The sequence below is a fragment of the Drosophila ficusphila genome, unplaced genomic scaffold (genome assembly GCF_018152265.1).
Source record: "Drosophila ficusphila isolate 14025-0441.05 unplaced genomic scaffold, ASM1815226v1 contig_414, whole genome shotgun sequence".
NCBI classification, from domain to species: Eukaryota; Metazoa; Arthropoda; class Insecta; order Diptera; family Drosophilidae; genus Drosophila; species Drosophila ficusphila.
The window spans coordinates 11,326,700-11,606,818 of NW_025064328.1; the positions used below are offsets into that span (position 1 = coordinate 11,326,700).

The following is a 280,119-nucleotide window of genomic DNA, read 5'->3' on the forward strand; positions in this document are numbered from 1 at the left end:
CTATTAATTTTCCATATTTTCGACTATTGTTCATATGGCAGCTATATGATATAGTCGATTTGATGAAATTTTTTTCTCGGTTCAAGGTTAGTTCATCAAGTCGATGTTGTAAAAATCATGCTCGTGGAATAAAAAACAACAACGTTATGATTATTTTGCCATTATTTCTATATATATTTTTTGATCTTTCCTATGGCAGCTATATGATAGGGTTATTCGATTTTGATAAAATTTAATCCGAAATTTAATAACTGTTAGAAAACGCCATCTTGAAGAATTCAAGTCGATCTGATCAAAAACAACGGCGTAATAATTTTTTATCCTTTATTTTTTTGACCTCTTGTATGGGAGCTATCCGATATAGTCGGCCGATCCGGCTCGTTCCGACTTATATACTGCGTGCAATAACTACACGTCTTTTGGGAAAGTTTCAGCAAGATAGCTTTAAAACTGAGAGACTAGTTTAGGCAGAAACGGACAGGAGGACAGACGGACAGACAGACAGACGGACAGACGGACAGACGGACAGACGGACAGACGTACAGACGTATTTCGACTCAGATCGTGATGCTGATCAAGAATATATATACTTTATGGGGTCTGAGGTGTCTCCTTCACTGCGTTGCAAACTTCTGGCCAAAATTATAATACCCTTTGCTCTGCAAGGGTATAAAAATCTACCTAAATGAATCATTTCTTTTTAATGTTCCCTTAAGATATTTGCCATCACGTTTGTCACGTTAATACGTTATTATGATTCCTTAAGAGGTTTAATTTCATAGTAACTAGAAATCATGGGGCAAAAAATACTACGATGATTACCAAAATATGATTAACTTAATTATACAAATAATAAATTAAAATGGCTTAAAGCAAGGTTTTATATGGTTGGATATTGTACCTACTGAAATAATTTATCTACTAAGATTTAATTTGATTTAAATGGTTATTTTCCTGTAATTTCTTTTATATATAATTTACCGTTGGTTAGAGTAAGTTCATAGGGCTTTCGAAACTTTTTGAATTTTCCCCTTGAGTAAATAAGTTAACAAGTGAGTTTCTCCGGCAATCAAAATAGTTCTGGTGATATTACGCGGCCGACATCAGCCTTGTCTGTCCGAAGCCCAAAAGCCACTAATGGAATCATTAAACTGGCTAAAAAAAACACCTAATTGATTATAAAAGGCAACGGCTTTCAATAGCCGCAAATAAATGGATGGGATATGCAGTCAAGCTGCAAGACATGCAATGCAGTGCCGCTTCGACTTCGACGTCGTCTTGCCGCTGGATTTCCGATTCTAGCCAAAAGATTTTACCACATCTTCAAGGCAACAGCAACAGCAACAGTGCTGGTAGAACAACAGTAATGGCCAACTGTTGCCTCATCGACAGTGGGGCTGCAATAAACCAGTTGGAAGTCGCAGCTAATCTTGCAACACAGTTGCGCAACAAAGAATCCGAGGCAACGGTACTAACGTGTTTGCTGTTCGCTGCTGCTATTCTGGCCATATACAATTCTCAGTTCTTTCCACCGCTCTGTTCTGTTCTTTTCAGTTCTTTTCTTTTCTGGTCTTTATACATATACTTTTCTTGGCAATCAGCTCTCTGAGCCAGTTGCGTGTAACAGGTTTTTCCTCTTGAATAACTGGGACTTTCTTACGGGACTTTTTCGGAGAGTTTGTGCAAAAGGAAAACAGGTTAGAATCGGCACAAACTTGCAATAGATATATAGATGAGGCAACACAGAACAACACACAAAACACCGCCGCAAGAAGTTTACAACGGTGAGGCACACATTTTCGCGTTCACGTTAGAACCAACGGTGTTTTAGCCAAGTTTAGCTGCAAGTCGTCGGTTGCTGGCAGAACCAGTTAGCTGTTAGCTGTTAGCTGTTGATTGTTGTTGCGCAAGCGGCAGCTGAAAGCGGCGCAAAATAAATCTAACATGATTTAAGCAACGGAAAAACATGAAATATTAATGCCGATTCTTGATGCTTGATGCTTGATTGTTGATGGTTGATGGTTGATGGTTGACTCTTGGCTCTTAGCTCTTGGCTCTTGGCTCCAAATCCATCTTAACGGTGGTCTTTTGGTTCGCCCTCATCGGCCCTCAGTTGCTATATAGTTGGGCTCTAGGTTCCCTCCCCCTGATCCTCATTAATGACGGTTACGATCCGATCCGAACCGAACCGATACGATCTGTTAGTTTGAGGCCCAGTTAGGCGATTAGTCCAAATTTTCTTTGGCGGTTGGCCAATGCCCGAGTTGTTCTCCCTTTTTTTAAACCGTCATTTGAGGGTCATTGTGGCCATAGCTGTTCTTCGATTTGTTTTTACTCAGTTTGTCTTTTTTTGGCTTTGAAGAACCTTAGTTGCCTAATAAAGAAAATGAGTAATCTTTATCGTAAGATTCTAGTCGATACCATTTGGTATCTAATTTATGAAGTATTTTAAACAATCTGTGAATGTGTGAAAATCGGTTTTCTACATTATGTATTATATATAAGATTAAGAACTTTTTTCGTAATATGTATTAAAAAACTTAAGGGATGTAAGACCATTTTCGAACGCTTGAATTATTTAAACCATATACAACCATAAACCATATAAACAAAATCAATTTTTTTTCAACAGAAACTACAAATTTAAAACTAAACAAGGATTTAGCCTAACCCTTCGGTTATGTGTTGTAATAACGCGATAATATTATTTTAAACAGTTTTTTATTCATTAAAATCCCAAGTAATGGAATAATTAATGTTGCGCATTTAATATTGATTGGTAAAAAAAATGTTTTCATTAAACTAGGTATAAACATATGTAATTTAAGTTTATGATTTGCAAGCAGATGTTATTATTAAAGAGCTTTAAAAATCTGTTCAAAATTGTAGATTCATTCAAATAATCCCGCCCTTTGAAATTTCCACCTCGAGCGTGCAGAAATTTCCCGTGACGCTTTTCCACCACGGTGGGAATTTCCCTGTGGTTCACTCCCACCCTCCCACTTCGACGGAATGGCTAAGGGTGGAAAAGCTGCGCAACAACGTTCGTTCGCCTGTGCTCGTTTTCCCTCGTGCTGTGGCTTCCAGTTTTTCCTGGCTATGCACTTGGCATTATGCCTACTAACCCTATTTTCGCAGCAGTTCGCAGCGAGTCCCATTTTTCAACTTGCATGTGCGGATATACACACACGCACACTCAGACTGCCGCACACACACACACTGGCACACACACATTTGGGATTTTCCCAGAAAACTGAGGCGCAACCCCCACGAAACGGAAAGTTTGTGCAGCGGCAGAACGAACTGTGTTTGTGGCACTCGAATTTGGGACACATTCCTGTAAAGGACGCAGCTCCGGTCAGCTGCTGTTCCAAGTTTAAAAAAAGGAGCCCCACAAAAATCAACAAAAAAAAAAAAAAAACGCGCGCGGTGCATTTAGACCTCAAACTCTTGAAAGTGAAAATCCACCACAAAAACAGTGAAGCATACAGTGAACCCTTATTAATAAATTAAATATAAAAGTGTTTTTAAAATCTAAGCCAACCAAGTGCTATTGAATTTCCTGTGGAAAAGTGGAAAAGGGAAAGCTGCTGCAGCATTGCTCCTGTGTGCCAAATATTGATTGGCAAGTGTGCCGCTGAAAAATCGATTATTAAAGCCACTTTCCACAAACACACAGCTGGTGGTTGTGGTTGTTGTTGTTGTTGTTTCGCCAGGATGGACGGGGCCTTCGGGGTGGTGGTTGCATAGGGTTGCGTGCCGCAATGTGGGAAATCAACAGCAGTAGAAGTAGCAGCAGCAGCAGCAGCCGAAGCAGCAGCAGCAGCAACATTGCCACATCCAGAGGCACACTTCCAACTGTTTTGACGTGGTCGAGTTCCAATGGCGCTGCCACAACCGAATGCTGTAGCGCAGCCTTGCAGCCATCCAGCGGCGACGCGTTGCATGTGCAGCAGCACCAGCAGCAACAACAGAAACAACAACAAGGGCAGCAGCAACATAAGGAGCAACAAGAGCAACAAAAACAGCAGCAGCAGGATAAGAAAACGAGGATGACAACGACCACAGGCAACAGCGAAGCACACAGATACAGAAGCATTCACATTTCACCGAAACACAGCAACAATTGCTGCACAATAACCCAGCAAACTGCAGCATATTGTGGCTATTAAGCAAATAAAAAGGAACAAACCAAAGACTAACCAAAAATGCAGTTCAAAACCAGCAAATTATAACCCAAACTCAATCGCACAAAGTTACGTTAAGTATACGACGCGTATTTCCAGCTGCAAAACGAACCAAAAGAAAAAAGAAGAAACGAACCGAACGAAACGCACAGGTGCATCTGCAAAAGCCCCTCCCCCCACCACCCCCCAAATAAAAAACAAAACCCCCCAGCAAAAAGCTTGGGGGTATCTACACCAATTGACAAGCAATCGAGGCGCAATGTTAAATGAATGAACTTGTTTAGTGGACAATTTTTAAGTGCACTTTCGTAAGGCTGATTTTTCAATTTATTTCGATGTTGTGCTTCTACACCCAAAATAAAATAAAGCAAAAATAAAATAGAAAATAAAACCGAAATAACAGCAAGCAATGAACCAAGTGAAAGTGTGAGTGTGGTTAAGTGATTTACGGGGAAGGGAAAAGCAAGGAAAGTCCTTTGAGAAAAGTAGTGAAGAAACGGCCGCCACAACGGAGCGGCCCAGAGATCTCCTGCTGATCCAGCAGGCAAAGTCCGCCGGCGGCACAAAATCCTCGGGAGGCGGCGGCGGCGGACCAACATTCATTGGCACTGATGCGGCAACAGCGGCAGCGGTTGCCAATCTGCGCAGCAAGGTGCCCTCCATTTCGATAATACCGCTGCCCGTTTCCACCACAATTGTGGCAAGAAGTGGAGGAGGAAGTGGAGGTTCCACTAGTGGTTCCTCTAGTGGTTCCAACCCAACATCTTTACCCCAACTAATCCACTCAGCGAGGAGTGTTTCCACCAAGTCCACAGGGACTTCGCCACCTTTGACCTTCATCTCGGAGGGTTCGGGGACATCGGGTGCTCCCGCCTTGGCTCTATTGCCACGCCCCCAACAGCAGCACCAATACCAGCAAACCGACAAATGCACAGTGCTCAAGTTGGATGTGTTGAAGTCGCAATCGGGAGGAGCTGGCAATTCCAGCAGCAGTAGCACCTACCTGCAGATCGAACAGCAGCTCAGCGAACTGGAGGCCGCCGAGGAGGAGGAGGAGAACATGGCCAGTTTGCTGGGCAGTGCTCCACCCGCCCAGATCCTGGCCAACCAACCCATCATAGTGAAGATCGAGCCAACGCAATCGTTTCACATCGTGGAAGAGGGCGACACGCGGGTGCTGAGTTTGCCACTCAGCGATGCGGATAAGCTGGGCGCCAGTTGGATCGATCTGAAGGATATAGCCGGGTTGCAAGCTGGCGGAGGAACCACTCTCCTGGATGTCTGCTTTGAGCAGACCAACGAGGAGGGAACGATTATAGCCACTGTGCAGCCGGAGTTGGATAACGATTTGGATGGGGATTTGGAGACGGAGGCGGAGAACGAGGATGAGACTGAACCAGAACCGCCGGCAGCCAAGCGATTGGCCACCAACAGGGTGCCACAATTGCGGTCACAACAACAACAACAGCAGCAGCAGCAGCAGCAACAGCAGCAACAACAACAGCAACAAAGTCAGGTTAAATTCCTGTCGGATCCTCCTGCTTTGGCGCGTTCCAGCAGCTTCAGCAGTTTGAGCAGCTTCAGCAGCATCAGCAACATAAGTTCTCTGGGCAAAAGTATGTCAGCCAATCAGGAGAGCAGCCTCAAACGATCCAAGGAGCGAACGCCACCGCCAATGCCACCGTTGACCGCCCAGAAACCCGCTGCAACATCAACAGCAACCTCTGCAACACCAGCAACATCGGCAACATCAGCCAGTGCAACTGCAACATCGGCCAGCACTTCGAACTCCTCGAACAGGGACAACAGTGGTGGTCATCACAGTAGCAGCGGCAGCAATGGAGCCATGACAGGTACTTGCAATTAAAACATTTACATTACCTACATACAAGGTTTAAGTACGCCTTAAATCATTTTAAGTACCACTTAAAAGTAAATTTCAATAAAGTTACAATGCGCATTTAAACAAATTCATTTACGAGACTTTATTTTAAGAACTCTTTGTCAAACTCTAAAAGAGGTTTCCCTAAGTCGTAAAAACGTCAACTACAAATAAGTTATTTTCTGAAATTATATGGAGATGGCATAGAAATCTTTGGGAGAACTTTTTCAGAAATATTTTTGAATAAGTTTCAAGCTAGATTTTTTATGTATTTGAGGTATGAGGAAAAGTTTAAATTCAATTCAATTCAATTCAATTTTCATGATATTTTTTATAGTAATCATGTTTCCATTGCAAATAAAAATGATTATGGTTATTAATTAAACATGATTATTTAACACAATTATATAGAATCCATAAAACAATCTTAGCTACCAAAAAAAATGTTTTGTTCGGCAGTTTTACAATTTTATTTATGCCAAAACAAACATTTGCTAACTTGACAGATAGTTGTAAATATTTGAAAGATCTTAAGTCAAGGATTGCGCAGATGATGAGTTCACACCCCAAAAAACTTGGTAAGCAAGAGAATTCCACTTGTTGCGAATGCAAGAGAAGAACAGCAGGCTAACCACAGTGAGCACTCACCCAGAGCGACCACCGACGATCAGCGATGGTTCAGATAATCGCACATATATCCCCCAAAGCCAAAAGTAGCCCCTTTTTCCACTACTTCCCCCTTTCAGAATTGTAGCTATGCAAATGAACACTCGCTCATTGCGCAAGCATCCCAGGCAGCGGCAATTAACAGGCTGACACATCAGCAACACATCAGCGACAGCAGCAACAACAAGACAACAACAACACCAAGACAGTGGCAACACCAAGACAGTGGCAACTGCAACAACAGGTGTACTGTGTGTGTGTGTGTGTGTACACACCCCATGCTAAAAAGAATTTCAATTTACAAGCCTCGATTTATTGGCTATTCACCTTTGTGTGGCTGCAGCAGCAACAACAACATCTGCACCAAGTGTGTCCCACTTTCCATAGTCAACAAACAGCAGCAACACCAACATCACAAGCAACAACAAGAACAACAAAAACATGTTTTGACATACTAAATAAGCCGCTGCTAGGCTGACTAGCTTTTGGCCAAGTCTAGATGGTGTTCTTTATCATTAGGTTCTGTTAGCTGTTTCTTTTTTTTGCGATTCCCGCTGCCTCGGCATATTCGCTTTACTGCTGTTGCGGCACAGCAGCAACACAACCACAACAACAACAGCAACAACAATACGGCAACACCAAGAACACGGCGGCAACACCAACGCCGTTCTTCTATCTTCTATCTCTGTCTTCTGTCTTCTGCCTGGCTCCTCATATTTTTACCGTAGCACGAACCTTAGCGGTAAAAACGTCAACTACAAACTATACAGTTAGCTGAATGAAGTCTCGAGCGGAGCGAGCGGGACGGACTGAGGGCGAAGCTCAAGCCTAAGCGTAACTGGCTAGAACAGAATTAACGTTTATACACTCAGAAAAGATTTAACAGAAGGGATAGTGTTTGAATAAAATGTTACAATTGAGTTTAAAAACGGAATTTAGTTTGTATAATTTATATTTATAATAAGTTTAAATGAGATAATAGTGATAGTGTTTGAAAAAAATGTTACAATTGAGTTTGAAGATCGAATTTAGTTTGTATAATTATAATTTTAATAACTTTAAATGAGATAATAGTATGTAGCTAACGTCAGGTAAAATTATTTAGAAACTAATTTCAAATTGACTAGATATAATAATTAAAATCATGTTTTAACTATTATTTATTGGCTTGAGTATTCAGCTGGTTCTTAAATTTTTTCCGTAAAATATTTACACATAAAAAGTTTTTAAGTTTTGCTAATCCTTCAGAATTAGAAGTCAAAAATTAAAAAATTTAAGATAATTGCCTTTGTATATATTCAGTATACATTTAAAAAAAACACAATTCCAGCCTTTGGCATTTTCTTAGAGATCTTTACTTTGAAAGAATAGTTTGAATAGTTTCAAAAGACTTTACATAAATCTAGCACTATGGATAAATGAAAACCAACTGCAGTCAAAATGTAAAGTTTGATTTGAAATAAAGGATTATGTTTTCAGTGCAGTCAGTCGAGCAGTAAGAACGGGATAATGACGAGGAGGGGGCGGCTAAGCTGAAAAATTGATTTGGCACCGCCGCGGGCCAGCGACTTGATTCTGCTCCCTCCGCTCGACTTGGCTCGGCTTGAATCGGTTTGGCTTGGCTCAGTTCACTTGATGACTACAAATGAGTGTCAGGCACTGACACGACTTCTCATGCAGAAGCCCTACAGTTTCGGCCAAGATTGATCTATATTTTATAGTTTCTGTTGATATCTTTGCGCTGGGGGGCCGTCGGCCGACGTATCCACATGCAATGGCTCATTAGCAGGCTGGGGAGTTGGCCAAAACGTCGGATTTTCTGGGCTTGTGATTGATGATCGAGGCGATGAATCGTTACCTAATTGCTGTACCCACTAGAACAAAACATGCCTTTTTTTTCAAAACTAATCGTTCGATTTGTATTGAGATTATATGCTCTCTCCCAATTCCAGAAGCTGAATTTAAGAAATTCCTTTACCATTACAAAATGAGCCTTAGGCACTTTCTTTATGGACTCAGCTTATACATATGAAAGAAATAAAAAAAAACAATATAACAATTTATCACATTTTTCTTACTATGCTTTTTAATAAATTTCGAAAGCTTTGATAGGTTGATATAAATTAGATGTAAATGTATTAATAAATATACAATTCAGGAAATAAAATTTAATTAAAACTGAGCAACTTTCCCTATAATTACAATTTTTAAAGTTTTTTTTTTAACACTGATTAGTAATTAAAGTTTAAGAAAAGACTTTAACAGACTTTAAACCCGTTTAGGGCCCTCTAACCAGCAAATGTGTTCGCAAGCGGATTTGACAATGATTAGCCCACATAATGGTAGTTGGCAAAAAAAATGTAAAACCGAAAACATAAAGGTTTACTTCATCCGAACCTTTCTGCAGATGATTCGACCCTGAACGTGGTCGATGGACTTTGCCAGTCAGTCAGCCAGTCAGTCAGTCAGTCCATCGTTGTCGCCGTCGTCGTCGAAGAAGATGTCGCAATCGGGGGATTACGAGATATATATTTCTGCCATTGGGACTCACACTATCTCTTTTGCGATGGGCCATACTGTCGGGGTTTATTGTTGTAATTTCCCATATGAATCGGAGCCAGGTTCATTATAATTTGGTTGGACAACGCTTTGCATTTCATGCATGAATCTTCTGCTTATTGGCCGTTCGTCTGGACCTGGATCCGTGGCTATTAGCCAGGTCAGCGCCGCATGAGATTTCGTCTCCAATCGAGCGTGGCGAAGTTTCATTATCATATTTTCGATTTTGCCAAACTTCATCGATATTGCCAGGCGATTTCGTAACCATCTCAACTCTTTCCCGTCTATGCAAAATCCGATTTATGCTGCGCACATTTTGTATCTTCGGCTTTGCGAGATGCAAAAGTTAATGGTTTTAGTATTTGACGACGACGAAAATACATAAATTAACTTAAGCGAAATATTAATTTATAACCCGAGCGATGTTTGTTTTTTTTTTTTCGTTTTCAACATTTACATGGAATTTTACTTTTTTATTTTCGATTTTTCGGTTTGCTTTTCATTTTGGCAAACTTCGAAAGCAAATTGCCAAACGATTTAAACTAATTTTAACATTTTTAATTGGCCAGCAAACTCCGTGTGCAGTTCACCTTGACTGTTCGGTGATTTTTTTCTGTTTTTTGCATTTTTGCAGACATAATGGTTTGAATATTTATAAAACTAATAAAAATATATGCTTAAAATTTCATCTCTTTGGGATTTAACCTAGTTTTAAATATCCGAATTATTTAAGCGAAATTATTTCAATGCCTTAACTTTCTTAAAGTAATGAAACTAAAAATTCTCATTTTATTTGCCCAGCTTTATATTACTTTATATACATTGATAAATATTAATGTTAAAAAATAAAATGAAGTACTATAAATTACTAAAGTGTATATTGAACAAATAATAATGAATAAATAAAGGTTTAAATTAATCAAAAAAGGTTGCATACCTTATGACATACCGTACTTTAAAACACTCTATACATTTAACCAAACTTATTTGAAGGACTTGGAAAACTCAATTTTCCATAAACAAATAACTCAACTTAAACTTAATAACTTGTTTCATAACATAATCTTGCACCAAATTAGTCATGAAACTCAAGCTTAAATCACTCGTATCAGTACCATGAAAGGACCCACATTTCCTATTCAATCATTAAGGCTTGTTGATAGGACTTGAGCGGTGTAATTTAGGGACAATTTCCTCTTCCGCCCGAAAAAAGCGTTTGAAACAATTGCCCAAGTCGGCCGTTCAAAAGTAAGAAGTGCAATTAAACTGCTGGCAACTGCAGTGCACACATTTTGGCCTAAAAAGCAATTGACCTGCTAATTGAAGGAAGCGCCAAAAGCTCCCGAACTCTCTCTTAGCCAAAGAGAAGCCCAAATGGCACAGAAAGAGAGAGCCCCAGTGATAACAGCTGATTATGCCAAGAGCGGTTGCCATAGCGAACGAACGGCCCAAAGCGGACGAGGCAAAAGTGGAATGGGTGGGTTGAGAGAGGGGGGCGGAGGGGGTTTGGGGCAGCGAACTGAAGAAGTCATCGGCACAGAGACACATATACCCACTGCCAACACCGCCGTCGCCGCTCTCTCTCTCTCTATCTCCCACTCACTCCCTGGCTCTCTCTTGGGCTCTCTCTTTGGGGAGCTCAGCTGCCGCATTGGAGGGGCTGCGGCTGCGCTGCCGGCGTCGCTGCCGCCGCACGACGACAACGAACACTCGATAACATTTTGCGGCACTCTTCAGCTACACCTCGTATTGAGCGTTTCGCGGCGGCGGGTTACGATGCGTGGCGCGTTGTATCTTTATTATTAATTATTTGTTGTTGTTGTTTATACTCTGTACCGTTTTATTTCCCATCGCTCTGTCCGTGTGTCGCGTGCGTGCGTGTGTGTGTGTGTGCGTGTGCCTATGCGTTTTGACCCCCGCAGCCCCCCCTCAAAACGCCTCACCACCCCCCACTCTGCCGAGGAGAAACCCCCCGAAAAGTATATAAAAAATTACTCAAAAAGGCAAAACTTCGAAACGCGAGTGTGTGCCACCCAAAAGTGTGTTGAAACCAAAATACAAATAAAGAAAATAAATATATAAATTTAAGCCTTGCAACATGCGGCGGCAGATGAAGTTTGTTCGGTTTCAGATCAAAACAAAATCATAGGATACGCCTACATATATCGCTATATATATACAGTACCAGTCAATCAATCAATATCGTGTGCATTCAAATTCCACATCGTGCCTAAAACTGCAACTGCAATTGCGCGCCCCTCTCTTAAAAAGCGGAAACGGAAGTGCCAGTGACGTAATACTCCTAAAAACAACCCAGGAGAATCCCTCCCACAACCTCACCCTCGATATTGTGCAACAAAAACAAAGCCAATCTCCGTGTATGTGTATTTTCAATGTGCCAAAGTGTGTGTGTGCGCCAAAAGGATATCAAAATATTATCAACCAAAAAATTAAAATCAAAACCCATCAAGAAAATCCTTCATCGCAACTTGGTGAAAGCAGCCTTCGTCGCCAGCAAATTGGATAATTTATTGGAATAATCTATTTGCCTCTAATTGGATAGCTAACCAACAGTTTTCGGATATATCTCACGATCGGGGATTTAATGATTGGGAAACAGAAATTTATGACATCGTTTAGGATTGTTTGTTTTTACATTTGTTCTGGCACTTTGGTGTTTATTAGGTACACGTGTCTAATACCGAAATAACTATATACGTTGCAATGAAATTTAATTGAATAGTTGGATATTTTATAGGCATTTATTTGAGTCGGACAAATGCAAGCTAAATGCAGTTTAATTTTGGAAAGAAATTTAACGATGCTTAACGAGCTTGGTTTAATACCAAACTTTAATTTTTAAAGAGTAATTCTAACTTAGTAACTAAAGCCACTTTTTAAACTTCAACTAAAAATATTTGTATCACTTAAAATCTGCCTATCTTTCAATAGGATTTTGTGCATTTTTATATGAACTATAAAAAAGTTTGATTTGGTAATGTTGCACTTGCTGAAGATAAATGTATTTAACAACAACATTTGATAAGCTCAAAAAATTACTTAAAAGTGTTGCACAAAAAAAAAAGGAATAAGTGAAACAATTATCTTTTTTAAGGCGGCTCAGTGAATTGAATTTGGGAGTTCGATATTATTTGTCCTTTCCAAAAAAAGCAGTTATGACCTGATCTATGGAATTTTCCAACGGCTACTCCCTTCGGCCAGTTTTTTTCTTACCATATGGGAAATAGTTCCCCCAATTAACCACCCCATTTTGGAGCAACCATGGCCAACTGTCAGCAGAAAGCTTTTCGCAATTTTTCATAGGTTTCGCAGTATCTGTTACCCGGTGCCGCTGGGTCCATTGTCTTTCTTGCCGTTCTTCGCCATCCATCCTCCGTGTGGAGATCTTAGGAGCCCGAATCTCGGGACACAAAGCACGAGATGCTATGCCCTTTTCTTGTCCACAGCTTGTGGCCCCTTTGTTGGCGCTGCAGTTTTGTGTCTGTGTCCATTGTGGCAACTTATGATTATCAACAATTGTTATTGTTGTCGTTAGAAGCAGTTTAGAGGCGGCAGTACGAGTACTTGCACCGACTTTTCAGTTCAGGCGAGTTCAGAGCAGAGCAAAGTCGGTCGTCGCCAGCGCCACCCACTCTGCGCCTCCTTTTCCGCCCGGTTCTACTGATTCTACCGATTCCACCGACTCTGCCGACTCTACCTACTGCCTCTCCTGCCTTTTTAGTCGACTGTTTGCATTACCGTTAGTGGAACAACATTGCTAAGCACACACATAGTCGCACTCTCCATGTGTCGCCCCATAAGTGTGCCACCCCAGCAACAACAACAACTTGGGATACACGAAGAGAAATGTGCCGATGGCTTTGTTCTTAAAGATACATGAAACAGATTTGAAATGAAATAAATAGGTGTAATACATAGTTTTTCTCATATTTCAATTAACTTTTTTTAAGCTTAAATCAGAAGGAGGACTTCACATCTTCTGAACGGTAGTAATTCTTTTAGTTTTTCAACACTTTTTATGTACTTTAAATAGGGGAAAACATAAAAGATTAGTTATCATTAATAGATTTTTATACGAATGTTATAGAAAGACGATTTATACACAAAGTGCTTTGTAAATTCCTACTTTTAATTATTAATATTCTATGTCGGATTGTTACTTTCTGTATATTTATATTATTAAAATCAAAGATAATACAGTTTTTGATCATAAAGAAAGGACTTTGACGTGGAAATAGGATTATCGTTTTTCTGGTCGTGTAGAAGCGGAAAACAGCCTAAGCAGAAGTCCCAGAAGGCGGAAAAGTGGGGGCAGCGGCAGAGCCCACCCATAGGTCATTGGTCTTTTTCGTCGGCGTCAACGTACTGCGACGGCAACAGCAGCGGCAGCAGCAACAACAACAGCAGCAACAGCAACAGCCAGAGCAGTGCTGCTACTGCGACGCCGGCAGCGCTGCCTTGTAAACTTTGTCGTCTGCTTTGCTGTCGCTCTGTTGCTGTTGTAACTGTAACCGCCTTCGGCTTCGGCCGCCACCCCCTCTCACCGACCCACTCTCTCTTTGAGCTCTCTCTCTCTTTCTCTTTCGCCCTGCTTCATCATCGGCTTGACCGGCTCGTTAGCTTTAGTACCGTTAGTAAGTTCGTTGTCGCTGCGAGAGAATTTTTCATTTCCACTGTGCAGCTATTCATTTTCATTTTCTTTTCAGCGTTTTCTTTGCGCTTTGTCTATATGTAAATTTCTCGCTAGCCCTCTCCCTCTCCCTGTCCGCCGTCGTTCCCCGTCTCTTTCTGTTTCTGAGCTGGCACAATTTCAGTGTTGTTGCTGTCGCTTTGGTGACGTATTTTATATGTCTGCCAGAGGCTTCCGCATGGCCACCCAAAAGCCACCCCCAAACCACCAACAAAGTGATTACAAGCAGGCCCCCACCCCCTTCCCCAAAAATAAGAGAGAGAGTAAAGTAAAAATGTTTTTATATTCATTGGGTTTGCCGGCTCGTTTGTCGCTCGTTTCTTTACGTTTGTGTGTGTGTTTGAGCTTTGGGTCATAGAACTTTTTTCTATGTTTACCCACACACACACACATGAACACACCCACTATGCTTGGCGACGAGATTTATGCGCTGCATTTCAGAGTTTTTCCCCATTAGCCCCGCCGACCCCTCCCTCCCCGAAAACCCCAACGTCTGTCTGGGCACCCTTAAATCCCATTTCTCTATCGATTTTCCATGTTCATGTCCATATAGTCATCAGCAGCCGAAGGGAGTTGCCAACCGAAAAAGGGAGAGCTAGGGGTTATATATTGTGGTTTGGGGTTCGGCACAGTTCCTGAATTTCGATAGCTGTAAAGGGAAAATATGGGGATAAGGCTTATGCCGCATAAAAATATAAGTTGAAAGGAGTAAAGTAAATTTTGTTATGATGTGGAGGAGTCTTATTTAATATCATTATTCATCATTATACCATTAATCATTTTGATTAATTTCTGGTAACAGGAAAGGTTATTAATGGAAAGTTTTATATAAATATAAACAAAATAACGTATCATACTTTTCACATATATTGAATTATGTGAAAAGTATGATACGTTATTTTGTTTCACAGGAACTGGTTTTAATGTTAAATCAATAGATAGATTTGATGTTTTAATGCGAGGATCAATGCTCCTTCCTGTATTTCGATTATGATGTTGGAATTAAATATTATTTGATTATCATTTAGGTAAAAATGAATACATTTTCTGAAATCAAACTTATTAGTGATCATTTTTAAGAAGGGTTGATGGGTTTATGCTTTAATGTTCGGATATAACTTTGAATGGGACAAATCTAATCTAAATAAATGTTAGTTTCCTCTAAACTTTTTAATAAAAAATAAGTGAAAATAAAATAGAGCCACACACACACTTAGGCACTTATCGAACGATCTTTGGTTATCGAACTAAATGAGATCGTGCGATTTGATGTTTGAATTTCCCCCGTTTGCAGACATCATTCCCGTGCAATATGCTGAATGCCATGATTTGGCCATGGCTGACAGTGCGTAGCAAAAGTATTTACATAACTGGCCAAACCATTTTGTACATCAAAGTGTTCAAGCTGAGGGCCTGAATAAAACATATTGAAAAACAGATGAATGTGTTTCCAAGGCAGCGACAGTTCGTATCGATGAGAAACAGATTGCGCCTAAATGTCTTCCGGAATAAATTGTCGTGAAATTTTCGTATTTTTGGAAATTTTGATTTGGAATCAAGCAAAACAGAGAAATCGACAAAACAATGAGCATAGCAACAACAACAGCAGCAGCAGCAACAACAGCAGTAACAACAAAGAAACCAACAGCAGCAGCAGCAGCAACAACAGCAGCAACAACAGCAGCAGCAACAACAACAACAGCAACAAGCAACACAATAAAAATCACAGTAACCGAAGAAGCAGCAACAACAACGCAGTGAAAGTGATAAAACATCAGCAGCGGCAGCAGCAGCAGCAGCAGCAACAACAACAACAACTGCCCAAAGCAACCAAAAACAAAAACTACAATAGCAATAACAATAGCAGCAGCAACAGCAACAATCTGCACATTCTGCAAAAGGGTTAAAGTTGGACGTTCGATTTAATTAAGATATTATCAAATCATAGAAAATTGCTTTAAATAAACGATAACGATAGATAACTAAACACGTTTAATACATACGCGAACAAGTGTCTTATTAACAAATAGTTTAATAAAGAAAAAATAAAAAAAACAAGAAGTAAAACCAATAATTAAGCGGCAGCAACAACATATAACATCAGATCCAAAACAACATCAACAATTTAGTACCTACAGGCCTGACAACGTTAGATCATTATATATACATACATATAGATATATAGCAATATACAACAAACAAACAAATATATATATCGATTGGCAAGCCCCCCCTCACACCAGCCCCCCGGCCCCCCCGTCTCACAAACAAAAAAAAAACACCCACACACACTGTGATAGTTCTTGATTCACATTGAATGCGAAAAGCGCTGAAAATTCATTCATAAAAAGCATCTACGGACAAGCTAAGCACACAAGCCACAAAAACCTAAGTAAAGACCAAGTGCAATAGGACGATTGGCTAATACAATTGGAACCGAAGGGCAGCTATTAAAAGTATATAAATATATATCTATATATTAAATACCGTATACAACGTTTTACATATTTACAAATCCCCCAATACAAAAAAAAAACAAACCGAAACAAAACAAAACTAACTTAAAACTAAGCGAAATTCGAATTCATTCAACTGCTAAGAGCAGCCATATTGCGCATACGCCGCGTATGGCCGTCTGTGTGTGTGCCCGTGTTCATCAGCAGCGGTTGCAACAACTGATACCAAGTGTACATAACTATAGCTTCAACTATTTCACCAATCAACTGCAGCGGCAACAACAACAGCAACAGCAAACGTTACAAACGTCACCAAAGCTTCGCATTTCCCATTAATAATTATGTATACGCAACGTATGTTTGACATGTGGAGCAGCGTCACTTCGAAACTAGAAGCACACGCAAACAACCTCGGTCAAAGCAACGTCCAATCGCCAGCGGGACAAAACAACTCCAGCGGTTCCATCAAAGGTAAACGAATACAATTTTTAACTCAAAGGCAGTCCTTAAAAAGTTTAAACTCGGGAAAATAATATTAAGCGGTTACCAGAATTAAGTTAGCAAGAAATAAAATAAAGAAAATAACAAACACATTTGCGATAACAGGTTTAAATCACAATCCTTAAACAAAGTTTGAATTTTACTCTAAGCTTAATAGTGTTAAAAATAAACAAAAATATTTTAACAAAGAAAACAACTTTAACAAAAAATGGAAGAAGAGGAAATTATAAGTATGATACAAATTTTACATTTTATGGGGGCTTATAAAATTACGTATATTTTATATATTTGTGATTTAATCCCCAATATTTGTAATTTGGCAATACAAACTATTCAGTCTTATAATCACATTATACTTGTAATAAACTGGCTGGGCTTTAATAAAGGCAAAAAAATTACATGTCTTATGCAAGAGTTATATTATGTATAACTTGGAGTCCTTTAGGATGTTTTAAGCTGTTTTGGCCATTTCTCAGTTGCTTAAAAAGACAGCAGGTGAAGTAAGCGACAAGTGTGAACTTTCATCCCGCAAAAAGTAACAAGAGAATTGCACAAAACAGCAAAGGCAAAATAAAGTATAAACTTAATGAAATCCAGTTAAGTTGCTGTTTTATGTGGCAAAGTGGAGTCACTCAGTCAGTCAGTCAGTTGGTCCCGAAATGAGTTGCTGCTCTTTTTTATTTTTTTTTTTTTATTTTTTTGTTGTTTTTGTATTTTCGTTGGTTTGGCAGTGAAAGTCACTTGGGTTTCTCAACGGACAGCAACACAAAAATTATTTAAGGGAAATCCATGAAATTCGTAAATGAAGAAAGACAGCCAAATGAATATTACGAAACCCACTTGCGTGTGTTTGCATTTGTGTGTGCGAGTGGTTTGTTGCCTTTTTGCATTGACAATTCAACTAATTCGAAAAGGCAATCAGAGAACAGGAAAGAGACGAGAGGCTACGACTCTTTCTTTGCCACTGCAAAAGATACAAAGATACAAATTGTATATGTAACAGAGCAGTCGTAAAAAGCGTACAGCAGGAGATCATAATAAAATAAAATGAAAAAGAAACTTGCGAATTAAAAATCGCGCGCCAGTCATAAAAACATACATATAGGCGATATTGTAATGCCAACAAAGTTTCTACAAGCCATATAAATACATTACTATGTATGAATCGCACGTTTGCCAGTGTGAGTTGGCTCGTAGGTATAGGTTAATTAGCCTTTTTCACTGTATTTTACAGTTATTGGGCAGATTTGTATTTTTTGCTCTTCACAATCGAATTGGTTATATTTTTGGCACTTTGTTGGGCAGAAAAAAATTTGGCAGCTTAAGTCGTAAAACAACTTTAATGTGATGAAATACCGATCAAAATACTTTTAATCTAATCAGACACATTTATAAATTAATATATGCTGAATGGGATTAAAATGTTTTTGAGATATTTTCAATATTTCTTAAGTTAATGGTATATTTGTGAAAGCAATTAATAAATTTAAAAAAGACATTTTATTGTTATCTAAGAAACTGCCTTTAGTTTTTCTATTAAAATCGATCATGAAACTAATAATATAGTTTTTAATGGAAAAAGAGAATTTATTTCTTCAAAGGAACCAAGACATTTGTAATTCCCTTTTCCGTAGGACTTGAAGCTTAGAAGGCGTAACTAAATTAATACGTATTTAATTGCGGGCCTTTGACCCCTTAGCGGGTCAGCTGCGATTGCAATTAAGGTTTTAGCCGGGAACATGGAGGATATTATTTCCAACATAAATCTTAATCGCGGGCAGCAATCTATCCCCTTGCTTTCTAAGTTGCGTGTAAGTAATTAAGGCAACTGCATGGGGGTGAGAGGGGGGTTGGTTTTATTTTTCTGAAGCTGGTCACTGTTACTTTTGGCTTGCAATTTGCCTTTATGACTTCCGCAAAATCAACTTTTATTTTATTTTTGAGATTTTCACTTTTCGCTACTGCCACTGCGTTTCGCCGTTGTTTTTTCGCCTTTCCTTTTGTGAAACAGATAGAAACGTAGGCAAAGTGAAAGAAAGAAATTTTTGCGGCGTAAACAGAAAGCGGCCAAAAACGAAATTTTAAAAAGCGAAAGAGTTGACAACATTGGCCCTTGGCAGGAGGAAAAGAGAGGGAAGAGAGAGAAGTGGCAACAATAAAAAAAATATTCAGAAAAGACAGAAGGAAAAAAATTTTGTTAAAGTGAAATGCTGCTGTTGCTTTGGCTGATTGTGTAGTCCGCTCACAAACACATGCGTACGAAATGAAACAAAAAGAAATGTATGGAAAAAAGCGACCCATGCAGGCCCAAGCCCAAACCGGCCCCGCCCCCTTTCCCCCCAAACGCCCCTGCGAGATAGTGCGAACGCCCGTTTAACACTCGAAACAAACGAAAAACCAAAAACTATGAAGCTACAAAATTTCTGACTGCCTGAGAAAGTGTGAGTGTAGTCAGAGGCGTAGAAGGGGGATTGCGCTTTGTTCTATAATAAGATTAATATGAATTGTAACTTTCTTAGAGCGGATTTTATAGCCGTCTCTTATTTTTATATGGGAATTTGAAATCGAAATTTTTTTTATTTCCAAAAAGGGTTATAAATAAAAAAAAAATCATTTTAAGAATAATCTGCAAGTTGATTAAACCAATAACAAATATTTTTTGATATAAGCAAACTTTCAGTTCTAAACTAAAATAGTCCATTAAGATGGCTAAGGGCATTCCCCAGAACCCCACTACTTACGCCCCTGGGTATGACTAGTTTTTTTTCTTTGTGTCTGTGTAAGAAGCGCCAAAGCACACATTCACACAGCCACAATCATCGCCAGCGTCAACATAGTAAAAGTCTAAAATCGAGGAAAAAATTATTTTCGGCGGTCATTCAACTCGCACGCACGCACACTTACGCACTATCTGATAGGGCAAATGGGGGAGAGCGAGCGAGCGTGTGGAGAGTGGGAGAGCGGGAGAGAGTGCGTGAGAGCAACGCGTTCGATGACTGTTATGCGGGAGCGTGCGTCAGCGTCGACTGAGACGCGGGCAGCGCTGCCCACGCCACGCACATTACAACATCCAAAAAAAAAAAAAAAACACAACAATGGGCAATACTTTCTATGGCTTTTTTCACTTCTCCCCCATTTCTATTTCTCTTTTCAAACAAACTAAAATTATTATTTATGCAGCCAAAGTTTTGGAGTCATAAAAACGAGCGAAAGAAAGAGAGAGCGAGATGAAAATTCTTTGTTTGACAATTATTGCGTGAATTTCCACGATTACGACTTCTATCGCTCATGTAAATGCCGTATTAATTGCCTGTCGTAGAAAAGTCGCCGAACTTTTGACTTCCTTTCTGGCCGGCCGTTAACTTCTTCGATTAAGCACAGACGATAAAGGCTTATAAATAGGATTTCACTAGCTTTATGATCATGTCACGTTAAGTACAGGAAAAATCATAAAACAACTTCTAGAAGTTAGAAGAAAGCAAGAAAAAATTTAATTTTATATGTAAGATAAGAAATATCTTAATCAATGTGCTAAAAATAGATATATAAATAAAAATCACTTGATAAGGGTTTAAAAACCTTTACTTATTTAAAACTCCAAACAGATAAAAGCCGAATGAAGGGTTTTTAAATTTAAAAGCCTTACTTTAATTTGATTTTCCTTGTTTATTATTTTATTATTTATTAAAAAAACGTACTTTTACCTTTCAACTGATGTTAAAGAAATTGCACCAAAATTTAAAATAATTTAATAAACTTTCATAAATTGCTAGGTGCTTAAATAGTATTATTTTTAAATCTTGTTGCTAAGAACATCTTATAAAATTCTTTTTGTAGCTCTGAAAGCCAAAGGAACTTTGTGGAACTTAAATTCCTGCAAAATTCCCATTATTAGACAGATGTTTGTAATGAATATGGCCGCACTAAAGCACACAAAATTTGGCGAGCATGCTCAGGCATTTCTCCAATTTGGAAAAAAAACCTAAATTTGGCATGGAATTTCCCATCAATTCCCACCCCCATATATCCATATAGATTCCGTATGTGGAGCATGCAAATATTTTCAAATATTCTGGTCTGTCTGCTGGAAGCAAATAGAGTAATGTGTTCTTTTTCCCCGGTGTTGTTATTGTTCCCGAAAAGTTCATTCGCATGTGTCCTAGAAAAACTATGAAATGCAGAAACCACATATTTATTTACTCTGATAATTTATGGAAACTTACAAGAGTGTGGCAAAAAAAAAAAAATAAAGCCAAAAAGGCAAATAGATGAGTAAACAGGCGTTAGGTTCAACGACCTCTGGGGGAACATAATCGGGAAGATAGTGACAAGGAACATTTACAGATATTTGACAGACTAATAGCCCAACCCCTCGAAATGTCTGGGAAATATCAATTGATTTAGTAGAAGATATGGTATATTGACTCAGCGGCGTGCTTTAACTTCGACTCCGATCAGTTTTATCTGAAACGATTGATTGTTAAATGGTTATTTTCGGACTATGATCAACGACAGAGATGGAAGAATCGCTATCTCTTTGTCTTTCTCCACAAACTATTGTAGTTCTCGCCTTTGCGTATAAGTAAGGCAAAAATAAACTTTTTACATATACACGAGATAAGCTTAACCACAGAATGTGTGTCATAAGGCCACCGCAACTTCAAAGCTATATACCAAAGCTATAGACAAGACATCAAAATAGAATACTAGACTTGAGTCGCAAATGCCAACTAGAAAGTTCTATAGTTGGAGGAAATATAATTCTCTTGGTGATAATAATATAACAAGGTTTTACAAGACTATATATAGAGAAGAATGTGTAAAATGGCCTAAAGCCAGATGCAACCACTGATTTAGGCCTTTAGTAACTGCAGAATTATTATTTGCAGTTATTAATAACAAAATAAAGAGTTCCAAAATATTAAAATTCAAGTCGGAAGTAAAAATAAAATATTATGGCAATAATTGTTCTTTCGTCTTTAAATTTATTGCAAATATATAAACATTTTAGTTTTGTTCAATTTAATTTTTAATTTTAAAAGCACCAGAAATTTTTTTACGTCGAAAAAATAATTTTTTTTATTCATCTTAATTTTTGCGAAAAATCTTGAGTTACATATATTTAAATATTTTTTCACGGCCACCTATAAACTTATTGACTTAATTGTGTTTAATTATAAATGTCGCAATCAGACTTATCAACAATTTTAAAGATGTTTTTAGATTTCCATAATTTAACAGCCTGTTATTTAACTTTCAGTATTATTGGGTTAATTGCAGTTTCTCGAATGTGAAAACGAGCAGCATACACGACGGGAACACATAATGACATCCGTTCAATAAAGTATGGTTTCGTTAAAAAATGTAATAACCGAAATGACAAACGTTTCCATTATGTTAGGCAGCGGCGAAAAAATAAATTAAATGATATTATTCTAGTAATTATAAAGCAGACATCAAATGCGATGCATGAGTGGCCCCCTGCCCCTCCCCCCTCTCTCCCACCTCCATCCTATCCACCGAATGCAACAGCCCCCAGAAAACAACCCCCTTTCCCCCTCCCAACGACCATTAGACCCCAGCTGCGTATCTTATCTATGCAACTCTTCGCATAGTTTAACGTTTTGTGCGTGAGTTTGTCACAGAATATATATACACACGACGAGGTATATATCTAGGGGTATACTATATATATATTCGTGATTACTGGTGAGTGCATATATATATATATGTATATATAAATGTATACGTATAGGCAGCAAATAAAAGATTGCATGTGCCCCACAATGCAGACACAAACAGATTCACAGACATTGCATTTGAGTCGCGTCGCCAAATGAATAGACAAATATATACACACGAAACGCACACACTGCCAAAGCAGCTCCAAGCACACACACAAACAAACACACACGTACGTATGTACGTACACACACACATGGAGCTAAGCACACACACTTAGACAGAATGCAACGCCAACGTTTGTGGAGGCAAAGCGCGCCAACAAAATGCGAAAAACTGGGACAAAGTTGAACAGACGAGCCAAGGACGGATATTAGTGCGACGCGGCGCGAACAGTTGCATGATGAAGCAACGGGCGGCGAGGGGGGGATGGGGTTTTCGAGGGGGGTGGGAGGTTGCTTTTGGGGGGCCAGAGAGGCGCAAGGGGGGCGACGGTGAAGTTGGCAGCGAAAAGTGGAAAAACAAAATGAATGTTTTCTGATGTTGTTGTTGTTGCTGGTCCAACAACTGTGTACAGTGGACGTACTTTGGGCCACCAAAAGCGTTAACTTCATTTCGACGGAGCTACCCTCATATACGTAATTAAAAACGTATCCACTTCTTGGGTTGATGTATTATTTACACGAATAATTTACACTTTGAGCATTTTTTGCATAGAAAGAAAACTGGTATTTTTAAGAACTGGTTCCATTATATCATTGATTTCACTGATTGCTTATGTTTTGTTTATTTATCAGCATATTCTTACATTAAACGTTTGATGAGATTAGATATAAGATTATGTACCAAGTACCTTCCATGACAAATCTAACTAATCTAAAAAGATTTATAGAAAACTTTGCAATTGAAGGAATGATATTAATAAGAACACAAAAACAATGGTTAACTATGTAACCATTAAGCTGAAGTTAAAATAGTTAAAATGTTATTTTACAAGTATAAGTATTTTTATTATAAATTTATGACATTTTGTTTATTTTTTTTAGGGTAAAGAATCTAATCCTTATAATGGGTTCCTTTGAATTTTTTTAATTATCCGTTTTTTACGCTCAAGGCGAGTGCTCACTGTGCCTGCAGTATAGTTTTCAACTCTACAGAAAATTTTGTTGTTTGTTGATTACAATTTGCATGACGCCAGCGGCAGTACAGCCAACAGGGCGGATAGAGCACTTTATCTCCCTCGCTCGCCCACCGCCCCCGCTCTCCCCCTCTCGCTTGCTCTTTCGGGTTTTTCTTCTGCTTTTTTCAGTAGCAAACTGCAGTCGCTGTTGGTTTTATTATTGTTGTTGTTGTTGTTAATTTTGCAGACATTTCAACCGAAATAAAAAACAAAAAACACAGAAAAAATAAAAAACAATTTTAATTAATGGTGGAAAAACGAGTTTGCCTGGTTTCCATCAACCCAACGACCACTATGAATGGATTTTCTTCAAGAACTCTTTTTTCCCCCACACAGATTGCATTTTTCATATGCATTTGTGTGCGATTTTTTTTGAGTCTGTCTTGGTCTGGCTCAACTTGAAAATTCTTGTTTTGGCCAAATTGCAAGCTGCAAACGGCAAACGGCAAACGGCAAACGGCAAAAGTTGATGTCGAGTTCTTTTCGGTTGATGCTTTAGTCAAAACACTTAAATACCATAAATAATTGGCTACTTAAGTGCATTTGTTGCGCAAACCCAAAGGAAAAACAATCAGAAACCAAAAGAAGTCAGTTTACGAGCTTTGGCTGTGCGGCTTTTGAGGTTTTCAAGGTATTTTCCATGTGTTTTTCCATTTTATTGTCGAGTTTCATTTATGCTGCAGCATTGCTGGTGCATTTGAAGCGTGCATAAATAATGCCGTAGGCCTACTTTTTATGCTGCCACGCGGTTCGGCATTTTTCCTCGGGTTGGGGGCACATCGATGTCAAACACATAAATATGCATTTACTCATGGCAAACTCCTGGTTGAGAATATTGTTTTGAGAATATTCCAAATGATTCTAACGTTACTTGTTGTTTTCCTTAGTAATCAAATTAATTGTAAGCATGTTTACATATTAAAAACCATATAAGTAAAATCTAAAGGAATTTATAGAGCTTTCAGTAAATTGCTTTTGAAATTTAAATCATGATTTATAATTCCCATTCAATCGAATTTATAATTACTGTAAATATTTGTAAATAAGCAATATTTAATCTGTTTAACCTGTTCCACAGTGCAAACTTATATCAGAATTAATATAGAAGTGCCAATAACTTTGCTCTGTCGAACTCAACTAATAATTGGCTGTAAATCTAAATCTACGCGTTACAAGGAAATTTCCACAAAAACATGAATCATTTCGAAGAAAACCAGTATATTAAGCCGCTCTCCCCTGATATATTTCCCAATTGTTCTCGGCTGCCATCATCACGTGAAGTGGCGTATACGTGATGTTTGGGAAACAATATAATAAATTGCGCATACGTCATGTGTACGCCGACCTGACTAATTGAGGTGTACGTATACATTTTCGGGCATTCTCATCAATACTTTGTATGAATCGCGTATAGAAAGCGATCGGATTACGAGGAGAAATTACATCATTTGGTGAAAATGCTTAGCATTTCATTAAATCGACTGAAAATGGCAAATTCTTGCGCTGCCTCCTCGGTTTTTTTTTTCTTTACTTGCCATCCCGTGGGTCAATAAACTTGTGGGCCCAGTCAAAAATTTGTATATGAGAAATTCTTTTGTTGGCAACAAAAGAACGAGCGCGTCACGTACGCCGGCAGTGCGACAGAGAGGGCAATAGGAAGAAAGGGAAGGAGCGAGCGAGTGCGAAATGTAAACATTACAAAAATGCCAAGCCAACGTCTTCATCATGTGGCCAAAAAAAGAACCGAATCGTAGCGAACCGTTAGCCAAAAAAAGTTCATAGCCGTAGACCAAATTATGTATATTTCGAGATGAATGAATTCTCAACCTTACGAAATTCTAACGGCTTTGCAAAATATGCAAAAGGGGGAAAATAACAACAATGAGCTGGCCGAAAAGAAAGCGAGAAATTACGTAGCCAGCATGCTAATGCTAATGCTCTTTCTTTATAACGGCGTTTCGCACAGCCGGCTAAAAGACCCCTCCCCCCTTGGCCCCACCGCCCCTCCACACTTTTTTGTATATTTTTTTTTTTTTTGTGAAAGCTGGAAACCAGTTTTCTATTAGCATTTGCTTGGCGGCAAAAGAATGAAACACGACAGTCGCAGAGAAGAGAGCGCCGCACTGCTCTCTTCGCTCTCTTTGGGGCTCTCTTTTGGCCACAAGGCAGTCGGCTGGTGCATTGACCCCACAGCTTGCTGACCCACTTACGAAGCTGCTTTTTGCCGCTGCGAATGCGAGTTGCGAATTGCGAATTGCCGACGCTGCGCGCTCGTGCCTCAGTCGACGTCGCCGCCGGCGTCGCTGCTTTGGCGAACGAGCAACTTGTGCAATAGTCGCAGCGGCAGCAACAACAACAACAGCTGCAACAGCTACACCAACAGCAATCGCAGTTGCAGCGGCGTCGCCTTCGCTGCCACATGGGCAACACAAAAATGACTTTACTCTTTGCCTCAGAACAGTGGTCTCAAAATAACAAAAAATACAGTACAATAAAAAAAATCACTCTAAAACTTCTCAAAAAAAAATGTTAAGTAAGCACATTTCCTTAATTATGAACTATAAAATTTAAAATAGTATTAAAAAACCTCTCAGAAATATTTAACAAATGTAGCAACTATACGCCGTTTTTGTCTACACTGAACTCTCTTTCAAAATGTATCAAGTCTGTTATACATTAAACAGAATATATTGCCTACCTATTGGCGCAGGTCCATTAGGCTTAAAATAAAACTGAATTAAATTGCAAACTATTATTTTTTTAGGCCATGGTAAAAGAGACAAGATTAATTTCATCGTCATGCCACATTTTTGTTACATTTTATATTGTAGAGATTTTTAAAATATATTATAGCACTTTTTTAATAAGTTTTCACCGTACTTAGTCAGACTGTTTGCGAGGTATCATGAATGTATTTTTTTATATCATTGCTATAGTTTGGCGCTGTGTTATTGTTTTTTTTTATTTTTATTTGACTTTGCCGTTCGCCGCAGTGCCAAAAACTGCAATTCATATGCAGCAGCCCCGCCCCTGCGGCGGGCGCCCCCCGTCTGCCGCCCATGGATGCCCTACCGGCGGGTTTTCATGTTTCTCTTTTTTTCGTTAGCACATGTCGTTGCATATTAATTTTCGTATGCAAGTGTGCACACATTCATGTGCGAGTTGCTTTTTACACTTTTTACATTTTTTACTCGCTTTCGGCTGCTTCTTGGTGAACTGCATTTTTTTGCGGGCATGCATTCGCAATAAAGAAGAACATATTAATTCTGACTTCTGGTTATTGCTGCACCCAGCAAAAGCAGGGCAAAAAAGAAAGCCGTGGGCCAGTGCAAATAAATTGCATATGCAAAATATTTGGGCGGGTTTCCGCATCGCTCTGTTTTTCACGTCTGTTGGCGTTGGCCATTCAGAATATATTTTATTAAGCCGCTTTTGGACAGCAATTAATTTTCTTATAGGCCGAATAGAGGCGTGGAAAACTTGTTGTTCGATCAACCACAAAATGCAGTCGTTTTTTTTTAGTTGATTGAGTGTAACTTGTTTTTAACCGACAACGGTGCGTGTACGTGATGATGTGGAATTACCTAATAATTGAATGGATGCGTTTTCATTGAGCAAAGGCGTTCGTGCCACTCGAAAACATTTAATAAATAGCGATCGAAGTTAATTAAAAATTTATCGAATATCTTTTGCATTTATTATTTATGTTTGCGTACACTAAATTCAGCTTTTTATTCCTGCCTTTTACCTCTGATAAGCAAACAATTTCACCAAATATTTGCCTTCGTTTCGAGAAAAGTATGTCATAAATTTTGTTTTCACGCTGTCAAAGTACACAGCGCCAAAAATGCCAAAAAAGACAATAAAATGTATTTCATGACACACTTTTCCGCACCGGGTATTAAGTAAATATTTGCGCCTGCTATTTGTTAACCCAAAATGGGGGCGAAAATGTGCGTTGGTTAAAAGTTAATTACCCTACGAAAACTTGTTACCATGTAAGTTTTTTGCCAGACGTTTTGGGTTCTAATAATACTTATATGTATTTTTAACGGGCATCAACAAGAGATCTTAACACAATTCAGTACAATAAAAATTATTTATAGCCCATTCCGGTTTTTCTAGTTATTTACGGTTAAATTGTAAAACTGCAAAATACTATTACAGGAACATTTTGGTAAATAATTTGTATGATCATAAACGTCTTTGTAAACTTTTTTCTTAAGTTCGTATTTTAAATTATATATAAAGGTACTATTCCAAACCGAAAACTTAAAAATACTTTTAGGGAAAAAAAGCCTAATTTCTCCTTTAAAAGTACATGTGTAAGTGCTATCGCTTGACTTATCGATTTCCTGAACTGCATACAAATGAGTGGGAATGGCCTGTAAAGTTTGAAGCTTTTACTTGTCATAACGGTAAATGAGCCCCTCTCTCTTTTCGCTTCTCTCTTTAGTGCAGTTACCCCCGAGTTATCTGTCTGAAGACCCATAAACACGCACATTCCGGTACTTCAGATAAAGATTTATATGTTTTCGGGCGAAAGGCATTACAAATACTGCATTTTCCGTGCAAGTATTTCGAGTATTTCGTAATGCCCAAGAACGATAAAAAGTTTAAGGCGGCTTAAGTAAGCCCAAGAACCCCTTAAAACCCCCCTTCAAAATCCCCCTTTTCCACTGATGACGACACACATTCTAGCATAATTGAATATCTGTCTGCCCGCTGACTTGCAATAAAAGAGAGCCGCTCTCTTCGGTCTTAAGAGAAGCCCCCCAAAAAGAGCGAGGGAGCAGAGAACTTTCTTTTCGATTTTGTTTTTGTTTTCTTTTTCTTCGCTCGCCGAGAATGCTGGTGGCATCAGTGTGTGTGTGTGAGATATTGCCGTGTGGGAAAAGTTCATTGACACTTGAAAAAACATTCAGTCACTCACTCACACAAAGCAAGTCGGGTTACTCACTCACTCACTCATCATCTGTCACACATTTCTCCGATCCGAAAAAAGCGGCAGCGCTTGGCACATTTTTCAAGCTGCGCTTGTGTTGGTGTTGCTTTCTGTTGTGTTTTGATTGTGCTCCCGCTCGCTGCCGCCGTCGCACTATGGGGCATTTGCCCACATTTGGTGGCCGAAACCCATTTTTTAAAAGTCGTTAAAAAATTTTTTTTTTAATCGCAATGAGTTAAGATAACATTGAGGTAAAATGTTACGTACTTAAAATTTTAACAGACCGCACCACTGTTAAGATATCAGCTGTCAAAGTCAGCTGTTTTTTAACAGAAGCACATGCTGTAAAATCGTTTGTATTTGTTCAAACTTTAAAATGTTTAAAAAGCGCATTTAAAACCAATTTTTGTAAAATGTGTGAATGGAAGTCGATTCAGAATGGTTTGGATTATGTGTTTGTGAGCTTAAATTATAAAAATTGATTGTGGCGTCCCTATAATCTTGTGTAAGTTCTAACCTCAAAAAATTGAAACGTAGTCTTACATTTTTGTTTTTAAATGGAGCAACAAAGTGAGTCCAGCGGAGTCCAGCTCTAAAACTTGTTTTATTTTGTAGAGTGATCAATTCTCCTTATACTCAGTTAATATAAAAGTGCACTTTTGCGCACTTTCTTCAAAATTTAACTTTTAAGGTGCTAACCTAGCAATAGAAGTTTAACACAGTTTGAGAGAAGACATGGCACTTGGCTAAGCTCGCAAACATTTGTTACTATAAAAAACGCTAAGAACCAAGTGGACCATAAAAAATAAGTCAGAAAAACATAAACATATTAACTAAAAGTAAAGTTTTATACTTTTTTGTTACAGGGTCTTAAAAAGTGTTCCTTAAAATACAAAAAAAGTCGATATAATTATTTAAAAAAAGTTAGGACAACGAATTTTTTTTTTAGTTGTTTTGTTTAATAATTCTAGTTAGAAAATAAAAAAAAAATTTTTTTTTAATATTATTCATTAAAAAAAAATTTTTTTAACTAAAAAATGGGCGGAGCCACGCCTATTTTTCTTAAAATACATGCCTTATTTTATTATTAACTCGAATCAAAAAACAGATCCCAAAAATGTTGATTAGTTTTCAAGTTATTAATTAATGTCACAAAAACTGGTCATTTGCCCCATAGTGCGTCGGTGTCGCTGCCAGCAGCGCTGCCACTGCGGATTCTGCTGCTGCTGCGTCTGTGTTTGTGTGCGTTCGGTTCAGCGCGCATCTTTCATCCTCGTGGGTAAATACAAATACAAATACGGCAGGCAAAGCGCCTAGATTACACAATACCGCCGCCAGACGAGACCAATCTGCCCGCTCGTCCTCTCTCCCTCGCTCCTTCTGGCTCACTCGCTCTTTCGCACTGGCTTTTAAGTCCAACACTGGGCTGCAAAAGTTTTGGGGACTTCACCCCAGACTTCTGGGATAAGTGCAGTAGTTTCTGCTCTGGTTACCTTAATTTTGTGGCGTTTTTTTTCTGTTTAAAATAAAGAAAAACAATACTATGTTATTGTGAAGTAGATTAATATACATATGTCATGCAATGGAGTTTATATATTTTATTATTGCATCCATGAATATTAAACTAAAGTCTTGATCAACAGTGTACAAAAATATTTTCTGAGAAAATAATTAATATGGACATATGTACATATGTAAAAGAAATGAAATAAATAACAATGATCATTTTCTTTCATTTATTTGCTTTATCAAAGAACTGTTCAGAAATTCGTAAAAAAAACGGCAAAAAGATACAGGCAGTTAAAAAAAATACAGTTTTGCTCACCAGTGTAAATTGGGGCAAATTTTAATTCTCTCAGTGAACCAGTTCTCAGCGATGCGATGCGATGCACTGCTGTTGATCAGGAAATTGCATCACCGCTGAAAGGATTGCGGATTGCAAGGGAAACCCGAACAGCTGTCGCACTATCTCCTCTCTTCCTCTTTCTCCCCTCTGCAAATCCCCCCTCCCTTTTGCACAGCCTATATATTCTTTATTGTCTGGGCAGACAAGTGGCTTAAGGTACCGCCTGCATTGTGCCGCATGGATAATGCATTACAATATTGCGCAATAGTTCTCTGGGGTCGAAGTGGCTTTGTCTGAACTCCGACAATGGATAGGCTGGCATCGGAAAATCCCTCGATTGTAATTGCGGGGCGTTTTCGATCTGAAATTACTTGGGGCTCTTAACTTTAAGATGCAAGTTGTATTTTAGTTCTGTTTACACATATCTGCAAAATACTATGAGAAATAATAAGAGCATAGAAAATAATAAAAAGATACTTTATAAATCCAGTTTTCATACAGAACACATAAACATAAACGCTTAAAAATATAAAATATATTCTTTGATTCTTAGCTTTTGAATAAATATTATGTTTTACCAATCTATGCTAATAATGGTTTTTATATTCACATATTTAATTGATGCTGACTCACTGCTATAACCCATTGTTTCCCCTCTTTTTTGCAGCTCAAATTGAGATAATTCCATGCAAAGTCTGCGGCGACAAGTCATCCGGCGTGCACTACGGCGTGATCACCTGCGAGGGCTGCAAGGGCTTCTTCCGGAGGTCGCAGAGCTCCGTGGTGAACTACCAGTGTCCGCGCAACAAGCAATGTGTGGTGGACCGCGTTAATCGCAACCGCTGTCAATACTGTAGACTGCAAAAGTGCCTAAAACTGGGAATGAGTCGTGATGGTCTGTAGCAAGTGTTAGCCGAAGCATCCTGGGAACTTTTTTCAGGAAACTAAACTGAATTAATGAAATAATACTTAATTTTTAAATTGGTTATTTAATTTGGTTGATAATAAGCGGTCTGTAGTAAATATAGTTCGTGTCACATTTTAAATTTTTAATTTTAGTAAGCTTAAATTTGGGCTTCAAAAATATTTAAAGTTTCTTAATGAATTGATTTTTAATTTTAAAACATATTAAAGAAACTGAAAATTTAATTTATTTCGTTGTTTTTTTTTATTTTTTTTTTTATTTTTGGTTTAACACTTATAAATATTAATCTTAGTTTCATTGGTAGCATATATCAAGATATTTTTATATTTGTGAGTCTTAAATCGATATTTCTTATTATATGATCCTTAAGACATAGGTTTAACTTATTAAGTTATATTTTGGGAAAACTAATATTATAATCACCATATTGGCTTTAAGTTTTCAAATTTATTTTATTAGCCCAATTTATTTTCCTGACTTATCTCCGGATGCCAATGATAATAACCGCACTGCATTAATGTATTAATCCCGCCCCCTCTTCGCCACACCCCCTTTGCAGCTGTAAAGTTCGGCAGGATGTCCAAGAAGCAGCGCGAGAAGGTCGAGGACGAGGTGCGCTTCCACCGGGCCCAAATGAGGGCCCAAAGCGATGCGGCACCGGACAGTTCCGTTTACGATACACAGACGCCCTCTAGCAGCGATCAGCTGCATCACAACAACTACAATAGGTGCAGTATAACGGATATAATCGATATGTTGATTACCCCCTTGATGATCCGAAAGGAATCAATCTATTTTCCCCCATTTGACTTTGATCTTCATTTTCCCCAATTTCCTTTGCTCTTCTCTCCCTTAATTGCCATCGATGATACCGACCCGTAATGCCCTTCTTGTCACTCAGCTACAGCGGCGGCTATTCGAACAACGAGGTGGGCTACGGCAGTCCCTACGGCTACTCGGCCTCCGTGACGCCACAGCAGACCATGCAGTACGACATCTCGGCGGACTACGTGGACAGCACCACCTACGAGCCGCGCAGTACAATAATCGATCCCGAATTTATTAGTCACGGTGAGTTTTCGAGGATTACCCCAAAAAATTTCACTTAATTACCCGATTAGGGAATTTGGACATTAATTACTATTAGTCAAAAAGCTTCAGATTAGACTTTCCACCAAATCAATACGGGATTTATTAGGCAAGGACATTGACATTATGAACTAACACCTCGACCATATTGATATACCTGTATTTTACTAAACCAAAAACACTGATCCGCCTAGAAGTTCTTAAAAAGGGACTAATATCTGATTTGTTTTTAATACGTTTATCTGTGTATAGTAATTTAGAAAAATTACTCCTTTAGTAAAAATGGGCTTAAAGATATTTGGACTTAGAGTATATTATAAAAAACTCTGTCAAAGAATTTCTAATAATAAATTATTACTAATATAAATGAATACATATTTGGATTGTTCAATGTCATATTGTTTTTAAAAATGATTTTTTAAGGATGTACACAAATGTGGCATAAGAACCTTTAAAATATTAATATATGTATTTAAATTCATATTCAGTATTCATTTAAAAATAATTTGTTTATTTTTATTAAAATCTTATTCATAAATGTATGTATAATCTATAATATATTCCTATATCCCTTTAGCGGATGGCGATATCAACGATGTGCTGATCAAGACGCTGGCGGAGGCGCATGCAAACACAAATACCAAACTGGAAGCTGTGCACGACATGTTCCGAAAGCAGCCGGTGAGTAATTATCGAATTACCCCAAAAGTATGCCAGAAATAATAAAGACTTTCATTTAATTTCTCGCTGTGTAGGATGTGTCGCGCATTCTCTACTACAAGAATCTGGGCCAAGAGGAACTTTGGCTGGACTGCGCCGAGAAGCTTACACAAATGATACAGAACATAATCGAATTTGCAAAGCTAATACCGGGATTCATGCGCCTCAGTCAGGACGATCAGGTGAGTAACTACTATATAATAATAATTATATAATTTATATAACTAAATACATTGTTAATAAATACCTTTATTTTATTTTAGATATTATTGCTGAAGACGGGCTCCTTTGAGCTGGCGATTGTTCGCATGTCCAGACTGCTAGATCTCTCACAGAACGCGGTTCTCTACGGCGATGTGATGCTGCCCCAGGAGGCATTCTACACATCCGACTCGGAGGAGATGCGTCTCGTGTCGCGCATCTTCCAAACGGCCAAGTCGATAGCCGAACTCAAACTGACTGAAACCGAACTGGCGCTGTATCAGAGCTTAGTGCTGCTCTGGCCAGGTAAGATATACTTTTATTATATTTACCCAACCTTTTAATCAACTTATTTCCTTATTAGAACGCAATGGAGTGCGTGGAAATACGGAAATACAGAGGCTTTTCAATCTGAGCATGAATGCGATCCGGCAGGAGCTGGAAACGAATCATGCGCCGCTCAAGGGCGATGTCACCGTGCTGGACACACTGCTGAACAACATACCCAATTTCCGGTAGGTCAATCAGGGATAAAAAAAAGGGCTAATCTATTGATTATTGACTTAGCCCTACTTAACAAAAAAATAGTGAATTACTTGGTTTTCAGAATATTTATAAAATTAATTCAATTGTTAACATGTACACAGACTTCTTCAAAATCTTAAAAACTAGAAATGAAAATAAAATAATTTCAGCATTTTTTAAAAACTCACTAGATAACTAATAAGCAGCTCAATTTATTTAAAAAACTCGAAACGATATTTCGATTTGGATCAATAAATAAAAAAAAAAAATACTTTACCTTATAATCCTTTATTAAAAATAAACATCTCTGTTAGATTTCATAAGAAAAGAAAGCATTTATCCAAAAGATAGCATATAAAGGTTTATAAGAAGAACTAGTATTCCTTATGTATGTATTAAAGTTCTTCCTTCTTCAAGTCAATTTGAACACCTACCATATAAGAATAAGAATATCTCTAAATATCCGAAATACTATTTGTGTTAATAATAACCAACTTCCAATTTAATTTTTCAGCGACATTTCCATCTTGCACATGGAATCGCTGAGCAAGTTCAAGCTGCAGCACCCGAACGTCGTTTTCCCGGCGCTGTACAAGGAGCTGTTCTCGATAGATTCGCAGCAGGACCTGACATAACAAGAGCAGGCGACTCCGTTCCTGGAGACGAGCGCGGACGAGGTTGCCGAGGAAGCGGCTGCCGCCGGGTGTGTCCTGCCGCCGGTGGCGCCACCTGCCGGCCAGCAGCCAACGCTGCTCGAGGACTGAGGATGCGGCAGGAAGCGGCAACAATAATAATTATTTGAGTAAACACACACTGCACACGGGCTGCAGGAATACAAGAACTTTATCATGATTTAAGCTAGCATACAACCAAGGATGTGATCCTCGCCAAGGACTCACTTAAAAAACAAAAAAGAACTCTATCTATATACATATATATATTATATATGACAGAGCGGATGACGCAAAAAGGGAAGGGAAAATATTTCAAAAATATTGTTAACTCAGTTAAGACTTTTGCTTCGTAGAGAACCGAAAACGAAACCGAAACCGATAACGATTGCATTTCGAGCAAGGGGCATCAAACTCTGATTTTCGAGGTTATACTATATGTGTATGTAACTACCCAACTTTTCATATCCGAAAAACCCGAGCAGATCAGATCGACTAAGTACTTAAAAACCGCGCGAAATTCTCTACACTGCATAACTAAATTTTAGAACTTATGATCCCCCAAGAAAAACAAAAAACTTCAGTTCAGTTAACCCCCGTTAATCCCGATTTCGATTCCGATCCCGCCTAGGTTGTCTTTGCCTTACGTTGTAACTAAAGTATGTGTATTATATATACAGCTACAGGATGTATGTATAACTATATCTTATCGGTTATATAAACCCCCAACAACAATATTTCTTTGTAAACAACTAAATCGAATATCTCGGAAAATGTGTTCTTATAATTATATTGATTAATGCAATTACAATATATTTACAATTTACCGTTACGTTTTTACATTTTACATAAGACGATGAGGAGGAAACAGATGATTAAGGATTAGAAAGCGAAAAACATAAGGAAAAGTTATAGGAGAGTTTAGCAGTTAAAAAGTGAGCGAGAAATCGAAAGAAAACCAGAAAATTTCAAGCAAGCACATAAAAGTATGCAATATTTTGTTTAAAAACAACTTTTTATTAGTTTCTTAAATATAACATAATTACGTACATACACACACATTTATATATATATAGGGCTATATATATCTATATATATACATGATAGACAAATCCCAATCCGGTTCCAAGGTTTAGTAAAAATAAAGAGAAATAAAACGAAAAACAAAAAACTTTTGATATGAAATCCTACGCATAATTACAAACTTTTATTGTTTCTAAGACTTAAAGTTAAATAATATGAAAATGAAAACCAAAACAGACTGACGGACCGACCCCGACAGCATGCCACGCCCCCCTCACCCCGCCCCCGCCTCCTTCCTCCGCAAATCCTGGCAGAAAATTAAACAAGGAGCTCGCCACATAAGTCGAGTAATAAATCTTCAAAAAATAAATAAAGACAAGCAAACGGCAACTTTTTTGGTTGATACATTTAAATATATACAATTATATAACTGACTGACTATACAAAGACGTTACACAACACACACACGCATACACACACATACACGCATATACACACATGCTTACATTACATAAATTAGTTAAAACTTAGAGTAAACGAAACAACAACAAACAGATTGGATAGTAGGTGATAATTGGTGTGTCTTAAAAAAAACCTTAACCCCTTCCCGCCCCGCCCATTTGCTTATTACCCCATTTGGCCCCCGAAAGCCCCACATTTTTACTAAATTTAAAGCTTAATCAAAATAATTTTTTGGTAATTAATCAAGAGGAAATTTCAGCAGGCAGGCATAATTATTAATTAACATTAATTATAGCAAGGAAAATTATAAATAAAATGTATAAAACAAAACTAAAAAATCAAATAAATTACATTTTGCGAATTCCACACTGAAAGAAATTCATTATTTCGCAAGTTCTCTCGATAATTCTTTACCTGAATCCGTGCGAGAAATATTTACACTAGCTAACTTAAAAACTGGGACGAGGACATCAATATTTAAATTTAGAAAAACAAAAACAAAACATCTATGTTAATGTAATCGATCGATTTGGACATATTTAAGTTCGACATTTTTGGCCTTACAAGAAAAACAAAAACAAAAAGAAAAAGAAACCTAAAGTACTTTATATATATACAAACCATATATACAATATAGAGAATACAAAACTAGTTTTAATTTATACAAAGCAAGGGAGCAGCTTTCAAACTCAAAACAAGAATATCCCCAAAAAAAACAAAAAACTTTGTTAAAAACTACCCATAATAAAGAAAATTAATTAAACAAACCGACGACACAAAGTTAATCTATAATATTAATTGAAGTTAAGTTGGTTTGAGTGGACGATGGCAAGAACATAAATGTATCTACAAATGATATATGTATTGTTAAATTTGTATGCTAAGTTTTTAGTGAGAAGAACGGTTAAATTTTTAAATAATAACAGGCGATCGCGACTCGACAAGGTGTAAAATGAGTAAATTTAAATTTAAATTTAGCATATATACGGCATAAATATTATGTTACGATATTTACATTTATATAAAACAGTAAAACAAAAACAAGAGAAACCAACAAAAAATCAGAAATCCCACATAAATGAAATAAAACGAACAAAATATATAAACTGACAAATGGGAATTCTGAATCTGAAAAAAAACAGCAAACCGAAAAAGGTAAAAAATTAATTATACAAAAACAAAAAACTTATAAAGAAAAGAAGGCAAATTATATATTATATATATGATTAAGTAGCTTTAGGCCGACTGTTGCACATATACACACACATTTCACTTCAGACACACTCACTCACACACACACACTTGCTAAAAGGAAAAGCTGCCGATGACAACTACAAATGATCTATTGCAAAAATAGCAGCGTTCATACACATATTTACATAAAAACATTATTTTTTACGGTGCACAAAAAGCAATACTAAGAAGGGTAATTAAAAAGAATGAGTACAGTGGGTATTCGGTAGTTTGAATATGTTTTACTAATTTAAAATAAAAAGTTAACCAATTTTAAATGAAGGTAATTTCTCTTGGTATTAAAAGTTTTCCTTTTAAATTAGTAAATGCATTTTATGATTATAAATTGTTAATCAAATGAATTTTAATATATATATATTTATTTTATCTACTTTTTTTATTAAATTGCCTACCTAATAACCACTGTACTGTCTAAGTGTTTCGAAATCGTTTCATCAGCCTTAAGACTTTCCCCAACCGTACAACGTGGCGTATGAGTAACATCGATTGGTCCGCAGATTTTTGTTATTTAGATTTCAGCGAGCTAGACTCGGAGCATGTTTAATTTCAAACAATACTATTCAGTTTTTTAATGTCCGGGCACGAAGATAAATAAATCTGAAATCAACAGATAAACCAATATATTATTTGTGTATGTAGATCGCTTGTAAACAAATACAAAATGCGGAGGCACACGAATGTTGCATAAACGGAAAAACAAGAAACAGAGGAAACATCAGCTTTCAAACAGGAATAAAGAAAAGGTGTTACCACGTGCATAAAAACGGGAGGAAATCATTTTTTATAAACTAACACAACTCACACTCACAAACATACACACACACATACAAATGTAGCTTTAGTTTACTAGGTGAATTCGTTTTTATATATTTGTAAATTGTTTTTAGGTAAATCGAATTATATATACACACATATATATATGAATCTCGATACATATACACGCATATATATGGAACAGATTATATATATATATTATGTCATACTGCATTATGATTATTACGATTATTATGATTCAACACAGAAACCAGAAAACTGGCAAGCATCAAATGGTGAAACCTAAAAATTTTCCGAATATCCAAGAAAAATGAGCTGGAAAAGTCGTTCAAGTCGCAGTTGAGGATGCAGAGATCGGAAAAGTGCAGAAGTAATTCAATTCATTCTTAACAATAAAATGTAATCTGAATTATACAAAAACGAAACAAAAAAAGAAAAACAACAGCAAACCAAAAGAGAAAAAACAAAAGAAAATCATAAAGAAAACATTTTGAAAAGCGTTTACTTACTTGGGAAAATCCATGGATAGCGGGTCATGGGCGAAGTCGTCATTCAATGCTCTTTATTATGCGATTTTCCAATTAATAATTGCATTAATTGGCCAACGGCATTGTTCGATGCTTCATTTTGCATTATTAATCCACATTAATAAAACGTCAATCAATTCGGATGGGAAGTGCAGGCTTCGGCCACCAAAGACAGGAAATGCGCTGAGAAATTCGCACGGAAGTGGACAGACAGCTCTATTATTTAGTAGGTATTTATCAACAATCTTCAATCCAAGGAAAACAAAAGCTGAGTCATTGAAGGCATTCCTGTCAAAACCAAAACGAAATGGCTTTATTTTGAGTTAAAGTTTTTTATTATAACTTTAAGCATCATTCGTTATTGCTCTGAAAAAAACTGCATGGGTTGCTATGGTGAGTTCCCAAGAGCTGGTGTTATTAAAATAATGTTAAATAAATTATTCAACAAATTATTAACAAGAACCAAAGCCAAATATACGACTTTCTTTTGCATAAAAACAATGTTAAAAGTAAATTAAAATTCGTGCCAAATAGAAAACAACTCTTGTAAAAAGTGCTGTTCCAAATATTCTATTAAAATATATATTTTTTTTTAGTCTTTTCTACTTCATTTTCTAACCATTTTTTAACCAACTTAATTTAATACCTTAACTATTTTCGGACTCCCTATCCATAATTTTCATACCCATACTATACTTTAACTTTAATAACTCATTGTTCTATAACTCCTAGTTAAACAATCTTAAAGCAACTGCCCTGGAATGGTAACACACATTTCCATGTTATTTGGGTCAATTGCGATCATGAGTCACTTGAGTCGCATCCCGCTGAGCAAACCAAAATGTCTCCAAATGGCCAAAACAGTGCGGTACATGGATTTGTGCTAAGTTCAGCAAACTTCTAGTGGCAATCCGAAATGCTCAATCGTCTAACTCGCTTTTGATGGTCATAAATTAATGCACCCCCTTTTCCCTCTCCTTCCAGACAACTAAAATCGCCAAGTCTCGGAGGCCATAAAAACGTGCTGCATACAAAAGTCGAGAATCTTGTAGTATAGTGTGTTTTGCTTTTCAATACGCAATAACAGTGGCAACAACCACAACGACACCTGCGTGCCCCGTTAAAGGCAAATCCATGTTTTAGCCAAAGTGAAACTTTTGCCCCCAACTAACCCCACTCAAAAGCACACACACACACACACACTTACACTTGTGGTCAGAACTCGATTTATGGCCACTTGCATATACATATACACATATATAGTACATACATTTAAGCCAACTTGCCGATTCCGATTGCGATTCCGATTCCTGTGGCAAGGTCACTTTTGATGATGTCAGCAAGGCAAATAGTTTTCCTCGCAAGAAACACTCCAAGTTTATCCTTAAATCTTCGCAATTGATTCATCGGCAGCTGGGAAGCCGACTTCCAAGGACATTGAGGAAGTGCTGATGTTGCTGCGACAAGAGGTCAATTTACTCACATCATGGAAATCAGATATAAACTGAATTCCCTAAAGTCAAACTGAGTCAATCGAAGGTTAGATTAAAGCTGAAATTTTTAAAACTACAGAAAGTAAACATATTTAATAATTTAAACTAAAAAGGCAAACTTGTTTACACGAAAATGTAATTCCCAGTTAAAATTAGTTTATTTTTCAGGAAAAAGGTTTACAAGATTGAATACATTCATTTTCTCATTTTCATTTTATTATTAACTAATTTCAGAGAGACAAGACATATACATTTTTATTTAGAGCTTTGAGTTAAGGCAAAGTAAGTAAATTTTATTACATAAATGCTATTATTACGACGGGATTTTATATTCTTAATTGCTTAGATTTATTTATAGATGCCATAACAATTATTTAACAATCTGTTGAGTACTAACTTTAACAATTTTTAGTAAAAGGAAGTTCAATTTGGTAATATTGGTAATCCAGATTGCTTTGATTTTTTACAATATATAACAAACGGAGAATTAATGTTACGTAGACCAACAATTTTACCCAATTGCGTGCTTTAAAATTCCAGAGACAACGTTAATTAGCGATTAACGCAATTTATTGCTAAAGCAACATAATACAAAACTGGTATTTGTTTGATTTAGGAAAAGCGTGTGAAAAGCGTTACATGAGCAGGCTTTTCTTCCTTTCTTTCGAAAACCCGATTCGATTCGTTTGGTCTGGTCAAAACCGAAGCTTAATCCCAATCGAACTCTTTAATATGGTCATCAATTACATATGGGTAAATGAAGCGGGAAACTCTGGCGTATGCAGATGCATAATGCATACACAAATTTTCACTTTGTTTTCATTTTGATTTTTCGCAACCATGTTTTTCTCCCAGCTCAACTTTTTGGTTTGGCTCTGCAATTTTAACGCGCTTCCGTCAATTAAACTTACGAGGCGTAACTGGCAAACTGGAAAATTGTGTCACACTCACACACACAGGACCCACCCACCGGAATGGGGTGGAAAAACAAGGGGGTGGTGGTGGGCTATATGTTGCACATGAATGTTGCATGTCGCACATATGCACATATAGTACGCATATGCGGCGATGATCGACATAGTTAAGTGAAAATTTATTGCTAAAGGAAATGGTTGGCCGACGAGGGAGACAACCGCCTGATGTATCGGTTTCCGGGGCTTTGGCTTTGAGTTTCGGTTGGATAATCCTTGGCAGGCCATTCCGGCCGAAGTGAAAGGCCGTTAGCACAGCGGCACAACCAACAGGTTAAGCAAATTTGGCTTCGCCGCTTTCGTTTGCATTGCCGCCATCGCCGTTGGCCATCTCCAATATTATTCGCGGTGCGAAGTGCTCAACATTTTCACCTGGCCTTGCGCTACATTACTTTACTGTGTGAAAAGATAAAAATACATTTTGAAATGGGTTAACTTTTAGGGAGTTAATGGAAAAGTTGCTATTTTGTAACTAAAATATATCAATTTGGAAAAGATGTAAAGTGTCGCTCCCATAGCTGAAATTTGTTGAAACCCAAAAATGAGTTTGGAAATAATATTGTAAATAAATCAACTAATTATCAAATAATTTTAGTTCAAAGTCTAATGCCACTAGTGTTCGGTAAACTATTAATTAGGTATAAATAATTTTTTAAAGTTCTAAAAACTTTTTTGTAAATAACAACCCTCTATTTCATTTTATAATATGTTGTTGTTTTGCATGTTGTTAAACTATAAATATTTGTTGTAACTATAAATATCTTGAAAAAGTATTGTAGACAAACAAATTATTTTTATAAAGGCAAATTAAGTTTTTAGTAGGTTAAAGGCTGTGAAATATAAATGTTTCCGAAATAGTTTAATTTGCTAAATAATAATAAGCAAAATATGTTATTAAAAAAATGAGCATTTTTAACAAAGTCGCATATATAAATTTCTCTAAAGAAAATTCAGATAATGCCATGGATACAAACTGGCAATGTAAACTCTTAATTACCATTTCGCAACTTGTTACATTTCCTTTTTTTATTAATAGCCACTTTTTCGGTTGCCACCAAAGCGGCGAATGTGGTGCTAATGACCCGATGCCAGCCAACCAACCACCGCATCGAATCGAGCCACTTTGTAGGCAATTAATTTTGACACTTTTTCGCAATTGCGCGATCATGCTGGAAAAGTCGACCGAACCGGTCAAATGGCTCGATCAAATGTCTCGCTCTTATGATTATATCATATCGAAATGTTTCTATTAATTGCCCAACTTCTGGCGGTGGAACCCCAAGAGGAGAAAACTTTCCACCTCCTTCTCGGCGAAAACAAAACAATTGCCGGCCAATAATAAGTGGAAGTATGGAATAATGGAGGTAGTATCCGAGTTATATCATGTCAGGCGGAACAGTGCGCAAAAAACAAAAAAAGCGGGCTGAAAAGCCAAACTAGTTGGATGAGCTCGTCGTCGTCGCCGTCGAAGCAAAGACAATGACCAAGTGTCGTGCCGGTCTGGATTTGTTGGATTTGTCATTGTTATGCAATCGCCGCGGCGTGCCAACGAAACCAGTTGATTAGCTCGCCGAAATGAAGCGCTTCCTGCATTACATTCATGGCTATGGCTAATGCTATGACTACGGTTTTAGTACCTCCGATTTGGGCCCAGCGGCCAGAATGGCCAATCAAACTGATTGCCATCGCATTGCACATTTAAATTGCAATTGAATTCAGGTCGGTGCGGGTGTACTTGCACTGCAAAAAATCGGATCCTATTGAAGCACAAAAAGAAATAATGTTAACATAAAAAGTACTTTTAATCGTAAAATTTTATTTACAATCGAATTGGAAAAATTAAATTAAAGTAGACGTTATATTCTGAAAACAAACAGATCTCTTTATAAGTTATAACATCAATATCAAAATAGCAAAATATCAAAAAAATGTTATTCGCATATATAGTATTATTTAATAGGTGCAATTTTCTTGTCGATTTACCATTTCAATTTTAATTGACTTTTAATTTTGCAACACCCAAAAACTATTAGAAGAGTTGTATTATATTTTCTTTTTTAATTCTGTAGGTGCTAAAACTGCTGATAAAGACTCAATCTGGTGAATGTGTTAAAGGGTTTTTAAAGTTATAAAGTATAAAATTTATATGCACATTTAATACATAAAAATTTGCTTTGCTTGTATGCTTTCAAGAACAGGTGTTATAATCTTGAATTAAAATAAAATTTCATCAATTATTTTGCTAATTGTGTTATTATCTACATCATTTTGACATTTTTACAGAAATAAGTGGATTTTTTCTTTAAGTGGGAGTGCAGTTGACACGACGACATATTTCAGCGCACAACTCAATTTGCGGCAAACGAATGCGACGGCGAGTCCAAATGCCTAACCAGGAAGCTGGCCGAATCCTTGCCACTGCCACTGCCACTGGAAACTGAAACTGCAACTGCAACTGCAATGGCAATTGCAACCCGCTGCCGGCGCCAACAGCCCCTCCCCCGTTCCCACCCCCTGATTTCCACCCTCCAGTTTTCCTACCCCACCCACCGCTTTTCCGACCGCTGGAGGCGGGCAGACCGACATAATCGCTGCGTTTAACTCTCGGGCACAGGCTTCAATTACACGTAGCCCCCTCTCGCTCGCACTTGAGCAGCCTGGCTCTCGGAAAAGTATCTTCATGTTAGGCGGCTTTTCCGAGTGAGAGGGGAACATACGGTTCGGTAGCTTGTGGCTTTGAGCCCGAGTTTCTGGATGGCTGTCAGCGTCTCACTTTCTGGCTGCTTTGGGTTTTGTTTTGGCTTTGGATCGGTTTGTTTGCGCCGCGTGTTTTCACTATCATGTCAGGGTGCAAGGCACTCTACCTTATGCAGATTTTTAATCTGTTAAATATGTTTACAAGGTAAATTAAATTAAGATATTTAAACTTATTTTTAGTTAAGTTCAAGTGGCTTAGCAGACAAGGCTAAATTTAGAGAAATGACTACTTAATCATTAAATGTGCAAGCTCTAAAATCCATCATATCATATAATATAAACAAATAAGCACAATTTTAAAACTCCACGTGAGGAAATAAAATTTAAACACCACAACACATTTCCATATTATAATGTTTCACTGAAAATATTTAAAAAAGCTTTCAACACATTGTTATAATTTCTTAAGCCATTTAAAAATGTTTATAATTTCCTAAAAATAATTTTGCACCTCCAGACATTCATACTAAATTTGTTTTAAATTAAATTTAATTTTAATTAGAGTTTCTAGACATTCTTTTACATCGTAGGGATTCTTTTCAAAGATGCCAGAAATTTAAAAAATTTACTTAGCTTCACTGAATTTCTGGACATTTATTTCCACGAAACTCCTGATTATGTGGCTATATAGTAAATACACAACTGACCGAAGCGCTCTTGGCAAGTCGACCAGATGGTAGTAAAAGGCCAACCGGCTGTTAACATGGCCGCTAGTTTGAGCCCGAACCCAAAGACGAGTTGTAGTCGGAGAGTCTTGGCTGACAAAACTAGCCACTTCCGCTGCCCCTTCGCCGAGTTGATTATGTTTTTGTTTTTGCATTTGTTAGTGTTTTTGTTTTACTTCGTTTCCAACTCAGCAACTTCGTGTCACCGCATTGTTGCTGCAAGTGGCGCTGCCTGACGCTGCCTGACGCTGCCCGTCTGTCTGTGGCACGTTTCACTGTAGCTCATAACTTTTTTCTTCGCTTTTTGCCTCATATTTAAGCGGATGCAGGCGGCGGGTCCCAGAGCAATTCCATTTCTACGCCCGTCGACGATGGTTTACCGAAATCCGCACTTTTAATCCAATTTAACAACATCGAACCAATAGCAAAAAAATAACGCAAATAACAATGCATTTGCCCCAAGGAGTAAGTGTTAATTACATTTTTTCGTGGCGAGCAAATAATGAAGAGCAGCCCAAAAAAATTAACGTAAACATTGGAACAAAAAATGTACCATATCTGTGTTGGCCAAGGAGAAAATACGAGAAAAATCAAATATTTAAAATAAAATCCGGCTTAGAAAGTCCCAAAATAATCCGCGTTAAGTGCACGCAAAATATGCAAAAAAAAATCTTACATTTCGCAACGATTTTATTGACTCCAATCGCGCGGGAAATGAATAAAACAAAGCGAACAAAAAAAAATAAAATGCGAATGCGAACCACAAAAACTTAATTTGTTTTTTACGACCAACAAATGTCGAAACATGAAAAGAACTCTCAAGTTGACCATAAACGGTTAATTGAACAAAAATGTGCAATAAAGGGAAAGTCACATTTGGACAATACTATAATAAGCGGAGCGGCAAAGTGAAAGGGAGTTGTTTTGTGATTGTGAAAATGTCGGAAACAGCATAAATATTTTTCCCAATAAAGTGATAAGCTTAGGGAAATGGTTTTAATGAACTGTTTAATGTTGCAGTTAACAGAAAAACGAAAATGATTTTTTCAAACGGAATTTACAACTCACATTTTAAGCAAATTGTTTGTATTTATTCAAAAAATGCTGGTTGCATTTTTAAAAAGCCTTTGCATTTTAATGTTAAATGATTCATACAAAAATAAGTGTATTTTAAATTCACATACTAATGATTACTATTTTTTTCCTTTTTCAATTCACATCTTCAATTAAGTGTTTTTAATTTGCTATAAAAGAGTCTTTTTTCCCAGACTTTCATTCGAGTTTTCCCAATTTGAGCAATCAGCATGAATTAAATGCCATTTTATTTATACCATCGAGTTTCTCTAGACGCATTGTCTCAGTTTGGGCCAATCTACCGCCAAGTGAGCGAGACGCTTAATGATTTTCTATTTCCGTTTCGACCAAATTGAAGTTGACCGGTCCCAAATTATCCATCCAGTGCGTCTGACAGCTTCTGTCACGCCCACATCAGAAACAATCTTGAGATGAAGGCGGCGGTCCCATCATCGTTAGATGGTCCTGCCAATAATATTATAATAGAGGAGCAGGGAGACGAGGTCCTTGGATGCGTATTATTATGCTAATTGTATTGTTCGGATGTTTATGTTTATGAGCTGTTTTGCGAAAAGGCCAGAAAGCAAAAAGTGGCAGGAGGGCGATAACCTCTTTACGCTTGCCAACGAATCGTAATCTTTATACTTGTTTTCCCGTTGCAGGCATTAAGCTTTCTGTTCGTCACATGCATGATGTTCGCACTGGCAGGCGGCCATCCATCAAGCGACAAGCTGAAGTAAGTTAACGCCCCGCCCCCGCCCCTCTTCCGCCTCCCACAGCCACGCCCCCTTAACGACTACACAGCGAAATACTATCATTACCCAAGGCTAACTTATGTTTGTACGGTTATTATAGCTCAACATGTTTTTAACATCATTTGATATCTTTACTATTTAAATTCCCAATTAAATCCCCAACTAAAATAATAAACATGGGTAAAAATAAAAAAAAAAAAGTATACTTTTCAATATTATTTGAGACCTTTCTCGTATATTTTAATTAAAACAATACACGCACGTAAAGAACGTTCCTTTTAAAATTCATGGAAAAATATTTTATTAGTGTTCTTTCATATCATACAACATTTTAAAAAAATTGTTTCATTTTGTTATAAAAAGATACAATAAAAAAATGTTAATTGAATAATATTCTATCTGAACAAAAATGTAATATTTCCTTTTTAGTGCAAATTTTAAAAAAAGGTTTAAAGGAAAATAGTTTTTAACATACATATGTTACTAAATTTTCTTTTATTAAATAAAATAAAAAGTACGTTATTAAGCATATTTTCTTGATATATATTATATCAACCAATACTATATTATCTTGACATCATCCTAAGGAACTTATTTTCTATCTGTACAGTTAATAGAGTCCTTTAGATGTTCTTTGTTTTTTGCTGTGTGGAACAATGTTCACGAGCCATTTGACCATTTGCAGGATCCGAATACACGTGCCGGTGAAGCACCACACACATGTGCACACGAAGACGGTCATTAAGAAGGTACCGCTGCCCATTCCGGTGCCGGTGAAGGAGCACCACCACGAGCCGAAGAAGCACCACAGTAGCCGCAGTCACCACCACCACCACCATCACGAGGACGACCAGGACGACGACTTCGAGGGATACGAGTATCCCATCAAGGCCAAGCGGCGCACGCGGCATCCCTTTGTCTGAAAGCCCAAACGAAAACCCACTCAACCACCCATCCAAGCCCACTCAACTCTCCACCCACTCGGCGGGGGAAATAAAATCAAATGAAATACAATTTACGCAGATTAAGACGAAAATAAACCAAAATACGAGGCAGCTTGAGTAAGAAGAAAGAAAAAAGCGGCAGAAACAGAAGAAAACACACAATCCTGGGTCTGATTTGTCACTGTTTTTTAGTATGTAAGGGAAATACGTAAAAATAAAACAAGAGCCCTTAGCAAGTAAGCAGCAGTAAGAAGTAAGGGGAACATTCCAGTGCAATAAAATAAACAAATATTACACTTAAGCACAATTTAAAGCCGGCGTCTAAAAGTTGTTTCCCTTCGCTTTTTGGGTTTCGTTTTTATTGGTATTTCAGTCACGGCAAACTTTCAGCAGATAAACATGCGTTTGGGGGCTTGTATTGGAATCGGAATCTGAGCTTGTAGTGCCACATAAACATATGTTGTTAGCTGCAACATTAATGTCACAGAACTTTTGTTTTTACTTTTGTTACCTCACTTTATAGTACACCTACCTAAACAAGAACATTCACCAGCTTCTCAGACAACCAGACATAATGAACCAGGTAGCCAAAAGAAATAACTCCCAGGAGGAGCTAATATATATTCCGAGTATCTTCCCCACCTTTCCGTGTGCGCACATATATTATAGTGCTGAGCTGAGTTTTTTTCTTGAAAGAAAAATCTGTGAAATTCGCTTTTCCGGGTACTCGGCAGTGAGATTTAAACTGATTGAATTGAACATTTCCAGCTGTTGCTGCTGCTGTTGGCGATGTTGCTGCCGTTGATGTTGCTGCTGCTGATGACGATGCTGCTGCTGTTGCTGTTGTTGTTGCTGTTGCTGCTGTTGTTGTTTCTTTTGTTGCTGTTGCTGTTGCTGTTGCTTCTGCCGTTGATGTTGCCGCTGTCGTTGCGGCTCTGTGGCCTCACCACCTGCACCTTCTGTGGGATATTTGTGCATAAATAAATGAAGCGAACGACATGCGAAACAGCAAAGTAAACCCAGAACCCGGCTGTTTGTAATGATGTTGTGGCTCCCGTTGAATTTTCCACCTTCCGGGGGGATTTTGGGCTGCAGGGGGCGGTGGGTGGAGCGGGGGGCGGGAGGCGGTTTCAGGGATTGGGTTTGCCCCATAAAATATGCATGCTCAGCTGCGGCCCGCTCGCGTTTCGCCGTCTCGCTCTAACCAACAGGGCGTCGGAGCGGAACGACAGCACGTGCTGGGGCGTCTAGTCAACAGCCAGGCTAAAAAGAATGTCAACAACTGTTCGCCTGTTGCCTGCTGGCCCACAAAATTCACTAAAAAGAAATTTATAGGAATATGTAATAAATACTTATTTGGATTAAATCTTATATAATTACATCTATCTCATAAATCTACCAATAAAACGATAGTCTGACTCCGACCAAAAATTACCATAATAAAATACACAGAAGAAAGGAATGTTTTTACTTTAAAAAGTATGAGTAAGTTGTAGTTTAACTAGCAACCAATTCTTAAATATAGATTTTCATCTCTAAAAACTTGGCAATAAAAGAGTATTTTAACTTTTTGTTATTAAAATATTTTTTTAAAAAGTTTAGATAAATTCTTATTTTTGAATTTTTTTATTTGAATTAATTTTTAGGTTCCGTTCTAAAGTAACTAAGTTCCCAGGTCGACAAAAAAAATAAACAAAATTTCTGAAAGGATTTCAAAATCGAAAATATGTCAATATAGTTCAATTATTTGTTTATTTATTGTTGAAGTTCAGAAAAATAAAAATTGAAAATTCTATATTAATTAAATTTAATTTATTAATAAAGTCTATTAATGGTGTATGCATTTTTTTTCTCACTGTTCTGCTTGGTTTTTCTCTCGCTGGAGCAAACAGGCCCGAGGCGGCAGCTGTTGATGGCTCATTTTCCACGACTTTAGCGCCACTCAAGTGGCAGCCACTCAAAGCCGAGGCGAAAGCATAAGCAGCAACAAAGCCGGCAACACGGCAACATGGCAACAAAGGCGGCCAACGCAAATGCCACTCATCATGTAGAGCCACTCAATTTACGCAGCACTCGGTGGCTCTGTTCGAGATCAGCGGGGAAATCGGACTGGTGGGTGGTCTAATTAATACGACCACCCACCTTCGGCCACCCAAAACCACCCAGAAACCACCTGCTGGCCAAGAACACTTAAGAGTAGGTGGTGGTTGATGGTGGGTGAACGGAAAAGAAACAGAAACTCAATCATCAGCAAGACAAGAAAGCGGGTCGATAAAGCAGTGGATGTTAATGGATCAACAGTCGAAGCCTCTGTTAAGTGAACAGCCACTGTTAAGTGATCATGTAAATCAATCATTTATAACGTTCATAAGAATCTTCTTTAAATCAATGATCCATCAAATATCCATATTGCAAAACAAAGTTTTTACTAAATTTAAATAATAATTTTAAGTGTTTTAATAAATGAGGATATGTGTTGTCTAAATTTGCTTAAGTACTTGCCAGAGTCTTAAAAAGTAAATATTTGGAGAACCTGCTGGTAGTTATTTCTATTTATTGGCCAAAAGGTCTTTATCTTTTTGTACAAATATTATGTGTGTGTTAAACCAGTGGCGGATCCAGAGACGATTCTTGGGGGGGGAAATTGAACTTATTCTTCGATTTGGGGTTCAAACTTATTATTGCGAGAGAAATACAGTACAAATTATAAAACAAAAATTATCCATCCCAATTTTTTGGTAAACAAAGTGGTTATATTTGAAAAGTCAACCATAGCAAACAAGTAAAATTTTCAGGTTCTCTGGTTCCAAGGGGGGGGGAAATTTCCCTAATTTCCCCCCCCCGTGGATCCGCCACTGGTTAAACTATGATATTTAAGAAGTGATATCTTGAGTATAAACGATAGAAAATTATATTTCATAACTCGAACCCTTTCAAGTCTTCAAACCTTTTTTACAAATGGTGGTTAAGGCTATGAAATAATTACCTATTTATTTTCCTCCCAAAAAATAAGACAACATTGTCAAAACTTGTAAAAAATAATGGTAGGTTTGAGAGGTTTTGAGTGACAAGGGAATGAATCTGAGCATAGGAATGTCAATGGAATTTGGCGGGTTCAAGCCGCACTCTTAACTTCTCCAGGCGGTGAGAGTCGCACTCCTGCCAGTTTGTGGGTGTCAAACTCATATATTTACTTAGCTCTTCGCGTGGCTGCTGCCTTGCGCCAATTGTTGTTGTTCTTATTGTTGTTCATGTTGTTCTTGTTGTTGTGTTCATGTTGTTCTTGTTGTTATTCTTGATGTTGTTGTTGTTTGATTTGGGCGCTTCTATTTGATTAGGCCGCCTAAGCGAGCTACGTGCTTGGGTTAATTTGTGGCCCCAAGTGTTGGCCCAGGGTGCGAAAGTCATTGTTGTTGAATGTGTGTGTATGTGTGTGTGCATGTTCATACATATTTGTGTGTGCCTATCTGCGCTGATGTTTGTGTTTGTGGTGACAGCAAATAAATCGCACGCATGTGCTCGACTCCCAGCCATCCACTCAAAAAAACGTTACACTTTAAAAAAAGAAATGTTCATGATTAATTTCGAAAAATAATTTCAGATACCAATACATTTTTCTTTAGGTTAATTCACTTTGTTTCTTAAAAAATTACTAAATTACAACATTAATTAACAAACTACAAAATTCCTGAAAAAAATTAAATGAATGGTTCAAAAACGTATTGATTTTGCTAATTAAATTCTTTTCATAAACAAATTTCCTAAAATGAATTATTCCTCAAAAACTAATGGTAACAATTTATAGGTTATTCATTATGTGGTTATTATAAATTGAATGAATTCATTCTTGAAGAAAACATGATTATGATTAGAGGAATATATAAAACATATTTTAAATTATTGGCACAACAATTTTAGAAAATGTGTGGTTCCAAAAATGATTACATACATTGTAATACAATTTTTTTTAAATGAAGGAACAAGTTTTTTTTTGAGTGTGGTGCGTCACACAAACAATAAGACAAACACAAAAATTGTGCATAGCACGCATAACAATGAGAGAACATTTGGAGTGTTTGCGGGGAGGTGAATGGAAATGGGCCTAGACAAACTACTTTTCGGCTACTTAGTGATAAATATGCTGGCTAATCAAATGGGAACTAGATTTGCGGATTAGTCCAAACACGAAGTTCGTTGGCCAAGTTACAAATCCCCTAACTAATTTCCATTCATCGCCATCGACACGAAAATGGGGGATTTATATTAAGTCTTTGAGTGAAGAGCAAAGCTCAAAGAAGTGCGCTTAAATTTACTAAATGGTTTACTAAGTCTTTATATTACTAATTAATACTAATACGGGTTCCAAATGTATATCCAAAATAAGCTTTGGTTCAAGTTAAAGGTTAAACGATTTGAACACAATATCAACTTACATTCCTTTATAATTATTATTCATTATTCAAACAACAAACAACCCTAAATCAAAAACAAATAAAGAAACCATTAAAACTAGAAAGTATTCCCAAAGATATTAATGAGATAAAAAAACATTGAACTGCCGATTTACAGATCAAATAAAAACAGATACCCAAATCTTGTTTGCTCTCGATAAAATTGAAGGCCACCAATTTAAGGGTCGTTCAACGCTACCCTTTGACTTGGCCAAATCGGGCAGTGAAAAAAATCAATTTTGTTATGCCTGGATTAGGCTAACACACCCCAGGGTATACATCAATCCACCTCGCCCAACAACCATAATTTTCTAGTTGGTCGAAAAGAAAAAACACAGCAGCTGCTCGGACCAAAAGGACATTTGTCTCGAGTGGAACCCTTGTGCCTCCCGAACCCCAGAAACCATCCTCATATTTGAAATACAAACATAAAAGTACAGATTTGCTGACTTCGGAGCATTAACCGAGGCAAACATAGTCCACATAAACAGATTGTTAAATATAGTTTATGCCGCAGGCTCTCAAAAAGGAAATGGGCCTCCCTGGCTTTTCATATTTTTCTTTTACGATTTTGGAAAAGGATGCTGAAAGGAGAGCTGAATGAGCAGAAGCTTTTCGTCCTGGGAAACGGGATGCGATTTTATTGCTCCACGAGCGAAATGGAATGGCAAAGGAATCAATGTCGGGGGATTGGGTTTTATTATTTGCATACTGGTTTTATGGCCCCTCATTTAGCGATGAGAACTTTCCCGCCCAGCGTTTAATTCCCAATTAATTTGGGATTTGGCCAGTGCGCTCCACCGACCAGTTCAGTTAATTAGTTGGCCATAAAAACCGGCCGCTAAATGCCGTCGGGAAGGACGGCCAGCATCTGCCGCAATTTCGGCAATAAATGCGTTCGTCACATGCACAAATTAATTACAACCATAGTTGTTTTTAGCCACCCTCTACCAGCTGGTCAAAACCCGAAATTTAGTTGCATATTTTACGGACTGAAAATGAAAGTTTCAAGCGCAGAGGAAAAACAAAATGCACCATTACAAAAGCCAACAAATTGGCGACTCATTAAAAACCAAATGGTATTTTTCAGTTTTCGGCAATGCGAAATATCAGTGGGGTTCTACCACCTGCAGGTGGAAATGGAAGGGAACTTTATGCCCCCGTAAATAAACTGAAATATTACCCATTTTCCGCAGGGAATTGGTGAATTTCTGCTTAAAAATTCATTTTAAACATACCTTTGTGCTACTTATGTGGAGTGCATAAAGTTTCTTTTGTGAATAAAATTTACTTTTTTGTGCTGTTAAAAGTTTTTACAACATTTATGCAATTAGAGTTTACCAAGTAAACTAAATATTGCATTTGATGTATAAGTTAAAGTATCTTATTATTTTATAACAAAGTAAAAGAATAAAGAAGGCATAACTTAAATGTATTTATAACTTTCAACTGGTCAATGTTTATCCTGATTGATGTTTAATTATTTTTTCAACTCAAATTCATTACAAGAATGATTTATTTTTTCTTAACAATTAAAAGAAATATATTGAAACCTTGAACAGATTTTAAGCTTACATTGTTTAATATACATTCTCTACCAAATTAATTTATTTGCACAAGGCTTTATTTTCCTTCACAATCAATAGGAAGCAAATAGTTGTTTCCTAGGCTTACTGACAAATCTCTACTTAATTATAAGAGGATAAGACTTCGCAACAAAGCAAGTTCCTAGACTGTCCAAATACCATTCTTATTTCAGAAAAAGAAATCAGTTTTCTTAGGCTTAAGTATACGGTCTAATTGAATTGATCAACTCGAAACCAAGTAACCCTTTCAATCAGAACTTATTTGTGTTCCCTGATGAATTGGGGCTGCGAACCCTTTCGAAAACTAACTAAACCTTAGTTCCGCGAACGCCATTATTCCGAGTACAGTAAATAAATACGAGTGAACCCTTTCGAGGATAACAAACCGCACAAAAGCAACGAGAATGTGGCGTCACGTGCAAATCGAGAGGAGGATTCATTAATACGCATTTGCTGTTCTGGCCTCAAGCAATTACCCCGAAATTTTCGGTTCGGGGGGAAGAGGGGAAAGGGGGTGGTTAACTTGGTCGGTTGATGGTGGCTTGTAACGGTAACGGATACAAGCGAACGAAACTGTTGCGTTAATGAACTTATGAGTGGGTACGGCTACAGATACAGATACATTTACGTTCGCTACAAATACAGATACGTTCACTACAAATACGGATACGTTCTCTACCCATACAGATGCGTTCGCTACAGATACAGATACACATATTGTGACCTACCAACCTACAAATCTACGGCAAAGGCAACAGTTTCGAACCTCGACATCGAGCATACGACACGTTGGCCGCAACGATGACGTAGGCATATCGGGCCAACAGGGCGGCTGGTTGATATTGTTTGTCGGCCGCACTGGCGGCATCTTCAACAAAACAACAACAACAGCAGCACAGCTTGTATATTTTTTCTGTTTTTTTTTTTTTTTTGCAAAAGTAACGAGCAGTGACGATGATGTTCGCCGTCGTTCGACGTCGCAACTTTTGGCTTTCGAGCGGATTCCGCTCACTCGCTCGGCAACGCTGCTGCTGGCTGCTCGGTGACCGCTCCGCTCCGCTCAGTTCTGTTCTATAGAACACACAAGTATTTCCCTCGGCCTTTTCGCGATCTCATCTAGTGGATAATAAGCCGGCGGACGGCGATAATAGCCTCCGTTCGAAATCGTGCAAATTATCAAGTTTGCAAAAAACCAATGCGGCGCGGCGAGGGATAGAAAAATAAATAAAAAATAAAAATAAATAAAACAAATAGCAAAGATCATAGAAGGAAAATTATTAAGTGTATTTTTGTGTGGCAGTGTTTTCTGTGACCCTAAACAGCAGTGTAACCAAATAGAAAATCCGCGAGTAGTAATACTCGACAAACAAAAATCGGGTAAACAAAAACAAGTTAAGCGGCCAACGAAAACAGCGAAAATCCAGTCGGAAAGGTGCGTGCAAGACTTATTTAAACAAATAGAATTGAGAAAGCCAAGTTCAGCTAAGTAAATTGCAAATAATGCAATACCAAAATATTTCTATCGGTCGAAAGGCAGAAAAAAGAATTTATTTACGAGAAGGAGCGTTTATTTTTGTTTTTGGAGAAACGTTTTTCGGCCTTTTTGGCGGCGGAAACAACGTCCGATTCCATTCGATATACAGCTCTATATGTCTGCCCCTGCATTGGATCTATATAAAATAAATATATGCGTATGGGGCACGGGTGTTTTGTATACACCACAAAACAAATTCGAATTCGTATTTATAAGATTTTATTTAAATATTCAAATATTCAGTTGTTAACGGCTCGTTAAAGCAAATTGTGCAGCATTCTTTCAACAGCAGAACATAGCGAATTATCGTTATTGAACCATCACTTGTTCCTATGCTCGATTTTGATTTGTAAGTACAGAAAAAAAAAATAGGAGGAAAAATAGATCAAAAATCCGCAACGTGCGATTTTTTATATCAGAAAACTCAAGCGCGAATATTCATTAAAAATTCCTAAGAATGCGCCAAGTAAGCGCCAACGACAACACAAATGTGCTCATAAAATACAAATATATAAAGTGATCAAAATTAACCAAAATTTGGCAAACGAAACAATTAATACCCTTTATAAAAGTGATGTCATTTGGGCAAATTATAATAACTTTGTAGCACCTTGAGTTAGAAATGGCATTTATCTCAGTTTGTCTGCACAACTTTATGGACACTTCTTATCGCAGTCATAAATTCATAAATGGCCTTTCGTATGTGAAGAATATGAGTATAAGTCTCTCAACCTCGAAGTGACACTTTAAGATAAAGTTCCCGCTCTGTTTTCTGATTTTTCTTGCTAAAGCTAGAAGCGCAATTTTCTGTAGATAATATTTGTCAGTACAATAAAATTGTCATGTTGACATTATTCGCAGAATAACTGCGATGTTTGGTTTAATTTTTGCTGACAATTGTTGTGCTAAAAAAAAGAATGGAAATCGTGGTTTCTATGTTTGGTTTTAGAAACAAAAATGTTTGTTTTCTGTGTTATTATATGCTCAATAACTTTTTACGTTTCAACACTATTGTTTTTGTTTTAACGGATGATTAAAAAATGAATTTGTACAAACATGAGTTTCATGGCATTAAACTAAAAATCAATTAACTAAATACTAAACGACAAATACAAGCTGCAAAAATCCATTAGCAGGCTATTTGCATATATTTATGCAAAAATATGACATTAGAACCACTTTTAAATGAGGTTAAGCCAGTTATCAAAAGATGTGCTAATTTCTATACAAAATTTTAAATTTTACAATTTATTTATGTTAAAACGTATTTCTTTCAGTAACTTACCTTAATTTGAGATATAGCTAACAAAACTGAGGCGAAACTATAATAGACCGTCCGCAGGGTATTCAAACGTGTTGGATTCTTGGCCAGAAAAAGTATTTTCATGGGCAGAACGTGCTGGGGATTGTCACCCGAGGAAAAGTGAACGGGAAAGCCGGCCTATGGGGGGGCCATATCGCCCTTTGCGGTTGTCAAACCAATTTACTTAGCCCCCCTTCAAACTACGGGATGCGATATGGCAATTACAACCGAAACGGAAACACGGATACTAACTGAAAACTCAAACTCAAACTGAAACTGAAACTGAAACGGAGACAGAAATTTAAGGCAATGAAATTTTTGGGGGAGGCGAGGGGAAAGGGTTATTGTGTACGTGCCTGAAATTATATCGCCTGTCTGACAACCGAATTGGGGACACAACTTCGAATCTTAGGCGAATCGAAGGGTTAGGGCCAGAAATTTGCATTTTGGTAAATCAATTACCCACCATCCAAGGTCGATTTCTGGCGGATTGCACTTCGCACGTTTGCACCCGTCAATCAGACATCCGTTCATCTATATATCGTACACTATATATGGTATATACTCGTGATATCTGGGTAACAATTACACCCCGAGCTGTTCAATCTGTTCGATTGGTTCGTGTGTGGCGGCTAATCCCCAGGAAAATTCCATCTGTTGGCCTGGTTAGCCATGTTAGCCGGGCTAAGCTCCTTTGGCCATTTCACAGTTGACAAATGTCATGGATGTCGCCAACGAATGTCCCCGAACTACCAATCTTCCACCGACTATTTTTTGTGCTGTAAAAAAACGCCAAGCTTTTCTAAGGGAAATCCCTCGGAACGAAGGTCAAATGTGGGAGTAATCAAGCCATAAATGAAACATAAAGAAATATTCGGTCGGGGGTTAGTAAGTGCATTCATTGATTTAGCCACCGAGTGAATAGATAAAGTAATCCCCAGTAATGCAGACCTTGATAAAGCTAAATGAACAAAAAAAAACCAAAGCTTCTATGTTGCTGTTTTCCATTTTTGGTGGCTACTGAAATAGCAGTGAATATTAACGATCCGCCAAAACCCCCTTTTGGCCATTTCGAGAACGAGTTCTTGCTCCGCGCAAAACGAAATCGAACTTGTCAAACTGCATTTGCTTGATAAATGCGAATGACTTCAAACGGCATCAATGTGTCGTTAACCAGAAATCGAATTCAATTGGATTTTCAGCGTAGTTACAAAGTATTTCGAATCCATTAAATTTTGCAGCGCCAGCAAAAACTTATTGGGGTTAATCAAAACCCCATCGAAATAAAGCCCTTAAGCAGTTTTTAATTGACGGAAGGGGAGTAAATGTAAAGAACTTTTGCATAATCGCATAAATCCGAAATCGATGATTAAACAAGCGAGGGTCGTTTGATGAGTAGGCCAACATAATGGTATTTTAATAAAGGCTTAGTTTAAAAATCAATGTTATGAAGCAGATATTAGGAACTTCCATGTGTCATTGGAAAAATGTCAAAATAAATGTTTTGTTATTGTAAAGCTGATACACATACCAAAAAAAAACAATAGTTGCTTTGCATAATTACCTAAATAATAAGATATTCTCTTCATCAAAGTCAAATTATATTCACAAGATTTTCCTTTAATCAAATTTCTTGCCAAAGTTTCTTGAATTTTGATGAAATTGCAATACCAAATTGTTATTAAATTACCTTTATTACTGACCATATTTACAACGCTTTTGATCCAAAAATATTTCAAAGCCAATTTCTAATAGCAAATGTCCAGACTTTACTTTAATCAAATTTGTTGGCAAGGTTTCTTGAATTTTCGATTAAATTGCGAAGTAAAATTTTTAATCATATTATTCGCATTTCTGTCTATATTTACAATGCTCTTGATCTAAAAATATTTTTGTGGCGTGTATGCAAAAATATTTTTAGGCATTTTATACTTCGTTGACTTGGTGTAACGAGCTTCTGCCAGAATCGCATAAATCAAAAATCAATAAATATAAAAGCAGCTACGTTGAGCAGCTTCAATAATGACATTTTAATCAAAATTTATTTGAACCAAAAATGTCTAGAGTCTAGACCTTATTTATGATATTTAGAAAATCCCTTTAATGTTGGTTTTCTGCGAAATGGTAATGGTAATAATGGTAACATATTTATCCTAATTAATCATGTTTAAAAGCTATTAAGAAAACAGGCAGCTTGGCCAGATTGAAAGTGCATAATAATGGAAAACGAATGGATGACTTATTACCTGAAAAAAGTGGAAAGGATTCCAGGACTCCGATGACTGGGCAACAATTTATCATCTAGTTACCTTCGTCTAGAATTAATTCACTTTTGTGCATTTCTCGCTGCATTCTTCTCAAAATTCCCAAGAAAGAAAAACGAATAGGAAAAAGGCGAAAACTTATGTCGAAGAAAGAAAGAAAAAACTTTTGTTCCGGCACGAGTTCACGAAAGTCGGACAACAAAAAAGTTGGAAAAGGAACTTACCGATTTCCCCTACTTTTTGCGTTGACCACAAGGATTGCCAGCGAGTCCTTTTCAGTGATGCCCAATGGGGCATTAATTAATTTGATAGTCCTCGACTGTCAATTTTTGAAGTATTTACATAAATTTGACATTAATAAACCACGGTCATAATGCCCGGAAGGATCACAAATTGAGTGTGAAATTTTACGCACCATTTAGCAAATCGAGGATGGAGTAGATCGATTATTTTAAGGTGAAATACGGAGAGGAATTACAGCATTCAAGCCACTCGGCTACGCATAAAGCATTTAGCCTGGCTGTCAATTACCCAGAAATAAATTATAAACACGCCCACACATCTGAGGAAAAAATGGGGGAAAGGGGAGAAAGTGGGGAAAGTGGAGGGGGTAAATGAAACCAGGGCATAAGTGAGGCCAAATAGACATGTTCCTTCGTCGTCCTGCGTGTTTGTGAATATATATATGTGTGTGTGTGTGTGCAGACATTCTGGAATTATGTTGATATGTTCTCGCACATGTATACATAATTTGCGCTAGGAGAAAACGCTTAAGCCAGCCGCTTTTCCCGATTCCTTTTCTTCGCCTTTTTTCCCTTTTTCCGGGCCAAAAGAGTTTCGTTCTCACTTAATTGTTGTTTCACATTCTTCCTTACGTACAGATATATATACACATACATATATATATGAATGTGTCTCACAAAAGATGGCAGCAGAATTCATCTTGAGATGTAGCAACTTGAAATTATTTCAGCGGGGGCATCGCAAAAATTAAAATCATTCGCAGGCATTCAAATTCAAGTTCAACATCTCACATTACCCATCCATGGATTATGGGTTTTCCCCATGGGAAATATTCCCAGGAGTGTCGCCATTTTGGCCAGACAAAAAGCCGGAATATGTTAAGCAAATCAAATTGATTGCGGTTCACAAAAATGCCTCTTTTAAGGGTAGAAAATATAAAAGAATTTAAAAAATTTACATATCACATATATAATATGTGTTTCTTATAAATCAATTTGAATTAATTTGTTTAAATTGTTTTAGGTAGCTGAAATATCATCTTGTTATATTAATTGCATCTTGTCTATTCAAAATTAATGACAAATATTTAATCTAGCAGAGTCATAAAATATGAATACATAATTATATCACAATCATTGGGTAGTTAATTATTCATTAATGGAAATAATAGAATAATTTTAGAGCAATCAAATCTGTTCATTATTCAATATTATTTATTCACTTTATACATTTTAAATACATAATTATACCAAAACCATTTATTTTGATAATCACAAATAATTTAAATGGCAACAGATATAAATTAATTATAGGTTAGTAAATTTATTTTATATATTTGGTTTAGTAAAGGAGTTATAGCTTGCAGATATTTATTTAATTTTATTCAACATTTCAACAAATCAGTTCGATTGAAACAATTTGAATTTTTCTTTCCACATATTTGGTATAGTAAATAACAAAGAAAACCTGAGAAAATGTATTATGTTTGCCATAATCAAGATTGTGTTTCTGTTTGCTTTAAAATATGTCATATTTGCATAGGATCCATATGCCTGTACATCTATATGGCCTTTATAAACAAGAAACAAATGTAGGCAAGCCCTTTGAAAAAGTGCAAAAGTTCCATTTCAATATTGATATCGAATGGCATAAATACATTTCGCCTTTCGCCAGCCGAGTCCAATAATATAAAATATTCGCTTTGGCATATGGTTGGGTTTATTCCCTTTTTCAACCTGATGCTTTCACAGGAGTAACCCATACACATGTAAATGGCAAACACACACACACACTGACACAGCTGCACCTGAATGTGTAAATAAGAGCGTTAGACTTGAAAATCGGTGGCAAGGATCGGAATGGGCGTTCCTGCCTCGATTTCCTTCACCTTTTTTTACGCCGCAACCGTCATCTTGGTCTTATTGCCAGCATTTTGTAAATGAATAGAAGACCCCACATACACACACACATACACATACACACATTTACACGAGCCCAACACTTTATGTTTGTTTACAATTTTGTTTCTCTCTTTTTCGCCCCTTCTTTGCACATTTGCATGTGTGTTTATACGGACTAAAACATACACACACACACACACACATATGTAGAAACTTGTGTTTATTTGTTATTGTTAACCTTACCTCAAACACATTTTTATGACATTCAATGGCAGCAGCAGAAGCAGCGGGCAACGCGGCGTATGCGTAATTATTTCGATGACGTCACAAGTCGCTAGATGAGCAGACCATCAAAAAAAAAGTTCCAATTTCCAAGTTAATTTCCATCTTAGTTTTCCGCCCGCCAGAAGTTCTTCTTCGCGTTAACTTCAAAGCTATTTTCCTTGATGAATGAAAAGTTTTTACGTTGTCGGCTTTTGCGGCCAGGAAAACCCTTCACAAACAGTTCAGTTGAGGGTAGTTCAGTGGGTGGTGGTGTTTTGTGGGTGTAATGGGTGGTGGGGGTGTAGTTGCTTTAGTGGAGGGGGTAGTTGGGTTCCCCTTCTCGGAGGAGGCGCTGAATATTCAATATAATTTTCCCATCATTTTGCACGAAATTGAAAATTTACGCCCAACTTTATTTTCGCTTTTAATTTGTGTGCCGCTATCCCCCTTTTTACAGCCCCGTCAGCTGAGACACACCCTGTCATAAGCAGGGTGGCCCCTACACTGAGAAAAAATTAGAACTGATTAGCTAAAAATATGTTAATTAATAAATTATAAATAATGTTACAATCAAGTTTTTTATTGGGTGAAAATTCATTAGAATTTTTTGTACTTCTTATATATATTTTGCTTTGATCTTTTTGAATATCTTTTAAAAATAAGAGTTATAGTCAATTTTAGTATCAAATTTTTTAGAAATTATTCTGCTGAGGATATCAACTTTATAATAATGTTAAATAAATAAGTAAATGTAATAACATAAAATATATAAAAATCTACATAATCTACATAAAAATCTACATAATAATTCTGTATTAAAGGATTTCCATTAAAATACCTTAAAGTAAACTGTTTTACTGCACACTTCTTACGTATCTTTAAAATTAGTTTCTGTTCTGATTTCAATCTCACACAATATATATTTACACAACTTTAGTTTACTAAATGGACCTTATCTTTTTCTTCGCGTGCTTAAGGGGGGAAATACAATTAGAAATTTTTTTTTTTCGAAAAAATTTTTTTTGGCTCAATGTACTCTAAATATGTCTGGGAATAAGCCTTTAAAAGCATAAAGCCGTCCGGTACTTATTTTCAAAGTTATAAGCAATTTAGTGAGGGTGTGTCATATGGCGGACATGCACAAAAGTAAACTTTAAACGCTTCTCCTGAAAAGTCGTGTTTTCAAAGTCGCCGTGCAATGTACAGGTCAGAGATTTTATTTTAATCGAATGCGGTTTTTTGCATTATGTTTGAAATTAAATTCTCCACACCATGAATATAGCGGTTTTTCATATTTGTTTGTTATAACATGTTTTTTTTACAATCAAAGTCAAAAAAAAATCGTTAGTTGTGAAATTTTTTTTTAACCTAAAATTTTTTAATGGAAAAATAATTTTTTTTAAATATGGTTTAATTCATGGTGTGCGCTGTACCTTTAAGTTTAAAGCCCAGTTGCTTTTTTTTGTTTAAGTCGTGATCCTGGACCTGGAGACTGCACGGCGCAAAGTCCTTCCCTAAAAACACGACTCCACATTATTGATCATAAATGGGCTTAATTACAATATTTTTCAAAAAACTTGACTGATTTTTATTGCTCAATAATTACCCAATAACATGCAAAAAGAATCACTAAGATTCATTTAATACTCTACTTGCAATCCACTCCCAAAGATAGCCCTCATTTCAGGCCTTCTAATTGTATTTCCCCCCTTAAGCATGTGTGTATGCCTGCTTATTAAAATTTGCATATAATACTAAGGAGGGGAAAGACGAGGAAAGGGGCCTAAATTTATGTTCAATTGTAATCAGATTGATTCTCTTTTGGGGCGAGAAGAGTGAGGTGTGCAATTTGTATAATTGATTTAGCGTTGCGTGTGCCCAAGAGTCGCGGATATAGCTCTTAATTGGAGAAAACTCCGGGGTTTTCCCCGGCACACATTTGCGGCCTAAGAAAATAGCTAAGCGAAAGTCATTGGAATTTCACCTCAGCGAAAATCTACATAATAATTTGTAAATGTTGACGTCTCGTCGTCGTCGTCGTAGTTCTCAGTCTTGATTCGTGACACATTTTTGTTTTTCGTTTTTCCGTATTATTACTATACTGCCGACGGGTTTTTGGGTGGTCTTTTGTTAGGGAAGTCCCGATAAGGCACGTCTGGAATTGGGTCGTGTTTCGCTCGAAAATGTTCATGGCAAAACTTTCCTTTTTCCCCGGCCAGGTTCGCACTTTTATTAGCCCGTGGCATGGAATTCGTCTGACTTTGGCCGAAGTTACTGCTCCACATTTCCACTTTTCCCTTCGCTTTCGCCGAATATGATGGAGCAAACAATAAAATGTGACATTTTCCTGCCGAAATTATTTGCTTTTTCGCTCTAGGTCGCGGACAATTGTTTGTTGGCCGAGAAAGAGGGGCAAAATGGGACAGGAAATTCGGTGGAGGACAAACCCTTTTGGGTCGGGAAACAAAACAAAAAAAAACGTGTAGCATACTTTTTGGCGCTAAGCTGGACAACAGTAGCGAAGGTCAAAAGGCTGAAATAAAGCTTAGCTTTTTGGGGATTCGGATTGATGTTCGTTTGAGAGCCCATTGATGAACCCTTTTGAAATGGGAGTGTTACATTTTCAAGTTGTTCTATATAAATGATTGCGATTTGAGTGATTTGCCCTTATTAAAAGTATTGTTTGAAAAGGATTTTAAATACAATAAAAAATGGTGAATATTCAACCAACTGGTTGAAAATAAACAATGTTGTTTAGTATTTCTAACAACATTTTTATATTTTATAAATGCTTAAACCTAAGATAAAATGTTTCTTGCTTTCGCTACAAGTTCTCAATCTATATTCATTTAATAACAAAAGCAATTAGTTCTACTTACAAAAACAGTTTAAGGTAAATTTTCGTCTTAACTCAAACCCCAAATCAAATTACAATACCCTCATTTTGCGTAGTATTTTTTCTGGACTAGAAACAAGACGGGACTGTAATTAAATTGCCAAAAAAAGAAACGAACTTGAAATAGTAACCCAAAGAGCTACAGCCCTTGACACGAAAGCAATTTTAGAGCCACCACCAACCGTAAAATATGAAACATGTAAACTAAACAGGAAAACCACTCCAATGGGCGGTGGGCTGATATAAAATAACTTTCGCAACATTGCGGCCGTAATAAATGCAGCATTGAAAAGTGCATTTGCACTGCTCCCCACATCGATATATCTAAAAAAAAAGGGCCAACAGTTGAGTGGAGTAAACTGGACTTTACCAAGCACTTTCCCTGACCTGGCACACACACACTCACATACATACGAGTATAATTTCCACCATGCAACTTTTCCTGGCTTCCGTGAGATTCGGATCACGGATGCCACGTGAAAAAAAAGTTCGGAATTGGGGTCCAAAACCTCAGCTTAAATAACTTTAATAATAACATATGGGAGGTTGTTTCATGGACAGCATTTTTGTGAAAGCATGCAAAAGCGTGCCTTTTCGTAAGCTGATTTCATAAATTCTTAAACGAATTTTTCTTGCTAAAAGTAATTTTTGCAAAAATGCCACTTTATTATTCAGGCAGTCATTTTCACACGTCACTTTTTTGCCCTGTTAGATGGTTGATAAAAAATAAAATAGATTGCAATCCAGTGATGTGTGTATGGTACACTTTCAATACAAATTGTTGATATACCTGGTTGGATTTTCGATAAAATAACAAAGAGCTGGATGCTCCAATTACCACGCTTCTGTCCCTGTTGATATTGATTAGGCCTGCGAGCCTGATAAATTCATGAGTCTTCTAAATTAGAGAGTTCTCTTCTCCTCTATTGATGTACTTTTCCTCCGACAAACAATGGGCTCAGCAGAAAGAACCTGCAGCATGGAACGTGCCACGACTTCACTAGGTTCCCTTGAGAGCCACCGCACTCCACACTTTGCCACCCCGAGAATCCAACAAACCTCCTGGCTTAAGGACTTTTTCCCACTCACCTCGGATCCTTCCCGCATACCCTTTCCCTTTCTCAAAACAAAAAGAAAGTATCATTAATTCGGAAGGCATGTCAATTTGGAGAGGTGAGAGTCTGGATATGCGAGTAACTCAATTAGAGAATGCAATTAAGGAGAACACATTTGATTTATTTGATTCACTTTAATACGTTTCAATTTGCCTACTTAGAATTAGCTCTACAATAGGCCAATAAAATAATGTAATTGCTGCACTTGCTATTCAATAATTCGAAATGATGCTTTCATTTATACACACCATTTATTTTCACAACGCGATGGGCATATTTTTGGTTCACCACGAAATGCTCATAAATTGGGAATGTGTTTTCATATTAGAATCAAATTAAAGTAATGGTTGTAAGAAGTTAATAATGATTATTTTAATTAAATTAATATTGAAAGCTTAGATTACTTTCGGATGAATAATAAATTTTTTTACTAAATAATGTAGATGTGTTAAATTTGTTTAAAAAGTATATAAAGTATTGAAAACTTATTATAATTAATTAAAATAATTTCAAGGCATATTCAATATTTTCCATTTATCATATCTCAGCAAAGTTTGTATAATATTATTTATACCATATATATACAAGATGTAAAAAGTATTTAATATCTCTACCTAGATGAATTAGTTAGAGTTTAATTAATAAAGTTTCCTTTAGTCCACTTAAACGGGGAAATATACATTGTGTCCAGTGGTAAAAACTAAAAGCTAAATGTAGTTTCCAACTTTTATTGAATTTCGCGTAAAATATGCATAGAAACTGCCGTGCTCTAAATTCTCGCTGAATAATTTACCTACCCATTTTGCACCCAGCAGACTGCCCAAAAAAAATATGAAAAAAAAAAAAAATGAAAACAGGAATTGAAAAATCGCGAGAGTGGCCAATTGCATATTGAAAGGGCATTTCCGCTTCGTTGGCTGTCCGCTGATCAAAATGGCATTCTTGTACTTGATGTTTTTTTACGCTTTCTTGCCAAAGTTCTACTACCCTCTAACCCCCTTTAAACCCCCTGAAACCTCCTGAAACCCCCTTTACCCCCTCTTTCCCTTCACCTATAGACGTTCTTGTTGGTCGGCAGAAAACAGGAATAGAGCGTTTCGTTAGCTTCAAACCAGCATTTCGGGCCCGCCAGCAAAAAGCTGTTCATAAATTGCATGTTGGCTTTTGTGTTGGCATGTCGCTTCCTGGCCCAAAACCACCCACTCCCCTTTCCCCCCTTTCACCCCCTTTCTCCTCCATTTTCCACTTTCCCTTTACCTTCACCTGTATGCCGTTGTGTACTCCATTTGGTTTTTTAATAGACCCTGCTCGCATTTAAACTGTTATGCTTGGCCTGGTCGGAAAGTCTGCTGCTGCTTTTGCTGCTTTTGGTCTGGACACAAAAGGACCCTGTGCTCCTGGCCTTATCGTTTAAGCCAAATCAGTGTCGGACTTTGGCACATATTCCCGCCGTAGGTGTCTCTGCCATATACTCGTGTGTATTTTTGTGTTCGTGTGGGAATCGATGGAGGTTCCTAGGTAGCTGAAGCGCAGCTAACTTTCGTATAAATTTACAATTTCATTGCCTGCCCACGGGATCTTAACTCCATCAATTTGAGGGTAAATTCCCTTGTGGAAAGTGGGCGTTTCACCCGGCAGCAATTAGCACCGCCTTGCGGACACATATTAATCGCTTCGTGGCAGGAAACGTAATTAAAAACCAGTTAATTGGCAAAGTTTAAGTCAAGGTAAATATTAAACTACATTTTACGTTGATTAAATACCATAGAATATTAAAATCCCATTCGGTGCGGTTAATTAGCGTATGTAAATAGCACTGTGTATATAAAGTTCGTACCATTCGATTTTCAATTCCCGATTGCTAAGTGGCGTGGGCCGAATTTTCGATAGCTGGCAATGTGCTAAGTGATTTATGCTGACGATTAGAATCGAGCACGGAATAAAAACAAACATATCAAGCTTTTCCCAGACGGACTGCTCGATAACGTCTATATCGCCTCCATTACGGAATGACAAATGGTGTGAAGATATCAACCGGAGGTGAGGGAACAATCCAAAATAATTTATAACCATTGTAAGATATCTATTCCACCAACTACTGCCTATAAAACGTTAGTTCAATAGTTCTTTCTGCTGAGATAAGGTAGCTTTTATTGAAGGGAATACCAAGGAAGGCATTGAAGGCTGGAAGTGGCAAAGAAATTGATATTTATATCACTCTGAATAATAACTAAGTTATTGTGATGCTAAGAAATTAAATAGTTGGCTGTTTATATTACTTTCTTATATGCAATATATCATATGCTAACATTAAATATTATGATAGTGATTATGATGATATGATGATTATGATGATATTTTGTTGCTTAAATATATCACAACTTTTTAATTGTTTATTCTATATTTATTCAATTATTTCAAAAAATGTATATAGTATTTAAATAAATTACCAATAATTATTTCAAAAGTGTATTTGAAATTAGTCACTTTGAATGTTGGTTTATAATATATCAATATAATTTGATATTGATTTCCCCATTCACACAAATAAGCTCGTTCAATTGATTTCCAGGAATCTCTGGAGATTCGACCTCATTTTTCCCCAAGGGACTCTTTAAGTTTATATATAAGTTAAGTGTAGGTCCAAAAGTGTTTACTCAAACACAATAAACTATTATTGGTCATAATAACTTGTAATTTCATATTTACAATGACAAAAAAAATGGTACCGCAAATATAAATTAATAATTAGCAAAACAAATAGTGCTGAAAAAAAGTGCAATTCAATCATAATGAAATGAAATGCCAGGCAAACAAATTGCACAATTAGCAACTGGGAAATTTTACACAACTTTGGCCAGCATAAAGCGTTAATGAGAGCCAGCATTTGGCACTGCTGGCATTAACTATTCATTAATTAAAAAGCCACAGCTCGTTGTCTGTGTTAGTTGTTGCAATTAAAATGAATTTATACCGGAAATGGGAAAGTTCACAACAAAAATGGGGGGTACTTTTGTTCCCGCTGTTGCTGTTGCTGTTGCTGCTTTTCAAATCAAATGGTTTTCTGCTGACTGCAACACATGACGTATACGCAATGCGGTCACAGTTATTATTGGGTTGGCCAAAACACGTGTCTCTCTTTGTTCCTCTGTGTGTGTGTGTGGGTGTGTGTTAGTGTGTGTGAATGGGCCAAGTAGAAGAGGAACAACAAACACGTTTTCAAGTGTTTATTAGAACTATTTTCCTGTGGTTTCTGTTTGTATTGTTATGGCCAAGTGTTAGTTATTAGTGCAGTTCGCTGTTCGTCCTTTTTGGCTTCTGGTTTTTCGGTTTCTGGTATGAGTTTTGCAGTTAGTCGTTATTGCGGCTTGTTGTTTCGAGGGTCTAGTGACAAATTCTACAACATTTTCCCCCTCCGGGTTTCTTCCTTTTCAGCCACTATGACATTGTTAGCCGCAGTTGTTCAAGCCGCGTTTCGCTGCACAACATTTGTTGGCGCCGAAAATAGTTCAAAGGGAAAAACTCACCTGCAGGCAACATTTCGGCTTGGTTTCATTAATTTGCATATTTAGCAAGTCACTCAGGAGAAGGAGAGAGAGAGCTTCAAGCCGGCGCACTTTCAATTTCCACGCTTTTCCGCACTTTTCCGCACTTTATTTTTAGTCAGGCTGCTAACTGCACTTGGCTTCCCTGACTTGCTGGCCTCATCAAAATTCACCTGCGGAAGTGGTGGCTGCCAAAGGAAATCTGCACTTGACTCCGTTCGTTTGGCCATTAGAAATCTGCATAAATACTATATGCTATAGACAAACAGATAAACATATATAAGCAGCTCGACGAGCATTCTACATATATGTGCAGGATGGTCGGAAGCAGATTGTTTCTGCACTGCGGCATCAGCTTATGCAAATGACCCCCAGTGAGCTATCTATCATAGGTCAGCAGATTATGCTAATACTCGATATTCCCCCTCTCTTCCCTCTCTCCATATCTACCTCTCTCACTCTTCCTTCTTTTCTAGATTCAGAATAGCAAACGTATCTATTTCAGTTTTCAGTGAACCTTCATCGGCTCAGGAATATCTATATTTGAATGAGTTCTGGCTTTTCGATAAGCTCAAGCCAAAGTCGTTTCTGTGGCTTTCAGAAGTCAATTAGTGAATGCCAGAATAAACAAATCTTTGTTGATGGAAAGGAGATAAGTCTATTTAAGGGTCAACTAATTTACATAGACTAATCTTATTTTAGAAGATTAAGCAATATGTAGGTACTTAAAGTTATTCTGCCATGGTGGATACAATAACTAATATATGTTTCTCTAATTTTACTATAATAGGGTTTAATTATTTTTCTATTATTTGTGAAGCCATCAATTCTTACCAATTAGCAATCAACTGGTTAACTAATTTAAGTCGAATGTTACCTGTAGTAAAAGCTTAGCAACTGTTTAAAATATTAAAACAAAACGTCGAACATTTGGAAACCGCCTTCAAAGTTTTTCAAGAGGAACTTTCGAACTTTTGTTTGCCAAGTTAAAGGGCTTAAACAAAAGATTCGATATACCCCTTCTCCACTTATTAATGCACAGTGAAAACAATTACTATCATTGAGTTTCCTGCTTCTTCCTCTTCATTTCCCCTTTTCGATGTTTCCGCTTTTCTTCTTATTCTTAACCTCGAAATCAATTATTCCCAGTTCGTTTAAATCATATTAATTATAAATTGAGTATAACGAAGCGAGTCAAAGCCGCTTAAAGAAAAAAGGGGAACCGAAATGCAAATTTACTCAGACGCTGGCTGAATTCCCGATTACTTGACTTGCATTTCAAATTTCCTCGGACCAAGATTACGGCCAAAAAACCAAAAAAGTTCTTAGGCCAAAAACTTCGAACATGGAAATGCAATTCCCCTCTGTTAAATCTGCTTAAACCGATTTTCCGTCCAGATCCTAAGAATGTGCAAGCGTAAGGAAACCCTAATCGGATTAGAGTTTCCCAAACTTAAGGTAAACCAAATGATTACCTACAACTAGCCAAAAAAAAAACAGTTGGGTCCACACCACATGTGAAACTTTTGTCAAATGCGAAAATCAAGGCACTCAAAGAAAGAGTTGAGTTTCATGTAAGATTATTATTTTGTTTTAAATTGGGAAGTTGTAATAACTAGTGAATTTAAAAAAAAGATTTAACATAGTGTACTGGAATAAATTATATATTTACACAATTCGAAATTTACAATTTCAAAGTATTAAAACGAAATAAAATTTGCGAATGATTCTATAGCTGTATAGATGATATTCCCGTCGAAGAATATGGCTTTCTTGAAAATTTTAAATAAATAAATATAAAATCTTTAAGAATAAACATTTTCCTAAAAAGGTGTATATATTTTGAATTTTTATAACTTTTTATAATAATATATTTTTAAAAAATTCGCACATTGCAATTGCTGGTAATTTCGCTTAAATAATAACAATAACCTTTTAAGGTTTTATTTAATAATAAATAATAAATATTCTTTTTATAAACTTTGAATTATATCGAACACAAATATTTATAATACATTTTATAATTCCAAAAATAAAATATCTTCGAGTGAATTTCAATCAGCTATCCATCTCATTTTTTTTTGTGCATCGGTGAATCTGATTTTGTGAAATATTGGCCATCGAGTTGCAAACATTCAGCTGGCTTTGTCGGCTCACTCGAGTGTGGTATCAGTTAATTTTGGGATCTGTCAAAAGGCATTCAACGAATTAAGCCCAATTGGCACAGTTACCAAAACGAGAAGGAGTTTCCACAGGAAGAGCAGAAATAGCAGCAGCCAGCCAGCCAGCCAGCAGGCAAATAAACATGGCATATGACACTGGATTACATTTCATTTCACATTTCCACTCACAGCCCACCAAAAAATGAGGAAAAAGGAGGCGGCAGACAGTGGCCACGTGGAAAAGCCAAACTGGCAAAATGGCAAAACGACAAACTGGCAGCAGCAGTCAGGTGGCGCAGAGACTGCTAAATTTTCAAGTGCAGCCAGTCGAGTCTTTTAGGCGCGGCTCGTGGAAATTGGACATGAAAATGAAAGGCACACAGGGGTGGGAATTGTTGAGGGGAATTTGCTCCCTTGAAAGGAGGAAAAACTCGGCGGGAAAAGCGGAAGAAAAGCGCAGTGAACGTGGCAGTAATGCAGCAGCAAGTGGCACAAGTAGCAGCTGCCACAATTTGATTCAAAACGAAACAAGTCCAGAGACTCACCAACCAACTCAACGTACTCGCAATGCCCTCAAGGAAATTGGAAAACCAAATTAAGTGACCGCAACTGGGAAAGTTCATGGGGTCTCAGCAAGGAGTTCTATCAGCCCGAATGCAATTTACTTTTAAATTATTAGCAGACCTCAAAATGTGGTCAAGTCTTGAGAAGTTTAGTTTCAAAAGTTTCATTAAAATGTTAGTAAACAATAAATAAATAACAAAAAAAAGGAAGTAGGTTAAGTAGTAGTTTAAAATTATTACTAAATTAACACATTAAAGTTCAAAAATGTTTATATATTTGATTGAGTTTCTCTAATAATACTTCAGATTAACAAAAATACAAAAAAAGTCGTTTGAAGTTTGATCTTAATTTTAACAGATAGTTATTTATATTAAATTTAAGGTATCAAGCTTATTTAGTTATTAAATTTAAAACCATCTCTTTTAACCTTTCTTAAGTTCTTATTTATTCTTTTTTCTGTTTCATGAACTCAAAGAAAACATTTAAAGAAATTTATCAGTCACTTTCCGCCCAATAAAGTAAGTTCCACTTAATGGAAGTTTATTTGGGAAGAGAAAACTTTTCAATGATTTGAAAAAAAAAAGTCAATGAAATGATTGTCAACTCAAAAAGCACTTTTCCCAATCACTGATGGGTTTTGCTATTTTTGCCGACTCATCAAGCAAATTATCCGGTACATTTGAAGTCCAAGCGAATGGATGAGGATTTAAAAAAAGGAAACAAAGAATATTTATGGGCTGAGTTTTCCTTTCGATGGCGAACCCCCAATGAAAACCAGCGGGTTCTTAAGTCGCTCGGCTTTTCCGAGCTACCCCGCCGGACTTTAGAGTGCACGTGAAATGCGGAAAATGGACCGTGGCCCACTCAGAGTAGTTCATTTTATTCTGGCCGAGTGTCAAAGCGTGGCATGCCGCAAGTGTAGCATACTTTTCGAGCGGTCAGTCTGTGTGGCACTCTCTTCTACTCTGTATGCATAATGCATAATACATATATATGTATGTATGAGTGTGTGTGTTTGGGTATTTATGTGTATGTGTGTGGCCTAGTCCGAGTGGGGAATTGTTTCGCTTTCGTTTCGAAATGAAAGAAAATGCTGTTTAATGTGCTTTTTATTATTTACATCCGCGGCCCGAGGAGCAAGGAAAAACAGCCCCTAACAAGCTGAAATCCCCCACTTTCCCCCCCGCTTTTCTCCACTCACCGCAAACTCATCAACGTTTCTTTATTTTCTCTGCAGTTTTCCCCTCGTATTTTCCTCCTTTTCCTTTTTTTTTTTTGTGTGGCACAGTTCCGGCTTGGAGGCTTTCATTTCTATGCAAATTTCTTATGCCGCAGGCGTTAAATGTTTTTATTGTATTTAGTGGAATTATTTACGCCAAACTAACTTTTGTCAGGCAAAAAAAATAAAAAAAATGGGAATGCGGTTCATATGTCTTGCGTTTGTTTTGATTTTCTGAGTACGCAATTGCCTTTGATGCCGCCACATTTTTTTAATGGCTCAAATTGGCCTTTGTGGAAATACCCATCGCATATCTTGGTTTAATTTCCATCCGAAGGTGTTCCGGAAAAAATGACATGTGCTTTGAGCTTTTTTGATTGCCGGCAATCAATTCTAATGACAAACAGTGCAAATATTTTCTCAATTCACTCAACCCCCTCTTCTGCAGCCATAATGCACCAAGAAAAGGAAAATAGCAATAAGTCGCGCAAAAATCAAATCAATATTATCGATCCCTGCACTCAAGAACCGCACACAATATATAATATATATAGCCATAAATTATTCCCCTCGTGTTACAATTGTATAATTATTGCAAAGCAGAGAGGCGTCAATTAGTTGTCAATAGAAAGGACGATTCATTTGAGTTGGAGTTTAGTTGTTAGAGACTTTTAGTTTTTTTTATAATATACAAGTCACAAAATTCTACAGTTAATTCTATATTTATGAACCTATACTACTATACGTATTATTTATTTACAGTTTATTGTTACTGTTTACTTCATTTTCCCATACAAATAATCAAAAGTCAAAAATATAGTTTGTATATTTAGATAATATACAGAACACCATAAGTCGATTCCCTGATTCATTTTTGATCTAAACAATAACAACATTTTTTGTTTTTTTAGTTATTTTCTTATGAAAGTTATTATAATTTCAATTTGTATATATAGATAATGTACAGTAATGATTGGTTTTATCGTTAATATACTTATGGTTTTATTGACTCTTCTTTTGATCGGATTTGAGCTTCTTGAATTCCCCAAATAAATTGATAAATTGATAAGGGGTATTTCCTTAGATACATTTTTCCGCATGTCATATCACTTTTAATACAGTCGAATCCCGATAATTCGTAAAAAATTCTGTTCCCTTGAAAAAAAAAAATCCCTTGAAAAAAATCTCGATAAATCGAATTCCCGTCTAATTCGTAAAAAAAGTGAACCCCTTGCCATTTCGAATTATCGGGACTCGACTGTAGTTCCTATATCAAACCAAGACTTAACTGTTTATTACCTGTAATCCCTTTCAATCAATCTTTTCCCTTTAATATTTCTTTATCTTTTACCCCCCAACATTTATAATTTTCCCAATAACCGAAATCTTTTTAGAACATCACAAATGAATGGAACACAACTAATCCCCATAACCCCATGTTTAACCCGGTGAATCGAACTTTGTTAATTAATTGAACGTTGCTATCTAAACGAACTAATTGAAGGTCGGCGAATGCAACCTGTTGTCCCGCCAGCCACCCACTTTCCACCCTCTCTTGCCACCTCATTGCACAACGAGATATCCCCATTCAAACGACGGCGAAATCTTAATTGTCAATCAATTTTCAACTTATTTAACATTCATGATCCGCGTATCAAGCAGAATGTTTTTTTTAGTTGGGGAAAAAAAAGGGAAGGGAATGGGAATTTGAACTCAAGAGATGCCGCCAATTCTTGGCAAGCGAACTCTTACATAACCCGAATCGGTTACTCAATATATAGTTACTATATAGTATAGGGTTGGGTGCATGCATATCGGGGTATATGGTGCATGGCTGGCAGCGACAACGTTGCGTATGAGCAACTTTGAATAATTAACTCACTTCAATGGCTGCCAAGCGTGCTGCGGTGGTTTCCCCCAACCATATTCTCCAATCTCCACTCTCCATTCTCGATTCTGGTCTATATACCCTCACCCTCGATATATATATATCTTTGCTCCTGTCACTTGATGTGGAACGTAATAAAGTCTGAGGGGGAAAGTGCGCGGGAGTGTTGGAATATTTTGCTGACAATATAAATTGCATTTTGGCCATTGTCACTTGGCCCTATAACTTGGCAGCGAGAAAAGGTTACACCAACAAAACACCGAAAACCATAAAATAGTTGAAATATTTTTTTTTAATCAATTTGGCAGCGGTTGACCTTTAAAAAGTTTCCATTCAAGGAAAATGTATAAACGATTTGCAGTTTACACAAATCATCCAGTCGAAGAAGTTTTCCGATTGAGTGGAGCAGAGGGAAAAATTTAATTATTAAATTCATCCAAAGCAATATTTGCTATTTGATTGCAATTGTGGGATTGTGTGTTTATACAATGAGTCTTGGGTTGCAAATAAATAATAAACAAAGATAAGGGAAATCTCAAGACATTTTTGGGGAAAGTGAGTCGCGATTCCAATTAAACGATAGGTTTCTTTTATTTAAATGGTTTGTAAAATTATCTTTATTATGTTAATAAGCATTTATAATAAAAAACCAAAATTAAGTACTCAGTACCTAGATCAACTTAAAGATAATTTTTTGTTGAAATAGATACAATTGCTTAGTAATTTTTATATCCTACATAAAGTTTGATTGGTTAGCCAAAAAACCTAATGCAAAGTGAGGCTTTCTTAATTGTTTCCCCACCACGTTGGTAAACTATTGTCACGGGAAACACTGTATGTTAAGCTAATAAAATATGTGAAAGTAAAATAATTGCGCGCTGAAGCCTGCTGAGAATGTAACGCAATTTGACGATAATTAAAATTATGCCTGCTGTTGGCCATCCAAAATAGAGGGCGGGCAAAGGGGGTAGGGGTTGTGCGAGGATGTGTCACGAATAACGCTTTAAGCGGCTTATAGGCCTTAACCCCCCACCCATCTTCCTCAATTTTCCGGGGAAAAGCGCCTCCCTCGAAAGGCGCAAGGCCACGTCGAATGTAATTATCATTAGTAGAGACATTGCTGAACAATTTTTGCGTGTTCGCACGTACACGGCGCTTAGGACTCGCGACTCCGGACTTGGGACTCCGGACTTTGGACCCGTAGTCCTTTGGACAACCCGTAGTCCTTGTGGAAAACACGGAAAAGAGCCCCCAAGTCTAATCTCTGGCCAAACAAAAGCCGCCATTGCCTCCCATTTTCCTGATGTTTGCCTTTGGCAGCTGTTCAAACAAATTACAATAAATTCGCAATTGTTCTTCGAGAGAGAGCGGCGGCGGACATTTGATTGATGAAAAGGCATCAACAAGTACAGCGGCAACAACGGCATTAAGATCTTAACAATTTAAATCAACAAAAACACCGAGAATAATTCCATTCGCGAAAGGGGAAAGAGAAAATGCAAATAGCGAAGGGGAAATTAGCGCACTTAAAGTGATTCATTGATAACTTTTTGGCACGCCATCAGAACCAGCTCGGTATGGAATATAATCCCCAATCCCATCACCATCATCATAATCATAATCATCATCATCGCCGTCAGTGGAGCGGGTCTAATCAGTGTCACACGCCATCGAAGTGGGCCAAAAGCCGCCAAAATAAAGGCCAAAATGGGGCGGGAAAAGGGGGGGTGGGGATGTCAAAGGTGCATAGATAATGGGTTAATGGCATTAGGTGCAGGGTAATCAGGGCCCGTGCTATGGGAAAATACATCCGACATGGTTAAACCGCATTTCCCACTTTTGGCAGATGCAGCCGCTGTCTAGTCAATCTGATTGACTGGCTCTCAATCAAGCTGAACCGCAACATGATTGATGGTGGCATCAATTTGTCAATTATGACTTGCTTTGATTAATTAGGGCTTTTCTTTGTTATAAACTAGTTTCATTTTGATCTGAAAGGGTTAGAAAACCATTTTAAATTATAAATAAAATCATAAACCTGAAAATATTAAAGCTTTTAAAGTATATTTATATTAAATCAGTTAATTATACTTTTAAATATATTATTCATAGAAAATTTTTTACTGATGATAAGCATGTTGTTGTTTTGCTTTAATGATTATAATAATTTATGGGCATTAATCATAAAAACTTTGTTTATCTAAAGATATATGCATACTTTTAAAAATGTTGTAGATCTAGGCATTAAACAAGTATCATTATAAATACCAATTTGGACTAAATCTGTATTTAATGAGTGATTTCCAGAATAGCTTATAACCTACACTAAATGCAACTTAAATCTAGAATCTCAATCATTACAATTTTATTCTTTTTAGAACAAAGTAAACAAAAACCAAATCAAGTAAAAAGTTGTAGGAACTCAAATCAACTCTCGATCCATCGTATGGATTTCATCTTGTTTTTCTTCCAATTTAAATATATAATTTTGAGTGAACAAATTAAGGGCAGGAAGACTTTGCATTGAGTGCTGGGTAAACAAGTCCTGGCAGGAATCGCTCATCCCTAAGCAAATCAAAAACCCAAGACCGGGGACTCCCCTTTGAAATGTTCTCCCCTCCACTCCCTTTCCCTTGCTTTTCCTTGTTTTTTTTTTTTTTTTTTTTTGGATGAGTGGGAGTTGAGTGGGAGAATTCACTCGATGTTGCCAGGCATTTTAGTTTGATTAAAAACAAGGCCCAGGAGGAGAAAGTGGTGCCTGCGGGGGGGAGGGGGATGTAATCTATAATGCTTACTAGCATCAGATAATGGGGACATGGGTGGGCGGAGTTGGTATTACCGCCAAACACCTTGGCAACTCTGCATCTGCCAGAGTTGCTATGCTATGCGATGTAGGCCATGGCAATGTCTTCGCAAAACACACACATGCCTACAATCGCACACCTGGCGAATGAAATTATTCCATTGAATGCCAAGGAAAATATACACAACATCGAGTAAACTTTTTCCATATGCACAAGAAAAATGCAAAAAAACTAAAAGGGAAAGGAAAACCAGGGGGGAAAACTGAGTGCCGCATGCAGTCAACTGTCAACGATTTTCCTTTTGCCAGCATTTTGTCCTAGATTTCATTATTGCCAGCAAATTAATTGCACACCGAGCCCTACACAACCTGCTTGATATTCATGCACTAAAAAGAAAATTATTTTATTAAATGGGTTAAGATTCTGCATATGTGACTTTTCAAATCTCTCTGATAAATCACTTAGAATATTAATCATTTACTTTTCAAAATAGCTTTACAAATAATTTTATGTATTCTATGTCTTATAAATTTTTGTTATATTTGTAAAAGAAAAATCGAGATATAATAACCTACGTACTTTTTTTAAATCCATGGATATTCAAATAAATTGAATAAAAAATATAGTTTGAATTTGAAACATTTGATTTTTTCATCTATGAAAAACAAATGATTATATTTCTATAAAAACCTTATTTATACAGAACTTTAATCAGAACTATAATTTGGTATTGTGTTAAGCAAAAAAGTTGATTTCCATTCCTTTCGGCTTTAATTATGATTTATTTAAATAAAAAACGGTAATTACGTGTTTATTCATTTTTCCCATTTAATGCTTTAATATATAATTTTTTTTCTCTGAGTGCACCCATACCTCGCTGGGTTATGAATAATTCCTTTTGCTGTTGACTTGACCACCAGACACACCCATGGCTGCCAAAGGACGACTACTAATTGCCCGTAATGAGCCACTATTGCGGGCCAAGAAAGAAAGGGTTTCACTGGCAGCTGTGCAAAGTGACCTTCTGGGCGACCACTTTCTCCCACTTCTTCCGCTGCCGTTGATTATTATTCCACCCGTTCAACAAATGATTCAGTTAAGCTATTTTCAGCCTAATCAAGTTGACTTTTATAAGAGACATTCCCCGGCATTATCTGCAAACTTTCCGAAAGAACCCAAGCGAAACCGGCCAACCAGCAAGAGTAAGCCTTATCAAGGCTAAGAAAGTGCGACTGGCTCTCAGTGACTAAGCCGAATATTATGGCCATAAAAATGTTACTTTAAGCTGATAACAGGGCCAAGAAGAGAGTGGCAAACGGAAGGAAAGCAGCCAAGCATGCGAAATCCTTCTGCGACTCAAAAGTAGCATCCCAATAAGCAAAAGATGGAATTATTGTAAGCAGAATTATTCAAGAATAACTCGGAGACAACGTCGACATGGAAATTTATTTCCGTGCACCTAAACAACAGACTTTGTTAAAGCTTAAAATGCTTTTAGCTGGTTTAAGAAAGGGTTACTACATCGATGAAATAGGCAAACATTTTACATAAATAAAAATGTAATCCATGTAAAACTTTAATCGGATTATTCAAATACAGAGATTTAAAGGGAAAGCTCTTTTAATATATAGTTTTTTTGTGTGATTTTTGTTTACATAATATTAAAAATTTAACAAGCTGCATTTTTACACTGAAATCATTTGATTAAACAAAAAAATATGTTTGAAAAGAGATTAAGAGTTTAATTAGTTGGCCAACAAATTTACTTTTCTATAAGTATGAAGTTTACTTTTATAACAAACTGGACAACAAATACGCAATACACGTAGTAACCCCCCTCTTCACTTAATTCACATTTGCATAATAAATTCATTAACTTTGTCCCTGACTGTCACAAAATTCATATTTCATGAAAGTGGGCATTTTTCATTATCCCGCACTCCTTAAAAGGAAATCTCTCGAAGTGCTTGAATTTTATAAAAATGCGTGATGCTCAGCTATGGCAACCACCATCGTCATCATCATGATGATGATGACAAACGATGAGCAATATGCGAGACTCGCATTTTCCCCGCTTTTCCCCCGAAGCAACCGACAATTTCCCCGCTTGGTAGACCAACGAAAGTGCATAAAGTGCATTGCTTAAAATGAACTTTTGCGCTGCCAACACAATCTGTGAATCTGACGCCGTAGCTGGAGGGTCAGACCGCAGCGACACCTCCGCTGGAAAACCCTCCCCAGGAAAACCTCCGCTGGAAAAGCCCCGTTGCCCCAGAGTTTTCCCAGAAATTGACACCCCGAAGCGAAAACGTAACCGATGAACCCAAAGTCAAGTGAAAAGCGATGGTGTCTGACCAAAAAGTGCAAATGTCGCATATTAAATTAACGCTGCTAGTTGACAGGTACCTCCCACCTCCCCCTTCCCCTTCCCGTTTTCCCCTCCCCTTTTCCCCCCACAAGCCACTTGGGCTCCAAGCCCAATTAGTCGAAGCGTTAAAAGCAAAAACATAACAGCCACAACGTTAAAATGGAATTAAAAATTGCTTATCGAAAGTATCGTTGCGAATATTGACTTGTCAACGCTGGCGATATTAATTATGCAATTCACTAGACTCCATCGATAAAACAATTTGTTTGCTTTTATCAGAGAGTTTTTTGTACCATCTGATTCGGTTTCCTCTGCCAGAATTTACGAGCCAAGTCTTGCCCTCTGAAAAATATATATCAACTAGTGGTAGACAATCTACCACAAAAACAGCAGAGGATATCATAATATTGCTACAGATATTTAAATAGAATAAATACAGCCAAAATTCCTTTTTATAATTTCTGAAATCTAAAAGAAGAAAAAATACATTTTTAAGCTTTATTTTTCGTTAACTGAAATTATTTTCGATACAAAAGTCAGTTGTTACTTTAGTAAATTTAAATTCAAACATTTTATGAAGTCCTTATATCTACAACAAATATCCATTACAAATATTTGCATTTTTTATTATTTATTGGTACTTATAATTATGAGATATTTTAAAGACCCAAAATGATAAACAACTTTTCGTGTTTGCCACAAACTGTTCATATATCAAAGCCGTTCAATGGACCCGCAGAGCTCGTTTGAAATGCAGCACAAGGCGGCTAATCATAATGAAATTACTCATACGCAAGGTTTGCCGCAAGACCAGACACATTTACTCCGACCCAGAGCGAGAGTGGATGTGGATGCTGTTGACACTGGGTATCGTGCAATAATTCAAAATACCGTCTAGACTCTAAATGAGACAAAGAAGATGAAAAATAAAGATGCTGCCAAGGGAAATTGTGCCATTTCATATTATGTTTACGCTACCATTTTCCCGACGTTGTGTGTGCCATTCGCTTTAAATTCAACGTTAAACGTCGCAGGCAGCAGTACAATTTTTAGAAACTTTACGACCGACCAACAACAACCAAGCCAACCAACTCGTCTAGTTTCTGCATTAATTGACGCAATCGATTTGAAAATTCAATGGGCTGGATTATACCAGGCCTTTGTTATACCGATCCCATGTGTAAACAAAAGCCAGCGTTTTTGTGGCCATAAAAGCAATATTTATATCGGTGCAAAGCAACAGCCAAAATTCCTAATTACCACCAAACGCATCCATCTTCATGAAAAAGGCCCCAATAAAGGCAAATCAATGCGCATATAGATCAGCAAATAATAAATTTTGCTGATATACAACATGATGCATAATATGTGATATATGATATACGATGTTGATGGCCAAAAGTGACCTGTGGCCCAAAGGACCGCACAGAATTCTTGTCGCTGGGGGAAAAGTCAAGTGAAATGAAAATTCTATTGACAAATGACTTATTCGCCACTCTTCTTTTCCCAACGAACCATAACAAAGAAGTGGATATTTTTGAACTATTATCGCACATAGCGAAAATGCCAACAAGTCTAAGCGCAAAAGTCTCAACGATTTTGGTTAAATATAGACGCAAATGGCGAGGGAAGAGGTAGCTCCTTGGCTAAAATATACAAAAAACGCATATAGCATATAGCTAATGAGCGATGTGGGTCGTCGACATAATTGATGACTTCAATAGATGCAAACACCCACGAGTCCGCATCTTGGCCATATAGAACAGGTTCAGGCCTACTTAAGTGATTGACTTCTGGGGTTAAGAGCCCCATAAAGTGAATAGTATAGGAATGGTCAGCGAGTGTCCACTTCCCATCACAGCTTTTAATGGTTTTTGCTGGCAAATAAGTATTTTTGGGGCCTTTATCCTCTTGGAAAATCAACAAAAGCCGTGTTTTAATTTAACCTCTTATTTGGGAATATATTTAAAGAGAAGTTCTAAGTATTTCTAACATTTAAAAGTTTTATCAAACGCATCTTATTTTTAACAAGCATAATTGGAATAAAAACTCAATAAAACATTTAAATTCATTTTGCAAACCGTTCTTTTGACCTAAAAACATTTGCAGTCTAAGATAAGCAAAGGTAGTTTAAAATGCAAGAATGATACAGGTATTTTTTCAGACTGTCAACACTTTTGACTTCTCCATTTCTCATGTTCTCGAAACTTGTTCCGTACAATGGAATTTGGCAAAGAATGGGTCGCAAAATGAACCCTCCTCAGACATTGACCAATTTGCAACTGGCTGTCAATCCGGAATATTAGCTTGCATGTGTGTACAAGCAATTTTATCTATCAACCATATTTATGGCAGGCTGAGCAGTGAAATATTTGCAAATTGACTTCAGCCATGCGGAACGTTGGCGTGCCAAAAAAAACACAAGAACAGTTGCACTCCAAGTTCTGTAACGCGAAATTGCCTAAATTTAATTTAAATACGATATCGAGTTCGTATAACGAGTTGGAAAATAAATATTGCTTCCACTTCAGTTAACTCAAGTTTCTATCTCAAACGATATTGTAGGAATTTTCTATGCAGCTTACGCATTCTAACTAAATTTTTAAGTTGAAAGATTTAGGCAATATCTGTTTGAATTTGCTGTAAATTGCTTTAAATGCAATGATTTCTATAAAGGAGATTAAGCCAAATTGTTTGTTCATAAAAAAATTCATAAAAAGTCACGTAAAATGGTAAAATGGGCTAAAAATTTCTCATAATATTTATATTTTGAAAGCAAAAAATAATTTCAAAGATTGGCAATATGGTAACAACGTGATACAGGCAATTTAATTATACAAATAGCATTTTTTTTGAAAACATATTTTTTGTTTTAAAAATTTGAATAAAAAGTATAATTAAGAATTTAAAAATTTGTATTTCCATTAACCATAATTATGCTTCGTTTTTTCATTCATCGAGGTTGTACTGTAAAGCAAAACCTTCGATATGGTAACGGGTTACAACAACTCTCGCCATAACGCCCCCCAATGACAAAGCAAAAGCACAAAAGAGCGGACACAGTGCTGCCATCTGTTTGCTCTTTGTTTGTTGATTGCTGTTGCACATGGTGCAAAAGCTTTTAGGGGCCTAAATTCGTGGGGGTGATGGGGATAGGGGCAGCTTTCCTGCCCAAACACAATCAGCTGGTGGCTGTTCAAAGCTCCAGCACAAATGCTGCGTAATTTTTTGTTGTCCGCCAAAGCACCGTAATGCAAACAAACATGTGAGTGATGTTTTCCTCTCTCTCCCCACTGTTTGTTTTTGCTTTGTTTTCGTGGGGACAACAAAGCCCAGCTGAGTGAGAGCTTTATGTGCAGTAAATTGGAGCTCTCCCGCTTATTACTCTCCTGAGCTCCCTCTCAGCTTGCCCTCCACACTCTTTGCTCCACTTCTCTCCTTTTCCTCTCTCGGGAATCTATTGCGCACCTTTCAAGCTGTAAAGTGGAACCCCTTTGACATGCAACCGCCACCCCCAAATGTAACGGCATTTTATGAGCTCCAAGGTCGCTCTAAATTAAAATCAATTTATTTATTTATTTGCATTACCCCATGCAATTTGCAAGTGTTCCTTTCACTCGCCATCTCAATTGGCCACCTGTCACTCGTAATGAGTACACACTGTGCCATGACCATTGACTTTATAACTGGTTTTCCTCACGGTTCGCCAGAGGCGCACTCACTTTTTACGGGGCCCCTGCGCCCAATTTAACACTAGCCAAAAATTCTATATCCATTTTCTAGGGCCCCTGTCAAGTGCACATGACAAGGTCATTGTAAATGTATTTTATTTATTTTTGATACTTTTCCACCTCCCCCTGCTCAACGTTCTATTTGTTCTATTCTCGCCTGCGCCACAAACCCCAAAAAAAAGCGAGAGCTAGCCAAACAAATAATTTGTTCTGCCGTCTTAGTTAAAACAAAATTTCGTAATTGAAACAGCGTATTTATTTTTGTCGGCAAGGTCGCTGTCAAATCGTTTACATGAGGGGCGGCAATGCGCAATACCCGAAATTGGGCCCACAGATACTTAAACTTAGTATCAAATATAGTTTGTGATTGATCTAAAGATATTAAAGATTATTTGTGTAACTGAACATAATAAAAGATTATTAAATATCGGGATACATCTTATACTCAGTGACTTCATTTGCGAAACAACACAATAGGGGGCCGTGAGATATACGCCCAAGGGTGTTTTCGTTAGTACTATTTCCTAGGCATTGTCAAAATTAACCGATAAGTTCTTGTCTGATAGGATATCGAGCGTATGTCAGACGAGAACTTATCGCATCAGAGTTTTTAAGAAGTACTACCCCGGACTCAAATTGGCTGGGGCCGCCACTTTTTCAGGCCCGAAACGCTCCTGTGCGCATGTCGAGCGACCTACACACAAAAAGCACTAAACAGGCCAGAATCCGAATCCGAACACGAGCACACGACTCACCCATACACACGTAGCCAAACACACACAGTACATATAGCCACTGCACCACCGACCGTCGAGGAGTTGGCGCGGTTCTCGGTGGTTAGTTGAGCGTTTGGTGGCATTGCGAGTGGACGGAGAGCGTTGCGGAAAAGCAGAAAAGCAAAAAAGCGGAAAAGCTGGCCATTGCCACAAAGGTTAAGCAGCAGCAACAAACACAAAACGACAACAAAGGGAAAACGCATCTAAGCTGGCGGAGACATTCGAAACAAAAAATCAAAAAAATAACCCCAGCCAAGACCAACGCACTTTTGGTTTCTTTGTTACGATCTTTTTTTAACATCGAAGCACGTCGAAACACAAAAAAAAAAGACTTGAATTAGTGCGCAATAATTAACAGAAACTGAAACAAAAAACAACGAACGCGAAACGTGCGCAATAATTTGTTTAAAATCAATGAAGACTGCAACTGCGCAAAACTGAAAAATTGCATCATAGCCATTCTGGCCAAGAGAAAAACAACGTCTATGAGCGAGGAAAAGTGGAAAATCAATAGGGGGCAAAAAATAACTAGACCCCAATAGAATATACAGGGGGATCGAAGAAAAACTAGCCTGTTCACATATATTCCTCAGAATGCCATCCCTATTGGAGGCGCTGGAGCGCAAGTATTTCGCTGAATGCGAATTTGAGAATGCCCACCAACCGGAACTGCACAAGCGGAGCGATCTGCCCAATGACTTTACGGTCACCAAGTGCGGCGGACGCATGGAGTTCTCCATCTTCATACCCCGTCTGTCGCCGCTGACCAGTGTTCCCGCATTGCTGGTCCTCAATGACTGCGACATTGACTCCGCTGGTGACTTCGAGAGCATCCGGGAGAAGTGCCAGCGGGTCAGGGAACTGGACTTGGCCCAGAACAAGTTGAGCGACTGGTCGGAGGTCTTCAGCATACTGGAGCACATGCCGCGCATCGAGTTCCTCAACCTGAGCAAGAATCAGCTGGCCAGTCCGATTGGATCGCTGCCCACGGCTCCCACGATCAACTTGAAGAGTCTGGTGCTGAATGGCACCTACCTGGATTGGGCCTGCGTGGATGCCCTGCTGCGTAATCTTCCCGTGCTCCAGGAACTGCATCTTAGCCTCAATAACTACCGACAGGTGCTGATCGATGCCGAGGAAGCGGTGCAGCGGCTGCAGGAAACGGAAACGCCGGAGGAAACGGAGCGGCGGATTACCAAAGCGCATCCCGCTCTCAAGACCCTCCACTTCACCGGCAATCCCGTCGAGCATTGGCAGGAAATCTGTCGGCTGGGCCGGCTCTTCCCCAATCTGGAGGCCCTCGTTCTGGCCGACTGTCCCATCAGGTCGCTGCAGGCAGAGGAGACCAGCGATACCCATAGGTACTTCCCCAGCTTGAAGCTACTGAACCTCAGTTCGGCGCAACTGGACAGCTGGTCAGCCATCGATCAGCTGGCCAAATTCGGGCAACTTCGCAATTTGAGGGTGAAGCACTGGCCGCTGTGGGAAAGTCTGGAGTGCACGGAGCACGAGAGAAGGCAGCTCCTGATAGCCCGACTGCCCAATGTGGAGATGCTGAACGGAGGTGGGAAGATCAGCAACGATGAGCGAGTGGATTCCGAGCGGGCCTTTGTGAGATACTACATGGATAAACCGGAGGAGGAGAGACCGGCGAGATATGAGGAGCTACTTCGAGTCCACGGAAAACTGGATCCTTTGGTGAATGTGAGCCTGAAACCGGATAAAAGGGTCAAGGTTCTGTTTACCTACAACGATGTGAGCGAGAGTCGATTCGTGGACATCTACCTGACCGTCAACGATCTGAAGGTGAAGCTGGAGAAACTAGTGGGTCTGGCGCCCAACAAGATGCGCCTGTACTATCTGGATCAGGACTACAAGGAGTTCGGACCCGAGGAGATGCGGTTCCCGAACAAACAGCTTTACAGCTATAACATCCAGTCGGGTGACGAGATCATCATCGATGCCAAGAAGTGAGATTGTGGCGGGGATTCTGTGGATTCTGGAGAGGATTAACATTACCCCGAAACGCGCTTCGTCCTCCCCCGCCTGGTGCTACAACTTGTGATCTTGTACGCGAATCATTTAAATTTAACGTACTATACTTCTACTGTTAATGCTGTTTCAGTTCTCCCCTCCCCCGGCGATCCACTGTGTAAATACGTTCTGAAAAAAAAAAAAAACAGAAAAAAAACAAAACGGCCAAGCGAGCATTATTGCGCACCACATCGTATATTTTAATTACTGCCTAACCTAAGCCACACATACAAAACTACAAATACACAAAACAGATACAAAAAACAAGCAAGAATGCATTAAACAATTTTAAAAATTTAACGACTATCTCATGGTTTTATGTTGATGGGCAGCACTTTTCGTTTTGGGGATTCGCTGGAAGATAAGATATACATAGATGACTCATCGCGTGGAATCAAAACAAAAAAAGACCCAACACAGGCACATTTCCACGGATCGTGGATAGTGAAGAACGAGGAGCTTTCGCGATCGCGATGTCGATAACTGACTTCAGCACTGCAATTATCTCGCTCGTGGGGAGCTTTGAAAAGTTGCCAGGAAAAGAGACCTGAGAACTGGCTCTCCCGCTTCCCACATACAATTAGCGGAGCACTAACTATTTACGATGGTTATCTGACCAGTTAGCGTGGATATGTCTACTGCCTCAAAATAAATCTAATGGAGGATAAAGAAATCATTCATTGGGAAAATACTTTTTTATATTCTTGAAAAATACAAAAAACTAATGAATACCAATAAGCAAAAATCTAAATTATAATAATAATAAATTAAATCTTAACTCAAAAATTTATTTTTTAAAATATAAATATATTTTGGTTGCATAGTTGCAATAAAAATCGTGTATTCGGAAAACTAGCTTTCTCAGCGATTAGTTGTTTTTACAAATATAAATCTATTATATATTTGCATTAATTAATTTTTTTATAATTAATAAATCATATAGTTGTGATTATAGCTGTATATATTATGTGTACTTGATTTGACGGGGAAACTACCTGTTCTGGACAGAGAAAGCAATCCAATAGAAGCATCTATTATCCATAATTGATTTTAAAGCTTATTCATATATTTTCCAGTCCAAATAAAAAATTTAATCATTCTGAGTTATAAAAAAACTAGTAAAAAAAAAATTGGGAAAACTTTGAACAATTTTTCTAAGCCATATATATTTTTTTATTTAATTCTTTAGAGTATTTTTTGTACAAGAAATGGTTCTGATTAAAGCATGTATCTTATTTTGTTTTCACCTTTTTGATTCAAGACTTTTATTTGCTTCAGAGACTGTGTGTTTCCACTTTTCCAAAACTTTTGGCATATGAAGCCTCCAGGAAGTTTATATAAACATAATAGATGGGAGACATCAGTGTCTGGTAATTTTCCAGCACTCCCCAATCGAATTGCCAAAACTCACCCATATTTAGGTTGTTTGTGGGGTATGGCAAGTGCCCGATGTTAATGACGTACGATCGCTTGGCAGCACGTCGGGCAAAGACAAAGTCGAGAGATCGTGACTAAAGCGAACCTGACCCGCCCACAACGGCGAAGGAGAACCAAAACGAAAACGTCGCTAAAATACGCCAAATTTTATGGCACTTTGCTGATGACGAGGTGCAATATACTTGGGTTATATAGGGTATATATATTAAAACAAAATCAAATAGAGGTCTACGCAGACTTGGGCCGTCGTAAAAATGCAAGGTGTGTGAAACGAAAGAAAAAAAAACTGTTTATGTAGATAATTAATAAAATTTACACATGGGGTTTTGAAAGTCTAGTTGTTAAGGAAGGTTTTTTAACCGGCCAACGATCAGCCGACGATCGAGTTGCGGTTCAATCGCCGTCGGAGCCAGACGTGTCCAAAGTGTCAAGAGATATTAGCCGAGATTTTCCGAGAACTCGTTGGGTTGGAATGAGATCAGAATGGATCCCGATAACGATATTTATGCCTTCTACGACATAAAAGGCTACAAGGGGTACACCTTAAAATAGTTATTATGAGCCTAAGTGATTCTATGAAATGCCAAAAAATGTGATTACTAAGTGGAATGTTGTGAATTACAGGAAATGTAGACCGGGAGGGCCGATCTCGGAAAGAATCCTGCAACCGCGAATGTCACTCCTAGGGAAGCCGCTGAACTACAATCGCGGCACCCGCCGCGATGTTCGCTACCGGCGCCTCCAGAGTCGCCTCTACAACTTCCTGGAGCGGCCGCGCGGCCTGCACGCCATCTTCTACCATGTGATGGTGTAAGTACATATTTAAAATTTAAATAATATATTTATGACATTCGGACACACTTATGACACACTAAAAAACAATTAGTCATTCTGAAATAATTGAATAAACTTTTAAAATATATACATACCTACTTCTCGTTTCTAATGTGTGGCTTAGCCATTAAAAGTATTACACATTGTTTTAACTAAACTGAATATTTGTAAAATAAAAAAAAATTTGATCCGTCTCATGTTTAAAAGTTTTATTATGAACCATTTTCCAACTTAAAAGAATGCAAAGGGTTTTTTAAAAAGGGTATAGTAGACAAAACATTTTGGTTTCATAATAAATAGTTTGGAATTTTAACTATTGTGACACTATTATAAAAACGGTTTTTTAATAGAATTTAAAATCAATAAATGTTTTGTAAATAATATATTAAAGTAGGTACCTATAATAAAATAAAATACTTTTTAAAAATGTTTAATTTTATTTCAGTTCAATTAATTCTGTTGTTTTTGTTAGAGGATACTTGGATAACAATTTTTAACTTTATTTGTATACTTTTTTATCTTAACTCCTTTATCCCTTAAGATTCCTGATGGTGTTCACCTGTTTGGCGCTCAGTGTGTTTTCCACCATCAAGGAGTACGAGGACGACGCCGTCTACATCCTGTTCCGCATGGAGATCCTGGTGGTCATCTGGTTCACGATGGAGTTCGGAGCCCGATTATGGTCCTCGGGCTGCCGATCGCGATACCAGGGCTGCCTGGGTCGACTGAAGTTCGTGAAGAGACCATTCTGTATTATAGGTGAATTAACTATACAAACTATGAAGGAATAGTAGCTAAGTGCTTTTCCTGTGTTCCAGATATTGTCACCATTTTAGCCTCAATTGTAGTATTAGGAATGGGCACTTCGGGCCAGGTGTTCGCCACGAGTGCCCTGCGTGGCCTCCGCTTCTTTCAGATTCTTCGGATGGTGCGAATGGATCGAAGGGGCGGCACCTGGAAGTTGCTTGGCTCTGTTGTTTACGCACATAGACAGGTGAGTTAACAATCAATTGTTCGAGTGCGACTTAATCCTTACCAGTTTTTGAAAAAACTTGTTCTCAAAAAATGAAGCGCAATTTTTTTTCTCATTTGTTTATCAAGTTGCGTTTATGCACATTTATAAAACATTATTAATTTGTATGGGTCTAATGAGTTTTAATTGCAGTTGAGAAACAACTCATTTAGTACACTCAAAAAAATTTATAATAATTTTTATATTTTTGTACACTCAAAAACAAAAACTATAATAAAGTCAAATACATTTCGAATCCAAAAAAATGAATTATGTATAATTGTATCCAAAGCATATAACTAAATTTTTATATGAAAATTTTAAAAATATAAATATAAAACAGAATTTTTAGATATTCAAGCATTTTGCAAAAATCTACATTTATAAATACCAACTGCTAATCAGACTTTTAATTTTTTGATGTATATTTAAACGAAATGACAAATGCGCTCTTATTTTGAAACAAAGGATTGTGTAATCGCACATAAACAAATTGTGTATCATGTGTAATACAGATCTGTATTATAAAGTTCCATTATTACATTTCCTTTGTATTACTTCACACAGGAGCTGATCACAACCATGTACATAGGGTTCTTAGGTCTAATCTTTGCATCATTCCTGGTCTACATGTGGGAGAAGGACGTCAACGATAAGTTCAGCAACTTCGCCCAGGCACTTTGGTGGGGTGTGGTAAGTGGCAAGGTGTCTAGTAAATTTCCCATGGTATTAGCCTTGTATTTCCGATATTAGATAACGCTCTGTACGGTGGGCTACGGAGATATGGTGCCGATCACTTGGCAGGGCAAGTTAATTGCCTCTTGCTGTGCTCTTCTGGGAATCTCCTTCTTCGCACTGCCTGCGGTAAGTCATTAATATTAGGGGAAATAAAAAATTATTTCATTTTTAAAGATAACATTTTTAAATCATAATTATCTTTAAAAAACTGCATACCAAATCAAGTAATTTCATTCGTTTTTTTTATTAAAATTCATTAATAATGACTAATCAAGAAGTATTTTTTTCATAGTATTGAGCTTAAGATAATAAAATTAAATATTAAAGAAACTAGATTTTTAAATGATAATCAAACTATTTCCACAATCATTACATGCTCAATTATAGTGAGCCCATAGAATTTTTAATTACACTGAAGTGTTATTAAGTGTCATCCATGACTTCAATTTGTTATCATTTATTGATAATAGAGAATAAATTCTAAGAGGCGCAGTTATAGTTGATAAGCCAAGAAAATTAATTATTTTTGATAGGTCAATTACAAGAGTAATTACTAAACCACTCCATGCAACATACCCTCTAATATTTTAGGGTATCCTGGGCAGTGGCTTCGCGCTGAAGGTGCAACAGCAGCAGCGGCAGAAGCACATGATCCGTCGTCGCCAACCGGCGGCCACTCTCATCCAGGCTGTGTGGCGATGCTATGCGGCCGACGAGCATTCCGTGTCGGTGGCCACGTGGAACATCCACAGGGTTGCATTGCCCAGTCCTCCGGCTTCGTAAGTATTACCTCCTCTTTTACCAAATCCACTTTTGGGCGGGTCATCTGTATGAAACTGAACTCTTTTTTTGGGGTTTAACTTTACAGAGGAGAAGATCAACGACTTTTGTACAGAAATGAAAAAAAGAATACTCACACTCAGTCACAAACACTCGCACACACACAAAAAACACTATTTGCATTGGTGTAATAACCAAAAAAAAAACTTGAGAGTGTGTTATGAGCTGGCCAGCTAGAAATTTTGAGAAGCGCATAGAAAGGCGCTGAATTTGGTAAACTACGTTCAGCTCAAGACAATCAATTGGAAATTTTTAAACATTTTTTTAACATGTACAGAACAAGAACACTGATCAAAACCAAAACACTCAGCATAGGTAGAACTAGAGAAAATATAGAGCATATGTCTAGAGTGTAGCCCGATCAACTACTATATACCCACCCGACTGTCTTTCTATCCGTCTTTCTTCTCTCCACCCGATTAACCACTTATGTTCTATATAATTTTTCTTAATCCCATAGATAATATAATTTTTGTAAACATTTTCAGTTCTGAAAACTGGGAGCGATTATTAAAAAACATAACTGAATATAGGTAAAACTTGATAACCATAAAAAAAGCAAAGCAAATCAATCAAAAATCAAGCCAAGCAAGACTCAAAGCAATCTGCTAAATCATTCTGTACGGGCGGTGTTCTTTAGCCCCCGAAAAGCACCCACATTCGTAGACATGGCTCCCACATCTAAAATCAAAAATTGAATCAAGTTAATTCGCAGCTTTTTACCATCAGCACCAGTCTCTATACCTCTCTCTCTCTCTCTTTATCTGTCGCTCTCGCTCTGTCGCCTCGTCTTTTCATCTCTGTCTTCCGCTGCATTCGAAAGAATTCTTTGCTAAATTTTTTAATCTTTCCCCAATGACCGAAGTACGATTAATCAATATGATACGAATTGATTCTCATTTTGTGTGTTCTGCTGCCCCGCGCCCAAACAAACAAATAAAACAAACTCCATAAAAATGCATATAAATGTGTGTATAATCTATAATTAACACGTGAGTTCAATGAAGCCAAATGAGTGAAAAGCTTTTTATTCGATTCTATCTCTCTCTCTCTTTCGCTCCTTTTATCCCCTTAAGTCCATGCCAAATGAAAACACAACCCACTCACTCCTTTAATGAACTCCTACGATTTTTGACCCCAGCACCTCGACGCCTGGTTTTCCAAGGTCCCGCATTTCAAAGATCAAAGCATCGTCCTAAAAAAATATTGGTATAAGGTCACAGGCCAATACCGTTTCTTAAAAAAAAATTAAATAAAAATATAGAAAATGATGAAAGTTTGAAAGAAGATTATTTAGAAATGCCAGAAAAATTGTAACGATTTCAAACCTCTACTTTTAAGATGCCCTTTAATATATTATTTAAATACTTTAAATAAAAACTTAAATATGGTTCACTGTTCGGAATCTAATTAAGATAATTTAAATTGTAAATCACTTCTGAGGCGAGGAAAATTTTTTTCTACGCTTCAGCTTCAAAACTTACAAAGATAAGAACAATAGACAAGGCTGTTTAAAGGTGAGTCATAGCACTCAGAACCATTTAGTAGATAAAAACAATGTATCTCTGAGATACTCAGTATCACCTAGAGAACTATAATAAGCGATGCTTTCATTTTGAGATTCGGTCGAGAAGTCGGAAAACCATCGACTGTGCAGCACTTCATTTATTACTCGTAAATGTTGGAATTAATCCTAAATGTTGTTGCCTCAGCACCAAAATGCCAATTATAATTGTTGCTATCCTCACCCCTCTATGTATATAGATGCAATTACACAAACACACACACACAGCTACACACCAACACCCTAACTATGAACCACAGTCGTATTCTGTTAACTACTTGCCAGATAACCTATCTCTTCAATATCAATATATTAAATATAAATACAACTATTTGATAAGTGCTAATATTTGAGTGTCGACTGAGATATTTCCTTTTTCCCCAAACCCTCGATGCAGACGGGCGTCCTCCAGCTTTAAGCACAACACGTCCTTCGTGGCCCGGCTGCCCACCATCCGGCGGCACAAGAGCCAGACGATTCAGACTCCGGGCGGAGGCGATGGCGGCGGTGTGGCCAAGCCGCCGGGTTCGTCGAGGGCCTCCACGCGGTACACCCGCACCATCCGGGACATCAATGCGTCCGTGGAGAACCTGGGTAAGTTGGTGGGCCATCGGGCAGCTCTGTTTCCGATTTCCGTTTATGTTTCCCATTTCCATTCCATTGCGAATTTCTGTTTGCACACAGCCCACATGCACCAACACACACACACACCAAGCTTGTCAGGATTTCAAAGTGCGTTTCGTGTTTGTAAGGCGGGTTCCAAAATTAACCTTTCAAATTTAATCTACATTTAAAAATATTCTACTCAAAAGTTTTTCCCAGGTTAATTTGTTTTCTGCATAAGCAGTCTCTATTTTTTTTTTAATAGTTTGATTACAATAAAATCAGAATTAATGTTGTAACAAACTTAATAACTATTAAGTATTAATCAATCTTAATATTGGGTTCTGCTTCTATTTTTAATTCAAACTTTTTTCAATTGCACATTATGCAAAATTTCAAGCAAAATATTTAACTGAGCCCTATAATAGCGAAACGCACTGTTAGACCCAGGAATGTTGTTCTTTCGACTTTATTGTTGAACAAATAAAAAAACAAATTCTTTTGCTATTTACACAGCTCATAAAATATTCCTAACAAGACAAAACTACACTTCTAAAACATAAAACTATATAAATATATAAAACAAAAACAATTGAAAACATTCAAAAAAAAAAAGCTTTTTTCCGCTTTTATTTTGTTATGCATGCAACGTTCTGCAATAAATTTCACTTAAACTAATTGTCAATAAAATAGTCGTTAATCAGACAATAAACCATTCTAGTCAGCGTTGATGTAATATTAATTGAAATATGACAGTCTTATGACTTGACGTCTAAACTATTACTAAAGTTTTAAAAATGGTTTTATTATTCCATTAAATCTATTTTTGGCATCAAATAATTGGTAATCGCACAAACTTAAATCTTTTTAAGAACTTGTACTTAAAAAGTATTTAATTCTCCCTACACAAACAAATTTCAAAAAGAAACTAAATTTAAAAGCCTTTAAAAAAATTGAAAACTTACAATAAAATAATTATCAAAAATATCTTTGACAACCAAATCATAACCCCATAACAAATGTTCATTGAATCCGAAAAACTCTAAAATTTACCAACAAACAAACGCTTTGACCTAAAAATTTTTACAAAAATATTTAACTAGTGAAAAATTATATTTTTTATATTTATTGTTCATAGAAGTTGGATGTTTTGATTTCTCACTTGTGGCGCATTTCTTTTTTGATTTGTTCTCGCAACCGTGTTGAATGTTCCAATATTGTACGACCCATATATAGAGTGTACCGTACCGTGTCTCTCGAATCGCAGATATATATATATATTGGCAACCATCCGATTCCAGTTACAGTTACCTAAACGCTGCTCCGATTCGCAATGAGTGAAGTTTTGATTGTCGAGTTTAACGTTTGATTTGAAATTTTGCAGAGGTAGTACAAAACGGCAAATCCATGAATCCAAGTTTCAGCGAAGATTCAGTTGCTGAAACCACTTGCTTAAAAAATATTAAAAATTCAGACGGTAAGTCTACAAGGTCCTCTCCCCCAGGTCCTACAATACGAATATTAAAAAAAAAAAAAACCACCAAAAAAAAAAAAAGATTATTATATCACATTATATTGTATTTGAGTGTTGTGGTTGTGTCAATGTTGTGAATCCAATGCATCCCAGAGATAAGATTGATTGAACTTTGAATTGATGTTGTTTGTTGGTTGGTTGGTTGCCTAACACGACTACTCCCCTCTCCTCCCAATGGGTCCTATAATCCAGCTGTCTTAACCTAACTTAGCCAGCCAGCCCGCGGAGCTGGCCAACTGCAAGCTCAGCTCGAGTGCCGGTTCGTTGGCCCAGTTTCCTGATAGGGATCAGGATACAGTTCAGAATCGGTATCCGGATGGAGATCAGGCTGAGGAGCAGGCCAAGATGGGTGGTTCCAGGAGAAACCTAACCATTCCGGTGGTGCTCTACGGTTTTCTGCACGGCAACTTCTTGGGCTCGACACTTTCGCTGCGAAGTTCACGGGTGGCTGCCTCTAACGATCGGGATTTGGAAGCTGGCCGGGATGAGGATGAGATCCACAAGGATGCTTGCCAAAGGAGTAACACCTTGCCGCTGCCTGTGAAGCCCGGTAGTCCCAGTTCCACTCCGAATCCCAGTCCGGGAAGTGGACGCACGGGTCGCTTTTTTGCGGCTGCCACGCATTTTCTGGAAACCGGATTCAGCACCACAAATCCCGGCGGCGATGTGGCAAGTGCGTGCTAACCAGACGAGACGTATCTCCAAATAAAAAGTATCTCCTCCGCCTGCGCTAGGGTTGCATGCTGTCCACCTCCGAATAGAGTATCCCCCTTTGGCCCCATTCTTCTTTTAGTTGTAGTTGTCGTAGGTATTGGGTACTTACCACCTGAATTGACCCACCTGAAATCCACAAAATCCACACCCCTCCATCACACAGCGACACCACCTCACACCACAACGCTTGCTTCAGTATCTCTGGGCTCTGGAGGAGCCTTTGGCCCGCATTTACTTACTTACTTACTACCTAACTAACTAACTAACTAACTAAGCTCTCTATCTCTATATATTGTATTGATGATAATCCATATGTATTTACTAATTGTTCCATATGTGTGTGTAACGGTATTTTTGTATGTGTTGTTGTATATTTGCGTTGACGTTGACTTGATTAACCATATCCAAAAAAAATCAAAAAAAAAAACAAACCAATAACCAACAAGCGAAGCTAGCAACCAAAACCTAACGCACAAGTCAATCTCTCTGATTCACAAATTGCCCGCAGATGAGGAGGACGAGCCGCGCTGCACGCAGCTAACCAACCGGCACAAGACCGCCATCAGGTTTATACGCAAGGTAATAATCCGACTTTAACAGATATAGATTAAATCTGAAAGAAAAACTTTTATTTCTCGAACAGCTCAAGTACTTTGTGGCGCGACGGAAGTTCAAGGAGGCTTTGAAACCCTACGACGTCAAGGATGTCATGGAGCAATATGCCGCCGGTGAGTAAAAGTTAAAAGCTACACCCAAAAATAAAAAAAAAAAAGATTTGATGATTTATTACAAAGATATAAATATGGAAAAATAGTCAGGAATTTTTAAAAACTTCATCTACACAAGGAGTTTTACTTATGAACTCCATGAAACGCAACTTGACATATTTTTAAACATTTAAAAACAATTTACCTCAAAGAAGGCTTTAATTTACTAAAAGGTTTTTAATTTTTTTGAAATTATTACCCTTTTCTTATTTAAAATATACAATTTTTATCTCTTGTTTAGTAAGCAATATCTATTTAAACATTTCTGTATTTCAGGGCACGTGGACTTGCTGGGTCGCGTTAAAATGCTACATTTGCGGTAAGAATAATAATAACAACCTAAGTAATTTAAATTTAATACTCTCATAACCACAGCTTGGATCAAATCCTGGGCAAACAAGGCTCCAAGGCAAAGGATGTGTATGCATCCAAAATAAGCTTAGCCTCCCGTGTGGTTAAAGTTGAGCGGCAGGTAAGGCTTAGTTCTAAAATACCTATCTTATATATAACAAGAAAGGAAGCTAGCTTCGGCAAGCCGAAGCTTATATACCCTTGCAGTCATCAAATATGTCGAACAAACTGCATAAAGGTTAAACAACATCGAAGCTAAGACGATTTTTCTATTCATTTTCCATATTTTCGACTATAGATCATATATATATAGTTGTCCGATTTTGATCAAATTTAATTCGTAATTCAAGAGTCGTAAGAAAACTCTATACTCCAAAAATCATACTTGTCTGATGAAAAACAACGATGTTATCATTTTATTTATAAACAAATCTATATAGTTTTTTCGATCTTTCCTATGGCAGCTATAAGATATAGTCGTCCGATTTTTATGAAACTTTTTTCTCAATATAAGGGTTGTTAAAAAACTTGATGTTCAAAAAATCAAGCTCGTGGGATAGAAAACAACGATGCTATCAATTTATTTCCATTAATTCTATATATATTTTTCGATCTCTCCTATGGCAGCTATATGATAGAGTTATCCGATTTTGTTCAAATTTAATCCGAAATTCAATAACAGTTAGAAAACGCCATCTTGAAGAATTCAAGTCGATCTGATCAAAAACAACAAAGTGAGAATTTTTTATTTCATTCTCTTGTATTGGAGCTATCCGATATAGTCGGCCGATCCGGCCCGTTCCGACTTATATACTGCGTGCAAACACTACACAACTTTTGGGAAAGTTTCAGCACGATAGCTTTAAAACTGAGAGACTAGTTTGCGCGGAAACGGACAGACGGACAGACGGACAGACGGACAGACGGACAGACGGACAGACGGACAGACGGACAGACGGACAGACGTACAGACGGATTTCGATTCTGCTCGTGATGCTGATCAAGAATATATATACTTTATGGGGTCTGAGGTGTCTCCTTCACTGCGTTGCAAACTTCTGACTGAAATTATAATACCCTTTTGCTCTGCAAGGGTATAAAAATGAATCGCAAAATGTGTTGGTAAGCGCATCACATGAAAACGGCTTGACCGATTTGGCTGAAAATTGGTAGGGAGATAGCTTAGAACAAGAAGAAGGTTGTAGCATAAGAAAATTATGGGAAAACCTTCTGGAAAAGTCGCTAGCGGCTTAACAGATGTACACAATGTTGTATGTAATTACGCAATCGTTCTTATGGGGTAGGCAGTAGGCATTTGGTTTTAAGTAAAAAGGTTTGCTTTATCAAAGTTTTTATAAAAAAAAAGTGTTTTGTTTGTGAGTAGTGAAAAAATAATGCCTGCTATAAGACGAAGCAATTTAGGTAGAAGAACCAGAAATGCTACAAACCAGTCTAATTACCGATCTAATCGTACTGCACAAGAACGTGAATACGTAAATGAACGTGAAAGAATTCGGATATCACAAACGCGTGAAGCGCGAGCGCGACATTCAACTAATAATCGCGCAAGTTTGAATCGAGCTGCTTTCAGTTACGATGTGTCAATTGACTACAGTAACTACCAATGTGTTGTTATTGGTTCTATGAACTACGTTTGCTCAAACTGTAAGGCATTAAAATACAAAAACGAAGCCAAAGGATTGTGTTGCGCAAATGGTAAAGTGAAATTGATACCATTGGATCCACCACCAGAACCATTGTACTCATTGGTTTCAGGAATAGGAACAGAATCTATACACTTTTTGACACATATCCAACAATATAACAATTGTTTTCAAATGTCTTCATTTGGGGCAACAAATGTAGTTCGGGAAAATTTTATGCCAACTTTCAACATTCATCAGGTTGAATCAAACCAAACTTCGATCTGAAGAGTATATTCACCTTCGAGATGCGATTAATACTGATGGAAATGCACAGAATGTCGGTCGGATGACTATTCTTCCATCAACATACATCGGAAGCCCACGGCATATGCACGAATATGCTCAAGATGCCATGTCGTATGTTCGTCATTATGGTACAGCAGATTTGTTCATCACATTTACATGCAATCCGCAATGGATAGAAATCAAGCAGGAGTTATTCTCTGGGCAATCACCCATTGATCGTCATGATATTACAGCCAGAGTCTTTGGACAAAAGTTAAAATCTTTAATGGATTTCATCGTAAAACATAATGTGTTTGGTGAGACACGCTGCTGGATGTATTCTGTGGAGTGGCAGAAACGAGGATTGCCACATGCACACATTTTGATTTGGTTGGTTGAAAAGATAAGGCCAAATGAAGTTGATGCAGTGATATCAGCTGAAATCCCTAATGTACAAGTAGATCCTGGATTGCATGAGGTAGTTATCAAAAACATGATACATCTAGAGAACCCATGTTTCTCACATGGTCAATTGTATGTTGCCTGTTCCCGTGTTGGAAAACCATCAGATTTGTTTATCTATGCGCCAGGTAATCAAACAAAAAACATCGTATACCACAAAGCACTACAATGATAATAATAAAAATTATGATTCACATGATTAACAATAAAGCGATTACATACTTTTAAATCCTTATATATGTTTTATTAAATTATTTTTTATTCACAACGCCCTATTACAGGGTGACGGTTCTGTTTAGGAGATTTTTTTTAAATACGTAGGCACAAAAACTGCCACATTACAAATCTTTTTGACAGGACGAAGTCTGTCGGGTCAACTAGTATGTATATAAAACCCTTGATATCATTTATTTTCTACCAACTTGAATAGGTCGCTGATATCGAAGAGAAGCTGGACGTGCTGATCAAGGCGTACATGGAGGATCGTGATAGATTCCTGGCTCTTCCGCTGCCAGCCAAGCCCAAAATACATTCCATTAGTCCTAGCCACAAGCCCCTGCACCACGCCCACAATCTGGCGATGATCGATGTGTGGAAACGGACGGCGGCACTCAGTGTCCATCCGGAGCAGGTGACCACCACACCGCTGGTGAATCCCTCGGTGACCGATGGCTCCGAGCTGCGATCCCTGACGGCCACGCAAACGGCCACCACAACAACCGATGCGATCGCCACACAAACCCCAATGCCGCCGCACATGCAGCATACAGCGACCAATACAAAGGTATTTAATACATAAAAATTAATTAATTACAAACTAAAATCTATATTTTTAAATTAACTACAGTCTTCCGTGCTTAACTCATATCAGCTGGGGTCTGAGAAGCAGCAGCACAATGATGTTTTTATGACTGAATTAGAGAATAGAACCAAAAAACGTGTTACGTTAAGGTGAGTGCTCCTCTTTAACATTTATATCAATTATATATTTAACGAGGTTTTATGCCTTATATTCTGCAGCCTACATAGGTCCACATCGGAACCGTATAGCAAGCAGGAGCAGCGGATCAATATACCCGATGAGGGAGCTGAATCCCTGGACAGCAGTGCAAAGCCAACGCCGCCAGATAGTTCAAGTAATTAAAATCAAATTTACTCTTGATTTTTACTGCATCCCTACCACCACAAATCTAAATTATTTTGGGTTCACTGGATCATTATTATTATTTAATTTAGATTACTAGAACCATTGCTTGCCGAACAAAAGAAAACATGAATAAAAACTTAAAATGCTATAATTTGCCGACTTTTATGAATTGGTTTTATTTAACAACTAATTTGGCTATCCGTAAACAGAAAAAATTGGCATGCTTTTGATTTAAATTATAAGATTAATCTTAAATGGAATATATATATTAAAACCTCTAAATATCTAATTTGTTTATATATGTAGTTTTAAACTTTATCTGCGTTACGAAAACTTATAATTTAACTAGATCATAATTAAACATACAAAATCTCCCGTTTAGTTATACTAATCGATGAGTACGAGGACTTCGAGGAGGAGGATCTGAACTGCGAGGGCGAAATGGACCATTTCCCCTCCTGGGAGATCGACAGTGATATTGGGGTGGAAGTGGATGTGGACGCGGATGCCGATGGCGACTGTGATGAGTCCACTGAGGACACGGCCCTTCTGCAGTGCGCAACGCGCACCGCAATTGTTATAACACCAATTAGCCCAGTAAGTCAATAGATTTCTATTTAATTCCCTCGGGAATGCTTTAATTAAAACTTAAAATCAATTTCAGGTAAGCTCCGCACACAATCTTCAGCAATTAAATGACCAAACTACAACGCTTAATAAATCAAATTTGCTTCCGCCAGACTCTGGCTAGTTAATTGCTATTGAAGTTAGCCTAAATGTAGCTATTACATTATCATTAGAATAATATATTATGTACTATGGAATACATATTAATGTCATTTTCGGACATCATTTGTGTTCAAATAATTGGTAGCAAAAACAAATAAAAAACAAATTAAATAAATCTGCTTTAGCAACAAATCTTACATTATGGAAAAGTGTCTGCCTCAATTATTAATCTCTTCATCTTGTGTTTCCGCAAGAAATTCATCCTTAACCTCGTCTCCTTCTTCCATCTCAATAACATCAGGATCATCTTCGTCGCCTTCCACAAACTCAATATTGTCATTGTTGATTCGAATGCATCGCTTTTTGGATGTGGATGGGCCATCGCTGTTATATTCTTCCTCTTCGACTACATCCTCTTGAAGGAAAATAACGCCATTGTGCACTTTCCGCACATGTACGTTCAACTGGGAACTATTTACAAATACGCGTCCACAGCCGCCTTCGCAGTAATCCCGGCACTTATAACTAGATCCGTGGGCTCGTTGCATGTGAGTATTTAGGCCCTGACGTCGACCAAACCTCTTCTTACAAGTTTTGCACTCAAAGGCAAAACGCTTATAATGCTGACCGAGAATGTGAACTGAAAGGGACTTTTTGTTTTTGGTGACGAAGCTACACTGGTCGCAATTGTAAGACTGGCCATGAAGCTGCAGGAAGGATTGGATAATTTAAAAACCAACTATAGATTTGATGTAATAATCACCTTTTGATGCGCCTCCATTTCACTTCTGTGATAGAAACCCTTCTGGCAAACGCTACACGAATATCGCTTCTTGTTTGAATGCACCACATTTACATGAGTATCATAATTCCTTCGATTTTTTACAATCTTGAAACACTGAGGGCACTCGATGGGTTCGTGCCAATAAGCATGATGCTGGGCCAGAGCTTCCTTTCCTTTGTACGAGGCATTGCACAAAGGACAAACCACGTTATCTTGAAGTGAAACGATTAAGTCAAGTTATTCATTTATAAAACATAACACCAACCGTTATTGTGGCTCCTTGCCACATGAACAGACAAGGACATTTTGGAGCGGCACTCCTTTGAACAAAACTGGCAAATCCATTCTTGAGGGGCCTTTGAGGGTTTATCGGCCTGCTTGTTTGCTGATTCGTGGGTGCGCCTTTTGTGCGTGTACAATGAGTTCCAGTTTATATAAGCTTCAGAACAGTTCTGCAGTCAAAGATTATTGAATTTTAAATATTTTAAGAACAAACGGTAAGCGTCTTACCTCCTGATCGCACATGTAAAAGACACAAATCTCTAGCTTCCGATGCGTTGAGTCCGTTCGCAGCTGCTGATAGTTTCGCAGATGATGACGGTACAGCTTCATGTGGGGGAAATCTTTGCCACACGGCTGACACCAGTACAATCCATCCTTATGTACTCCCGAGTCTCGATGTGCTTGAAGATTTGCCTTTTCCTTAAAGTAAGAGGAGCAGTACTCGCAAACGTATGCATCGCGTAGCAGTTCCATGTAAATTTTAGTGCCAAAACAGGGAGACTTCACTAAATCCGCATGGGCAAGCAAGACTTCCCGGCTGTCACTCAACAAGCCACACTGGCTGCATACGTGAACATCTCTCTCTATGATCAAATGCTTCTTCATATGAATGTTGTAGGAGGCTTCAGTGGCAAATTCACGTGAACATAGCTCGCAACTTATAACAGTGCCATGCATGGCTCTCTGAAATTGAGAAAACCAGTAGTTGATACATGAAATTGAAATATGATTAATAAGATGTTAAGACTAAACTTTACCATATGCCCATTCAATCGTCCTCGCGACTCAAAGTTTGCCATACATTCGCCGCAAGAGTAGGTTGTACTACTAACATTGGCATGCGACTTGTTGTGTTCCATAAAAACTGCCTGATCCCGAAAAGTTCGGTCGCAACTGGAAGGAATAAAATTCTTTAATGGAAGACCTATATAAAATGCAAACAAGGCCTGCTTACAGATCGCAAAATAAAGTGCCCACAGGTTCATGGGCGTAATTTAAATGCTGGAAAAGCTCATCGATATTGGTGTTGGCATAATCACAGACGAAACATGCACGAGGTCTGTGCCTTTCCAAATGAAATTGGTTGTGAAAATTAAATCTATAGGGATAAACAATTAGTATTAAATATTTTTACTTAAAAGAGATTAATAAGTCGGCATACCTCTTCCATGATGGAAACTCAATGGAGCACATTTCGCAAAACGAGCGAATGCCTCTTTTCTTTTTAATGACATGGGCACACGAGTGTTTGTTGTACTGCAAAATGTTGGAGAATGTCATTTTACACTCTGGACAGCTGCCGTAAATCGGAATTCTACAAAAAGCAAACCATTATTAGATTGTAAACAGATGGTTTGAGCTAAACTTATTTACTCTGCCACAGGTGCATGTAATAGAACCAAGTGCATGGCCAGAAATTGGGGTCCCTTTAACTCCTTACTGCAGCCTTCAATTGGACACTGGTAGACAGCTCTTCGGCTTTTGTGTCTCTTTAGAATGTGATTGAAGAGGATCTCAAAAGTGGGACACTTCAGAGAGCAATGTTTGCACACCGTGCACCACTCAAATGTAAGCTTCTCAAAGCTGGTCTTTACCACAGTGGACAGGTACTCCGAAAGGTCACCAATGTCATCCTCTGTTAAAGAAAGATAATAAGGTATTAGGGGTACTTTTTATTCAGACGATTTATACGCACTTTCTTTGATATCAACAAAGTTGAAAAGAATTATGTTGCTTTCTCCCTCGTCAATTTCCCCTTCGCTTTGGCTTTCCTCCTTTTCCACCTTTCTTGATGAACGAACCAGTGGCTTGACCTTTACCTCCTCTGAATTCGGATCCAAGATATCTGAAATGGAGATTTTTGGTTATATCTTATGGTTAAATAATGGTTATAAACAATGATAAACCAACCCTCATGCTCGTATATATAGACATGCTCATCTAGAAGGGGTTCCGACGCGGATTCATTGTTTAGGATAACCATTTCCCCAGAAGTTTCCGTTTCTTCGGAGGTCTGAATTACTTCCGCAGCCACCTCTTCGGCAATAGCGTCATCTTCGGTAATAACCTCATCGGCAGAAAGGATATTTTGTATAAGAACATTGATCTGCTCCTGATCTACGTCCTTGGGAGCTGGCTTGTCTTCCTTTTTAATGGAATTCGCATTGTGGACCGTACTGTTTTTTCGGCTTATAGGTGTAGATAGACCAGGTGCTGTCTGGGATTCTATAACTGCCACTTTCCTGAGACGGGCACTTGGTTCCCGGGTGGGTGCCAGGGGCACAGGACGCAGGATCTTGGTCAGCGGCTTTGGATGCGAAGACTTCTTGGTAGGCTTTGCAACTGGAGCTGGTGCCGCAACCTCTGTAATGATAACAGGTTCCTTCTGCTCGGGCTCGTCATTCTGAACCACATCGTTTGGCGCGTCCCTTTTTCGGTCCCTTTCCCTTTCCAATTCATCGATGTCGAAGAGGCGGATGAGATTATTGACGCACACCTCGCAGAGGAGCTGTTGTTTTTGCGGATCGGGGGACACATCGATGTTGAAGTGCTTGGCCAGCAGGGACTGTAGTCCCAGTTCAATCCCAAACTCATCGAATATCTCCTGGTACTGGTATTTCGTATTAAATACGGAACAATGCAGGCAGCTATTGTTTTGAGCGTTTTCCGACATCTTAATCTTTGTCCGTCAGCGAATTTTGAGGCGTTATGGCATTTTAGGCACCTTTTTGGGGTATACCGTTTTGCTTCCACCGCAAGTCTAGTATTTTTTAGCAAGTCTAGTATTTTTTGCGAACCTCAAAAACATTTTAAACTTAACCGTTACCCGCTATTCAAATTTGGATAAAATACGATTTCGGTGCAAAAGTGCTTTAAATATTTATTTGCTATGAACATTGTTTATGATTATTAACATATATTAGAGAAAAGCACATGTGTATCTACACACTTTTTCAAAATGGCATGTTTTTATTTAATTTGGTAATTAAGCACATTGAACAAATAGCTGTAAAATTTAGAAAGACATATTTAGTTCAATAAAAAAAACTTAAAAAAAAAGTACTTACCTAAATATTTTTGTTCTGTTTTGTAAGCCGATCAATTTTATGCTGTTGTGTAATATAAAGTTGATATCCTTTTTTGTGTTTTTGAACTTCTAAATTTTTTGAAATCTAACTGTTGACTCGTTTTAGCAAAGCGAAGTAGCTGTAGGAGCAGTTCACAATCTGAAAAAAAGAATCTTAATTAGATGTACTCATATCAACCCAATTTTTGGTGACCTACGGAACCGAAGGCCTCCAAGCTGAAAATAAAGGTGGGGTTCAAAGTGTGAATGCGCATTGGTAAATTAAATCGCTGCATCATGAGGAGGACGATCCGTCGGTTCGGCCTGTTCCATCCTGTCCACTGGGAACTGTAGATGCTGTGACAGAGCTTGGAACTCTGAACAGTCACCTCATTGGAGGCATAGCAAACGATGAAGATCTGCCAGAGCATCACCAACTGGTAGATGCAGGTCTTGGCCATAAAAATGGCATCCCCATTCGAAATCGACATGGTGGACATATCATATAAATTGGAGACCAGCACGAGAATGGAGCACATAAGCTGCACGGATCCTGGCACTTTGATGAATAGCTCCACTAGATTCTTGAACTTCACAATGTTATTGAAGTAGCCAGCACATTCACGTATTTCGCAAGCTATTCTCTCATTATCCTTTGGCTCAATCACAGGACCCAGTTTCTCCAATCTGAGCACCAAAATCTGCAGTTGCACTTTCAAAAAGCAGAGCAAGGAAAATGCCACCGAATCGTAGGTTATATTCAGGACACAAGTGGGCAGCAGGGAAATGCAGTGGAAAAGGTACTGCAACCAATAACACATCATTCCCTCGATGTTGCAAACATCAAACATGGCCAATGGGAGCTCCTCAAAGTTTGTGAAAAATGGAACCAAAAGGATCAATGAAGCAGTTCCAATTGACATAATGCCATAAAAGTTTCTCATGTGCACAACCGCCACTCTAGCCGACTCCAAAATTTCCCTTTCCTGTTCAGTTTTAATGGCGAACTTTGAGGATAACATCATATCTACCAAATCACCGAGTTTCTGGCTTTCCAACTTCATGTGCAATAACTTTGTCATGCAGGAAATTTCGGTGGCAAACATAAAAAACACTTTCAAGATCTCTCGCACTTGGGAAATATTATTCAGGAGTTCCATGGCGAAAAGCAGCAGCATGATGAACAGGACAACCAGGATGAAACCAAATCGAATGGACTGAAGGCGGCGATCCTGATCTGATGCACTCGCAGGAAGTCTCCAAACTCCCAGGACATGAAAGTACAAAAACTGGTACTTGTAGAAGTCCTCCGTTACCATCTGATGCTGATTCATGCTGGCGATTTTCACTTTTACAACAAAACCCCCTTGACAAAAGCCTTTTATAGGCCACTTACATCAATGAGGCTCATTATGGAAATTGGCTACAGTGGAAAAAAGGATTAGGACTAGGAAAATTACTCACCGAACTGAAGAGCATTAAATCAAAACCAAGGCTGGGATTTAGAGTCCTGATTCTGAGGGGAAAGTGGAGGCGTTGCATGAAAAGAAGAACAATCCTCCGGTTGGAACGATTCCAGTTCACCCAGGTCGTTCCGTAAAGCTCATGGGAAAGGTTCAAACTGCGATGGGTCACCTCACTATTGAGAAAACGTGATTACTAATCTGCAGTGGATTTACAATATATATCCTAATTACCCGGCATAGTAGCACAGTATGAAGATCTGGCTCAGCATGCACGCCTGATAGGTAACAAACCTTTTCGTCGGATAACTAAATTAACATTGTAAAAAATTAATTAAAATAATTTACTAACTTAACATATCACCTGATCTATTTTGTAATTTTAACATAGAAGAAGAAAATGTACATTAAATATGATTTCGGAAACATAAAAAAGCAACGAATTCCACCATTTTAATTTTGATTTAGGACAATTAATTTCTAGTTTTCAAGTTTCGAAATTGTTGTTGCTTAGTAATAGATTCGAAAATATATTTACCCCAACGTTGAATTTATTTGTATAGCAAAGTCTAAGGATATCATATTATATTTTTTGAAAATCGTTCAATTAAAAAGTAACCTTATCTGATTCTGAACAAAAAGACTTATAGCTTTAGACACTCACCAAAGCTATAGCATAAAAATTGGAGGTGAGAACCAACACCGAACAAAAGATCTGCACCGAAATGGGCTTGCAAAGCAGGCGTTCCACGTCCCTTGTCAAATCCACGATGGTCATGTGGAATCGGATATTTTGCTTTAGTTCCTGCTCCACAGAGCCATCGGAACTGTTCCACCGACCCATCTTCTCGAATCGAACCACCAGGATATCCAGCTGGCACTTGATGAAGATGAACAGCGAGGAGCTCAAGGAATCGAAGCTAATATTGGTGAAACAGGACACACCCAGCGCGGCGCACTGATAGATGTACAAAAGCCAGTACCCAGGTGAACTGGGATCCTCGCCGAAGGGATTGTAGGTGCCCAGTGGCAGATGGGATCGATCCAGGACGAATTGCGGAATAAGGATCATGCACAAGGCGGCCAACGAGAGGAATCCATAGCCATTTCGAACTTTGCGACTGCTTTCACAGGCTTCTGCAAAGATCAACTCCTCTTCGGATCCTCTTGGTCGGAGATCCTCATTGTCCAGACGTTTGAAGAGCTTCTCCAGCTCCACATTGTTGGCCTTGAGGCACAGCAGCTTTGTGGTATGTGCTGCAGTGGTGGACAGCACAAAGATGGCCCTCACAACCTCGGCCATCTTATCCAAGTTGGCCAAAACGTGCATCAGCAGAATAATGTTGAAGAACAGCACCCAAAATCCCATGAGTTGAATGTAGTTCAACTGGTGGATCTTTCTCCAAAAGCGATCCTTTTGGGGCCACAGAGAAAAGACGTTTAATAAGGTTTTTTGGCCTTCGTAAAAGATTGCCGCTCCTTGGCTCATTTTACTTGGTTTTTCTTAAAACTTGTAGATGCTTTTGCTGTGTCGAGTGCTTTTATTGCTCTTTTCAAAACGTTTAAAATGTCGTTAGAGGTTCCTTATGGTTGGCTAATCGATCTGGTGTGGTTTTCATTGAGGTAATTAATAACTTCAAAAGTGGACGTTAAAAATTGAATATCTTGTATCCAAAGCGATAGCAATCATAATACAACAAAGTTATTTTAAAAATCAATTACAATTGTTTAGAATTTAATAACTCAATAATTAAAAAGAATTTTATTATATTAATTAAAACTTTAAACAGAATATTAAAACCGAACTTCTTGCATTTTAAATCAACAAAATGTCCTACAAAATGTGTTGTTATTTCTTATTAATTCTTTATTTTCAAAGTACCTTTTCGCAGTGTATATCCTTAGGCAAATTTAATGTGCGTCTGTTAAATAAAAATACTAAATTATTCAGCCGACGATTATTACGCAAGTCGATTTGGCCTAGTCCTTTGGTAAAATATGCCATGAACATCCCCTCTTTCAGAGTGGGAAACTTCTTGGATCGCAACAGAAGGTGAATCCATCAACAGGGTTATTTGGAAGACCAATGGGGCAGTTAACTGGATGGCAAATATTCAAGCAAGGTGGCCTCTCCCGCTGAAAGGAATTATTGTAGGTGAGGAAGACGAAAAGTCCATTGCCACTGGCATCTCGAACTATTTTGTAGGTCCACTCGGGAACTGGGATCTTGGATCCAGCGAGAAATGCCGGTTGAAAGACGCCTTTTGAATCCGGTAAGGTCAAAGTTCCAATTCCGCCGGACTTAACTCGGAAATAACTCGACTGGGGAATCTGACTGCGCACCCACCTCTCTATTTTCTCCCAGTTTCCATCGTTGATCGATTTGATTTGCGGCACCACATTCAGGTAGCGAAAGGTACTGCCCATTTGGTCCACAAAAAGGAAGTCCGCCGAAGCCACCAGATGACCTCGATTAATCACCAAGGAATGGGCACTTGGCAAGTAGGACTGGTCGTTGCCATAAATGCATTGGAAGGCAAAGTATATGTTGGACTTCATATAGGCAGCGGCCTCCATGGGACTGAACATCTCATCGGCCACGAAATCAACAAAGGGTCTTCTGGGAACTGTTTGAAACAAAGCAAGGATTAATATGAATAGTTTAAAGGTTATATAATATATTTGGAAGAAACCGATAATAGTATAATCGTATAATTTTTTTTGTTTGTTGTTCGAATTTTGGTTTGGATCAGAAAACTTCAGCGCAAAAGTTTTTGGAAACAAGAGAAGCAATAGTGTATTATAATTTATCGTAGCGAATTGAATTATAAGTTCGAAAATAAATAATTTTGCATATTCTTTATATTAGAGTAGTTATCCTATTGTGATTATAAAAGAAAATAACCAAAATCAAATTAAAATTGTGGTATACTCTATATAATACTGAGTTGTATAAATTCTTGTTTGCTGCTCATTTGTGAGTCTGTAAGTCTACTATTAATAATGATCATCTATTTAAATATAATATACACCTTTACTTTACTTCAGTAAAGAGTGTAAAAATAATCAGAGATTCACTTACAAAATGTCTTAAAGTAGACATCGCTCTCTGAGTATAAAACCCTTCCTTGTCCGGCATCAAAGCAGGTGCGATATAGTTCCAGATTTTTCCCATCTATCGTATAACCCACCGAATAAAGCATTCCCGAACAACCGTTATCCCGGATCCGTGTGGTCTTCGGTTGCAATGGGTTTCCGCATCTCATTGGTAACGGAACCGAGAACTGTCCATTTTCTTGGCATTGAGTTTCCACCATATCCGATGGATTGCAGTACATGAACAGAGTGACTCCAGTTGGAACAATTTCCGTTCGCTGAAGCTGTAGAGATCCACTGGCATCGCGATAGGTGAAAATGCGATTCGAATTCTCCACCATATGCTGGGATATTCGGCAATTGCCCTGCACTCCAAAGACTGTCAAATAGGTCGAAATTCGAAAGGGATTAACTTGCTCTTAAATTGGATTAACTCGAAATCGAGAAGTCGAAATTCGAAAGGGATTAACTTGCTCTTAAATTGGATTAACTTACCCAGCAAACAGACCAATAACATATTGTTAAGTAACAGGAAAAGGAATTTATCCATTGAAACTAATTAAATTTTGAATTTTGAAATTATTTACCTAATCAAGACACAAACTGAATGAGAGTTAAAAACACACTACATTTTTTGGGGATTCCCCCAAGTAAATAAAATTTATATCGATAATCGATTTACTTGGGTATTCCGTTAAAAAATATTGACGGTTGTTTTTAAAAACTATAAATATCAATACAATATAATATTAGTTATTCTACATCCAATACATACCGCAATATCTTTTTCAGTAAATATGTGAATTACAAATATGTTAGTAATCAAAAACCATCCAATGAATACACAAGAGGGGTTTTTTTTTTGACAGTCCACTTGTGGATAACACTTTATTGCTTCTATCACATACAAAAGTTGTTGTTTGGTTGCTAGTTGAACTCTGCTTCGAAACAATTGCTCAATTCTTGTATTCGTGGTACTGTACTTGAAAATAATAATCATTGTTGTAAAATTATGTTGCTTTTTTTTTGGGTTTTTTCTTTCTACTTCAAATAATTGATATTGGTTGGGTTCTACAAACAAATATATAATCGTTATATAAGTGATTAGCATACGCCATAGAAATAAAAGAAATTAAAAGTAGAGAAAAGAAACGAATCGAAATGCAATCGCATCGGAGAATTAAATGTGCATATGTTATGTTGTCGTATATCGTAGGTGGTATAAAATACATATAAAATAAACAAAACTTAAAGTGAGGACCGAAAACGAAAACTTAAATATTTTGCACTAGTTCTTTAACAAAGATATGGGGTTTAGATAATTTTTTTGAAGGTTAAAGGGAAAAAGGGTTTCGGGTTGCTTGCTTATTACTTGTTCAAAATTGCTGCGCGAAATCTCATACAAATTGATGCTTATATAGAAAACGAACAGTGTGTTTAAATGCTATAAACTATACTTGGTTGCTCGGGTGGTGTGTGTCTACTACAGTGGTACTACGTAGTTGTACAATTGGCTAATCGGCTAATTGTTGTCCTGCTTGTTGATCAGCTTAAGGATAACCTTGCCGGCCTGAACCTCCAAAGCATAGAGGCTGCCATCCTTGATCTCGTTGTTGAGCACCTCGTCGGTGACGGTGACCAGAATGCCCGAGGGACCCGATATGTACACGCAGCTCTTGTTGGCATCGTTGAAAATATTGGAGCCACTGCCCGAATACTTCGAGTGCATTCCCCAGTTGTTGAACAAAGCGGCAGCCGCAGCGGCGGCAGCTCCACCGGCTCCATTCTCCTGGGCGGCGGACTTGGCCATGAACTCGTAGAAGCCCGGCATCTTGAACAGTTTCTGCTGCAGCTCCTTGGCCGTGTTCGACAGCAAGTAGATGGCATTGTAGCTGCAGCCATCCAAACTGGCGTACAACGTCAGACGCGGAGCAATGGTCCTGTAACAAAGATTTCATTTAAGTTTAAATATATAAATATATTTTAATAAATTAAAACACTTACTTGGCGCGCAAAATGTTAAACATGCGAATGCCATCGGCCAGGCCGCAAATTTGAATCAGATCCTCCTTGGACATGCTATAAATAAATCAAATATTATAAATAAATCAGAAGCTGAAAAATATGAAATAAATGCGTTGCGGAACCAATTAATAATAGCATTTTATATATTGTTAAGACTTTAAGGGGTTTTATAGCCCACACAGTAATAACCAGAAACCATTCTGTTTTTCTAATGCGGTAGGCCACTTATCTAATCAAGCCATTTGATTATTAATAAGTTTATGGTTAAGTTAAATGGTCGCTATCAACTGATTGTGGAATCAAGTTATCCTTTAAGGTTTGCTGTCTTTCAGATGTCAGTCAACAAGATTACACAAATAGTAATTTAACTGATTGAAACATTGTTTTAGATTGATAACGAATTGAAAGGGTAATCAAAAACAAAATTGAAGTACTCTTAGTTTGCCAGACAAAGGGTTTTTATTGACAAATTGTCTGGGAATTGGATCAACAATTCAGTTATAATAAATGTCTCTTTCGCGCTGTAACTTGTTTGATAAGGCAATTTATAAGGGAATGGTTGGTTATCTCTTAACTTGTTTGGTAATACAATAGCTTCGTTGGTACTTGAAATTGAAAAATAGGGTCAGTTGAAAGCAGATTGGAAAACCAGTTGAATTACTTAATCTGATAACCAAAAAATATCTTTGAGAACCGACAAAAAATAAAAACTGAAGAAATTTGTAGTTATTGTGTCTGTAGTTATATAAGTAGAGTACTAGGCTTTTCTGCTAGTTATATTTAATCTTTAAATGCCAAATGTGTCTGTAGATTTATAATATACATTTTTGGGTACTTGAACTCCGAAAAAATTTGTCGCTAAGGAAAAGAAACATTCTGTGGCTGATTGGTAAGATAGTTTTTAGGTATAGTTTAGATAAAGATGTTTATATGCCTGAAAATACAGTTTTTATCTATATTTAGAAGAAGATGGAAGCTAGTCACTATCTTAATGATACAAAATCTTGTAAGATAGACAAAACTAAAATATCTTGAAATATTTTTTGACAGATGAAAATGTACATATAGTATGTACATGCAGTACAAATGTTTGTGTACTATCTTTTTATTTATGCTGGCAAATGATAAAGGGATCCCTGTGGTTCCGAAAGGCTTTATTGTTCTAGTAGATCACATACCGCATAATATCCGCTCCGGAGAAGTGTGCGAACGTCGAGAGATACGATGTGAGGCGATGATTGGTCAGCCACTGTGTCACTTGCGAGGGCGTCGACTCCGGCATAATGTTCTGGTTCTAAAACAGAGAATTGAAGGGTTGATAATTCAATTGAAACTATAATGCTGCTGGGTGATAGAGGGTACACCTACATAATCATCCATATCGGCAGGCACATGCTGCGGTGAGACCATGTTGGTGGTGTCCATCAGCTTGAGGGTTGGCGAATTAGTGGACGTCACCGAGTTGATGGCAATGGGACTGCTGCTGGTTGCCGGCGATGCTGCACTTGCCGCAAACGGAAGCATCCCATCGTACTTGGGTATATGCACAGGCGAATTTGGCCAAAGTTTCATACTGCAAGATAAGATAAAAAGGAAGAAAGGATTACTATCAATTCATTCTTTAAAAGAAGGCTTTCTTTCAAGTTCCTACAAATCCAATAGAGCTCGTTCTGTATCTGACGTTGGCAGGAGCGACGATCCTTCGGATGCAAGAGCATGTTCACGAATGCGAGGCGATGGGACTCGATGGCGGTACTCGCACTTCGAATTTCCCATGCCTGGAGAATCTGGTTTTGGTTTGGCGAGCCACTCGCCTTGTTTACACACAAGTTAACCCGATACGCCCTGTTGCGGCTGATTGGCTATTGCAAACCCGTTTGGAATCTATTTTATATGGCTGCCTCTTTTCTATCGGCGAAATTTTCCAGACTTTCGTCTTCCGCCCGTTGTCGCCTCCTCCCCCGTAATCATTTCCGGTTTTCTGAATGGATTATAATGCCGTAGGATGGTTGGCTTTGCTGCCACTAATCGATCGATATAATCGATCCGTACAAAACAAGACCTTATACAATGAACCCCCATATCATTTGCCATTATTATCTATAGTGCTCGGCCTGCAAACAAATAAAATCATTGAGCAGAAACGAAAACCGAAAACCGGTTAAAAGCAACTTTAAACTAAAAATAACTTGGAGCAGACGCAAAAACAAAAAGCCCCACGGCGTAAAATGCTCTTAGTGGATCTCTTAGCTTATAGAGATCCTTCAATGGTTCTCCACCGATCTCTCTACCGATCTCTCGATATCTCTTCCCTCTCCATATGTCTCTTTCTCCCGATCCAAGGGGTTCTCTCTGCATATATCTACACGCTCGCAATTCGATTGATCTTTATGATTTGGTGATCATGCAAATGACAAACTAAATGATTTCCTCTGGCATTCGTTATGGGAAAATTCCACTGGATAGTGCGTTTCGGAATTGTAGGTCAATGGCTTGTTCTATATGCAATTCTTATTTAAAAAAATTATCTGTTTTTGGTACATTTTTGGCTCTCTCTCCATAAATTCTTCTAGGTTCTAAGCAAGAAACAATTTTAATTATACCACAAAATAGAAAACGTTTTGAATTGTTTGTTTATGTTTAAAAACCAGAAGTAAACAGTATGCTTTTAATTTTTACCCAAAGAATTTCAATTTAAACCAATTTAAATTAAGACTCTTATAATTATAAAACCTTCTCATGTATCGGTCTTATTTACATTATTCAAAGTTCATTTTTTTAAAACCTCCTTCATTCTAAATGATTCCATAAATAAATCAACAAATAAGTACTTGAAAACAAAAATCTATAAATGTATATAATTGGCATTGATGAGCATTAAGAACTAATTGCATGCCATCTTCTACTTTCCCTAGTGAAATATGTGATCACATAAATTTTACTTAACCATTGGAATGCCAAGATTGAATGGAATGTGAAACTTTATTGGCATGTTTTAAATTAAACAACCTCATAACTATTTTTTACTAGGTCAAAACAAGTCCCTATATTAGGGCTCTGAACCGCACTGTATGAGTAGATAAGAAACAAGTATCTACGAGATACGTAATATGCACTTGATCTTAACTGGATGTTATGTAAATTGTTGAGAACTGCAGTCACTGGGTTCGTAAATCAAAAGGCTCGGGCTGTAGCTGTCACATAAATATGACTTGTGGAAAATATTTGTGCGGACTCAATTGAAAGATTGCGGGACTGCGCAGCGAAATAAATTTTTTGCTTAATTCCAGAGCAGAAGTTATGCCAGTTGGAGAAATTCTCTCTCCCCCACTATGTTATATACATATGTATATATGTATCTGGAGAATGGAATCTATGTTTGTACTCACTATTCGGGACTGTAGCAGCCAGTTGTGGTGGCAGGCATCACCAGATCCAGGGAAATATCGTTCATGATGGTGCACTCGTAGCTCGGCTGGAACTTGTCCTGTTCCGATTGCGGACGCTTCTGGATCTTCTCTCGATCCTGCTTATGCTTGCGATCAGCTCCCTTTAGCTTGAATACCTGTAAGAAATTTCGATTTACAATAGGTGCTTTGAGATTCAGGGAAACAATTACAAATTCTAGAAGTAATTTGTTGTATTGCTTGTAAACACGTTTTAACAGCCCCACCTACTAATTTTTTCCAAGTCACCCAGGAGATTATAGAACTCAAAAAACAACAAAAATCACAAACCTCTAAGAATAAAAATGATTCACCTACATTTTCACTGTTCATAATAACCACAGATATGAATAGACCTCTCGGATACTTTTATTGACGCAAATTAACTTTATAATACTATATTTCTTAGGAAGGTAAAAAAACCTACTGCGGCTAAGTAATATTCCATTCGCTTTATTTAAGTTCAAGTTGAAGTATGTCATAACAAAACTAGGCCAGAATATGGTAAACGGACAACTTATTCAACTTAAGTACTCTTTTAAGCGGACACATATCACTGTTACAAGACAAATTAAATAACATTGCAAATCAATTTTCTTGTGAGGTATACAATATGTTGTTTTAAAAAATGTAGGCAAGGCTTTATCGTTTTAAACGGACAAACTGTCCGGCCAAGGGAGCACTCGCTTCTATCCGTCACCAAACTCACCTTGATCTGGCAGGCAGCTGCGTGGACCGCCTGTTTGTTGTTGGAGCCGCCATTGGGAGTCCGTTCTGGAGATCCCGGGGCAGTGGAGCCACCGTTTCCGCTGCCGTTGCTGTTGCCGCTGGTGCTACCGCTGCCGCTGGCGTTGCCACTGTTGTTGCCACCGCTCGAGCCGCTCGAGTTGGCACTGTTCGTGTTTTCTATATAGGTTTCAATCTGTAGTCGGAAGGGCACACCCTTCTCGCCGCCGTGCTTCTTTGGAGTAAATTCGGTGGAAATGCAGTTGACCTTGATGTAGACGCCGACCTCCTTCAGCGGATCCCAGAGGATCTCGACGGTGTTGAGGGAACCGGAGCTCAGTGGCTGCGACACGTGGCACAGGCCGTACGAGAGCGGTACGTCCACCTCAATGATGCGTTCGCCTGGGCGGGATTGCTGCCATTGTTGCATCTGCTCGCGCTCCATAAACTGCAGGCGGCGCTCGTGGAAACAGATCTTGATCACGCTCTGCAAGAGAAGTGGAAGAGGAGGGGGGAGGTGGTTATGGTAAATATTGCCAAGAAGTGAAGTCACTCGGAAAGTTCTGTTCTATTCTTTTTTCGCACACGCAGATAACGCATGCTCGCCTTCTCCAGTTTGTCATCCAGCATCTCTCAAGTCGACCGGCTTAATTGGGGCTTATTAAAATCAATTGAGCCCCCCAACATATACAGACACATTCGGTCAAACAGACTCGGTGACCAAGTCGCTCACTGGCCAATCGAATAATTCACCAGCATCACATGACCGTCCGCCTCAATTGGAGACCGCGGACAGGGACTTTGGACTCACCTTCAATATCTTATCCCTGTAGAGGGACAGGTCGCCGATCTTCTTCAGCTTGATCTCGTAGCTCTGGCCCTGGTTGAGGTACGTCAGCGTCTCCTCGTTGTTCTTCGTGGCAATCGAAGTGGCCGCTGCCAAAATGTACTGAAATCTGAAAAATGCGAGGGGAGGTTTACAACGTTTGAAACGAAAATCATAAAACATATACATAAATCATAGCAGAAATCTGTATCCAATACTTTCATAATCCATTGTTTTCATGGATTTTTGTATTACTAATTAAATGTAAAATGTGTTGGCACTAAACTAATTAACAAGTATACATTTCTAAAATAAGAAGACTAAGAAGACTCCATCTTAGGGTTAATTTAAAAACAGTAATACAAAATATATAAATCAAGGTCAAAGTATTCTATATTATAGAGTATATTATATTAGAAATAGGTTTTTGAAACCAAAAGATTCTTATTGAATTTTAAATTATTGGATTATTAAGAATGTCACTAAATTGTAAGGCTCTTAGCTAGTTAGAAAGGAACTTTCTTTAATTTTTTAATATTCATAAATGATCTACTTTATATTTATCTGAAGCATGCTAAAGAGCTACTTAAAAACACATTATACTCACTTGTGATCCTCGGCATGGGTGGCTCCATTGGCCGAAACGATCTCGATCTTGGCCGGATCCAAAACGCTTAGCTGCTGGGGCTTTCCCTTCTCGTTCAACTCGTACTCATTGCTGGCTAATGGTGAACCCTGCGGGGAGCCACATCCGCAGAAGGGTCCGGAGTTCACATCATGCTTGCCATTTCCAGCTGATCCCGATCCGTTAGCCGAATCCTTTCCTAGTTTGGCCTGCGCCGGTGAGTTCTGGGACTCATCCAACTTGGCAATGGCCACTGCTGGCGATCCTGCGGCATTCTCAAGGGAAATCTTGGGACTCGGCTTGATCTGCTCAGTTTGAGGTTCCTGTTTCAAGGTGGTCAACGTGGGCGAAAACGACAGGAAGTTCTCACTGTTTGCAATGGGAAAAGGTTAATTAGCAAAGATTTAATTTAATACAAATAAGGGGGCTTATCTTACTTGTTCAAGTACGAGTTACTGTTGAACTCGGCGTTCAGATCGAAGCCAATATCATCGCTCCAGCTGCTGCGACCTGTGAATTTAAAGAATGGTAACAACTGTAGTTCAACTCATTTCTGGCACGTCTGCGATTTCTTTTAGATTACAACTTATTTCTTATCATATAGTGACGCTCTCAAAAAGCCATCGACGACCTCAAACCGTTGACGTCAAACTTGTGTCTTAGCCAAAATAAATTCTGTGAAGAATTTATAGCATGCGACAATGTAAGGCCACTTTATAATTAATTGATAAACACGTAACTATAATTTGGTAAGGCTTTAGCTAATTATATTAAATATGGGCTTCTATTATAATAGTAAATATGTGTAAATATGGAATTCAAATTTTTATTTTACTGTGTCATTCTTAAATCGAAATTTGTTTTCAGGTATTGCTTTGAATTCTGTTTAAACATTTCAAGTAAGCAGTTTAAAAATATTCTTTGATTGATCTGCACATTGAATCTGAAAACCAACAAATTCTAATTCTTTAAAGGATTTTAATTTCTTTACAACTATTACATTCTTTATAGTAAACTATTTATTAAGGAGTCGCCATTACCTTGCTGAACTTAAGCACACAAATTCCCTGATCTTATATTATGAGGTCAATAAATGTATTGAGAATGTAATGAACCTCCAAAAAATAAATTTTGGCACACCATTACATTCAATTGTTTTTACAGAATTTCTCAAAAAAAAGAATGTGTTGTTTAATGAACGAACGTTTGTGATGGCTCGTTAATTGATTTAATCTGTCTACGGATAGAAATTTTACTTGTGTGGGTTCCACCGGACAATATGTATCTCGATCGCAATTGATTCCGAGTTATCCAAGAGCGAATGACGCACATCGAATTGCCGCGGTTCACTCATTTCACATTCGCGATAGTGTCACAGGCAATTGTTTGATCAAAACTATCTGTAAATGTGGACATACAGGCGCACCGAATATAATGGATGCTACCCAGTTAGTTCCCTTGACAAATGGCACGGGGAAATGGCTTCAATATCATCTTATAGCCTTCGCTTATATAAAGACCGAATGTGGGAAAAGGCCGGGACAAAGGCAAAGGCCATTAGGCTATTAGGCGGCATTTAAATGCTCTACTCGTAAAATCGTGGAGTTCTGAAAAGGTTTGCCTAATAGCGGATTGTTGTACGTACGGCAAAATGCTATAGCGTTTTTGGTCTTATCTCCGCCTGCCGCGTTGATAAGCCATCAGCAAGAGGGCCGAGCTCTAGATTGGTGTCCAAATTATATGGTTGGGTTGCCCCCCTTCATTCGACTAAATCTGTTTGTTCCGCAGTGGGTCGGTATCAGTGTTTCAGCCAGTCACTCGTTTCGTGGTAATTAGTCCAGGGACCTAGCGTGATTTTTGGAGCAATCTCGGGGGCATATCTACTACTGAAAGTCTAAAGGGTTTCTCGGCCAGGGGCTTGTTCGATGCCCATTGGAAAAGTACCGAGAGAAGATTTATTTCTTTAAAGGCGTTCTAGTATTAAAGCTCCATCGATTAACACAAGCGAAGGTGTTAACTAAATTAATTAGTTTTATGGCGAGGTTTAACCGTCGCAGGCTGTTAATTTCATTACGAATACCAAACGTGGATATTAAAAGCCATCGCATGTTAATGAATTTATGAAACTATTTAAAGACTTCGTCATTTCGGAGTGCAGCCTTAGTTGCACCAAACCCCCATCTTCAAACACGTTGAGTGTAACCCCAAGACGAACCCAAACCCTTAATTGTCATCTCACGCACATGTCGTATAACTTCCATGTCTGATAGATACAGATACAGACTAATTAGCGATCATATTCCTCTGTTTATACGCCACTTAGCACCCAACAGCAGAAAGACTCACGTTTGTCTTACCAACCAGCGATCGAATTAGTCGTTAGATCGGGTACATCTGTCTGGGCATAAAAATATATACTCATATTCGTATTCGTATTCGTATTCGTATTCGTATGTTCTTAGAGGCGCAACTGGAAAACGGGTTTCTCAATTACAGCCGCTTTTAATTTGCCAACAAGTTTCTGACTCGCTCCCAGATTCCAGTTGCAATCCCAGGAAGAAACATCAAGTTGGACCGAGGTTTCTTTCATTCTTGCTTTCATTGATTGTAGGTCACATTTTATGCAAAGCAGCAAAGCTAATTCAATGAAAAGCTACAACGGGGCGTTTATCATAATGACTGTGTTTTGATTAATTTTAACTTTTAAATTTGAAATTGTTTTTCTGACACACTTCTTATTTTGATTTTTATTTGAGGATTAGTCATTAAAACAATTGTTTAGGGGAATTCCTAGTCTTCCTAATGTATTATCTGCATGGAAATATTTTGTTAAGTTTGTGTACTAATTTTAAGTACAAAGTTTGCGATAACTCATGACACATATAATATATGTAAAAATTGCTTAATTCTGATTTTGAAAAGCGAATACCAAACTGATAAGGCCTGTCTTAAAGATTTTGCTGCCTGTTAAAGTCTACAATTTAACTTGGTTAGACTGAGTAAGTTTGTGTTTTACACAAATACATTGACATTTAAATAAATTCAAATAAATCAATTCCGATTTAACAAAAACCAGTGTAGAGAACTGATAAGCATTGTACTTGAGACCCCTTCACAGCTTTTGAGGCGTTTAAAGTTTGTTGGTTTGTTGGTGATTGATAGACAAATTGACTTCTTACCCGAGTGCTTCTCGCGCTTGTGCTTATCCTTCTCCTGGTGGGCCACTTTGGTGGGCAGATCGCCACTCTGCGATCCTGTGGGTGAGTTCTCACTTTGGCCAATGTCCAAAGAGTCCCAATCCATTCGTCTTTTGCGTGAGCCGCCGTTCAGGTAAATCGTTTGCACGTCGATGATCTGCGGTCCCGGCGAGTCCTTCGATTGGCCGTCTACGACAATCGTAATTTGTTCGATTAGCGAGCTGGTCTCTACGGGAGCAATGGATGTCCAAGGTGATGATTGATGATCGTGATAGAGATGAGATGTGCTGGTGAACCGATTGCAGCTTCTGCCTTACCTGTCCACGATTCCTCAGAGTTTGGCGGCGAGTCAACAAAGTTGATCACTTGCTCATAATCCGAACCAATATGCTGATGATGGTAGCCGCTGATGAAGTGGCGGTTTTGGATCTGAAATACCGAAAAATGGACGCGGGTTTTAGTTCGAGAACTGAATTTCGAAGCAACGTAATCAAATATAGAGCCCGAATCAAAACTCGGAGAACCAGCAACAACGCGTGTCTAGCCGCCAACGAGGCTATGCCCTCTCAGTATTATCTCTGGATTCCAGCTGGAATATTATATACTCATGTAGGTCCGAACCTTGCTGATAAGGTCGCTAACAATCTCGCCATTGCTCTCCTAATCCCTCTTTTTCCCTCAAACGAGAGAGAGTGGGTGAAAACAAAAAAAAAAAAACACCCTTCGATTCATGTTTATTCGACGATGAGGAGGACTTGGACTTCCCACTAAATAATGCTTTCGAAAGATAATTGTGAACACGCTCGATGTGTGTAAACAAACGGAAAAGAGCTCAGCTTGAAGAGCTGGGCAAAGAAGACCCAGAATATGCGGCTATATTTAAACGAACGTCCAAAAATAAGGAGAAAAAAAAACAAATATCGACTGGGCCAGTGAGTCGGACTGTTGACGTAACATTTGCAACTATGTATTTTTAAGCGTTATTCTATTGCTTTTCCCCTAGCTGCCCACCACAACTTTGTTATACGATACACCCCTTCTATATAGTATAATTAGCAATTGAACTATATATTTGCAATTGTCTCAAGGCAAACAGATTTAGCTGGTGCATCTTGAAATGTTTTCTTCAAAAATATAAACCACTGTGCAACATAATGCAAAAAAAGTATAATTTAAAATTAATATTCTACTGCATTCCATGTAACTACATTACGTTTAAAATCTTCTATTCAAAAAGTATACTATATAGTATATATAGATGTTTGCATTGTAACAACTATGGGGTTTTTCCTATTCCCTAAGGTTGTATTTGGATTCGGAATACCTATCGTTGGGGACCTTTAAACTTACCTGATTTAGGTTTTCGCTTACACTGTTATTAGTGTTGGTGTTGTTGTTGATGTTCTGATTATTGGCGCCGTTATTAATATTATTATTATTCTGATATTGATTGCGATTTAAATTGTTGTTGAATTCCATTTGATCGAGTTCGTTGAACAAGTTCAAATCGAACTTTGTTGAAAGGGTGCGTTGTTGATTGTGTTGTTGAATCTGCTCCACTTGTTGTTGTTGTTGTTGATGGTGTGGTTGAATGTGATGTTGAGGGTGGTGGCTCAAATGTTGTTGTTGTTGTTGTTGTTGAAGATGAGTGTATTGTGGATCAAATATGCTTTGTAAATCCAACAGTCCGGAGTTTTGCGATAGAAAAGAAAGCGCCATTCGGTACGTGAATTAACGGCGTTGAAATCGCGTTCTGTTTTTCTCTGTGTAGTCCTTTTCTTTGTTTAAATACCCGCCTGATTTGTTTTTTATTGAATTGATATCCTCCGAAATATGAAATACCGCTTCCGACCGGAGTCCTTTCGCCAGCAATTTTGCTCAAGTTTTTTGGTGCAACGCGAAATGCAACAAAAGTAATTGATTGATGGTAATAGTAATATTCGAAGTAGAAACTGTTTATTGATCGACCGTAACACTTACTGCTTACTTGCTTAGGTTAACATTTTGGCGTTTTCAAAATGCTCATATGACACACTTACTAAATCGTTCGTCGCACAGCACTTGGATATACGAGGGTTAACAATATGCACTTGACGTGAGTTCTACTAACAACCAAATAATATCTCTAGTTTATTCATAAACTTTATAATATAGGTAAAACATGTATAACTTGCTTTTCTCTCTTTTTGTAACTTTTCTTTCTAACTTGGCTCACAATTGAGTGGAATTGGAATTGTTGCGTTGTGCGTAATTGTGTTCTTCTTAAGGGGCCTTTTTGAAGGGTTTAAGGGGGCGTGGCCGGGCGGGGCAAATTAAAACAATACGAAAAACGAATTGTATAGTTTCTTGATACCGGTGGTCTCGCGCTGACGATGGCTTCGAAGTAGGGTGTTTTCAATTTTTAACAGCATCTTGGTCCGGAGATACATATAGCTCGATTGCGACTGATATTCATTTGACATGCGGTGCAGTCGTATTTCAGATTTCTCCATTTATCGCTGAAACGGTTAACCCGGTTGTAAGTTCAAAGGATTTTTGTTGGCTCTTTATGCGGTATACAGGTTTCACTGACAATTGTGAAACTTGTATGTTTACGACGCTGGTTGTTTTTGACCACTGTCAGATGGCGACGGACATTATATAGCAGTTGTTTACGCTGGAATCGAATGTATATATGTATTTAAATATGTCACTGATAACAGGCTTTGTAGACGCTGTTTTCTGGGCGATTTCCTCACGACGCTTTTGAAGTTCTCTTTTTGAGTTCAGCTTGGACTTATTTTTGGGGGGGTTGATTTTTCGGTGTCTGTTTAGTCACTGTCAGATATGCGACATTCCAATTAGCAGTTAAAGCTGTGGGCACTTGTGGTGTTTCGCTTCCGAAAATGGTATTATGTAACCTTGGGGTTTCCTTTCCTTTATTTTAGACACTGTCAGAAGGCTGGCATTATTCCGCATTTACTGTTTCTGGATACTGATCACTGATAGCGATTTTGTTGTTGTTTTGGGTTTTTGCGATTTAACGATTGGGGGACCAACGGTTTTAGACACAACTACTCGGTTTGCTCGACGTTTTAGCTCTGGCTAGCACTGACTTTGCGACGATACTGTGAAGTTGATTCGCTGGATTTTCGCTCTTTTTTTTGTTGTTTAGTATGGGTGTTATCGCGATTTACGTTTGTGTTGGGGTGTTATATATCAAGCGGGCGAGATGCCTGTTTCTTGGATCGTCACTTTTTTTTTATTGGGGGCCTAATTTTTGCGGCGGCGAACAGGTTTTTTTTGACAGCTAATTATTCACAAAAATGCTCTCGTCTTTCATTAGGTGAATTAGGGAGTTTTTAGCAATTTATATGGTTGTTGTTTGTTTCACACGATTTAGCACTGTATTTACGACGAAACAAAACGGTACGTTTTTTATCTGTGGATTCTGTTTTGCGATAACGATAACGTTGGTTGTTGGTTGGTTGGTTTGGTGATAACTTTTTGGCTGCCAATTCAAATGGTTTTTGATAGTTTTGGGTTGCTTTTTTCTTTAGATGGCCGGACTTGTGATACCGTGCTAGAGGAGCACTTTTAGTCCGACGAAGCCAGGCTTCGAAAAGCCCAAAGAGACGAGCATTTTGTGCGGCAGAACCTTGGTCGAGCAGCAGCCAACGCGGACACGAGGTTAAAATATCAATGAGTTGTGTGAATTTTCGCCGTTAGCGGGAAACTACAGATACACTCGGGTTTCGGAATAAAAAGAAAAAAAACACGAAAAAAACCGAAATACAAGAAGATTCGTTCCAATCAAGACGACCAATACAAGTAAAGATTGCGGATCGCGGACGAGCGCGACAATAACAACAAGTGTAGTTGTTGCGATTACGAAGGCGGAACGGGAGCAACCACGCTCACAGTCACACTTTTCGGAATTAAGCCGAAGATGCTGAGATGCTAGCAAATTGATGCGGATGCTGCTGCTGCGCTGCTTTTTCCTCTGCCGCTGCTATCACTCTAATTGATTGTAACAACAACAGTATGATGGTCTTTGCATTTGTGTTTATTGGAGTACCCCCATACACATGCACTTTCCAGCTCTCTCTTTCCCTCTCTTTCAATTGGAAGGGCTTTGTGTTGTTATTGCTGCTGCTGCACTTGTTGCTTTTGACGTTCCGTTACTCTCTCAGCTGTTTTGCACGTTCTATTGTGTGGCTGCGTTTCGTAGCGAATGGCAAAAAAGGCTAAGAAGAATGCTACACAATAACAAATTAATTAATTCAAGTTGTCGTCTTGTTGTTGTTGCTGTTCGCTGTGTGTCGAACTTTTTCACAATTTGTTTAGCTTTTGTTGCTCCTGCAATTGAATTTAATCTTTCGCTGGTATCTGTGTGTGTGACTGTGTATGGTATGGTTTTTTCTGTAACTTTTAAGGCTGCGCGCGTCGATGACGTATTTAAATTTTGGCACGCACACTCAAAGACGCAAAGACCAAAGAAGAAAAAATGCGATTTCGTGGTCTCGCTAGTACGCGCTAATTAAGCTTTTCCGCTCGCGATAAACACTTTGAAAACCGTCAACGTGTTAAAATTTTCTGCTGATGATGCTGATGTTGTTGTTGCTGGTGCTGTATATGTTGTGGTCGTTGTAGTTGCTCTTTCAGATTAGTTTACACTCCCGCATAAAGTCGCTGAACATGTGTTTTAACGCGCCGATGGTACAAAAAATACTGATTTGGTGAGAGCACGTCACAACGCTAATATTAAAACACACTAGCAGTTATATCTCTCTAGCTCTTTCTCCGCTCCCGCTCACTCGCTTTCGCTCGCACGGCTCCAAAAGAGCAACGGCCCATGGCGCTCTTACACACACATACCAATGCATACTGGCCCCCATTCGTGTGTGTGCCTAGTGGAATGCAATAAAAACAAAGGCAAGGCTAATTTGCCACGGCACGCACTTTCCAATAGACCTCAAAATATATCCCTTCCTTCTTCTCGCTGCCAAGCGATTGGCTTCCAATATCCGATCTTCTAACTCTCCAATTTTTGTTTTATGCTGACTTGCAATTGTTGTTTTCCGAACAGGCAACAAAGAATCTACATAAATCCAAATTATCAACAAGAACAGCTGTTGCCTTTAGTCGCTGCCCCAAAGAGCAGCTACTAAAGAGAGTAGCTGCAGAGCGCACCTGCTTAATTTTTGTGTGTGGGCGCTAAATACTCTTTAGAATCTTGCTGACGATCAAAGCTGGCAATATGCCCACCATGGCCAACAAAGATGCGTGCCCGGCTTTTGGCCCTTTCTTTTGCAGCGGTCTTTCGAATTCGCTGTCCTGGGAAAACCAAATTATTTAATTTTCGATCGATTTGTAAAAACAAGTATGAAAAAAAAACGAAAAAAACCGGAACAAGCTGATTGTTCCGCTTCGTTAAATTAAATCTTTTAATTTTTAATACACTCATATAGAAATCTCTGTTTTAATTTGGAATGACATTAAGTTTTAATAATTTTAATACCAACTTGGATTGTCTAATTTTTAAAAAAATCTTTAGGACTAGTAACGGTTCTCTAATGCCAACTAATTGTTGTCTACCGTTTTCATTCATCTCAATCCCCTAACATCGTGCTAATTAAGATCTTAATTGACCAAAGCCATGTGCCAAATTGCCGAATTTTTTTGGGAATTGACTAAAGACGGCATTAAAATTATTCCCTGTTGTAGTGCTTCCTTTTACAGTTCTTCAATTGAAGGCAGTATTAAATATTTCTCAATTGTTTTTAAATTGCCATCAATAACGGGGTCCCAAGTGAAATTAATTTATTTTGCACAATGAAAGTCAAAGACGCAATTTGCTGCAATGAAATGGCGCGCATGGAAACGCTTTTTCAAAATTGGTTGCACGTTTTTTCGGAACCACAACTAAAGCAGCATCTGCCGCTTACAATTTTGGTTACCTTAATTAGCGCTGTTAATTTGCACAAATTAGCAGGATTTGTCTTAAAAATACTCTTTATGGTCATTGATTAAAACCGTCGGCGGCCATAAAGAAAAAGTTGATATAAAATTATACAGCGTAATAAGAAGTGAATGAAGCTACAGGTCTGAAAATTAGCACAAAAATTAAAATAATTAACAACTAGCTAGTTCGGGGTTAACATTTTAAATCAGCCGCTCAAAACAGAGAGTTCGCATTTTATACCAATTTCTGATCAACTCAGGTCTTTTGGAAAAACAAAAACAAAACTAACTTAGGCTTAAGTTAAGCATGACTTTATCATCCAATAACATCTTTATCTCTTATAATCCTTTTGTTTTGTACATATTTTTCAATATATCTGAAAAATCACTTGGCACACCGTTTTTTAAAAACTCTAAAGGTTTTTTAATATTGTAAACTATAACCATTTTTTAAAAACTCTAAAGGGCTTTTTAATATTGTAAACTATAACTACATATTTATTAATATTAAATCGTGTAGCGGGAGTTCCCCTACTATTTTTGCATTGTTATTTTGGTTTAATTTAACTTGCGTCGTCCGGCCACACTAAAAAGCCCGAAAGGGCCAAAGTTTGTTTATCATTGTTATTCGGCACTCTGATTTGACCGAAAATGAGCTCCATCAAGGTAAGTACCTATCGAATAGATCAGAACACATGCTTCCATGTCAAAGTTCAGATTGAATTCGCAGTTCAAATGCGCAAGGGCGACGAGTCCTACGCCGGAGTTCTCCGTTCCGCGCTGGATGGCGTTGGCCAGGTGGAAATCGACACACAAGAAGGCCGTGTGATCGTCCAGACGCAACGACCTTGGTCGGAGATACACGATAAGATAGAAGCCACCGGTCGGAAGGCGGTGCTTTCCGGATTCGGCGGCCAGTCTGCGGTGGCACTCATCAACACGACGGGCAGTGTGGTGGATCGAACGCCCATCCAAGGAGTCGTCCGATTTACCACCATAACGCCGAAGGAGCCCGGCGTGGTAGTGGATGGTGTGGTGGACGGATTGACGCCGGGTCTACACGGATTTCACATCCACGAGAGTGGAGACACCTCCTCCGGTTGCTCTTCGGTTGGAGACCACTACAATCCTCGCCAGTCGCCCCACGGAAGCCCTGCAGCTGCGGCAGCGGAACGACATGCCGGGGATTTGGGCAACATAAGAGCTGATGAGAGTGGCAGGGCCACCTTCAGGTTTGTGGATCCAGTGCTGGAGGTTTGGGACATCATCGGTAGAGCTGTCGTCCTAACCGCCAATCCCGATGACCTTGGACGCGGTGGCAACGAACAAAGTCTGGTCGATGGAAACTCCGGAGAAAGGTAAGTTATTGACTATCTATTTCTTCATTCATATTTATAATAACTTGTTTCCCCGCAGAATTGCATGCGGAATTATTGCACGTTCGGCGGGAATCTTGGAGAACTTCAAGAGGATCTGCGCCTGCGATGGTGTCACCCTTTGGGATGAGCGCAATAAGCCATTGGCTGGCAAGGACCGCTCACAAAAGCTTTAACATTCTTTAATTGTTGACCTTGTAAATAAAATTTGTGTCTTTAATCGTTAAGCAAATGCATTTTCTTCTGATTCCCAAGATTTTCAATATGTATCTTCAATACATAAAATAAAATTGAAAGATTTCTATTTTAAATCGTAAGCCTAAATACAAAAATATTTGGCCTTATATCCACATCTGCCCAAACCAGCGATAGTTGAATGTTTTTAAAGTTTTATTTAAAATATTTCTTTGCTTTTTTTGTTTGTTTTTTTCCTTATTTAAAATTAATTTGCTTTAAATTATTATTATCTGTTTTGCTCTGCCAATAACTACGGGATTCGTGAGTGTGTTCGTGTTGTGTGGTGGTTAACTTGAATTGTTTTTGCGGGGCGTTAAAACCGAAGAACATACGGACACGTTTGTTGTACTCGATAATAATAATAATAATAATGATTAATATTCGAAATGCCTAATGCATTTGACATTAATAGATATATGTGTATATATTTAATTTGATTCCTCCGTTAACTCTACGGCGCATGCCCCGATCCCTGGCCCACATCCTGGTGGTTAGGAGAGCAGGGGCATGCACACTTTTATATGTAAATAAGTGGTAAAAAATATGTAAAGTGTATATGCGTATGTCCTAATGCTTATTTACTGCGTTTGCCGGGCGTATTTACATATCTGTTGGCCTTTTGTACTCTACGTGCTTTCTTCGCCTCCTCGGGCTCCTCGAGAGCCTCCGATCCGGACGCCACATTGTTCGCCGGCTGGGCTGCCGCCAGACTCTTGGACACTGGACTGACAATCACGCCGCTCCGCTGATGATTGCCATAGAAGAGCTTTGGGGAGTAGCCGCCCGCCGGCTTGGCAGCTCCTCCTGCCTCCTGCTGGACAACTTCTGCCGCCTTGGACGTGGACGCTATGGCACTCGACTGGCTCTCCGACGGCTGCTTGCGCTTCAGATTCTTTGTTGCCGAGCTCACGGCCAGCAGCTTGGCCGTGGTAGACTCGTCCGGCGAGGCGAATTCCTTCAGCTCGCCTACGCTCACATCACTCTCGGCATCCGCGTCATCGTTGATAATGATAAAGTGCTCGGGATCCACGCCCTGGTTGACCAGCACTTGAAAATCCTCGGGCGGCACGACGGGTGCCACCTTCTGATTGCATGAACTGCAAACAGCAGGAATGGCCGGACTCTTAGACCGCCAGAACTGAAGTTCCGTCTTGCACTTGTTGAGCTCCTAGCAAAGAAAAACCAAAACAATAAGGCACTTGTGCTTAATTGGTATAACATCGACTAACCTGCAACAGGGTGGAGAACTTGCGAGACATCTCCTCGTTCTTTTTGTCGTTCTCGTCCAGCCGGTTGGCATACTCCAGCGTCTGCTTCTGCTGCTCCGCCAGGAGATTCTGCTGCTCGGCCAGCTGCTTGCTCTGCTCGGCGGCCTTGCGCTTGCAGGTGCGAAGCTCGGTGCGCAGCACCGTAAGCTGGTTGTTGTACATCTTCATGCCCTGCTTGATCTTGCGGATGCCCTTGCGGAGCACCATGTGGTTCTGCGGCGGCGAGTTGCTGGCACTGTCCTCGAGATCTGAACTGATGGCAAGAGCGGCTGGAAAGGGGGATTATGGATTAGTAAAATTAGTTCCATGTTAGAAGAAATTTCAGCCTTACGACGTTTTGTGGTGGTGGGCAGCGTATAGAAGTCCTTGTTAAAGTATGCGAGTCCCGGTAGCGTGGGCTCGATCCGGTCCTTGAAGTACTCCATGGCCATTGTGGAGAGATCGAAGAGCTCGTCGGTCACCCGATAAGGTCGCTGCAGCCTGGGCGTAATACTGATATAGTTGAGAATCGCCTGCACCTCGTCCAGTATCTAGAAATATGATCCATATGGGTTACTCCTTGTTCAGAACTCAATCGACTGGACTTACGGCGCCCGGAAAGAAACAGCAGTGTCCACGCTCGATGTGCTTGCCCATGGACATCTGGAGAAGGGAGAGACGCATGTAGCACGTCTCGATGATGTCGCACTCGCAGGCCAGCGCATGATTTCGGCGGGCGGACTCCCGTCGCGGCATGCTGGCCTTGATCGCCTGGAAGCGGCTGTGCGTGGTCTTGATCTGTTTGGTGAAGGCTGAGTTCAGCATGGCCATACAGATGTCGTTCATACGGTGCGACACCTGCCAATATTCAGGAACTTAAATTAGCATGGTGTATTGGAATGAACATTTTTCGGGGCTTCTGACTAAGCTAAGATTTCGATGCCGTTTTTGGCTGCTGCGCCCGCATCCATCCACCAACCAGTGGTTCTGCCTGTTATTAAATTATATCAGATTACATTTGTCGCTACCTACGACAAATAACCATGCATACATACACACCGAATTGCAGGAGGGAGACAAGCGGGCGCAGGCAAAAATGCCAACGAGACAGAAACACCGAAGTGTAGTTACCCTCAAAAAATGGAAATGAAAAAGGTCATTCAAAAGTATGCATATAACCTATATTTATAACTATAGTTTAATATGAAATATTTCGTTTTAAAGTAATCACTTTAAAACCAAAATAAAGAACATTTCGATATGAACCTGCTTAAGAGTTCCTTTTTTTTTTTGCTTACATTCCCGCCAACAAAAGTCAAGATGCCGAGTGCGGTGCTAAATATAAACAATTGCAAGTGCATGTGCCCTCGTGACAAAGTTTTAATTGCCCTCCTGCCAAGGGAAATCCGAAATCCGTCGAGTGAAGCACCACGCATGGCGAAAACATATATAATACACATAACAGCAGAATATCAGAACAGGCATACAAGTGCAGGTACTTTGTTGGGTTGGTTCGTTTGATAATAACCCAACCCGTACCACGCTTGCACTTGGGAAATTGCTTTTTATTGATTTAATAGCCGACGATTTCTTGTTTTTGTTTGGCGCTACTAAATTAGAGGAGGCGGTCAGGGCAGTGCACTTACCAATCTGAGATTTGAAATTTTCTTAAAGTCCAAGTAGCTGAGGATCTTCTCAATCAGTTCGTTGGGCAGATCGAAAAGTGAGTTGCTCGGTGGCCGTTGCCGTTGCGTTTGGATGGTGTACGAATGGTGGCGGGTCACCACGCTGGCGGAGAAGGCCAGGCTGGCCGGTGAGGTCACCTGACCAGGTCCATTAACCTGCCCCTGGTTACCTTGATAGCTGTTGGTTCGCCGCAGGACGGAGGTTCGAGCCGCTGTGGACTCGGGCGGCTCCTGGACTCCAGGTCCAGATCCTGATCCCGAACCCGAACCTGATCCTCCAAAAGGGGAAACCCCATCCGAAGCGCTCGTACCGCCACCACTGCACATTTGGCGGGTGGACACCATTTTTTCCCAATGGCCCTTTGGTTCTTAATGGACAGAATTCGTTTGCAGCAGCGCCTTTGAGTTGCTGCAAAAATCATACACACAAAAACACCAAACAGATCATTAATATATCACATACACATATATGTACATATATGTATATAGCGTCGCTTTGCTGGTTTTATTTCCCCCTTCCGTGAAATTACTTCGAAAATTTGTGCTACGCACTTTAAAACTCCAGTTTTGAGCTCAATTCGTACCCGTTTTGATAAATGAAACTATTGCATTGGCATCGTTTTAAGAAGCGCTTCACCGTTGACCAAAAAGTTTAGCAGTTTTGAAAGCAATTGCTACGCTGGCACACGCGAAAAACCGTTTAGGAGCAGATGAATTTTACGAGCAAAAATTACCACCAATTTTTTTTTTCTCGACTGGCACTTGTGGGCGGCAGTGTTACCAGATGCTCTACAAAGTTTGTTGTATTCACTAAATATTCCAGATATTTCTGAGATGACGATAATCGCTTTATATCGATTCAAGCAACTGACAACCATTGTTTTTAAATGAAAGGAACGTCGACCAACACTTTGCCTTACAATTTGATTCCAATTTTTCGTTAATTTGCTGACCACTTTTACTTATCAACTTTTTAATTTGAAATTTAACTGCAGTACTCTAAAGGTATCTAATCAATTAATCATTTTTGATTTGTTTACATTTTAATATTCAATAACTAACAGTTTCATGCGATATGAAGATCAGTTAGTATTTATTAATATACTTAGTTAAGAGCAAATAAAGATCTGTAAGAAAAATTTTAATTAAAAAGAAAAGGTATTTAGACCTACAGAGAAATAATTATAACCGGCGTTTTTGTGGAATACGTAGGACTTGCGTTTACTACGTAACTGAGATTTTTTGTTACGTTACGGAAAGGCTTTGCGTTAGTTTGGCAACTCTGACCCTCCACACACACTAGCCACCCGAAATGTATCGGAAACATGCAGCGTTAAAATAGTGAAAAACAAATTAGCAAAACAACTGATCAGTGCGGATAATAAGAAAATAGCAATTCAAAATTAAATGGTAAACAAAACATCATTTAGCACGGCCAATTAGACGGAGAGATTTGCCAGTGAAAGCTAGAACACTCTCTCGAATGACAGTGTGTGTGTGTGTCTGCGTTTGTGTGCGTGTCTGTGTTGACAAAATACAACAAATCGCAGCAAAAAACAGGAAGTGTGTGAACGATAAAACATAAAGATTGCACATTCCGCATCGAAATAGGCGACTAAAAGTCAGGGGCCGGGAACGAACCTCTATATCTGTAGCCCCCCTCACACTAACCGCAGATCTGTGGGCGTTTCACTAAAAAGGTGTCATATTTATTGGCTTTATGTTTTGATGCTGCGCTCACAAATGAACTGAATATTTATTTAAACATCACGTCATTTGTGCTACGCTCCTTCAAAAACAGAAACCAATTTCAATCTTCTGCAGTTATTGTGATTTTGTTAGTGTGCGTCATCCTCTCATTAGTTATATAGTATATATAGTATGTTGTTGTGAATCGCTTTCGTATGTAAATGCTTTTGTTTTCTTTTTATCAAAGTTTCGCACTATCGCCCAGCCAGCTCAGAAGCAGCCGCTCCCCAATTGAGAGCACGGAGAGTCCACCACCGGCCACTTGCTCATCCGGATTCGCTCCTGATCCGGATTCCTTCTCCTGCCCCGCGCCAAATTCGGCCTCCATATGACGGACGGCGAGCAGCAGGAGGCGTTGGTCAAACGGGCCGAGGACGAACGCGAGGACATCTTCCGGCGTTACGACCTGGGCCTGGACCCCAGCAATGTGGTGGACTCCTGGGAGAATCCCACCTTCGAAATCTACCACAGAACCGACAAGTGAGTTAGCGAAAGCCCTCGATTGCAACACAAACTAAGTTACATTCTATCCGTAGATATGGCTTCATGCACGATTCCCGCCTGCCGACGACGCGGGATGCCCAGGAGGTGCATCGCACCAAGATCGAACTGGAGCGAGACAAGAAGTGGATGAAGATGCTTAACCAGTGGCCACCACCTCAGGATAAACTGCATAAGCGCGTCTACAAGGGCATACCGGATCGTGTGCGCATGTTGGCCTGGAACAAGCTGCTCAATGTCCAACATTCGATCGATACCAATGCCGGTGTCTATCCACGAATGCTGCAGCTTGCCAGGAAGTACTCCACAGAAACGCGTCAGATCGATGCGGATGTGAATCGCCAGTTTCGCGACAATCTTGCCTTTCGCGAGCGCTACAGCGTCAAGCAGTGTTCGCTTTTCAACGTGCTCAACGCCTACAGCATCTACAACTCAGAGCTGGGCTACTGTCAGGGCATGGCCTGTGTGGCCGGCGTGCTCCTGCTCTATTTGAACGAGGAAGAGGCCTTCTGGGCACTAAATAGCCTTATCACCGACCAAAAATACGGCATGCACGGTCTGTTTATTGAGGGCTTCCCCAAGCTGACGCGATTCATAGACCATCATGACCGCATCATGTCGAAGATAATGCGCAAGCTACACAAACACTTTACCAAACACAACGTTGACGCCCTGCTGTACGCAATTAAGTGGTTCTTTGTCGTCTTTGTGGAGCGAGTGAGTGAATTCACGATGTATTTGTAAAACAAATGTTAGAACATTTGTCTGTTTTTCAGGTTCCCTTCAGTTTGAGTTTACGCGTGTGGGACATTTTTATGTTGGACGGAGATCGCGTTATTCTGTCCATGGCCATCACCATTTTGTACCTTCACAAGGACGAGTTGCTGCGCCTGAAGGACATGGACGCCATCATTGAGTATTTGCAAGTGAAGCTGCACAAGAACTTTGGCTACAACGACGATGACGCCATTCAGGCCCTGGAACGTGTAATGAAGAAGCTCAAGGACCTCAAGCTGGACGTGCCGCCGCCAGCAAAGTCGAATGAGTTCCCCACCCGCAAACTGGGCGAGTTCGTGGAGGCGGACATGGAGAAGAAGATCGGGCGCAGACGCAACGATTACACAGACGCCGAGAAGCAAGTCATAACAGATGTGATATCAAGGTATGATATCGACAATTTGATCAGCAATTCTCAAAGATATTATTAATTTGGCTTGCAGACAAGAACAAAACGCGATTGAAGTTCAATCCACAGTGTCCTACGAGACTTCAGAGTGCGCCACAGGTGAGTCATGAGCTACACACAAGTCCTAACACTGTATATCTACTAATACTAACGCTTGCTTTAAACAACCCACTTACCCCCGACTGTAACTATAATCTGCAATATTTATTGAATATTTCCTTTTTATTTTGTATTGTGTGGTGCAAGTTTATCACAAATTGCGTGTATATATTGTGTAAATGTAAACAGAAACACGAACAGTTCCCCAAAACGAACTTAAGTTGGTGTTGCCTTATATGTAACCCTATGTACAAAGTCCTGTTTAGATATAGAAAACGATATGGCATATGTATTCTGTTAATTGAGTAGCACTGTATAGTCTTCCGTTTGAGTTAACGTTAAGATCGTAGCCACTTTCAGCGGGTCATCGCCGGTCGTTAACAATCCAGCCTAAGTGCGTCATCATCTTGCCGGCCGAAGCAATAAACTAATTGATTAATATGCTAATATTGACCTTATGCACGTTGAAAGAGGCGAGAGAGAAAAGAACTCTTATCGGCGTAATGTCATTGTTGGAACAAATGAGTTGATTGTTAGTGGTTCTGGATGGAAACCCAGTTTTAGAGGTACCCCTTAGCTGTAACGGATCCAATGGGCACTAATTCTAACTGTATATGTAAAATAATAGCTTTTAAAGGCCCATAACCAAGGCAACCACAAAACCAGTTCATGCTTATTAAATACGCCCCTCGACGTTCATGTAATCGGATGATCCATTTTGTAACCATTGTCTAACATTGTCCGCTGCGTGTACATATATATCCGTTTCGATCACAAGCCACCGCTTCAGCGTCTTCCCTGGCAATCGGATCTGCAAAAAAATAAACCGAAATCAGACATGACCTAATACGCAATCGCTTCTGTAATTCTGTTCCTAGGTGACGGATACTCAATGAAAACCTTTGAGAGTATCACTAGCTTAGCCACCTCGCCGGCGAACAGTAGCTACTCGCTGTACAGCAACGGATTCGTGGTAACCACGCTCGACACTGCGCAAGATCCCGCCCGCAGCCAGAGCATCCATAATCTCAGCCACCTGCAGACGTATCCGGCTCTGCCCAACGGGCTGCAGCACATGCGGCACAGCTTTAGCAGCGATAGCCACGATCTGGATCAGGCACTGGAGGTGCTCCACCGACAGCAACTGCCACTGCACCCGAAGACTCCCAGCAGCCAGGGGGTGTATATCGTGCAAAACGGAGGCGGCAGCAGGCACATGATGGACATCCCGGTGGTAGCGGATGACGATGACGATGATGCGCTGAGCGTGGAGAACACGCGCCTCTAATTTTAGTTGATTCGTAACTTTTCGTTTTTGTAGTTGAATGTTTTCCTCCTTGGTTTGTAAAACGCATATGCCAATAACGATTCCCCCAAACCGAAAAAAAGAAACATTGAATATGCGCTAGTAATATCCACACGTACTTAGCTTTAATTTATGTATTGTCGAGCCGACAGGAAACTTGAACTGTTATTCCTTTGCTAGCATTCATCAATGTCTGTATTTAGTGTTTTCTCCACATTCTTTCTTATCCTCTCCGATATTACCCAACCGAGAGTCTCAACTTAATATTCCAAAAATTAATAATTCCTAAGACTCCAACGATTCCGTTTAAACTACGTACAACGATTAATATTTATTGTTATCCACCTATCTACTTTTCCGCACCTACTTAATACGTACTGTAAGCTTTGCTCTTGCATTTACTATATTTTTGCGTTACAAAGAAACTCAACTTTAGTTTATGTTAAAGCCAAATTGAAATGGTAGTTGTAATCTGATTAGCCAATAATATATGATTATATACATATAGCGAAACGTACCACACAAATAAATATGATTTTGTACTGAAAGTATCACTTTTGCCAGCATGATTAATTTCAAAGTCTGCAAATTACATCTTATTGTCCTGCAAGAACTGTTTCAGGTTCAAAAACCAGTATTATTCCGAAGTATTTAATTCGATTTGCACCTCACAAACAACAACCACAACAACACTAATACCGCTAACCAAAATTTTACATTGCCACAATCACAACAACAACAACCACAACCGAAAACTAAATGCAATTTTCCAAAAACCAAACTTTTTTCCAAACGCATTGGCAACACGACGAACTGGGATTGGTCAAAATCAACTTGCTAAAATACGAAAAACTTGCAAACGTAAACCCATAAACGCAATTTATTAGTTACGCTTACTGTTCCCGAGGACTCGCACTCAATACGAAGTTCGCTTGCAGGTACTTCAGTTGCCTCGCATGGCTCGTCGGAAACAATGTCGCTGGAGGACAATAAGTAAGTAGATATGCCGAGTATGTTATAAATAATTAATGGTTTTATTGGTTGTAAAAATCTGTAAAGCTGGTCTTATCCAATAACCCCCCAAAAACTTGATCTTCTTGCAGTATTCACCTGAGAACCGCCAACATGCTGCAGAACACTCCGCAGCGGGAGATGCTTCTGGGCACCTGACGTCAGCTGCCGCCTGCGTCCTCCTCCGCGCAGGCAGCTGCAGAACACCGCCACACGTTAACCACAGCCAACTCAACGGGATTAGCCGTGGCAGGAGGAGCATCGGGGGTTAGCCCCACCACTTCGCCAAGAGCCACGCCAACACCGCCGCCCGTGCCGCCGAGATCTCCGCTATCGCTGGGATGACTAGCAAGGCAAAAGGAGGCGGCCAACCAGAGCGGGATCACCTAGTTCCTGGTCCTAGCCGTCGCCTGCCATTGCTTAGCCTTAAGTCTTCTAGCCCTGCCACCGCTGAAACCACTAGAACTAGGACTACCTTAGGAAGTCGGATCATTGGTCGACTTCCAGGAGTCTACACTCATTGTACATATGCCGCGGGAAAACGAACTATGCTTGCAGAGAAGCTTGGGACACGACCTGGTAGTAGAACCCGCTTGTGGGGTAGATGCGCCAAACTAAATTTACAACAGTTACGAGTTAAACAATTGATAAAAAAGCAATCGAGAATTATATACGCAAAATGCTAATGGAACAATATTTAAGCAAGAGCAAATCGTATCTAATACAACTACAAAGCGGTTAGAAATCTATTTAATTGCATATTGAATTCAACTTAAGCATATATTATAGAAATTGTTGTAAATTGTACTTGTATATACGTACCGAAGAAAATACAAAGCAACGTTAAAAAGTTACGTCCATGAAATGCAAACGAATGTAAAGGCGAAATGCAACCAAAAATTAATTGAAAGCTATAGATAACAGAATCGAATGATTACGCTAGAATATATGTATAGTTATACCAGCATAGCAGTACACGACCAGAACAAACTGACAAATGAAATGAGTATTTATATAATTAGTTTCATGATAAAACTTTACACGAACATGAATCACTAGTTTAAGTTTCTCAGCAAACGGAATTATGTTTATTTAAGTTTAAATTATGTTCAAGAGCGTTTCAAAATAAAACTGTCAACTGAAGCTAAGCTAATCCCCCGCCTTGGTGTCCAATTTGCCGCCCTTCTCGATTATGGATCCCAGATCCTTGAGGGACACCTCGCCCGTTCCCCGTTCTAGGGGTTGTGGTTGATTGGGACCAGGCTTCCAACCCACAAAGTAAATGATTTGAAAGGTTGCCGGTATGCCCTTCTCGTTGGGTTTGGCATACAGCTCCTGGTATATGGCACTGGCCGCCAACATCGTCTCCCGACTAAGATGTGCTGGCCGATTGAAGGCCGCATTGTTCTCGGCCATTCCCTTGAGATCCCACATTAGCTCGAACATGCTGGGATAACCTATGACCAGTTCGTCCGTATCTATGGTTAGCATGGTGAAGCCGGCGCGATTCAGCAGGGATCCAATATCCCGGATTTGGGTAAACGGTGAGATGTGCGGAGATATTCCACCCTTGCGCTCCAGCTCCGCCAATTGCAGAGATGAACGCAGCTCGTACAAGGTGTCTCCTCCAAACATGGATGCTATGAACACCCCATCAGGTTTAAGACTTCGCTTGATTTTGGCAAAGCAGCCGGGCAGGTCGTTCACCCAGTGCAGACTCAGGCTGGAGATGACAAGATCCAGTGAGTTTTCCTCAAACTAAAGTGGAAATCGTTCTGGTTTATAATTGTGAGTCGGGGTAGGTTCGCTTATTTACCCACATCCAGTTCCTCCTCATCCTTGACTAGCTTCGACATTTTGAGCCCTGGAGTGCCCTGCGCCTGCTCCAGCATGGCGGCACTGGTGTCCGTCAGCGTCAGATGCTCGACGCTTTCCGCGAGAATGTGCTTAGACAGGTAGCCACGACTGCATCCTATGTCCGCCGCCGCCTTGAATTCCCGCTTGATGTCAAACACGCGGTCCGCCAGCCGGAAACCAACCTCCTCCTTGAGATAATCGTACAGGCCTACATTTTCGCTATTGGATTTAGTAAATTGTTAGACACTTTTTATATAAAGGTATATTTGCAGATATTCTTACCTGAGGGCAGCTCTTTCCTTTTGCAATCTTTTGGCATTGCGATCAAATATATTTTGTGGGGATTGGGCGAGCGAGGAGAGAGGACGCAACTCACATCTCACCTTTAAAGTTGATAGTTTAGTTAATTTTCTTAACATTATGCAGCTTAGGATTTTAGCAATGCTGTAATAAGCACCCGGCTGAGGGAAAAATGACAATATTAAATAATTTTCTTGGCAATCCGATCACGGGATACCCTATAATTTATTTTTTTATTATTTATTTTTATTATTTTACTTAAAATAATCCAAATACGTTAAGAATATCTTTCAACATTTTAAAAGGTCATAAACATTTAAATGACAAGATGTTTATTTGCCGCATAGGCTTAAACTAAGCTTAAATGAAAACTGAAAGTACTTTATTAAAGGGTACAAATAATAACAATTCCCGGGCAGCTGTTCCAACAGTGTTGTATGCGACCGAAATCACTTGCACAGCTTCGTTGCCCTACACTACTTGGACATAGCATATTTTGGCGCCAAAAATTAGCGGAGATCAAGCAAAAAAGAAATTGTGTGTAAAACATAATCCAAAGTTGATCGACAAACATGAGTTTCTCGCGCAGTGCTCTGCGGTATGCGCACACCAATGGATACACGGGCCTGCTCTACACTCCGCGCGGCGAGTTCATCATCACGTGCGGAACAGACGGAGACATCCGCCACTGGACTTGCATCAGTGATGACGATCCTCGATCCAGTTGCCTGGGCGAATTCGTCATGTGCATCGCCCACACGGGCTCCCGTCTTCTGGCCTCCACGGATCGCAACACAGTCCACGCGTACACCTTTCCGGAGATGGACAGCGACGGCATCCTCATGCGATTTACGGCTCCGGCAACGTGCCTCAAAGTTTCCGGTGGATACACGGCTGCTGGCAGCGAGGATACCACCATAAAGGTGTTAAAAGGAGATACAGCTGGGAACGATACTGTTCTGGAGGGTCATACGGGTCCAGTTTTGGGCCTCGACATGTTTGCGGAGCGAAAACTCTTGGTCTCCGTGGCCGGAGATGGACAGCTAAAGGTCTGGAACTTCGAGGATGGCAAAGAGCTGAAAACCATCGGTGGTCTGCCCAAAGTAAACAGTTTTGAAAACGCCACACTCTATGGCACCCCCAATTTTGAACCAAAGAGCGGTGAACTCCTCGCATACGCAGTGGACAACGAGATTGTGGTCCTCAACACGGCCAACTGGGAGGTGGCCTTTAAGCTGCGCGACGACTCGGTATCCAGCAACTACAGTTGCTGCCAATTCTCGCCCAATGGTGAACGACTGGCAGCCGGAACAACGAAGGGCGAGATAAGCATCTTTGATGTGAAGAAACGCAAGGCGATCGCAGTGGAGACGCCGCCTAACGACTGTAATTCGATTACCTGCCTGGCCTGGAATCTTTCGGGGGAGGAAGAGGTGGCCTTCTGCGACGCCACTGGCCAGCTGGGAACTGTGTTTCTCAGTGATGCAACCGAAGCAGGCGGTGGCGAGGGATTGGTGGATGACCAGGCTGAGCTTATGGATGATGACTATGAATTCGCGGCTGGCGACGACTTGGAGGCCGCAGCTGATGATGGCGATGGTGTGAGCCTGGAGCAACTCAAACGCAAGGTGATGAACTTCGCCAATCCCGTGGACAACGATGATGCCTCAAACCAATCGTTGGCCAGTAGCAGCAGGACTGCTCCGGTTGAAGTTGCTCCGCAAATCAAGCTTTTTAAGCAGCAGGCGGCCTTTCAGCCGAGTGCCACGCCCAGCGATCTGGAGCACCGATATATGGCCTGGAACGATGTGGGCATTGTGACCGCCCATGTGGAGCCCTCGGGCGATGGCGCCATTGACGTGGAGTTTCACGATGCCAGCATCCACCATGCCCTCCACATCAGTAACTATAATCAACACAATTTGGCCAGCTTGAGCAGTGGAGCCCTGGCCCTGGCCTCCAACGAGTCCAGCAAGCTGGTGGTGATTGCTCTGGCCGCTGCCGGCAACAAGGAGTGGTCGCTTAGTCTGCCGGACTGCGAGAGTGTGGATGCCCTTGTTGCAACCAGTCATCTAGTGGCCGTGGCCACCAGTTCGAGTTTCCTGCGCATTTTCACCGTGATGGGCACACAGCGCGAGGTGCTTACCATTCCGGGACCCGTGGTGGCTCTGGCCGGACACGAGCACAGCCTGTTGGTGGTTTACCATAGCTCTGCACCCAGCCAGACGCAGCAGCACCTCTCCGCCATGCTGGTCAACATAAATGGTCTGAGCCTGCGGCAGGAACACTTTCCCGTGCCGCTGACTCCTGGTAGACAGCTTGCCTGGTTGGGATACAGTGACACCGGATCGCCGAGCATCGCCGACAACATGGGTCTGCTGCAGTTGTACCGAAGGAGCAGCAACGCTTGGTTCCCCATCTGCGACACCATGAAGCAGAGCACCAGCGTATCGCACAACTATTTTGTGGTTGCGGTTTCCGAGCGACGTCAGATAGTCCAGGCGGTATTGTGCCGTGGAACCTCCTACCCCATGACCAATCCGCGACCAATGCTTCAAGAGCTACGTATCCAGTTCCCCCTGTGCGACATAGAAGTGGAAAAGTCCGAGCTAGAGGATGCCCTGCTGCGATCGAGCCTCTTGCAAATGGAGGGTGCGGAGAAGGTGCAGAAGGAAACGGCCATTAAGTTGTTTGCCCTGGCCTGCAGCAGTGAGTGTGAGACGCGGGCTAGGGAGCTGATAGAGTCGATCGCATGCACGGATCTGCTCCAACTGGCGGTGAAGTATGCCACCAAGCGCGGGCGCATTCACCTCTCCGATCGTTTGTGTGAATTGCTGCCGCAATTGGAGGCTGTCCAGGAGGCCCGCAAGCAGCAGACTTTGTTGGGAGCCAGTGGAATTTCTGCCACCATTGTCCTGCCCATGACACCAACATCTGCCTCGCAGAGCGGTCCCAAGCCCAAGACTATTGAACTGAGCTCGGCCAAGCGGGGTACCTCGAAGAGATTAGCCAACTCCCCCAATATGTTTAAATCGGCGTCGGCATCAAGTCGCCCTTCGACTCCGGATATTACACCCTCTCCGTTGGATACCCAAGAAAACATATTTGGCGAATCCGAATCCGAGGTTCCTATGGGAAAATCCCCGGATCTGAGGACTCCCCTCAATTCGGTCAACCCCTTTGCTATGAAGCGCAAACTAGGCGACACTGGTGTCATCTTTGGGTCCGAGAAGCTGAAGCTGGCCAAAAAGTAGGGGTTTGTTTACATTGTTAAGTAGCTCTAAGCCTTAATTCTAAATAAAAAAATATTCAATAAATTCAAAACATTTTTTTTTATTTGTTTTTTAGTCAAATATAAAGGGTACAAGATTCTGTTAAGCTTATAAATAATAATATAAAATTATGAAATGCTTTAAATTTGTTGGTACCCTTGTTAAGCTTTTTAGAAAAGCTTAAGAAATGGGGAAGTCAATTCAAGTGTTATACTTATAAACAATTTTCTTACAAACTTTTTGATAATTAATTTGGAAACAAAAAAAAAATGGATTATATATTTGTTAAATATTGAAGACCTGTTTTTTAATAAAATTGTTTGCTTAAAAATCAACTGTTTTTTATTTATTTTTAGCTTAAGCCACCATAAAATAAAATACTGAGATCATTTAGACCAACTGTCGTAACGTTTATATATAAAACATTTTCTTATCTAAAGTTATTCTCAGGGAAATTTATTTTAAAAAAATCGCTATTTCTCTAAGATTGTTAAGAGAATAATTTGACTGACTTTTCGTTTAATAGTGGGACCACGTTTTTTTAAAATCGAACTTGCGCTTTCCCACGATAGGTTCGATAACGACGATCAGACAAGAAACCTGAATTCGAACTCGGGACTTTCCACGAATTTCTCGTCAAAGTATTTTCGTCATGAATTCATTTTAGTTAGATTTGTGTTACCCGCTAAAATTCCAATACATAAATACACACGCTCACACTTGAGGAAGAGAAAACATTTCAAAGGTCAGACCTAATTAAAAGGAATCATATTAACAAAAAATCAAATAAACAAAATTTGCAGTTATATGTAAGTATAGCGGCAGAGAATGTTCTTTTCCGTTTATTAAGTCACATCTCTAAAAAAAAAAAGAATTTTATTCCATTTCTAATGAACTGATCCCCGTTATTGCGAAAAGCTTTTCTGCCGTACACAAACACAAGCAAACACACACAGTGTCGCAGGCATAGGGTTAAAATTGCTTTTTGGTTACTTTTATTTTCGCTTTTAAATAATTTAAAACGGCAATTTGATTAATTATCGCACAGATTGCTTTTTTATAGTTTATTTAATAATTTTTTTTTAAATTTTGAAATACTTTTTTGTTCCTCCCCCGACGCGCGCCCTTGCACGTATATAAAAAGACGCCGCTGCATCGTTCGCCTTATTCATTTACTAAACGTAGCGCGGTGCACTTCGATCAGCTGCGCGACTATTCTATATAGTATATGTATACGTCTGTGTGCTTCTCTGGTTAAGCTTTGTGTTTGCGTTGAATAACTAACTTTTTATTGCGATCGTACTTCAGAAAACCAAAAACGTTTAACCATACAAATATCGATCTTTCCCTTGTGTGAGTGAGTGTATTGAAAAAAAGACAACAAAAAAAAAAAATATTTAGAAAACGAACATTTAGACAAAATGACTAAAACTAAAAGTCAGAAAAAGAAGGCAGCCGCCGCAAAAAACAACAATAACAATAAAACCGATGGTAGCTGCACTCCGCCAAATATGTTGACCCCAACGGGAACGCCTCCTTTAAAAAACGGAATCAAGGCTCCTGGCACATACGCCAATGGAATGCTTGGGAAGCCGCCGGTGCCGTGGGGTGAGCTTTAAACCTTGAGATTTAAACCCTTTTTTTAAATGACCAATTCCCTCCTTTCACATCGACCGACTAATCCGGCAACAGAGCGCGAGTTCATCGGATCATTTCTGTTGGACTTGGCCGAACGCCAGGTGATCAGTGCCCAAACGGAGTGGTACGTGGAGAAGTCCAAGATGCGGCAGCTGTTCGACGCCCATTTGGGGGCCCAGCCCAACTGCACTGAGCTCCGCCTGAAGCTATCCATTAACGGAGCCTGGAATGTGAGTACCGAATATGATAGTGAGCTATCACTTTTTTATTTCTTTTGTCCCGAGAATCGCGGCATGTTGAATTTTTCTACGAATTTTTTATGAAATGTTGATTTAATAACAAAATAGCTTGTTAAAAAATATCACTTTTAAAAAAGTTATGTCGTATAGTAAATTATAAATACAGTTCCGTTTTGATAATATACACTTCTGAAAGAGTATTGCTAAATTTAATTGAATAATAATAAATTAGTCAGAACTTTAAAGATATTTAAGCAAAATATATGAAAATAAAAAACTCTTAATAATGAACTTTTTGTAAAAAAAAAAAAAGAAAATATTCGGCGTACATAATTTATTGTATGTTATTTACATTACAATTTTATCTTAACAGTATAAAAAAGTTCCCTTACAATATTTCTTAAAGAAAATGCAAGCTTTCCAATATTATTCAGAGGGAGGTAAAGATCTAGAATATTTACAACCAAAACGATTTTCTACGCTTCCCGAGATAAGAGTTTTTTTTTTTGCAATATTTTCCTTTGTTCCGCGACAGCGTCAAACATTCGCTTCGTATTATCAACAATTCTCACAAACACAGACACATCCGATCGCCGGTGTGTCCAAATGATTTGCTGGCTAGACGTTTTTGAATTCTTTCAAGCACATGAGTCATCCAGATGTGGGTTTACCCCAGCGGGTTTATCTTTCAGATGGCCAAATCCGGGGATAATTCCCTTCTAATAACAATCTTCTAATAACCGTAAAGATGTCGCTATTATTATTACCCGGTATTAACGTGAAAGTTTACCGATAAATAAATATTGCGATTAGACTTTATTTCATCATTTTACTTTTAATTGCATGCCAGTTCAATGGGGGATTAACACAAGTTTCGGGGACTCACAGGTGGGAGCTAAAACTTATTGTATATCAGGTTTATTTGGAGCCCTTTATACTAGTAATTATCTACCGGTTTTCCGGTTCGCTATATAACTGTTTTAGTTTACGTGGAAAAATAGTTTAAACATGTTATAGATAATGCGAATCAAGGCAATGTAATTGAATTACAACAGCTCAAATGTAATTGTAACAAACAAATCCTACAAACATCTATTTTAATCATAAGTGGTTATTGTTCTGAAACCCAACCCCTAATGTGAAGATCGACTAAGTTGAAAAATAAACCTGATTTTATTACTTGAAACTAGAGCAGGGGGACAACCGAAAACTCGTTAAGAAATGTAATATGTTATAGCACGCATCTGTACTTAAGTGGATGTTTGCGTTCACTCAACTCACAGGCTTCAAATACAAACAAACAACACTTTCAAAAACCCTTAAAATTTGATACAAATTTGTCATTAATATAGTTTTTCAAATTAAAAAAACTCATGTTTATGCCTTTATAACTTATGTTCTATAAACGCTACAATGTACACATTTTGAATTAAAAAAATGGTTTCAAGGTTTTTATACATGATTTCCATTTATTCAACATATGTATGTCGGATTAGAAAAATATGTGTTTTTTATTATGCTAACCGGATAACATAATAGAAAAACACTAAAGCTAAATTCTGAAAACTGAATCATGTGATTCCCCCGTCTTTTTTTTTCTTTAACAAAAACAATGGCTATAATCTATTCTTGAGTTACGCCATTGCAGATTGCGGATTGACCGATCAGATAACACAAAAGTCGGACTGCAATGGGAATTATAAATAAGTCAGCTGGGCTTTCATGTAAACAATAAATATTGATATTGAATGCAACGTTTCGTTTTTGTCTTCAAACGCAATAGATTGGATCTCTGCTGCATAGGACCAACTTTTTGGTCAACACGCCGCGGGGAAACAATAATTACCGCATTAGGAGCTTCTCCTTGATGGACTTTCGGAAGGAGAAGTTTAATTTGTTCGACGAACAGCTTCGCCTTGTGCAATCCGCGGTCAAGACCATTGTTATTGAAGCTCCTGTGGAAGGCAATAAACCCATAACCGAAGGTAGTCCATCCAAGAATTTAGCAATTTTCGCAACTTCCTTCCTTCAACTTTTGTTTGCAGAATATAAACTCGATATGAAGGCAACGGCTACGCTTCTGAAATACCAAAAAACCCAGGCGCAGGAACCGGGAAAGGACTTTGAGCTTAATTCCTTGGGCTGCTATATCTGCCAGGTGAACTTTGACACGATTGAGAAGTACGAGGACCATGTGGAGTTCCATGGAGATGAGTCCGACTTTATGTCGCTTACAAAGATGCTCAAGTTGTAAGTTTCTATAGTTAATAAGATATCATCTAATTAAGTAGAATTTTATAGGTGTAAAGAGCTTAAGAGGGGAAAAGTTCCCCAATTTTGGTTTGCAGAAAATCTCTAGATACATTTTACATATACATTTGTAGGATAAAAATGTATTTTTTTAAATTGAATATTTAATTTTATTTATTTTTTATTGCCTTCTCAACAGTGTCTCGCCGATGCTGACCCTCTCTTATCAGACCTGCTTGGAAAGCCACTACTTTGGATTCACCCTGAAGACCAATTGCAAGGATATGGTGGTGGACAAGTTCATCATAGTGCAGTCGCGGCAGTTTTACTACGTGAACAATGCCCGTATGCCGTTGAAGGTGCCGGAGAGCGGGGAACTGGTATTCTTTGTGGACTCGCACGTCTTCATGATTCTCCGGGAGCAGCCCATCGTGATCGGGTTCACCAGCCAGGGCCAAAGATACGTGGAGCAACACCATTTTATGCGTACGGAGGCGCTACCCAAGGCCAGCTTTAACATCAATCCATATCGTCTGTCCAACAAGGAGACCTTCAAGAGCCAGGGACTTCCACCGGCCAATCCACCCACCCAGGTGGTTACAGCCCTGAAGCACGAGGATGCCCAGGTGCGGCTGGCGGACTTTGACAAGCACTATCGCAACTACTGCGAATTGGGCAAGGAGATCACCCAGGAGAACATCGGGGGCACTCTGCGCACTCTGCTCCAGGTGGAGGACATCGAAAGGCTGCAGCATTATTTGGGCCTAAAGCAGTCCAAAGTGGAGCTGCATCAGTTTGGCCGGGAGCTCTCGGTGAAGCTTTCCTTGGGCGCAAACAAAATGAGTGGGGAGGATGTCCTGTCGCCAGGCGATGACGTCTTGATCATCAACGAAAAAGGCAACCCAGAATCGGGTGTACGTCAGCAATTGGAGAACAACCACCGAGTGCTGGAATTGGCTCTCAAGGATTTCGATTCGATTGTGCAGTGGGCTCGCGGTATAGACGAGCAATTTGGATCGCTGGACAAGCAACCGCGTGTCTACTTTGCTCGGGTTCTCGGTGTTTCCACGCAGCGAGTGAACATCACTTGCGAACGCCAGTTGCCGGACAACACGACCTTCACATTAATATTTCGTCCCGTGCGAGCAGTCATGCGCTATCAATACCGCGCACTTCAGCAGCTCTCCCTCACAAGAGCCAGCGATGTGCAGAGGATCCTCTTCCCAGGCGAAGTTCCTCCCCAGTCGATTGCCTATAGCAGCTTACAGTTGAACAACCGGCGTATAGCGAGCAATCCGGAGCAGTTGCAGGCGGTGCAGCAGATAGCACTTAGCAAGACTTTACCTGCTCCGTATATCGTGTTCGGACCACCGGGAACGGGCAAAACTTCCACCATTTGCGAGGCCATCTATCAGTTATACGTACGTCGACCGGAAACCCATATCCTCGTGCTGGCTGGCTCGAATACAGCCTGCGACGAGGTGGCTCTCCGGCTGCTCCGGGCAATCGCCAAAGCTCCGGACAGTCAGCCACGGCCACTTACCCGCATCTTTGCCGCCAGCTGCGATCGGCGTATCGACAATATCGATGATCTGCTCTTGGAGTACAGCAATATGTACGCTCTGCACTTTTATCCGGCCGTTCAGGCGGTGCATGAATACCGCATTGTAATCTGCACCCTCAGCTTGGCCGGAAAATTGTCGACTGGTGGGTTCGCCAAGGGGAATATCTTCTCGCATGTTTTTGTGGACGAAGCGGCTGCCTCCACCGAAGCGGAAGCCTTGATGGGCATCACCTGCACCATTTCGCCCACGACGAATCTGATCCTTTCCGGGGATCACAAGCAACTGGGACCGGTGCTGCAGTCTCAAAGGGCCAACGAATGGGGTCTGGGTTTGTCGCTTTTCGAACGACTTCTTACGAGGAAGTGCTACAAGGTGGAAGTGGATGGAAGCTACAATAAGTCTGTGCAGACGCGCCTCCTCCGTAACTATCGCTCCCATCCGGAGATCGTTTCCTTGTATAGTGATCTGTACTATAGCGGGAAACTTTTGGCTCAGGCGCCCAGGGGTGAGTGTTGCCTTACGTATCCCTAGAATCATCATCATATGCGTTTTCCATTTCAGAAAGTGTTAGTCGCTTTAGAGACTGGTTTCACATGCCCAATGCTGATTTTCCCATTATGTTCCACTCGGTATTCGGCTCTGTAATGAACTCCAAAGGCTCTGTTAGGTGAGTGCTTAGCCAAAAGGATAGCCAAGTAGGTATTAGAAGTAAAACGAAGAGGCGAACAATGTATACAAATTGGCATTGCAATAGTTTCTAAATGTTTGTTCAATTGCTTTAACGATAGCTATATATATTTTGCCGTATTATGTATATTATTTATAATTCCCAACCGGTTCTAGAACCTGGTAAAAGCTTTTTCTATTCAAATATTTTGTTTTAAATTAAATACAGATCGTAAATACATTTTGTTGTATTTTGCAGTCTGTGCAACAATAAGGAGATTGACGCGGTTATGGACTACGTCAAGGACCTTATGTACTTCGGGCTCAATGGTGATCCGGTGCTGCAGACGGACATTGGCATCATATCGCCGTATAAGAACCAGTACCAACGCATCCAAGAACAGCTGAACATGCGCAACTGGTCGCAGATCGATTGCGGATCCGTTGAGACTTTTCAGGGAAAGGAGAAGCAGGTGATCATCGTGTCCTTTGTTCGATCCTTTACTCCAAAGCTGGGCTTCTTGAACAACGAACGCGTAAGTGTGCTGAGAATATAACTCGAGTTATGAGGAGGAAAAGTGTGGGAAATATTGAGCTAACATTGTTTCTTCCCTTAGCGATTGAACGTTCTGCTTTCGCGTCCGATGTCACTGCTTATTCTCATTGGAAATCCGAAAACGCTGAGCCAGAACAACGACTTCCGCCGGATAATAGATATGTGTCGGGACCGTAAGACGTTGGTCGGATCTCCGTACTATTGCGACGATGTCAATCCGAATAAGCAAAACGGACAGAGCAATGCCCGAGGAAAAGCTGCTGTGGAGCAGCCTGCACCCGGCTTGGGTCATCCCCTAAAGCGAAGTATATACTTATATGAATTAGTATGTTGCCAGAGAAACATGTGGTGTTCAAAAAATTATCTATCGATGACTGCTCTTAACACATAATAAATTGGCACCACTTCTCCATAAATTTTAAAATTTCCCGGTTACTTGTTTCTCCGGCCATAAACGCCTAAAGTAATTTCTAATTTCTAACCGAATTTCTTTTCGCCACCTAGCTCCCAATGCTAAAAACCCAGCTCAGGCAGTTAAAATGTGCTACAGCAAGGATGAGCTGCTCAAGGTGGGCATTGAGATTAAGGCCCACAAATCGGAGGTGGAGCAGTTATTCGACGATTTGCCCAAGGTGCCACGCTATGTGGACCACGATTCGGATGCTGTTCGTTTGGTAACGTCCCAGCTAAATGATTTGAAACTGAAGGGCAAGGAAAATGCTGGTGGATCAGCGACCCCAGTTCTTAGGACACAGCCGACTCCAAAATCATCATTGGGAGCAGTTCAAGCGTCAGCTTCACGATCTCCAGAAGCCCAGATGGCTCCGTCTTACAGACCTCCAATACCCAAGGCCTCGGAACCTCAGCCCATTCCATCGTATCGTCGCGAGCAACGCTTCACCAACGGCGTACCGTGGGGCATTGAGTTGCCCGAGCCCAGCGCTCCACCGCTGTCACCACCGAAATCCACCACCACCAGGTCTTCGGCCTATCAACACATTCCCAGTGGACACCTAAGGTTCGAGAATATGCGTCCCCCTGTGCAGCCGGAGTATCAGCGCCAGCCGCCCTTCAACGAGCAGCGACGTGCGCCACCATTTCACGAGCCCCACGGGAGCTGGAACAACTTCGGGTGGTCGCCACCGCCATCTCCTCCAACGCCTCCGCCGAGGCAGAAGAAGTCCACATGCATCATTTCATAATTGTAGCCTCTTCGGAGACTACCAAAAATATATGGGAATTGAGCGGTTGCTTGGATTAACATGCAATTGTGCGGTTCCCTTTTTGACTTTGCTATTGGCATTTGTGCGATCTGCGATCATCCATGTGCCAAGTAGCAAAAACAACTACCAAATAGATTCGCACCTGATTTGCGACCAATAGAAGATCAGGCCAAAGAGAATGGTGGCCCCAAACTTTTTTCCTGCTTTTCCACTGGTTCGCATATAGTTTGCGAATATAGTTGATATTTGCAAAAGACATGGAGCTCTCAAAGTGAACACTTTTCGGTTGAAATTGCCCCAGATTTTCGATTTATGCCAAGGAAGGCAAATTCCGTAGCACAAATCGAAAATATTGGCCGCGATTCAGTCTTTAGGTTTGACTTTGGGTGTTTTAATCCGTATTTTAATTTACAGAGTGCGAGAATCGGTATTTAACTTTATACTTGACCGACAGATATTAACATCCCGCACAATATAGTTCTGTAATTTTTCCATAGATATGTAAGACTATAATGACTTAATAATAAAAGCGTTTTGTATAAACTGCTTTTCGATCTGATTCAGTGCTCAAATGTCCATGTAAAGAGATCAGATAAATGCAGAAAAAATGACTATGTATTCCCCGGTTTATCAGACAAATAAATAAATAAAGATAAAATGACTATATATTTCCCGGTTAATTAAACTTGTAAACATTTGATATAAATAAATATTCAAACATATGTGTTGTTGATTTGTTTTTATATACTTGTTGAGATTACCGTTGTCGAAGATAAAAAGAGATTTGTAGTTCCTGGTAACTTGTTTTAAAGTATTTATTAATATTGGTAACGCCCCTAATTTTATTTTTGGTTTTAAAGATAACTGTCTTTATTAACTAAGTATACAATAATACCGTTAAATTCTTCTGTAGACCCGTTGTAATCCAAAAAGTGATGTTTTTTGTGATCCTCACAGTACTTTCAATGGATTGTCGTATAATTTGATAAATTTTATGTATAATTTGATCAATTTAATGCTGATAACTAATGACTAACCAATAAGTAATACTTTAAGAACTGTTCTTTCGTAATCTTTTATTTAATAATGCAATATAGTATGTCTTTAAGCAATCAGTTTCGACTTTATTAAGATCCCAGTAAGCCAATGATACATTATTATTGTGTCACGGGTTAGACAACAATTATTTTCCACACACATTTTTCGTTATCGCTTTGAACCAGTTCAAATAGCAAATTAAAACTGCTCAAGCTTAGTAAAATTTAAATTTAAGATTCTGACTCGTGAAGTACCAATATCTCTTTGAGATAATGAACTCATCTGGCAGGACCGGTGGAGGAGGAGGAGGAGGAGGTAACCGAACCTCCGGGATCACGGTGCGTTCCAAGTTAGCGGCGCCTCTATCGACGCAAACGGCGGGAACACGCAAGACTGTTCACGGCGGAGCGGGCGATGGAGGAACCGATGCGGCTTGGAAGCAGCCAGGTCGTCGCCTGGCCAAGTACAATCCTCCAGCTCGCCTGGTGCAACCCACCATAGCCTCGTCCTTGAGGGCCAGCACCAATAAGCAGACGGCCAAACAGCAGTTCCAACTGGCGAATCTGGAGAAGGTCAAGCCGCAAGTTCCTGCACCGAAGAACCGCGAACCGGAGGTCAAGAGGCCAGCGAAGCAGCGGGTGATGAGCCAAGAGGCCAAGCAGGCGGCACGAGCACGACTTTGGCCAAGTCGTCCGGCTGGCGGAGGCTTCAGCTCGAATCTCCGCAAAGGCAAGCTTCCAGTGGTCGAAGAAGTCGCTCCCTTGGAGGATCTTAGTGTCCCGGTGGAGGAGGCGGAGTCCAAGCCCCATGAGCTGCTGGAGGCGGGCATCCAGACCAACGAGTCGGAGATCCGTGACCACACCCTTATCCTCGGCGATACCAAGACTATGCGTCCCTCGTCTCACCTGGTGGAGCAAATCGATCGGGAGCGACGTGAGCTCAGGGCAAAGGTGGAGCGGCAGTCGACACGCCGATTTGCTGCCTACGAGCAACAGGAGGAGCTGCACCTGGACGAGCTGAAGGAGTTCTCCTTCCGGAATGCCGTGACCAAGCGGATCCCCAAGAAGCCGCCATCGATCCAGTATGCCGTCTACGACAACCAGTATCAGAACGTCTTCAAGTCCATGGACGACTTCTTCAGCCGCGTGCAATCCTCGGTTCCCAAGGCCGAGTCTGTGACCACCATTCAGGATCGCATCAAGCGGAAGGAGCAGGAGCTGATGAGTCTCTTTGACAACGTTGACCTGAACGATTAAATAAGAAACTGACCAAATCGCGTAGGAATTAACATATGTCTCAAATTATCAGTGTCGTTTTGTACTAGTAAAGGCGTTTTAAAATTATTTACATTTTTTTGGGAATTAGCTAATATAACTAAATTAACTTTTGTCCACATTCGTAGTGCATTTATTAGAAACAGAAGTAAAGTACAGCTTTAAGTTTTTCATATTTATAATTTGGCATTACTATACTTGTATTTATCGAAATTAAAAATAAAATAAAACATTGTATTTTTTCCAAACTTCAATATGTATTAATATTCTCAATTATTATATATTTTTTTAAAATTTAAAGTAATATTTTATCCAATTTTCATTTCATTACTGAAAGTTTAAGAATAACGTTTTTATATTGTACAAAAAAGAAATGGATATTTATACAAATAATATTCTTGTAAACGATCATTCATTAAAATTTTTCTGTGTGGTTAAACCATACTGAGAGGTCTGAGATATTTATTCTTCTTATGACATCGCCAAAACACTTGTCAAGTTATAAACGCATCGTAAGTAGATGATAAGAGATACCAAAATCTTAACAGTTTGCAAAATAAATGCTTATGAATGTTAATTACTCTTAGATAATATTCACACAGCATAGCTTCTCCCGCTAAAGAATTCACTAGTATCTTATTTTAAAGACGCGTCCATTAACCTTTTGGCCACGATGATAATAAACAAACCTTTGATGCCCCAATAAAATCTGTCTTGGCTAATTAAGCCACATGGGACACACCTTTTCGAAAAACTCAGAGTCAGCGTGATTCTCCAGCAAGTACATAAAACTGAAGCAACAAGTGTATTTAAATTGCGCTTAGCCAAGCAGCAGCGCAGCGTAGTGCTTTAACTATCCAGGCCAGCAGCTGGCACTTTCTCTAAAGGCCCGAAAGTGAGGTCAAGACGCTTTCTCAACGCTCTGTTCCTCAGTCAGTGCTGACAACTGGTCGCGCGAGCAATGGAAAATACGCCCATCAAGTTTCCCCACGAAATTCGCGATGTGGAGGAGTCCACCAGTGCGGAGCTATTGGACTATTTCCATGGTATATCTAATGAGTAAAGTATCCAATTTCCGGATGATATTTCATTCCGTTTCCGTTCAGGTGAGCGGACTGGCTTCGTTCAAGTCGGACCGGAGGGATACTTCTTTCCGCACAAGTACAAGGAGGAGGCCGAGAAGTATTACAATTTCGAGGCTCGATCGGATGACATTTGGATAGTCACGGTGCCCAGATCGGGGACCACTTGGACGCAGGAGCTCATTTGGCTAGTGGCCAACGGGCTGGATTTCCAGCAGGCGCAGCGACGACCGCTCACCGAGCGTTTTCCATTCTTGGAGTAAGTCTATGTCCTGTGATTCAATCTTATGTACTAAGATCTCTTGTATTTCCTTCAGATTCCCTCTTTTTGTGCATCCCAAGGTGAAGGAGGAGTTGCAGGAGGAGAACAAAGATTCGGCTGAAGCCCTGGAGTTTATTGAGCAGATTTCCCGACCGGGCTACGAGACTTTGAGTGAACTTCCGCGCTCGGAGCGGCGATTTATTAAAACCCATTTTCCTTTTTCTCTGCTGCCGCCAAGTGTTATGGAAAACAAATGCAAAGTGCGTTGTTTTATCTTAACTATACAACTTATTTTTAAAACAACATCGTTATTAGAAATCCTAATATATAGTAAGGAAATCGTCTTTTTAGGTGATCTATGTGGTTCGTGATCCCAAGGATGTGGCTGTTTCCTACTACCATTTGAACAGACTCTTTAGAACCCAGGGTTATGTGGGAGATTTCGAGCGTTATTGGCGCTATTTCCAGCAAGGATTAAGTAAATAAGCATTTCTTTAGTGATTAGTATCCTTATCAATCCCTTCTTGCAGATCCCTGGTTGCCGTATTATAGTCATGTGAAGGAGGCTCGCGAGCATGCCCATCTACCCAATGTGCTCTTCCTGCGCTACGAGGACATGCTGGTTGATCTTCCCGGCACCATTCACAGCATAGCTGGCTTCCTGGAGAGCCCCGTAAAGCAGGAGGATCTCGGTAAGCTACTCGATCACCTGAGCATCAAAAGCTTTCGCGAAAACAAGTCTGTAAACATGCACCAAATGGCCGCCGTGGGAGTCCTTAACAAAGGAGAGGCGGGCTTCGTGCGCAGCGGGGCCAAGACAGCAAGTCAGCCACAGAAGGAGTTCATTGACAATCCCAAACTTTTGAACAGCGCCAACGAGTGGGTGGAACAAAATGTCAAGTGCTTTAAAACCATATAAAATACCTGGCTTTCTTGGCTAACTTTACTGGTGTTTTTCTTTTTTTTTTTTGGTTTAAATTGAAACAGAACTAGACTATGACTAACGTATTTGCACATTGAAACTATCGACACTGGCACTGGCGATCTGCTTGTGCACCTCGTTGACCTCCGCCTGGGTGAGGGTGCGCTCCATGTGGCGGTAGACGATGCGGAAGCAGACACTCGACTTTCCCGTCTTCGGGTGCTTGAACTTGTCCACCAAGCTGATCTGTAATTGGAACAAGAATAAGTGGACAACTTAGATAAGATCAAGTAATCGGATGTCCAACCTGCTCAACCATATCCCCGGCCACAGAGCGGACCAGATCGTAGAAGTCGTTCGGCGAAAAGCCAGCATCCACCTCCACATCCTCAGGCAGCCAGAAGGACAGGTCGTTCGTGCACTGCGGATAGTGGGAGATGGCTTTGTACTTGGGCAGACTGTACAGGTCCTTTTCGCTGAACTGCGATAGGAAGCCACTGTCATTCGACCAGAAGAGCCGAATGTCGGGTATGTCGAACAGCACCATCGCCAGACGCTCCAGACCGACTCCGAAGGCATAGCCAATTGACTGATGGACGCCGGATCTTTGGAGAATCTCATGGCGCATGATGCCGCACCCCAGCACCTCCAGCCAGTTGTCTTTGAAGTAGATCTCCAGCTCCCACGAGGGCTGGGTGAAGGGGAAATAGGTGTCCACCCATCGGTACTTGATGCGCGGACCGAACAGATCCTTCGTCAGACCCACCAGCACGTGCTTCATCTCGTGCTCCATTAACTTGACGGCCTCCAGGGTGTGGCAGGGCTGTTTGGTCTGGTCCATGAACTTGGAGGAGGGCAGAATAAGCTTCGGATCGGCCACCGAACCGGACCACGTCTCCTCGAACAGTTCCAGTCCGGGATTGCGCTCGAATAGCTTGTCCTTGGTGACTAACCGCACGGCGTCTGCCTGATGGAACACCGGGTAGTGGGTGCTGTCGATCTCGTCCCGCCGATACACCTCGCCCACCACCAGAAAGTTGTCCAGTCCGCCCGAGATCAGTTCCACCTGATGGGCGGTGGTGTGGGCGCGCAACAGATGCTGCTGATTGATGTAGTAGCAGTCCGATTTCTGGCGACTCACATGGTCAGCGGGTATCAGTAGATTGTCAAAATTCTGCTGCACAGTGACCACTGGATTAAGTTTGTCGTAGACGGAGAACAGGGGATTTCCCCGCTGGTTACGATACGCTCCGTAGAAATAGTTAACGATGCGCTGGCGGATGATGGACAGCGGGTGATCCTTCTGCAGGTGCTTGTTGGCCCCCAGATAGGAGAGCATCTTGGGCGTTACATTCGTCCATCCGTCGGTGGCGTACGTGCTCCCATTGACCTCCAGCTGCGAATGGGCGGATGGCGACTTCTCCGGGGCAGCGCTGCTGGCCAGGAATCGGGTTGACTTTACCCATTGCCGAGGTCCCTGCACTCGAAGTGTCAACAGCATTTCGGAGGGACTTTTATTGATTTGCTTCAATAAACTATTGCATATTTTGTTCTGTTCGCAAAGTTATTGCTTAATTTCACAAGTGTGACCAGACCTGCGCCTAAATTGATAAGCTGGTGGAAAACTTTGGTTCTGTTTGTACTTTAATAACTGGAAGCATAGGGGTATTCTGAAGTTATCGATAACAATATTTGAACTTTTTATAACGTTTCTCTTATCATTTTAATTTAAAAAAAAAAAATCATTTAATACAGTTTAAAACTAAATTAATGTTTTTAACCCATATAAAATATAATTATACGAAATACATGTACAAATTTAAAGAAGAAAGTTATTAAATCAAAAATTACTTAATCAGCACCAATTTTTAGCATTCCTAAAAGATTATCATTTTTGTTTTAAGCTCTAAATATTTTTCGCTCAAACGTGTTTGTTTTAATTGTTTTCAAATAATACATAAAAAATTCAGCATTTTTAAAAATAAAAATCAAAGATATTGTAAAATTATATATTTTTTATTTAATTTTCTACAAACATCAACGGTTTAATTGTTCACCTATATCGTATGTGATGGCAGAGATACATGAATACAATGGACCCAATACGAAGATAAATCATTAAAGTAAGAGGTTGGGCTAAGTTATTAAAGTTCGTTCTTGAGATGCTTGCGTTGGTATGTGTTTGTTTGTTTGTTGTTTGTATATCATTATCATATGCAGGCTGTGGCCAAAATACATCACTTCTGGATTAAACCAATGGATAGCTGGAAGCGCTGGCAATGCCGCACTGGTTATCCTTGTTGCGCAGCATCTTGATGAAGCCCTTGTCACCCCAGGTGGTTCCCCACGAGTTCTTTACCAGCCAGTAATCCTCTCCCGACTCATCAGTGCCGAAACCAACGACCAGGACACCGTGATCCAAGTTCTGGGCATCGCATTGGGGCTCGTTGTAGACGCCCTCCGAGTAGAACTGGAAGGACTCGTGCGAGGCATCGATGGCAACGGAAACGGGTCCAATGGTGGCCACTGCCTGAGCCATCTTCACCTCATCACCCTGGGGCACATCGACGAAACCCCGATCGGTGGCTCCGATCGAGTTCTTGTTGAAGTGGCACGAATCATCGATGGCCTCGTAGGGATACGACTTCTCGGTGTCGATGCCGCCGTTATCCTTGATGTAACGGAAGGCGTTGTCCATGAGTCCACCGTTGCATCCATTGTTGCCGTACTTGGTGGAGCAGTCGACCAGGTTCTGCTCGGAAAGCGAGACCAGGACACCGGACTTGCGGTAATGCTGACCCTCCAGAGCGCCGGTGCTGCTGAAAGCCCAGCAGCTGCCGCAGTGTCCCTGATCCTTGACGGCGGTCACAGCGCCCTTGGTGCGCCAGTCCACGGATTTCGGCAGGGTAACATGAGCCGGGGAGATGAAGGTAACGCCCTTGAAGCTCTCATCCATAGAGCTGTAAATGATTTCCACAGTAAGTGAGCAGCTCTTTAGTAGAATTCATTTTTACTTACCGCAGTTCCTTGTGCAAAGTGTAGTTGAAGCCGTTCATCAACTGGCGGAATTCGTGGTGCAGCATATCGGCGTACTTGTTGACCGCCAGTTTGAAGCTCACCTTGCCCTCGGCAAAGCGCTGGTTGTGCTTGGCGATCTTGTGCTTGTTCTCGTTGAAGATCTTAAGGCGGAAACGTTCCTCGGTCTCATCCTGGTAGTTCTTGCGGTGCTCCAACTGCATATAGAAGAAAAATAATATTTTTAGATTGGTGCACTCTTATCGAAAGAAAACCTTATCAATTAACTTCCATGTACTTGTTCTAAGATTAGATATACCACCCAAATGCTAAGGTAAAACACAATTTTGGAAATCGAAAACCTTGTTCGGAAAAGCAAAGCTTTTACGTAAACTGGATTTACGATCGCGGAGGCAAAAGTTCTTAATCTCAAGATAACCTTATCACAGGCGGCAGTCAACCTGGCACGAGCGAACAGTGCTAATATTTTGGCCGCAGTAGCCAAGTCTATAAATCTAACATAGCCATAAAATAGTTTTTAACGATTGCCCAACAACATGAACCTCGAAACGGTGTTAATGCTCCAGGTAGTAAACAGAAAACGAAACTGCAGGTAAGAGGAAAACGCCAGCGTGAAGAATGCGCTCTATCTCCCAGAATTGGTCCCCGGATTAGAGACCTCCTCTCCGATTCGGGGTTGTTTGGTCGACCCGCATATTTACACAGCACGGAAATAGCACGAACGCCTAACAAATGATAGCTATAAAGAGAACTGGAAGTCGAACGGGCTGCTATCCATTACACTCGACAAATATTGTACTTCTGTGTTTGAAGGGTGGTTCTGTACCAAGAGCCAGTAAATAATGATCTCTGACGGCATACGACTTCCGTTAAGCATATGATTATGCCTTTAATAAAAATTCCAATGAATTGTTTTATATGACATTTAATTTTTAATATTAAAATATCATATATACCATTAACTACTGTTAACACAAAGTCAGTCGTTTACCCCTATGCTAAACATATTGATATCATTTCTTAATTTCAACTAATTTTTGAGTCAAATATAAATTGTTGTTTTTAAAAAGTCATAGAAGTCTTAGCTGACTGCTTGATTCTGAAAATCGTATACTCAAAATGCATCCTCTAATAAATGTGTTAAGTGATATAATTGCTTATTTCAGGCACTTAAAAGGTGTTAAGTGGCATGTGTTTCGGCTTAATATATAAACAAAATGCACACCCAGGGAAAATGGAAATAATGTCTGTTATTCTCTGAAGTTTATCGCTTTTTTTTAGAGGTTTTTAAGTGACTAACAAATGAGCAACGATTGATTTTCTAGGGTATTCGGGACAGTGAACCGAATAACTTAACTGGCGCTGTCATGTGAGAAACATGCATGTGTAATTATTTTGGACATCAAAGCGGACCAGCATCGCCGGGGCAACAATTGTCGCCCCAAGTGGACCGGATGGGGTCCCCGGTCCACGGCTGACTCGTATAATTGACATAATTGATTCGAATTCGAGACATGCAGCCCACAATCCCCGCCCGTTTTTTTTTCAGTTTGGGTGGGAAGCCACCATTCTTTGCAAAAGTCGCCGGCACACTGACCTATTGATTTTCCTCCTCAACAGTTTTGGTTTTCGATATGGCATGACAAAATTCACACGTTTTATTATATACTTTTTTTTTTTTTGTAGAAAAATGAATGGCGATCTAGGCATAGAGTTAACAACTTAAAACCGTAATTAAATGCACGTGCGATCCAGGCACTCGACGTATACGTTCTGTATATCTTATAACTCTTGCGATTTGAGAGCTTAGGAAACTTCGTTGCAGTTGAGAGCAGTTGAGTTGGACGATGGGTGAGTATCTGAGAGCTATAGCTACACTTCACGCGGGATACCAGCATTCCTCCTACAGTCGCTCCATCTCGATGGCACAGCTATCGTCCTCCGGAACAGCGTGTGCAGTGGCCACTTGGCTGGTGGCCGCGTACGATGTCTGTGGAACAGGTAGTTGCTCCTGGTCCTCCTGGCCCTTGTACTCCCGCCGCTTTCGCATGATGTAGGCGAAGACGAAGCCGTTTATCACCAGCATGGTCAGGACAATGATTGTGGGCCAGACAACGTCCACGGAAACATCCAGACTATTTGCACTGGCATCGGTCATCCTGGGCTTTTATGTAATTTCGCGCACCTATTTACTTTGGTTTTTAGGTTTTGGTTTTCTTTCGGATTCGGATTCGGTAGCACGTTTTTACGATGACGCGCGTGCTTTTCTCGTTCTGCTGGGGGGCTGGTGGCTGGTGGCTCGGCTCCTTTTATTTCTTTCTCTCGAATTTCTATATATTTTCGCCGCGCTGCTGCTCGAGCGTTCCGATTGCTTGGAGCGTCGGTAGGGAAATAACAAAAATATACTTCACAGGCCGACTGCTTTCGGTGGTTGTGGTGGCCTGCCTGCCGCTCGCAAACTCAGAGTCGGGTGAAAAAGAGCCGAGTTCACACACTCAACACACTTCGTATCAGAAAAAGAGAGACCACAACCTACGTAGGCGAACTATTTGGAGGAAGCGGCGTACTCTATATGTTATTTCTTGTTTCTTATTCATTTTTTCTGTCTTTTTGCAGCGCGCGCATTATGGAACCGTTTAAAACGAACCGGTTTCCCGAATCGCTTGATTTATAAGGATTTCAGCCGAGCTATTCAAATATGTTTTCACCAAGCAACCGGTTCGGGTGTAGCAAACAAAAATTGACCAAAAAATCAAAGATATAGAAAGAGCAAATTCACTGATTTGCAAGTCAGCAGAATTTTTCCCCACTTGTTTATTTACGGCAGGCTATTTGTTTGTGCACTTGTCTCTCGGATTTCATGCTCGAAAGCTTTCGGCTCTCGGAAAGACCAGCAAAATGCCAATTTGATAAGCGCCGAGCGGTCCCGTCACGCGTCATTTCCAAAATCTCGCTACCCCCCGCACCCAACTATCCACAATTGTGTTGAATATTTGCCAATCTTTGTTCGCGCGAACTGCTCATAAAACGAAACGCATTATTCTAGATTTCCGTTCTTATCAATTCCAATATTGTGTGGTGATGACTTTTGCAGCTGTGCATTTGCAACTGACAACTCAGACATTTTGAACTGCACACAGATTACAGATAATAGTGTTACGCTTCCCTAACTTTTAATTTGACTCAGTATTCCAATACTCAGAATAAAATTTAAATTGAGCGCCTATTCGATTGGCAGCATGCATGGGCAGCACTGTTACGGCAGTGTGACCAGACCGATAACTGGACGGCATTTTAAACTGATTGATAACGAATAACGGATGGAGATTTAAAAAATGCGCGGAAAATTAAATGCAAATAATTGGTTTGTAAAATAATTAAACATTTCATAAAAGAATAATAATAATAAATGAAACTAAGACATTCAAAAATGAAAAAAATCAAAACAATTACAATTAAGTTTTCTTATACAACTGCATGCAGCGAAAAAACTGAACGCAAGCAAATATTTGTAGAGTTGAATTTCTCAAAGAATTTCAGGAATTTATCTGGAAGCTTTGATTTGTCATCATTTTTGAAAAGATCAACAAAAATGTATCCCTATCAAAAGTATAATGGTTTATTTCCTGAGTTTGTATATAAAGACGGAATTTTTATTTTGTCAAATGTAAAGCAAATGCGGGTAGTATTTCAAAAGAAGAGATAAGCCATTGAAGGGAAAATATAAAAAACATTTTCGAATGTGCATAGTGTCATTAGGGGTTTATCACATGAGATCTGCACCACAAATTTATAATTATACGCCCCCATTTGCGATTAATGGCGCTTGTCACGACACAAAGGAATATAACTACCTAACAGAATAACATATGCAACTATTGCTTCTATCGATAAGAAGTAGATGACACTACGGCTACATTCATTTAATTAGTTGAAATTCCAATGATTAGCGAACTGAGACCAAGGATGATTTGACTAATCACGGGCTGGCGCAACGAACAATGCAACTTAGAAGGGGCAAAAATCGAAGTCGGCATTTACCACATGATGATTAGGAAACAATTGCTTGCAAAAAAAAAAGGAAAAATGGTGCAAATGTGTCACTTATCAGTGGACCAGTTCGAGTCATGTTCGGCCGGCTTATCAGCGAAACTGACCCGTTGCGGGGCAAAAGTGGGCGACGACTTTGTTGTCCGTCCAGTCCATCCAACCGATGTTTACGGATGGGCTAAGCCCGATTTCGCTCGTCATGTGAGCCGGCATGTGACTGGAAAGCCTAGACTTCTGGACTTATCTGGACTCTTTTTTGATGCAGCCGCTCATTCAGTGCATTCACATTCGCATTCACATTCAATCGTGACTCAGCGGAGGAGAAGCGTCACAAACGGAAGAATAAATGCCCAGTCGACAACTATGCAAACAAAGTCTGCCCAAGACAAAGGCCTCCAAAAATTATTGCATTAATCATCGGTAGTGAGCCCTTGTTACCGGAGAACACTTGTTGCACTTTGTTTTCCTGGGGTGACAAATCAAGAGCAATCCATTGGTCATGGGAAAAACTCACCTTGAAAGTGTGCCATTCCTCCTTGATCACATCGGCAAAGGAAACGGCCTGGGCCACCGCCAGCAGGGCCAAAAGAGGTAGTAACACAGCTGTGCGCATTTTAAAGCGTCTAAATCTGTAAAAAATCACACATTTAGTTAACCAGCTAAGCAGAATCTCAGTCACGTGAAGCTTCAACCGCTTCAAATCTGATTTTCTAGGAAATTAAATTACAACCATAACAAAGCCGCAGACTTTAAAAGAGTCAATGTGTTGTAGAAAAATGTCAAACAAAAAATAAAAGATTTATAGAAAAACCTCAAGATTTTATCTTTGTTTTTTAAATTTATGAGTCAATACTAACAATTATTATTAATTAACATAATTATTGAAAGTTAGATGGTGTATGTCAAAAACCGTGTGCTTAACAAAAAAAAAAAAAGGCAATCTAATAATTTGGTTTCTGTTGCTTTTTTAAAGGAAAGTTTCGGTAGATTTGTTTGGTGAAAACAAACTAAAGATAACTCCTAATTACTAGAAATATTCTTATTGAAACTCGTTAATCTTTGAAGCAAAAAGTTTATTATATTTCTTAAGTTTTTTATTTCATGCAAAAACCAAAAGCATAAAAATGTATAAAAACTTCATTTAAAACTAAATTTTAAAAAAATACATAAAACTGGTCAATGCATATTCAATTTACGAGGATATAATATGTTATTTTTTGATTAGGGTTTAACCGATTCGAGGGGCGTTCTTACATTGTATATTGGCTTTTGCTTTGTGACATTGTTTAGTTTGTTGTTTTTGAAGTCGCAAGGTTCGTTATCTTATCGGTTATTCCACTTTGCTATAGCTTCGTATTGCTTTTAAAAAAGTCTGCCATTTTTGTCTGATTTTTTTTTTTTTTTTTACTGTACTATTTTTTTTTTGCGCCCATTTTGAGAAACGTGAGAGGCATTTGATAAAAATTGTTATTTATTTATTATTGCTGCCTGCAATTTGTGCCAAGTTCGAGGGCGAAAACGGGTTTTGAAAATCAAGGTGATTCATCTACAAGGGGAATAACAGGTGAGATAAAGCTAAACAAAGACTAGAAAATGGGTCAGCACGAAATAAGACTGAAGAGAAACGTTCGAAAAGGGCAATAAAATCTAAACAGAGAAGAGCACAGAAAATAGGGAGGGGAAAATGCACAATACGGAATAGATGAAGATGCCGATTGTTAATTATGGAGTGCAATTAAAAAGTAAATAAGTCGCAACAAAGGCATGACGCAATTCAATTTAACCAACCTAACTGCTGTTTACAATATAAATATTTAATCGACGTTAATGCAGGGCAGGTTTATTTGCATTCCCAGCCGCAAAAATAATTAAACAAAATATTATTTCTCACCTACCACTCGGAACTGCGTCGCAGGAATGCAGAATATTCACTGATTTTACCACTGTTGTTGCACTCTTTTTTCTAGCAGAACAACACTAAAGTGCAAGTCAGCCGATTTTGTTTGTTAAGTCGCAATTGAAGCTCTGATCACGAAGACTTTTCGCTGTCCAATAAAAATCTGCAGAAATTGTTGCTCGAAAGAAATCTTCGGCAGTGTGACCAGCCAGAGACTTCTGGAAACACCAGAAAGTACGTCGAGCAGACAGAGTATCGATAACAAGGAGGAAAGTGATGAGATTTTGGCTCTAAAGCCGCCGAGTCGCGTTATTTCCGTTAACTTTAAAAATTATTCATGTTTAAAATTAAAATCCATCTATCGTGTAATATCAGATGGGACCGCACAGAAAGTTTCGTTCACGTTATACCATTCTTCGACTGACTCAAATCTGATCGCTCGATCAACTTACCGAAGTTGAGCCTTTCTTTGTCACGAATTTTGGTATCTCGTCAACGGACCTAACTAGCAGAGACTGCCACTGTCACTGCTGGTATGCCTTGCGCATAAGATGAAAAAAACGTGTACTTCCCCGTAATTCGCCGAACTAATTTTTCAGTCTTGTCTATATTTTTACAAATCTAAAACTTTAGATGTCCGAGACTCAAAGGGAAAAAGGAAGATATGTTAGGAATTTAATTGTCATTAAAATATTAAAAGTGTTGAAAATTAATATAAATTATAAATTTAGTTTTTTAAATGTATTTCTTCAATATTTACACTATTCGACGCGGTTTCTTTAGGTATTGTTGTGACTAAGTTCGTGTTTTAACATTATCTAAACGTGTCGTAAAAATAGCATCTATTGTTGATAATTTGACTCTTGAGTTTTTTCATATTTTTGTCTTTTTCGCGCTCTGTAGTCACGACTACGCTCTGCTGCAGTTTTTGGTTTAGTTTTTGTAATGATGGACCCTTGGCTAGCTGCATTTTTTAAAGCCTTTTTCCGCTCTCTAAATTCACGTGAACGTTCTGTTGATGTTTTACCTTGTTGTCTAACAGATATTTTATTTTTAATTGTTTCACATTCTCGCACCACAATTTTTGGCATTGCAATCTGAAAAGGAAAAGTTATTTGAATTTAATATTTAATAAAATTAATTAAAGAGAAAAATAATATAGTAAAATATCAAATATTGAATATTAAATTAAAATTCCTCGTGATTTTTTGTAAATAGTAAAAATACCTGACCTCAATTTAAATTTATACAAACTCATTGTTAATTAAAAATAACTATAGAAATTCCAGGTTTTAAATTAAAATTTTGTCAAAAAAATATATGAAATGTTGAAATTTGTATTTTATGCAAAATGATTTATTGAAATCTCAAATGACGAATTGTAATCCATTTTTTTTTAACCCCAAAACCCCCAAAAATAATTAAATAATTTTTAGAAAAATGACTAGGAACGCCGAAGACGAAGATTTATCTTTTGTATCTAAAAATCTAATTCGAGACAAAGTCATACTATTTAAAATACCTAAAGCTAACATTGTAAGCATTAAACTATATACATCTGTATGTCTCTTGGATCTTGTGTTTAATTACTGCAGGAACTAGCTTTCCTTCTTGTTATGCAGGGCTTTTATGTGTCGCTGAACATCTGCTTTCCGGGTAAATCTTATCAAGCACTCAGAACATTCAAACGGTCGGTCTACAGTGTGCGTTTGCACATGTTTCTGGAGATTTGCGCTCTGGGAGAAGGATTTCGAGCAGATGGAACACTGGAAGGGATTTTCGCCAGTGTGGATTCGCATGTGAACTTTGAGATTTGGTTTTACCTTGAAGGCCTTCGGGCACTGGGAACACTTGAAAGGTCTATCGTTTGTGTGGGATCGGATGTGAGCCTTTTGTTGGGAGCTCTGGATGAAAGACTTCGGGCAGTGGGTACACTTGAAGGGTCTCTCTCCAGTGTGCAAACGCATGTGTGTCCGCAGATGTGAGTTGAACACAAAGGTCTTTGGACACTGGGTGCACTTAAATGGTCGTGATTCCAAGTGTGTTTTCAGGTGCTTTTGAAGATAGTAATCCACTGTGAAAGCCTTTGGGCACTGGGAACACTTATACATCCGATCCTTTAGGTGGCTTCTATAGTGTATTTGGAGATCTAGTTTTACTGTAAAGGACTCCGCGCAATTGGGACATTTATGCAAGACTTGATCGTTTCCATCATCAGCCTGCAAATCATTCTCCTCCACTTCAATTTTCACCTTAAAGTCGCTGTGATCGACATCGTAGTCTAAAGTGTTGCATTCCTCCTCTTCCTCGTATTCATATTCCTCAAGTGGTTCGTTCTTCACTTGGCATTCAAACTGGATATCCTTGTTATCCCTTATCGGTGGCTCACTCTCTGGTTCTACAAATTCGCAGACTTCTTGTTTCAGTAAGTGCACCTCCAGTGGTTCCGTTTCTGTTTCCGCTTCCATCGCTCTAAAATGTATTAATATATATTATTCATTTAAAAATAAAATGTATAATTTTACGATCGTAAACAATAATATTTACAGATGGTTTCGATTTGTTTGTTTGCTTCTAATAGATTGGAGGTGGCAAGTGTGTAGCGTGTTTTGCAACACTAAAACCAATATCTATCGGGAGTTTGTCTTCACTAAATGTGGCGGGTGTACCGTCTAACTAGTGATGGCAATTTAGAGTTTAAATGGGATTTTTTAGCACTTGGAAAGAAAGCCATTTCACTGTATGGCAACGCTGCAAAAGAAGAAGACAAAATTTGCTCGTCATTCGCAGCAGGCGATTTACTGAATATTTCAAAAACCCAACAAATTCAGCGCATTATATATCCCGTAAGTACTGCGCATGCAACCGATAACCCCTTAGCAGAACCTTAATCAAAGAAACCCCTGGGAAATTGAGCCGAAATTCGAGTAATCACAATCTAATCTCCGCCAGCTTTCAAGAAGCGCCCGCATCATGTTCGGCAGACAAAGTGGACTGGGCAGTTCCAGCAACAGCAGCAACCTGGTGGAGTTCCGCGCTGGCCGCATGAACATGGTCGGCAAGATGGTCCATCCCGATTCGCGCAAGGGTTTGGTTTACATGACCCAGAGCGACGATGGACTGATGCACTTCTGCTGGAAGGACCGCACCTCCGGCAAGGTGGAGGACGACCTCATCGTCTTCCCCGACGACTTCGAGTACAAGCGCGTCGATCAGTGCAAGACGGGCCGTGTCTATGTGCTCAAGTTCAAGTCGTCGACGCGCCGCATGTTCTTCTGGATGCAGGAGCCCAAGACGGACAAGGACGACGAGCACTGCCGCCGCATCAACGAGCTGCTGAACAACCCACCCTCCGCCCACCAGCGCGGCGGCGGCGGCAGCAACGATGGGGATTTGCAGTACATGCTGAACAACATGTCGCAGCAGCAGCTGATGCAGCTCTTCGGCGGCGTCGGCCAGATGGGCGGTCTCAGCTCGCTGCTGGGCCAAATGAAGTAAGCAAACAGGCATTAAAAGCCGTCAACAGAAAGTTAAATTTGCATATATTTCCTTGATTGATATGGAGTATAGAGTGCTTCGTTATATCAATTTTTATTTTAATTTGAAAGGGAACAGGAAAGCCTTTCTTTCCGATTGTAGAATATATAAAATCCCTTATTTATTAAACAGTTCAATTCGCTTTAATTACTCAATTACTTCATTACTTAACTCTCTGCCATTTGTATAAGTACGTATGTAGAGATTATTGACCATTTATAGACTATATTTGTATAAACAGAGAGTTATCAGGCAGACTAATGATTGTGTAGCTTCGATTGATATTTAGCTCAGAAACCGCTTATCTCCTAGGCACCTACTTAAACCTGTATTCTATCTTTTCTTGCAGTTCCCGCACGCCCTCGTCGCGCAACACCTCCTCTTCGGGGGGGCGGCGGTGCCTCGGCCTTGCAGACGCCCGAAAACGTGAGTGTGCCTCGCACCCCGAGCGCACCATCCAAGTCGGGCAGTAGCCGGAGCAGCAGCAACGTAAACTCGCAGGCCGGCGAGGCTGCCGGCAGCGCCGGCTCCTCCGTTGATGCGGATGCCTCCGGTAAGAACTCAACCACATCGACCACAACGGCGTCAGAATCGACCGGAGCCTATGCCAATCCATTCCAAGCCTACTTATCCAATCTCTCCCCCGAACATGGCGCAGGACGATCCCTGAACATTGACCTATCAACCGCGCTCTCTGGCGCCGATGCCATCAATCAGCTCATCGCCGATCCGGAGCGCGTCAAGTCGCTAATTGTGCACTTGCCGGAGTCGGAGGATGCGGACGAGGATCGCAAGCAGCAGATCAAGGATCACATCACCTCCCCGCAGTTCCAGCAGGCCCTGGCCCAGTTCTCCAACGCCCTGCAGTCGGCCCAATTGGGTCCGGTTGTCAAGCAGTTCGAGTTGTCCAACGAGGCGGTTGCCGCCGCCTTCTCCGGCAATCTGGAGGACTTTGTTCGCGCCCTCGAGAAGAGCCTGCCCGCTGGAGCCACCATGGGCGCCGAGCCGTCGGCCAGCGAGAAGAAGGGCGATCCCGAGACTCCCACTTCGGTGGCCCGCGACGAGAACACCGATCCCGCTGCCGAGAAACAGGAGGAGAAGCAGAAATAGCTTTCGCCTGCGGCACTTCAATAATTTAAATGCCGTCGAAAGCGTACTTTTTCATGTTTTCGAGTATGTTTCGATTCTGAATAAATTAACAAGGGAGTTACAAATGCATTGGAAATAACACATTAGTTGGCATTATTTAACATATTAATGAAAAGGATTTTTTTATGATTTCACTAATACATTGTTTTCATTTTTTAAGTAAAATTTGTTATACTCATAATAACATGGAATATGCAAGCCTTAAATTTCGAGGATTACAATATCAAAATGCTAATCGTGAAATGGTTTTTAAACGATCGATTTCCAATTCAAATCAATTTGATAAATGTAACTTGGGGTTTTAATTGGTTTTGGAATCAATCACATATAATTGATAATACATCCTTATAATTTTTGTTAAAACTGAACTTAAGATTTTTGACTTTATCCCAAAATATTTTTAAATTGCAGTCTAAAAAAGAAGTCAGAGATTTGCATATAATAATTAACAATAAATGGGGAAAATAAAGTTTAATTTAAAATTCAAATGTAAATAGCGGGGGACTCATGGAAGTAACGGGAATTCAGTAAATCCCAAGCAAGGTCATTTTGTCGGTGTCCCCCTAACAAAAAGCTCGCTGCCCTGCTCGCTCGCAGCCCCTTATAGTTGTCCCTGTCGAGCATGGATTCCGCTCTCTCTGTCTTTTGAGCGAGCCGTCTCACACAGATACACACACAGGCACACGCAACAATATTTATTTTATTCAATTCCAAAACGGCCAGCCTATAAGTTGTGTTTGTGCAAATCGCGCGCGTTCGCAATTTTTTGTAGTTGGCTACCGCATCTCATACATAAAGATCTCAAGCGATCTCCCCCTGACGGATCGAACATACGGATATACTCCAGATCTGCAGTAATTGCCATTTTTTTTCGCAAATTTTTACGTCGCGGGCTGGATGTTTTTGTATCTGTTGTTGTTGGTGCTTTCATTTTGCAGCAATCTCTGCTGCGTATGTGTGTGTGTGTGTTTGGTGCTTTTGGCGGACGTGAGACTGTGTGCGTGGTGTTGGCAGTCTGTATGTTATTTTCTTTCCAATGCATGACTGCTTCGCGGATTGTGGGGAAAGCTTTTCCCTCCAAAGTAGTTGCCATAAAAAAGTTAAGAGCCGCAGCAATAACAAAGGCAAAACAAACGCAAAAAAACGCGAGCGAGCGATAGAGAGAGAGAGTCGCACACATATTGGCAACCTTTGACTTTGACTCACTCGCACATACACACATACAAATGCGGCCTGGAAGCTTGCAAAAAATAAAATTAAATAAAGTAAGAGCTGCACGAAAAACAGTGTGTGTTGTCAAATAACAAAGTAAACAAAAAGCTTTTTCGAATTCGCAATATCTCCGGTCTAACGATCTGGCAACACCAACAACAACAGCAGCCACACAAGAAACTGCGTTTTAACCATTTCCTGCACTTATGTATCTTTCTCGTTTCTTCCAATTAGAGCTGGATAAGTAAAGCCAGTAACGGTTTATATCCAGTCAAGACGCAAACCCCACGCAATTCCTTAATGAATTTCCCCCAACTAAACGGAATTCGCAACAAAAAACGCTCAATTGACCGCTGATAAAGCTGATAAAGAACATATAGACGCCCATAGTCAGCTGCAATTTTACGATAACGTAAGTAAACACTCGATTTAATGGGGATCCTCTGAGTTTGCCGGCAAATCGAGGCTTCCAGAACAGCTGCAGGAGCTCTAGATAAAACAGAGGTGTCCCCCCATAAAAAAGGAGAAAAAATCAAAACAGAAATGGCGCCTGAGCATATGCTGTAGGAAATTTTCGAGAGCGCCATCGAGAGTGCTAGTGAGAGCGGGACAAACGTACCGACAGTGTTTATGTTTTGGTAGAAAGGTCACATCCTTAGCTTCCAATAGAACTTTCCTTACCTCCTACGCCGCCCCTCGTCCCGCGCAAATTACGTCAGGAATCGAAAAAGGAAGTTCGCTTGGGCTATCCGAAGCTTGTACTTTCTAGTCACTTTCATTTAAAAGTATTTTACTATTTCCTTAAAATTTCATTAAATTCCTTCTATAAGTGCTATCGTTAAAAAATGTACCATTTTAAATTCAAATGCCGTAAGACGTATGTACATATAACAGTAAATTAAATTAAAGGGGATTGTGTTGCTGTTGCTTTAATCTGTCATTTAGAGACCGAATTATAATCATTTCAATTTAGTTTTCCCCTTAATGTTGATTTTGTTTTATTAAAATGTCTATATATTATATCTCATAATTACATAAATAATATATTAGGGTATAGGATTTTACAATTGTGTGCGTAGGAGTTGTATTCTTATTTGCCTGATCAGGGAAAGATTTACTTTAGGGGATTCTACCAGGAAAGGACATTCAGGTATTTCCCAACATCTGTCCGAAATTGCAATACCCTCGGCATGTTTATAGAAGTATTCAAAGTTGACCAAGTGGGTGGCGAAAGTTTTGCGACGCGACTCCTTTAACATGGCTGACCAACAGGCGGGGAAAGCTTCCAGCCTGACATTGAACTTGGCTACTCTGCACCGAATTCGATTAATCACAGGGTGCCGCAGCTTTTTGGGGCAACTTTCTCCAACAATTGTGCAGCTGCCACACTTCAACAGTTTGTTGGCAGTTGCAGCAATTTCATCGATTTAGCAGATACATCCAAACATTCGCAGCGCGCCATTTTAAAACTTTAGCTCAAAGCTTGGAGTGTATAGTGCACTTGGCTCCCTTGCCCCCCCAAAAAAGAGGAGCAGCAGAGGCAACTTCATCCCAACAGCTGTCTTGGCATCCAAGGAGCTTTCTCCGTTGCCTGTTGCACTTTTATATGCCCCACAAAAAGGTATTTATGAAAACTTTAATGGACACACAGATGTAGTTTCAGTTGAAACATTTGCCGTCTCAAATATCTTCACATTTTTTTAAATTGTTACATTTATTTTCCAGCTCGTTAAAGTAACATAAATAAATCGAACTCAATGAATGTGCGTCTACGCAATAAAAATGTAAATCTTATGTTTATCCCCAAAAAATCCAACAAAAACACAAAGTGATTGGCCAATCTTCGATCCCCTTTCTGTGGGTCCACCACAGCCATGTCCACTTTGCATCGCACATTTGGTCGACTTCCTCCAGTCCAATTATCAACGGCTCCTCCCGCCCCATTGTGATTATAAGCTCTGGCCGGCGGGCGACTCTCCTCTGATCCGCTGACATCAGCAAACAGCCGCCGCAGCAGCAGAAGGAGCAGATGATTTTCCGGTTTGCCAGGGACCAAAAACTGGTTTCGCACAGAAAAAAAAGCATTAAAAAACCCGACCGACAGGCTGACGGACCGAAATGAACGCTGCCCTTTTTGCACAGTCGGGCCAAAAAGACAATACAGTGCGGAGTGGTACATGTTAAAGCTTATATATTTGAAAGTACGTGTGAGGAATAAGACAGGACATTTGGCTTAGAAGTCGACGGGCTTGATGGTGATGAACCGGGAGAGGATGAAGGCCACCAGGACGGTGGCGCACGTGAAACAGAAGGCGAACATGTAGAAGCTCTCCTCGGTGAAGATGTCGGAGAAGGCTGGTATATCGTTGTAGATCTTCTCGATCACCGCCAGTGTTCCCTTGTGTTTCCTCACCATGACGATGGTTTTGTTTTTTGTTTGTTTTGTGTCCACTTCTACTTCTATTTCTTCTTGGGTGCCTTCTTTCCGCCACCGGCTCCTCCTCCCAGTTTCTGTTTCTCCGCCTTGGTCAGGACCTTGTTGGTGATCTCCTCGGGAGGTGCCAAGCTGGAGACGTGTCTGTTGCACAGCTGCAGGAGTTCTAGTGTGTCGAGGTTTTCGCTGTTGAAGCGGATCTCCTTGACTTTGGCTTGCTCTGCGGAATGAATATGTATTAGTTATGTTTATAAAGTGCAGCTGCAGAAATCCTCTTTATCTAAACTCTAAAGTAGCTTTCTTTGAAATCTCTTTCTTTATTTGGGTAATTAAAAAATGTAATTGAAATTAATTCAAAGAACTAAGTTAAGCTTATTGACAGTTAAAGACTTCTGCAAAACTCATCTTATTGAAACATACCTTGTGCTGAATCAATCAGGGCGAACCTGATGTTGGCTGGCTGGCGATCGCACACGATTTCCGATTTGACCACGCACTTGGGATTCGTTAGGGCCACCTTTGGTGTGGAGAGCAGGAACAGGAATTCCCTGTGGGCAGATGAAGAAATGCTGATCAATATGGGCTATTGATTTTCACCGACTTTCTGTTTATTTTCCCCCGATCTTCCAGGGACAGCAGAGCCGCCTCAAACTGACGCCGACACCGACTAAAATGTCCACGGAGCGTGAGCTGGCTCCCGGTGGGCCAGCTCAGCTCCATCCGCACACGCTGCCGCTGACTTTTCCGGATCTCCAGATGACCTCCGCCGTGGGTATAATCGGAAAGGTTTACGGTGAGTTTCCCCTAGTTTATCATTCACTTTTTCAACGCATACAACTCATTGAAAGGCCCGGTTTTAGTGTGAATACTTCACTGCACCTTTTTCGGTTATCTCAGTTTTTCGTGTCCTATTTTTCTTTTGCTTTTCACTTTGGTTCTGTGAAAATTTTCCCATTCGGTGCAGAAGACTGCGCATGTCCCGCTATCGATAAAAGAAAAGCGCTTTTCCGGACTCACCGTGTGGATTTGACGTTCTCCGCAAATGGATCAAACTGCACAGTTATCCGCTTGACTCCCTTTAAATTCACGCCCTTCAGCTGCTTGCCAATTGCTGAAACAATGCCGCCGGAACGGCGAAGCGCTCCACTAAAAGGAACCGACATTATTTATGTTTTTTGTGCGCAAGGAAAACAGAAAATTTTCCCAAAAACACGACGTAACAAACACGCTACGTAACAGCTGGGCGGCGATAACGATTTCTTAAGGAAACCGATAGCCCCTTAGCGTCTTTCAACACTGAAATGCTGACTGGAAGCAACCCTGTTTTGCCAGGCATAGTTTGCTTGCACATACAGTCGTCTCGCTCACTCGCACGCCCTAAAGCGAGGGTGCTTTGCCCTCATTTAAGTGTGGTTAAGAGTGTACAGCATGCGTCACGCTCACACGTCGCGAGTACGATTTTTGTGTGGACGTCCAGTGTGTGGCTGCTGTGGGAAAAGCTGAAGAAAATTGCATTTTTTGCATAATGCGCGACGTGAAAAGCTAACAAAAGTTGTGCTAAATCAAAATTCAATAGCTTGGCCACGGTTTGTGCGTAAGAGCGGGCGGCGCGAAAGTGTTTGGTGCACAAAAACCACGTCTCGAAAAAGTCAAGAATTCTACGTGCACACATTTTTTGGGCTGCCATATATAAAAAAACGCATACAAACGCATTTTCTTTCTGTATAGCGGAGCAGCACACACACAAGCCGAGAAGCACACACACACAGACGCATACAATTGCACTCACGAGATATGCGAGCATAAAGAAGAATTTTTTCTTAGTTGTATTACAAGAGCATTAGATACATATATAAGTATATAAATATACATATATACACGCCTAGGTGTGTACATAAAGATACATACATATAATTAAACGAAAGCTGTGCCTACATTTGTGTTCTTTTCCAATACTAAAATAACATTAAAAAACAAAAACAATAATAACAAATAAAATAATGCAAGTCAAGAAAGAGGCAGAGACGAGATAATACCCAACTTGTCTGTTGCTAATTCCAATTTATATAAATACGCCTACGCCACGCCCACGCGCAACAACAACAACAAAAAAACAAATGAAAAATCAACCAAACGAATAAAACTTTAAACTACTTTAAAGTGTGATAAGCAAAAGGCTGAAATCAAAAAAAAAAAAAAAAAAAAAATAATTAGTAGAAAACCAAAAGCAAGATCAACAACAACAACCACAACAAAGAAAACAACAATCAATTACATTTTACACCAAAACACGAAACATCAAAAACGAGAAGAAAAACAACACGAGCCAATCTTTTATACATTAATTATTTTTCTTAAACCAAAACCTAACTTAGTGCAAAAACATGTATCCAGTTGGACAACGTAAGTGGCTATCGCAAAAAAGAAGAAAATAAGACTAAAAGAAAAAGTCAATTTCCAGACTAAAGAAACTGCTGCTGCCACAAGTTTCCCAATATGCCCCCCCATTTCCCCCTTCGCCCATCACCCACTAATCAAGTTTTCGATGTTCTACTTGCACCTACATGTGATATATATATGTACGTACATATATATAAATTGCAAGTGCCAGACTTTATAGTAGTGTGAAACTCCCACACAGACACGTGCGTCAAAGTGCAGAGTTGAAAATGCGCAAAAAATTGGGTCAACGACCGTCGCGTCGCAATAGTTTCCTGATTTTCCGGGGGTTGCTCGTTTTTAGCTTTTGGGGGCCTACGACTCTGTCTGAATTCTGGGTTTCAAGAGCAGACTCTTTATGATTGCGACGCAATTTGCTGACGATTGTGCGTATTTCAATTTGAATATTTATGCTGCGAAGGGTGAAAACAGAGAGCTTCGTAAACAGAGAAGGGGTTGTTAGGGAAAACCATAAAAATAAACTCATGTCATATTTAATAACGCCTTGATAATTGCCGCATAGGATGTTCCTTTGTTTGAAATTTGAACATTTAATGGGAATACAACACTATTTTTAATGTTTTTTTTTCTGAAAATAATGATGTATAATCTGAGAATCATGAGAACTAAAAATTTATGACTCTGTTTGAAAGACCTTCAAGAAGCCCTATGAATCTAGGTGGCAGAATGTTTACCTAGTAGAACATCAAAACTAACTCCACGTGCAGGAGATCCCATGGGTTATAGGGTGCAATAACAGAACTATTAACAAAATGGTGGCTAACCCAGGACTTGGATACGCAAACACCCACCCAACCAACCACTTAAAATACTTAGTAACTGACCAAAGGAAAACGACTTGTGGCAGCAGAGCAGCTCCCACTATATACACACTATTTAATCCAAAACATATATTTATTGATGACGATGATGAAAGAAAACTGTAACTAAAATATTATTAACGCACTTTTATTTCTTTTATTTTTTTTTTTTTTCGTTTTTTATCGCCATTTAATTTTTCGGTTTTCACATCGTTTCACCTTTGACATTATGCTTTTGATTTACCATTATCGACAACAACCATCGATTGGCCATTACCCGATTACCCGATTTTTGATTTGAACCTCCTCATTTCCATTTTCATTTGATTACCTTGTGTTTATTTGATTACGTTTTCTTTTATAGAGTCACAGTGGACCCCCTCGCCCACTCGGCCTCAGAGTCCCTCTCAGGCGCAGACTAGCTTCGACACGCTCACATGTAAATTTCTCTCCAAAAACCAAAAACGATTACTAAAATTACTAAACGAACCTACCTTATGCAATTTGATTGATTCGAAAAAGCTAAACAAAACTGTTTGTGTTTATGTTTCTTAGTTTGGTGTTCCTGACACACTGCTCCTCCACTAACAAATTCCTATCCTTCAACTAACCTTTTTGCCGTAATGTTACTAACAAAAACCAAAAAAAACTAACCAACAAAAAATATTTCGACTTTTTGTTTCGTGTAAATGTTTGTTTCTTTGTTCCATGCAAAGTGCACTTGAAGTATAACTCTACACTTAAACTAAAACACCTGCAAAAACGATCTTTGAATTTTAATATGTATTATTTTGTGTTCTACGCTCGCTGCATGACAATTTTTCGCTTGTAGTATACTTGGGGGAATTTCCTAAGCCTCTGGATTACCTCATTGGAATCAGGGTTGTTGTTTTATTGATTGAGATCACTTTTGAAATGTTTAGGACTTGCAGTTAGTACATATATCAGTTACCAAGGGGCCTGTTTACTTAAGTATTCTTTAGATAAGATAAGAAATAACTATTTTATTAGGGGTTTTTAAAGAGAAATTTCCTGATTAGTACTATACAGAAAAAAAGTAAGATATTTTTGTACTTATTAGGATAGCATAATGTACCCCATAAACATGTGTTCAGTATTTTAATCCAATTAAAAATTGCGAGAAATCCCTACGTAACATATGCATCAAAATATGCTTTGAATTTTCCTTAATAACAAACAAGTTTTAAACCTAATGAAATAATTACATTTTATGGATTTTAATAACTAATTTTGGTACTGAAAATTATTAGCATAAACTATGTTTGCAAAAATGAGGGAACCTACAGGATAGATCTATAAATTTGGAAAAAGTTTTCTTGATAAAAAATTCCTGTGGTTTATCTGAGCATGTGAAAAAACCCCAAACTTACTGTTGGATATTGCCTAGTTTTGTTTTCTTTTTTAAACTTTTTATCCTAAGAAAATGTTGTTTTGGGATGAAACTAATTGGCGATTGACTTTGCAGCACCACCAGCGCCCGGCTCGTCGGTCAATCCCACCGCAGTCACCAGCCCGAGTGCCCAGAATGTGGCCGCTGGTGGAGCAACTGTGGCCGGTGCCGCTGCAACTGCCGCCCAGGTGGCCTCCGCTTTGGGCGCCACCACCGGCAGCGTGACGCCAGCGATTGCTACGGCCACGCCAGCCACGCAGCCGGACATGCCCGTCTTTACGTGCCCACGCCGTCCGAATCTTGGGCGAGAGGGTCGCCCCATTGTGCTGCGGGCCAATCACTTCCAGGTGACCATGCCGCGCGGCTATGTGCATCACTATGACATCAACATTCAGCCGGACAAGTGTCCGCGGAAGGTGAACCGCGAGATCATCGAGACCATGGTGCATGCCTACAGCAAGATCTTCGGCGTGCTCAAGCCGGTGTTCGATGGCCGTAACAATCTGTACACCCGCGATCCCCTGCCGATTGGCAATGAGCGTCTGGAACTGGAGGTGACTCTGCCCGGCGAGGGCAAGGATCGCATCTTTCGCGTGACGATCAAGTGGCAGGCTCAGGTCTCTCTCTTCAATCTGGAGGAGGCACTCGAAGGCCGCACCCGGCAGATTCCATACGATGCCATCCTGGCCCTCGACGTGGTCATGCGGCATTTGCCCAGCATGACGTACACGCCGGTGGGACGCAGCTTCTTCAGCTCCCCGGAAGGCTACTACCATCCGCTGGGCGGTGGACGCGAGGTGTGGTTCGGTTTCCACCAGAGCGTGCGACCCTCGCAGTGGAAGATGATGCTCAACATTGATGGTAAGTATTTCACTCCAAAGTTATCTATTTTAATTGCTAATCTTTGAATTTCCTTCAGTTTCGGCCACCGCTTTCTACAAGTCTCAACCAGTCATTGACTTTATGTGCGAGGTGCTGGACATTCGTGACATCAATGAGCAGCGCAAACCGCTCACTGATTCGCAGCGCGTCAAGTTCACCAAGGAGATCAAGGGCCTGAAGATCGAGATTACCCACTGCGGCCAGATGCGTCGCAAGTATCGTGTGTGCAATGTCACTAGGCGTCCCGCCCAAATGCAATCGTAAGAAACCTTTAGTTAATGAAGCCCTTCACCTTTTATTACTATTTTTATCCACTCTTTTAGCTTTCCACTTCAATTGGAGAACGGACAGACGGTGGAGTGCACCGTGGCCAAGTATTTCCTGGACAAGTACCGCATGAAGCTGCGCTATCCGCATTTGCCCTGCCTGCAGGTGGGCCAAGAGCACAAGCACACCTACCTGCCACTGGAGGTGTGCAACATTGTGGCCGGACAGCGATGCATCAAGAAGCTGACCGACATGCAGACCTCGACGATGATCAAGGCCACCGCTCGTTCGGCTCCGGATCGCGAGCGCGAGATCAACAATCTGGTGAAGCGCGCCGACTTCAACAACGATTCGTATGTGCAGGAGTTCGGCCTGACCATCTCCAATTGCATGATGGAGGTGCGCGGACGCGTCTTGCCGCCGCCCAAGCTTCAGTATGGGGGACGTGTGTCCACGGTGATCACCGGCCAGCAGCTGTTCCCGCCGCAGAACAAGGTCAGCTTGGCATCGCCCAACCAGGGTGTCTGGGATATGCGCGGCAAGCAGTTCTTCACCGGCGTGGAGATCCGCATCTGGGCCATAGCCTGCTTTGCTCCACAGCGCACCGTGCGCGAGGATGCACTGCGCAACTTCACCCAGCAGCTGCAGAAGATCTCGAACGATGCCGGCATGCCGATCATTGGACAGCCGTGCTTCTGCAAGTACGCCACTGGACCGGATCAGGTGGAGCCGATGTTCCGCTACCTGAAGATCACTTTCCCGGGACTCCAGCTCGTCGTGGTGGTTCTGCCCGGCAAGACGCCCGTTTATGCCGAGGTTAAGCGCGTGGGCGACACCGTTTTGGGCATGGCCACCCAGTGTGTGCAGGCCAAGAATGTGAACAAAACATCGCCGCAGACGCTGTCCAATCTGTGTCTCAAGATCAACGTCAAGTTGGGCGGCATCAATTCAATTCTGGTGCCCTCCATCCGGCCGAAGGTCTTCAACGAGCCGGTCATCTTCTTGGGTGCTGATGTGACCCACCCACCGGCTGGCGATAACAAAAAGCCCTCGATTGCCGCCGTCGTTGGCTCCATGGATGCCCATCCGTCGCGCTACGCGGCCACCGTTCGAGTGCAGCAGCATCGCCAGGAGATCATCCAGGAGCTGAGCAGCATGGTGCGCGAGCTGCTGATCATGTTCTACAAGTCGACCGGCGGCTACAAGCCCCACCGCATCATACTCTATCGCGACGGTGTGTCCGAGGGTCAGTTCCCGCACGTGCTGCAGCACGAGTTGACCGCCATTCGCGAGGCGTGCATCAAGCTGGAACCGGAATACCGGCCGGGCATCACGTTCATCGTTGTCCAGAAGCGCCATCATACGCGTCTCTTCTGCGCGGAGAAGAAGGAACAGAGCGGCAAGTCGGGCAACATTCCCGCTGGCACCACCGTCGACGTGGGCATCACCCATCCCACCGAATTCGATTTCTATCTGTGCAGCCATCAGGGCATCCAGGGCACCAGTCGCCCGTCGCACTACCACGTTCTGTGGGACGACAATCACTTTGACTCCGATGAGCTGCAGTGCCTCACGTACCAGCTGTGCCACACGTATGTGCGATGCACCCGATCCGTGAGCATACCGGCGCCGGCCTACTACGCCCATTTGGTGGCCTTCCGAGCCAGGTGAGTCTTTGAATTTGAAGTTGTCATCCTTGAACCCTTGGTTACCAATTTAATTACCTTGCAGATACCATCTGGTGGAGAAGGAGCACGACTCGGGCGAGGGATCGCACCAGAGCGGCTGCTCCGAGGATCGCACGCCAGGTGCCATGGCCAGGGCCATCACTGTGCACGCGGACACCAAGAAGGTCATGTACTTTGCTTAAAAAGTATCGCCACCCCGCCCCCACACACCTACATATATATATATGTATAGATATATATATACCAACACCAAAAAGTCAAAGAATACAAAATCAGTTTCGAAATTCGATTCGAATAAGCTACTCCCCCCACTTCCTCTTCCCTGAGATCGAAAAGCGGATGAAAGCCAAGCCTAAAGGTTTAGAAATAAGTTTACAGTTACATTTTACGTTTGAGAGAGGGCGCGATGGGAGGAGCACGAAAATCTGGCATGCAATTTAGTTATCTGGTAAGCAGAAGAAGAAGATGATCAGATCCCAAAAGAACACAAAGGCACCCACACACACTCACTCATCGACACTCACACAAATGAATACAAAGAGCAGACAGCCATACAGTGAGAATTCTCAAAAACAAGCGTAGCAAGCAAATTGAATGCAAATAGGAAATCAACTTAAGGGAACAAAAACTACGGCAGCAATACCAACCAACACCAATTACAAGAAACAAAAAAAAAGTGAAACAAATGCGAAGCGCGTCATCAACACGAGAGAGAGACAACTTTTGTAATAGAAATTACGATTACATTGTACAATATATTTTTACACGATACGAAATGAAGACATGATGAATGATGAATATGAATGAATGCATACAACCAAAGGTTTTTAGTATACAAAAACAAAATGAATACGTTGCTGATCGACTCACACAGCAAGAAACAACACCACAAGAACACCAACAACCACTCGGATTCTCTGTACTGTGAACGAAGACCACCACCAAATTATAAACAACAAACCACAAGCGACATTAAAGCGACAAGCATTGAAAGAGTGTAAACACACAACTTAGCATGTACTAATGAAATACTTCAATAACTAGGGCGCATATATGGAAACCAAGCAAGAACATTTAATAGTTTATAAGTTGGGCTCTACCAAAAAAAAGAAAAGAATCGGAGAATGTCAGATTTAATGTCAGATTTAAATGGGCGATTAAAGAGAGCGTGGCCAGAATAACGAGAGAAGTGCAAGCCTAAAACTAACATTTAAAGTTTTTACAAAACAAAACGACAAAAAAAAAAAAAAAACAAAAAGAGCGAAATGGAACTGTAACAAGATAAGAATACTTAAATTCAAAAGTGCAAATAACGCGGTAGCAGTTACGTTGAAAGTGCAGATATTTTATGTTAGTCTTTAGTTAACCCCACTTGTATGCACACACACATACAAACACACACACACGAGCCATCAGACTCCTCCGAACTTCTCCCCTCCCCGAGTCCCCAAGGCATATCACTCAATGTCCCCAATTATTTATGTACCTCCTAACGATATTTAGTTGTAGCTACTATCTTATATTTTTTTAAAAAGAAGCGTAACGAAATTTGTTGATTTCCTCATGTTGATTCTTCGAATGGAAAAACATCGCGAACGGAACAGGCCTGCTTTTCGTTTTGTAATTTTCGTATTAATTAACTTTAGAGCAAAGTGGTGTACGGGTAATATAAACAAGGTAACTCTCTTCTCCACCGTCCCCCGGAGAGAGGTGGAGGCAAACAACATTTCAATATTTTACAAAGTAGTTTTAGTTTCGCCAAAATCAACAAGCAACAACAAACAAACAAACAAACAAAAACAATATCAATATGAATCGTATGCTTAATTAATTGTACTATATCGAGGACACAGTTCAAGTTAACATTATGATGCGTTGTTATTTATGCGGTCCTGGGCGACGATAATTATCTCCCGGACCGAAACCTTATTTATACTTGTGTACATCCTTCACAGAACCTTGTATTTAGATTTAGTTTCCAAGTTTGCAAGTTGTTTTGCCAATCGTACATAATGTGAGCATTATAAAATACAATATATTTAAATCTTTATGCTTATTTTTAATCATTTACTGCACTTACAAATTAGTTTGTAACCCTCAAAAAAATATGTAAGCAAAAACATGAAGGGAGTGTTGCAGTCCTTCAAAATGTTGAATCAAACTTTCAGAAATCTTTAGGATTTGACTTCATTTGCTGGGGAACATTAAAAGAGATATGTATTTATCAAATGATTTTAAATCTGTGAAGATTTTGTTTCCACGTCAAAAGCTGTAATAGTTATTTAACAAAATTGACTTATAAACAAGTAAACATTTGATGAATTAATTTATAAAGTATTTTTTTCAAAACTTTAACTTCAACTTTCAATTTAAATTTTTTAGATTCATATTTTGTATTTTGTTCAAAAGCCCAGTTCTCTTATGGCCTAAATTTCTTACCAAAAAAGTGTTCCATATGTTGATAGTCTTTCAGTTCTTGTTTGATTTTATGGTTATAAAATAAAACAGAGGCTCATAGTGGATACTTTAACCAACTGAGATATTTAGCTTACTAAAGTACTGGAATCGATTAACATTTTGTGGGGCTGTGCAATCAATGAGTGGATATATTTGTTGACTTCTTTAATTATAATTATTCATTTTCCATTTGTTTTCTGTAGTAAAGTTTCTACACAAGGGATTACAATTTTAAATTTATTTCTAATACTTACTTAAAAAGCAACCCGAAGCAAAAAAAAAGAAAAAGAAAAACAAATCAACCAATTTTAGTTCTAAGCTAAAAACGAAAACGAAACAATGCAAAGGAGTTCGCGATTCGGGGCTCGATTTGAGATCGCCCAGACAGAACCAACATTTACATTAAATATTCAATTAGTTTAAGCTGAAGCTGAAATGTGTGCCGACAATGAATGCATCTCGTAGTTGTAAAATGAGCGAAATATTCAACAATAATTTACTTTACCAACACAATACATGAGAAAAGTCCAAAGCTTTAACTACTCGCAAAACAAAACAAAAAAAAAGAAAATATGGAGCAGAATATCGAGGACGGGAAACCCCCAATCACTAAATGAAAATGCCAATAACAAGCTGCTATTTCCCATCCAAACCAATGGGCTGTAACAGTTGTCCCTATATACACGCGTAAATATATAGATATATCGTAAACTGGAGAACTCCGATTTTCCCCGCAAGAAAACAAAAACAAAACCAACTCACACACACTACAATTTCAATGGTTTCTTCAGTGTCGTGCAGCTAAAGGAAAGGTTTGAGAGGAGGTTGGATGACGTACGTGGATGGCCTTAGATATCATTTCCAACATATGTTCTGCTCAGAGTCAAGGCCCAAAAAAATAAAGACAAGAAGCCGGGATATCCACATGGGAACTTACATTTTTATCTGTCAAAATTCAATTGAGCTTTAAACTAAAGATAGATCGAGAAAAATAAAAATAAAAAGAAAAAAATGGAAAGGAGAGGAGATAAGTAAGAAATAGAATTGGGATCGCATTGTTTCTACATATTACTTATAAATGTGCCGTTTATAGATGTCTACAATTATATACAACAAATATAGATATATACCTAGATATATAATCAGATCGAAATCGAAGCTAGAACAGCAATTTGCACAACTCTTCCTAAAGGAAATAAAAAATACAAATCTAAATCTAACGATTAAATTATATGCCACAATTACCGAGATTTCAAGAAGTGACGGACTAACTCCAAGCAATTATAAACGTTATATTTGAATAACTAACTTATGATATGTGTGTACTGTATACTCTTCCAATTAGTCCCCAGAGTCCCACTAAAATAAAATATAAAGAGAATCAAGCCCACACGCGATAAGCCCCAAATAGCCCCACACTCTCCACTCTCGAAGAAGTAGTGTTCCAAATCCAAATCCAAATGCGAATCAGATCAGATCCGATGATGATTGTCCCTTAGCTGAAATTCGACTAGCAAAATCAATACGATAATACCACTTATTCGTGAGTTAAGATTAAAGAGATCATCTGGTACATCCCTTACTTTAGAAAGCAACCAAAATGCCGGGTAATTAATCAATAAAATACATATTATTAGTTCTAATCTAAGCGGAGTAAACAAAATACATCAACATTATTATAATAAAGATAAACAAGCAACGTGAGCAACGTAAAATGGGAAATCTGTAACTTTGGTGATCTTTTTAAATGTTATTAGTAAAACAAAACAAAAAACAAAAACAAAAATCAAGTTTAATGACGAATACAAATCAAACCAGTTTTAAATGTGACTTAAATTACGACGTAAACGACATTTTTCCACAAAAATTATATATGTAACAAGACAAAACCAAAATCAGAGTTTGTGACATATGCGAATTAATGAGAGTTGATGATCTTTTCGATAGAATTCTTTCAAGCTGTCTAACAATTAGTTATAAGCGCTTCAATACAAATACCATTAAACAAAAATCAACAAACTCAATTAAGTTAATGAGAACACAATTATATTTAACAAGATGTGTATGTTTTATACAAATTACAATTATTTTTATCGATTAATGCGGCTTTGTTTTAAATCTGAGTTCTAAACAAACAAAAACAACCCAACCCCTATGAAACAAAAACGATTTCAGTTTGCGTTAAAAGTAAGAAAAACAGCATATACAATTCATTTTTGTTCAATAAAAATATATTTAACTAAATATTCGACTTGCTTTTTCGATTCCGGGCTGAAATGATATCAATGCTAAGGAAATCCCTGGTAACCATGGGTCTCCAAATGCACTCCAATCTTCTGGCCAGGTTCAAATCCAACCAGGAGGCCAAGACCGCTCTTATTATTCTGGCTCCAGGTGCCGAAGAAATGGAGTTTACCATATCCGCCGATGTCCTGCGTCGAGGAAATGTAAGTTTTTTGGGGAGAATTATTAAATTTCGAAAGAAGTACCATAAGTGATCAATAAACTGTGAGTTGTTTGCTTGTACATATGTCTTTACTTATTTCAAAAAGCTAATGTGATAAAAATAAGATTTGTCTAATACATACTTGCATTCTAAACAATTAAAACAGCATTATTGCATTTATGAAATCCGCCTAAAAGGGAAGATAACATATCAATTGGGTACTATTGTTTTTATAATATAATAATTAAATTTTCTATGAATGCCTTATTGACCTTATCTGCTGGGATAGATCGGTTTATAATACATTTAACAGAAACACCGGAAAAATCTATAATCCCTTTGTGGCTTCCATTTTGTTTAGATCAATGTCACCGTGGCGGGTTTAGATGGTTGTGAGCCGGTCAAGTGCTCCCGATCTGTGGTAATTGTGCCAGATACTTCGCTTGAAGAGGCCTTGACCAAAGAGAACTATGATGTGGTAGTCCTGCCTGGAGGACTGGCCGGTAATAAGGCCTTGATGAACTCGACTGCAGTTGGAGATTTGCTCCGTTGCCAGGACTCAAAAGCAGGATTGATTGCTGCCATCTGTGCTGCTCCCACTGCGCTGGCAAAACACGGAATTGGAAAAGGAAAGTCCATCACTTCGCATCCAGATTTGAAGTCCCAACTGAAGGACAATTATTGGTAGGTTCCTTGGTGAACACTTTAAACTTATTAAATTGCATTTAGTAGAGCAAAATTATTGTGCTGAAATGATGATACTGTTAACGTTGCAAACCTATATATTTATGCAAACTTTTAAGTATTTTAGATTCACTATACTATGTTTTTCTTTGCCTAGCTATATAGACGATGAGGCTGTGGTTCAGGATGGAAACCTTATTACTAGCCGTGGTCCTGGCACTTCTTTTGATTTTGCTCTGAAAATAATCGAACAGCTGGTTGGAGTTGAAACGGCTATTAAAGTGGCAAAACCAATGCTTTGGCCTTATAAATGTTAATGAAAATTAGTAAATAAAACCGTATAGATCGGCGAAAATACTATTTGCATGGTTATAAAAAATTCATCAACATTTATAAAATTTGAATAAAAAAATTTTTTTGAGTTATGATTTGAAATTGTTTAAAATTCGCGCCAGCCCAAATTTGAAAATAACTAGCTGTGCTCTTTTAACGCACTCCCCCAACAGCTGTTCAGTCGGCAGAGAGCGTGAAAAAGAGAGAAAACGAATTTGGGGGAGAGCATTAACCGGTAGCGACGGGTACAGAACGCCGGGCTTTCTTTCTCGTACTCATTGTAGGTAATGCCAACGGAGTTTACCCGTTTGGGAAAACGTTGTCCTCTGTTAACCCGTTTGGGAAAATATTTTCCCATGTAAAGTTTCTGTTAATCTGGTTGAAGAATGCGCCTCTAACGGGCGAAAATGACTGCCGAGAGATCAGTTATCTTGAAACCGGTGTCCATAAGGATTGGCTTGGAAAAGCATAGCGTTAATAATTAATTGCAATAGAAGTAATTGAAACTATTGCTTCTAGCTAGCATTAGAGCTCCCACTGAATCTTATCAAGCATTCTTTTCCCGCTAGAGGCGCTTTCTTCAATATGGTTAACATAAACTTTACTTGTCTGAAACGGGTAAACAAAAGCCGAGAGAGCATTCGAACGTACCCGAACGGTTTTTACCCGACATTGAGAGAGCAAATTACGATGTTGTTGCACGAACAAGTTGATAGGCAATTTGTTTGACTCAAACAAAACTGATCGAACGGAGCTGTTTGGTAGGCAGTCGCAAATATAGTATCAAGATTTTTTCCTATTGTTGTTTTGGATTTCGAAGTGGACGAATCGAGGCTCTGTAGGGTTTATTTTTTAGGCCGCAAGAGTTAGACCGTTTTTGCGCCACCGTGAGCACGTGAATCGTTTGTTGTTGTTGCGCCCGTTGCACTTGCAGCCCAGCAGAGTGCCCGTGTGTGAACGTGAGCGTCCGTTGCATAGTGTGAGTGTAGACGGGTCATTAAATCTGCCGCTTCTTTTCTGCTTGCTGTTCTTTTGTTTTTGGGTAAATTGCACAAGTGTAACGGTTTTTTTCAAGAAGTGCAACAACCAAAGCGACAGCAGCAAAAACAACAAAAGTAACTAGCAGCCATGTAAAGTGTGTGTAACTAGAAACGCGAAATAAGTGCAGTTCATTCAAACTGCAAACGAAATTGCCATAAATTATTGTTATAAGCTTTTGCGTTGCGTGATGAAAGAAAAACAGTGCAATGGCAAATGAAAAGCGCTGCGAGCGAAAAAATAGTGGAAAATATTGTGTATATAACAGTGAATAGTGAAAATTAACATAGAGCAGGAGCAAAAGCAAAAAAAACAGGAAAATAGTGGAAGCAGCCACAACAAAAAGAGAAGTAGAAGAAGAAGAAGAGGATGAAAAACGTTTGCTGCACTAAAACACACACATACACATACTAAATCCACCCTCTCTCTCTTTGCGTCCTTTCCCTGTTTTCTCTCGCCATCTCCCTCTTGTAGCCGCCACCACAATCTCTCTCTGACATGCGCCCTCTCTCGTTCTCGCACAGTGCACTTTTGGTGCCCTTTTTAATGCTCCTTTTCATGAGTCACGAACTACGGCAAAAGAAACCGTGTAAAATAAGAAGAAATTGTGCAAAAAGCGGTGACAGTGCAAACCACAAACAACCAAAATTTTGAGCAAACTTAAGGGGGGAAATACAATTAGAAGGCCTGAAATGTGGGCTATCTTTGGGAGTGGATTGCAAGTAGGGTGTTAAATGAATCTTAGCGATTCTTTTTGCATGTTATTAGGTAATTATTGAGCAATAAAAATCAGTCAAGTTTTTTGAAAAATATTGTAACTAAGCCCATTTATTATCAATAATGTGGAGTCGTGTTTTTAGGGAAGGACTTTGCGCCGTGCAGTCTCCAGGTCCAGGATCACGACTTAAACAAAAAACAGCAACTGGGCTTTAAACTTAAAGTTACAGCGCACACCATGAATTATTCCATATTTGAAAAAAATTATTTTTCCATTAAAAAATTTGAAGTTAAAAAAAAATTTCAAAAATAACGTTTTTTTTTCGACTTTGTTTGTAAAAAAAACATGTTATAACAAACAAGTATGAAAAACTGTTATATTCATGGTGTGGAGAATTTAATTTCAAACATAATGCAAAAAACCGCATTCGATTAAAATAAAATCTCTGACCTGTACATTGCACGGCGACTTTGAAAACACGACTTTTCAGGAGAAGCGTTTAAAGTTTACTTTTGTGCATGTCCGCCATATGACACACCCTCACTAAATTGTGTATAACTTTGAAAATAAGGACCGGACGGCTTTATGCTTTTAAAGGCTTATTCTCAGACATATTTAGAATACATTACCCCAAAAAAAAATTTTTCGAAAAAAAAAAATTTCTAATTGTATTTCCCCCCTTAAGCAAATTCAAAGTGCAATGTGCTAAATGCCGGAATAAATGCCATTATTTGTTCCTTTCGGGTGTTCCTTCTTGTTTCCCATCCCATTCGTTGATTGTGTGAGTGGAATTTTTAACAGCCGCTGCCTTTTGTTGCGGGGGCGGGTAAACAAATTAAATAATTTGTTTATAAAACTGTGTCAGAGCAAGAGTCATGTGTGAGTCTCAACCCGCTCCCTCTGACGCAGGTGCGTTTATCTACAGTAGAAACAGATTAGCGTGAACTAAATATCTTTTATTGAAACCGATTTACTTTTTAGACACTTATTCGAAGTGAGTTGAAATAACTTACTGTAGAGATTCAGATAAGGGGTTTGGAACCATTAAAATTGTTTAAAAAGTGCTCTACTTTTAATGGAACATTAAACCATTATCAAATATAATAAAAATTATATTCCCTAAAAATTCCTGGAAAAAACATTTTTATTTTATTTAGAAAGACCATAGGGCTATCATCAATTTTCCCATCCATTGTGCAACTGGGTGATCGTTTAGTTCAAATATTTTAGTAGAACACGGCTCATTGACCAGCAACTAAATAAAAAGAGTTTCGCTAAGGAAGGTTTGACTGTAAGATTCCTTAGTTGCTGGCCGGCTAATCAAAGCAAAGTCAGCACAATAATTTCGCATTCTCTGCCTTCCACTCTTTCTCACCTATCTGGTCCACTCCATCTGCTCTCTATCATTATTATCTGCTAAAACATTTGCCCTTGTGTTTTTTATCAAAGACTTGTTCTAATTAGCAAAAGCTTCAGTTTTTGTCATTGTCGCATTCGCGTAAGCGTAAATACATACTTTGAAACTACATGTACTCATACATATCATTGCTGGAAAAAATCGATAGTAAGGAGGGGCGGTCAACATTTTTTTTCTGAGTGGTGGGTGACACATCCATCGCGAGTACCGTTCCTTTTCGTCCGTCTGCTTCATCATTCATTCAAAATCGGGCAGGCTACACGCATTACACACACTACGTGCTCACGTGTGCGTGAGCGCCTGACACTGACACTGACCACAGGTAAAAAGACAGAGAGAAAGAGAGCAGCTCAACGCCCCCCACTCTTTTGCTCTTTCTCATTTCCTTTCTTTTTGCCGGTCTTTTGCTGCTCTGTTTACAATTTCATTTGTTTTGATGAGCAACCCCCCAAAAAACAACATTTGGCGGCATGTCCAATTTTAACTTTTCCTATTTCCAGTTTCCCAGAGCTTCCCTGAGTTTGGGAAAACTCAATTAGAATAAACTAAGGGAGTTTTTTTTAAAACAAAATTGTTACCCCGTGCTGGAATACATCTTTAATATTTAAACATCCCTTAAATGAGAAGTTGTTACAAATAAAAATTTGTACGTTTTTTAGGCATAGTAAAAGTTATAGTTATCTTGCCTTGGTTATAACTTAATCATTTTGAAAACTATAGATAATTTTGATAGATTGGAATACCAAAACTTTGCTGCTAATCTTCTCTTTTCCCGACCTTTCCCAATACGAATCTAAAACAGTTCCATTTATTGCAGAAATTGACTAACTTTATTTCAAGTTTGAAATAATTTGTAATTTTCAAATTAATAAATTCTAAAATTTAAATTATGATTAATAAAAACTTAGACAATTTAATAAGTGAAATGTGATATTCTTGGGATGTTTAAATACTGAAATACAATTGAAACTTGTTTGAATATTTTACTGAAATGAAGTCATCCTTCTGCAGTTTTTTAATGCTCTCTGAAAGGTTTTCCCTTATGACCTTTTAATGAACCCCAAAAGGATGAGACACACACCCTTTTAACTACAACTTCAGAGTGCACCGACATAAAAAATAATTAAATAGTTTCTTCCACCATCTCGGATGGAATCCGTCAAAGGGGTTGTTGCCTTTGCGGTGCTGGTTATTGTTGTTGTTGTTGTTGTCTTAGTTGTTGTTAAAGTAGTTTTTAGTTGTTAGTTGTCTAGTGAGTGGTGTTTGTCGGCCTGGAAAATGCACTCAAGCGTTTGGGCCTCGAACAGCTAGACTCCTCTTTTCCCCCTGACGGCTTCTTCTTCTGCCGGCTGCGTTTTTTATTACTTACTGGGCTGTCTGACAAGTTTTACGTTTTTGTAGTGTTTCCCTCGATTGGCAACGACATGCACTTGGCATCGCCAGTCGGAAAACTCCATCGAGGTCGCGATTGTGTTGCAACAAAGTGGCCATCGGCCGTGGAAATCTAGATGTCTCCGCTGGCTAGAAGTTCAGCCACTAACGGAGGTGTGTCCGTTCGCATTTAAGCTTGATTTTATTTGCCTTAGATTGGGGTAATTGAAGGTGAAGTTTATAGGTATTGGATAGTTGTTCTAACATAGGATAGTAGTTTGTTATTGGTACATTACTATATGTAATATAATATACAAATTGTTTTAAAAATATTTTCCTAAAGTTCCTAATAACCTTTCCATTCTTTGAATGTTCTAATAACATTTACTCTTACAGTAGTCTTCTAATATTCAATCACTGCTAGATATAAAGAAACTGGTGTTATAAATACATAATAAATATTTGTAAACTTTTCTTTATATCTTTAAACTACTATTTCAAAAATATTTACCTTGACAAGCTTATCTTCTTATATCAATTTATTATCGATAGTCCTTTTTTGTGTATTTTCCCAAAAACAGAGGCCAAGAAAGACGTTTCTATCAGCGGCCCTATATAAGGTTAAAGTCCCGATTGTGTGTCAAATTGGTTTGGTCGTGCTCCATTAGCTAATGTTCTCACACGCTGTCGGGGAGCCAGAGCACCGAGATCCCAGATGCCGATGGTTTGTTGCCTATCTGCGGTACTCACTTACTATACTTACTTGCATCTCGGGACCCTTGTCTTCAAACCATATCTGGTGTCTGGTGTGTGGCATCTGTGATAAGCGAGAACACAATGCAATCAACCGCTCGATTTCCACACACAACGGCGGCACAGTATTCCCTCCCCAGATTCCCCCGAATCCCCGCAGTCCAGCCCCTCGATCTTTGCCCTATTGAGTGGATAATTAAAGTTCCGCCGAGCGTCAGACAACGCCCACTTAGGAATTTTGGAGCCTAATTAGTCGGCGATCGTCTGTCCATTTATCAATTAGCACACAACTAACTAACTAATGGAGCAGCTGGGCAGTTCTACGGACCTTCAGAACGTCCCAACAAATAAATCGATTCGAATTTGAACTTGTGGAATATCAAATCAATTGAACCCGTTTAGCAATTTGACATGCAAATTTTTCTGTGATCACCATGACATAATCCCATAACAAAAAACCCCTGAAGCAATGATCTAATGGAGCAATCAATGCAATTTCAAATATGATTTCATACCGGCGAGCCCGGGGCCTAGTTTCACATTTAATAAATCTGCCGCGGTTGCCATTGTTGGTAATTAGACAATTTTTCAACTCGATCGTTTGTGTTCCTATGGAGCCGCCCCCTCCGATCCCTTTTCCCCCGACTTTTCCATATTTTTTTCTATTTCCTAGCGATGACGTTGCCAAACTTGTTTCATACTCTTGCTCTTTTTTTTTATTTTTATCAACGTTTATTGTTTTGTGACTTTTGCGGTTGCCTGTTTATTGCCGTTTTCAACTGTCGCTTAATTGACTGTGTTGTGTCTCTCGCATAATTCCCTTCTGGTGAACCCCATCAAAAAAGCCCAAAGAGCCCTGTGAGAACTGGGGACCCCTACACGAATAAGTGGGTTCCCATCCAGAATTCCGAGTAGAATTCTCTTTAGTTCCGCCCTTCTTATCTCGAGGGTCTTTTCATATCACCCGCTCTTGGTTCTTTATAGTTCTATATAACATACTATGTGTTATTCAAATGGAATGGCACTCTGAGTGGCATTGGATCATAAAGTTGAGTGCTATGTGCTTCGGAAATAACAATGATCCAACGGAAATTATGTATTTCGGTCAAAGGGTCTAATTGGCAAATAGTGATAAATTTTCCATTTTAATGTGTTTGCTTTTTGCCTTTTTTTGTGGAATTTTTGTTTGTGTATTCCCTCAAAAGGTTTTACTGCAAAGACTTCTATTTAAAAATTATGTGTTTACGAATAAATATTAAATATTTGCAAGCCATATTGTTTTTCAAAAATCGTCTTACAATAGATCCCTTTTATAGAGCGTTTACTGTGCTCTCAAGGTTGTCAAGTTCAAATAAGTAGGTTCTGTTGTAGAATAAGTAGAATGAATTATGGATAACAATGAATGGGTTAATAAATAAAGTAAATGTGGGCTTTATGGTCTTTCATATGACTTATTGAGTATTCTGCTTAATTTTACGGTTTATATAAATTTTATTGAGGGAATTTTACTTTGATAATATCATATTACTACCTAGTGTTTCCCAAGTCTCGTGTTTCAAAGTGCCCTATTTATATTTGCAAAACTTCAGCTCTCTGAAATCTCGTGAAATCCTAAAATGAATTCGTTGAAAGATATAGCCTCTTAAAAAGAATTTCACTGGCACTTCTTCAACGAGATGCTGTCTAGACTCTAGACTCTAGACACATTCTGTTTGCATTCTCATACTTGCAGCCTGCTAATTCCTTTATTTGCACAAGCCCTTGGCCTTCAGCATCTTTTGGCTTGTTAATTTGTTGTTTTTTTTTGTTTGGTCGGCGCCGCATTTGTTTTATTTTTACTGTCACAACAGCTGGCTGTGTGTGATCACCGCTCAGTCGGAGGGCAGAGCGAGCCACTATCGGTTGTCTCTTTTCGATTTCGTTTTCATTTGCTATATTCGTTCAATTTGCGCATCTAATTTGCAAGTTTAATACGAGTGGCTTTGTTCAAATTAAGACTAAATGTGGGTCTGCCGCTGTCTTACACGCCGGAAGGGAGGAATCGTAAATCAGTTGGCAAAAAAAGTAGAAAAAGTGTAGTAGAAGGCCTTCTCGATTAGATCAGCGTCAGGTTTGGGTTTATGTTCGGGTTTAGGTTCCGTTTCTCAGGTAAAACCGCTTGGATATCTCATCCTGAGCGATCGTTTGTTGATTTTAATTCTAATTTGAATATATCTGATAAAGTGAACGATAAATATGCTGTGATGTGAGTTTTATAATAGAAACTCAATGAAAAAAATAACTTTTCCAATAAATAAAGTTTTAACTGTTTTAAATTTTATTTACTATCAATCAATTAATATGTATAATCAAAAGTCAAATAACTCTTTGATCTTACTTTAATGCCTAATATTAGAAAGGCAACATTTACTGCTCAATAATTTTTCAATTATTTCTAATAACAGTTTCTGTATTAAAAAAAATGATGAAATTATATAACAATTTTGTCATATATTTTTTTATATTCTGTTTCTTTTTAAAAACAAAGTTGTGAAATATTTATCTAGCGATATAAAGCGCCCAAAACGATCTCATTACATTTCCGCAGAGAAGCCTCCAAACAGTTTCGTAAGCACTCTGAAAACTTATCAAGTCATGAGCGCAATCAAAAACATTGCCCCGCTTATCTGCTGATAAGCAAACCTACTCACGCACATAGAGAAAAAGTAAAAGAATTGCCCGAAAACCGAAATACGAGCGTATTTCCTCGGCGCCCGTGTTTTGTGTTTGATAACTCTTTTTTTATTTCAAAGGCCGTCGGTCGCCGTCAATCAACCTGTTGAATTCTTTATGTTTGAGAGCCACTGGCGGCAATCTGATCAAGCGCCCCGCTCACGTCCACGTATTGCCCATTCCCCATTCCGAATTTAGTCGCTCAGTTGGCATTTATGGAACGATTTTATTTAACGCTCCACGTTGTACAGTTAGAGTTTGTTTATGTGCCGGCAGCAGCAGCTGATAAAAGCCGCGAGTCGTCAATCCCACGCGGCGAATGAGCAATACCCAATAATAATACAATTTAGCAGCGATAATTGGCCATCGAGCCCAGCTGAAAAACAGGTGCGGACATACAAATAGCATTGCAAACTTCAGAAAATAAAATGCGAGCTGCACCTCAATATTTAAATTTGATCTGTCAGGTTTGGCAATTTATAAAAACTTTAAAAATACCCGGTACCCCTTTATTATATTAAACACTGCTTATCAAGTTAGGTATTAATTACCGTAGCTTTTATGATTACATAAACCCAAAACAAAAAATATTAACCGGAACAGGAAATTGAATCTGAAAGGTGCATTATTTTTTTTTTCCTCTCTTGGGAAATTTTAACAATTACCGCCTTTGAATACAAACCTACTTAAAAAAAATTAAAAGCCAATTTCTTCACTTTATTTAACAAAAATCTGATCTATACTTTTGAATCCGTTTGTATTTTGCAACAACAAAAAATAGAGAGAAATGTAGAGTAAAAGAGAGACTCGTTAGCAAAACCAAGACACAATAATAACGGGTCAAAAGCAATACCAATTCTAGTTCTTCTCGTTTTTTATGGCTTTTGGCCAGCTGCATACAAAGGCTCTCCTCTTCCTCTATCACTTTATCTCTCTCTCTCTCTGTGTGATTCTTTTTCCTCCTTTTTATTTCCGGTATTTAAACTTTGCGCATGCGTATTCTCTTCTAACTGGAAATAAACCGGTCGCTCTCTTTTCTTTGCATCGCTCTTTGTGGTTTTTGTTGACATTTTGTTGCACTTCTTCCCACACAAGCCCACACACACAAGAGTCTACGCTTTACCGTTGCCTTTATCAACTTAGCTTTTGTTGTTTTTGGTGGTTTCTTAAAGGTGTGTGTTGTTGTTTTTGCGGTTGTTAGTTTCCGTTGTAAATTTGATTAGGTTTCGAATTCGAAAACCTAGCCGGGACACAGTGGCTCTAAAACCGGGCTGCGTTATCAGCAGTTGTTTCAATATTCGTTTTATTTATTGCTCATTGTTTTCCGCTTAAATTGCCAATGACCTACTGCGAGTAAATGAGAGCATTGCGATAAGGCAGTGGAAATCCCTCCATCTTCCTCTACCCTTCTCCTTTTAATCACATCTTACACTGTTTTCTCACTGAATATGCAAATAAGTGGGTGAACACATTTTGAATTTAATTCTTAATGGCAGCCCAAAAGTATGCCGTAATAGCTAGAGCGATTTTTGAAAAATAATAGTAAAATGTTTTAGTGTATTTAATGCAAACGTGATTTTTAAAATTTGTAGTTGTATTTGAGCTTACCTCTTAATTAAAAAAAAAATATATATACATTATGTGAAAATTAATGTTATGTACATATGTGTGGCTGCTTTTACTCCTTTCTGATAATGGAATTAAAAATGAATTTCAATTTATTCAAAAATTAACATTATGAAGACAGTTTCAAGTGCAATAATTAATTATATCAGCAAACAATAAACATCAAAGACTATAAATATCCGTCGGAAAAAAATTAAATGATAATTAAATACTTAATGACTAAAATATATTATTTTTTTTTTTTCGTTTTACTTGCAGTTAGAGTATTAAAATTTAGCAAATATGTTGCTAGCCAATTCTAGTTAGGAAAATCTAAGTAAGTTAAGTACAGGGAAACTCGTGTGCAATCCGGGGAAAAGTCGAAGGGAGAAGCAGCTGCCACATCCGAAATACGAGAGCGCAGGCTAAGTCCGTCCTCCACAAAACGCAGCAACAACAACAGCAAAGACGGCGTCCCCGCGCAGTTACGTCCGCTCGCGCTCCACTCCCCAGTCGCCCCACTCCCCGCAGGCGGCACTCCTCGGCAGCAGCGGCAGCGGCGGCGGCGGCGGCGGAGGAGGCAGATCCCAAGGTCACCACCACCACCATCCGTACCACCACCATTCGCCCTCCCCGTCGCCGTCGTCGCCATCGCCGTCGTGCCCCACGCTGCAGCTGCAGCCACGATTGCACCACTCGGAGCAGCAGTTGTGCCAGCGACGCCGCATCTATGCCTCCACGGGGAGTGCCGCCAACATCATGATGGACCGCGAATCCCTTAGCGAGTGGGCTAAGGACAAGCCGCTCAGCATCCTCCAGCTGGACCCCGCGGACCGAGCGGTGCTTCGCATAGCAGGTGAGTCCAACCCAAGTCCAATTTAATTGGGAATATGTTAGTACGGGAGAAGGCATACAGTGGTCGCTGGCTAAAAGAAAATTCTAAAAGTCTTTGAGAGTTCTTAAATTTTTTTTAGAGCTTTAGAATTTTTGATTATTTTTTTATTATATTTTTATTTGTAAATTTATTTTTTCTGAAAATAATAAAACATAATGCCTGACTACTACTTATGATACTTTTAATGATCAAGAGATTCTAATAAAGACCTAAACTGTTATTCAGTAAAGTAAACTAAACGAAACCTTTTCTAATTGTGAATTAAAATACATATTCGCACATTACAAATATATTTAAAAAAATAATAATAAGCCAGCGACTACTTTAGCTAACCTTAATAATTCTAATTCAAAATGTTTGTGCTGAAAAAGGATCTTTTTCCTATTTTTAAATCTTAAGTCTAGAAACGATTCTCACCTAAAGCCAATGACCACTGTAGGGCAATTGAGGTAATCCGCCGGCTGATAGCCCCATTCAAATGGCAATATGCTGAGCAAATATTTGGCCAACCCACCGCGCCCCACTCACCCACTGGGGCCACCCAAAAGCTGAACCACTCACTCGGTGGTTCATTGCACTTAGCATTCAGCCAGTGGCTGTCAAACTGTGCTCGCATTTCCACTCGCTTTGCTGCTCTTTTCCTTTTTTTTTTTTTGCATCGACGCGGCGTTATTATGCGCTAATTCCACGCTAACGGTTGCAGCCTCCGCCCATTGGATCCCCCTCCCCTCCCCCGATACTCCCTGCTATATATCCCCCTCCTATATCTGTGTGCCAACTTTGCCGTTTTGTCTGTCAGTCACTTGTAAATTCTATTTCTGTTCCGCCAACGGAGTTTTTGCGGCCCACAGAACTATGTACTAGATATAGATATATATATTCCCCCGACCCCTCCTCCTTTCTGCCGCTTTTTGCAATGGCAACTGAAAAATCGAAATTTATGTCGCCGTCGCAGCCTGAGGGCATTGTTAGTGCTGCACAATAAAAAAAATAAACACAAAAAAAGAAGAAAAATTAAACGGCTGAAACACAAATGGAGGCAAGTCGTCTATTGAATTCTTGCCGCATTGTTGCCCAGGCCATGTCTATTATAAAGTTGCGACGGTGAGGAGTTCAAGGGATTGTCGCGGAGTGAAGAATGTCTGATCAAAGCCCAGCCAAATAAATTGCATTTCAGATCAGTGGCAGAATGCCTTTTCTGGATCATTGAGTGTTTAAGTTATCAAGTACTTTGTAATGGTTCTATTAGACTGGATTGAAATGACTTATCTATCTATAATTCTATTAAACATAATTTAATTTATAATTTTTAATATAATTTTTAATTTGTTCTGGTCTTTAAAATGATCATAAACTACGTTTTCACTTTAAAAATATGTTATTCTGCAATGTTAATTTTTTTTTAATAAATAAGAAAAAGTTCTTGGGAAAACTCATAAATATTTATGCTCCTTCTTAATAAAATCGTATAAGATTTTAATAACTATAAATGGACAAATTTAACATTCTGAATCACCTTAAGGCTTCTATTAAAATGTATTTCCTGATAATGGGGTCAAATAATGTTTTTTGAGATTAGATTGATGTTTAGTTTCATTGTGACAACACTTAAAATATCAAGTGTCTTATATTCAAGATAGTGAAAAGAATAAATGAAATTGTTCCTTTTATGAAATGGTTGTTAAATAATATAACCTTTGTAAGGATTTCATCAATTCTTATATAAAATCATTAATCTTAAAAGTGTTGTTAAACAGCACAGACTTTATTAAGATTTCATCGATTCGTGCATATAAAACATTTAATCTTATTCGAGATATAACACTCGAAAGCATGACAATGCACATGCGTCAGCGTTCGGTTGTAATTACTTTCAATTGAAATTGATTCAATAAGTAAGAAACGCCCAAGATCGTCAATGAAACTGAAAACAAAACTCGTTTTACCTTAACGAGCTTGAATTTGTGTGTGCGAGTATAGAGTATATGGCGGAGATATATTTATAAATTGAGATTGATGTCTGGGATTAAGGCCCCCAGAGAGACACCTCCACGAACAAGCAAACGTTCCCATTCCACAAAGTCAGATCCGAACCCAAATCCGATTTCTCATGCGAAATGAAAAGTTATTCGCTTGTCTGCTGGAGTTGTACGCTTTTTCCTACCCAGTTTTTTGTGTAAAGTTTCCCCTCCCGTATTTCTCAGTTTTTGTTTCTAGACACTGAGTTTTAATTAGCCCTGAGCCAGTTAACCCACACACACAATTTGGCCAATTGCATGTAACGGAAAGCGGAAAACTTGCCCACAATCTGCTGCCAACTCTGTGAAAATGGGGAACCAGAAAAAAAAGGAAAAATAAACTGGTATCCAAAGTAATCTAATGAACAGTATAACGCCCCCTCAAAACGCATTGCTTTGAATCTTTTCAAAGATGTGTTAATGCCTCGATGAAATAACATTTGCTTACGGTCTTCTATTTACAATTGTTTTGTGTATATTTTTAAACTTTTACTCTCGCATTTTGATTTTCTCACCTCACATTTTGTGGCTACGCCTGCGCAAAGTGAACCAATTTTGGGCTGTTTGAATATTTGGCCGTTTGCGTGTGGGTGTGAGGCAATATTTTTTTTATTTTGGCCATGCTATAATACTTTGAATCGAGCCATTTTCGATTTCGTTTTCGGATTACTTTGACAGCATTCGACAGCGTTTTATTTTTAGACGGGTGTTATCACCCGCGAGCCTGTCCCATTACCATTAATCGACAGCGTCTTCAAGTGTTTCATTCGTTATCGCGATATCGTTATCGAACGTTTTTTTGTGGCTTTTTGTGAAAAGGCTTGGCCGAAATGTGGCGGGGGCGCCGCCAATCCCCCAGTTGCATCGTACAGATTTTCATTAATAAATCTATCGAGCTTCGTCTGGGTTCTGTGTGTTTATGTGGCGGCAAACCATTAGATATTCCGAGCACATTTACGTACACGATCGGTTTTAATGGGCGAATTAGCCCGGCAACAGGCGGCTGCCGCCACCGGAAGTACAGTTGCCACGAGGAAGTGAACAGAGTTGCATTTAAATGACTTACTTATGTAACTAGGTCTGGGAAATAGTCTTGTAAGATTAAACCCATCTTTTATCTTTTTCAAATTTACAATTGTAAGAATGAGAAATTTTATTGCAAGACCCCCAAATTTGACCTTAATTATTTCCCTCTGTAAAACCCCAATAAGTTCATCACTGCTTGTAATTTTATCGCGTGCATTGGTTGTTTTATTTTCGGCACTTGGTGGGTTGTATCTGGAAAATACAGATACGCCTACCGACATAACACGATGTTGTTAATTGAAAACTGATAACTGTTTCTCTGTTCTAGACTGTTTTTATTCCCCGATTGTTAGTGCTTCTGCTTCTGTTTCTGTTGCCTTTTCGACTTGGCTAGTATTTCGTATTCGCATTCTCTGTTTTCGGTGATTCTCCTTTCGGTTTTGGTTTTTTTGGTTTTTTAATTGTCGTTATGTATTCTCGATTCTCCATATCGTTCTGCAGCTGTGTGTGTTTTTTTTTGTATCTCGATGGGGTTTGCTTGTGTTTGTATAGATATCTCTAATTAGTTTTCAATTCAATTTGCATTTCTCGTTCGCTATGTTTCCCCACTCCCCATATCTCTGTCTATATCTCAACCGTTTTTTTTTCCAGCGACTGCTTTCGGTAATTATTCGTCTTAAGTTATGACATTTTTTAGTGTTCTGGAATCTAATGACTAAAGCCCATGAAACATCTCAATATATCGATGTTAATTGGATGCTTGCCGGGTTTTTTATCTTCCCCAACATTGCTGTTGAAGTTTTTATGTGCAGTTTGTGAGCTTCTTATGAAGCTTTATTCTCTTAATTAATGAAGAGCTCAGAATAGGTTTGAATTTGTAAGTTGAATAGTTAGTAGATCAAAATATCTATGAAATGGATATTGCATTCATGAAATAAAAAGTAGAAATTAATAGAACCAAAGTAAAGTAATAAGAGTAAACTTTGTCAGTTTCAAAAATAATTTGACTAAAATAGTCAAAGTACAACAATAATTTCATATTAAATATGGCAAAATTAGAGTAACTAAATAAGAAATTACCAAAGGTAAAACTTTTTTAGGAAAATAAAACTATGGCAAACAAATGTCTTGATTTCCTGGCTGGCAGGTGATATTCGTGAATCAAATTCACACGCACATGCAGTAAATATCTCGGTCTATCTAACTCCCCTCAAGGCTGAAAAAGCGCCATATGGCACCTTTCCCAGACAATTGTGTTTCCCCCCAACTCCCCCACTCCCCCCTTTGGATACCCTTGTCCTCCCTTCTACGTACGCACAACATCCCCAGACATCCGAGAAACTCTTCTGACTCATTAAGATAAGCAATTTTGTGTGTCAGTTTGTCAACTCCAAATGGGAAACAAAAAACTTTGGATCAAAGTGAAGGACCGCCGCCTCAAAGTACTTGAATATAAATATAAATCTATATGGAATGTACGCATGGAACACTCGTACAAATTACTTATACACAAATATTTAATTACGCTACTAATTGCCAGTGACGATCAACAGCCACGAAATGAGACACTCGGCCATCGCGAGGTCAAGATACTTTATCGAGGGGGAGATTGTGGTAAGATACCCCCTCCCCCTTTCCCCTCTTTTTTAGCAGATGTTGTGCAATGTTTTTACTTGTTTTTTATTCGTAGATCAAGTGGCATTACTTTTTTTTTTTTTGCATTGTGGGAGTTTCATTCAAGGCGTTCCCGCTTTTGCGGCTTTCACAGAAATTGCAATGATCTCAGCTCCGGCCAATATCACTTTATGGATATTTATGACCTGTTCTATATATCACAGCGATTTGTTTTTTGTTTTTTTGTTTTTCAGTCGGTTGTCTGTGTGGGTGGAGTGACCATGACGTCACTGCTGCAAAACAAGTTGGCCTTTGTCAGCAATCGAGCAATCATTTAAATGACATTACACGCAAATAAAAGTAAACAACAGGCCCAGTGTACTTAAAAAAAATGTGAATTTTTTTGTTTTTAATACATTTATAATTCTAACAATTTTCAGAAAGTATTTAATAATTTACAACAAATTAGTACTTCAATATATTACCTTTTTTAAACTTTTATGGATTTTTAAATTAATTTATAGCAATATAATCTATTAGGAGTTAAAACCATCGTGAGCTTTAGTTCAAAATTAAATTAATAGCGGCTTTTCGAGAAGTGAAGGATAATAAAGTTTTCAAAGTAATTTTAATAAAATTAAAAAATCAATTAACTTTAATTAATTTTCTTTTCAATTTTTGTTCTAAGTGTTAGAGACGCCCACTACTTGGTGTTGTAAACCTGTTTTTTTGTGGTTTGGGGGATGGGTAACTACACTCACTACTGGGGACCGACTGCCTTCAGTGGGTCAACCATTCCCCTTCCCATTTCCCTTCCCATTCCCACTTCCATTCCCCTTCCCATTCCGATTCCATAAAGTAGGAGGGCCAACGGGGCAGGGCACCCTTGAAGTGAAGTGGGCTTACACGAATATTCCATATTCCATATTCCGTATTCCATTGTTTTTTCCCGTTTTGCCACCTTTGTTTACCAAAGCCAGCGAAATGGGGAATCAGTCGGTTTCAGTCCCCCTAAAAATAAGCATAACCGAATAAGGGAAAAATGTATCTTTTCAGTGGTTTCGCAGTTTTTTGGGGGAGACCACTTAGCCGGCATTCCATCCCGCATTGTTTGCACTGTGACTGTTCACAATAAGCCCGGCCAAATGCCACATTGACACACATATCTTGCAAAAAATTAACGTTGGATAATGTCTCCATTCGCAGCAGCCACAGATTACTCAGTGCGAATAAACCCTTTCAGTTTTATTTTAAATGGAACAGTTTGGTTGCTTTAACTTATATTCAGTCTTAGCACATTTTATTTAACCGTTTGTGAAAAAAGAACAAAAAATACTTTTGTGAGTAAACTATGTAAATGACTAATAAAATGTGACAATAATATTTAAAAATTAGAAATGATTTATAAAAGTTTTAATAATGACTAGTCATACTCATACTAAATCAAAACTAAATTGTCATGATATTATTAAAATAAATAGAACGTGTTCTGAAAAAGAGTATGCAAAAAATGTTACGGTCAATTTATTGCTCTATTCTGAAATGTTGATGGAACTGAAATTTCATACCTATCAAGTGATAAAAGTTAACAATTTATTCATTTATTCTAAGCTTAAGTTTGCATTTGTAAGCAGCTTAAAAAAACGGTTTCAGATTTTGCATTGGAAATGAATTAAAAGATTTCAGGTATAGCGTATAATTTTATTTAAAATCCATCTAAAAAAGCTTTTAAAATCTAAAATTAGTCACAATAACAAATTGATAACACATAAGATAAAATGTGAGATTATTAAATTTATTTTTTTTACCTGTAATATTCACTTTGCATTAAAGTAAATTTTTTTATCAAGGTTTATCAAAATTAGGTCACCAAAAATTGTTTTCTTCTGACGTAATGCTATTTAATTTGCATAAAATTCAGTATTATTGAAAATACATTTAGGCAGTTGCATGATGAAGCTAAATTATTAAAAATTGTGCAATTTGCCTGCGTATATCCAGTAAATCAGAAATGTATTTCCATTAATCTCAATTCATGCGACAAAGTGTGTTAAAATTGTTAAGCACATGACGTTGTGCGAATAAATTGTCGTTTCTCTTCGATTGCAGTTGCAATTTCAATTGCCGGCATTCCAGCGGCCAAACGGGAAATTGTCTGCAGCGGCGTCTGAGTCTGAGTCTGAGTTTTCCTTTTTTAAATTGAGTCTTTTTTTTTTTTACTTGGCAATGCTGTTGGGGTTGTGCTGAGAAGGTTGCCTTGAGACGGATGTTGGTTGTGACAGGCGGAATTCCGATGACTTTGGGCGTAAGCGTGGGCAGAGTTTTAGTAAAAGCAATAGTTATGGGCGGCAAAGCTGGCCAACAACTCTCTGACTAAGTGGGTGAGTCCGCTCAATCTCGATAAAAATGATTAATAAATAAATCAAATAAGTGATTAATACCCATGGCCGTGTTAAAGCAAAGTCCATGTGTTGTCCTTAGCTATAAAAAATCCTCGCTTGATTGGCATGCAAATTACCAGCACATCCCCACTTTAATGTTCCAAACTCGATGGCGTGCCAGAAGGCAATTCAAAATGCCATAACAATCAGTTGGCAATTAAACGGAGGGCGCCCCTCTCGAAAAAAACCCCCACCCATTTCTACCCCCCAAAATGCCGATGGCCCTGGTAATTCAAAATCTGCTCAACGATGTGCGATTGCCAATTACTAATTAAAACAACACAACGAACGGCAAGTGCATAAAAAAACAACAGTTGCCTTTAATACGGTAATACGGTATATACATATGTATGTATGTATGTAGTATCATATGTGCACCATAAATGTATCGATTGTCTGGGGGTGTCCACTTGAGGAAGTGGGCTGGTTGGCCAAGAGGGAAACTAGATGGCTGCCAAGTGTTGGAGTGGATGGATTGGATTATCTAGATCTGCGGGAATCACTCGACTGAGACTGAGACCCAGACGGAGATCGAGACTGCGACTCCAACCGAGCGACATGCAAATTAACGAAGGCGTTTCCAAAGACAATGCCTACACTGAAAGAAGAAAACGGGAGCTTACATTTAAAAAAAAAAAAAAAAAAATATTAAACTACTAAATTGTCTTCAAATCTAAATGCTTTCATTATTTAATTAACTTCATAAAAATCCTTAGGTAAAGAGGTATAATTTAAAACTTAAATATTTATATAGAAGGGCTTAAAAACTCTTATTTATTTCATTTCAAAACATTTGCCTAAGTGTATACCATAAAGAATATGATTAATTACTATGAAAACTATGATAAATTACATAGTACTTAGTACTCAACCCACAGAACTTAAAAGTGTGAGCTAAAAATATAGAACTTATAAAAATTATGTGAAGGCTTCTTGTTTTCTAAATAAAGAATAGAAGACAAATACTTTTCCTTAAAAAGTATTCAAAGTAAAATGTAAATTAAAGTACATTTTGTTTCCATAATTTGCGATTTCTTTTCAGTGTGTTTCTCCATTGCTATATTTATGTTATTTTGGCCAAAGAACCGAAAAAAGGCCAACTTGGTCGCATTAAGCCTACGCCAAAAATCCGATACTCATTTATGGACAGAGGCTTAGTCACATTTTCGACCTGACTCACGGTGATGATCGAATACAAGTGATTACCACTCACTCACACTCGTTTAAGCTTGAAATTCGTCTGCATAGCATTTCCGCTGGAAAGCGAAACAGCTGTTTTCGTTAGCTGCTTTTTCAGATCGGCTTACGATTTTACTTTTCGTGGCCGTATGCAATTCCACTTTCCATTTTCATAACGCGTTTTTTTTTTTTCGAAAAGCTAATGTCACCCCAAAAGCTAATGCATCTCAGCTGATCGGAAAAGTCTCTCTTAGTCTTCGCTCTTGAGCGGAAAATCGGAAAAACACTCGACTCTCTGCTCTCTAATCTGTTGCATCTTACATTTTTATGGATTCTTCTACTATTTTTACACACTATATCTTTTTTTTGGCCGCTGGTTGTTTGTGTTTATGGCCAGCTGAAGAGTTCTTTCAACTGCAGTTCCCAAATTTGTTTACAAGTGCGTGTCGATCTGCGGTCTCCCTCTACGTATTTCCATGACTATTTCTTTGCGGCTTGGTTAATAAACCACAAAAAAGACGAGAGCCAAATTAGGGCTTTCTGTTTATTAACGGCCATGACCATTAGCGGTTTATTTTATTTTCTTTTTATACTTTTTGTTCTCGCTGCTCGGGGAGCCCACATGCTTAAGCGGCTTCCTCTGGCCCGCAGAAAAATAGCCAACGCTCTGACCAAATATGAGGAATTTCTTTTCATTTCGCGTACACTGAAAGTAAAACATTTAGTTTAAATAAAATTCTTTTCTTTTCGATAAACTACGTTTCACAAAGCATTAAATTTAACTAGAAATCCAGTGTCATATAATCAATAATAAAGTGTTAGCTGAAGATGTCGAGTTATAAAAGTATATTGAGTTTGCATGTGTAAACATTTTTAACAGTGCACTTACTCATTCCCTTCAGAGCGACAATTTTGGTCATTCATGCGGCGGCTTAAGCTTGAAATGGCGCTCAAAGAGCGGTTATTGAGTCACTCTCCTGATTTGCCGCTCTTGCGATCTTCTCTTCCCACACAAAAGTGGCCACGCACATAGTGCTGGGCTTTTCATGAGAGAGTAAAGATAAACAGAGTTAATAACTTAAGTGAGTATAATAAAAATACTCACTATTATATTTTCATTTAATCAGTTTCTCATATTTTCATTCATAACTGATCGCAAGTCTAATGTCTTCCCTTTCACAGGTGCACTAAGTTAAATTAGTCAGCTGTTTCAACAACTAAGGTTGTTATCCCTAGTTAATATATTTATTCTCTGGGTAGAAAATTGTTTTTAATATACTGCTTAAAATGAACAACCAAACATCCTGTCAAATTGGTTTCGCAAAGGAACAAGTTATAAAGCACAGTAAGACTATTCTCGCAAATTGAGCAACTGATATTGGTTATTTTCTCACAACAAATGAACAAATGAACAAGTGTATAAAAGAACAAGTGAATAAATGAGCAAGTAGATAAATGAACAAGTGCATATATGAACAATAGATTCAACACAGCCATTGAGTTTATCCAAACTGAGCAAGTGATCTTGCTTCTTGAAAAGAGAGCACTGTTTGGCCAACACTAGTGCGCGGTACACCTGCTCCGCTCACTCACACTCACCTGCAAGCTCACTCGCCCCCACTCTCTCTATCTCTCTCGGGGCTCTCTCCGCTCTTTCGCTCCTCTTCTCGCGACTCTTGTGTCTCAGCGGCACCCAAGTGAACTCGCTTAACGCCACGGCGCTCATTCGAATTTGAACCGCGACACCGAGCAGTTGGGCGTTTCTCTGCTAGAACCTCGTTCTCTTACCAGTGACTGTGTGTGTGCGTGCGTTGCGTTTATATATTAATGTGTGTGTGTGGTGTGGCAACAACAATTTGTTAACGCACACACTCACGCGCAGTTAACGAACGCAACTTGGCCCTAAAAAAGTGAGAAGAAACCGAAAAACAAAGTGCAAATAATAATATAAATTAACTAAAAAGCAGCATTCGAAACTTACATAAATAATAATAGTCGCGTTTATCTTTAGTGCAAAAATTGTGTTGAAGCAGCAAAGACGTCAAAGCACTATAAAAATAAATAAATGACTAAATTGAGTGACTGAATGAAGGACCGCCGTTGTGTTATCGTCCCAAATAAACCAAACCGATAAAGGAAATCATAAACGAAAAAGCAAGAACGCAGAACTCGAGAGAGTTTCCGAAAAACCAAACCAGCAGCTGTGTTGCATTTTTTAAATATTTGCCTGTCGCAAACAAGAAATTTTCAACTTCGCCCAACTTCTTTTTAGTTGTGCGTTGTTGTTTTTGCCATTTTTTTGTTGTTGTTGTTTGTTCTTGTTGTCTGTCGTCGGCTGGCTTTTCATTCAATAACCAGTTTTTGTCAGATTTTTTCTTTAGATTTTTGTGAGCTTGAATTGCTCTTTAGGGGCGATCTGGTCTCGGATTTTTGATCGTTGCACACGCACTAAAAATCCACAAAGTCGCACTGAAGCCAGTATATCATTTGGGTTTTTCTTTATAAAGACAAATTAGTCATGCCAAACGCATGCACCTATACACCAAAAAAAATCTTTAAGGAGCCTAATGTTTTCGAATAACATTAGGCTCCTTAAAACTACCATTAAAATGTAGGTGAACAAGATTGGTTAGCATCGAAAATATAAAATCTTTGCAATTTAATTTATGTTATAGTAATTAAAAAAAAATTAAATTAAAAATTGAAGTTAATCAGAAATTAAAATTTAAAAGAAAGAAACCTATTCACTCCAAATAAACAAATTGTTTCAACTCATTTTCTTTAAAACAATAAAACGTTTTTCCTCTGTGTACCTCCGTTCTCCCTCCTTCTTTCTCTCTCACTCTCTTTCCTTTTACCTGTAGTTCTCGACACACGGTTTTCTTGGCATGCCAGGCATACTTAATTCCGGCTCTCCCGTTTAAACCTGGCTTAGAAAAAAACGAGAGAAAATGCACAACTCGCATAACTGTGCCATAAAGTGGGGGAGGCAGAGAAGGGTGGGGGATGAGAAGGAGGGAAGAAAGAGAGAGGCGAAAAGCCAAGTTCAGACAGTGGCAGTGGGGAAATATTTTCCGTGAATTTATTGTGTGAAATTTTGCATGTGAATGGAAAATGCACACGGAACAAGCAGCCCAGCCAGAAAATAACAATAACAAAACAACAAAAACGAAAAAACCATAACAATAACAAGCAACAAAAATATGAGTGAAAATTATTGAAAGCCACTTGCAGCAAAGTGAAAGATGCAAATAGCTAAAAACCCACAAAAAAAACTGTTGACTTCGGAAAAATAAACAAAACCATGAAAAAACGCCTTAGATTGGCACTAAAAAACAAATTAACCAAAACTAAAACCTAAACTAAAACTCAAGTAAAAGTTCACAAAAAGCGGCAAAGAAAAATGTTTGTTTGTCATTTAGCTAAGTTACGCCCAGCGTTTGCATAAATAAATTAAAAATTTAAAGCAGACAGTGCAAACAAGTTGAAAAAAGAGGAAAAGAAAATTACTTGTAGATACTCTTGTAATTTTGGTCAAGATATATTAGTTTGTAAAGATCAAAATTTTTAAAAACTTAAAATTTATAATGAATTTTCTGTCTAAAATTACAACCAAGTAGGAACGTTTATTAGTGTCGTTTAAATAAACAAATGTTTGATTCAGTTCGTTCACATTTAAAATATTAATAAAGCTTAGAATAAATAACCATATCTTTGTCAATAAAAGATAAAGAATTTACATAGTGATAGCTTACTGCAAACTTCTGGTGGAAATCAACCTACCTTTCTCAAATATTAAACAAAACTACGCAAACTTTGAATGAAAAATGAGTTGAGAGAGGGAAAGACAGAAAGAAATTTGTCTGTCCATATCTACATGCGAGGCGGGGTATATATAATTGTATTCGTATCTAATCAGAGCGACAACCCGTCTCCTGGGCCCGCAGCTGCTTGCGTGTCTAGGCATTTATTTATTTATACTTATTGTGCTTACGGGTCCGAGAGCCAGAAATACAGCTCCAAGCTGACCTCATGAATTGAATGGAATCACCCACGAAAAAAAAAGAAAAAAACAGAAAAAAAAAAAAACAAAAGTAACTCCAAAATCAGGGCAGAAGTAGAGATTTATTTTGTGTGTTTTGCAAATGAAAGTACACGGACAAAATGGGATCGCAGTTTTGTCATTGTGAAGATTGCAAAAGAAGTAAAAAAAGTGGACACGGAATGAAATGATTTAAGTGCTCGCTTTTACTTGAGCTTTTTGTGTATGCAGCTGCGTCTGATTTCAGTTTCAATTTATCTTTATAAATTTCAATTTGGCTGTCGGGTAAAAGTGAAGCGATCGCAATAGCGATCGCGCCCTTCTCCCATTGTATCTCGGTATCCGTATCTGCTGTATCTGTATCTGTATCTGTATCTGATGGATACATGGCGTCGCCAGTTCGTTCGCCCCTGGCGACAAATGCACCATGTACGCTAGTGTATTTGTATCGTAACTGATAGATACATTTCGCCAACAGCACGTTTTCTTTTGGCCAACGTCCAATTGGAACAAAATGCCGGCAACGCTGAAAACATAAAGGCAAATACATCAGATATATAGCAAATGCTTCTCTGCTACACAAGAAAAACTAGAAAAACTAAAGAAAGGTGTTTAGGTTTTTATTTGTTTAATAATTTAAACTTGAACTTGGGGTTTGCATTGATTATTTATTTAAACGATATGAAAATAATAATTGCAAGTATGAAAACAAATTAAATAATATGATATTGCAAAGTGTATAGTTCCTCAAAATTTAATATGAAATTGAGTTAACAAAATCTTCAAAATATTTCCATGTTGTTGTGGTTTTTTTTCATGTGTAGATAGCCGACTTTGTAAACGAGAACTTTTACTTAAATTTAGTTTAGTGCTTAGTGCTAGTACATTCCACTTTGGTATCTCGCTAATTGCAACTCATTTGCAATCGCCGATGCCATTTCCCTGATGATTTCACGTTCAAGTGCGCGGATCGCAGCGTCTGCAGCTGAATCATCACGGCTAATTTAGATGTACGAATGCATGATTCGTTTGTATTTTAATTTGCCAACTCCCAACTTCAGGTCCAGCCAACCGAGAGCAATAAAAAAATCCGAAAATCACAAAGTGCCATCGCAAAACAAACATAAACTCCGAAACGTGCTGAAAATCAACGAAACAAATATCTCAAAAATAAAGAAAAGAAAAGAATCGAAGAGTTTGCGGCGAAAGTTTTGACGAGTGTCGAGTGCTGAAAGTGTTTTGAGTGTTTTTCGGGGTATTTGAGTATCTTAATGTGCCACCCGCAAGATGACATCGCATTCCTACTATAAAGACCGCCTGGGCTTCGATCCCAATGAGCAGCAGCCGGGCGGCAGCAACTCGATGAAGCGGAGCAGCTCGCGGCAGACGACGCACCACCATCAGAGCTACCATCATGCCACCACCAGTAGCAGTCAGTCGCCGGCCAGAATCTCCGTTTCGCCGGGTGTTGCAGGACTTTCCGCCAACAATGGAACCCTGGAGTACCAGCAGGTTCAGCGGGAGCAACGCGATCGGGAGCTGTACAGCACCAGCAGCAACAACAACAACAGTCATCATCATCATCAGCAGCAGCACCACCATCATCAGCACCACCACCATCGCCATTCGGTGGGCAGTGCCTCATCGCCGCTGTACGAGAATAGCAACAATAGTCCGGCTGCCCCCAAAAAGGCCAAGCACTCATCCACCCAGGCCCAGCCGCAGGGTGGCTACGAGGATGCCCTCACCCAGTTCAAAGGTAGCATGTCCATTTGGGATCATTTTATAGAAGATTGGGACATCATGCGTAAGTGGGAAATCTCAGGATAGGATCTCGTTTTCTCGTTTTTTTCTGGCATGTGTTGTTCTGTGTTCCAGTTCTCTTGGATGTTTTTTCTTTCTAATTAATTACCCTCAGCGGAAATGATTTGCATTTCAAGTTCACTTCGCGTCGCTTGTTGTATCTTGTTTGTATGAATTTCAATTATGAATCCGTCGCGGTTTCATTTGTATACTTCTAAAGCTTAACTAACCCGAAAACATGTTTTTCCAACGACTGCTAACCGCTTTGCGGAAGTCGAACTGGGGAGCAAATTATAAAGGGTCAAGGTTATGAGACCCTCTTTAAATGCTAGCTCAGAGTCCGCTGAAGTTTTAAGCAAATATTTAAGCTAACTCTTTTCCAACAGGTTTAAAGATTTCGTACGAAATTTATGCAAAAACCTATGGAATGTGAAATAGATCGCGTAGAACAAACAGATGTTAAGGTTGAAACAAATAAGGTTACCTCACTTCTTTGCAATGCATTTCATATCTTTAAGGGGGACTTTTCAAGGTCTTATCGAGTGTTATAAATATATTTATTACAAATTCCGACAATCACTAAATATATTAAGTGCTGACACTTCTTTGGCAAATACAAATACATTCGGAGACCATTAGTCGCACCTTTCTTGGCACATCAAATGCTGATCAAATAAAAGGGTGCCATCTCGACCTTGAATTCAATAAGAGGGAGATTGTTCATTACGGTTTTTTTCGAGGGTTGAACCTCTAATTAAACCCCTGAAAGAGAACCTGATATTTCCGTCATCCAGACACCCAGAAAAAATAAAAACTGAGCTGGCAAATTAACAAACTTTCGACTGACTTCAGAATTCCACGAATTTCAAAGTGAACTCATTTGTCCAGCGAAGAAAAAAATAAACGGGTTTATGCTTATTGACTTTTGTAAACATTTATATGGGCTTTTTATGCTGATGGTTATACGTTTTCGATTGCCAGAGACTAATTTGCTGGCGCCGTTAGCTGGGAATTTTGTTGACTCGCAGATAAAAAGAAGAAATATTTTGAATACCATTTGAAGTGCATTTCCTACCGCCAATAAAATAGAGTGAGTTCATTATTTATATCGGGCAAACGGTTGTTTATTCTTATCGCTGATTGCAAATCGTGAAAACACGATTACCCAAACGTCCTTCATAAAAAAAAGAGCAACACATAAAAACCCATTTAATTGGCAACATGTTAACGCCAAGTTAATTACTTTTATTTAGTAATGTGTTTGATAAATCGATTAAAAAATGTGTTATTGTTTAGTCAGCAAGAAGAAGTAAAAACTTAAATACAAATTGTAATACTTGCAAGTAACTGTTTCCGATGCTTGTCAAAATCAAACATCTCCGATCAAACGTCCTTCTAAGGTTAAGTGTGCTAATCAATGACAATGACTAAATGCAAAAATAAACATTAACAAATATCAAATAAGCTTCTCCGACGAACTCTTCTACAACAACTTAACGAACGTTTAATCGTTGAAAACAAATTCAACTTAGAACGTGACATCATCACGCGCTCTTCAAAAAAAAAAAAAAAAATGAAAAAAAAGAGCCGCATACAGACACACATTTTCAGATAGTGCTACCCTGTGTATTCGCATTTGTATTTGTGCCGGCGAAGTCGTACACCTTTGCACAATCATTATTTGTGTGAATATTTATGAACTCTTTGTGCCGTGTTGTGTTTGTTGTTGTTGTTGTTGTTGTTGTTCTTGGCTTAGAGAAAGATAAAAATAAGCCCGATTACGAATAGGAATACGAATAGCGGGTTGTCTTGTGCTGTGTTGCATGCAATCGTGCAGAAAGATTTTTGCGGAAAGATCGTCTCCCCTGCTGAATGAATGGAATTGGAGAGTTCTTGAAAAAAAGGTGGAATCTCCGCTTTAATGGAAAATTGCAAACGGATGAGTCAGCGAACGATTGGAACAAGTTCGCGATCTTTCCGCTTCTCCATTTCTCACTCTCTCTGGTTTTTTCTTACATGTAACCGAAGAGAAAAAAAATTATACGTAGGGTGCAGGCAAAAAAAAGTGTCGAAATGTTTGTCATAAAAAAGGTTTTTTCAACTCTTTATAGCCTCGGGGTCTATGAATCACTAGATAAATTCGGAATAGCAGCTGTGCTTAAAGAAATTAATACAAATGTTTGTAAAGCTTAGTCACAACATTTGACTAATTTTCTACAGAAAATATCCAGAACTTGGTGGTAACTTAATACCCAGTGATATATATCATATTATCATCACTTCGGGGGAGCTTATAATGTATTTGGACTTTAAACTTATCGAAACACGTTTAACATCCATTCTCGTCGACGATCCATCACGTATTTGCCAATTAGTTTTTGCTCGACTTTTCTACAAATTGTTTATCAATATTCGTCGTATTTTTGTTGACCATCCAACTAGGTTAATTTTTGGAGTGGTTAGACTTTTGGTCGCCAAAAGTACATACTTATAACGGTATACTGTAGTACTAAGCCCCTTTCCAAGGGCATTCAAGTTTCGTTCTTGATATTTTAAAGAGTTAAAAAGAGAGTGAGTATTTGTAGCAAAAAGAGAGTTAAACTGGTCGAGGAGATCGTTCAACTATACTCACTTGTTCTCTCCGACACTTTATACTTTATCTTTTAGCGCTTTTGTTTTGCTTTTTAGCTTCTGCTTTGAGTTGCTGGTTATATGACTTGGTTGTTTTCTTTTCTACCACGTTTATTGTTTTATATGTTTAGCACTTGAATTTATCGGGTTTATCAACCGATTTAATACCTTTACAATAGACTCGACATATTGTCCTGTTCTCGTTTGTTTTTGTGAAGGGTTTGGGTCTGCAGAACCTTTCTTTGTTCCTCGTTGATTAGATAATGCTGAAAAAGGGTGGTTAACTTAAATTATTGCCAAGCTCTGCCCTGCATGAAGTTATCAGCCCAAAAACAAAAACTCTACTAATTGCCGCAAATTGTTTAACAACTTGGAAATGCTTAATTTTTGTGCCGAAAGTTGGGGCAACATGACCATTACCTTATCTGTCGATGGGTTATTCCCACAAACAAACACACTAACTCACTCACACGTCATTTGTCAGACCAACAAATCAAAGCTAAAGCTACCTACGTATATATGTAGTATATCTCCCGCCCTCCCACTTCTTATCGATTTTCGTGTTTATCAGGCCAAAGAAAAACATTGACCAAAGTTTACCGAGACCCTGAACAAAAAAAAACCCGATAGAGTGAATATGAGAGTGGGAAATAGGGAAACCACACACACTCACTCAGTTCAAACTCTAATAAACCATTAATTGGCAACAGTTGGAACATTTGTTCAAACAAGTTAATTAAGGCCCTAGGAAGATTACTCAACGCCCGCACTCAAGTTGTTAAAAAGACCCAAAAATAAAAAAATAATATACATACCTATAGAAACAATATTGGCAGTAAATTAATAACTTTGATAGTGGGCGTTGAAATTTTGAGCATTTTGCATAAACTATTCATTTCTCAATCGGCGATGACGCCATTCACAATGGATCTTCTTTCGGCACAAACCTCCCAAGCATTGCATGATTTTTGACTACTAACCAAAATCAAGTTTATCAAAAAAACTAATATGTGATCTCTTTTTCTAACTAATTCCCTGTTTAGATGAACGCGATGCCATTCAGAAGAAGACTTTCACAAAATGGGTGAACAAACATCTGAAAAAGGTGAGTTAATGATCGAGCTTTAAAAGGTGCCCTACAAACATCAAAAACTCAGCTCAAATTTATGAAACCTACTGATCTTCAAAATTTAAATATTATCCCCACAAGCAGCATTGGAAGTATGCTAAGGTATTAGCCAATTATCATTTTAAATTAGATGTTGTTTTTGGTTTTGTTTTAAAGAAAATTAAAACTAATTTTCCCATGATTTTCAGACCTATACTATGCTACATGTTTGTGTAACCACAAATGGCATTCCTTGTTGTTCTCAGTCTGTAAGTCGAGCTTAAAAGAATTTAATTAGAATGCCTTTTAATATTACTTTCTCGAAGAAAGATTTTTTATGTTGTCTTGTTTGAGTTTTTATTAATTTGCAAATATTATGATTTTGCTAAGAAAACTTCTTAATATTTTTTACTCAAAGAAAGCTTTTTGATGTTGCTTTGTTTGAATTTTTTATACTTGCTGAGTATTATAATTTATTTTTTTAACTGCATCTTTTCATTGACGTTATTTTATACAATTTTTTTCTTAAACTTGCTGCTACTTAACCAAAATGTTCACTTCACCTTGCGGTTTGTTTTGCTGTTCAATCTGAGTCGCAGCTATTTTTGAGTTGTTTTGTTTGCATGTCTTTTACCTTTGGTTACTCTCTAATTTATTTGAAATCACCTTTTACCGAATCCGAATGTTTTTTCAACTACCAAACCAAACTGCGAAACTACCACCTCCCCCACCTGCAGGCCAATCGTCGAGTGGTGGACTTGTTCGAAGATCTGCGCGATGGTCACAATTTACTTTCACTCCTGGAGGTGCTATCTGGCGAACACCTGGTAAGTGTTATTCAATTGATTTCTTAGCAGTTTTGTCACGCTCTCGCCAACTTATTTTTACTTACTCACTATTTTTTATATTTATTTTTATAGCCACGCGAGAAGGGTAAAATGCGTTTCCATATGCTGCAGAATGCACAAATGGCTTTGGATTTTTTGCGCTACAAGAAGATCAAACTGGTCAACATTCGAGCGGAGGATATTGTCGATGGCAATCCCAAGTTGACCCTGGGCCTCATCTGGACCATCATATTGCACTTCCAGGTGAGTTGATTTAAACAAATACAATATCTTCAAGTAGAAGTACCCATACGTATATATAATATTTTCATTGATTGAGCAATTGGAGCAAAACTGTGGGCGCTGCTTTGGGTTTTTGGGTGGGCAGCGATTCAAAGTCAGCGAGATATATAGAAAACGCCCACGTGTGTGGGGCTCTTTTGGCTGAAGGTGACCCCCTCGGTCTAGAGTTTGTTTTCATTTGGGCGTTTGTTGGATCGGATCGATTCATTGAGCCGACTTGGCAGCGGCAGCTACGACAGAGCGGCCCACACGACAACCAGCTACAGTCTTGACACGCTATGAGCTACGAGCTGCGAGCTACTTGCGATCTACCTAAAAATATATATAGGTATTTCTCTCTTTTTTTTTTTTTGGCGAATGCGGCCCAACCTTTTAAGGCAACCCGATTGCCTTCTCTTTGCCGCCGCCGCTGACTGACACACATAACGATGCTGCTGCTGCCACTGCTGCTGCTTTTGCTGCTGCTGCTACAGTTCGTCAGCAGCAAGGCCGTGAGTTGGCTTAAAAGCCATGGAAAGGGGGGAGGGGAGGGGGTATTGCTTTTGGCCACCTACACGACAACTGACTGGCGGCTTGGCGAAAACAAGCTGGCCCAGAGAAACGGTGCGTTGGGATGCAGTTTAAAACAAAGCACGAGATGGCTATCTAAAAAGCAAATCAAATAAATCGATCAGAGATAAGATTTCACTTAAAACAGATATGCAATAAAAAGATAAAGATTTCACTTAAAATAGATATGCAATACATTTTAAATCTAATAATCCTTTATATATATTAAAAGGTTTAGAAAAAATGGTTTTCAATTTTATTTAATAAAAAAAAAAATTTTATTATGAACTTAATTTAATAAACTTTTATTAAACGTAAAAATCTATTTTTTGATACACAAAGAAAGTTGGTTGATTTGTATTTAATAAATGTATTAGCAAACATTAATTGTTTTAATTGTTTTAAATTCATAACAAGTAATTCCAAGATTACTAATTGAATGTTTTAAAATTATGAAGTAGTATAAATTAATTTAAATATTACAAATTCCCATTAGAGATGATTTTTAAATCACAATAATAAATGAATAATTAATTGATGACCTTATAAAACGGATAAAGTGATTACAAGATCCGAATTCATTTTCGACACTGACTCATCGGCGAGATACATTTCCGCAGTATGTGTGTCAACTGGCTGCAAAGCAAAACTTGGATATTTCGTAACTGGCGACAAACGCAGATGCATTTTCGAGTTTTCGACGACTGTCGGTTGTCGGTGGATGTGGCGATGTGGATGTCGATGTGGCTTGACTCCGAGTTGATCGATGGCGCACATAAATGCTCAATGATGCTGCCAGTTCACCGACCATGAGGCAAGCAGCAATAAGCAACTAGCAACAGCAACAGCAACAGCAACCGTAGCAGAAACAGCAACACCAACAACAACAACAACAATCAGCAACACGCAACTTGAGGCTGCCAAATGGCGTTCATTCAATTGAGGCGAACGAATTGTAAATCACTTGACAATGTGAAACTCAATCGCGCGTCATTTACTGTTTACGGTTTTTCTGACTTATTCATTATTTCTTGTCTGCCTGCTGCCGCCAAGGATTTATGTATATTTACGCCGATGTTGCGGGTGTCTGATGTCATTCGGCATTTGGAAAAAAAAAAATAATATCTGGAAAAAAAATATGCAAATTATTCACCCCAACCGATCGATCGACTTAAAAGGATATTTCTTGTTTTGCATACCAAATGATTTTTGCCTTACAGCTCTGTTCTCAGTCTCATTTAATTTTTAGTTATCCAAATCTAAAGCCAAATCGCAATCGACATCTTGCAATTATGACACAATTCCTATTTCCATTCAGGGGGGGGTGCGACAACGCCAAGCTCTGTTTTGTATATTCAATTAACGATCGGTGTTTTGTGGGTCACACAACAACAAAGCTGGAGAAAAAATGTTTTGTTAAAGGCGAACAAAATAATAATAAGCGCCGGAGCCGGAGCAATTTTCTAAACAGCAGCCGCTGGCACTTTGTAACGCTGCTTGGGTTGTAATTAAGTTATAAATTGTGCAAGCGAATCGATTTGATCTATGAACCACCCACAGCAACAGCAAAAAAGCAAAACACCAAGCAAAAACAATCAATCAGTGACTTTACCTTTAGCTGAGACATAAAACCTGTTGAGCTTTATTGCATTTTCCAGTGCTTTACACGTGGTTTCAATGGTCCCCATACAAATTAGTGCATATTTACGACAGCTTTTAGTCAATTGATTATGGGTTTAAACGCGCTCTATTTAGTTGAAAGAAAGTGATGTTCGCTTGGTAATTAAAACGAGGTGTTATAACTTTATCTTTGAATGATCATCTTAAACTTTTTTAAAACCCAACAAAGAACACAGAAAACCTTTTGAAAAATAGTAAGATTTAATAAGCAATGTAAAATTTGTATGGTTAAGCGTAGGTTGGCCATAAAAATTAGTTGTTTCAACTTATCTTGAGTGTTTTAAGGCATAAAGAAAGGTGTAACAAATCGAGACCCTTGAGATCTTACTTCAAATGACTTAAATATATTTTAAAACCACCGGAAAGTTGTAAACTTGTTGCTGACAGGCCTGCAGCATATTTTTCAAAGTTAAGAGCATTTTAATATCCCCAGTAATTTATTTGATCCAGCCAAAGGTATTACGCGATTTAGTGTTTTCAGTACCATTTAGTGCACCTAGAGCGCCATATCGAGAGCCACAAATCTTGAGTTAACCTTGCGGCTGCCACGTAAACTTCCTAAGCCGCTCAATTGCTAAATTTAAATAATAAATTGCCCGAACCCCAAGGCGACGGTGTGTGCCAAATCGGCGAGATCTGTGTCGAATTGTTCTGACAAACGTTTTCATTATGAGCATCAGATAATTTCCCTCAGCAATTTGCAATTTTTCATTGCTCGTTAGTTGGAGAGTATATACTCGTAGTAGTGCGGATGTGTGTATGCCAGGCGTTTATATTTGGCCAAAATGCCATGACCAGCCAATACGAATGTTTAGCCAGGGCGTCCAGGCATGAAAAGTAACGCCTCGAAAGAAAGCCAAAATACAATGGCTCAAAAGCCAGAGAACCAAAAAGAGCCACCCGAAAACCGAGACATTCTCACGTCATCGTTCGAAGTTGAAAAGATTATTATTCTTATTTGGGATTTCTGTCTGTGGCATTTGATTTATTATAATACGCCAAGGTATGTGTTACAATAAAGTCAATGCCAGTTGGCGAACAGCGACATACAATAACGAGAATTACTCGAAAAAAATATCAGGTGGAATAAAGGTGTTTTTTGTTGTTGTTATTATTATTTACTGCCCTGCCCATGACATCAGCAATCCAATCCACTGTTCTTTGCAAACGAAAGACTTCAACGCAAGCGACGAACTTGAACTCTCGACCAGCTGGCTGTGGAGCATATCAAATGGCCAAAATGGAATGTTTGTTTCGGCCAACCGAAATAAAAATAAAAATACCAACAACAACAGATGCACTTATTCGTCTTAATTTACGACATTGATGACTGAATTTTTGAATAGCTTTGGTGTGTGGGTTCGATCTCAATCTCAATCCCGATCTCGAGAAATCTATCTATAGCCATCGCAGATAAAAACAAACGTAGTTTCATTAATAAATCGATAGCTGACTTTTGGCCAAATATGGAAACAAGCCGCCTGTACCGTACGCCTCTCTTTCTCTTTCTAATTATGATTTGGCTTCTCTTTCTACCTTGGTATGCAAATGTCAAGATCTGTCTAGAATAGTTGTTGGCACTCGAGAAGCGTTTACCAGTGTAAGCGTGTTTTAATTGACTTGTAATTAATTTGAAAACTCACCGCTGGATATATTTCAAGTGTGTAGATGGAATTACAAGCGGCTAGGTAAATGTCATTCAGTTGGCTGCCAATGATGATGAGCCCACACGGTGATACCCCAAGGAATGTCGAACGTATTTGGTGCGACACCTACACCTCATCATTCACCCACTAGTTCCGTTCGGTGTTTAGGGTAAAAACTAGAACATGAAGGTATACTAGTTATAGGTAATAAGTAGCACCCTTAGATAATCAAAAACCATAAAAACCCTTTTGATGTATTTATCGGAATTTATCGAATCAATCGTTAAATATCGATGAGATATTATTATGTTGTTTTTAAGTGGTTTTCAAGTCTTGATTTAATTGTAATGATATGCACAATGGTTCATATATCTTAATAATTAGTTAGTGATAATAAAAGAAAAGTGTTCAACACTATTAATTTTTATTTGAGTGTTAATCCCGAGGGGTTGTTGAATTAGGAATGGGGAGGGTAGAACATTAGAAGCTACTGATTCCACTTTGTTTTCCCACCACAAACAGAGTGCATTTCAAGTGCAAAACACTGCTCAAATTACGAATAGGGGCAAACATAATGCCGCATTTGTTTACTGTGTTGCATCATATCGGTATTAATAAGCATATGCCTAATGCGACTACTTACCCGTAATACCAACCAAATACCCCCCTGCCTTTTCCCCCCTGCGATGCATTCCTGCAGTGGCTAATTAGATTTGCAATTCAGTTGCACAGTTCCCCAGAGACTCGCGGAGCTCCAAGGTGTGGGGTCTACCTATTACCCGTGTGTTGACTATAGCGTTTCGAGAGTGTGTGTGAATCGAAAAACAACTGACAGCAGTTAAGAGTATTTATTACCCATACGTACATAAATATGGCCAGCAAATATGCCGGGCCAACAGCCAACAGGCAACAGCTGTAGTCTCGCAGTCAGTGCCTTTTACTCCATATAGGGCATCCACATCGGGGGTTTTAAGGCATGTAACATGCTAATTAACCAATGTTGGCAGTACGCGAGCGAGCGAGTGTTTGTATCTCGAGTGTTTGTATCTTGGGCACACACACGAATCGCTGAGGCACTTCCGTCTGCTTAGCTCAGCCTCGCATATAGATATAGATTTCGACACCCACTTGAATCCGTCGGACTTTCTAAGTGCAAGATTATTGCAATAGTTCTGGGCAACCATATTTGGCCGGAGATTGATGGGGAAATGGCATGCAATGTGTCGGTGATTGCTGCTAATTTGCATTAATTATAATGTAGTGCTTCCCTTACTGAATTACATAAATGCAATTTTCTTTGGGTTTCAAAAAGTAGGCACTTTAAAAAATATGTACCTATGCATTTTTTAAAAAAATTTAAATATTTTTATAATCTATGTTCAATGTAAAATTATTTATTATTTTTAATTTGTATGTTTTTAATAACATGCAATTTTAAGTCAAGTAAAATAGTAAAGTCAAAGGCCTTCCCATTTTCTTTAAGTGCTACTTTTCCTTACTTTTTCTCACTATTTTCTTTGCCATTTTCCTTACTCTTTCCGGTTGCCCTTTATCATCGGCTGTGTGAGGTAAACCTGTTAACATCATTGGTCATTTCTGTTTTTGCCGGGTTTTTGGGTCACCCTACAATGTAATGACTTGGTCGTGATGTGTTATGAGATTTAAATTCCAGCTGCGAAGACACAAAAATACCATGGGGTCATAGCGAATGTCTGTTTTCTTCATTCTTGCCTCTCTTAGTTTGTTAAGTTTTTTTCTTAAACAAAACTCGTTGTTCACAATCCACTACCGTTTCGACTACTTCTTCATTTATATTTTGCCTTTTTGCGTTGTTCTCTTCCTATCCATCATCAGCTACTACATCTTGATTCCATTATTATTGTTCTTTGACTTGGTGTTTCTGTACTTTTGCTTACCTGGGATGACGTACTACCAACGAGGTTGGGAATGCTGAGCCACTGAATGAGTGGCTACCACAATAAAATTACGAGTGAGAGAGGGAAAACTCGAGCCGGTATTGTGTAACTTACCCTCTCTTTTGGTATATGAGGTTGGCTTTTCATTTCAATGGTATTTGTATACCCTTGGAGGTGAAAATTTAAAGCAAGTTCTTAATAAACCTATCAAAGCTTTTAAAAACTATTACCAATCTAAAGAAAACTAAACACTTAACGTATAGGGGCTAATTACCTAATTATTGATACCTATTAAAACCAGTGTAAGTTCAATATTTGATAAGGAAAGATATCTTACTATATCATAACATAGTTAAGATTTCTTGATATATCATAGTAAAGATATCTTACTATATCATTGTAAAGATATCTTACCATATCATACTGTTGATATCTTACTATTTTATAGTACTATTTTACAGTAAAGATATCTTACTAATTCATAGTTATGAACACAAAGAACTCAACTTGACTCAAATTTAGTTATCATCAATAACTAACATTTCCAATGAAATACTACCAAATATGAAACATTTTGTTAGAAAAAGAAAAGTTTGCTACCTTAGGATCCATAGGTATTAAAGGGTATTTCAAGCATGGTTGCCCTTGTTTTGCTATAGTTGTTGTTATTGTTGTTGCCGCTGCGTTACATATGCGTTTTTGTGGGCGTCTCTGCTGGCGTCGCTGCTTTTGAGTTACCATGGCAGCAGTGGCGAAAAAAAACAAACAGGTGTTGGTTGCAAATACGTCATCAAAGCGGACCGCAGTGGCGGCAGAATCAGGTGGAACGGCGTCAGAGGCAGAAGCAGAAGCAGCGACGTCGGCAGCGAAGCCAGCAAGCCATAACGGGGACGGCAGAGGCAGCGGCAGAGCCACCAACACAAAAACACACGCACAGCTGTCGGCACGATCGCGATTCCATATATTCCGATATTATAAAGACCGACTTTTGACGCCGACGCAGACGGCGCTCACCATGTGCCAATTCCACTTTGTTTCAGCTGGGCTTCTATTCTTGGCTGTAACACAAAACAAAAAAAAGCGCAGGCAGCGTAGCAACGTCGACGCCGACAGAAGCGTCAACACCTGGCCAAAGCCACACTTTAAGCGTTTTAACTTGGCTCGATCGCTTTTAGTTGTTGTCGAGACGCCGCCGCACACATTTCACGATCCCTCTTCATTAAAATATTCGCAATAAATCGCATGCGTTCCACAGAAATTCCGGAATTCTAAACTTACGGGAACGCGCTTTCGAAACCCCGGAAAATCTTTATTAAGTGTGTGTGTTTGAGAAAAACCCAGCATCGAAGCCAGAGTCTTAGCCCCCCGAAGTGATTTCATTCAATTAATTCGACTTCGCATGATGTCAGAATCTTGGTCTTTAATCGCTCTGGTTTTCTGATTTATTAAATGCCGCCAATTTCAATTGATTGAAATCTCTCGCAATTGAGTTCCATTTCAATTATTTTTTTATGACGAGTTTATTACCAAAGTGCGGCACGGTTTGTTTCAATTCGTTCGTTTGTTTGCAAACAAAATGCCCCGCGAATGGAGTCAAGTAGCTGTAAAATAATGACGTACACCCCCTTTGCTGCTGCTGATCTCGCGGCCCCCCGATTCCATCTCGTTTCGGATACGGTCTCGGTTTGGTTTATTCGCCGCTGTTCCAGTTCGTAGATTCGAAAAACACTTTTTTGTGTGTGTGTCTCGTATTTTATTTTGCAATTTTCAACGCTCTCCTCAAGTGGTTTATTGTTTGTCTCATTGTCGATGGTTGCCTTATTAATTATAATTTATATGCCCACATTTCCTTAAAAATCTGACAATATTGGGAATGATCACAAATCTCTAAATTAAGCTTTCGTTATTTCACTTTATGGGATTGCATATTCTTTATTTCGTTTTATCTCTTTTTTAATTTATACAATTTCTTTGTTATTATTTCGAAATAACAAATTACCCATCTTAAATCTCTTTTGTTCGCTCTCGGGTGATTTAGTATTTGATTTGCCTTATTTAATGTTTTCTTAATTATATTTGATGTCGCCAAAACCTGATAATTTGCTAATTGTTCGCATACCCATTTATCCACAATTTTCAAGCAAAGATTTTGAAATTTTGATGGCTTTTAAGTGGTTAATGGTTTCTTCTTGCATTATTCATTAAAATTTACATCCCAGAGCTTCGATAATTTGTTGAATTAATGCTCCTTGTCGTTGGGCAATGCAAATTGGCAGGCATCTCTAAAAATCACACATCTCCAACTTCGAACAGTAGCCAAAAACCCAAAATAGGCAACGACCAGATGGAGATTTGCCGCCTTTCAAAAGACTCATTGAGAATGTCAAGCTATTAACGCCTCTTAGAGACGCCTCCACAGACACTTTTTTCGAGCTGTTTGGTGGGGGCCCCCAGGTATTTCTTCTTATTTCTCTATCATTTTTTGTTTTGGCATAATCACATAAAAACAAGGCAGATCGTTTATAGTGTGCTTAAAACGCTGCAATTAGCATTTTTGGTTGTGTGGGGATGATGTGAATGGCGATGTGTGTATTTGTTTGTCACGGTGCTGCGCAGGCGTAAAACGCAGCTACAACCTCCAGTTAAAGTCCGATCTCCATTACCAATGCAAAACAAACATTTGTCGTGCTTTTCGATTTGGGTGGGCGATCTTTTTGGTTTGACCAACTGTGTGTTTTATTGATCTTGAGCCATTTAAATTATTCTAGAAGTAGAGGTGTAATAGCAAGGCAATCCAAATATGTTTATATTCTCTGGCCATTATTTTTAGCCTTGGACCCTTAATATTTTCCAGTTTATCTTTACTTCCTCATAATTTTAGCCCTTTAACAATCGCATTCTCGCTTTTAGTGTTTCACTACGGATTTCTTTCCTATCTTGTTTTGTCACACTTGCAAATTATTTGCCCCTTCACTTGACAATTGACTGATGTTTGCTTTGATTATATTGACACTACTATTTGCTAAAGCTTTGTTTGTTTATAGTCCAAAGACGTGAGACAATTAAACAAACAATTTTTAATGACTTTTTTAATGAATGGAATCCCAATGAGATTTGGATATATTTATAACTTCTAGGAAAATGTTATTCATATAACTTCCTTACAAATCTTTTAAAATTTTGTATTTCAATCCAAGAGTTTGCAAATTAAAAATCATTACTGGTCGAAAAATTGGTTTGATTTTAAGATACCCGAAAATGCTGAACCTAGATTGTAAATACAATGCAACTATATAAAAAACTTTCTTTCACTTCCGATTGTGCAAATAGACCCTCAAACAAACGGTGAATATAGCCATATTCCCTGTTTCATTACCATTCCGTTCCCCTCTCCATTATCCTATGCAAATAGGCTTGCGTGTTTCGAAACTAATGAATCTCTGCCCATGAATCAGCGGTGTACATTAACTTTTTACCGTGAATATGTGTGTATTTTTTGCAAACAACAAAAAAAATTGACGGCAGTAAAAGAAGCAACAAATAGCGCCAAGAGCAAGACTAACAGACAGACAGACAGTTGGGATAATTATGTGTACGTACAACACAATAAATAATTCGCAACAACAATGGGGCTACTCCACATACCCCTCACTCGCTTCTTTGCAGAGCTTCACTCCATTTTTGCTCCGTTCGGTTAATTTTACTCTGCTTCAGTTCTCGATGGGGTTTCTGACAAAGTCTAGGGCAATGCCACATAGAACAAGACATCCGGTGCCGGTTTGGGATTTGACTTTGGCTTGGGGTTTCGGCTTGGGTTTTTGGCTTAATTAAACTCAAATTGTGAGGACCGGCAAATAATTCAACTTGTTTTGAAAATCACGCAGAATTACGAAAATCGGTGCAAAAGCAACGCGACAAAACGAAACGATTTTCTAACGAATTCAGAAAAACAAAAAGTTACAACGAAACGAAACAAAGTGAAAAAACGAAATTAACGATAGCGCAACGATAACTGCGATAGCAGTCCGATCAATGCGATAACATGCACTCCAGCTCGCAATCGACGCTGAAGCGCACACAACAACTGGTGCGGCAAACGAATGGCGGCAGAGGCGATGTCCTGAGCAGCGGATCCGAGGTGGTGCACTCCTCCCGAGGACCGGCGATAACCACCAATATCGATGACTCTAGCTTGCGGTATCGCCACGAGACGAAAAGGGAACGCACTGTGGAGGCGGTGATCACGGATTATCCGGGCGTATCTCCTCTGGGAAGTGTTCCCCATGAGCGAACCAATATTGAACGCACTGTGACCTTCCAAGATCCCGCTGGCAATTCACGTCGCATCACGGAAAGTCGAGCCTTGGTCCCGTCGAGTGGAGGTTCTTCATCCACTGCCCACTACCAAACGGTGACGCGGAACAAACGCATCTCGACGGAGGTTTTGGGTTCCAGTGTGGAGAGTACGAAGACCTCGCAACGAGCTCCGAATGGCCATCGACGTGTGACCACACACATTGTGCGAAAAGTGACCACCTTGAGTCGCGCGGAGGAGAACGCCCAGCCCGCCGAGGATCTACTGCCTCCGGCTAAAATGATCCGTAGCTCGGAGTTGGAGTACCGCCGTGCTCTGCCGCCGGCTATTGAGTCGTCCACGCAGCGCAGAGAGGTAAAATTAAGGATTTCGGAAATGGTTTTCAAGGATTGAGAACCCAAGATCAACCTTTTGATGAACTGAAATCAATCTCTTTCCCTCTTACAGCAAATGAGTGATACACTTGTAAATTTAATTAATCAAATTATTAGTTTGAAATAACTTGAACCAAACGATCACAGTTTTGCTTCACTCATAGCTTTGCTCTCCTACAACAATATAATCCTTATACATTACATTTTATTTAATTCTTAACTTCTTCTTATTTATTAATTATTCCATTTTCAGATCTCCGATATTGTTGTGGGCAAAGAGGACAACGTATCCGCTCGTGAGGCCCTACTGCGCTGGGCGCGTCGCTCGACTGCTCGGTATCCGGGCGTGCGTGTCAACGACTTCACGTCGTCGTGGCGAGATGGCTTGGCCTTCTCGGCGTTGGTGCACCGCAACCGACCGGACTTGCTTGACTGGCGAAAGGCAAGGAACGATCGGCCGCGCGAGCGCCTGGAGACGGCCTTCCACATTGTGGAGAAGGAGTATGGAGTTACGCGTCTGCTGGATCCCGAAGGTAAGCTAAATACCTATATATTATTTAAAATGTATATTAATGGATTACTCCCCTTTAGATGTGGATACCAATGAGCCCGATGAGAAGTCCCTCATTACGTACATCTCATCGCTGTACGATGTGTTCCCGGAGCCACCCTCCATCCATCCACTGTTCGACATGGAGTCACAACGTCGCGTCCACGAATACCGCGACTTGGCCCAGCAGTTCATCTACTGGTGCCGCGAGAAGACCGCCTACCTGCAGGAGCGCTCCTTCCCGCCCACCCTCATCGAGATGAAGCGTCTGCTAAGCGATCTGCAGCGTTTCCGCAGCGAGGAGGTGAGCGTCCGCAAGCGCGAGAAGTCCAAGCTCATTCAGATCTACAAGGAGCTGGAGCGCTACTTCGAAACTGTGGGTGAAGTCGATGTGGAGGCGGAACTACGGCCGGATGCCATCGAGAAGGCCTGGTACCGCATGAACACGGCGTTGCAGGATCGCGAGGTGATCCTCCAGCAGGAGATCGAGCGGCTGGAGCGACTGCAGCGACTGGCCGACAAGGTGCAGCGTGAGATTAAGCATGTGGATCAGAAGCTTACCGATCTGGAGACTCGTATTGGTGAAGAGGGACGTCGCATTGAGCGACTGCATCCCGTGGATGCCAAGAGCATTGTCGAGGCTCTCGAAACGGAGATTCGACACTTGGAGGAGCCCATACAGGACATGAACCAGGACTGCCACGTGCTCAACGAGGGACGCTATCCCCATGTCAGCGAGCTGCACAAGAAGGTCAACAAACTACACCAGCGCTGGGCTCAACTGCGCACCAATTTCCACACGAACCTGGTACAGAAGCTGTCCGGTTTGAAGTATCCCGTCCACGAGACCACGGTGACGCGTCAAACGCGCATGGTGGTCGAGTCCCGTCAGATCGACACGAATCCCCATTTCCGCGATCTGCAGGAGCACATTGAATGGTGCCAGAATAAGTTGGTGAGTACAAAAAGTTAGGAACCCCTTAAGGAATTAAACTAATCAAGTATTCTTTCATAATAGAAACAACTACTTGCCGCTGACTATGGCAGCGATTTGCCATCGGTCAAGGAGGAACTGGATCGTCAACAGCACGAGCACAAGATCATCGATCAGTTCCACTCGAAAATACTCAACGACGAACGCCAGCAGACGAAGTTCTCCGGCGATGAGCTGGCCCTCTACCAGCAGCGTCTCAATCAGCTGCAGAAGGTCTACGCCGAGTTGCTCAGCACCTCGACGAAGCGTCTATCCGATCTGGATTCGCTGCAGCACTTCCTGGGACAAGCTTCGGCGGAATTGCAGTGGCTCAACGAGAAGGAGCAGGTGGAGATCACGCGCGACTGGGCGGACAAACAACTCGATCTGCCCTCCGTGCACAGATATTACGAGGTAAGTTTTAGCAGTCGAAATAGAGTAAACCCCCTAGTGCTAGTTTTATACATATGTGTTGTGCTTCTATCCGATTACAAGCGTGCATTTGGTAATGGCGACGAGGTAAGATCCCGATTGGTTCAAAAAAAAGTACCAAGAGAAATTTTTCTATTATAAAAAAGAGCAACCAACCAAGTGCACTATTTGATTATTTTTTTATAAGTTTAACTAATTGATATTTTGTTGATACCCACAGAACCTTATGTCCGAACTGGAGAAGCGTGAGATGCACTTTGCCACCATCTTGGATCGTGGAGAGGCTCTCCTGAACCAACAGCATCCGGCATCCAAGTGCATCGAAGCCCATTTGACTGCCCTGCAACAACAGTGGGCCTGGCTTTTGCAATTGACGCTCTGCCTGGAAGTTCACCTGAAACACGCCACGGAGTACCATCAGTTCTTTGGCGAGATCAAGGATGCCGAGCAGTGGCTAGCGAAGCGTGACGAAATACTCAACAGCAAGTTCTCGCAGTCGGACTTTGGCCTCGACCAGGGTGAAACTCTGTTGCGTGGCATGCAGGATCTGCGCGAGGAACTCAATGCCTTTGGCGAAACCGTTGCCACTCTGCAGCGAAGAGCTCAAACAGTGGTGCCTCTGAACAAGCGCCGCCAGCCGGTGAATCGTCAAGGACCCGTTCAGGCCATCTGTGCGTACAAACAGCAGGGCCAGCTGCAGATCGAAAAGGGCGAAACGGTCACGCTGCTGGACAACTCCGGTCGGGTGAAGTGGCGCGTGCGCACCGCCAAGGGACAGGAGGGTCCTATTTCCGGCGCTTGCCTGCTGCTGCCGCCTCCCGATCAGGAGGCCATCGATGCCGCCGAGCGTCTGAAGCGCCTGTTCGATCGCTCCGTTGCTCTCTGGCAGAAGAAGCATTTGCGACTGCGCCAGAACATGATCTTCGCCACGATTCGCGTGGTCAAGGGCTGGGACTTCGATCAGTTCCTGGCCATGGGACCCGAGCAGCGCACGGCCATCCGGCGTGCCCTCAACGACGATGCCGACAAATTGCTGAGCGAGGGCGATCCCAACGATCCGCAGCTGCGTCGATTGCGTCGTGAAATGGACGAGGTCAATCGACTGTTCGATGAGTTCGAGAAGCGAGCGCGCGCCGAAGGTGAGTGTGGGAGTATCCGTACGTATGGCAGTGTCGTAGGGTAGGAGATAGTTTTCGCCTCGCTTTTCAATTGATGGCGCCCGCCAGCTGTCCGAAACGGTTAATTGATGGAGGCTAATTGAATTTAATGCTGGTGTGTTTGCTCAGAGGCACTCGCCACTTGGCGAGCAGGAAGCCAGAATGCGACTTAGTCGTATCAAGCCTAGTCAAGCATGAAGAAGCTGTTCGCGAGTGTCAAGACAAGGGGTAATCTTGACAGCATTTGGAATAGCTCTTCCTCACCGGAATATACCTTTATTAATTACGTACTTCATCCTTTTCAGAGGAGAGCAAGCAGGCCAGTCGCATCTTCACCGAGGAATGCATTGCCATTAAGAGCAAACTGGAGGACATGGCCCGTGAGCTGGACCAGATTATATTGGCTCCCTTGCCGCGTGATCTGGACTCTCTGGAGCATGTGCTCGAGATCCATGCGGACTACGAGCGCAGGTTGCATTTGTTGGAACCTGAGCTGAAGCATCTGCAGGAGACCTTCCGCACAATTGCCCTGAAGACTCCGGTTCTGAAGAAGAGCCTGGATAATCTGATGGAGCTGTGGAAGGAGCTGAACACGCAGAGTGGCCTGCACAAGGATCGCCTTAAGTTGCTCGAGGCCTCGCTGGCTGGTTTGGAGGACAATGAGCATGTGATCTCCGAGCTGGAGAATGAACTTGCTCGTCATCAGGATCTGCCTTCGACCGCTGAGGGACTGCAGCAGGTGTTCAAGCAACTGAATCACATGCAGGACATCATCACGCAACAGCAGCCACAAATGGACAAGATGAACGATGCGGCTGATCAGCTGGGACGCATGGGAGTGCCCACTAAGGTCCTGGGCGACCTCAAGCGCCTGCACTCGAATGTGGAGCGCCTCAACACGCGCTGGAGTGCGGTGTGCAATCAATTGGGTGAAAGGTGAGTCAACTGGCGCCACCTGTGTGGTGTGTCGCCCCTCATTGGGCGCCACAAATGGAGATGAACCTGCTGCTTTCTAACACCCTGTTTTACTCTTTTTTTATAGAATGCGTTCATGCGAGACGGCCATCGGGCTAATGAAGAATCTCCAGTCGAGCGTGCAAGTGGAGGAATCATGGGTGGATGGCACCACGGAGCGACTATCCGCCATGCCCACCGCCACTTCGGCTTACGAACTAGACGTGAGTACATGAAAGCAGCCCCTGTAATAAATCGATTGTCAATCCAATCAGCGATAGGCTCTAGTTCTAGATAAAAACCTAGATCCTTGTACAGATTTGATCAGTTTTTAGCAGCCCCAAAGGAGGTTTTAGATACCTCCTTTCCTTTGATGGGCCAAACACAAAGTATATATACGTAGTCTATAAATGGAAACCGTAGTAGCCATTGACCCGCGTCCAAAGTAGTTTGCTCCCAAAAAGTTGTTGCTCCTATATCTTTTGTTGGGATAAAACCCGCCGGTGTTGGACACGTCTCAGTATTCCCCTTTTATTATATATATATTTTTTATATGTGTATATCTATATTTTGTCTTTTGTTTTTGTACTCCATTTCCCATTTGTTAACTGTCAAAGAAAACAATCTCAAGTCCCTCGTCCGTATTTTAGCAGTAGTTCTTGTCTAATCCAACAACAGCGGTCTTTGACTTGTAGTGCTGGCCACCACCCACATACCACATGTACATATTTATACACACACAGCAGACAGACCTCCAAATGTGGCCAAGTCGACCGCCTACACAGAAATACCCATATACGTAATCCATAGCGACGATATTCCCCCGTCCCAACCACCACACTGTAAATTGATACCAAATTTGTGTAGTAGTCTTGAAAACTTAACTATTTTTATGTTTGTAGCTTTGTCCCCTTAGATTTTTAAGCTGCACCTATACATGGGCCCATATCAAATGATATCGCCGCCCACAATATATACATATATATATTTATTCACCCAGTATTATCGTATTTGTAGTTGAAAACTAATTGTATATGTATTTTTGTCTAATTTTTCGTATTTTCACCAAACAAACAAAAATTTTAAACTTTTTCACACAACAATCAAATATTATCACACACTATAAACCAACACAAAATGATAAAATTATAAAACAAAACCAAAATGAATTGAATGTCCTGAAAATATCGAAAACCAAAACCAAAACCCCTCGAAATATATAGAAACTGCTCGGAGCTGCAATCGAACGAAAACCAAAAATCGAAAATGTCAACGTGGCTGGAGGACGACTTATACGCGAAGCTAAGGTAAAAATTTGTATGCCTGTTTTGGTGTGAATGATCTGAAGATCCAATGATCTAATGGCAACTGACCCATCGTAACCTGGAATTTCTTGGTTCTTCAAAGGTGAAATCTGATATTTTGTCAAAGATCAAACCATAAATTCGGTTGCGATAGGTCAGTTGATGATGGCTAAGTGCCAAAATTCTTACGTATGATTGTGTCGAGTGATTGTGGATATTTCGACCGAACACCGAAATCCGTCCTTTTCCAAAAAAGAACAAAAAACACCTTGTAGCTCTATAAAAACCTCTTAGCTGTTTCTCTATCGAACTCTTCAATATATATTTAATGCTTTTTAAACCATTTACCGGACTCCAAGCTCCAGTTCTTAGTTATCTTGTGGGTAAAAGGTGCGTGAATAACACTTGGGTGGTACAGAAACAACAGCCTGACAAACAAACTCAAACACAAACACAAACAACCAACCAAACCAAACAACCAAACCAAAAACAAACCAACAAAACTTACAAAACAAACCAATTAAAAAGCAATTTTTACCAAAAAGTAATTTCGTATTGATTAATCAATAAAATAAAAAGCACTAAATATATCAACAAACCCCCTTCCCTTTTACCCCCTCAAAAAAAACAAAAACCGTATTTGTTTAACACACAAATTACTAACATTTAACCGAAATTAACCAACCAACCAACGAACCGAAAAAAATCGACAATGTCAACGCGGGACCTTGAATTCCGGGAGTAGATCTACGATAGTAAATGCCTGCGCTTCGTGGATTGGTTACTCGAGGCTCGTCCTTCGTTTTCGCCACCTCGCCGGGATCTCCGGCCGGCGGACAGCGATCCGGGAGCCACTCAGTATTACAGCCAGCGATTGGATAACCTGAATACGAAATACGACAGATTGCTGGAACAACTGTCGCAGAGGCTAAAAACTGCAATCGAGGTGAATGGCAGCGATGGTCTGGTGAGTAATCCAGGTGGTGACCCCGAGTAATCTAGGTGGTGACCTCGACCACTAAAAACCCTTGTTGGAAGGACCTTTGCGAGGTGACGTCAGGTTATTAATTTTTGTTTACTTCGTTGGCTGGGGGTTGGGCTCAAAGTATTCAATTGTGTCGTAATCCCAAAGCGGGGTTCAAGTTCAGCAAACGAGTTTTGTGCTTTCGTTTTCTATCCAGTCGAGTTTTCAAATGCAAATACGTCGTACGACGAAGTCTCTCCTCTGGTATCATTGTACCGCCTTCTCCATTTGTATCTCTATCTTTTTGTGTGTCGGTTACCGCTCCGAATGCCCGGCGGTTGCTATTATTAAATTAACCTTCAAAATCGGTGCACACCGACGGCAGAAGCACACACGGCATATAATGACATCACATCAAATGCGAATTGACCAAACATTCCGTCAATGGCTTGAAATGTTGCCGCCATAAATCACAACTTGATTAATTTATAAAAATTTAAACTATTTTTTTCTTCTGTCATCGTGATCGCCGCTTGTCTGCGTTGACAATTGATGCCGTAATTTGTTTAATGTTTCATAAAATCTAGGTATATAAATATTGCATTATGTCAGGGGAGTTTCAATGATAAACAATGCTATTGTCATGTGACTGGCCAATTAGGCAAATTGGAGACAGATTCGAAATTAATAATGACGACGCCGAAATTCTATAAATATTAATGAGCTCCCAGCATTCATATGGGTTCCTATATACTCGAAATTCAATGCCAGGGGACGTCATCAACATCTTTGTCGCCATAATCATTCCATCTGTCAACTCTTCGCTTTTTTGTGAGTTTTTTTTTTGGATTCCTGTCCCCTCTCTATTTGACTATTTTTGCTCAACTGGTTTGGGATTTGTTTATTTGCGAGCCGCTCCATCTTAGAATTTCAATTAAGAATTTTATTAACCAGCTAGTTTTGGCCTGCGGTTTAAATATTTGCCTTTAAATATTTAGCTGGCAATCACCATAAAAGTGGAGTAAGAATTGGCGGACTTGAAGTAAATAACAGTGGAAGTAACTCAAGAAATTCTATTTCTGTTAAGGTTGTAAACAATATCTTCATTAACACTACACAAGAAAATGAGAAGGATTCATTCTGAAAGAAAATATTTTCAAGCATAAAACAAAATTTTTCAGAAATCTATGCATTTAAAGATTTATAATGAATAAATGAATAAGTTCCAATATTTTAAGGTCAAGTTTAAAATACTTATTTTTTTATAAATTAGTACATTTTTAGTTTTCTGATATTCTCTCTGTGTAGTTGATCCATTTCAAAGTAATCCGAAATAGTTGTTTTGGGATCTATTGAGGCTTTCCGAAGGTGTTGCCTTCGCCTCGGGCATTGGAGTGACATCATAACTGCTCCATTACCACTTCGCCTTCAACCCAACTTGATATGCATAGAAGCTCTGCTGGCTTAACTAGACTGAACAGCGAAATATGTTATTTAGAAGGTTAGAAGGCGGCACAAACTGGTTTGCTCCTCTGAAACTCTGTTCTCGACTTCCGCGTATTGTTTTCGACTTTAATTTGGAGCCAACTCCACAGTTACCACCTTCCCCTGCTCTATTCTTTTTTTCCTCTTTCAATTTTCATGCCATTGTAAAAGATTGTTTATAATTTTTTGGCGCAACAGCTGTGAAATGCTCAGCGAAAAGTAGCCGGCATTTGGAAGCTCTCTGCCAGTGGTTTTCTCAATCGGCAGTTGTTTTTTTCTCTGAGCTCTGTGGCTGAAAAAGCTCGCTCTCCACTTGGCCAATTGATTCTCGCGTGTGGAGCTGCTGCTCCATTCATTTCAGTTCCGAAAGCGACGTGGTTGTATAACGTCGCGTATCCGCTGTGTGTGCCGTCTTTTGCTGCCGGTGAACGAATCTTAACAAAGGCCAAAACCTTTTGAAACCTCTGGTTTTTCGTTGGCTGCCAAAGTGTATGGAATTTGAATTCGAATCAAGAGTGTAATTATGAGTGAATAGTTGTGATAACTAACTAGGCAAATAACTGACCGATAGTCAAATACAGAACATTGCTCATCCGCCGCATGGGCCGACGTGATGTCACATATATAGTAGTACGGCCGGATAGAAAGTGTGTCCGTGTCGCTGTCTTGGTGCCTTAAATTTCAATTAAATGCGAACCGCGTCGATTTGCTTCGCTTTTATTTTGTTAATAGAAATTTAAATTCTCTACTGCCGCTGCCGGCGACCCACGTTCCAATTTGTGCTGCAAAGAGTTCTACATATTATAGCTTATAGCTTTTTAGCCCGAAATGAAGTCACTCGAGTGCTCCGCAACAACTCAAATATAAACGAAACGCAAACAGAAGAGTGTGTGAAAACGAAAATAAAAGAAATACATTATTAATATAGCCTTGACTATGTCGCAAGAATCGGAATGTTGTTATATTTTCGGCTGCCAGTTTGGTGTTAATGAAAGCGCCGCACACACAAAAAGCAAAAAAGAAAACCTAAAAATCTATGACTGAAATTTTGGTAGTGAGTCAGCGAGTTCAAACCATTAAAAGTTGCATAAAACCACTTAAAACTGCAGTTAAAGTGAACAAAAATGTGAAAATTCTCCCACCACATTTTTTTTAGTGACTTTTAGTGACTAGCGTGAATTATGACTTCCTATCAACGAGCGAGATCGCGGGAGTGTCAGGGCTGGCGCTAATCTAATCAATGATGCGATGTTTTGGTTTGAGCGATCGGTTTCCCAGGAAACACTTGGAATGTATTTTCTTTTTTTTTTCGGCTGCCCTGCACTTTCGCTGTGATTTTATCGATTAAACTAGCTGCTTCTGTGTATGCCTGCTATACGAGTATATATGTTTTTATACGTATTTTTAGCGGCATTCTAACGATAAATCAGGAATGAAAGCGAGCGTTTCGGGGTCTTTGCCTCCACTGAAGCCAAAGGGAGGCGCCTATTTTCGTGATGCCGCATAGGCGAGGTCCAATTGCAGTCTGCATGCTGCACGACGCTCTCCCTTCGGAGCTTTTCCTCTCTCGCTTGCGCTCTCTTAGCCCCATTTAAAGCCGGCACAACGTGGCGTATTAGTCATGTTATCAGTGTCAAGCGCATCCCGCTCGATTAGGGCCAAGAATCGCTTTAATCTGCTTATGAAACCCTCGAGTAGCAATCATTGAGTCTGTGTTATTTTCTGCTTTAGTTCAGCTTTACTTTTCGTTTCGTTGTGCGGGCGCTCGACAAACTTGTTTCATTTATAATCAAATATATTCGCCACTCTGATGACATCATTGTTCTCGTACTCGTACTGTCTAAATGTGTGTCGGTGTATGGTTCTGTTAATTATAATTTATTTGTTGCTTTTACCAACTCTAGGGAAACCTTGGCAAGCAGCAACAGCAGCAGCGGCAAAAACAACAGATTAATTGTTTGTTTTGAAAATGCAAATCATATACGTTGATCGGTTTTGTAGAGTCTCAACTCAATGACTTCATTTGCAGCCCTCTTATAAAGTTATATATGACGTCAATGCAATTTCGAGTTAAGTCTATGACCTGCAGCCATATGTCAGAGATTTTGCCATTGAATCATTGTCTCTGCCAAATGGGAGATAAAAAATTAAATTACCAGATGTCCGATAAGATGCACTCCAGATACTGATATACTCACAAAGAACTTTTTCCGGGTAAATCACCCATTTCTTATATCTTTAATGTGGCCCCTTGAAAGAGTTTGCACTTTATTTATTTGCAAAGCTACGGAGGCCTTCTCCCTATATAGCGTCATTTCTATTTTCATAAAGGCTATGGGTTTGCTTTTTGTGTGCGTTTCTTTAGGTTTTTTGTTTTTGTTTTTACTTTACTATATGTGCTTCGTGTGATTTGTGTGCTTCGACGGTGCGGGTCTGATAATAAAGTATCCCTGTGTGAGGAGCAGAGAACAATATCCAGTGAATGGATTGAGTGAATCAACAATAAGAGCAGCATAGTTAAGACTTAGGGCCGGTTGACACTTTAAATCCAATGACGATTACTGTGAAAAGTTTGTTGTTTTATAGCTTCAGAGACTCTTGAACTTATTTTTAGTTGCTTTATCGCCGGTGACTTTATCTTGCGGCCATATCAAATCACTCTCACGCATGCCATAAACATTCCAAACAATTTTTGTGTGATTCCACGGGCAACTTCAAAGTGACGCGTCTATCGAAGAAACAAAAACAACTCGTAACTTGTAAATCTCTAATTGCTTTCTGTCACAATTAAATCTCGCACAGTGTATTCAAGAAGCCCCTAAGCCAACGAAACAAACCCCAATTGCTGACTATGACTTTGTCGAACTGAACCAAACGAAAGCCTTAGACATGCCTCAGCATAGATCGGGTCGCAAGGCGACCAAATCCAAAACCCAAACCACGACTGTCCAAGTGGCAGAGGAAAGTGACTACGACTTTGCGTTCGAGTTTCAGGTAATACTCCATCCATGCTCCACTTTCCCTTGTTGTCCCCCCTCGCAAAGCCTCCAACGACTCCACATTTAATTCGAACCTATGTACTTATCTTATTTTTTTTGGCTTTTACTAACCGAAATCGCTTTCGTTTGCCATTTAGCAATACGCTGAGAGTCTACAGAAACCGCTCAAGACCTTTAGGGTTGACTTCAGTGCGGGCAGCGTGCCAACTGGCGATGGCTACGCTGCGCGTCCGGAGGATCTCTACACCACCACCTACAGCACCACACAGTAAGTATTCGTATAAACAGAACAACATTATGGGGAAAAAATCATGAGATCGAGTAGGTTTCCTAGAATGGTTAGATTTGAGAATAGTTATTGTAACAGTTTTTAAATACATTTTTATTTATTGCTTTATTATAGCTTAAAAAGGCATCTGTGAAAAGATTGAAAACAAAACTTTGTAAATTATTATTTTTAATCATTTAAGTGGCTGTAAAAATTAAATGTTTTTATGAGTAATACTTTAGGATGACTTAGTTCCTTTATATAGTATTTAAAAAAAATATAAAGAATTCTAGAATAAAAAGAACCAAAAGGGGTGACTCAATTGAAAATATTATCGCAGATTTGTTCACCAAAGAACACAAAAAAGTTTGTTGATATTCATAAAACTTTCGGAGATTTGGACGAGTCGAAAAAGATTTCCTGTACATTAATTTGTTTTATTGGATTTAATCTTGAGGTCATATAAATTCCATATGGGTGATTGTACTGTGGGAACTCTATACTAATGATTTAATTACAACCTTGCAGATTCAGCTCAACGAAGACAACGAAAAGCTCTACGAAGAGCGTTTACAGTAGCGATGGCTTGGATGCCGCTAGTCAGGAGGTCAGCACCACTAACCTGCCGCAGTCGCAGATCCAGTTCAACGAAATCCGAACGCTCAAGCGCTCCCAACAGCTGGGCGGCCAATCGGTGCTGGATATAGCCGGAATCCGCGATCCAAGAACGGGACGCGTTCTCACCATCGGCGAGGCTATCCAGCTGCGCATCCTGGACGTGCGCACCGGCGAGATGTTGGTGGGCGATCGTCGCATCACGCTGGAACAAGCCGCCGATCAGGGATTAATCGATGCGCAGCTGGCAAGGCAACTGCTTCAACCGGGAGCGGGTCGCGATGCCAGCGGACGGGAGCTGTCGCTGCTGGAGGTTATTCAGCGCGAGATTAGCGAAGCGGAATCCGGCTTCGAGACGGCCGAGAAGCGGATCAAGGTAAACAACACGGTCACCGTAGAGCAACAATCCTCCACGGCGGAGATCGTCTCGCCGGAGAATCCGCGCAACATTGCCGACGCCATTAGCGCGGGGAGTGTGGACACCAAGACGGGCCTGTACCGCGTCAAGTCGGGTCAAACCATCAGCCTGGCGGAGGCCTACGAGCGGGGCTACCTCATCCGGCATGAGTCGGTGACAATCAAGTCGAATGCGCTGTGCCTGAGCGATGCGATTGCCCACGGTTTGGTCGATGGCGCTGGCTGGATAGCGGATCGCAACTCCGGCGACAAGTTCCGACTGGACTCGGCCATTGCCAATCAGCTAATTGATGCGAGTGTGCGCGAAGTGGTGGACGCGAAACGCGATACGAAGATCACACTGCAGGAGGCACTGCAGTCGGGCGTTCTCAATGCCAAGACGGGTCGGTACGTCAACGAGGTGACCAAGGAGAAGCTCACCTTCGCGGAGGCGCGCAACCGTCAGTTGATCGTTAAGCCGTACACGCTGAAGGACATCTGCGATTTGAATCTGCTGGATAAGCAGGCCCAGATCACGAGTCCCATGCGCCGCGAGAAGCTGAGCATCATGCAGGCCATCGAGGCCGGTGTGCTGGACGGTAATCTGCTCAAGTGCATCACGAAACGAAAGGGCGAATTGGTCACCCTTCAGGAGGCCATCGCCGACGGTATTGTTCTGCCCGCGGAGTGCAAGTATCGCGACTTTATGACCGGTGAACTAATCAGCATTCCGGAGGCGGTGGAACGCGGCCTAATTAGCTCGGTGGCGCAGCGTTCGATATTCGATATTGACGGGTTCAAGGATCTGAGGAGCAATGACTATGTTAGCTTTAATGTGGCCCTCTCGCGTGACCTTCTGCGTCGCAAGAGCACGGGCTTTGCCTTAGAGACGGGTAGGGATAGTCTGGTGCCATTGGAGGTGGCTGTGGGCGAGGGACTGGTGCGCCAGGAGGTGTACGAGATGTTTAGCCGCGGCATCGGTGTCCAAAATGCCAGTGGCAAGGAGCTTAGTGTCTTCGATTTGGTCTATCACAATCTGATTGACCCGAAGACGGGATACCTGTTGGATCCCAAGACCGGGGAGACGGTACCGCTTGATACAGCCATCGAGCGGAAGTTCATTACACCAGAGGGTGCACTCCTTCTGAGCAGTTTGCTCAACATTACTTTGACCACGGAAACAGTGACGCGGACGATCAATCGTTATGTGACAATCAGGGCTGGTTCCCAGGAACCGGGTGACAGCGTACTGCTGACCTTTACGGAGGCAGTGCGTCAAGGTTTCATTGACGAGGAGAGACAACTTTTCAAGGACCCGAAAACGGGCAACATTTACTCCGTGCAACAGGCCCTTAACTACGGTCTGTTAGTTCCTGATAGCAATCAAACCGTGCCTGAGCCAACAAATAGGAAAAAGACAAAGTCCACGATCACCATTGTGACCAAACAAATCATACCAGAAGCAGAGCCCATCAAGCTGAACACACAGCACACCAAGTATGTGGAGAAGTCGGTGGAGATTCCGATTACTCAGGAACTTGTGAAGCCGCAGCGTGTGGTGTCCGAATTTATAAACATGGAGAAGAGTAGCTATATCGAACAAAATGTGACGGAGCGACAGATTATGGAACTGCCTCCCGGTGGATGGCGACTGAAGGATGCCATCGAGCAAAAGTTGTTCAATCCGGATACGGGAGTTTTCCATGTGCAGGGCACAGATCGCTTGGTCAACTTTGAGGAGTGCATCAACAAGCAGATCATCAACAACCTGTCGGTTTCAGTTATTGATCCCAGCACCGGTGACAAGATTTCTGTGCAATCAGCCTTCGAACGTGATATTCTGGATAGTTATGGCAACTATACCAACAGTAGGAAACAAGTGCAGGGTATGCGAAGTGCAATCGACGAGAGCAAGATTATTTTGGAAACGGTTCCGGCAACGAGAGGTGCTAATCAAAAGACAATACTTCGCATTACCAGGGTAAACAACATGCCAGATGTTCTGGAAGTTTCTACTCCCTTAAAGGACGCTCCGCCCAAGTTTGTAGAGGTGCTCACCTGCCAGCGAGAGCTTGCCTCGCCAGAGCCCCTGCAAATTGCTCCTGGTGCCATCTATGATCCGTCCACAGCCCTTGTGATCTTTACACAAACCGGGGAGACTGAGAACATCTTCGATGCCGCCCGACAGGGATTGATAGACGAACAGCTGATCAAGATTGTGGATCCCACAACCAAACAGCCAATTTCCGTAACTGAGGCGATTGCGCGTTCTATTTACGATCCCAGAACCGCAACTATTCTGGATTCCGAAGGTCAACCTGTCGACTTGATCACTGCCACCAAACTTGGACTACTGAGTGTGGTGGGTGCTCCATTGGTTGCCGCCGAAGGAGCTTTGCGAACAGTTCGCTTTGTTACCGATCCACGAACTGGTGAGCAAATCCCAGTGGAAGTGGCCTACGAAAGGGGCATTGTTTCAAGGGATCAGCTGCAACGAGGTAGGTCCTTTGACACTGAGCCGGTAACGGTCGAAGAGAAGGTAGTGGTTCTGCAGAGAATGCGCAAGGTTATCCTTAAGCCAAAGGATGCCCTACGCAAGGGAATCATCGATGAGGAGACCTGCGAGATACTCGAAAACACAAATAACTTCACCAATCCCAAAGGTGAGGTTGTCAACATTAGTGAGGCTCTGAATACGGGTCTTATTGATGGACGTCGGGGCCAGGTCATCGATCCCCAGAGCAATCGGTCGCTTAATTTAAGACAAGCAGTGGAACAAAAGATTTTGGATCCCGAACAAACCAACCATATTCTCATGCCGCTGGCTAAGAGTTTATCCGTGCCACGACTGGCAGCCCAGGGATTAATTGATCCGAAAACGCAGACCATTGTCCATCCGGAAAGCGGATATCCACTGAGCATCCATGAAGCGATCGTGTGCGAAGTCTTGGACCCGCATTCGAAACTGCAAAAACCAGAAAAGTGCACACTGGAGGAGGCAATCGAAAAGGGTATTGTCAACGCAGATGATTCCACATTCAGCTACAAGAACAAAACGCTGAACATCACCGAAGCCATCGAGGCGAAGCTATTTGATCCAAGCTATGATAAGCAAAAATCCAAGGTGGAAATTCCACCGGTGGGCATGATATTCCCAGTGGCCGTGGAGAAGAGCCTTGTGGAGCCCTCGAAGCGAGTGGTTCTGCACCCAAGTACGAAGAAGGCACTGCCCATTAAGCAAGCCATCGAGGAGAACTTCATTATGTCCATTCCCTATTCACCCAAGGCCGATGCTATCGAGGTAGTGACCGCCATGGAGCGAGATCTCATCGATGTTGCTGCCCAAACTGTGACCATCCCGTCCACTGGGGAACGCGTGCCTTTGCGTCAAGCCATGGAAAATGGTGTTCTAGTCGTGAAAAATCTATCCGACTTTGTGGTCACTCAGAAACCCATTCCCAAGACCGAAATCATGGAGACAGTGCGCGCCGTACACACGGTAACCACCAAAACCATTGAGCTGATGCAGGGCTACGTTCTCATCTCCAACAACGAGGTGCAGAACGTCAACACCGGTGAAGTGTGCAGCTTGGAAGAGGCTAAGGAGCTTGGAATCCTGCGCGAAGAGTCGACAACACGAGAGACCAAGGCGGCGGCAGGAGAAAGTCCAGAATCAGTGGCAGCTCTAGCCACGAGCACGAATGATCAAACTGTGGTAGTGGAGGAACGCACCCAGACAGTGGTGGTCAGTTCGGACACTCGCAAGCAAGAGATGCAGGTGGTGAGCACCACACAGTCCACCAAGGAAATTCCCGTTTCCAGTGTAAGTGAAGTCGAGACAAAGAGCAGCAAAGAGCCATCAAAGACGTTGAAGAATGTGAAGGATGCCGCCAAGATGGGAGCACTCGGAGTCATTGCAGCTCCTGTGCTGGCCGGCGGAGCCATCGTGAGTGGGGTAAAAAGCCTCTTCAATTCTGGGAAGTCTCCCACGGAAGATGCCAAGACCACTGCGAAACCAGAAAAACCTCAGAGCAGCTTCATTGACCAGGAGCGTAGCAATGTGCCGAAGCCGCAACAAGTGCCAAGTGAGGTGGACAATCTTCTCAGCGAAACGGAGAACTTTATCAGCTCCACAACTGCCAACTTCATAGCCAACGAAAAACAACAGGAGAATCCCAAGGAGCTAACACGTGGAGAAGTGCAGCCAACAGTTGTAGAATCAACAAGCACACTCACCACAACAACAGTCACAACAATAACTACCTCAAAGACAACAACGGAAACGGAAAATCAAGAACCAGTTGTGGTGGAAGATGTAACGACCACTACAACTGTTGACGATAAACCAGTAATTGAAGTCGTAGAGCAAATCATTGGGAAACCCAAGGAAGTGTCAGAAGAGCCAACAGGGTTCAAAGTAACTGAAACTATTACCACAGTGACAACAAAGAAGGAAGATTTTGAGCCCGAAGTGAAACCTGTAGAGGAGACAAAGAAAGAACCAGCAACTGAGGAAGTTACGAAAGAAGCAAGTCCAAAACCAGTTGAGAAGGAGCCAACACCCGAGCCTGTTAAAAAGGACTCGACTCCTGAGCCGATCAAGAAAGAGAAAACTCCTGAACCAGCATCTCCTGCACCAATCACTCAAAAGGATCCTTCACCTGAACCAACAAAACAAAAGGAACCTTCTCCTGAACCAACAAAACGAAAGGAAGCTTCTCCTGAACCTTCTACAAAACCCGAACCTAAGCCGAGAACTGCTAAGAAGGAAGAGATTGCAGAAATCGAGCCACCTTTCACAGCACCATTGGCTCCATTTGTCGACCCCGTATCTGAAACAAAGATCACAGAAATTACAACCGAAATTCAGGAACCCATTACAAGTTCGCAAACTATTACCACAATTACAAAAACAGTAAAAACAATTGAAGAGCAACCGACAACTGAAGACGTTACTGTTATTGGGGAGTCTGAACCTGAAAAGATTGTGGATGTCCAAGTTAAAGAACCAACTAATCAAGAGCCCACTAAAGTGGATGAGCCAACTGAGATTACTGATGATTCCTCCATGGTGGAACCAACCAGCACAATTGTGCTTGAAGAAAGGGTTGTCACTATCGAAGAGCCAACACTCACAGAATCTACAGTGACAACAACTACTATCACCACAACGACAACCACTACAAGCAGTGAGGAAAGCCAACCTCAGGAGGTTACAGTCACAGTTAAAGAGGAACAAATTCCTGCTCAAGCTACTGAAATAACTCAGACTCCTAAAGTTGATGAAAGTAAACCACAAGAAATTGTAGAATCTGTCGAGGAAACGCCTGTTAATGAGCCAGTGCAACCTATTCCAGCTCAACCAATTGAAACTTCTCAGACAACTGAAACGGTGACAACGAAGACAACCATTATCACGGAAGAGAAACCCCAACAACCAGGTGACCTCGAGCAAATTGTTCAACCTCAACCTGCTTCCGATAAACATCAATCTGTTGTCGATTTTATTGAGCGTGAGAAGGGTCCTCAGCCAGCAGATGGAAGTGGTAGCAACATCCTAAAGAATGTTAAGGATGCGGCTAAGTTGGGTGCCCTGGCTATTGTAGGAGCACCTGTCCTGGCTGGCAAGGCTTTGGTTGATGCACTGACCACAGAGAAGGCAGTAAAACCAGGACAATCCACCACCCAAGTGGTAACTGAAACTGTGGAAGAACTGCCAACAGAAGAAATCTCAACCAGCACGAGCACTTTAATCACCAAGGTTACCACTACAACCACGACAACAACAACATCAACCGTGGAGGGTACTCCAGAAGATGAGTCTCGAGATGTGGTTGAAATGCCAGCTGAAATAGTAGAAACCACAATCAAGCGAGAAGTCCCAAGGACTCTGCCAATTGGTGATGCCATTTCCCAGAAACTTATCAGCCCTGATGAGTGCCAGGTAATCGTGGATGGCGAACAACAGTCACAAACTGTTGCCACTCTGCTCAAGGAGGAGCAACTGAGTCCATTGGATGAAGTGCAGATCATTGACGACAAGTTGATTGTACTACAACAGGTCACCTACTTGGTGGATGTGGATACAGAACTCACTCCCGAGAGTTTGAGCGAACTGAACATCTATGATCCAGAGAATCAATACTTCATTGATCCAAGCTCTGGCCAGAAGGTTTCCTTCCACACCTTGGTATTCGAAATGAATGTTTTCAACCCAGAAACCATTTTGGTTAAGAACTTTAATACCGGCAAATATGAAAATCTCACAACGGCTCTGGAGCGTCCTCTGCTGGACAGGCACACTGGTCACATGGTGGATCCCAAGACAGGAAAGAAAATCCCCTTCTTTGAGTGCATCGCCCGCCAGTGGATAATCCGCGCTAATCCCGAAGAGCAGAGGCCATCGGGCATGGAGAACGTAACAATTGACACACAGACCGGACAGGTGGTGCTTGACGATGGTCGGGTTTGCTCCATTGTTGAGGCCATCAACAGTGGCAAGCTGGACATCCAGTCGATATCGGTGCGCGACCCAGTCAGCGGTGAGGTGATTCCACTGCGTATGGCAATTGAGTTGGGGGTGGTGGACATGCAGGCGGGCACGGTGATAGACATCCAGACGCTCAAGGAGATTCCCATGGAGCGGGCCTTCCAGCTAGGTTTCCTAGTGCCCGGAGCACGCAAACCCATTTCTTTGGAGGCTGCTGTTCGCAAGGGTCTCTACGACCCAGAGACGGGAAAACTTTTCGACTCCGAGAGTCAGAACCAGGTCGATGTACAAAAGTCCATTGAGATTGGTCTAGTCGATCCAAAGATCTCCTTGATTGTGGATACTGTAACTAAGAAGGAGGTCAAGTTGGATTGCGCCATCGAAGATGATTTGGTGCTCCCCGCAACGGGTCAAATCAAGGACAATAAGAACAACACCCTTGTGCCCTTCGATGTGGGTGTGCAGCAGCGTCTGGTGAAGACCGATAGCGTCACCTGGAGTCTCCCAGAACTGCTGCAGCGTGAGTACTACACGCCAAGCACTGGCAAGGTGTTGAATCCGGTTACCGGTGAGGAGATTCTCCTCCAACAGGCCATCGAAATGGGCTTTGTGGAACTGGAAACGACGCTTGTCAAGGACGCAGATCACGATAAGATCCTGCCGGGCAAGGAGGCGGCCAAGGTTGGTCTGCTGGACACTGTTCGTGGCACTCTAAGTTCGCCCAATATCAGCCTGGATGAGGCCTTCGTCAAGGGCTATCTGATTAGCACCAAGAAGCCGTTGTCCCTGGTCGATTGTCTGCTGCGTGGTCTCTACGATCCTTCGACAGCAAAGTTCACCATCGACGACAAGCAACTGGACCTGAAATCCGCAATTGCCCAGAAGCTCATCAATCCCGAGGAGCTGGTTCTTCTCGATCCCAAGACAGAGTCCATAATTTCCATTACTGAAGCGATAGCTAAGGGTTATCTCGATCCGATTGCGGGATATGTGATTAATCCATATGCCTCCACAAAATTGTCCCTTCACGAAGCTCTGGAAAATCGCATTCTTATTCCACCCAAGCGTAAACGCAGCCTGCCAGATGCAGTCTACCGGGGTCTCTACGATCCGAAAACTGGTCAATTTAGCAACACGGTGACCCGCGAGAAGCTCACAACTGAACGTGCCATTCGTAGGGGCATCCTCGATCCCGATTCGACGGTCGTCAATTTGGGTTCGGGACAGATCGTTCCGTTCGGGGTGGCCACCGAGTCGGGAATCGTTGACAGTAAACAGGGAACGGTTAGGGATGCCGATGACAATCCAATTGACTTTAAGGAAGCCTTCGATCGAGGTGTTCTGGTTGAAGCGAAGAAGCCATTGCGCCTCATCGAGGCTGTGGTGAAGAATGTCTACGATGAAGTGGACGGTCACTTTGTCGACCCCAAGTCGGGAGAGAAACTGAACTTTGCCGAGGCTTTGAACACAAACTTACTGGACGAACACAGTGTGCAGATCAGGGACTTCAAGACGGGTCTATACAAACAATTGAATTTGACGCACGCCAAGGACAACGGCATCATTGATGCCCAGAACTCGAAACTACTTTACAATAATCAAACAATGACATTAAAGCACGCCTTTGATATTGGAATCCTGATGGATGTCAATGCGCCCATCAGCATTCAGCGTGCAATTCATCAGGGACTCTTTGACGACAAGACCGGAAAGTTGAGCGATCCACGAACTGGTCGCCAGATCACTTTGCTCGAGAGCATGCGCAGTTTCGTGATTAATCCTCACCTGCCTTGTTACTTCGATGAACAAACAGAGCAAATGTACACACTGAGTGAGACCTGTAGGAATGGTATTATCAACAGGAGGGAAGGTGTCTTCCGGGAGCCGGGCAGCAATAATTTTGTGCCTTTGGGTGAGGCCTTGAGTCTGGGTTTAATCGTAGACATCGAGAATGCCGGATTTGGTCTTTATGAACTATTGTCCATGGGTTTCTACGATGTTAACACCCGCAAGGTTTTGCATCCGGTTACCAATCGCAAGCTCAATCTGAACGAAGCCTGCGTGGAGGATGTGGTTAGCTTGTCCTCCAGTTTGGTCAAACACCACGAGACTGGCAAGTACCTCCGGCTGGCCAATGCCATCAAGGAGCAGTTGATTGATGACACCAGGGGTTGCTACAATCTAGGTAACGAACAGTTGGACTTGCAGGCAGCTAGGGCTAGAGGATTAATTGTCTCCAATCGCCGACTACTCAGCCTTGAACTCGTCTTGAGACAGCAACTCTATCGCCCCGAAACGGGCAAATTCTGCGATCCGACAACCGGGGAATATCTTGACCTAATCGAAGCAATTCACTCGGGCTTCATTGATCCCGCGACGACTGTGTTTAAGAACCAGCTCACCGGCAAAGAGCTGCCGCTCACTGAAGCCATTGAGAACGGGGACATTGATGTTAGCAAGGGCAGGGTATTTGATCCCAAATCGAAGTCAGCTTACAACTACGACGTGGCACTTTCGCGTGGAATTTTGGTGACCATTACGCGACCTCTGACCGATCGCAATGACGTTGTTCGCCGCCAAGACAGTGTAGAATTGTTAGGACAAACGCCCGTGAGCGTTGTGATTAGCAAGCCGCGTGAAATGTCCCTCGAGGAGGCCATTCGCTACAACATAATCGATCCCAAGACGGCACTCGTTCGCGATTTCGATAGCTTCAAGTTCCTGCCTTATTCGTTGGCCGTAGAACGCGGTCTCGTGGACACCACCAAACGCACACTCGTTGATCCAAAGGCCTTGTACTTTGCCTTCGATCCCACTTTGATTGTTTACGTACGCGAACCGGTCACCTTTGACCAGGCGGCCGAGTCCAAGTGTCTGGATTTGCAGACCGGAATGTTGACTTATGTGCCTGCAAGTGCACCTGGATCCGCACCAGCTGCATCGGCGAGCGACGATAGCGCAAACGATTCGCTGACTGTCATCGAGACGCCCAGGGTATACACGCTCAAGGAGGCCGCCAGTGCGGGTGTAGTGGATCCCGATTCGGCGCTGGTCAAGGATCTGGCCAAGGCCAAGCTGGTGCGCCTGCCAGAGGCGTTCCGCAAGGGACTGATGGATGCGAACAAGGCCAATGTGCTGAACACCCAGACCTCGAAGCTCTGCACGCTGCAGGAGGCCTACGAAAGCGGCCTGATCTGCACGCCCAAGCGCTCATTCGGTTTGCTAGAAGCCATCACCTTTAACCTGTACAACCCGACCAATGGCTGCCTGGTAGATCCCTTCCAAATGCATCCCGACATCATCCGCCGGCGCAAGTTCACGCTGGCCGAGGCCATTGGCTCGGGTCTGGTGGATCCCTCGTCGACGGTGGTGCGTGATCCCAGCACCGGGGTCATCGTTCCACTGGCTGCTGCCATTAGCAGTGGACTGATCGATGCCAACGAGGGCCGCCTGACCGATGCCAATGAGCCGAAGAACAACATCGACCTGGTCAAGGCCGCCGAGAAGGGTCTGCTCCTGCCGGCAGAACAGAGGGTAAGTCTCAGTCCACGACGTCCACGTGTACTCTTTCGATTTCCAATCACCGAAACGAATCTCGAAAACGGAATTGCGAATGCAACAAATTACTTACGAATTTCTGCAAGAAATTACTGCAAAATTACCATAATTCTAAATTTAAAGCTTTGTTCGTGGCATGTTTGGTATTATTATACACTTCTACTATCGATATTGATTCTATGATTTCGATTTTGTTAAGACATTTTGATCAGCGCGCTGTCTCTCTTTATCTATTTCTGTCTATCTCTGTCTCTACTCTAAACTTAAACTCTATCTCATCAGACTAACCCAGATGTGAGCTTTCCACAACGAAAAAAAAAAAAAAAGAACTGAACACTTGGCAATTTTATTTTGCAAATCATATTTATTATTATTTCGCAAATCTCTTATATTGCAGCGCATGGCATTCAGTTTTATGTTCAATTTAACGTATTTTTCGCTGAGATCGCTTAAGTTCTCAAGCGACAGCAGCCACAGTAATGCAATCAGAGTCAGCAAGTGCATCACAGAATACATCCAACAAACATGCATCCATAACTATCGTACTCCATCGATCGCGCTTTGTCAGGCCGAAGAGCAATGCGTTATGTCTCATACTCCTCCGCATAAATGACGTCGGCAATAGGACACCATGTTCAATACTCTATATATACTCTATCTCTCTCTTTCGATTTGTCTATAACACTAGCATACGAATCTCTTTCCATTCGAGCTCGCACACATATACTCCCCTTCTCCTTTTCTAAACCCCACTATATCCTAGGCAGTATTTCACGTAGGATCAGACCAATCTCTAATTAGCTTTCTTTGCGGTTAGAGATTGGTTTGGCTGAATGTGTTGGATATTCCCGGAATACCCCACACATCTTTAGACTCTATCCTCTTCCTAGTTTTGGACTAAGGTTACGTTTCCTTTTCCAGCCCAGGCTTTAGTTATTATTTTTTACATCTTGTTTAAATACAAATTTTCTACCTATTTTTCAGCATACATATATAAATATTTTGATATATTATTTCGTTTGCAGTTTTAATTTGACAAATAAACCCAAAAAAAAAACCAAAATTAACACTAACCAAAAAATAAAACCAGAAACCCAACCAAACCAAAAACCAAAAACAAAACCATTAAATCGTAGTTAGTGCATACTAAAAGTAAAACAACTCGTAGTTGCTAGTCCCCAGTAGTGTTTGTACCCCGAAGTAGTAAACCTTGGTGTTTGTATGTCTTTATTATTACTTTGGTTTATGTTAACTGCTTTTATAATACTTTAATGCTTGCTTTAAAAACCCGCTTTGCCCTAAGTCTTTGCCTTGCAATCGCTTCAACAAACAAATGTGTTCTTTCCAGCTATGTTTGTGTTTTATATATATTTTGTGTTCCATTTATCTATCGACATTTATATATATACGATATCTATGAAATCTCTATATCAAAAAACCTTTATAGCGACCCGTATCAAGCTAAGAAGTTTTCTTTACCTTAGAGTGTGTACTAATTATGTTATTGTTTTGCCCTCCCTAAATTATATATAAACTATATAGCAAGCAGTATTCGAGAAGTTCAACATGTGCGAAGAGAATGTCAACGATCTGTTGAAATGGGTCACCACTGTGGAACAGAAAATCTCAAGTGTCGGCGGACCTCGCGAGAAGATCGATGAGTTGCGCAACCAGATTAACGCCCTTAAGGTGAGTATTTCCTTGGATTTTATAACTTTACACAATCTTAAATGCTATTATTCTTGTTCTTATAGCAAATCAAGGACGAAATCGAGTCTCAGCAGCGACCAGTGGCCACTTGTTTGGAGCAAATCCGTCAGATTGTGCTCACAGGTGGCGATGTTTTGTCTGCCCCTGAAGTCACCACTCTGGAGAACTCAGGACGGGAGCTGCGTTCTCGTGTGGATCGTGTCAATGATCGCACTGTTCGCCTGCTCCGCCGACTGGAAGCTGGTCGCGATGAGTTGACCAAGCTGCGCAGCGAGTTGGATGTCTTCTCCGATTGGCTGCAAGTTGCCAGGCGAACTCTGGAGGACAAGGAGCGTTCCCTCTCGGACTTGACTCGTCTGCCCTCGCAGGCGGATTCGGTTCGGGAGTTCGTAAGCGATGTAATTGGTCACCAGGCTGATCTGCGCTTCATCACCATGGCCGCTCAGAAGTTTGTGGATGAGAGCAAGGAGTTCCTCGCTATTCTAAATGACTTCCGCACTTCTCTACCCGAGCGATTGCCTCATGTGGAGCCGCTTTCGACTGCCGAGAGTCCCATCCGACAGGAGGTTTCGCTGGTTTCGGCGCAGTACAAGGATCTGCTTAACCGCGTCAACGCTCTGCAGGATCGCGTTTCTGGTCTGGGCGGACGACAGCGGGAGTACCAGGATGCTTTGGACAAGGCCAACGAATGGCTGAGGAGTGTGCATCCCCGTGTATCTCGCATCATCTCCGAACCAATTGCTGGCGACCCGAAGGGTGTCCAAGATCAGATGAACGAGGCCAAGGCTCTGCACAATGAGCTCCTTTCCAACGGCCGTTTGGTGGACAATGCCCAACAGGCACTCGACAACTTGCTGCGCAGCCTGGGCGGCCAGCTCAGTCCAATGGAGATCAACCAACTGGAACTGCCCATTGCCGATCTGAAGAACAACTACCAGCAGCTGCTGGACAATCTTGGCGAACATTGCAAGACTCTGGACAAGACTTTGGTGCAATCGCAGGGTGTGCAGGATGCCCTGGACAGTTTGGTGGGATGGGTTAACCAGGCGGAGGACAAGTACAACTTGAATCTCCGTCCCGCCTCGCTGATCAAGGAGCGTCTGCAGGAGCAGATACGCGAGCACAAGGTCTTGCTTGCCGATCTTCAGTCCCACCAGGCGAGCATTGACAGCGTTCAAATCTCGGCCAAGCATCTGCTGGCCAGCGCCTCGAATGCCCGCATTGCCAAGAAGGTGGAATCGAATCTGAACGATGTAACTGGCAAGTTCGAGAAGCTCTACGAGAAGGCCAACAAGCGTGGCGAATTCCTCGACGACGTGTACAACCGATTGGGCAGATATCTGGATGAGATCAGCACTGTGGAGCAGCGCATGGCCAATCTGCAGGAGGCCCTCGATGGTCGGGAGACCAGTTTGCTCTCCACCGAGGAGTTGGCTCGCCGCATGAACGAACTGTCCCGCGACAAGGATCAATTGGCACCGCAGTTCGAGGATTGCGTGCGCAATGGCAAGGATCTGATTAGCCTGCGCGATGTCACCGATACCGGCGTGCTGCGCGATCGCATCAAGGCACTGGAATCTCAGTGGCGCAACATCAACATCAGCATCGATGAGCGCGCCAAGCTGTCCAAGCAGAAGGCCGAGCAGCAGCTGGCCTACGAGGGTCTGAAGGATCAGGTTCTCTCGTGGCTCGCAAGCACGGAGGCTCGTGTCAATGGACTTGCCCCGGTGGCCATCGATTTGGACAGGATCAAGCAGCAGCACGACGAGCTGAAGCCCATTTGCAAGGACTACCGCGATTATGCTCCCACTATTGACAAGATCAACGATATCGGATCACAGTATGATGCTTTGATTCGTCCGGAAAGTCCTGCTAGGAAGAGGTCCACCTACAGTCCGATCAAGCGGGCCAGTCCGCTGCGCCGCATGTCCGGAGACGCCAGAAGCCCCAGCCCCACCAAGGGAGGCATCCTGTCGCCACTATCGACTGGTTCCAGTGGATTTGGTAGCCGCAGGTCCTCCCAGGACGGTTTCCAGCTCTCTGAGATGTCTCCGGTGCAGCAGCAGCTGAGCGAGATTAACAATCGCTACGGACTGATTGGCGTGCGTCTCAATGATCGTCAGCACGAGTTGGATAATCTCAGCGAGGAGCTGCGCAAGCAGTACGAGAACCTCAAGGGACTCGCTCAGTTCCTGGAGCGCATCCAGCGCCAGCTGCCCAAGGAATCGGTTTCCAACAAGGATGAGGCCGAGCGCTGCATCAAGCAGGCGCGCAAGATCCTCGAGGACATGTACGAGAAGCAGAGCCTTCTGGACACCACCAAGGCCCAGGTGAAGGACATCCTGCGACGCAAGTCGGATGTTCCCGGTGCCGAACAGTTGCGCCAGGAGAACGACAACATCCAGGAGCGCTGGAAGAATCTCAACGACATCTGCAAGAACCGCATTGCCTTCTCCGAGAAGCTGCGCGACTTCCTCGACACGCACGGCAATCTGAAGAGCTGGCTGGACAGCAAGGAGCGCATGCTCACGGTGCTGGGACCCATCTCCTCGGATCCCCGAATGGTTCAGAGCCAGGTGCAACAGGTGCAGGTGCTCCGCGAGGAGTTCCGCACTCAGCAGCCGCAACTGAAGCACTTCCAGGAGCTGGGACACGATGTGGTCGACCATCTGGCCGGCACACCCGATGCCCAGGCCGTGGAAGTTAAACTGAAGGACATCCTCGGCAAGTGGGAGGATCTGGTTGGAAAACTGGACGATCGTGCAAACAGTTTGGGTGGAGCTGCTGATAGTTCCAAGGAATTCGATGCGGCTGTCAATCGCCTGCGTGAAGCTCTGCAGAACATCAGCGATAATCTGGATGCCCTGCCCTCAGATGGGGATCACCAGGAGAATCTGCGCAAGATCGAGAACCTGGAGCGCCAGTTGGAGGGTCAACGTCCTCTGCTGGCCGATGTGGAACAATCCGCTGCCACTTTGTGCAACATTCTGGGTGATCCCGCATCGCGTGCTGATGTTAACTCCCGGGTGGCCGCTTTGGAGAAGCAGTACTTGGCGCTCCAGAAGAAACTGGACACTAAGAAGGCCGAAACGGAGGCTTCGCTGCGCGATGGCCGCCACTTTGCCGAGAACTGCTCCAAGACTCTGGGTTGGCTGGGCGGTGAGCTCTCCAACTTGACCGATCGTTTGTTGGTTTCGGCCCACAAGCCAACGCTGCAGCACCAGATCGACACCCATGAGCCCATCTACCGTGAGGTGATGGCCCGCGAGCACGAGGTGATCATGCTGATCAACAAGGGCAAGGATCTGTCCGACCGTCAGCAGGATCGTGGTGTGAAGCGCGACTTGGATCGCATCCAGCAGCAGTGGGAGAAACTCCGTCGCGAGGCTGTGGATCGCCACACGCGATTGCAGACGTGCATGGAGCACTGCAAGAAGTACTCGCAGACCTCGGAGACATTCCTCGCCTGGCTGCGCACCGCTGAGGACAAACTGGCCGATCTCACACCCGGCGTGCTGTCCAAGGCGAAGCTGGAGACGCGTCTGCGTGATCTGCAGACCTTCCGCAGCGAGGTTTGGAAGCATTCCGGAGAGTTCGAGAACACCAAGGGTCTGGGCGAGACCTTCCTCACGAGCTGCGACATCGACAAGGAACCGATCAAGGCGGAGCTCCAGGACATTCGCGATCGCTGGGAGAGGCTGAACAACGATTTGATTGCCCGTGCCCATGAGATCGAGAACTGTTCGCGTCGCTTGGGTGACTTCAACGATGAGTTGCGTAACCTGGATCATTCGTTGGGTCGCTGCGAGGATCGCCTCGCTGCCCACGATGCTTTGGGTGGAGCTGCCAAGGATCCCAAGCTGTTGGAGCGTGTTAAGGCCATTCGCGAAGAGCTCACCAATCTCAGCAAGCCACTGCAGTCGCTCAAGGCTCTGGCCAAGGATATCAGTGCTGAGGCTCGAGCTGCTGGAGGAGATGCTGACCATCTGACCAACGAAGTCGATGGCTTGGCTGATCGCATGTCGGAGTTGCAGGGACGCCTGGATGATCGCTGTGGTGAACTGCAATCGGCAGCCACCGCTGTGTCCCAGTTCAACGAACAAATGAAGAGCTTGGGCATCGATCTCAATGATTTGGAAACGGAGATCGAAAAGCTTTCACCACCTGGCCGTGAGATCAAGATTGTGCAGGGACAACTCGACGATGTTGGCAAGATCCAGAACAAGTTGGATCGCCTGGTCGGTCGTCTGGAGGATGCCGAGCGTGCCGCTGACGTTTTGGTGGATGCTGGTTTCGCTGCGGACACAACTCAAACCCGCGAGCAAATCTCCACTCTGCGCAAGACTCTGGGTCGCCTGGACAACCGAGTGCGCGATCATGAGGACAATCTGCAGGCCACTTTGAAGGCCCTGCGCGAATTCTACGACAGCCAATCTCAAACCCTGGACGACATCCAGGATGTCAGTGATGAGTTCAAGCGCATGAAGCCAGTGGGCTCGGAATTGGATCAGATTCGCCGCCAGCAGGAGGACTTCCGCAACTTCAGGGAGCGCAAGGTTGAACCACTGGCCATCAATGTTGACAAGGTCAATGTGGCTGGAAGGGATTTGGTGCGCTCCGCCGGCAGTGGTGTCTCCACCACGGCCATTGAGAAGGATCTGGAGAGGTTAAACGACCGCTGGAACGATCTGAAGGAACGCATGAACGAGCGCGATCGTCGTTTGGATGTGGCTCTGCTGCAATCTGGCAAATTCCAAGAGGCTTTGGCTGGTCTTTCCAAGTGGCTCAGTGACACCGAGGAGATGGTGGCCAACCAGAAGCCACCCAGCTCTGATTACAAGGTGGTCAAGGCTCAGCTGCAGGAGCAAAAGTTCCTAAAGAAAATGCTGTTGGATCGTCAGAACTCGATGGGTTCGCTGGCCAATCTCGGCAAGGAGGTGGCCAATCACTGTGAGCCCGCCGAGCGTGCTTCGATTGAGAAGCAGCTGAACGATCTGATGAAGCGATTCGATGCTTTGACCGACGGAGCCGAACAGCGTGAATTGGATCTGGAGGAGGCCATGGAGGTGGCCAAGCGATTCCATGACAAGATCAGCCCTCTTGAACTTTGGCTGGACAACACGGAGCGTTCCGTTAAGGCCATGGAGTTGATTCCCACTGATGAGGAGAAGATCCAGCAGCGCATTCGCGAACATGATCGCCTGCACGACGAGATTCTGGGCAAGAAGCCCGACTTTACGGATCTCGCCGATGTGGCCGCCCAGCTGATGCATTTGGTCAGCGACGAGGAGGCCGTCAATCTGGGCGAGAAGGTGCGCGGAGTGACCGAGCGTTACACCGGATTGGTAGATGCCAGCGATAATATTGGCGCTCTGCTCGCCGAATCCCGCCAGGGATTGCGTCACTTGGTGCTGAGCTATCAGGATCTGGTGGCCTGGATGGAGAGCATGGAGGCGGAGCTCAAGCGATTCAAGTCTGTTCCTGTTTACGCCGAGAAGCTGCTGGAGCAGATGGATCATCTGCTGGAGCTCAACGAGAACATCGCCGGGCACGCTTCGAATGTGGAATCCACTGTGGAATCTGGAGCTGAGTTGATGAAGCACATTTCCAACGATGAGGCCATTCAGCTGAAGGATAAGTTGGACTCGCTGCAGCGTCGCTATGGTGACTTGACCAACCGTGGTGGAGATTTGCTGAAGAGTGCCCAGAATGCCTTGCCTTTGGTGCAGCAATTCCATGAAGCCCACAACCGTTTGGTGGAATGGATGCAAAGTGCCGAGGCTGCTTTGGCGCCCAGTGAACCCCGCCAGGCGGATGTCCTCCGACTGGAAGGTGAGTTGTCTGATATGCGTCCCATTCTGGACAGCATCAATCAAGTTGGACCCCAGTTGTGCCAGCTTTCTCCGGGAGAAGGCGCCGCCACCATTGAGAGCATTGTAACCAGGGATAACCGTCGCTTTGATTCCATTGTGGAGCAAATCCAACGCAAGGCGGAGCGCCTGCACCTGAGCAACCAGAGAGCTAAGGAGGTAACCGGTGACATTGATGAGCTGCTTGAATGGTTCCGCGAAATGGACACCACACTTCGTGAGGCTGATCTTCCTGCCATGGAACCCAAATTGGTGCGTGCCCAGTTGCAGGAGCATCGTTCCATCAACGATGACATTTCCAGCCAGAAGGGACGCGTTCGTGATGTTACTGCCGCCTCCAAGAAGGTGCTCCGTGAATCCCCGCAGAGCGAGAACACTGCCACTCTTCGCGAGAAGTTGGATGACCTCAAGGAGATCGTCGACACAGTTGCCCAATTGTGCAGCGAGCGTTTGGGAGTTTTGGAGCAGGCTTTGCCTTTGTCCGAGCATTTCGCGGATTCTCATCAAGGACTCACCGCCTGGTTGGATGACATGGAACAGCAGATCTCGCGGTTGAGCATGCCTGCCTTGCGTCCCGATCAGATCACCCTGCAGCAGGACAAGAACGAGCGTCTCTTGCAATCCATTGCGGAACACAAACCGCTTTTGGATAAACTGAACAAGACGGGCGAGGCTTTGGGTGCACTGGTGGCCGATGACGATAGTGCCAAGATCAATGAGATTCTGGATACTGACAATGCTCGGTATGCTGCACTTCGCTTGGAACTCAGAGAACGCCAACAGGCGCTTGAGAGTGCTCTCCAGGAATCCAGCCAGTTCTCCGATAAACTGGAGGGCATGCTGCGTGCTCTGGCCAACACCGTGGATCAGGTCAACCAACTGGATCCCTTGTCCGCTCTGCCGCAGAAGATTCGCGAGCAGATCGAGGATAATGATGCCTTGATGGACGATCTGGACAAGCGTCAGGATGCCTTTAGTGCTGTTCAGCGAGCGGCCAACGATGTGATCGCCAAGGCTGGAAACAAATCCGATCCCGCGGTGCGTGACATCAAGGCCAAGCTGGAGAAGCTGAACAACCTGTGGAACGATGTGCAGAATGCCACCAAGAAGCGCGGCAGTTCGCTGGACGACATCCTTAGCGTGGCCGAACCCTTCTGGAAGCAGCTGAACAGCGTGATGAAGACCCTCAAGGATCTGGAGGAGACGCTCTCCTGCCAGGAGCCACCGGCGGCCCAGCCGCAGGACATCAAGAAGCAACAGGTGGCCCTGCAGGAGATCCGCCACGAGATCGATCAGACCAAACCGGAGGTGGAGCAGGTGCGACGCCACGGCAGCAATCTGATGAACATGTGCGGCGAACCCGACAAACCAGAGGTGAAGAAGCACATCGAGGATCTGGATAATGCCTGGGACAACATCACTGCGTTGTATGCCAAGCGTGAGGAGAACCTCATCGATGCCATGGAGAAGGCGATGGAGTTCCACGAGACGCTGCAGAATCTCCTCAAGTTCCTCACTAAGGCCGAGGACAAGTTCGCCCATTTGGGAGCCGTGGGTTCGGACATTGATGCCGTCAAGCGACAGATTGAGCAACTCAAGTCGTTCAAGGATGAAGTCGATCCGCATATGGTTGAAGTAGAAGCATTAAACAGGTAAGGTTTTCCTTTTGCTCATGGATTTAATCACTTCTATTCAAATTATAAAATCTAATATTCCATTGCCGTGGTGTCTATCTCAACTTGTGAATTGGCAGAGGTCTCAAAAGGCAAGATAATTCCAAGAGAAATCTTGTTCGTTCGTTCGTTGTTGTTGTGAATATTGATTATTGTTAAGTGCCTGCTTTGCAGAGAACTTTGAATCGAGCTGAGCATGTTTATTCGATTGCCACATTTTCACTTGTTGCATGCAAAGCCAAAAAAAATACAAAGCAAAATCACTTTGCCTTATTATTTTATTCTTGCGTTTGCTTTTAAAACAATTTAAGTTTACTAAATTCCCTAGCTAATCCTTTGATTGAATCTTACAGACAAGCTGTGGAACTGACGGAACGCACTTCACCCGAGCAGGCGGCATCGATCCGCGAACCCCTTTCGGTGGTCAATCGCCGCTGGGAGGCCCTTCTCCGTGGCATGGTCGAGCGCCAGAAGCAACTGGAGCACGCCCTGCTGCACTTGGGTCAATTCCAGCATGCCCTCAACGAGCTGCTGGTCTGGATCAACAAGACCGACAGCACTTTGGACCAACTGAAGCCGGTAAGTTGATAGATTACCCTCTAAAACTCCTAAATACTTGACTTATTTATCTGTTTTTTCAGATCCCTGGAGACCCACAACTGCTCGAGGTTGAGCTTGCCAAGCTAAAGGTTTTGGCCAACGATATTCAGGCCCATCAGAACTCAGTGGATACACTGAACGATGCCGGCAGGCAGTTGATTGAAACCGAAAAGGGTTCTGTGGAGGCCTCAACCACGCAGGAGAAACTGCGCAAGCTCAACAACGAGTGGAAGCAGCTGCTGCAGAAGGCCAGCGATCGCCAGCACGAACTGGAGGAGGCTCTCCGCGAGGCTCACGGTTACATTTCCGAGGTTCAGGATATTCTGGGCTGGTTGGGCGATGTTGATGCTGTGATTGGTGCCAGCAAACCAGTTGGTGGTCTTCCGGAAACTGCCACCGAGCAGTTGGAACGCTTCATGGAGGTGTACAACGAGCTGGATGAGAACAGGCCCAAGGTGGAGACGATTCAGGCCCAGGGACAGGAGTACATCAAGCGACAGAACCAGATGAAGGTTTCCTCCAGCAACCTGCAGCATACTCTTCGTACTCTGAAGCAACGCTGGGATGCTGTTGTATCCCGTGCCTCCGACAAGAAGATCAAGCTGGAGATTGCACTCAAGGAGGCCACCGAGTTCCATGACACCCTGCAGGCCTTCGTGGAGTGGCTTACTCAGGCCGAGAAGCTGCTCTCGAATGCTGAACCCGTCTCTCGAGTTCTGGAAACCATTCAAGCCCAGATGGAGGAGCACAAGGTGCTGCAGAAGGATGTGAGCACCCATCGCGAAGCCATGCTGCTGCTGGACAAGAAGGGAACACACCTCAAGTACTTCAGCCAGAAGCAGGATGTGATCCTGATCAAGAATCTGCTCGTTTCCGTGCAACATCGCTGGGAACGAGTGGTTAGCAAGGCAGCGGAACGCACACGTGCTCTGGACCATGGCTACAAAGAGGCCAGGGAATTCAACGATGCCTGGAGCGGCATGATGCAGTATCTGCAGGAGACCGAACAGGTGCTCGACCAGATCATCGAGGAGGCCACCGCCTCCAAGGAGCCGCAGAAGATCAAGAAGTACATTGGCAAGCTGAAGGAGACGCATCGCCAGCTGGGCGCCAAGCAGTCGGTTTACGACGGCACCATGCGCACTGGAAAGAATCTGCTGGAGCGGGCGCCCAAGGGCGATCGCCCAGTGCTGGACAAGATGCTGCTGGAGCTCAAAGAGCAATGGACTCGTGTCTGGTCGAAGAGCATCGATCGCCAGCGCAAGCTGGAGGAGGCTCTCCTCCTCTCTGGACAATTCAGCGATGCTTTGGGTGAGCTGCTCGACTGGCTGAAGAAGGCCAAGAGTCGCTTGAACGAGAACGGACCCGTCCACGGAGATCTGGAGACGGTCCAGGGTCTCTGCGAGCACCACAAGCACATCGAACAGGATCTGCAGAAGCGCGCCGCTCAAATGCAAGGTGTTCTCAAGACGGGACGCGATTTGGAACGATCGGGCAACAATCCCGAAGTTGGTCGCCAACTCGACGAGATGCAGTCCATTTGGGAGGAGGTCAAGAGCGCCGTGGCCAAGCGAGGCGAACGCCTGCAGGTGGCCCTCGTGGATGCCGAGAAGCTGAATGCCCGTGTCCAAGCTCTCTTCGATTGGTTGGATCATGCCGAGCACAAGCTGCGATATGCCAAGAATGCCCCCGATGATGAGAAGGTCTCCCGCGAGATGATGGACATCCACATGGAGTTCATGAAGGATCTGCGCTTGCGCGAACGCGAGAAGAGCGATACCTTCGAGTACGCTGAGGACATCATTAGCAAGGCCTATCCCGATGCCATTCCGATCATCAAGAACTGGCTGTCGATCATTCAGCAGCGCTGGGAGGAGGTTCGCCAATGGGCCATCAACCGCGAGTCGAAGCTGGAGCAGCACCTGCAGTCGCTCAAGGATCTGGACGACAACATTGAGGAGCTGCTGGCTTGGCTCAGCGGACTTGAGGGAACGCTGTTGAGTAAGTGATTGAATAAAGTAGAAAAGGGATAGATGTTATTCAAAATTTATTGCAGACTTGAAGCACGAGCAACTGCCAGATGAGATTCCACCCGTGGAGAAGTTGATCGAGGACCACAAGGAGTTCATGGAGAACACGGCTCGCCGTCAGAACGAAGTGGACCGTGCCTGCAAACCAAGACAACTGCCTCCAGGAGCTCGAAAGCCATCTCGCAGCGGCAAGACGCCAGTGTGAGTAGATCAAAACTCAAGCAAAGATGCTGGTTAAACTGTAGCTCTTTTGTATATATTATAAATATCCTCTGTATATTATTATTTTGTATATTTATTTTTGCCAATTTCTCTTTATATACTTTCTTTTGTATCCCACCACCTTATTGCTACAATATTCAAAAACCAAAACCAAAAAATATCCCCGCAACGTCTTGCACACCTATTTCTCTGCCTATCCAAAAACCACACCGACCAATGAACCCACCACCAACCGACCAACAGTCGTGGCTCAAGTCACGATCTGCGTGAGCAGTCACCCGACGGCACCCTGAGGCGTCAAAGGTTTGGCCGCAAGTTTATACTCTAATGCCCGCTACTCGTTTCATCCACTTACCCAAGTGGCGAATGTGCTTACTCACCAACCAACCACACACGAATGGTCTTAGTGATTGCCTAACATCTGATATCCCCCAAAAACCCCAACCAAGATACTCGCTAAATGCCCCAAAGTAGCGCTAAAATCTGTAGCTGCTAACGCACAATTCATTCCACTCAAGCACTCCTCAAAAAATATCCACTCTGCTTAATCACTGCTGCTAAAACTTCTGCTTGTTTAATATTACCTATTTCTTTACCTTATAATATAATAATATTTTTCTCCACAGCTTCAAGGGATCTCGTGACCAAGGACTCAATGCCCGCAAGGGAAGGTGAGTTATCATTGTGACTAGATTTGGTATTCAAGAATAGATAGATTCCGCATGTACTTCAAAATTCTAAAATCGAAATTCTTTTGTTTTCAACTTTTCAACTACTTTCGGAAATGCTGCGTCTACAACTATTCGAAATATTTAAAAACATATTTGATTTTGTATACTATAATATATGTATTATTTATGTTACTGGCTATTATTACTGTGTATTGCGTATTTTGTTCGTTACTTTACCATTTTGTTTTGTCTCTTTTTGATTCTACTTTCATCTTGTCTACACACTGCGCTATTACGTAAACGTTGCTCATACCGCTCGAATATCGAATATCAAAAAAAAAAAAAACTATGCATCTTGCTGCTTTATTTGCCTATGTCTATGTCGAAAAACCAAATCTCTGAGCAGTCGTATCACGCCCACTCGTGACACGCCCGACAGAGATCGCCTGCCGCACTACGGCCCAAGATTCTCGCCAAGGTAAGTCCTAGAAAGCCCACAATATCATCCACAATATCATCTAAAAGCTGTGCATGTCCTGTGCTCGTGTACAAAGTTTGAATTTAGTTTGGTTTTTCACTTGTGTTGCTGAATGTTTGGAAGTCTGTACTTATAATCTCTATATTAAATTTAGCACTTCGGGTCCGGAGTTGGAATTCCGTTCGCCACGCGCCAAGCTTCTGTGGACCAAGTGGCGCGATGTCTGGATGCTCTCATGGGAGCGCCAGCGTCTGCTCAACGATCATCTTCTGTATCTGAAGGATGTGGAGCGTGCCCGCAACTTCAGCTGGGACGATTGGCGCAAGCGTGTAAGTATTTAAATCCTATTCAAATTATAAACGATACCTCTAACAATCATAAACAAAAAAGCTCCTTCGTTTATTCCTTGGGTTTCCTGTAACTGAATAATGTTAATATGCATTTCTTTCTCCACTTAAAGTTCCTGAAGTACATGAACCACAAGAAGTCGCGCTTGACGGATCTGTTCCGCAAAATGGACAAGGACAACAATGGCATGATTCCACGCGATGTCTTCATCGATGGTATACTCAACACGAGTAAGTTTTACAATAACTCTTATTAATACTTTATTATAACTAAACTAAAAACATTAATTTACCTTTAGAATTCGACACATCTGGCTTGGAAATGAAGGCTGTGGCCGATCTGTTTGATCGCAATGGCGAGGGTCTAATTGACTGGCAAGAATTCATTGCTGCCCTGCGTCCAGATTGGCAAGAACGTAAACCAGCCACTGATTCTGACAAAATTCACGACGAAGTCAAACGATTGGTCATGCTGTGTACCTGCCGACAGAAGTTCCGAGTGTTCCAAGTTGGCGAGGGCAAATACAGAGTGAGTACAATCAAGGAAATACCTTTAAGCAAGCAACTAATGTATATATTCCTTACAGTTTGGAGACTCCCAGAAACTGCGCCTGGTTCGCATCCTTCGCAGTACTGTAATGGTTCGCGTTGGCGGCGGTTGGGTTGCCCTGGATGAATTCCTGCAGAAGAACGATCCTTGCCGCGGTAAGTAGACCATCTATGCGAAGTTATTGAAAACACTCTATCTAGTTGTGTTGCGTACACACACATTTTTGAATTTTGTTGGACTTCATCCATTCCACATCAGTACCAGTCACATACATTCCATACAAATATCTACAATAATATTCTAGTGTAATCTTGTAGTCCACATTTTTAATATTCCACCCAAAATCATGCATTTTGTCTATACCCAGATGCCGTGCATCGTTTGATCATTTCATTTAAACGCATTCATTTCACATCTAGGTACAGTTGTGCTTAACAACTAATTATATACTATAATGCCAAATAATAATAATAATAATAATATTACCAAACGGATATGGTCATTTAACCAACCAACAACAAACCAACCAACAATAAACTTCTGTGCCTAAAATAATACTAGCCAAAGAACCTGGAGATTTAAAAAAGAGAAACCTTTGTTTAAACCTCATCATTAATTCTGGTCCAAAAGTTGCCTAAACAAAGCTAAAACGAGATTAACAGTGTGCCCAATAAGGGGTGTTTTATATTTTAACTGCCATGCAGCCAGCGCCAAAAGCCACCTCATACACAATAACCCAGCCAACTGAACTCAACAACCGAACCCAACGAAACCCAAAGTCCAATTTAGCCAAGGGTTTGCCATTTACTCTACTCATGCTCATTTTTGTCGCTTCGATATTATAACTGCGTAACAATTTGCTGCTAAAAGTCCATAAAAAACACACACCAACGCCCACCAAAAAAAACTCCTGCCTACCTACTGTACCTATTTCCTATTAGTTAGTGATATTAACCAGGTTTCTCCACCAAACTTTTAGAGGTAGTCGAAATAACCATATAAAACTATTTGTAAACCAGTAATTAAGAATGCTTTCGTTAACCCTATTCTGCATTAGAACTAACATCCTGCTTTATTTGTTCAACAGTCTAGCATCCTTAGTTAGCTAACAGTGAACGTGCAACCTGTACTTCATGTTGCGCCGCCTCTGTTAACTAACAGGGGCTGTGCAGACTGTACTTCATTTTGTGCATTTTATGTTTGAAGCTCCACCGATCTCGTTGTGCGTCCTCTAGTAAAATTGAAATTTGTGTATTAATTTGTGTTATTCGTTTTTCGTTTTTTACTAATCAAATTTTATGTTTACCCCTTTTTCTTTTTTTCCAAAATGGTTTCCTTTGTTATACCGAAAATCGATTGAATCTTGATAAATCGAATCCGATCAAATATACATAAATGTATACTCTTCGCTTGCGCTGCCCGCTCGCCACGCCCACGACCACGCCCACCGCCCGACATGCACCCGCCTGTGCCCACACCAAATACTAAACAACAAAAAAAAAACATACAAAAAAAATCCCAAAAAACACAAAACTGAAAAACAAAACTGTGACAAATACTTTGCGGTAACGAACTTTCGTTGTTATTGTTGTTGTTTATATGTTCGCCCTACAACAAAACATTGCCTATCCGTGTACATGTGTTATATATGGGTGCATATGCCGCCAATGTCAATATGCATATCAATGCCTCCAAATGCATCTGACACTGCAAACTGCAATCGCTACCAAAATGCTACCAATGCCACTGTTATCCGGGATCAGCCAAGGGACGCACTAACATTGAGCTACGCGAGCAATTCATATTGGCCGATGGCGTATCGCAGAGCATGGCCGCATTCACGCCCAGACGTTCCACGCCCAATGCGGCCGCCACTGCCTCCTCCTCACCCAATGCCCAGAATGGCGGCAGCTCCAACTTGCCGCCATACATGAGTGGACAGGGTCCCATCATCAAGGTAAATCAAACAGCAAAAGAATCTGAAGCTGAACAAAATGGATCACCTGTTTCCCAACCCAACTCTTATTATCACATTTGTCCTTAATCGGAATTGATATTGTTTGATTTTATAGAAAAAACTTTTCCCTTTTTTTCTTCTAAATTCTAAAAACATACAATTTATTTGATAAAACTTAAATATTTAAATATTTAGTTCAGATGTTTGAAAGCAATTCTATTTATCAGGCTACATTTTTTGAAATTATGTGATAATACTATTTCTTCCTTAAACTTGTTTTAATATTTGCTTCAATAATTCGTTTTAACTACCTATACGAATTGATGAAATACTTGCTTACTTTCATTTTGTAATAAAATTTTTATATAATTCAGCTTAAATATGTTAAAGCTTTATAGGATCACAAATTCTTTATCAATTCCGAATTGGACAATCTTGATTTGTATTGAAAAAAGGAAACATGTGTTAAATCGTTAAATGGTTAACGACAAGAAGTTAAACCTTTACTCAAATCCCGACCCCAGTCCATTTACCCATCCAAACATCTCCTCATCCTGCAAGGGCACAAGGTAAGTGCTCCTTCCATCCTTTTTGGGTTCGTTGTGTGTGTGTGTGTTGTTGACAAAGAAAAGCTCTCGCTGCTGCGCCGCCGATTTTATATATTTTTTAAATGCATGAGAACGGAGTACTTTCGTATAAAAATTTATGTTTGTTCTACTGGTATTTTTTCTTATTATAGTATATATCAATTTTAAAAGTATTTGCGACATTTTTGAGTTGATGCTAGTGTACAGTACACCCCACACTATTCATGATGAGGTTGTTTAGGTTATAATAGGCCAGGTTAGGTTGTTGCCAAGGGCTTAAATGATCATATACCGTTTGCCAGCGAAGATAAATCCGTTCACTGTTGGTTAAACGTATCGAAATTAATTCCCTAGCCGACGAGCACTTGGCCGAGCTAATGCCAATCTTTGAGAAAATCCGCGCTCAAGACCAGGTTCCATGCGCCTTTCCCATTCACATGGGTGCCGGCGGTACGGTGTTCGTTCGTTGCAACACCAGCCGCTCGGTGCCGCTGAGTCCACATGTGCTGCATTGTCATCCAACAACACACTGGGTAAGTTTGCAGGGTGCAGCAGGTGAAAAAGAGAAGAAGAAGAAGGAGAAGCTGCTCCAGGAGGAGTGTCCATAAACGGTTTCATTTTCACGGGGTTACTGGGTTTACTACAGATCTGAAATATAATACTTTATTTGTTTTTTTTTGTGTACAGGTTCGAGAGCGTTCGGTTCGCTCCATTCCCATGTCGCGACCATCGCGCTCCTCACTCTCGGCCAGCACTCCCGACTCCCTGAGCGACAACGAGGGCAGCCACGGTGGTCCTTCGGGCCGGTACACGCCCCGCAAGGTCACCTACACGAGCACGCGCACGGGTCTCACGCCAGGAGGCTCCCGCGCCGGCTCCAAGCCCAACTCGCGCCCGCTCAGCAGACAGGGATCGAAGCCCCCGTCGCGACATGGCTCCACCCTGTCGCTGGATAGCACGGGTAAGTTTAAAGGAAGTCACAGGATTAGGAAAAGTGTAGATGGATAGCTAAAAGATTACTTAAAATGGGTCTTTAAAGAATTTAGTTTGAAATAAACTGGGTAAATTGAGTTATTGGGGTTGGGGTAAAATATTACATAGAAAAATATTTCCTATGCAGTGTTACATTTTTCTTTCCTTATTTTAAAAAAGGTTTACAACATTTCGGTCATTTATTTTGTATATTTTTAAAGACACTCCATTCTCATTTACTATATGATCTTAAAACAGGAGCTCCCAGATATATTGTTATAAAATAAAGTCAATACATTTTCAAAATATTTACTAGTTCGTTTCAAATTAAAGTTGCTCCAAATAACGTCTGGTTTATCCCAACATTTTTTATAGTTTGCAAACGTATTAAAAATGTGTTCTAAGTTTCATAGAAAACCAGGTTATAAATCTACAAATCGTTTAAATCAGAAAACTTTTAAGAATTATTCTCTAGAACAAGTAAGTTAACAATTTTTGTTTACCTTTCAGACGATCACACGCCCTCTCGCATTCCGCAACGCAAACCCTCGACGGCGAGCACCGCCAGCGGCACCACGCCGCGTCCGGCGCGACTTTCGGTGACCAGCACCACGACACCGGGAAGCCGTCTCAACGGCACCAGCACCATCACCCGCAAGACCGCCTCCGGATCAGCCAGTCCGGCTCCCACAAGGTAGGATTCTAGTCGTAAAACAATCCATCGATGCGAGAAAAACGGGGACATTGGGCGGGAAATGATACACTAATTTACCAAAAACTCTTATTAATTTATTATTTTTTATTTTCACACTGTTTTCGGTTTACCGCATTAACTATTGACCAACACCACCACTCACACAAACAATCAACATCATGAAACGCTAACTTACAACTCCAATTGGCATTTGAACCATTTGAAATTTGCTTGAACGCAACTAAAAAATGCAACTAAAACTCGTGCCTGAAATCCCTCTCAAAAACGATAAAAAAAAACCAAAAAATATATACAAAATTAAAAACTGAAACAGCAACGGAGGCATGAGTAGATCATCCAGCATACCAGCACTAACAGGCTTCGGCTTCAAACCAATTAGGTAATAAAGCAGCCTCGATTGGCGAACACCACTTAACATAATTACATACTCATAAGTTTAGGCTAGATGTAAGATCGTGATCATGTACTGTAGGCAGCGGTTATGGTTTACCTTTGCTAACTTAATTGTTGTACTTACTACCTCCCCAAATAAAAAAAAAAACAAACATCTAAAGCCGGCCATCACGGATACCGATTAAGATACCCTCATTCGATTCCAAGTCAACATCGCCCAGCTCGACTACGAATCCAACCAGCTTGGGGTAAAGTTGATAAGCATACAACAAAGACATTAACTAGTCAATATCCAACTCAGTTTATAGCAAGTAATTATGATTTATACTCGTCTAAAGTTATTTGTTAAGTTACCCTGTTATGTTCAACCTTTTTTCCGAGCATGTGAATTGTTGATGTGCATGTCCATGCCATTAAAAATTAGAGAACAAAAAGCGAAAAAAACTGCTTCGACTAATGCTTAAGTTCGATAACTAAATTATAATACATTTTTATGTTATTTTTATGTGTTAAAGTGTTTTTTGAATCATGTAAAGACTAGAAACTAATGAATTTTATTTCGATATCAGGCGGAACATCAGCGGTAGCTCCACGCCATCCGGAATGCAGACGCCGCGCAAGAGTTCAGCGGAGCCAACTTTCAGCTCCACAATGCGACGCACTTCCCGAGGAACCACGCCCACGGAGAAGCGCGAACCGTTCCGGCTATAGAAACGCCCACTTCTAGATGAGATGAGGATGACAATAGAGAAGCAAAAGAATGCCAATATCAAAACTACATACACACAACTTTACGTACTAACTACGCACTGAAGTTCTAAACTAAAACCCAAACCAACCTCCCCCGAAATTAATCGAGACTACATTAGTAATGAATGTAGCAGGAACAGCACACAGTTCGAAAGAGACTAACTTTAAAGTGCCCTAAAGAAGTTGAAGGATGAGCGAAACAATTTATAGATGTTTATACTATATATATATTTTGTAAAAGACACACACACACGCAGTTAAGTTGAGCAGGAATGCAGACATATAGCTAGCACACAAAGTTGATCAGACAAGCAACCTACTTACGAGTACTACTAAAACTAATACTACCTTTTGCTACTACTAATTTGTAATGCCCACTACCCCTATTCACTAGTTATACACGTTTCCAAAATTATGATTTGTATATACTTATAAAGCGTAAATTAATGAAAAATACACTCCAAGTGCTCTAAGGCAATTAAACAAACAAACAAAAAAAAAAAACAAAAACTAAGAAGAAAAAAATATCGAAAAAAACGTATAGAAAAAATAAAACATTCGAATGAAATGTCGTCGCCTTTGCTGCAATCCAACTTGAGTCTACGGGCTCCATTGGAATCGCCAGTCCAATGGATCTTTTGACCAAGAAGGGGGTGTGGCAGAGGCGGAACGGCCAAAAAAATAACTAAACCCGTTAAAGAGATAAAATTTGATTTTGTTCTGTTATTAAACTAATAGGAAAGTGAAAATTGTAAGCCGCGTAAAGAAAATATTTAATTATATACTAAAAGTCATTACTATAAGTTTAATTAATATTTAACTGTTAAGCGACAAAAACCACACACACACACAGATTTTGTATTGCATAATTATTTTGTTTTTTATATGCAATATCAGCGAATGAATTACGATGCAGAAGGGCGAATGAAAAGGAACCCGTTTATATAAATATTGTAAAATACTAATACTAAATTATTTTGTTGTACGAAACGAAAGAAATGCATTAAAACACGTTTTTTGTAATTCTATTAAATTAAAACAATTTAAATGCGAAATAAACATTTACAAAAAATAACAACATATACGAAAGTCTTTTTATTTTAAATTTAAAAGTAGAAAATAATAAAAAATGGCTAATCAAACTCCTTATGCAAACATCCAGAAAGCTTTGAAAGTCTGATAATTTAATGGATCTTTGCGCTAAATCCGACTGATAACTACAAAAAGAAACTATTAAAACAATAATAATTTTTTAATGACTGGAAAATTTTGAAACTAATCTAACCACTCATGTATACGAAAGATTATAACACTTCAAATTAATTACACTTGATTTGATTAGCGATAGGTGATTTTTATGATTCCAGTACCTTCGAAACAATATGATTGCTTCCGATTAAAGAGCCGTTAAGATAAAGCCTCGTGCCAGTCGATATTTATCAGGGATTTATACAAAGGGTGTAAAGGATTATAGAATATTTACTATTTTATGTTTTAACTTAATACTCTAATCTTGTTGTTTCGGAACTTTTACATACAGGAGCTTAAAAATTATATACTAAAAAAATATTATGAACCTTTTAAAAGGTCCTTTTAAAACTACTCACGAGGTATTCAAACTGTTGTTAAACTTGATCATAATAATGTCTCAAGAATTTGGTTTCTTTCTTTCTTTTGATAAGTGATCTTTATTGTTTTGGACCCACCACAACCTAATGATTGTTCCCGATTTTATAATCTTACATGAACACGCACAATTTGAATTTGATAGCCAGATAACTCTTGTTCTACCTATCAATTTTTATTGGCTTATTGGTTAACTTACTTATTTTCTTTTTCTGACTACCTAAAATTTCAACTTCTATTTGTGTTAAATATTATCATAAAATATGATCACTGTAAAGAAGGTTTTTAAAACATGACCCATTAATTTGTTGTTTAAAAAATATTATGTACCCTTTCCTCCACAAGTAATGGGTATACAAGTGAATTATTTTCAGTATTTTCTTTTTTATTTTTTTGGGTTTATGTTATATAATAACAATTTAAAATTGGAATTTCTTATAGAAAGCTGGCCACTGAATGGTCACGGCGTATTCGGGGAATGTTTTGTCGAACTGCACGGCTTCATCATCGCCAGCAACGTGCATGTACTGTGCCGAAACTCCCAGCTGGAAAAGTGGGACATCGAAGTCGGCATCGGATTTCTAAAGAAATAAATAAAAATTAAAATCACATATAAAACCATCATTAATGATTTTCTTACCTTAAGATCGATGTAGAAGTTTAGTGGCGTATCATCGATTCCATAAGAGTAGTAAATGTGATACGGTGGCTCATTGGTGGTTAAGTACTCATCCAGGAACGACCAATTGCTGACGGTCACATCCTCGTTGGGCTGGATGAAAAGGCTGGTGTGATCCGTGCAGTTCAGATTGAACTCGAATCGAATGGTTTGGCCATCGGATAGAATGGTTTTGTTTAACAACTCAAGAGTGGGTTCCGCTGGAGTCCAAACTGGATTCTTTCGCGGCAGCCACGTGAGATAATCCATGGCTTCCACCCAACGGTGATCGTACAGTGGCACTCCACACATCATGTACTTGGCACAATCGGACGTCATGTTGACCAGGCCAGTCAGATCCACACTGGATTCCAGCAAAGGAGTAACTCCTCGACGATCTTGGAAGTTGAACAGATATCCGGACTCATCCTTGCTCACGGTGCCATCGTACTCGTAGAAAACCCTTCGCACTTGCTGTAGGTTCATTGAAATATTAGATATATACTTTTTAAATATAGTGATTTTGAACTAACCAAATAAGGAACTCGTTGAACATTGGTCTTGGCGCGATAGGGGAATCCAATATCGGTGGAAGTAGCAATAGATACAGCAACAGAGACCGAAGCCAATAAGCCCAGCAGAATTACACCAGATCGGCGAGACATATTAACAAGTAAAATCTAAAGCAGATAGAGAGGAGTAATCATTAAAAAATTATCAAAATTAAAGGTACCAAACAGCACTGAAACTTACCAAAAATCCCATAGATAAAATGGTACCCAAGGCAGTCAAGCCACCAATAATCAAATCCGGATTGGTATCCCTTTAAATAGAAAAGAAAATAAGTAAACTTTTAAGAGTGGTAGATAAATCAAGATACTTACTGCCCAAACCTTCCCATCATTGGAGTGAGAATCACAATAAAGCAGTAGAAGAGATAGCTGTTGTACAAGAAGGGAGCAACCTGTACAATTTTCAAGATGCCCGTCCACGAAAATCCACGATCATGCAAAGTGGTAATGAGATTAAAGGCCAAAGGAACGACGTAGAACACTAGGGTCCATGTAATAACGTAGGTGGTACGCAATCCATAGTAATTGATTCCAATGCAAAGAATAGAGAGCACAGCAGCGTGTCCATGAAGAATCAGTTGAACTTGTTGGGGATAGGCAACTTTATCCTGTTTAAAAATGAATGGTTAGTATTTCGAAATTTCAACAAAGAAATAAACTTACATCGCTCTTTAGCTGCAAATAGACAAAGCTGGGCAGGGCAAGTCCAATAAGACTTGGGCAAACAAAAAGTCCATATAAGAGCGATGGAGTGGCAAAATAACTAAGCGAAAATCCATATTTGTCCAATCCATAAGCCACCAAAAGCGGCAGCGCCAGTGCCAAAACAAAGGCTATAACCTGGACCACTAAAACCAATATGAAGGAGCTCAAAACGTGTCCGGAGTTCACATCCGATTTTTCAGCAATTCGCAGAAGGGATAAATAAACCAGGACAATGGCTGCAGCAGCGACGGCATAATTAAATTTAGTTCCGGTTTCCGCGGAATAGCTTATGAGATACAATCCCAGGACATCGAAAAAGATGGTGTTTCCTCCAGTATACGCCTGATTTTTTTAAAATGAAATTCTTAGTTTGAATCCCTATAATTCATATAGAATAACTTACACTGGGATCATTTAACTCGGCGGCATTGGAAAGAGTTTGAACCAAACCAAGAAGATTGTCTCCTGTGTTTTGCAGAGCAGCCCGTGGAATCACATCAATGCGATCCCATTTTGTATGATAAACAAAACCATTGATGCACTGACCAATATCCAGACCTGAGATTAAAAAGGTTAATCTAACTGAAAAAATATATTTAATAGTTGTTTTAGCTTACCAACAAGGTCTCCGTATTCCACAAAAATATCAAAATCTGTGTAGGAGGGCACAAGACCAGTTTGGAAAATTTCCTCAGCCATTGTGGTAGAAAAGTAATGCTTGGCGCCCTTTTTGTATATCTGTTAGATAATAAATCAATTAATTAGATAAATATATAAACAGGTAAAACTATAAAATCTTACATTAACCAGCCAAGGATTTTTTGGTCCTGTTTGAAACATAATTTCGCGACCTCCGCTGCCAGCTGCATCCAGATTGATAACAACCCTTTAAGAAAATAATTTCTATTAGTTTCTGAAACTATAATTACCTTGCAAACCACAACTTACTTGCAGTTCTTAGCCCACTTGTGATAGGCAATAAATCCATGGGAGGCCTGCAAGGAATTCTCCTCGGATCCATTGATCAAAAAGATAATTGGATGCTGGAAGGTTTGCTTGGAGGAGGAGATCACTCGTAGGACCTCCAGGATGGAGACCACCATATGACCATCATCACCAGTTGAGGGACTTGTAGGCTGTGAGTCAAAGTGGCTGTTCACCAGGATGTAATTTTCGCTGGTGCTTCCCTTGGGAGTCAGCTTGATCACGATGTTCTGAATTCCCTGATACATATTCACCAGGTTCCATTTCACATAAGCACCATAAGCACGTTGCACATCGATTTCCATATCAAACAAGTCGGTATTGACATTTTGCTGTATCAGATTCAATTCCTTTAAAAGAAACTGAACTGTTTTGTGCTCATTTCCATCGCTTCCAACCACTTTGGTGCCAATTGCCTCGAAGTCATACAGATTGGCTTGGGCACGCTCGGCGATAAATACACCTTTTGAGGCATCTTCAACAGTCAGGGGTTCTGGGAGTCGGTAGAAAAGTGGCTTCACTACCGCAATGAAGAGCATTCCCCAGAATAGAACAATTCCACCGGCAAAATACCACGGAAGTTGAAAGTATTTCTTCTGTTTTTTCGCATTTTTCCTTGAATAGGATTTCACTCCGTCTTCAATAGGTTCGTCCAAAATCTAAACGTGAGTAGCAGAAAACGATTTATGATTGCAGAGAAAACTAGATTAAATATTTATCCTTGATCCTTACAAGTTTTTCCTTGTCGCCCATATTATTATTATTTTTAAAACACAGGCGAGTTAGCTTTCCAAGTTGCAAAGCTCGACTGACTGGGATCACATATCAAACGTCTTTATATTCCTAAAAATAATCTTAAATTCGTAATCAATCATATCATAAATTTTTTATTACACAAATTTTACAGATTAAACTTTGGGATAGTTGATATATAACCAACCCTAATAGTGTTTTTTTTTTAGTTAAGGGGTTATATACCTTTTTGACCAGAGAAATACAGGGTTTTTATTTATTTTTTTTAGCATGTTACCATTGTTTTATTTAAATTCAATAAAAATTTTATCAAAGTACGTGTCCTTAACTTAATTCGTGTAAAATTTTGAGTGAAAATTTTGAGAATTGTGGAAGTTATAGTCCTTGCCGCAGAAGTCCTTTTTTAAGTAGTGGCTAACGGTGAGCATGAAAACAAGAAAACGGCTCAACGAAAAAAAAAAAACAAAAAAACTACGTTAGTATATAGTGTTACCTAGTTCGTGAACGAAGGATTTTACGAAAAAAATTTTTTACAGTTACAGTGATTATTTTTTCAAAAAAACCGATTTTTCGAGGTCTAATAATTTAGTTTTTCGCCCCAAAAAAATAGAAAAATTTATCGAAAATAAAATTCCTTCGTTCACGAACTAGCTATTGTATCTACAAACAATCCCCCAAAATTTCAAATCGATCGATGTAGTGGTTACCGAGATATCGTGCTCACCGCAACGACCTTTTCTCAAAAATGCGATTCCGAGATAATCGCGGTTAAAGTTTTAGGTGGACATTAGGTAGTCATGCACACCGTGCGCTATGAACGGCTGTATCTTAGGTTCTAGTGCCCCGATCTCTAAAAAATTTTGCAGACAAATTGTTGAAAGTATGTACATCAAAAAAAAATCATAAAATTTTTTTCGATTTTTTGATTCTGAAAAAGGTATATAACCCCTTAAGATTTGATTATCTTGTTTGCTTTGTAAATAGTTTTATTGTAAAGCACTTGCTTCAATTTAAAACTATCATTTATTGTTACTTCTATTTTAACTTGACTTTTTTAACCGACCTACCTTCATTATTTTAAAAACTGCTCTTGGGAGCGCCATATTTTATAGTGTTCAATAACCATAATACTAGCTGATATGTTTTATGGCAACTTAAACGATTTCAATTTCTTTTGTACAATCTTTGAAGATAAGAAATGATTTTTTTTTCTCAAGCCCACCGCAACCCTTCTAATATTGTCACCATGTACTTACCATAGAGAAACATTTACCTATCGTTTGTTTAACCAGCCCGTGGCAACGAAGTACTTAAAAGTACGTTAACAATCGAGACATTATTTATGGGTTCATAAAATAGGTTCTTTAATTCGGAACACACGAGTCGTAATAAAATTCATGTTCCTTGATGATAACACACCTGTATAAAAAATTTGCAAAAATATGCAAAAGCAATGATTCCAATACAAAAAGTCACCAGTACTTCAACCCAAGAAAAAGGAATAGTAAGAAATCGTGTTGTTAACTTGTTTTTTATTGTATGAATAGAATGTCTGGCATGAGTCGACATTTTTGAAATCCAAATTTTAATATTTATTCATTTTTATATTAATACATTTTTTATTAAAAGGTATAACTGGATGCTTTGTAGTTAATATCACTCGTAAAACTTTCGGTAAAATTGGTACTTGATTTGATTTTGACCAGTTTAAAGAATTGGCCTTTGGGCAATAAAATCGTTTCTTAAAGCATTTTTACTGAACTCGGAAGTGCAGCTAAAAAATGTCGAGCTAAAAAAACCAAAAGCAACTAACCAACAATTTTTTCGAAATCCTTTGCTTAGATAGCAAATGTTACCCGAATTTATTAACTTAAAAATCTCAGAAGAATGTTTGAAATTAAATTTATGACAGCAATAATATTTACCGTACCCACTAAAACGTAGGAAAGCTTAAACAGAACTTTTAAAAGGTTAAAAAAATTGTGAAAAGTGTCCCGCCAACTGATTTATGAAATAATAACCGTATAATTGCTGTTATCAAACAATCAATGAAATCTTGATTAGCTTTGGCCACTCGTTCTTTTGAGATTAGGAAGCCCATTAGACGGCGATTGATTGCTGTTGTAATTCAACTAAAAGTTAATCTCTTATCTACACATCTTTTTGTTGCTTTTTTACTTAGCCACTAAATCAGACTAGAAACTTTGAAAAATTTACGGGGAGTCCCATAATTATTTAAATCTATAAATAATTATTTAAATCTATTTATTATGAAACCCACCTAAAATATATCGGTTTTTTGTTCCAAAGTTCTTAAAAGTTTTTTTATTCCATTCTGTGGCACCAACAGTTTTTATAGCACGTAATTTTTGTTTAATGACCTGGATTCTTATAACTAATTGGCAGTGAATGGATTTGTTTAAAATTTCCCATGCCTTCTTATCACCTCCCTAAAGTCATAACTCAGTTTTGTTTTATTTATAGAGAATCAAATGATTTTGTAATATGAACATTTAAAATTTGGCGCCTTGTCGATAATACGATTTAAATCATGCGTGATTGCTTTAACAGAACAACAGGGTGCTTGGTGCACCAAAACGAAAAGCGATGTTAACCTTTCCAATTTAAAAATAAACTATAAATAAACTCAAATTATAAAACAAATATGAATTAAGAGTGGAAATACCATTAAATAAATTTAAATATTTAAAATGGGATATAATTTTAAATTACTTACTATAAACCAGAAGGTAAATAGTTTAGTCAAGTTCGTTATAACGTTATGACGTTTCAAACAAAATGAAACTGTAATGACAGATTTAAATTTCAACTGTTTTTTACTTTATTAGCAAAATCTTTGGTATTTTTTCTGTTTCCAGATAACATTTGATTGACGAGATATTGAGGCAACCAGGACTGGTGGTCTAATAAATGAACCGCTGATACGATGCTGGCCAGTCAACTGGGGCAGCAAACGCTGGGAGCGAACTGGCAAACTTCTGACTGATCGCATCACCCTTGTTGCCAATAAAATGGGCACTTAACCCAATCTGGGAAAGGGGTACCTTGAAATCACCATCGGATTTCTGGAATAAAAGAAATGTATTAGCTTTGAATCCTCTTTAGTTTCCCAAATTACTCACCCAAAAGTCAATGAAGAAGGTCAACGGAGAGTTATCCTTTCCATACGAGAAGTACAAGTGATATGTCGTCTCTGTTCCAATGTAATCCAAGGGCAAGGACCAGTTTACAATGCTCACATCCTCATAAGGTTGAATGAAAACACTGCTGTGATCCGAGGTGTTTGTCCTGAACTCCAAGCGCACTGTGTTGTTACCCAATTCGGTTTTGTTCAAGAGTTCCAGTTGTGGAACATATGGGGGATTGATTTCCTCCGCTCGAGGCAGCCACATGGTATACAACTTGGCCTTAACCCAACGTTGATCATACAGGGGAACGCCACACATCATGATCTTGGCACAATCATCAGTCAAGCTAACCAATCCAGTCAGGTTAACTTTGTAGGCCTCCAAAGGAGCAGGTCCTCGACGATCCTGGAAATTGAACACGTAGCCGGAATCATCCTTGGCCACGGTGCCATCGTACTCGTAGAAGGTTCTTCGCACGTGCTGAAATATAATTATACCATGCGAATACTTATCTCTTAGATAATTTTTTAAAACTTACCAGGTAAGGCACACGCTCTACATTGGTTTTTGGTCGATAGGGAAAGCCAATTTGGGTGGAGGTGGCCGTATAAATGCTTACACCACTAATGGCCAAAAGACTAAGCAATATCAGGCTGGGCCGACGGAACATATTGGCCAGGGGAATCTAACAACAAACGCTTTATTAGAGAAGAAAAAAAAAACCAAATAATAATATTGTTCTTACCAAGAAACCCAAAGCCAAAATGGTTCCCAAACCATTCAAAGCTGAGATAATCAAATCGGGATTGGTTGCCCTAAAAGTTAATATACTCTAATAAACTCTTATATCAGGGTTATATAAACATTACTCACCTGCCAAAACGTCCCATCATGGGAATCAGGGTCACCACGAAGCAGTAAATCAAATAGCTATTGTAAAGGAAGGGAACCACTTGGAAGACCTTGAGAACGCCAGTCCATGAAAATCCGCGATCGTGAAGGGTGGACAGCAAATTAAAAGCCAAGGGAACCACGTAGAAGATGAGTGTCCAAGTGACCACATAAGTGCTTCGCAGGCCATAAACATTCATTCCAATGCCAATAATAGCCAGAACCACAGCGCTTCCATTGAGAACCAGCTGCAATCTTTGGGCAAATGGAACCTTATCCTGGATAAAACAAAATAAATTAATCCAACAGTTTTTTATTTGAGGTGCTGTACTTACACTCTTATGGAACTTTAGGAAAATATAGGAAGGCAAGCTCAGTCCAAGTAAGCTTGGGCAAATGTAGAGACCGATCATCAGGGCAGGAGTGCTAAAGTAGGTGAGCGAAAGTCCATATTTGTCAAAAACATAGGCAATGGCCACTGGCAAACCCAGTCCGAGGACAAAGGCTATGATCTGGAGCACAAGGATCAGAATAAACCAGCTAAGGACATGACCCAGGGATACATGGGAAATGCTCGAAGTTCGCCAAATGGATATGAAAACCAAAACAATTGCTACTCCGGAAACTGAATAATTCAGAATTACTCCAGTACTTTCTGTATAGCTGATGAAGTAAAGTCCCAAAACATCGAAGAATATAGCGTGTCCTGCTGCGTATTCCTGTGAAATTTATATGTGTTAAGTATTTTTTGCAATCCTTAAAAGTACTGTATCTTACTGCGGTATCATCCAGTTCAGTGGCATTGGAAAGTGCTCGCACAAGACCAAGCAAATTGTCTCCCGTATTTTGAATGGAACCACGAGGAACATTGGTGAATCGATCGTACTTGGTGTGATAGTCGTAACCATTAATAAACTGAGCCATATCCAAACCTATTAAATAAAAGGTTGTCAAATAAATTTAACTTAATAAAAAATGATTTCTTGAAATGTCCTTCTTACCAATAAGATTGCCGTAAGTTACAAAGACACCAAAGTCTGTATCGGAGGGCAGGATGCCAGTTTGAAAGACTTCCTCAGCCATGGTGGTGGCCAAAGGATGTTTAACATTCTTCTTGTAGTACTGTAGAGAAGTTTTAATTTAAGTTTCTGAATTAGGAACTTATTGAGAAGGCTACTAACCTTAATAATCCAGGGATTTTTGGGTCCACTCTGGAACACAATTTCCTTACCTCCAGCGCCAGCACAATCCAAGTTGATTACCACTCTGTAAATAAATTTTGTAATTAAATAATTGGATTATAATATAGTTCATAACTTTTCCAAAACTTACTTGCAGTTTTTGGCCCACTTGTGCTGCGTGATGAAGCCATGTGAAGCCTGCAGGGGATTCTCCTCAGCTCCATTGAACAGAAAAACAATGGGATGACGGAAAGGTTGTTTTGTTGTAGACATAACTCGCAGGACCTCCATCATGGCGACAATCATTTGACCAGCATCCCCGGCCGAGTAACTCGTTGGCTTCGAATCGAAGTGACTGTTGACCAGCAAGTAAGTTTCACTTGTGGTGTTCTTGGGACTCAGCTTGACCACAATGTTCTGAACTCCCTGATACCTGTTCACCATGGTCCAATGGATGTACTGTCCCGAGACCTCCTGCAGATCGACTTCAATATCGAAGTACTCGTCGAGGACATTCTTCTGGATTTCAGCAACCAATCCTAGCAAGAAATCAACCGTTTTGTTCTCATTTCCATCGCTGCCAACAACTTTGGTTCCGATCTGATCGAATTCGTATAGATTGTTGTGAGCCCGTTCGGCAATGAAGACTCCCTTGGACGCATCCTCGATGGTTAGTCCTTTGGGAAGATGATAGAAAAGTGGAATGACTACGGCAAAGAACAGGAGTCCCCAGAACAGAAGAAATCCGCCTTCCAAGTACCAAGGTCCTCGCAAGTTATCCTCCTCCTTTCGCACATTTTTTGAAGAAGCGGATCCAACTCCACCCTCGATTTGCTCATCAGAGATCTGAAGGATATGTAAAATATATTGTATTGAAATGCAACATGGAATATTTCCGAAAAATATTACCAATTTTTCCTTGTCACCCATTTCTATACACTTTTCTTCAGGCAGTTCAGCGTACTGCTCTCTTAGAAATCAGACTGATTTGCTTTCTCAAGAGGCAAGTTCTTTTATACCCCAAAAATCGTTTAAGTATCAATTAAGATCATAAAAAGTATAATGCTTTCATTAATAGAGAAACTTTTATGCTTAAGCAAATGATTATTTATGATGGGCTGTTAAGATCGATAAAGAATTGTCAAAACGAGGGTAGATAATGGAAATTGGCGAAATTATTGTTAAATAGCAAAAAAATTCAAGTTGTCGAATTAAACATTTGTATCTATCAAGTTACAAAAAACCATGTGTGAGGAACGTAAAACAAGTGAACAAAAACATTATTGATTCCAAAAATAGGTACATATAAATTAGAATTTTTTTATTTCCTAACAAACTTTTTAAACCACCCTCGATTATTAGCAATAGAGTTATGCTTTTATTTCCTAGTGATAACGATTTCTTAACTTTATCTCAACTAGGTGTATTCATCTACTTGAATAATTGAGCTCATATCAGCACTTTTTTTTTTTTACAAATCTATAATCTTTATGAACTGCACTGGGAAGAACTGGATATCTGTATTATTATTGCAAAAGTTCGAGAACACTTATCACGATTATAAAAAATATTGACTTCATGCGCCATGATAAACTAGACCCACCGCAACTCAATTAGTGTTGCTTTTGGGTATACTTGTACTCAGTTGTTTCCAAGTGACAAAGTTATTAACTTTGATAACGATTTAAATTAGCTTGTCTGATTGAGCGAATAAATAAATTAATTTAAATTATAATTTTCCTACGCCTACACAATAAAATAAACTCAGTTCCACGCCCATCGGTTACTATTTTTAACTGGGCAAAGTTTGTAGTATATAAACAATACATGAATACAATTTAATTTTCCCGTATAAACAGATAGTGTAAAAATTATCCCTTAGCAACGTCATCAATTTTTCTCACCTTGTTTTGGCAAGAATCGAAGCGGGATCGAAAGGCCTGCCACATTTCCCCTGGAGGTAAACAATTAAACTGAGATGCGAATTCTCTCAGCCGCTTCATCTTAATCAGATTATTTTGTTTATAAATGGGTATTCTCACGGTTAAGTGTTCACACTTAAGGGCTATATGCTATATATATTTGTTTAATTTGGCGTTCTCTTATTTTGATTCCATGACCGAATATTATAAACCTCAACAAAAAGCAGAGAGCTTCTTATGCTTATCACTTTCTAAACTAGCAATGAATATTGGTTTGCGTTTTTCCTTGTGATTGAATACAATTATCCATTGATAATCTCCTAGGAATATGGTTAAAAAAGAATGTTTTGTTTACAAAAGATAAACTCATGTGTTCATTTATTCGGTAACAATAAAAAGCAGAAAGGCATTCGTTTGTAATTATAGTATTCGTAATGTAGTTTATTAAATATGTAATTTTTTATCAGATTCTATACAGTTAATCGTTAACGCTTAATGACTACGATT

At 40.3% G+C, this 280,119-nt stretch overlaps 32 protein-coding genes and 2 long non-coding RNA genes across 114 annotated transcripts in view; 16 read left to right on the forward strand and 18 right to left on the reverse strand.

The window, feature by feature from the left end:
• Positions 1–3,130: 3,130 nt before the first annotated feature.
• On the forward strand, positions 3,131–4,699 carry LOC108096688 (putative uncharacterized protein DDB_G0288537). Its single transcript, XM_017198492.2, has one exon. The coding sequence runs from the start codon at positions 3,765–3,767 to the stop codon at positions 4,170–4,172; it is 408 nt and encodes a 135-aa protein (XP_017053981.1). The 5' UTR covers positions 3,131–3,764; the 3' UTR covers positions 4,173–4,699.
• A 74-nt stretch (positions 4,700–4,773) lies between these two features.
• On the forward strand, positions 4,774–34,913 carry LOC108096687 (probable nuclear hormone receptor HR3). Of its 3 annotated transcripts, none has more exons than XM_017198490.2 (9): positions 4,774–6,040; positions 31,283–31,510; positions 32,100–32,268; positions 32,448–32,611; positions 33,207–33,310; positions 33,385–33,531; positions 33,613–33,856; positions 33,915–34,065; positions 34,590–34,913. In XM_017198490.2, the coding sequence occupies exons 1-9, from the start codon at positions 5,248–5,250 to the stop codon at positions 34,708–34,710; spliced, it is 2,121 nt and encodes a 706-aa protein (XP_017053979.1). In that variant the 5' UTR covers positions 4,774–5,247; the 3' UTR covers positions 34,711–34,913. The 3 variants fall into 3 exon arrangements, with proteins under 3 accessions (XP_017053979.1, XP_017053978.1, XP_017053980.1); XM_017198489.2 differs by having other exon boundaries at positions 4,775–6,040; positions 32,442–32,611; XM_017198491.2 differs by lacking the exon at positions 4,774–6,040 and adding an exon at positions 16,794–16,932 and having other exon boundaries at positions 32,442–32,611.
• Positions 11,026–15,915, forward strand: LOC108096689 (putative uncharacterized protein DDB_G0277057). Its single transcript, XM_043208337.1, has 2 exons — positions 11,026–11,672; positions 15,300–15,915. The coding sequence occupies exon 2, from the start codon at positions 15,502–15,504 to the stop codon at positions 15,910–15,912; it is 411 nt and encodes a 136-aa protein (XP_043064272.1). The 5' UTR covers positions 11,026–11,672; positions 15,300–15,501; the 3' UTR covers positions 15,913–15,915.
• On the reverse strand, positions 34,348–34,683 carry LOC108096690. Its single transcript, XR_001771727.1, has 2 exons — positions 34,571–34,683; positions 34,348–34,505 (listed from the first exon to the last, which is right to left on the reverse strand). It is a non-coding gene; the product is annotated as an uncharacterized LOC108096690 (long non-coding RNA).
• Positions 34,914–45,032: 10,119 nt separating the features above from the next.
• On the forward strand, positions 45,033–47,517 carry LOC108096588 (uncharacterized histidine-rich protein DDB_G0274557). Its single transcript, XM_017198287.2, has 3 exons — positions 45,033–45,137; positions 46,409–46,482; positions 47,187–47,517. Exons 1-3 carry the CDS (start codon positions 45,120–45,122, stop codon positions 47,422–47,424), a joined length of 330 nt encoding a protein of 109 aa, XP_017053776.1. The 5' UTR covers positions 45,033–45,119; the 3' UTR covers positions 47,425–47,517.
• A 265-nt stretch (positions 47,518–47,782) lies between these two features.
• On the reverse strand, positions 47,783–48,206 carry LOC108096589. The gene is made up of 2 exons (XR_001771712.2): positions 47,978–48,206; positions 47,783–47,912 (listed from the first exon to the last, which is right to left on the reverse strand). It is a non-coding gene; the product is annotated as an uncharacterized LOC108096589 (long non-coding RNA).
• Positions 48,207–54,498: 6,292 nt separating this feature from the next.
• Positions 54,499–100,953, forward strand: LOC108096677 (potassium voltage-gated channel subfamily KQT member 4). Of its 16 annotated transcripts, none has more exons than XM_017198466.1 (19): positions 54,499–54,914; positions 88,155–88,340; positions 88,906–89,123; positions 89,183–89,358; positions 89,944–90,069; positions 90,130–90,240; positions 90,706–90,893; positions 91,443–91,487; positions 92,916–93,112; positions 94,867–95,328; positions 95,878–95,948; positions 96,013–96,097; positions 96,413–96,455; positions 96,512–96,608; positions 99,311–99,664; positions 99,728–99,831; positions 99,901–100,016; positions 100,410–100,624; positions 100,692–100,953. In XM_017198466.1, the coding sequence occupies exons 2-19, from the start codon at positions 88,204–88,206 to the stop codon at positions 100,776–100,778; spliced, it is 2,832 nt and encodes a 943-aa protein (XP_017053955.1). In that variant the 5' UTR covers positions 54,499–54,914; positions 88,155–88,203; the 3' UTR covers positions 100,779–100,953. The 16 variants fall into 16 exon arrangements, with proteins under 16 accessions (XP_017053955.1, XP_017053957.1, XP_017053949.1 ...); XM_017198468.1 differs by lacking the exons at positions 54,499–54,914; positions 94,867–95,328 and adding exons at positions 66,883–67,042; positions 94,506–94,598; XM_017198460.1 differs by lacking the exon at positions 54,499–54,914 and adding an exon at positions 66,883–67,042.
• Positions 83,798–86,360, forward strand: LOC108096679 (tubulin-specific chaperone cofactor E-like protein). Its single transcript, XM_017198479.2, has one exon. The coding sequence runs from the start codon at positions 84,654–84,656 to the stop codon at positions 86,031–86,033; it is 1,380 nt and encodes a 459-aa protein (XP_017053968.1). The 5' UTR covers positions 83,798–84,653; the 3' UTR covers positions 86,034–86,360.
• A 21-nt stretch (positions 100,954–100,974) lies between the features above and the next one.
• Positions 100,975–104,520, reverse strand: LOC108096678 (zinc finger protein 585A). The gene is made up of 10 exons (XM_017198478.2): positions 103,734–104,520; positions 103,519–103,668; positions 103,197–103,458; positions 102,985–103,137; positions 102,778–102,921; positions 102,581–102,716; positions 102,051–102,506; positions 101,806–101,992; positions 101,520–101,752; positions 100,975–101,463 (listed from the first exon to the last, which is right to left on the reverse strand). The coding sequence occupies exons 1-10, from the start codon at positions 104,494–104,496 to the stop codon at positions 100,975–100,977; spliced, it is 2,973 nt and encodes a 990-aa protein (XP_017053967.1). The 5' UTR covers positions 104,497–104,520.
• A 475-nt stretch (positions 104,521–104,995) lies between these two features.
• Positions 104,996–107,841, reverse strand: LOC108096554 (odorant receptor 46a). The gene is given in 5 exon segments (XM_017198243.2): positions 104,996–105,049; positions 105,108–106,224; positions 106,313–106,528; positions 106,587–106,646; positions 106,997–107,841. Coding segments are annotated over 5 exon segments (2,292 nt in total).
• A 363-nt stretch (positions 107,842–108,204) lies between these two features.
• LOC108096579 lies at positions 108,205–110,051 on the reverse strand. The gene is made up of 3 exons (XM_017198277.1): positions 109,944–110,051; positions 109,435–109,827; positions 108,205–108,979 (listed from the first exon to the last, which is right to left on the reverse strand). The coding sequence occupies exons 1-3, from the start codon at positions 109,996–109,998 to the stop codon at positions 108,372–108,374; spliced, it is 1,056 nt and encodes a 351-aa protein (XP_017053766.1). The 5' UTR covers positions 109,999–110,051; the 3' UTR covers positions 108,205–108,371.
• An 833-nt stretch (positions 110,052–110,884) lies between these two features.
• LOC108096798 (upstream-binding protein 1) lies at positions 110,885–122,012 on the reverse strand. Of its 3 annotated transcripts, XM_017198680.2 has the most exons (14): positions 121,644–122,012; positions 120,611–120,722; positions 120,276–120,521; positions 117,534–117,606; positions 117,079–117,465; positions 116,457–116,601; positions 115,629–116,132; positions 114,863–115,038; positions 113,493–113,497; positions 113,125–113,251; positions 112,842–113,046; positions 112,652–112,767; positions 111,453–111,527; positions 110,885–111,388 (listed from the first exon to the last, which is right to left on the reverse strand). In XM_017198680.2, the coding sequence occupies exons 1-14, from the start codon at positions 122,010–122,012 to the stop codon at positions 110,971–110,973; spliced, it is 2,958 nt and encodes a 985-aa protein (XP_017054169.1). In that variant the 3' UTR covers positions 110,885–110,970. The 3 variants fall into 3 exon arrangements, with proteins under 3 accessions (XP_017054169.1, XP_017054168.1, XP_017054167.1); XM_017198679.2 differs by lacking the exons at positions 113,125–113,251; positions 113,493–113,497 and having other exon boundaries at positions 120,276–120,482; XM_017198678.2 differs by lacking the exons at positions 113,125–113,251; positions 113,493–113,497.
• Positions 122,013–122,605: 593 nt separating this feature from the next.
• On the reverse strand, positions 122,606–125,008 carry LOC122320102. Its single transcript, XM_043208183.1, has one exon. It carries the CDS (start codon positions 122,783–122,785, stop codon positions 122,606–122,608), a length of 180 nt encoding a protein of 59 aa, XP_043064118.1. The 5' UTR covers positions 122,786–125,008.
• A 1,786-nt stretch (positions 125,009–126,794) lies between these two features.
• Positions 126,795–127,844, forward strand: LOC108096848 (copper chaperone for superoxide dismutase). The gene is made up of 3 exons (XM_017198762.2): positions 126,795–126,902; positions 126,954–127,594; positions 127,653–127,844. Exons 1-3 carry the CDS (start codon positions 126,888–126,890, stop codon positions 127,786–127,788), a joined length of 792 nt encoding a protein of 263 aa, XP_017054251.1. The 5' UTR covers positions 126,795–126,887; the 3' UTR covers positions 127,789–127,844.
• Positions 127,845–127,989: 145 nt separating this feature from the next.
• On the reverse strand, positions 127,990–131,581 carry LOC108096847 (F-box only protein 28). Of its 2 annotated transcripts, none has more exons than XM_017198761.2 (6): positions 131,516–131,581; positions 130,743–131,190; positions 129,706–129,954; positions 129,449–129,647; positions 129,079–129,386; positions 127,990–129,017 (listed from the first exon to the last, which is right to left on the reverse strand). In XM_017198761.2, exons 2-6 carry the CDS (start codon positions 131,124–131,126, stop codon positions 128,424–128,426), a joined length of 1,734 nt encoding a protein of 577 aa, XP_017054250.1. In that variant the 5' UTR covers positions 131,127–131,190; positions 131,516–131,581; the 3' UTR covers positions 127,990–128,423. The 2 variants fall into 2 exon arrangements, with proteins under 2 accessions (XP_017054250.1, XP_017054249.1); XM_017198760.2 differs by having other exon boundaries at positions 131,366–131,567.
• A 486-nt stretch (positions 131,582–132,067) lies between these two features.
• On the forward strand, positions 132,068–137,786 carry LOC108096813 (USP6 N-terminal-like protein). 4 transcript variants are annotated; one of them, XM_017198707.2, is made up of 7 exons: positions 132,068–132,191; positions 132,718–133,010; positions 133,067–133,748; positions 133,808–134,193; positions 134,252–134,316; positions 136,510–136,615; positions 136,726–137,786. In XM_017198707.2, the coding sequence occupies exons 2-7, from the start codon at positions 132,859–132,861 to the stop codon at positions 136,790–136,792; spliced, it is 1,458 nt and encodes a 485-aa protein (XP_017054196.1). In that variant the 5' UTR covers positions 132,068–132,191; positions 132,718–132,858; the 3' UTR covers positions 136,793–137,786. The 4 variants fall into 4 exon arrangements, with proteins under 4 accessions (XP_017054196.1, XP_017054193.1, XP_017054194.1 ...); XM_017198704.1 differs by lacking the exons at positions 136,510–136,615; positions 136,726–137,786 and adding an exon at positions 135,195–136,173; XM_017198705.1 differs by lacking the exons at positions 136,510–136,615; positions 136,726–137,786 and adding an exon at positions 135,195–136,173 and having other exon boundaries at positions 132,736–133,010.
• On the reverse strand, positions 137,693–138,962 carry LOC108096816 (arginine-hydroxylase NDUFAF5, mitochondrial). Its single transcript, XM_017198708.2, has 3 exons — positions 138,773–138,962; positions 138,454–138,709; positions 137,693–138,391 (listed from the first exon to the last, which is right to left on the reverse strand). Exons 1-3 carry the CDS (start codon positions 138,907–138,909, stop codon positions 137,783–137,785), a joined length of 1,002 nt encoding a protein of 333 aa, XP_017054197.1. The 5' UTR covers positions 138,910–138,962; the 3' UTR covers positions 137,693–137,782.
• A 301-nt stretch (positions 138,963–139,263) lies between these two features.
• Positions 139,264–142,114, forward strand: LOC108096897 (WD repeat and HMG-box DNA-binding protein 1). Its single transcript, XM_017198844.1, has one exon. It carries the CDS (start codon positions 139,363–139,365, stop codon positions 142,042–142,044), a length of 2,682 nt encoding a protein of 893 aa, XP_017054333.1. The 5' UTR covers positions 139,264–139,362; the 3' UTR covers positions 142,045–142,114.
• Positions 142,115–142,698: 584 nt separating this feature from the next.
• On the forward strand, positions 142,699–150,921 carry LOC108096803. Of its 4 annotated transcripts, none has more exons than XM_017198688.2 (10): positions 142,699–142,807; positions 143,371–143,670; positions 143,755–143,930; positions 145,723–145,924; positions 145,985–146,189; positions 146,389–148,259; positions 148,316–148,421; positions 148,680–148,956; positions 149,038–149,281; positions 149,481–150,921. In XM_017198688.2, the coding sequence occupies exons 2-10, from the start codon at positions 143,484–143,486 to the stop codon at positions 150,176–150,178; spliced, it is 3,966 nt and encodes a 1,321-aa protein (XP_017054177.1). In that variant the 5' UTR covers positions 142,699–142,807; positions 143,371–143,483; the 3' UTR covers positions 150,179–150,921. The 4 variants fall into 4 exon arrangements, with proteins under 4 accessions (XP_017054177.1, XP_017054176.1, XP_017054178.1 ...); XM_017198687.2 differs by having other exon boundaries at positions 142,703–142,871; XM_017198689.2 differs by having other exon boundaries at positions 142,703–142,871; positions 143,421–143,670.
• Positions 150,922–151,371: 450 nt separating this feature from the next.
• Positions 151,372–152,580, forward strand: LOC108096975. Its single transcript, XM_017198953.2, has one exon. It carries the CDS (start codon positions 151,510–151,512, stop codon positions 152,491–152,493), a length of 984 nt encoding a protein of 327 aa, XP_017054442.1. The 5' UTR covers positions 151,372–151,509; the 3' UTR covers positions 152,494–152,580.
• An 851-nt stretch (positions 152,581–153,431) lies between these two features.
• On the forward strand, positions 153,432–154,796 carry LOC108096713 (luciferin sulfotransferase). Its single transcript, XM_017198548.1, has 5 exons — positions 153,432–153,557; positions 153,618–153,852; positions 153,911–154,115; positions 154,207–154,333; positions 154,386–154,796. Exons 1-5 carry the CDS (start codon positions 153,473–153,475, stop codon positions 154,772–154,774), a joined length of 1,041 nt encoding a protein of 346 aa, XP_017054037.1. The 5' UTR covers positions 153,432–153,472; the 3' UTR covers positions 154,775–154,796.
• Positions 154,777–156,397, reverse strand: LOC108096712 (probable phenylalanine--tRNA ligase, mitochondrial). Its single transcript, XM_017198547.2, has 2 exons — positions 155,085–156,397; positions 154,777–155,023 (listed from the first exon to the last, which is right to left on the reverse strand). The coding sequence occupies exons 1-2, from the start codon at positions 156,276–156,278 to the stop codon at positions 154,856–154,858; spliced, it is 1,362 nt and encodes a 453-aa protein (XP_017054036.1). The 5' UTR covers positions 156,279–156,397; the 3' UTR covers positions 154,777–154,855.
• A 375-nt stretch (positions 156,398–156,772) lies between these two features.
• Positions 156,773–163,958, reverse strand: LOC108096714 (cathepsin L). 2 transcript variants are annotated; one of them, XM_017198549.2, is made up of 4 exons: positions 163,759–163,958; positions 162,378–162,492; positions 157,796–158,010; positions 156,773–157,737 (listed from the first exon to the last, which is right to left on the reverse strand). In XM_017198549.2, exons 2-4 carry the CDS (start codon positions 162,474–162,476, stop codon positions 157,026–157,028), a joined length of 1,026 nt encoding a protein of 341 aa, XP_017054038.1. In that variant the 5' UTR covers positions 162,477–162,492; positions 163,759–163,958; the 3' UTR covers positions 156,773–157,025. The 2 variants fall into 2 exon arrangements, with proteins under 2 accessions (XP_017054038.1, XP_017054039.1); XM_017198550.2 differs by having other exon boundaries at positions 163,755–163,958.
• On the reverse strand, positions 159,434–160,602 carry LOC108096716. The gene has a single exon (XM_017198551.2). It carries the CDS (start codon positions 159,969–159,971, stop codon positions 159,717–159,719), a length of 255 nt encoding a protein of 84 aa, XP_017054040.1. The 5' UTR covers positions 159,972–160,602; the 3' UTR covers positions 159,434–159,716.
• Positions 163,959–164,491: 533 nt separating the features above from the next.
• Positions 164,492–166,354, reverse strand: LOC108096562 (zinc finger protein 664-like). 3 transcript variants are annotated; one of them, XM_017198256.1, is made up of 3 exons: positions 166,308–166,354; positions 166,013–166,232; positions 164,492–164,857 (listed from the first exon to the last, which is right to left on the reverse strand). In XM_017198256.1, exons 2-3 carry the CDS (start codon positions 166,226–166,228, stop codon positions 164,603–164,605), a joined length of 471 nt encoding a protein of 156 aa, XP_017053745.1. In that variant the 5' UTR covers positions 166,229–166,232; positions 166,308–166,354; the 3' UTR covers positions 164,492–164,602. The 3 variants fall into 3 exon arrangements, with proteins under 3 accessions (XP_017053745.1, XP_017053743.1, XP_017053744.1); XM_017198254.1 differs by having other exon boundaries at positions 164,498–164,857; positions 165,584–166,232; XM_017198255.2 differs by lacking the exon at positions 164,492–164,857 and adding an exon at positions 165,173–165,526 and having other exon boundaries at positions 165,584–166,232.
• Positions 166,355–166,497: 143 nt separating this feature from the next.
• Positions 166,498–168,584, forward strand: LOC108096918 (proteasomal ubiquitin receptor ADRM1 homolog). Its single transcript, XM_017198869.2, is given in 4 exon segments — positions 166,498–166,606; positions 166,713–167,254; positions 167,647–167,683; positions 167,685–168,584. Coding segments are annotated over 3 exon segments (1,281 nt in total). The 5' UTR covers positions 166,498–166,606; positions 166,713–166,733; the 3' UTR covers positions 168,408–168,584.
• A 572-nt stretch (positions 168,585–169,156) lies between these two features.
• Positions 169,157–181,648, forward strand: LOC108096642 (protein argonaute-2). Of its 3 annotated transcripts, XM_017198406.2 has the most exons (8): positions 169,157–169,300; positions 169,893–170,070; positions 172,723–172,885; positions 175,717–175,791; positions 176,839–177,624; positions 177,683–177,905; positions 177,969–179,579; positions 179,644–181,648. In XM_017198406.2, exons 3-8 carry the CDS (start codon positions 172,765–172,767, stop codon positions 179,780–179,782), a joined length of 2,955 nt encoding a protein of 984 aa, XP_017053895.1. In that variant the 5' UTR covers positions 169,157–169,300; positions 169,893–170,070; positions 172,723–172,764; the 3' UTR covers positions 179,783–181,648. The 3 variants fall into 3 exon arrangements, with proteins under 3 accessions (XP_017053895.1, XP_017053894.1, XP_017053893.1); XM_017198404.2 differs by lacking the exons at positions 169,157–169,300; positions 169,893–170,070; positions 172,723–172,885 and adding an exon at positions 173,497–174,495; XM_017198405.2 differs by lacking the exons at positions 169,157–169,300; positions 169,893–170,070; positions 172,723–172,885; positions 175,717–175,791 and adding an exon at positions 173,496–174,495.
• LOC108096646 lies at positions 171,833–172,074 on the reverse strand. Its single transcript, XM_017198410.2, has one exon. The coding sequence runs from the start codon at positions 172,072–172,074 to the stop codon at positions 171,892–171,894; it is 183 nt and encodes a 60-aa protein (XP_017053899.1). The 3' UTR covers positions 171,833–171,891.
• Positions 172,119–173,354, reverse strand: LOC108096645. Its single transcript, XM_017198409.2, has 3 exons — positions 173,110–173,354; positions 172,513–172,640; positions 172,119–172,312 (listed from the first exon to the last, which is right to left on the reverse strand). The coding sequence occupies exons 1-3, from the start codon at positions 173,253–173,255 to the stop codon at positions 172,119–172,121; spliced, it is 468 nt and encodes a 155-aa protein (XP_017053898.1). The 5' UTR covers positions 173,256–173,354.
• Positions 181,649–183,947: 2,299 nt separating the features above from the next.
• LOC108096644 (protein DJ-1alpha) lies at positions 183,948–185,542 on the forward strand. The gene is made up of 3 exons (XM_017198407.2): positions 183,948–184,504; positions 184,865–185,187; positions 185,345–185,542. Exons 1-3 carry the CDS (start codon positions 184,334–184,336, stop codon positions 185,502–185,504), a joined length of 654 nt encoding a protein of 217 aa, XP_017053896.1. The 5' UTR covers positions 183,948–184,333; the 3' UTR covers positions 185,505–185,542.
• A 10,196-nt stretch (positions 185,543–195,738) lies between these two features.
• LOC108096522 (microtubule-actin cross-linking factor 1) lies at positions 195,739–268,253 on the forward strand. 50 transcript variants are annotated; one of them, XR_001771707.2, is made up of 36 exons: positions 206,018–206,217; positions 209,411–210,108; positions 213,827–213,888; positions 213,997–214,014; positions 214,101–214,160; positions 214,629–214,718; positions 214,812–214,982; positions 225,755–226,034; positions 226,093–227,006; positions 227,070–227,438; positions 227,520–227,543; positions 227,677–228,595; positions 228,919–229,549; positions 229,656–229,791; positions 230,791–230,874; positions 231,617–231,838; positions 236,457–236,587; positions 237,116–247,622; positions 249,189–249,335; positions 249,401–256,878; positions 256,980–256,991; positions 257,253–257,478; positions 257,541–259,500; positions 259,556–259,730; positions 259,995–260,054; positions 260,378–260,422; positions 260,829–260,900; positions 261,055–261,229; positions 261,361–261,478; positions 261,547–261,776; positions 261,835–261,952; positions 263,561–263,754; positions 265,029–265,302; positions 265,824–266,007; positions 266,583–266,732; positions 266,991–267,101. XR_001771707.2 is itself a non-coding variant. In XM_017198158.2 (36 exons), the coding sequence occupies exons 2-36, from the start codon at positions 209,637–209,639 to the stop codon at positions 267,130–267,132; spliced, it is 26,766 nt and encodes an 8,921-aa protein (XP_017053647.1). In that variant the 5' UTR covers positions 206,018–206,217; positions 209,411–209,636; the 3' UTR covers positions 267,133–268,253. The 50 variants fall into 50 exon arrangements, 49 of the variants coding, with proteins under 49 accessions (XP_017053668.1, XP_017053669.1, XP_017053670.1 ...); XM_017198158.2 differs by lacking the exon at positions 266,583–266,732 and adding an exon at positions 266,342–266,407 and having other exon boundaries at positions 266,991–268,253; XM_017198151.2 differs by having other exon boundaries at positions 266,583–266,669; positions 266,991–268,253.
• A 947-nt stretch (positions 268,254–269,200) lies between these two features.
• Positions 269,201–272,508, reverse strand: LOC108096563 (endoplasmic reticulum metallopeptidase 1). Its single transcript, XM_017198257.1, has 11 exons — positions 272,449–272,508; positions 271,681–272,375; positions 271,534–271,618; positions 271,350–271,470; positions 271,136–271,290; positions 270,691–271,074; positions 270,340–270,635; positions 270,209–270,278; positions 269,989–270,135; positions 269,438–269,929; positions 269,201–269,378 (listed from the first exon to the last, which is right to left on the reverse strand). Exons 1-11 carry the CDS (start codon positions 272,467–272,469, stop codon positions 269,217–269,219), a joined length of 2,628 nt encoding a protein of 875 aa, XP_017053746.1. The 5' UTR covers positions 272,470–272,508; the 3' UTR covers positions 269,201–269,216.
• A 2,870-nt stretch (positions 272,509–275,378) lies between these two features.
• LOC108096571 (endoplasmic reticulum metallopeptidase 1) lies at positions 275,379–278,653 on the reverse strand. The gene is made up of 11 exons (XM_017198267.1): positions 278,600–278,653; positions 277,842–278,536; positions 277,691–277,775; positions 277,511–277,631; positions 277,287–277,441; positions 276,845–277,228; positions 276,492–276,787; positions 276,364–276,433; positions 276,157–276,303; positions 275,613–276,098; positions 275,379–275,555 (listed from the first exon to the last, which is right to left on the reverse strand). The coding sequence occupies exons 1-11, from the start codon at positions 278,618–278,620 to the stop codon at positions 275,394–275,396; spliced, it is 2,622 nt and encodes an 873-aa protein (XP_017053756.1). The 5' UTR covers positions 278,621–278,653; the 3' UTR covers positions 275,379–275,393.
• A 1,368-nt stretch (positions 278,654–280,021) lies between these two features.
• LOC108096943 (endoplasmic reticulum metallopeptidase 1) overlaps positions 280,022–280,119 on the reverse strand; it is a 5,804-nt gene continuing 5,706 nt past the window's right edge. The window contains exon 9 of the mRNA XM_017198904.1: positions 280,022–280,119. This exon is cut by the window's right edge and continues 199 nt beyond it. The gene's annotated coding sequence lies outside the window, so the exon portion shown is untranslated.

Excerpts from the sequence above, each read along its gene's own strand:
- LOC108096688 (XM_017198492.2), top strand. The coding sequence starts at position 3,765 with ATGTGGGAAATCAACAGCAGTAGAAGTAGCAGCAGCAGCAGCAGCCGA.
- LOC108096687 (XM_017198489.2), top strand. The coding sequence starts at position 5,248 with ATGGCCAGTTTGCTGGGCAGTGCTCCACCCGCCCAGATCCTGGCCAAC. Across the intron at positions 6,041-31,282 it reads CAGCAATGGAGCCATGACAG|CTCAAATTGAGATAATTCCA; the intron begins GTACTTGCAATT and ends TCTTTTTTGCAG. Across the intron at positions 32,612-33,206 it reads TCCCGAATTTATTAGTCACG|CGGATGGCGATATCAACGAT; the intron begins GTGAGTTTTCGA and ends ATATCCCTTTAG.
- LOC108096689 (XM_043208337.1), top strand. The coding sequence starts at position 15,502 with ATGTCTTCCGGAATAAATTGTCGTGAAATTTTCGTATTTTTGGAAATT.
- LOC108096588 (XM_017198287.2), top strand. Across the intron at positions 46,483-47,186 it reads CCATCAAGCGACAAGCTGAA|GATCCGAATACACGTGCCGG; the intron begins GTAAGTTAACGC and ends GACCATTTGCAG.
- LOC108096677 (XM_017198460.1), top strand. The coding sequence starts at position 66,915 with ATGCTGACGATTAGAATCGAGCACGGAATAAAAACAAACATATCAAGC. Across the intron at positions 91,488-92,915 it reads AAAAACATAACTGAATATAG|ACGGGCGTCCTCCAGCTTTA; the intron begins GTAAAACTTGAT and ends CCCTCGATGCAG. Across the intron at positions 96,456-96,511 it reads GTTAAAATGCTACATTTGCG|CTTGGATCAAATCCTGGGCA; the intron begins GTAAGAATAATA and ends TCATAACCACAG.
- LOC108096679 (XM_017198479.2), top strand. The coding sequence starts at position 84,654 with ATGCCATCCCTATTGGAGGCGCTGGAGCGCAAGTATTTCGCTGAATGC.
- LOC108096678 (XM_017198478.2), bottom strand. The coding sequence starts at position 104,496 with ATGTCGGAAAACGCTCAAAACAATAGCTGCCTGCATTGTTCCGTATTT. Across the intron at positions 103,459-103,518 it reads CTTTGTTGATATCAAAGAAA|AGGATGACATTGGTGACCTT; the intron begins GTGCGTATAAAT and ends TTTCTTTAACAG. Across the intron at positions 102,922-102,984 it reads GAGTTTCCATCATGGAAGAG|ATTTAATTTTCACAACCAAT; the intron begins GTATGCCGACTT and ends TTATCCCTATAG.
- LOC108096579 (XM_017198277.1), bottom strand. The coding sequence starts at position 109,998 with ATGGATAAATTCCTTTTCCTGTTACTTAACAATATGTTATTGGTCTGT. Across the intron at positions 109,828-109,943 it reads GTTATTGGTCTGTTTGCTGG|TCTTTGGAGTGCAGGGCAAT; the intron begins GTAAGTTAATCC and ends CCTATTTGACAG. Across the intron at positions 108,980-109,434 it reads TGTCTACTTTAAGACATTTT|TTCCCAGAAGACCCTTTGTT; the intron begins GTAAGTGAATCT and ends TGTTTCAAACAG.
- LOC108096798 (XM_017198680.2), bottom strand. The coding sequence starts at position 122,012 with ATGGCGCTTTCTTTTCTATCGCAAAACTCCGGACTGTTGGATTTACAA. Across the intron at positions 116,133-116,456 it reads ACAGGGATAAGATATTGAAG|AGCGTGATCAAGATCTGTTT; the intron begins GTGAGTCCAAAG and ends CTTCTCTTGCAG. Across the intron at positions 112,768-112,841 it reads CTGCCGATATGGATGATTAT|AACCAGAACATTATGCCGGA; the intron begins GTAGGTGTACCC and ends TCTCTGTTTTAG.
- LOC122320102 (XM_043208183.1), bottom strand. The coding sequence starts at position 122,785 with ATGGAGAAATCTGAAATACGACTGCACCGCATGTCAAATGAATATCAG.
- LOC108096848 (XM_017198762.2), top strand. Across the intron at positions 127,595-127,652 it reads GATGGAAACTCCGGAGAAAG|AATTGCATGCGGAATTATTG; the intron begins GTAAGTTATTGA and ends GTTTCCCCGCAG.
- LOC108096847 (XM_017198761.2), bottom strand. The coding sequence starts at position 131,126 with ATGGTGTCCACCCGCCAAATGTGCAGTGGTGGCGGTACGAGCGCTTCG. Across the intron at positions 129,648-129,705 it reads GCTGTTTCTTTCCGGGCGCC|ATACTGGACGAGGTGCAGGC; the intron begins GTAAGTCCAGTC and ends TCATATTTCTAG. Across the intron at positions 129,018-129,078 it reads AGTTCTCCACCCTGTTGCAG|GAGCTCAACAAGTGCAAGAC; the intron begins GTTAGTCGATGT and ends TTTCTTTGCTAG.
- LOC108096813 (XM_017198704.1), top strand. The coding sequence starts at position 132,859 with ATGACGGACGGCGAGCAGCAGGAGGCGTTGGTCAAACGGGCCGAGGAC. Across the intron at positions 133,749-133,807 it reads TTGTCGTCTTTGTGGAGCGA|GTTCCCTTCAGTTTGAGTTT; the intron begins GTGAGTGAATTC and ends TCTGTTTTTCAG. Across the intron at positions 134,194-134,251 it reads ATAACAGATGTGATATCAAG|ACAAGAACAAAACGCGATTG; the intron begins GTATGATATCGA and ends TTTGGCTTGCAG.
- LOC108096816 (XM_017198708.2), bottom strand. The coding sequence starts at position 138,909 with ATGTTAAGAAAATTAACTAAACTATCAACTTTAAAGGTGAGATGTGAG. Across the intron at positions 138,710-138,772 it reads AAGGAAAGAGCTGCCCTCAG|CGAAAATGTAGGCCTGTACG; the intron begins GTAAGAATATCT and ends TAAATCCAATAG. Across the intron at positions 138,392-138,453 it reads AGGATGAGGAGGAACTGGAT|TTTGAGGAAAACTCACTGGA; the intron begins GTGGGTAAATAA and ends TTTCCACTTTAG.
- LOC108096897 (XM_017198844.1), top strand. The coding sequence starts at position 139,363 with ATGAGTTTCTCGCGCAGTGCTCTGCGGTATGCGCACACCAATGGATAC.
- LOC108096803 (XM_017198688.2), top strand. The coding sequence starts at position 143,484 with ATGACTAAAACTAAAAGTCAGAAAAAGAAGGCAGCCGCCGCAAAAAAC. Across the intron at positions 143,671-143,754 it reads GAAGCCGCCGGTGCCGTGGG|AGCGCGAGTTCATCGGATCA; the intron begins GTGAGCTTTAAA and ends ATCCGGCAACAG. Across the intron at positions 148,957-149,037 it reads GCTTCTTGAACAACGAACGC|CGATTGAACGTTCTGCTTTC; the intron begins GTAAGTGTGCTG and ends TTCTTCCCTTAG.
- LOC108096975 (XM_017198953.2), top strand. The coding sequence starts at position 151,510 with ATGAACTCATCTGGCAGGACCGGTGGAGGAGGAGGAGGAGGAGGTAAC.
- LOC108096713 (XM_017198548.1), top strand. The coding sequence starts at position 153,473 with ATGGAAAATACGCCCATCAAGTTTCCCCACGAAATTCGCGATGTGGAG. Across the intron at positions 154,116-154,206 it reads TTATGGAAAACAAATGCAAA|GTGATCTATGTGGTTCGTGA; the intron begins GTGCGTTGTTTT and ends TCGTCTTTTTAG. Across the intron at positions 154,334-154,385 it reads CTATTTCCAGCAAGGATTAA|ATCCCTGGTTGCCGTATTAT; the intron begins GTAAATAAGCAT and ends CCCTTCTTGCAG.
- LOC108096712 (XM_017198547.2), bottom strand. The coding sequence starts at position 156,278 with ATGCTGTTGACACTTCGAGTGCAGGGACCTCGGCAATGGGTAAAGTCA. Across the intron at positions 155,024-155,084 it reads CCGGGGATATGGTTGAGCAG|ATCAGCTTGGTGGACAAGTT; the intron begins GTTGGACATCCG and ends TTCCAATTACAG.
- LOC108096716 (XM_017198551.2), bottom strand. The coding sequence starts at position 159,971 with ATGACCGATGCCAGTGCAAATAGTCTGGATGTTTCCGTGGACGTTGTC.
- LOC108096714 (XM_017198549.2), bottom strand. The coding sequence starts at position 162,476 with ATGCGCACAGCTGTGTTACTACCTCTTTTGGCCCTGCTGGCGGTGGCC. Across the intron at positions 158,011-162,377 it reads AGGAATGGCACACTTTCAAG|TTGGAGCACCGCAAGAACTA; the intron begins GTGAGTTTTTCC and ends TTCTATATGCAG. Across the intron at positions 157,738-157,795 it reads ACTTTGCACAAGGAACTGCG|CTCTATGGATGAGAGCTTCA; the intron begins GTAAGTAAAAAT and ends AATCATTTACAG.
- LOC108096562 (XM_017198254.1), bottom strand. The coding sequence starts at position 166,228 with ATGGAAGCGGAAACAGAAACGGAACCACTGGAGGTGCACTTACTGAAA. Across the intron at positions 164,858-165,583 it reads AGTGCCCGAAGGCCTTCAAG|ATTGCAATGCCAAAAATTGT; the intron begins GTAAAACCAAAT and ends TTTCCTTTTCAG.
- LOC108096646 (XM_017198410.2), bottom strand. The coding sequence starts at position 172,074 with ATGGTGAGGAAACACAAGGGAACACTGGCGGTGATCGAGAAGATCTAC.
- LOC108096642 (XM_017198406.2), top strand. The coding sequence starts at position 172,765 with ATGTCCACGGAGCGTGAGCTGGCTCCCGGTGGGCCAGCTCAGCTCCAT. Across the intron at positions 177,906-177,968 it reads CGTCCCGCCCAAATGCAATC|CTTTCCACTTCAATTGGAGA; the intron begins GTAAGAAACCTT and ends CCACTCTTTTAG. Across the intron at positions 179,580-179,643 it reads TTGGTGGCCTTCCGAGCCAG|ATACCATCTGGTGGAGAAGG; the intron begins GTGAGTCTTTGA and ends ATTACCTTGCAG.
- LOC108096645 (XM_017198409.2), bottom strand. The coding sequence starts at position 173,255 with ATGTCGGTTCCTTTTAGTGGAGCGCTTCGCCGTTCCGGCGGCATTGTT. Across the intron at positions 172,641-173,109 it reads GAGAACGTCAAATCCACACG|GGAATTCCTGTTCCTGCTCT; the intron begins GTGAGTCCGGAA and ends ATCTGCCCACAG. Across the intron at positions 172,313-172,512 it reads CCTGATTGATTCAGCACAAG|AGCAAGCCAAAGTCAAGGAG; the intron begins GTATGTTTCAAT and ends TTCATTCCGCAG.
- LOC108096644 (XM_017198407.2), top strand. The coding sequence starts at position 184,334 with ATGATATCAATGCTAAGGAAATCCCTGGTAACCATGGGTCTCCAAATG. Across the intron at positions 184,505-184,864 it reads ATGTCCTGCGTCGAGGAAAT|ATCAATGTCACCGTGGCGGG; the intron begins GTAAGTTTTTTG and ends CATTTTGTTTAG. Across the intron at positions 185,188-185,344 it reads CAACTGAAGGACAATTATTG|CTATATAGACGATGAGGCTG; the intron begins GTAGGTTCCTTG and ends TTCTTTGCCTAG.
- LOC108096522 (XM_017198151.2), top strand. The coding sequence starts at position 209,637 with ATGACATCGCATTCCTACTATAAAGACCGCCTGGGCTTCGATCCCAAT. Across the intron at positions 260,901-261,054 it reads GGCCCAAGATTCTCGCCAAG|CACTTCGGGTCCGGAGTTGG; the intron begins GTAAGTCCTAGA and ends TATTAAATTTAG. Across the intron at positions 261,777-261,834 it reads TTGGCGAGGGCAAATACAGA|TTTGGAGACTCCCAGAAACT; the intron begins GTGAGTACAATC and ends TATTCCTTACAG.
- LOC108096563 (XM_017198257.1), bottom strand. The coding sequence starts at position 272,469 with ATGGGCGACAAGGAAAAACTT. Across the intron at positions 271,075-271,135 it reads CCGAGTTAAATGATCCCAGT|GCGTATACTGGAGGAAACAC; the intron begins GTAAGTTATTCT and ends TAAAAAAATCAG. Across the intron at positions 270,136-270,208 it reads TTTTATCTATGGGATTTTTG|ATTTTACTTGTTAATATGTC; the intron begins GTAAGTTTCAGT and ends TATCTGCTTTAG.
- LOC108096571 (XM_017198267.1), bottom strand. The coding sequence starts at position 278,620 with ATGGGTGACAAGGAAAAATTG. Across the intron at positions 277,776-277,841 it reads AAGTGGGCCAAAAACTGCAA|AGTGGTAATCAACTTGGATT; the intron begins GTAAGTTTTGGA and ends ATTTATTTACAG. Across the intron at positions 276,434-276,491 it reads ATGATGGGACGTTTTGGCAG|GGCAACCAATCCCGATTTGA; the intron begins GTGAGTAATGTT and ends ATTAACTTTTAG.